Source organism: Moschus berezovskii, chromosome 11 (genome assembly GCF_049115385.1).
Source record: "Moschus berezovskii isolate FMDL1 chromosome 11, NW_MosBer_1.0, whole genome shotgun sequence".
Lineage (NCBI taxonomy): Eukaryota > Metazoa > Chordata > Mammalia > Artiodactyla > Moschidae > Moschus > Moschus berezovskii.
In genome coordinates this window covers 98,939,239-99,227,596 of record NC_142470.1, presented here as the reverse complement: position 1 = coordinate 99,227,596, position 288,358 = coordinate 98,939,239, and the positions used below count along the sequence as shown (strand labels likewise).

Here is a 288,358-nt window from a genome sequence, read left to right as displayed (position 1 = left end):
CCTCAAGAGCAAACTCCTATAGATGACCCACAGTGGAAGTGGGAATAAAACCACAATTGAGCTCTAGGGCTGGAGTGGCTATAGAAGAGAATCAAAAAGCTTTCCACCAGCTGTGCAAGCTAGAGATTAAATCCACATGATCAACTAGGTAGACTCCCTACAAAAAGACAATGACTCTTCTCACAAAAGGAAATGCCCTAGCTCTGGCAGCTGTGGACACTGGTGGCAGGAACATGTGGAGGTCAGGCCAGATTAGAGTTTGAGCTGTCCCCACAGCAGGTCCAAGGACCAGTCCCCCCAGTATTGGAGGGCCTCCTAGCGAGGTGGAGGTGGGTTATGAATCACCACGGGGGAAAGATGCTGACATCTGAGACGTGAGAAGAATGTTCTTCTTACATTTTGATTTGGTCTGTCGTTTATTCTGGACTTCCCTGCTCTTTCTTTCCCTCTGTTGCTGTGGTTGTTGTTTTTATTATTATATCTATTTAAGCTTTTCAGATTTTTTTCTTATTAATTACATTTTTTATTTCCTTTATGTGCTTCTACCTCTGCACTGAGTTTTTGTGATTCTGTGGGGTTTTGGTGTTTTGTTGTTTTCACTTGTTTTGTTTTCTTATGTTCATTGCTGGTGTCGCTATTTTTTTAATACATAAAAATACTTTTTATATATCTCTATTTAAATTTGCTTTTCTATTCTTTTCACCATGTTTGTTTTGTTTTCTTGCTTTGTTTCTCATTTGGCTTGCTGCTTTGGTCTTGTTTTCTGTTTCAGTCAGCTTTATTTTCAGTTGGTTGATATCATTTTTGCTTTCTTTTGCTTGCTGAATCACTCTCCTGTACCTTGTTTTCTTTTGACTGTTTTGATTTTTTTTTTGTGTGTATGTGTTTGAGTGTATGTATGCCTCTATTTTTATATTTGTCTGATTTTGAATTAACCATTTGTCTAGGGTACATTTTTTTCTAGCTTTTTTTACTGGTGTGTCTCTGTGTGTTCACTTTAATCCCCTTTATTGCCGTTACATCACCAGATGGTCAATACTGAAATCAGATTGATTATATTCTTTGCAGTTGAAGATGGAGAAGCTCTATACAGTCAGCAAAAACAAGACCAGGAGATGACTGTGGCTCAGATCATGAGATCCTTAATGCAAAATTCAGATTTTAATTGAAGAAAGTAGGGAAAAACCACTAGACCATCCAGGTATGACCTAAATCAAATCCCTTACAATTATACAGTGGAAGTGAGAAATAGGTTCAAAGGATTAGATCTGATATATAGAGTGCCTGAAGAACTATGGACAGATATTCATAACATTGTACAGGAGGTGGTGATCAAAACCATCCCCAAGAATAAATGCAAAATGGTTATCTGAGGAAGCCTTACAAATAGCTGAGAAAAGAAGAGAAGTGAAAGACAAAAAAGAAAAGGAAAGATATACCCATGTGAATGCAGAGTTGCAAAGAATAGCAAGGAGAGATAAGAAAGCCTTCCTAAGTGAACAATGCAAAGAAGTAGAGGAAAACAATAGAATGGGAAAGACTAGAGAACTCCTCAAGAAAATTAGAGATACTAAGGGAAAATTTCATGCAAAGATAGGCACAGTAAAGAACAGAAAAGGTATAGACCTAACAGAAGCAAAAGATATTAAGAATAGGTGGCAAGAATACACAGAAGAACTATAGAAAAAAGACCTTAATGACCCAGATAATCATGATGGTGTGATCACTCACCTAGAGTCAGACATTCTGGAGTGTGAAGTCAAGTGGGCCTTAGAAAGTATCCCTAGGAACAAAGCTAGTAAAGGTGATGGAATTCCAGCTGAGCTATTTCAAATCCTAAAGAAGAAGTGAAGTCTCTCAGTAATGTCCAACTCCTCGTGACCCCATGGACTGTAGCCTATCAGGCTTCTCCATCCATGGGATTTTCCAGGCAAGAGTACTGGAGTGGGTTGCCATTTCCTTCTCCAGGGATCTTCCCGACCCAGGGATCAAACCCGGGTCTCCTGCATTGTAGGCAGACACTTTTACCATCTGAGCCACCAGGGAAGACCTCAGATCCTAAAAGATGATGCTACACTCAAAATGCCAACAAATTTGAAAAACACGGTAGTGGCCACAGGTCTGGAAAAGGTCAGTTTTCATTCTAATCCCAAAGAAGGTCAATGCCAAAGAACGTTCAAACTAACACACAATTGCACTTATTTCACATGGCAGCAAGGTCATGCTCAAAATGCTTCAAGCTAGGCTTCAACAGTACATGAACCAAAAAATTCCAGATACACAAGTCAGATTTAGAAAAAGCAGAGGAACCAGAGATCAAATTGCCAACATCCATTGGATCACAGAAAAAACAAGAGAATTCCAGAAAAACATCTATTTATGCTTCATTGAATACACTAAAGCCTTTGACTGTGTGGATTACAACAAACTGGAAAATTCTTAAAGACATGAGAATATCAGACTACCTTACCTGCCTCCTGCAAAACTTGTATGCAGGTCAAAAGAACTGGACATAAACAATGGACTGGTTCCAAGTTGGGAAAGGAGTACCTCAAGGCTATATATTGTCACCCTGTTTATTTAAATTATATGCATAGTACATCAGGCAGAAAGCCTGGCTGAATAAAGCACAGTTGGAATCAAGATTGCCGGGAGAAATATCAATAACCTCAGATATGCAGATGACACCACCTTATGGCAGAAAGTGAAGAGGAACTAAGAACCTCTTGATGAAGGTGAGAGAGGAGAGTGAAGAAGCTGTCTTAAAACTCAACATTCAGAAAGCTAAGGTCATGGCATGTGATCTCATCTTCTCAAGTGCACATGGAACATTCTCCAGGACAGACCACATCTTGGCTCAAAAATGAAGCTTTGATAAATTTAAGAAAACTGAATTGTATCAAGCGTCTCTTTCTGACCACAACACTATGAGACTAAATATCAATTACAGAAAAAAGGCTGTAAAAAACACAAACATCTGGAGATTAAAAAATACACTTCTAAATAGCCAACAGGTTACTGAAAAAATTAGAGAAGAAATTAAAAAAAAAAAAACCTAGAAACAAATGACAACAAAAACATGATGACTCAAAACCTATTGGATGTGGCAAAACATTTCTAAGAAGGAAGTTTATAGCAATCCAAGCCCACGTCAAGAAATAAGGATAACATTGCATAGACAGCATAACCTTACACCTAAAGCAACTGAAAAAAGAATAAAAAAAAACCCCAAAGTTAGCAGAAGGAAAGAAATCAAAGATGAGAGTAGAAACGAAAAAGAAATAAAGGAGACTATAGCAAAGTTCAGTAAAACTAAAAGCTAGTTCTATGAGAAGATAAACAAAATCAACAAATCATTAGCCAGACTCATCAATGATAAAAGGGAGAAGCCTCAAACCAACAAAATTAGAAAGAAAAAGGAGAGATTACAACAGACATCTCAGAAATATGAAGGATCATGAAACTATTATGAGCAACTATATGTCAATAAAATGGACAACCTGGAGGAAAAGGACAGATTCTTAGAAAAATTCAACCTCCCAAGACTAAAACAGAGAGGAATAGAAATTATGAACAAGCCAATCACAGCACTGAAATTTAAACTGTGGTCGAAAATCTCTCAAAAACCAAAAATTCAGCGCAGATGGCTTCACAGGTGAATTCTATCAAGTGCATCAGTTCAGTTCAGTTCAGTTGCTCAGTCATGTCCGACTCTCCGCAACCCCATGAATCACAGCACGTCAGGCCTCCCTGTCCATCACCAACTCCCGAAGTTCACCCAAACTCATGTCCACAGAGTCGGTGATGCCATCCAGCCATCTCATTCTCTGTCGTCCCCTTCTCCTCCCGCCCCCAACCTTTCCTAGCATCAGAGTCTTTTCCAGTGAGTCAACTCGTCGCATGAGGTGGCCAAAGTATTGCAGTTTCAGCTTCAGCATCAGTCCTTCCAATGAACAGCCAGGATTGATCTCCTTTAGAATGGACTGGTTGGATCTCCTTTCAGTCCAAGGGACTCTCAAGAGCCTTCTCCAGCACCACAGTTCAAAAGCATCAATTCTTCGGTGCTCAGCTTTCTTTATAGTCCAACTCTCACATCCATACATGACCACGGGAAAAACCATAGCCTTGACTAGATGGACCTTTGTTGGCAAAATAATGTCTCTGCTTTTTAATATGCTGTCTAGGTTGGTCATAACTTTCCTTCCAAGGAGTAAGCGTCTTTTAATTTCATGGCTGCAATCACCATCTACAGTGATTTTGAAGCCCCCCAAAGTAAAGTCTGCCACTTTTTCCCCATCTATTTCCCATGAAGTGATGGGATCAGATGCCATGATCTTTGTTTTCTGAATGTTGAGCTTCAAGCCAACCTTTTCACTCTCCTCTTTCACTTTCATCAAGAGGCTTTTTGGTTCCTCTTCACTTTCTGTCATAAGGGTGGTGTCATCTGCATATCTGAGGTGATTGGTATTTCTTCTGGCAATCTTGATTCCAGTTTGTGCTTCTTCCAGCCCAGCATTCCTCATGATGTACTCTGCATGTAAGTTAAATAAGCAGGGTGACAATATACAACCTTGACGTACTCCTTTTCCTATTTGGAACCAGTCTGTTGTTCCATGTCCAGTTCTAACTGTTGCTTCCTGACCTGCATACAAGTTTCTCAAGAGGCAGGTCAGGTGGTCTGGCATTCCCATCTCTTTCAGAATTTTCCACAGTTTATTGTGATCCACACAGTCAAAGGCTTTGGCATAGTCAATAAAGCAGAAATAGATGTTTTTCTGGAACTTTCTTGCTTTCTCCATGATCCAGCAGATGTTGGCAATTTGATCTCTGGTTCCTCTGCCTTTTCTAAAACCAGCTTGAACTGTTAGTATGGTCCTTTTTCGCTGCCCACTCCCACTTTGGAGTTCTGACTACCAGGACCAGGTATGACCAGGGCTTGGCCTTTCCAGGCAAGAATTCCAAGCAATCTGGCCTCTAAAGAAATTCTTCTATGCTCTACTCTTAAGAGATACTGGCTTGGAGAAAACCTTAGAGTGTCTGATCTAGCCAGAGGAAACTCCTGGGGCTATCCCCAAGTTGGCCCCACATTGGGCACCAATTTGAAGCCAAATCCAGCCTCTGTACTCTAACACTGAATTAAATCTTAGGGACAGAGTTTTTGCTGAAGTAGGGAAAAATAGCTTTATTTCTTTGCCAGGCAAAGAGGGCCACAGCAGGCTAATGCCCTCAAAAATCTGTATTCCAACTTGGAGAGTGTAGTGAGAAGTTTTATAGTAATGGCTCAAAGAGGGCATTCTTCTGATAGGTTGGTGGTGAGGAAAGTAGAAGTCAGCATCATCAACATTCAGCATCTACCTGGTGTGGGGTCTGAATGCTTATGGACAGCATAGCACCATCAATCATTAGCTTCTCACACATGGAGGAGGTTTCTGTATCTGCAAACAACTCTAAGATATTGTTGTGTGTGTCCATTGATGGGGAACCAGGACCTTACCCCAAGACTGCATTATTGTTTCTCTTGACTGTTTCTCTCTTGTCTGCATTGCTTCCCTTCCCTAATTAACAACTGCTTGAATCTGCCCTTTGGAACTCAGTGAAGGTCAAGCAGGCTAAATGAAAGCTATGGCTTATAATCAAGAAATGGGTGACACAGGAAGGCTCTGTGCACAGGAACCCCACAGGACCTTGCTCATTATCAACATCTGTGATTTAACACACTCTGCAAGGAGATCAAACCAGTTAATCCTAAAAGAAATTGGCCCTGAATATTCATTGGAAGGACTGTTGCCAAAGCTCCAATGCTTTAGCCACCTGATGTGAAGAGATGACTTATTGGCAAAGACCCTGATACTGGGAGAGATTGAAGGCGAAAGGAGAAGGGGGCAGCAGAGGTTGAGATGGTTAGATAGTCATTGAGATAGTTAAACAGAATCACTGACTCAATCGACATGAATTTGAGCAAACTCTGGGAGACAGTGGAGGACAGAGCAGCTGGTGTGCTACAGTCCGTGGGGTCACAGAGTCAGATACAACTTAGAGATAAACAACAACAAGGAACCAATAAGCCCCTGCCTGGTACCTGTGAGTCAACTGTCTAATCCAGGGGCTGACAGAGAGAAAACAACAGCCATCACAGAAATCAGATGCAGCTGTGGAAAACCAGGGAGAAATCAGGATTTGGATTCAGGCTTACTTTACTCACAAGCCATTTCTACCACACACTCTCAAAACAACACAATCCCACTTAACTGTCTTCTGGTTAAATTGATCTCCTAGGCAGAATTACAGTTCTTAGTTTCTTCCCTTAATGGCTCCCTTTTGGAATTCTCGTGGGTCAGTTTGCTATGCCTGTTTGAGCCTATACTCTGAAAGTCAGGAAAAAGGAAAAATCCTTGGCACACATTCACTAATTAGGGCCAGTCACAATTGGCTGGTGATTGTCAGACAATTAGTAACCAATTATCATCAACCTAATAGCAATTGGCAACCCACTCCAGTGTTCTTGCCTGGAGAATCCCAGGGACGGGGGACCCTGGTGGGCTTCTGTCTATGGGGTCACACAGAGTCGGACACGACTGAAGTGACACAGCAGCAGCAGCAATAGCAATTCACCAGATGAAGACTATTAAGGTAATATCAAGGGGAGAAAAATGTGCCCTTGCTTTCCAGTCTCTATCACAGAAGAAACTTCAAGGAAATTTCTTTTGTGATTTTGACAAGTCACCTCAAAAGATATGATTTCAAATGATTTTCTAAGAAAATTAAATCCACTTTCAAAGGGCAAAACATTGGCATAACTCAGATAGTCAAAGGAATGCAATGCAGATTCTGAAAGTAATTTAAAGTTAGCTTAAAAATAAACTCTAAGCAATGATGGCATGGTTGGAATAAATACAAAGTCTTTCAAAGTAGCCATGTTAAAATGCAGCGTTCTTTGGAATACAAATTTTCTGGCATGTTGTTAAAAATGTCCTTATTTTCTTATTCTTTCAGCTCTTAAAAACTATCCTTCAGTTCAGTTCAGTTCAGTTCAGTCGCTCAGTCGTGTCCGACTCTCCGCGACCCCATGAATCACAGCACGCCAGGCCTCCCTGTCTATCACCAACTCCCGGAGTTCACTCAAACTCATGTCCACAGAGTCGGTGATGCCATCCAGCCATCTCATTCTCTGTCATCCCCTTCTCCTCCCGCCCCCAACATTTCCCAGCATCAGAGTCTTTTCCAGTGAGTCAACTCGTCGCATGAGGTGGCCAAAGTATTGCAGTTTCAGTTTTAGCATCAGTCTTTCCAATGAGCACCCAGGATTGATCTCCTTTAGAATGGACTGGTATGTTACTTAAAATTAAAAACATTAATTGATACACAATTTTGAAACTGAAGAATTCAAGTGACAGACCTTAAAATACTCAAAGCATGCAGTGTGATCCATTCATTATATTGTCTCAGATTCATTTAATGCACTACAGAAAGAAAATGGTTAAACTCTAATGTTTACTGGAATTCAATGGTATTTTTGTGATTCAGATCATATACCTCACATAGAGCTTCAGGGGACTTGGCAGAAAATGTTGCATTATGGGAGGGATTTGGGGCAGGAGGAGAAGGGGACAACAGAGAATGAGATGGCTGGATGGCATCACCGACTTGATGGACATGAGTTTGAGTGAACTCTGGGAGTTGGTGATGAAAAGCGAGGCCTGGCATGCTGTGATTCATGGGGTCGCAAAGAGTCGGACACAGCTGAGCAACTGAACTGAACTGAACTAAGGGATATTGGCTACTTCTTGTGACTTCCAGAAAGTGTGCTATTCACAATTGGGTTAACAACAGGTATATCCCTGGGCTCATCAATCAGAATGGATGCTGGGTGTGGAGCTGAGTCCCTGCAGAGCCACACATCAGCCTTTAGCCACTGATCATGAAGTCCTGTAAGAGTTCCTGGGGAGGGGCCATGGAAGGGTGGAGGGTACTAAAGGTACTAGAAAGAGGATTAAAGCTATAATTCTTACAATGCTTTTTGGTAAACTAAATGAATTTCACATCTGGTCTCCAAGAAGATCCTGCAAGAAAAAAATTTTGTCCAAGTTGACATATTTCATAGGAATAGAAAGAAATTAGAATGCAACTGAACTTTCTCTATGACCAGTAATCCAGGACCTCTGAAGATGAGTGTTAAACTGACAAAGAAAATCCAGCTTAGGCAAAAAGCCTATGATACTCAATTCCTAAAACATTTCCCAGGCTCCAAAATCATCAGGGAGGTGGTTGTTGAAGAAGTTCCCTGAAGAGAAATCTTTCCTCCACGTTTTTCAGTCACAGTCCTAAAAGTCAAACATACATGGGAAACTTCACCAGGATAAGAATCAGGGACCAGGTACAGGAAGAGGGGATATATTATGAGTCAATATGGCACAGATCATGCATTTTCAGGTTCCCCCTGCATAGATAGGGGCTCTTGGTGGGGTTATCCTGCTTTTCCTCCACTGTTGGTTATTGAAGTTCAGTTCAGTTCAGTTGCTCAGTCGTGTCCGACTCTTTGCGACTCCATGAATCACAGCATGCCAGGCCTCCCTGTCCATCACCAACTCCCGGAGTTCACTCAAACTCATGTCCATCGAGTTGGTGATGCCATCCAGCCATCTTATTCTCTGTCGTCCCCTTCTCCTCCTGCCCCCAAACCCTCCCAGCATCAGTGTCTTTTCCAGTGAGTCAACTCTTTGCATGAGGTAGCCAAAGTATTGGAGTTTCAGCTTTAGCATCAGTCCTTCCAATGAACACCCAGGATTGATCTCCTTTAGAATGGACTGGTTGGATCTTCTTGCAGTACAAGGGACTCTCAAGAGTCTTCTCCAACACCACAGTTCAAAAGCATCAATTCTTCGGCCATCAGCTTTCTTCACAGTCCAACTCTCACATCCATACATGACCACTGGAAAAACCATAGCCTTGACTAGATGGACTTTTGTTGGCAAAGTAATATCTCTGCTTTTTAATATGCTGTCTAGGTTGGTCATAACTTTCCTTCCAAGGAGTAAGCGTCTTTTAATTTCATGGCTGCAATCAGCATCCGCAGTGACTTTGGAGCCCCAAAAAATGAAGTCTGACACTGTTTCCACTGTTTCCCCATCTATTTGCCATGAAGTGATGGGACCAGATGCCATGATCTTAGCTTTCTGAATGTTGAGCTTCAAGCCAACTTTTTCACTCCCTTCTTTCATTTTCATCAAGAGGCTTTTGAGTTCCTCTTCACTTTCTGCCATAAGAGTGTGTCATCTTCATGGGCAATCTTGATTCCAGCTTGTGCTTCTTCCAGACCAGCGTTTCCCATGATGTACTCTGCATATAAGTTAAATAAGCAGGGTGACAATATACAGCCTTGATGTATTCCTTTGCCTATTTGAGGTGATTAAATTTATCAGTTAGCCATAAAGTGGCAGACAGAAGCCAAAACCAGGCTATACCTATCACCTAGAGGTCTTGGTTTTAGAGGAGGAGGAGGATCTGTATGTGATTTGGGGTGATGTCCCTTTCAGAGGATAGTGGTGAATGTGTACGTGATTTCACATGAGACAGTTGTTACACTGGGAATTCTGTATTGTGAGTGTGGGAATAAAGTCCTGGGCAGCCATGAGGTGGAATGTAACAGCCTACAGTAGCTGCCTTTATCTGACTAACAAACCTTTTCTTCTGTTAAGAGCTTCTGCTTCCATGGTCACCAAAGCGTCCAGTGAGACAATGCCTGCCTAACCAAAGTCCTCAAGGTCCCTTCTGGTGAGGTCACTTGATCCAAGTAGACATGGGGAGAAATTGGAAATAAAACCAACAAAAAACAAATGGGACCTAATTAAACTTACAAGTTTTTGCACAAAGAAGGAAACTATAAACAAGTTGAAAAGACAGCCCTCAGAATGGGAGAAAATAATAGCAAGTGAAAGAACTGACAAAGAATTAATCTCCAAAATATACAAACGGCTCATGCAGCTCAATATCAGAAAAACGAACAACCCAAAATGTGGGCAAAAGACCTAAACAAACGTTTCTCCAAGGAAGACATCCAGAAGGCTAATAAACACGTGAAAAGATGCTCAACGTCAGTCATTATTAGAGAATACAAATCAAAACCACGCTGAGGCAGAATGGCCATCAACAAAATGTCTACAAACAATAAATGCTGGGGAGGGTATGGAGAAAAAGGAACACTCTTACACTGTTGGTGAGAATGCAAACTAGTACAGCCACTATGGGGAACAGTGTGGAGATTTCGTAAACAAACTACTGTTCAACCAGCAATCCCACTGCTGGGCGTACATCCCGAGGAAACAGAACTGAAAGAGACGCATGCACCGCAATGTTCATTGCAGCGCTGCCTCCAACAGTAGAACATGGAAGCAACCTAGATGCCCACTGGCAGATGAATGGATAAGGAAGTTGTGGTACATATACACAGTGGAATACTACTCAGCTACAACAAGGAATGCATTTGAGTCATTCCATGAGGTAGATAAACCTAAAGCCTATTATACAAGTGAAGCAAGTCAGAAAGTGAAAGACAAATACTGTCTATTAACCCATATATACAGAATCTAGAAGATGGTGCCAATGATCCTATGTACAGGGCAGAAAGGAGACACAGACACAAAGAACAGACTTTTGGGCCCAGTGGGACAAGGAGAGGGAGAATGGTTTGACAGAATAGTATTGAAACATGTACATTACCAAATGTAAAACAGACAACCAGTGGGGGGTTGATGACCAGATGATAATCTAGAGGGATGGGGTGGGGAGGGAGGTGTGAGGGGGATTCAGGATGGAGGGGACTCATGTATACCTGTGGCCGATTCATATTGGTGCGTGGCAAAAACCACTACAATATTGTAAGGTAATTATCCTCCAATTAAAATGATAAATTTAAAAAGTAAAATAAAGCCTATTAGAACAGAATTAATATACAATGTGTCTTGCCTTGTTGGTCTTCTGATTAATGCTCTTTTGCCCTCAGAGCTGGGCACTCATCTCCAGTAAATATCCATTTGGTCCAACTTGGTGTGTGTAATCTTCTGAATCAGGACATTGTCTTCAAGGATATCTGTTGTCTTGAAATTCACTTGCTGTAAACTTGGAGGCAAGTTACTTCCGCTAAACAGCAGCAAGAAAACACTTTGATTTTACTGAAAGTTAATTCTCTATGATTTCTTATTTTCTCTTAGCTTCTCATATTGGTTTCTCTGACACTGCTTAACCTGAATGTTTGTGTGTGAAGTGGACCCCACTAGACAGCGTATAAGTTCTGAGAACCAGTGGGGAGAATGTGCCCACTGATGGATGCAAATTCTGACCTGGTTGCCTCTGCTCGTCCCCTCTTCTGGCTTTATAAAAGTGTCCTCTCCCTGAGGGGAGATGAGAATTGACAACTAAAAATTGGCCTTTGCCATTTGCCTCTACAAGGATTAGGTCACTAGTCACAAGACGACTTGATTTGCTGATTTTCAGCATACCCTGAAAGTTTAAGATGGAGAACAGGAATGAGGCACTCTGTGCTCTGGGAAAAAACTGGCAGAACGGACCTTCAGACAGTTACATATTTTCAGGAGAATATTTTATAAACCCAAATTCTTGCATCTTCTCATGTATAGAAAAGTACTAAAATCATTAAGGGTGACTTCTGCTCCTCAAGACTAGCAGTAACTTTCATGAGAGGGCAGAGACTCTCTGTGAAACTCTGTGCTTGATTGCATGTATCACCCTTCACTAAAATCATATATCGGGTTGGCCAAAAAGTTCCTTTGGTCTGTTAAGTAAAAATAAAATACGCATTTTTCATCAAGAACTTCATAGGACAGTGTATTCATTGCTTGGGCTTCCCTGGTAGCTCAGCAGTAAAGAATTCGCCTGCAATGCAGGAGCTACAGGAGACACAAGTTTGATCCCTGGGTCAGGAAGATCCCCTGAAGGAGGGGATGGCAACCCACTCCAGTATTCTTGCCTGGAGAATTCCATTCATAGAGGAGACTCGTGGGCTACAGTCCATGGGGTCTCAAAGAGTCGGACACGACTGAAGCAACTTAGCACACATGTAGGCATTCATAGTTTTGTTCCACTACCTTCTGCCATTTTTCAGGCAATTAAAAAATTCCATCTTCCCAAAACTTCTAATATTTTCGGACAAAGAACTGTTTCAGGTACCTTTTACAGTCTTCCAAGGAACTGAAATTTCTTCCATTAAGAGAATTTTGTAAAGACCAAAATAAGTGGATATTTGAAGGTGATTTCAGTGAGTTAATCAGAACTTCCCACCCAGGCTGTAACAGCTTTTGCCTGGTCATCAAAGAAGTATGCAATCTTGCATTGTCCTAATAGGAGATTATACATTTTCTGTTGACTAATTCCAGATGCTTTTCATGGAGTGCTGCCTTCAGTTGGTCAAACCAGTACATGTTTGAATTAATTGTTTGGTTTTGCAGAAGGAGTTATTCATAATAGAGGATTTCCGTCTAATCCCACCATATACACAACAACACCTTCTTTGGCTAAAGACCTGACTTTGCTGTGATTGGTAGCAGTATTATCTTGCTTGCCCAATGCTCTCTTCCATTCTACATTATTGTACAATACCCCGGCAAATATGATTCCAGCTTGTGCTTCATCCAGCCCATCATTCCTCATGATGTACTCTGCATATAAGTTAAATAAGCAGGGTGACAACATACAGCCTTGATGTACTCCTTTCCTATCTGGAACCAGTCTGTTGTTCCATATTCAGTTCTAACTGTTGTTTCCTGACCTGCATACAGATTTCTCAAGAGGCAGGTCAAGTGGTCTGGTATTCCCATCTCTTTAAGAATTTTCCAGAGTTTGTTGTGGTCCATACAGTCAAAGGCTTTGGCATCGTCAGTAAAACAGAAGAAGATGTTTTTCTGGAACTCTCTTGCTTTTTTGATGATCCAGCAGATGTTGGCAATTTGATCTCTGGTTCCTCTGCCTTTTCTAAATCCAGCTTGAACATCTGGAAGTTCATAGTTCATGTGCTGTTGAAGCCTGGTGTGGAGAATTTTGAGCATTACTTTACTAGCATGTGAGATGAGTGCAATTGTACAGTAGTCTGAGCATTCTCTGGCATTGCCTTTCTTTGGGATTGGAGTGAAAACTGACCTTTTCCAGTCCTGTGGCCACTGCTGAGTTTTCCAAATTTGCTGGCATATTGAGTGTAGTACTTTCACAGCATCGTCTTTCAGGATGTGAAATAGCTCAACTGGAATTCCATCACCTCCACTAGCTTTGTTCATCGTGATGCTTCTTAAGGCTCACTTGACTTCACATTCCAGGATATCTGGCTCTAGGTGAGCAATCACACTATCGTGATTATCTGGGTTATGAAGATCTTTTTTGTACAATTCTTCTGTGTATTCTTGCCACCTCTCCTTAATATCTTCTGCTTCTGTTAGGTCCATACCATTTCTGGGCTGGATGAAGCACAAGCTGGAGTCAAGATTGCCAGGAGAGTTATCAATAACCTCAGATATTCAGATGACACCAACCTTATGGCAGAAAGTGAAGAAGAACTAAAGAGCCTCTTGATGAAAGTGAGAGTGAAAAAGTTGGCTTAAAACTCAACATTCAGAAAACTAAGATCATGGCATCTGGTTCCATCACTACTTGGCAAATAGATGGGGAAACAGTGGAAAAATGACAGACTTTATTTTGGGGGGCTCCAAAATCACTGCAGATGGTAATTGCAGTCAAGAAATTAAAATATTCTTGCTCCTTGGAGGAAAATTTATGAGCAACCTAGATAGCATATTAAAAAGCAGAGACATTACTTTGCCAACAAAGGTCCATCTAGTCAAAACTACGATTTTTCCAGTAGTCATGTATGGATGTGAGAGTTGGACTATAAAGAAAGCTGAGTGCCAAAGAATTGATGCTTTTGAGCTGTGGTGTTGGAGAAGACTCTTGAGAGTCCCTTGGACTGCAAGGAGATCCAACCAGTCCATCTTAAAAGAAATCAGTCCTGAATATTCATTGGAAGGACTGATGTTGAAGCTGAAACTCCAATACTTCGGCCACCTGCTGTGAAGAACTGACTCATTGAAAAAGACCCTGATGCTGGGAAAGATTGAAGGCAGGAGGAGAAGGGGCAACAGAGGATGAGATAGTTAGATGGCATCACCAACTTGATGGACATGAGTTTGCGTGAACTACAGGAGTTGGTGATGGACAGGGAGGCCTGGCATGCTGCAGTCTATGGGGTCGCAAAGAGCAGGACACAACTGAGTGACTGAACTGAACTGAACTGAACCATACAGTATCCACTTTTCATTGCCCATCACAATTTGTTTTAAAACAGGATGTCTTTGTAACTCAGGATGTTTTTGCTGCATTTAAGTAGAGAATTGCAAGCAAAAATACACTCAAAGTTTTTTTTTTTTTTTGCTTATGTGGAACCCAAACATCAAAGTGATTAAGGAAATCAAGCTGGTATAAGTAATTTTCAACCTTTGATTTGAATATTTTGAGTATGTAGGCTATCTCCCTCATTGTATAACATTGATTGTTCTCGGTTAATGTCTTGACTTGATCACTATCAACTTCAACTGTTCTACCTACCCATGGAGCATCATCCAGTGAGAAATCCCCAGCACAAAACTTTACAAACCACTTTTGACACGTTCAGTCAGTCACAGCACCATCTCCATGCACTGACAAATCTTTTTTTCTTGTTGGTTTCAATTGTGATTTAAACTTTTTGGAAATAATAAAGCATAATATGCCTAAAATTTTACTTTTTTCTTCCAATTTCAATATTAAAATGGCTACAAAAATTCATCAATTTTGATAAGTTTTTTATTGCATGTTGATAAGGCAGCTGTCACAATACAATCTAACAAAATTAATTCAAATGAAACTAAAGACAAATAAGTGCTTGTTCAGTCATTCAGTCTTGTCTGACTCTTTGGGACCCCAGGGACTGCAGCATGCAAAGCTTCCCTGTCTTTCACAGTCTCCCAGAGTTTGCTCAAACTTATGTGCATTGAGTTGGTGATACCATCCAACCATCTTGTCCTCTGTTGATCCCTTCTCCTCCTGCCTTCAATCTTTCCCAGCCTTAGGGTCTTTTCCAATGAGTTGGCTCTTCGCAGCAGGTGGCCAAAATACTGGAGCTTCATCTTCAGCATCTATCCCTTCAATGAATATTCAGGATTGATTTCCTTTAGGATTGACTGGTTTGATTTTCTTGCAGTCCAAGGGACTCTCAAGAGCTTTTCCAAAACCACAGTTCAAAAGCATCAGTTCTTTGGTGCTCAGCCTTCTTTATGGTTCAACACTCACATCCATATATGACTACTAGAAAAAAATCATAGCTTTGACTATACACAAGGTAATGTCTTTGCTTTTTAATACACTATCTAGGTTTGTTATTCTTCCAAGGAACAAGTGTCTTTAATTTCATGGCTGCAATCAATATCTACAGTGATTCTGGAGCCCAAGAAAATAAAATCTGCAACTGTTTCCATTGAAATGAAGTGAAACTCAGTCATGTCCAACTCTTTATGACCCCATGGACTGTAGCCTTCCAGGCTCCTCTGTCCATGGAATTCTCTAGGCAATAATACTCGAGTGGGTTGTCATTCCCTTCTCCAACTGTTTCCATTGTTTCCCCCCTATTTTCTATGAAGTTGGATGGTTGTATGGGACTGGATGCCATGATCTTAGTTTTCTGAATGTTGAGTTTTAAGTCAGTTTTTTCACTCTCCTCTTTCACTTTCATCAAGATGTTCTTTAGTTCCTCTTTGCTTTCTGCCATAAGGTTGGTGTCACTTGCATATCTGAGGTTATTGATATTTTTCCCAGCAGTTGTGATTCCAGCTAGTGTTTCATCCAGACTGGCATTTTGCATGATACACTCTGTATATAAGTTAAATAAGCAGGGTGAAAATATACAGCCTTGACATACTACTTTCCCAATTTTGAACCAGTTGGCTGTTTCACGTCTGGTTCTAACTGTTGCTTCTTGTACTGCATACAGGTTTCTAAGGAGGCAGGTAAGGCGGTCTGATATTCACATCTCTTAAAGAATTTTCCACAGCTTGTTGTGATCTACGTAGTCAAAGGCTTTAACATAGTCAATGAAGCAGAAGTAGATTTTTTCTGGAATTCTCTTGCTTTTTCTATGATCCAATGGATGGTGGCAATTTGTTTCTCTGCCTTTTCTAAATTCAGCTTGTACATCTAGAAGTTCTCAGTTCACATACTGTTGAGGCCTAGCTTGAAGGATTTTGAGCATGACTTGGCTAGCATGTGAAATGAGTGCAACTGTACGGTAGTTTGAACATTCTTTGCAATTGCCCCTCTCTGGGATTGGAATGAAAGCTGACTTTTTCCAGATCTGTGATCACAGCTGTGTTTTCCAAAATTGCTGGCATACTGAGTGCAGCACTTTAACAACATTATCTTTTAGATTTTGAAATAACTCAGCTGGAATTCCATCACCTCCACTAACTTTGTAGTGATGCCTCCTAAGGCCCACTTGACTTCACACTCCAAGATGTCTGGCACTAGATGACTGATCACACCATTTTGATTATCCAGATCATTAAGGTCTTTTTTATCCATAGGAATGGGTGAATTTGATTCAGATGACAATTATATCTATTACTGTGGGCAAGAATCCCTGAGAAGAAATGGAGTAGCCCTTATAGTCAAATGCAATACTTGGGTGCAATCTCAAAAATGACAGAATGATCTTGGTCATTTTCAAGGCAAACCATTCCATATCAAAGTAATCCAATTTTATGCCCCAATCACTAATACCGAAGAAGCAAAAGTTGAATGGTTCTGTGAAGACCTACAAGACCTTCTAGAACTAATACCAAAAAAAGATGTCCTTTTCCTCATAGGGGACTAGAATGCAAAAGTCAGAAATCAAGAGATACCTGGAATAACAGGCAAGTTTGGCTTTGGAGTACAAAATGAAGCAGGGAAAAGCTAACTGTGTTTTGCCAAGAGAATGCACTGGTCATAGCAAACATCTCCTTCCAACAACACAAGAGACAACTCTACACATGGACTTCACCAGATGGTTAACACTGAAATCAGATTGGTTATATTCTTTGTCGCTGAAGTTGGAGAAGCTCTATACAGTCAGCAAAAACAAGACCAGGATCTGACTGTGACTCACATTATGAACTCCTCATTGCAAAATTCAGCCTTTAGTTGAAGAAAGTAGAGGAAACCACTAGGCCATTCAGGTATGACTTAAATCAAATCCCTTATAATTATTCATTGGATGTGACATATAGATTCAAGGGGTTAGATCTGATAGAGTGCCTGAGGGACTATGAATGGAGGTTTATAACAGTGTACAGGATTTTAAGGGTTGCTCAGGATTAAAAAACGAATTTGAAGTTATCATTAACTCTTTCTCCCACGCATATATCCAAGCTATTGGTAAATTCAGTTGGTGCTTTATTCAAAATATATCCAGAATAAGACCATTTCTCCTTACCCCTACGTGGTGGTTCAAGCCACTGTCATTTGTTAGATTATGCAGTAATCTCTTGACTGGTCTCCTTGCTTTCACCCTTGCCTTCGTCTCAGCTTTTCACAGAACTTCTTGAGGAATTAATCTAAAAACAAAGTCTAAACTGCTCCTCTGCTCCAAACCTTCCAGTGTCTTCTCATTTCACAGAGTAAAATCCAAGGTCCTTGCCAGGCCCCCAAAGACCGGCTTCTGGTCATGTCTACAAGTCCATTTCCATTCTTTCCCACCCTCACTAGTTTCCTTCCCATTCCTCAGACAGTGGGCCAGGCTCTTATCTTAGGCTTTGCACTTGCTTTTCTACCTGTTTCGGAAGTTCTCCCAGCAGGTCTCAAATGGCTGACTTTTTCATTGCTTTATATAACGACGATTTTCATCTTCTCAGAAAGAACTTTCCTGACTCCCCCGTGTGAAATAACATCCTCTCCCTATCATCTTACTGTCTCTTTCATCTCTGCCTTATTTTTCTGCATTGCATGTTTCACTGCCTAAACTGTGAGGTTTTTGTTTACTTGGTTATTGTCTCTCTTTCCTATGCTGGAGTGAAAGCTTCATTAGAGCAGAAACTTGGCTGTGTCACTGCTGTATTTTCAGCCCCTGGCTCATAGGAGGCTCCCGGCAAATGTTTCCTGAATGAGTGAGTAACCCTGCAATAAAGAGGACAGGTTCCTGGCCTACTGAAATGCCTGGCACAGCTCTTGGTGATATCTCACTGCAAGGGACAATAGCATGCAATCTTTATCCCTGTATCCTGCCTTGATGGTTGTGAAATGAAGCCAAAGTATTTGCAGAGTCTAGAATTGATGCTTTTGAACTGTGGTGCTGGAGAAGACTCTTGAGAGTCCCTTGGACTGCAAGGAGATCCAACCATCCATTCTAAAGGAGATCAATCCTGGGTGTTCATTGGAAGGACTGATGCTAAAGCTGAAATTCCAATACTTTGGCCACCTCATGCGAACAGTTGACTCACTGGAAAAGACTCTGATGCTGGGAGGGATTGGGGGCGGGAGGAGAAGGGGACAACAGAGAATGAGATGGCTGGGTGGCATCACTGACTCGATGGACATGAGTTTGAGTGAACTCCGGGAGTTGGTGATGGACAGGGAGGCCTGGCGTGCTGTGATTCATGGGGTCACAAAGAGTCGGACACGACTGAGCGACTGAACTGAATGGAACTGAACTGAACAAATTATTCAAGTCATTGAGTCCAGAATTCAAATGCATATTTTGTTTTCCTATAACTGAACTTAATTTAGCTGTTAAGACTGCATTTCCACTAATGGTTGAAAACTTAATCTTATCAATTCAAGGTAGCTCAGATAGTCTGATTTTATGGCAATTCAAGATTTTATACCTCCTTTCATTTTTGTCCTTCTCTTTAGGACAAGATGGGGGTTGGGAAGACAAGATGGGGGTTGGGGAGGATGAGCTATCTTCCTGTCTTTAAGGAGGGAACTTCTGCTCTGTGAGCCAGCCTCTCTCCTTGTGGGCCCCAGTAAGCTTCTCTTGTCAGATCCATACTCCTGTCTTGACCTCGGGCCAAAAACACCACATATGTTTCTCCTTCCTTATCCCAAGCACAGACCTCTTTGGGACACTGCCTCTCAGAACTTCTTGCAATACCTTTGCATGGCTCAGGAAGTCTAGGCTGAAAGTTATGGATGTACTCTGGTCTTATGTAGCCTATACTTTACAGAATTAGGGGATGGGGGCTTTTTAAAGAAAAAAAAAAACATACAAAATTAGGAACAAATGTGAATTTTTACTTAGAATGAGAAAAGAAATCACAACAACTTTCAAATTTGGAAAAGCTACGATACCACAAACATTGCAAAATCTAGAAAAATACTCTTACTTAATTTACTGTCTTTAGCTTAGTAGTACTTTTGTCCCATTTTTTTTGCATGTTCTTCCATTACCTAAGTGAAAACAATTTTAGATTACTTTTTAATAAGTAGAATAAAAAGATAATTCAGTGTTTCCTTTAAAGTGGTTAATAAAACATGTGGCTTCACATGCAAACATATGTTCTCTTGAAAGCATAATACAAGCTGTGCCTTATTAAGAAATTCTGGTAAATTCTATTTTGTGTCATTCTCACTTTAAAAAAGAAAGCTGAGTATGTTTCCAAGAGGAGGGTATGTCTGTGTTAATAAGATGGCAGTGAGAATCAAACTTTTGGTTTACAGTTTTACACATTGCTGTTTAGAAGAATTTCCCACAGATTAGCTTCTGGTGCCATACATTTCAGATATGGTTTCTTCTCCACTACTCACATTTTCCAGTAGTTCTGGGCACTCTAAGAGATATTCATATTATAAAATGTTCTTTGATCCCGTATCTTCCCTTCATGATGGCAGAGTGGGTGGCAGAGTTTAAGGTAATGAGTCTTCCTGGAAGCTATTTATATACTGGGATGACTATACCCAAACCCTTCCCTGGACACTGCCACTCCACTATTCAAGAGCAAGGCAGGATGAGGCTTGAGTCTCCCAGGCTATGCTCTGACGAACAAATCCCAAGGATATATCCTCTGCTCTCATATTGGCCCTAAAATATATCTTAAGTTCCCATCACAAATACAGCACCTGAAATTTGAGGTGAAGGCCTGAGTCTATTCTTGGATATCCCAGCAGCATCAAAATTCTCATTAACTTGCCTCTAATTTTCCCTTATTGCTGACTGGAACTCTTACCTTACTCAACGAAGAAAAAAACATGACAATACACCTTTTCTTTTTCTGACTCTTATGCTGTATAAATGCCGCATCTTTTCCAAGCTCAGTTCTTATTCCTTCTATACTAGACCACTTTTTTAAGCATTCAAAATAAAACTTATTCTCTTTTATAAACCTAGTTCTTATAACCAATAGTAGTTTGACTTTCAAGACTATTCTCTTAACCAAATATTTGAAAGTCTGTTTGAGAACCCAAAAGTTAAGAAAATGACTTTTCATTGTCTATGTGTTTGCTTCCTCAGAATGCTCTTCAGAAAAAGAAAGAAAGAAAGAAAACAGAAAAAAGCTACTTCTGAAGCCTAAAGTTATGGGACAGGGAAAAGCAATCTATCAACATATGTTTCTGTTCTAGAAAGTACTGATTTAGAATTCTAGGTACCAGAAAGACTAACTAGAATAATTGTGATAAATTACTATCAACGGGGGAGCTATCAGTGAGTAAACTATCAGATATCATCAGTAAGGATCCCGTTAGACCCAAATAGAAAGGGATTTAAGTGCATGCATGTGTTTGCAATGGTTTAAAGGAGCAGGTTCTAGGATAGGTCTATAGCAATGACTTTTGGAACAAGACTGACTAAAAGATCTATACTTGTGCCATAATTAGAAATTTGATAAGTCAGGAAGCCAGTGTATCCTTTGCTGGCTCCAGAACCACACACCATTCCATCTCTAACTGAGGATCAAACAACTTCCACCAGAGAAATTGGTTCCTGGGCACTTAACATGCCAATTAGGCAACATTAGTAATATGGATGTCTCACATGCTGCTGTTCTGTTTTTCTCTTAGAACTCAATTCTAAATTCAGGTCTCACATGAATGTATCGTATCATGTTAGTGCAGAGAAGTCTGGAACATGTGATTATCAGCTTCTCAGTTTCTGTAGCAGAAAAGAGGAAAGCACGTTAGGAGGAGGCTGGAAGAGATGTTAGTATCCCAACCGGTCATCTATCTGTCAGAACTGTGTATATTATCCTACCTATGGGAGATACATCTCTGCCTCATCCCTTCCATTTGGCATATAACCCTTTCCACCTTGGCCCTTCAGTCAGGTAAGCCTATGTCTTCTTTCAACTGATGGAATTTCTATAGTTAGCCCTATGATTGTTCATCCTCATGAGATAGACTTGAATGTAGATGTGTTCTTCCACTTCCAGCCAATTTGTCTTAGTTTTGGGGGTGTAACTTATTTGCAATCACATTTTGATGCTGGAAATAATCCAGCTTTGCTTTCCAAATAACAAGCTTTTAAAAAACCTCATTTTGCTACAAAAAATGCTGTCACAAAAGGGTCCTAACATCCATGATTGAAATTCTGATTTCTTGAGGACAAAAATAGGAGAGGTTCATCCTATTGGTTTTTTACACTGTGAAAATCTTTCCCCAATAAACATGAGTCTTGGCCATAAAATATTGTGTGGGGTCATGATCCTATTAAATTCTGTAAATTAAATTTCAAATGTTTATTGTAATAAATGATGTCAGATCAAGATTAAATGAGTTTATAGAAACAATCATCATTCAATCATAGAGGAACTGAAAGCATTTTATTTGTGACTGAGCATAAATAACATGTCTAGATTTCATTACTTAATAAAAATTAGTATAAATTAGCTTTTCTCCTAATTTAGTCTCATTCAGGCATACTATTTAACTCCTCTTCATTCGTCCCTAGAGTCAGTACAGAAAAGTAAGAAATATGTTAATCTTAATCTCATAATAATTTTAGCAGAAGTCCCTATTTGTGTCTGGGTCGTATTTTACTTCCTTTCACTACGACATTAAACTCAGTATGTTGGTAGGATATGTGGTAGGAGAAATGGACACAGGTTACAACAATGCATGTGATTACCTGGGATCTCCCAACAATGTCATTAGGTATCCTGTGGGCCATGGCCGTGTTTCCATCACCCTCCACCACCTGGCACTCAATAAGAGGGCCATACTCACGTGAAGGAATCTCACGTCCTCCTCCTGACTACAACACACAGGGAGCCTTCATGACTGTGCCTGGAAGCGGCACACTGCTGCCTCCTGCACTTCGCTATTGTCCAGATCAATCTACCGTTCTGCCCTGGGACTTCTGATTCTTGAGAATGTATTTGGGTGCTGTGCTCCTCAAGAACTATGTGAGTGTCCCTTGGAAGGACGGAATCCCGCCTCTGTGAGGATCAGGACTCTTGCCCACTTTTTTTCCCTTCTGGCTGGAGCATGGCCGCTGCTGTATTTCCTACAGTGTTTCTCTCCCTTGTCTGTGAACAAGGACATGGAGCCAAGGTGTTATTGGGTAAGGAAAGGCTGAAAGGATTTGTCTCTGTACCAGTGAGGTCGAAAATAGACTCTAGGTTGGACATTTACAATCAGTCAGTCTCCACTTTGCATTTCCTGAGGTAAGGCATGGATGGGCTCCAGTTGAGGAATTTACAACCAGTCTCCTGTTTGCTCTCAGAAATGGAAGTGACAACAGAAGCAGGATGAGTAGCCACTTTGTCTCTTGTAAACACGTCAAGGGTATAATCATGGCAAGGACACAGAGAGGCAAAAGCCCCGTCTGAGTAAAGGACAAGGGAGGCTCGACACATGCGCAGAGAGGCTCCTCGGAGTCGAAAGTCAAGGGTAACTCCAGGCCATGTGGAGTCTTGCTCCTCTCAGAAGCCTTTACTTCAAGATCCATCTTGGCTGAGGGATGCATGCCCACCCCAGGCAAGAGTCCCAGGGTGGGTCAGGAGTGGAAAAAGAAACCAGATAACTGGCCTGAAGGAAGACAAACATCTGGAAGAACTGACCTACGTAAATGACTTACCAGCCTTGTTTCTGTGCTCCTCCTCACTAGAGGGGGTGCCCACACACTTTCTCTCTGGGTATGCATCTCTGCCTTGCTGCTATCTCAACTAAACAAGCTGTCTCTCTACGTGTTTTCCATTTGTTGCTGTGCTGTGTCTCTAATAATAAACTCAGTACCTGCATTTACAGTTTCTGCCCCTGTGATAAATGCATTTTTCACTGGGGACAAAGGTCCAGGGAAAAACAGCTTCGAGCCTCTAGCCCTTGCTGTTCTGGTGGCTAGGATTCTTGGTTTTCATCCAGGCTACTCAGGTTCAATTCCTGGGCAGGGAATTAAAATCTTGCTTTGTGCCACCACTCCCTGCTGCCTCGCCAAGGTCAGAGCCAGGCTATATACAAATTTGCAGCAAGGGGCAGGTAATCTGAATATTAAAAGATTACTGTTAGTTAGGGAAACATTGGAGAAGGCAATGGCAAGCTACTCCAGTACTCTTGCCTAGAAAATCCCATGGATGGAGGAGCCTGGTAGGCTGCAGTCCGTGGGGTCGCTAAGGGTCGGACACGACTGAGCGACTTCACTTTCACTTTTCACTTTCACACATTGGAGAAGGAAATGGCAACCCACTCCTGTGTTCTTGCCTGGAGAATCCCAGGGAGGAGGGAGCCTGGTGGGCTTCTGTCTATGGGGTCACACAGAGTCGGACACGACTGAAGTGACGCAGCAGCAGCAACAGCAGGGAAACATCTCATCCTCTGTTATACCCTTTTCCTCTCGCCCTCAATCTTTCCCAGCATCAAGATCTTTTCCAACGAGTTATCTCTTTCAAAGCATTGAAGCTTCAGCTTCAGCATCAGTTCTTCCAAAGAATATTCAGGGTTGATTTCCTTGAGGATTGCTCTGCTCATAGACCCAGGGATGCTCAAGAATCTTCTCTAACACCACAACTGGATTTCTTGCATTAAGAGATTTAGCGTTCTTCTATGTACGGGAAGATGCAAATGTCTGGGCTTACTGAAATCATTTCTTTCATAGGCATCTTGGCTATCTGAAGCCAAATCCTGCTTTTTGATTCTTCACATCCTAATTCCTCTTTCACTGTAAGGGGTGTCAGGTGTGGCAGATGACTTCCTCTTGTGCGTCTCACATCTCCCCAGCTCCTCAGTGCTTACCACGGAGGAAGTGGTTGCTGGCTGCCGAATAGCTGGTGTTTTTTTTTTTTTACCTGGGCTCAGAAATTTACATTTGAAAGGCTAGAATCCCAGATGGCAGTGACATGGCTTGTTTACTGGGATAGCAGAAAATATTTCATTTCTCAGAAATATTTAATTTCACACCACCTACTCCTGAATGCACACATGCACACACACTCACACAGCTCCATAAGCTATGAGAGTAGATAATTTTGAAATCTCATATACCAGAACAGAGTTACTGGGTGACAGTGGGAGCTGTTACCTCTGCACAGATAAACCTGCTATACTTTTTTTTATTGAGGTATAATTGATGTAGAATATTATATAAGTTACAAGTATATGATATAGTGATTCACAATTTTTAAAGGGTATACTCCATTTATAGTTACTATAAGATATTGGCTATATTTCCTGTGTTATAAAGATATGTTTATTCCGACAGCTTGTTCCATATGTAATAATGTGTACCTGATAATCTCCTACTGCTGCATTGCCCCTCCTCCTGCGCCTCTCCCTGTGGTAACACAGCTGCTTCCTCTCCATATCTGTATGACTGTGCTTTTCTTTTTTTTTAATTTTTAGTTTGTTGAATATTTTCGATTCCACACATGAGTGGTATCACATAGTACTTGAAACATGTTATTTTTCAAAAGTCCATTTGCTGCTTTCAGTCAACACATGCTAATATTTGCTCATGACCTCACTGTTAACTCTCTTACTAACTTACTTTGGCTTGGCTTTAATTTAAAGCACTGTTTTCATTTTACATGGAAAAAAAAAAAAACGCAAAAAAGAAATGTCTCTAAATTCTTTTACATCTATCTCTTGAGTCCAAGATGTCACAGTTCTTTCACAGATTATTGCTTTAGCCTAGAAGAGTACTTTGCTGTTCACTCTCTAAGGCTTGTCCAGCTCTTTGAGACCCCATGGGCTGCAGCATTTCAGGCTTCCCTGTCCTTCACGATCTTCTGGAGTTTGCTTAAACTCATGTCTATTGAGTCAGTGATGCCATCTAATCATCTCATCCTCTGTTATACCCTTCTCCTCTTGCCTTCAATCTTTCCCAGCATCAGGGTCTTTTCCAGTGAGTCACCTCTTTGCATCAGGTGGCCAAAGGATTGAAGCTTCAGCTTCAGCATCAGTTCTTCCAAAGAATATTCAGAGTTGACTTCTGTGAGGACTGACTGGTTTGATCTGCTCAGGCCAAGGTTCTCTCAAGAGTCTTCTCCAGCACCACAATTTGAAAGCATCAGTTTTTCAACACTCAGCCTTCTTTATGGTTCAATTCTCACATCTATACATGACTAATGAAAAAACCATAGATTTGACAATCCAGACCTTTGTCAGCAAAGTGATGCCTCTGCTTTTTAATATGCTGTCTAGGTTTGTCATAGCTTTCCTTTCAAGGAGAAAGTGCCTTTTAATTTTGTGGCTGCAGTCACAAACCACAGTGATTCTGGAGTGAAGAAAGTAAAATCTGCCACTGGTTCCACAGCTTCCTCATCTATTTGCTATGAAGTGATGGAGCCAGATGCCACAATGTTCATTTTTGAAAGTTGAGCTTTAAGCCAACTTTTTCACTCTCCTCTTTCACCTTCATAAAGAGGCTCTTTAATTCCTCTTCACTTTCTGCTATTAGAGTGGTATCATCTGTATATAGGAGATTATTGATATTTCTCCCAGAAATCTTGATTCCAGGTTGTGATTCATCCAGCCTGGCATTTCACATGTTGTACTCTGCATATATATTAAATAAACATGGTGACAATATACAGCCTCAATGTACTCCTTTCCCACTTTGGAACCAGTCCATTGTTCCATGTTTAGTTCTAACTGTTGCTCCTTAACATGCATATAGGTTTCTCAGGAGGCAGGTAGGGTAGTCTGGTACTCTCATTTCTCTAAGAATTTGCCACAGTTTGTTGTGATCCACAGAGTCAAAGGCTTTAACCTAGTCAATGAAATAAAAATAGATGTTTTTCTGGAATTCTCTTGCTTTTTTCTGTGATTCAATGGATGCTGGCAATTTGATTTCTGGTTCCTCTGCCTTTTATAAGTCCAGCTTGTACATCTAGAAGTTCTTGGTTCACATACTGCTGAAGCCCAGCTTGAAGGATTTTGAACATTACCTTCCTGGCATGTGAAATGAGTGCAACTGTGAGGTAGTTTGAACATTCTTTGGAATTGCCTTTCTTTGCTTTGGAATGAAAACTGAACTTTTTGAGTCCTGTGGCTATTGTTGAGTTTTCCAAATTTGCTGGCATATTGAGTGCAGTACTTTACCAGCATCATCTTTTAGGATTTGAAATACCTCAGCTAGAATTCCATCACCCCCACTAACTTTGTAGTAATGCTTCCTAAGGCCCACTTGACTTAACAATCCACAACGTGTAGCTGTAGGTGAATGATCACACCATTGTGGTTATCCAGGTCATTAGTACTTTTTTGTATAGTTCTTCTGTATATTCTTGCCACCACTTCTTAATCTCTTCTGCTTCTGTTAGGTCCTTGCTGTTTCTGTCCTTTATTGAGCCCATCTTTGCATGAAGTGTTCCCTTGGTATCTCCAATTTTCTTGAAGAGATCTCTAGTCTTTCCCATTCACTTATTTTCCTCTATTTCTTCACATTGTTCATTGAAAAAGGCCTTCTTAACTCTCCTTTTTATTCTCTGGAACTCTGCATTCAGATGGGTATATCTTTCTTTTTCTCCTTTGCCTTTCATTTATTTTCTCAGCTATTTGTAAGTCCTCTTCAGACAACCACTTTGCCTTCTTGCATTTCTTTTTCTTTGGGGTGGTTTTGGTCACTGCCTCCTGTACAAGGTTATGAACCTCTGTCCCTAGTTCTTCAGGCACTCTGTCTACCAGATTAATGCCTGGAATCTGTTTGTTACCTCCACTGTGTAATCATAAGGGATTTTATTTAGGTCATACCTGAACGGTCTAGTGGTTTTCCCTACTTTCTTCAATATAAGCCTCAATTTTGCAATAAACAGCTGATGATCTGAGTCACAATCAGCTTCAGGTTTTGTTTTTGCTGACTGTATAGAGCTTCTCCATCTTTGACTGCAAAGAATGCAATAATCTGAAATCAGTGTTGACCATCTGGTGATGTCCATGTGTAGAGATGTCGCTTGTGCTGTTGGAAAAGGGTGCTTGCTATGACCAGTGTGTTCTCTAGGAAAAACTCTGTTAGCCTTTGCCCTGCTTCATATTACTCCAAGCCTAAACTTGCCTGTTATTCCAGGTATCCCTTGACTTCCTACTTTTGCATCCCAATCCCCTATGATGAAAAGGGCATCTTTTGTTTGTGTTAGTTCTTGAAGGTCTTGCAAGTCTTCATAGAATTGTTCAACTTAAGCTTCTTTGGAATTATTGGTTGGATTATAGACTTGGATTACTGTGAAGCTCAATGGTTCCCTTAGAAACGAACTGAGATTATTCTGTCGTTTTTGAGATTGTACCCAAGTACAGCATTTTGGACTCTTTTGTTGACTATGAGGGCTACTCCATTTCTTCTAAGGGATTCTTGCCCGTACTGGTAGATAAAATGGTCATCTGTATTAAATTCTCCCATTGCCATCCATTTTAATTCACTGATACCTGAAAGAATGTAGAGGCTGGGCGAAAGCAGAAATAATGCTCATTGTGGATGCATCTGTTGGAGAAAGTAAAGTCAGATAAGCAGAGTAATAGGTCTTTTCAAAAATTATGAAATATTCCAGTGTGAAATGAAACAGTTCTTACCATATTGGTAAATAAGGACATTATAGTCAACAGAGATTCTAGCCTTTCAAGTGTAAGTTACTGAGGCCAGGAAGTGATACCAGCTCTCAGACAGCCATCACCTGCCTTCCCAGTAAGCACGAAGAGCTGGGGCTGGGGCTAGGGCTGCAGGAAAGCACAGGAGGCGGCCATCTGCCACAACTGCCCCTGCTTCTGGAGAACGAGGAATCAGGATATGAACAATCAAAAAGCAGGAGTTGGCCCCAAATAGATGAGATGCTTATGAAGGAAATGATTCCAGTAAGCCCAAACACTTGTATCCTCCCATATATAGAAGTGTGTTAAATCACATAAGGCAAGATATCTAGTTTTCCTTAATTAATAATAATCTTTTAATACCTTCCCCTTACTGCAAAAGTTCTATATAGCTTGATTCCTCCCCCGGCCATTTTGGAAATAGTTCCTCTCAAGGCCCTCTGGGATGCTGTTTCCCAGGCTTGAAGTCCTCATGATTTCTGCTGAATAAGTCTAACCCTCAATTTTTAGGCTGTATGTATTTTTTTTCAGTCAACCTGACACACAGAGAGGTATAACAAATGGCCAAGTACCTAACCTTGTTATCCTTGTTAACCTAAGTATCTGCCTTAAGATGTAAGATATTATCGACACATCTGAAGACTCCTGTACACTTCCTGATGAAATTTTCCTCTCCCCCCCAGCTATTCTGATTTTAGTGACACATATTTCTTAACTTTTCTTATGCATTTTGGTCTATTTATTTCTAATAATTCAGTTAAACTGAATATTCCTTGACGCTCCTTTGCTCCAGTATCTGGTTTCAGCATGGACCTGCATAACATCAGGAAATACGGGGAAGTATGGTCTTGATTTACAACTGAAAACCTGATGTCTATGGTATCTCACCAGATCCTCACACCTGTTCACTTTCTAACAGGAGAACACTGAGATACCTATAAATCCAACCAAACCCTTGACAGTTTTCACTGTGCCCTCTGCTGGCCATTAACTTCTCCAGGACTCAGGGCTCCCTTTCAAACCTCTCTGAAAACAAAAATCTCTTTTGAGGATGCTCCAGATGCTCTGGGAGGCATCCTCTCTGATTCAACTAAAGTTTCACAAACTGTGCTTTGCATTTCCATCTGAAGAACATTGGCTTTGATTTAAAAAAATATGCCAAAGAAACTGAGCTATTTAACTTCCATTCTCACATATGCATACACCCCTGTATGTATAGATTAGTCAATAGTATAAATTCCTAGATATAAAATATCAGGATTAAAGAAGATACAAATTTCAAAAAATTTTGTACATATTACCAAATTACCCTCTGTAAAAATTGTGCCTCTGCACACATCAATGTTTAAGGGCATCCATGGATTGATTATTTAGTTTAGGTTATGACCTTTGCTACATATCAATTATGGAATCAAGATTGCCAGGAGAAATATCAATAACCTCAGATATGCAGATGACACCACTCTTACGGCAGAAAGTGAAGAAGAACTAAAGAGCTCTTGATGAAAGTGAAAGAGGAGAGTAAAAAATTTGGCTTAAAGCTCAACATTCAGAAAACTAAGATCATGGCATCCGGTCCCATCACTTCATGGCAAATAGATGGGGAAATAATGGAAACAATGAGAGATTTTATTTTTTGGGGCTCCAAAATCACTGTGGATGCTGATTGCAGCCATGAAATTAAAAGACGCTTACTCCTTGGAAGAAAAGCTATGACCAACCTAGACAGCTTATTAAAAAGCAGAGACATTACTTTGCTAACAAAAGTCCATCTAGTAAAAGCTATGGGTTTTCCCAGCAGTCATGTATGGATGTGAGAGTTGGACTATAAAGAAACCTGAGTGCCAAAGAACTGATGCTTTTGAACTGTGGTGTTGGAGAAGACTCTTGAGAGTCCCTTGGACCACAAAGAGATCCAACCAGTCAATCCTAAAGAAAATCAGTCCTGAATGTTTATTGGAAGGACTGATGCTGAAGCTGGAACTCCAATACTTTGGTCACCTGATATGAAGAACTGACTCATTTGAAAAGACCCTGATGCTGTGAAAGATTGAAGGTGGGAGGAGAAGGGGACGACAGAGGATGAGATGGTTGGATGGCATCACCAACTCAATGGACATGAATTTGAGCAAGCTCCGGGAGTTGATGATGGACAGGAAAGCCTGGCGTGCTGCAGTCCATGGGGTTGCAAACAGTTGGACACAACTGAGTGACTGAACTGAACTGAACGTACATCTCAGTTAAATTTATCTGTTGCATTATTAAAGTTCTTGAGAGTCCCTTATACTGCAAGGAGATCCAACCAGTCCATTCTAGAGGAGATCAATCCTGGATGTTCATTGGAGGGACTGATGCTAAAGCTGAAGCTGCAATACTTTGGCCACCTCATGCGACGAGTTGACTCACTGGAAAAGACACTGATGCTGGGAAAGGTTGGGGGCGGGAGGAGAAGGGGACGACGGAGAATGAGATGGCTGGATGGCATCACCGACTCTGTGGACATGAGTTTGAGTGTACTCCGGGAGTTGGTGATGGACAGGGAGGCCTGGCGTGCTGTGATTCATGGGGTCGCGGAGAGTCGGACATGACTGAGCAACTGAACTGAACTGAACATTGGTTTACCAGAATGCTTGGTGGCATATCAAACTATCTGGCTATTTTCTTTCATTTTATGTTTATCTTACTAACAATGTACACTATTTGCACAGAATGGTTTTTATAACTTCATGTGACCTATTGTTGTTGCTTAGTCACTGAATTGTGTCTGAACTTTTGCGACCCCATAGACTGCAGCATTCCAGGCCTCTTTGTCCCTCGCCATCACCTGGAGTTTGCCCAAGTTCATGTCCATTGTTTCAGTGATGCCATCCAGTCATCTCATCCTCTGACACCCTCTTCTCCTTCTGCCCTCAATCTTTCCCAGCATCAGGGACTTTTTGAATGAGCTGTTTGCATCAGATGACCAAAATGTTGGAGTTTCAGCTTCAGCATCAGTCCTTCCAACAAGTATTCAGTGTTGATTTCCCTTAAGATTGACTGGCTTGATCTTACTGTCCAAGGGACTTTCAAGAGTCTTCTCCAGCACCACCATTTGAAGGCATCAGTTATTCAGTGCTCCGCCTTCTTTACAGTCCAGCTCTCCCAACCGTACATGACCACTGGGAAGACTATAGCCTTGACTATACAGACCTTTGTCAGCAGAGTAATGTCTCTGCTTTCCAACAGACTGTCTAGGCTTGTCACAGCTTTCCTGCCAAGAAGCAAACATCTTCTGATTTCATGGCTTCAGTGACCATCCATAGTGATTTTAGAGCCCAAGAAGAGGAAATCTGTCACTAATTCCACCTATTTCCTTTCTACTTGCCATGAAGTAACAAGGTGTCATGATCTTAGTTTTTGTTTTTAATATTCAGTTTTAAGCTGGCTCTTTCACTGTCCTCCTTCACCCTCATCAAGAGGCTCTTTAGTTCCTCTTTACTTTCTGCCCAGCAGTATCATCTGCGTATCTGAGGTTTTGATATTTCTCCCACCTATCTTGAGTCCAGCTTGTAACTCATCCAGCCTGGCATTCCTCATGATGTGCTCGGCATGTAGGTTAAGCAAACAGGGTGATAGCAGACAGCCCTGTCATACTCTTTTCTCAATCTTGAACAAATCGATTGTTCCATACAGGGTTCTAACTGTTGCTTCTTGATCGGCATACAGGTTTTTCAGGAGACAGGTAAGATAGCCTAATATTCCCATCTCTTTAAGAGCTTTCCACAGTTTATAATGATCCACACAGTCAAAGGTTTTGGTGTAGTCAATGAAATAGAAGTAGATATTTTTCTGCAATTCCCTTGCTTTCTCTGTGATCCAACAAATGTTGGCAATTTGACCTCTGGTTCCTCTCACTTTTTCTAAACCCAGCTTGGACATCTGGAAGTTCTTGGTTTGCATATTGCTGAAAACTAACATGCAAGATTTTAAGCATGACCTTACTAGCATGAGAGGTGAGTGCAATTGTCTGATGGCTAGCACATGCTTTAGTACTACCCGTCTTGCAAATTGGATGAGGATTGTCTTTACCAGTCCTGTGGCCACCGCTGGGTCTTCCAGATTTGCTGACATATTGAATGCAGCACCTTGATGCCCTATACATGTCATCAATTATTAAATGGTCTTATGTATTCCATTTCATGTGTCTGAGCTTGAATTTCTGTGTGTGTGTGTGTATTGTAAATGTTGTTGAAGGAATGAATGACAGTGCCTAGCCAAGTTCTGAGTGTGAGGCACATTAGAAACAAGCCCTGCCTATAGACTTTCCAGGTGGCTCAGTGATAAAGAATCCACTAGTCAATGAAGAAGATTTGATTCCTGAAGCAGGTTTGATCCCTGAGTCAGGAAGATCCCTGGAGAAGGAAATGGCAGCCCACTCATATTCTTGTCTGAGAAATCCCAGGGACAGAAGGAGCTTGGTGGGCTACACAAAGAGCCTAGTGGACTACTACAAAATCACAAAGAGTCAGACATGACTTAATGACTAAACAAAAACATTTCAAGAGTGCTTTCCATTATGAGAGTGGGCTGTCTCCCTTCATAATAGACTCTTTGAAAAGCTCCCTCATTTTGAATGTGATTTCCTAATCTTCATATTTTGGAGCCCTATACCAAGGTCCTTGGTTGACAAAGTAATGTCTCTGCTTTTTAATATACTATCAAGGTTGGTCATAACTTTCCTTCCAAGGAGCAAGCGTCTTTTAATTTCATGGCTGCAATCAGCATCTGCAGTGATTTTGGAGCCCAAAAAAACAAAGTCTGACACTGTTTCCACTGTTTTTCCATCTATTTCCCATGAAGTGATGGGACCAGATGCCATGATCTTTGTTTTCTGAATGTTGAGCTTCAAGCCAACCTTTTCACTCTCCTCTTTCACTTTCATCAAGAGGCTTTTGAGTTCCTCTTCACTTTCTGCCATAAGGGTAGTGTCATATGCATATCTGAGGTGATTGATATATCTCCTGGCAATCTTGATTCCAGCTTGTGCTTCTTCCAGCCCAGCGTTCCTCCTGATGTATTCTGCATATAAGTTAAATAAGCAAGGTGACAATACACAACCTTGACGTACACCTTTTCCTATTTGGAACCAGTCTGTTGTTCCATGTCCAGTTCTAACTGTTGCTTCCTGCCAACCAAGGTCCGTCTAGTCAAGGCAATGGTTTTTCCCGTGGTCATGTATGGATGTGAGAGTTGGACTGTGAAGACAGCTGATCGCCGAAGAATCGATGCTTTTGAACTGTGGTGTTGGAGAAGACTCTTGAGAGTCCCTTATACTGCAAGGAGATCCAATCAGTCCATTCTAGAGGAGATCAATCCTGGATGTTCATTGGAGGGACTAATGCTAAAGCTGAAGCTGCAATACTTTGGCCACCTCATGCGACGAGTTGACTCACTGGAAAAGACTCTGATGCTGGGAAATGTTGGGGGCGGGAGGAGAAGGGGACGACGGAGAATGAGATGGCTGGATGGCATCACCGACTCTGTGGACATGAGTTTGAGTGAACTCCAGGAGTTGGTGATGGACAGGGAGGCCTGGCGTGCTGTGATTCATGGGGTCGCGGAGAGTCGGACACGACTGAGCGACTGAACTGAACTGAACTGATACCAAGGTCACAGGTGTGATACCTTGTACCGAGGTCACAGGTGTGGAATCTTCTACTGAGGTCACAGGTGTGGAATCCTATACCATGTCACAGGACAAAAATCTCTGGAACTGACTGAGCCCCATAGCAACTGTTGACATGAGCCTCCAGATTTAAACTGGCCAATTATTTCCCTAGCCCCACTTTAGGTAAAATACCCACCCTCTAGCATTCTAATCAGTCACCTAATGCCACCCTCCAGTAGGAATTTTCTCTCTTGAGCTAATAAAAATTGTCTCAGTTCAGTTCAGTTCAGTTCAGTCGCTCAGTTGTGTCCGACTCTCCGCGACACCATGGATCACAGCACGCCAGGCCTCCCTGTCCATCACCAACTCCCGGAGTTCACTCAAACTCATGTCCACAGAGTCAGTGATGCCATCCAGCCATCTTATTCTCTGTCGTCCCCTCTCCTCCCGCCCCCAAACTTTCCCAGCATCAGAGTCTTTTCCAGTGAGTCAACTTGTCGCAGGAGGTGGCCAAAGTATTGCAGTTTCAGCTTTAGCATCAGTCCTTCCAATGAACACCCAGGATTGATCTCCTTTAGAATGGACTGGTTGGATCTCCTTGCAATACAAGGGACTGTCAAGAGTCTTCTCCAACACCACAGTTCAAAAGCATCAATTCTTCGGTGATCAGCTTTCTTCACAGTCCAACTCTCACATCCATACATGAACACGGGAAAAACCATAGCCTTGACTAGATGGACCTTTGTTGGCAAAGTAATGTCTCTGCTTTTTAATATACTATCTAGGTTGGTCATAACTTTCCTTCCAAAGAGTAAGCATCTTTTAATTTCATGGCTGCAATCAGCACCCACAGTGATTTTGGAGCCCCAAAAAATAAAGTCTGGCACTGTTTCCACTGTTTTTCCATCTATTTCCCATGAAGTGATGGGACCAGATGCCATGATCTTTGTTTTCTGAATGTTGAGCTTCCAGCCAACCTTTTCACTCTCCTCTTTCACTTTCATCAAGAGGCTTTTGAGTTCCGCTTCACTTTCTGCCATAAGGGTAGTGTCATCTGCATATCTGAGGTTATTGATATTTCTCCTGGCAATCTTGATTCCAGCTTGTGCTTCTTCCAGCCCAGCATTCCTCATGATGTACTCTGCATATAAGTTAAATAAGCAAGGTGACAATATACAGCCTTGACGTACTCCTTTTCCTATTTGGAACCAGTCTGTTGTTCCATGTACAGTTCTGACTGTTGCTTCCTGACCTGCATACAGGTTTCTCAAGGGGCAGGTCAGGTGGTCTGGTATTCCCATCTCTTTCAGAATTTTCCACAGTTATTGTGATCCACACAGTCAAAGGCTTTGGCATAGTCAATGAAGCAGAAATAGATGTTTTTCTGGAACTCTCTTGCTTTCTCCATGATCCAGCAGATGTTGGCGATTTGATCTCTGGTTCCTCTGCCTTTTCTAAAACCTGCTTGAACATCTGGAAGTTCACGATTCACATATTGCTGAAGTCTGGCTTGGAGAATTTTGAGCATGACTTTACTAGCGTGGGAGATGAGTGCAATTGTGCGGTAGTTTGAGCATTCTTTGGCATTGCCTTTCTTTGGGATTGGAATGAAGACTGACTTTTTCCAGTCCTGTGGCCACTGCTGAGTTTTCCAAATTTGATGGCATATTGAGTGCAGCACTTTCACAGCATCATCTTTCAAGATTTAAAATAGCTCCACTGGAATTCCATCACCTCCACTAGCTTTGTTCCTAGTGATGCTTTCTAAGGCCCACTTAACTTCACATTCCAAGATGTCTGGCTCTAGGTCAGTGATCACGTTATCGTGACTATCTTGGTCGTGAAGATCTTTTTTGTACAGTTCTTCTGTGTATTCTTGCCACCTCTTCTTAATATCTTCTGCTTCTGTTAGGTCCATACCATTTCTGTCCTTTATCGAGCCCATCTTTGCATGAAATGTTCCCTTGGCATCTCTAATTTTCTTGAAGAGATCTCTTGTTTTTCCTATTCTGTTGTTTTCCTCTATTTCTTTACATTGATCACTGAGGAAGGCTTTCTTATCTCTCCTTGCTATTCTTTGGAACTCTGCATTCAGATGCTTATATCTTTCCTTTTCTCCTTTGCCTTTCGCTTCTCTTCTTTTCACAGCTATTTGTAAGGCCTCCTCAGACAGCCATTTTGCTTTTTTGCATTTCTTTTCCATGGGGATGGTCTTGGTCCCTGTCTCCTGTACAATGTCACAAACCTCTGTCCATAGTTCATCAGGTACTCTATCAGATCTAGTCCCTTAAATCTATTTCTTACTTCCACTGTATAATCATAAGGGATTTGATTTAGGTCATATCTGAATGGTCTAGTGGTTTTCCCTACTTTCTTCAATTTAAGTCTGAATTTGTCAATAAGGAGTTCATGATCTGAGCCACAGTCAGCTCCTGGTGTTGTTTTTGCTAACTGTATCCAGCTTCTCCATCTTTGGCTGCAAAGAATATAATCAATCTGATTTCGGTGTTGACCATCTGGTGATGTCCATGTGTAGAGTCTTCTCTTGTGTTGTTGGAAGAGGGTGTTTGCTATGACCAGTGCGTTCTCCTGACAAAACTCTATTAGCCTTAGCCCTGCTTCATTCCGTGCTCCAAGGCCAAATTTGCCTGTTACTCTAGGTGTTTCTTGACTTCCTACTTTTGCATACTAACCCAGAAATCCTGTATGTAGGTAAAGAAGTAACAGTTAGAAAAGGACATGGAGTAACAAGTTGGTTCCAGTTCGGAAAGGAATATATCAAGGCAAGGCTATATATTGTCACCCTGCTATTTTGACTTAGTACATCATGCATAGTACATCATGAGAAATGCCGGGCTGGATGAAGCACGATCTGAAATCAAGATTGCCCGGAGAAATATCCATAACCTCAGATATGCAGATGACACCACCCTTATGGCAGAAAGTGAAGAAGAACTAAAGAGCCTCTTGATTTAAGTGAAAGAGGAGAGTGAAAAAGCTGACTTAAAACAACATTCAAAAAAAGAAGATCACGAAGGTCATGGCATCTGGTCTCATCACTTCATGGCAAATAGATGGGGAAACAGTGACAGACTTTATTTTCTTGGGCTCCAGAATCACTGTAGATAGTGCTACAGTCATGAAATTAAAAGACACTTGCTCCTTGGAAGAAAAGCTATGACAAACCTAGATAGCATATTAAAAGGTACAGACATTACTTTGCCAACAAATTTCCATCTAGTCAAAGCTACGGTATGTACGGATGTGAGAGTTGGACTACAAAGAAAGCTGAGTGCTGAAGAATTGATGCTTTTGAACTGTGGTGTTGGAGAAGACTCTTGAGAGTCCTTGGACTGCAAGGAGACCAAACCAGTCAATCCCACAGGAAATCAATGCTGAATATTCATTGGAAGGACTGTTGCTGAAGCTGAAGCTCCAGTACTTTGGTCATCTGAGGTAAATAGCTGACTCATTAGAAAAGACCCTGATGCTGGGAAAGATTGAAGGGAGGAGAAGAAGATGACAGAGGATGAGATGGTTGGATGGCATCACCGACTCAATGGACATGAATTTGAACAAACTCCAGGAGATGCTGAATGACAGGGAGGCCTGGCATGCCATAGTCCATGGGGTCACAAAGAGTCAGACATGATTGAGTGAATGAGCAATAACAGCAGCTCACAAAAGATGTCAGCTCTCCCTTGAGTCAGCCCGCTGTTCTAACAGCATCTCCCAGTCTAATAAGCTTTATTCTCCTCTCATTCTGCCTCATGTCTGGAAATTGTTTTCCAACCCATGTACAGAACATGACATATATGAGTGGTTCCTCCTCCCTTGTATTCTTCTTTCATATTCTTTAGGCTCTTTTATCTAATCAAAAGGTGAGATAAGGCTAATCACCTTCCCACTTTGCCAGCCTGAAATTTGAGACTTTGGTGGCTGCTTAGAAAGCAGGAATGAAGACCCTGTGGGCATGGGTGTTATAACTTACCGTGTAAGGATCACCCAGAAAGCTTGTTAAAGTTCAGACCTGTGGGCCTCCCCACTATAGAAGCTAATTTTTTATGTTGAGAGTTGGATCCTGAAATCTGTATTTTAGAACACAGCCAGGTGTTTTTGATATAAGTGGTCTTCAGATGACACTCCGAGCAGCACTCTCCATAGGACCCAGTTTCTCCCACTGTTTGGGGATTTCAGGAGTGCCAAAACTTGTTAGTTCAGTGTCGGTTGACTTTTTCCCTTCACTAGTATCTCAGATGACTTACATTTGTTAATTTACAAGGGTAATCTTAATCTACAAAAGAAAATTAATCTCTGAAAGCTAATTAAGGGTGTTATAATCCTACCTTCAGACACCAACAGCTGTAGGGATCTGTTCTGTCTGTTCTGTTCTGTCCCGTCGCTCAGTTGTGTCCGACTCTTTGTGACCCCGTGGACTGTAGCCTACCAGGCTTCTCCGTCCATGGGATTCTCCAGGCAAGAATACTGGAGTGGGTTACCGTTTCCTTCTCCAGGGGATCTTCCCGATTCCCAACCCAGGGATCGAACCCGGGTCTCCCGCATTGGAGGCAGACGCTTTAACCTCTGAGCCACCAGGGAAGCCCTGTAGGGATCTACTCTTCTAATTAGTGAACTCAGGCCAGATTGCCTTTCCAGAGTGTCTGCATGGGTATTGGTTTTAAAAGCCAAAGAGAAACCTAGGGAATTTGACATTGCAGCAGAAATTTCTAAAATACAAGATACTGATAACTAAGTCATAAGTTTGGGCTTTAATAATTGCTGTAAAGCCATGTGCCGCCTTACAGAAGAATGACCATTTCAACATTCAAAGCTTGTTGGGAGAATGTGGAGATAACAGAGGGCAAAGAAACAAATCAGGGAGTGCTGCTCCAGTACCTGTGTCTGGCATCTGGGTGGAGGATGGGGTCACCTGTGAATCTGAAGAAAGAAAAAGGGGGAGCAATCCAGAACTACAAAGCCGTTGAGGCCAAATGGTGAATCCTATAAAAGCTCTCTGATTCCTCCCAGACATATTTTGTACCACATGGTGAATGCTTGATTAGAGTCACAAAGACAAGTGTTCTTACTTTTGCGGAGAACATGTGTCATACACAGACATGAGTTTTGAAAGACAACAGTGTTTCCATGTTTCTGGAGTTAACTGATCACACTGAAACACTGTGATTTCACATAAGCATCTGGGTTTCTGGTTTTCCCTGGAAAATGGGAATATATGACCACATTGAAACTTAACCCTGTCTGGTAACCACAGTTAGAGCTAAGGAACCAGCTCTCTGTGACAGAAGCTTCTCAATTTGCCACATCTACATTCCTCAGGTACTGCTTTACCTACCAGTCCCTTTGTGCTTTTGGATTTACACATAATATTTAAAAGCTGCCTTTCACATACGCTGACCTCTTCACAACTCATCCGAGGGGATATGATCTCACAGTCTTACAGTGAAGTTCCTGTCTTTTAGTCACTATCTCTGTGGAAAAGGCCAAGGGGACCAAAGGTGTTCCCAAGTCAGCCCTTGCCTGCCTAGCAGAGATGCCTATCAATCCCCTTCTCTTCTGCTCTAATAATGACCTCTAGCAAGCGTGACTTCCAGCAAGAGTGACCAACATATCCTGTTTTTTTGGAGCCATTCCTCGTCTGAGCAATGAAAATCCCACTTTGTGGAAAATTCCTCAGTCCCAGCAATCTGGCACAGTTGCTCAACCTATATCTAGCAGGCCCAAAGGGGTTTTGGAATTTGGAGTTGTGGGCATCAGGCTCTGAAGCACATTCTTGAGCTTTACCTGCCCTAGCTTTGAAAAGCTCAAAGAGTTGTGGAGAGAAGTTCTAAGCAGCTTATCCTAAGAATCCTTGTATGCTGGCAGGGGAGAAGCAATTTAGGACATGCTCTGTCTTTCTGTAGGAAGAGGAACATTAGATTTCTTTCTATCCCTTGCTTTTATCTTTCATATAACTAAACAAGGAATTAATGGTTGAAGATGGCCAACCATCTTACCTGGCCTGGGATTGTCTGCATCTGCCTCTTGCACAGCTAGACACTCAATGTGTATCTGGTCTCCTGGACCAAAGGGAGAGGGCTTTTCCTATAAATTATAAGGATGGTAAATAGAGATTGTGAAAAAGACTGCCTTCATGACACTCACATCCAACTTTTGACTCTTATACATTTGCCTTTCAATTGTTTTTAGGGCTAATGTATATCAGGAGGTTAGCCTGAACCAGTTTATAAGATCCAGATATATAGTAGGGTATAATATAAACCCATGACTGTATCCATCTATGAGTTTTATTTTGTTCACATTCTTATATATTTTTTTATGGTCATAAAATTAGCGTGTGCTTTTTATGGAAATATCAAAAAAGTTCAGATGAACTGTAAAAAGAAAAAATAATCCATTATTTCCCACATAAACTCAACTTTCAGTTCAGTTGCTCAGTCGTGTCCGACTCTTTGAGACCCCATGAATCACAGCACGCCAGGCCTCCCTGTCCATCACCAACTCCCGGAGTTCACTCAAACTCATGTCCATCGAGTCGGTTATGCCATCCAGCCATCTCATTCTCTGTCGTCCCCTTCTCTTCCTGCCCCCAATCCTTCCCAGCATGAGTCTTTTCCAGTAAGTCAACTCTTCGCATGAGGTGGCCAAAGTATTGGAGTTTCAGCTTCAGCATCATCCTTCCAATGAACACCCAGGATTGATCTCCTTTAGAATGGACTGGTTGGATCTCCTTGCAGTCCAAGGGACTCTCGAGTCTTCTCCAACACCACAGTTCAAAAGCATCAATTCTTCGGCGATCAGCTTTCTTCACAGTCTAACTCTCACATCCATACATGACCACGGGAAAAACCATAGCCTTGACTAGACGGACCTTGGTTGGCAAAGTAATGTCTCTGCTTTTTAATATACTATCTAGGTTGGTCATAACTTTCCTTCCAAGGAGCAAGCGTCTTTTAATTTCCCGGCTGCAATCAGCATCCGCAGTGATTTTGGAGCCCCCCAAAATAAAGTCTGACACTGTTTCCACTGTTTCCCCATCTATTTCCCATGAAGTGATGAGACCAGATGCCATGATCTTTGTTTTCTGAATGTTGAGCTTCAAACCAACCTTTTCACTCTCTTCTTCCACTTTCATCGAGAGGCTTTTTAGTTCCTCTTCACTTTCTGCCATAAGGGTGGTATCATCTGCATATCTGAGGTTATTGATATTTCTCCTGGCAATCTTGATTCCAGCTTGTGCTTCTTCCAGCCCAGCATTCCTCATGATGTACTCTGCATATAAGTTAAATAAGCAGGGTGACAATATACAACCTTGACGTACTCCTTTTCCTATTTGGAACCAGTCTGTTGTTCCATGTACAGTTCTGACTGTTGCTTCCTGACCTGCATACAGGTTTCTCAAGAGGCAGGTCAGGTGGTCTGGTATTCCCATCTCTTTCAGAATTTTCCACAGTTATTGTGATCCACACAGTCAAAGGCTTTGGCATAGTCAATGAAGCAGAAATAGATGTTTTTCTGGAACTCTCTTGCTTTCTCCATGATCCAGTGGATATTCTTTGCAGCCAAAGATGGAGAAGCTCTATACAGTTAGCAAAAACAAGACCAGGAGCTGACTGTGACTCAGATCATGAACTCCTTATTGACAAATTCAGACTTAAATTGAAGAAAGTAGAGAAAACCACTAGACCATTCAGATATGACCTAAATCAAATCCCTTATGATTATACAGTGGAAGTGAGAAATAGATTTAAGGGACTAGATCTGATAGATAGAGTGCCTAATGAACTCTGGACGGAGGTTCGTGACATTGTACAGGAGACAGGGACCAAGACCATCCCCATGGAAAAGAAATGCAAAAAAGCAAAATGGTTGTCTCAGGAGGCCTTACAAATAGCTGTGAAAAGAAGAGAAGCGAAAAGCAAAGGAAAAAAGGAAAGATATAAGCATCTGAATGCAGAGTTCCAAAGAACAGCAAGGAGAGATAAGAAAGCCTTCCTCAGCAATCAATGCAAAGAAATAGAGGAAAACAACAGAATAGGAAAAACAAGAGATCTCTTCAAGAAAATTAGAGATTCCAAGGGAACATTTCATGCAAAGATGGGCTCGATAAAGGACAGAAATGGTATGGACCTAATAGAAGCAGAAGATATTAAGAAGAGGTGGCAAGAATACACAGAAGAACTGTACAAAAAAGATCTTTACAACCAAGATAATCACGATGGTGTGATCACTCAGCTAGAGCCAGACATCTTGGAATGTGAAGTCAAGTGGGCCTTATAAAGCATCACTATGAACAAAGCTAGTGGAGGTTATGGAATTCCAGTTGAGCTATTTCAAATCCTGAAAGATGATGCTGTGAAAGTGCTGCACTCAATATGCCAGCAAATTTGGAAAACTCAGCAGTGGCCACAGGACTGGAAAAAGTCAGTCTTCATTCCAATCCCAAAGAAAGGCAATGCCAGAGAAGGCTCAAACTACCACACAATTGCCCTCATCTCACACGCGAGTAAAGTCATGCTCAAAATTCTCCAAGCCAGGCTTCAGCAATATGTGAACCGTGAACTCCCAGATGTTCAAGCAGGTTTTAGAAAAGGCAGAGGCACCAGAGATCAAACTCAACTTTATCAACTTTATAATTTTATTTAAATTTTTATTGCAGTTCAGTTCAGTTCAGTTCAGTCGCTCAGTCATGTCCGACTCTCCGTGACCCCATGAATCACAGCACGCCAGGCCTCCCTGTCCATCACCAACTCCCGGAGTTCACTCAAACTCATGTCCACAGAGTCGGTGATGCCATCCAGCCATCTCATTCTCCGTCGTCCCCTTCTCCTCCCGCCCCCAACCTTTCCCAGCATCAGAGTCTTTTCCAGTGAGTCAACTCGTTGCATGTGGTGGCCAAAGTATTGCAGCTTCAGCTTTAGCATCAGTCCCTCCAATGAACACCCAGGATTGATCTCCTTTAGAATGGACTGGTTGGATCTCCTTGCAGTATAAGGGACTCTCAAGAGTCTTCTCCAACACCGTATTGTTGCTTTATGATGTTGTGTTAGTTTCTGGTGTACAGTGAAATGATTCAGTTACACACATATTTTTTTTCTTTTACACATTCTTTTCCACAGATTTCACATTCTTTTTCCATTTTTTCCATATACATTATTATAAGATTTTGACTATAGTTCCCTATACTATACAATAATGCCTTACTGCTTATCTATTTTATATATAGTAGTATTTGTTAATACAATTCCTAATTTATCCTTCTCCTTTTCCTTTTCCCCTTTGGTAATCATAAGTTTGTTTTCTATGTCTGGAAATTGGCTGTGATCTGGTCCAGGGTGGTCTTGGTACAACTATATATCTCCTGTATATGGCCTTTTATCTACCAACTGGCTAGTGTGGGCTCATTTCAATGTGGTTAGCAGAGTGTGTGTGCATGCATATGTGTGTGTGAGAGAGAGAAAAGGAGTTCTTAATGCCTCATGAGGTTTAAGCTCAGAACTGTGTCTGCCTCCCTCTAAGAAACAAAGGCTTTGCAGACCACAGAGTCTGTTCCTGCTATGGCTGAGCAGACCACATTGCCCACTCCCATTGCCTTCAGTTCAATTCAGAGGCATCTCATAACTAAGAATACCATGAGGATCAAGGGTCTGTGTGGAAAATAGTTGCACTGAGAAAAATGTTTCTCATGCCTGGAGAAGTAGGAGAGGAATAACATCCACAAACAGCTATAATCATAGTACTAGCATTGTTATGTTAGAAGCACTGACACAAGGTCAAATAAAGTGACTATATGTGCAGCACATAGGACGTTGCCTGGAGTATATAATTACTGGTTAAATGTCAGGGAGCCTCCTCTTCTTCTCCCTGCCTCCTGTTATTATTATTGTTTATTGTTATTTTGTGGTGAGAAGATTTATAGTTTAATGATTTCTGATCTGTTGTTGCCTCCATGCATTTCTAAATTCAACCATTTTTGTGTAATTCAATCCAATTAAATATATATATATATAAAGTGAAGGACAGGGAAGCCTGGCATGCTTCAGTCCATGGGGTCACAAAGAGTTGGGCTTGACTTAGTGACTGAACAACAGCAATAGATTATCCACTGTGGGCAGAACACTGTATGGAAGGGAGTACTAACAAATACATAGTTAAATAATATTTTTCCTGCCTTCCAAGAGCTAACAATCTAATTTGAAAGAAGTATAATGCACACCAGTTTGTCTTGTGAAAGGATGGCCGAAGAAGGGAGCCAATGACTAACCGTAACTAATCAACACTTGAAGCAGGGGAGAGGGAGCTTCCATCCTAGTGGTTTCAGGGGATCAGTGTTTATGGGGGCCTGAAAGCAACTGCCCTCTCTTTCTCAGCCAATTCCAGTGTCCCCTCTCATTATCTAAGTGACTTCAGGCCTTAGGGGAAGCTGTTGTTGTTCAGTCACTCAGTCATGTCTGACTCTTTGCAACCCCATGGACTGCAGCACGCCAGGCTTCCCTGTCTTTCACCATCTCCCGGAGCTTCCTCAAACTCATGTCCATTGAGTCAGTGATGCCATCCAACCATCTCATTCTCTGTCATCCCCTTCTCCTCCTGCCTTAAATTTTTTACAGCATCAGGGTCTTTTCTAATGAGTTGGCTCTTCACATCAGGTGGCCAAAGTATTGAAGCATCAATTTCAGCATCAGTCCTTCCAATGAATATTCAGGGTTGATTTCCCTTAGAATTGACTGGTTGGGTCTCCTTGCAGTCCAAGGGACTCTAAAGAGTCTTCTCCAACATCACAGCTCAAAAGCATCAACTCTTCAGCGCTCAGCCTTCCTCATGGTCCAAATCTCACATCCATACATGACTGCTGGAAAAACCATAGCTTTGACTAGACAGACTTTTGTTGGCAAAGTAATGTCTCTGCTTTTTAATATGCTGTCTAGGTAGGTCATAGCTTTTCTTCCAAGGAGCAATGGTCTTTTAATTTCATGGTTGCAGTTACCATCTGCAGTGATTTTGGAGCCCCCCCAAAAAAGTAAATCACTGCTTCCATTTTTTTCCCCATCCATTTGCCATGAAGTGATAAGACCAGATGCCATGATCTCAGTTTTTTGAATGTTGAATTTTAAGCCACCTTTTTCATGTTCCTCTTTCACCTTCATCAAGAGGCTCTTTAGTTCCTCTTCACTTTCTGCCATAAAGGTGGTGTCATCTGCATATCTGAGCTTATTGATATTTCTCCATGAAATCTTGATTCCATCTTGTGCTTCATCCAGTTCAGCATTTTGCATGATGTACTCTGCATATGAGTTAAATAATCTAGGTGACAGTATTCAGCCTTGACGTACTCCTTTCCCAATTTGGAACCAGTCCATTGTTCAATGTCCAGTTCTAACTGTTGCCTCTTGACCTGCATACAGGTTTCACAGGAGGCAGGTAAGGTGGTCTGGCATTCCCATCTCTTTAAGAATATTCCACAGTTTCTTGTGATCCACACAGTTTAAGGCTTTAGTGTAGTCAATGAAGCAGAAGTAGATGGTTTTCTGGAATTCTTTTGCTTTTTCGATGATCCAGTGGATGTTGGCAATTTGATCTTTGGCTCCTCTGCCTTTTCTAAATCCAGCCTGAACATCTGGTAGTTCTCAGTTCATGTACTGTTGAAGCCTAGCTTGGAGAATTTTTGAGCATTATTTTGCTAGCTTCTGAGATGAGTGCAATTGTACAGTAGTTTGAGCATTTTTTGGCATCACCTTTCTTTGGGATTGGAATGAAACTGACCTTTTCTAGTCCTGTGGCCACTGCTAAGTTTTCCAAATTTGCTGGCATATTGAGTGCACCACTTTCACAGCATCAACTTTCAGGATTTGAAATAGCTCAGCTGGAATTCCATCACCTCCACCAGCTTTGTTCATCATGATGCTTCCTAAGACCCATTTGACTTCTCACTCCAAGATGTTTGTCTCTAGGTGAGTGATCACACCGTTGTGGTTATCTGGGTCATTATGATCTTTTTTATATAGTTCTGTGTATTCTTGCCACCTCTTTTTAACCTCTTCTGCTTCTGTTAGGTCCTTATTGTTTCTGTCCTTTATTGTGCCCATCTTTGCATGAAATATTCCCTTGGTAACTCTAATTTTCTTGTGAAGATCTCTAGTCTTTCCCATTCTATTGTTTTCCTCCACTTATTTGCATTGTTCACTCAGGAAGGCTTTCTAATCTCTCCTTGCTATTCTTTGGAATAAAGTAAATCCTGGGGCTCTGTTGGGGGTTGAACTAAGATAACAATAGAACTGGGCAGAGCTTCCTCTAACAGACTAGACTTTGTTGGGAGATCAACATGAAAACTTGCAGGAGAACTGAAACAGGAATCTGAGTACTCAGATCTGAAAATAGGGGCAATATCTGCCCTAGGTTGGTGTACCAGGGAGTCTCCCTGATGCTCAAATGGCCCAGAGGAAATAGAAAGGATAAGGTAGGTCTCCCTGCCCCTGAGGCAGGAAATGGAAGCCATGGGCTGGGAGAATGGAAGACAGGGAGGCTCCCTGGTGGTATCACAGCAGAACTTTGACAGCCCAGTTGTGAGGGGAGGGAGTGGCTAACCCTAACCATAATTCCACAGCTTCTTTGATGACCTGGGTACCCAGTAAATGTCCACTGTTCAAATGCTTCAACCTGAGCCCTGGTAACACAGGAAACAAAACAGCAATCTATGCAAGGGAATCTAGCAGCCAAAAAAAGTCAAAGCTAGACAATTAGAAAACAAACTCAGGTAAGACAGTTGCTGAAGGAGTTACATAAACACTTGAATAAAACACTATAATAACAGTAAGTATCCATAAGGAGATTCACGAAACTAAGCAAAAACATTTTGGCTAAGATATTCTGCATCTGTATTAAAAGACACAAGGGAAAGAATATCAACAAGAAATACATCTAAACACAAAGCAGAAAAATAAAAAAGATGGAAACCATGAGAAAATTTTAAAGAAACTTTCAGAATTCCTTTTAAAATAAAAAAAATAAAAATAAAACAAAACCAAAACTGCATTCCACACAGGACTGTAATGGAAATAAAAATTCACAAAACAATATGTACCCTTCCTTATCCTATGTTATGCATTCTGACATTTTCTATTTTGTTATTTCATTTTTAAAATACTAGTTACCACCAAGAGGTGAGGCATTTTTCAAAACATTTGTGGAATGAATACAGGAGACGTAGCACCCCAAAAATGAGTCCCAAAGGAGGAAAAAAAGGATTAATGAGGAAGAAGTAATAGTCTCCAAAAACATTAGAAGAAAACTTTCTTACTATGAAGAAAGGACTCATCTAGTTTCATACTGGATTTTAAATAACAGACTCATTTAGTTCCAAAACTTGCTTAAATAGAAGATTGACCCAAAATACTTGATAAAAATACAGATCACTGAGCCCAAACCCAGACCTACCAATCAGACTTTTCAGGGGAAAATCATGATATGTTCATTAACAAGCAATTCAAGATATTCTATCATCTGAGAAATTTGGATAACACTTAGGCCTATTTTAAGTTCTCCAAACTCTAATGTGCATATGAATCAACTACAGTCTTATTAAAATGTCTGCCTAGATTTTTAGTTCTGTATTGGTCCAAGAAGTTACATTTTCAGGCAGCTTCTGGGTGATGTCAGTGCTTCTGTTTCAGGTATGATGACTACTATTTCTGGCCGCAGTTAAAGATAAGCTGCTTCATGTTTCATTTTTTGATGTATAACACTGATACCAAAACTGATATCATGATTAAAAAAAAAAGGAAAAGAGGGGGAAAAGCTATACATCTCACTTTGCAAATAGATGCAAAATGTTAAATAAAACACCAGCAAGTTGATTCCAGCAGTATATCTAAGGACCGATATTGTCTTGGCCAAGCGGAAAATGGCCCTGGCGGTAACTCACTCCAGTATTCTTGCCTGGAGAATCCCATGGACGGAGAAGCCTGGTAGGCTACAGTCCACGGGGTCGCAAAGAGTCGGACATGACTGAGCGACAGAACGGAACGGAAGCAGAATTTCCAAGCTCAGTTTAGAAAACTCAGCAGTGGCCACAGGACTGGAAAAGTTCAGTTTTCATTCCAATCCCAAAGAAGGGCAATGCCAAAAAATGTTCAAACTACTGCACAATTGCACTCATCTCACACGCTAGCAAAGTAATGCTCAAAATTCTCCAAGCCAGGCTTCAACAGTAGGTGAACCATGAACTTCCAGATGTTCAAGCTGGATTTAGAAAAGGCAGAGGAGTCAGAGATCAAATTGTCAATATCCATTGAATCATAGAAAAAACAAAAGAATTCCAGAAAAACATCTAATTCTGCTTTATTGACTACACCAAAGCCTTTGACTGTGTGATACCAGACCACCTTACCAGCCTCCTGAGAAATCTGTATGCAAGTCAAGAAGCAACATTTAGAATTGGACATGGAACAACAGACAAATTCCAAATAGGAAAAGGAGTACATCAAGGCTGTATACTGCCACCCTGCTTATTTAACTTATATGCAGGGTACATTATGTGAAATGATGGGTTGGATGAAGCACATGCTGAAATCAAGATTGCTGGGAGAAATACCAATAGGCTCAGATATGCAGATGACACCACCCTTATGGCAGAAAGTGAAGAGGAACCAAAGAACCTCTTGATGAAGGTGAACGAGGAGCATGAAAAAGCTGGCTTAAAATTCAGCATTCAAAACTAAGATCATGGCATCTGGTCCCATCACTCCATGGCAAATATATGGGGAAACAGTGGAAACAGTGAGATACTTTATTTTGGGGGCTCCAAAATCACTGCAGATGGTGATTGCAGCCATGAAATTAAAAGACGTTTGCTCCTTGGAAGAAAATACCTACACAACATATTAAAAAGGAGAGACATTACTTTGATGACAAGAGTCTGTCTAGTCAAAGCTGTGGTTTTTCTGGTAGTCATGTATGGATGAGAGCTGGACTATAAAGAAAGCTGAGCACTGAAGAATTGACGCTTTTGAACTGTAGTGTTGGAGAAGACTCTTGAGAGTCACTTGGACTGCAAGGAGATCCAACCAGTCCATCCTTAAGGAAATCAACCCTGAATATTCATTGGAAAGACTAATGCTGAAGCTGAAACTCCAATACTTTGGCCACCTGATGCGAAGAAATAATTCATTGGAAAAGACCCTGACGCTGGGAAAGATTGAAGGCAGGAGGAGAAGAGGATGACAGAGGATGAGGTGGTTGGATGGCACTGCCAAGTCAAAGGACATGAGTTTGAGCAAGCTCTGGGAGTTGGTGATGGACAGGGAAGCCTGGTGTGCTGCAGTCCATGGGGTCGCAAAGAATCAGACACAACTGAGGGACTGATCTGCACTGAACTGAAGCAGAATTCATGTCAGAAAGGTTAGGGTAGGTCAGTATTTGGGTCTGTGTTGGGAAATCTATCCAGTTAATCCATTGCACCAAGTTAGTGAAAAAAAAAGAAAAATGACACATTCGTTTCAACAAATCCTGAAAAAAGCATTTTAAAAAAGAAATTACTAGACATTCCAATGCAAATTTCAAGGCAAAGTAAAGTAGAAGGAAGCTGCTGCTGCTGCTGCTAAGTCGCTTCAGTCGTGTCCGACTCTGCGCGACCCCATAGACAGCAGCCCACCAGGCTCCCCCGTCCCTGGGATTCTCCAGGCAAGAACACTGGAGTGGGTTGCCGTTTCCGAAGCTATTTAAACATAAAAGACTATTTAGCCAATTTAACAGCAAATACCTTGAATGTTAAAAAAAATCAAAGACATCCTAATTATCTTCAGAAACTGTATGAAAATACCTGTTATCACTGTTTTGAATTCACCTTTGTCTTGGAAGCAAAAGGAAATTCAATAAGACAAGAAAAAGAACTATGTGATTGAAAACTAAAGAAATTCAAGTGAAAAACACTAGAATGAATGAGAAATTTAGAAAGATGCCTAGGACATACATACAGACACATACAAGCAAGTACATATATGCAGAAGTCAATAGCTTTTCTTTAATCTAGGGTAAAAAAGGAAAATACTTCATTTACATGGGAAAAAAAAGCATGGAAATATACTTAATCAAAAGACTGGATCTATTTTAACCAAAATTATAAAACCTTTTTGAAAGGAATAAAATAAGACTAGAAGAAATGGAAAGGTATCTCATGTTCTTCAAAGAAAAAATTTAGAAAAAAAAAATGTCAATTTTGTCAAAATTAAATAAATTCAAGGCAGTTCCAGTTAGAATATCAATGTAGTTTATTTTGTTTGGAATCTTTTAAATTGGATTAAAAATACTAAAATTTAAATATGATGCCCCCAAATAGATAAGAAAAGCATGAAGTAAGCACTTATGTGAACTTGCCTTATTTTATTTCTGTATTAGTCAGGTTAAGCTGCTCTATCAGGATGAGTAACATATTAATCCCAAACTCTGGTGGGGTTTACTAGTAACTATTTTTTTATTGGAGTATAATTGTTTTACAATGTTGTGTTAGTTGTGTTGGGACATATATACAGTGGAGTATTAGCCATAAAAGGGAACAAAATTGGGCCATTTGTAGTGATATGGATGAACCTAGAGTCTGTCATACATAATGAAGTAAGTCAGAAAGAAAAAAACAGATTTTGTATATTAACACACATATATATGGAATCCAGAAAAATGGTTACTGATGAACCTAGTTTCAGGACAATAATAGAGACACAGATGTAGAGAATGGACTTGCAAACCCTGATGGATTCTCAGGTGGCACAGAGTTAAAGAATCCACCTGCCAATGCAGGAGACGTGGGCTCGATCCTTGGGTCAGGAAAATCCCCTGGAGAAGGAAATGGTTACCAGCTCCAGTATTCCTGCCTAGAGAATCCCACGGACAGAGGAGCCTGGTGGGCTATAGTCAATGGGGTTCCATAGAGTCGGAGGCAACTGAGCACACATACATGATGTATTAACACAACAAGAATTCACTTCTTGTTTATGCTATATGTCCAAAATGATTTGGCAGGGGCCTGTGTTACACAGTAGCCCAGGAACTCCAGGTGATCAGGACTTGCGCTCGTGTAGCTGCATCATTTGGGACTTAGCAGGTGACACCATATGGAGAAGTCTCTCCCTCATACTCTCTTTTTCTTTTATTGTCCCTTAGCCCTCACACATTTCTATGTTTCAGCTTGAAAGTGACACATATCATTTCCACTAACAATCTATTGGCTGAATTAGTCATAAAGTGATAAAGTGAAAGTTGCTCAGTCATGTCCAACTCTTTGTGACCCCATGGACCATACAGTCCACGGAATTCTGCAGGCCAGAATACTGGAGTGGGTTGCCATTTGCTTCTCCAGGGGATCTTCCCAACCCAGGGATCAAACCCAGGTCTCACATTCAGGTGAATTCCTTACCAGCTGAGCCACCAGGGAAGCCTGAAATAGTCATAAGGCTTTGCCTAATTGCAAGGGGGCTAGGAAAAGTAAATTATATGTAAATGAATTATATGTATGATGTTGCTCTGCTGCTGCTGCTGCTAAGTCACTTCAGTCGTGTCCGACTCTGTGTGACCCCTTAGACGGAAGCCCACCAGGCTCCCCTGTCCCTGGGATTCTCCAGGCAAGAACACTGGAGTGGATTGCCATTTCCTTCTCCAATGTGTGAAAGTGAAAAGTGAAAGTGAAGTCGCTCAGTCGTGTCCGACCCTTCAGTTCAGTACAGTTCAGTTCAGTTGCTCAGTCATGTCCGACTCTCCGCGACCCCATGAATCACAGCACGCCAGGCCTCCCTGTCCATCACCAACTCCCGGAGTTCACTCAAATTCATGTCCATCGAGTCGGTGATGCCGTCCAGCCATCTCATTCTCTGTCGTCCCCGTCTCCTCCCGCCCCCAACCTTTCCCAGCATAAGAGTCTTTTCCAGTGAGTCAACTTGTCGCATGAGGTGGCCAAAGTATTGCAGTTTCAGCTTTAGCATCAGTCCTTCCAATGAACACCAAGGATTGATCTCCTTTAGAATGGACTGGTTGGATCTCCTTGCAGTCCAAGGGACTCTGAAGAGTCTTCTCCAACACCACAGTTCAAAAGATATATAAATAGATCAGTGGGAAAGACTGGAGAATATAAATATTAAATCACATGTATTCAAAAATGTGTTCAGTGACAAGGATAATTATTTAATTCACTAGGAAAATGGAGCTGTGGAAATGAGCATGCAATATGAAAAAAGTATTTTACATAATATAAAATAAGAAACTCCAGGTGAATTAAAGACCTAAATGTCACCAGAAAAAATATTTGAAAATTCATGACACAAAAAGTATTCATACATATAACATACAAAGAACACTGAGGAAAAAAAATGACTAGAAAACAATCCAACACAGAAGGGAAAAAAGGAATACGAATAGATAATCTAGAGAAGGGAAAATCCACCCAGCTAAAAAATATTAAAGAAGTCCAAATTCTCTAGTAGTCTGAAAAATAAACACCACGTATTAACAAAGTTATCATACTTTGCATATTTTAGACTGACAAAACTCTTAATACATATCACTGTAGGTGATGTGGGAAAACAGTGATTTAGTCATTAGTGATATTAATAGTATTATACCCTTTTAGAATGCAATCTGGCAACATAAAATAGAAACACACAACACATATGCATATGTGCGTATAAATATAAATACAATCCATTACCTAACAATTCTACTTGGAGTTTATCCCATTGAAATAAAGTATTGAACTGAAAAGACATAAAAATATTTATTGTATCATTGTCTTTAGTAGCAGTAACTGGAAGCAAAGTAAATTTTCATATATATAACTCTGAAGCATCCAAACAGTTTTGAGTGAGAAAAATAAGATTCAGACAATAGTGAAAATCCTATATTTGTATATTATGGATATTGTGGTTTGCAGGTCTGTCTATATAGTATTAAAGGGCCTGGACTAATAAGAAAGAATTTATACTAGGTTGTAAACAGAATTTTATTTGAGCCTGATGGGTCTCTATTGTATGTCAAAGAGGAAGTTGAGTAGAAAAGAAAGAAATATCAACTCTTGGAGAATAAAAACATACATAGGATCTAGGATTTTATTGATACATTTTTGCAAAGTTACTCCCTGAATAATGGTAAACACTGAAATGCGAGAATTCAACAAAATCTGAGTTAATAAGCAGATTCCCCGAAATCATCTGATTTTAGCCCAGTATAAATCCATATAATACATTTCTGAACATTAAAGCCCTTCCTGGAAATAGTTTGCTTGCTGGAAGGAGAGATATATCTGAAAGGAAATATCTGAAAAAGGAATTTTTCAGGAATTCTAAAAGAATTTGCAAACGAATCTGAAAGGAAATATCTGAAAAAAAAAATCAGATATATCTGAAAGGAAAGATATACCCTTGCAGAGTTCCTCCAAAGAATATCAAAGAGAGATAAGAAAGCCTTCCTCAGTTATCAATGCAAAGAAATGGAGAAAAACAACAGAATGGGAAAGACTAGAGATCTCCTCAAGAAAATTAGAGATACCAAAGGAATATTTCATGCAAAGAAGGGCACAATAAAAAGACAGAAATGGTATGGACCTAACTGAAGCAGAAGATATTAAGAAGAGGTGGCAAGAATACACAGAAGAACTATACAAAAAAGATCTTCACTATCCAGATAACCATGATGGTGTGATCACTTACCTAGAGCGAGACATCCTGGAATGTGAAGTCAAGCGAGCCTTAGGAAGCATCACGATGAACAAAGCTGGTGGAGGTGATGGAATTCCAGTTGAGCTATTTCAAATCCTAAAAGATGATGCTTGAAAGTGCTGCACTCATTATGCCAGCAAATTTGGAAAACTCATCAGTGGCCGCAGGACTGGAAAAGGTCAGTTTTCATTTCAACCCCAAAAAAGGGCATTGCCAAAGAATGCTCAAAGTATAACACAATTGCACTCATCTCACACGCTAGCAAAGTAATGCTCAAAATTCTCCAAGCTAGGTTTCAGCAGTAGGTAAACCGTGAACTCCCAGGTGTTCAGACTGGATTTAGAAAAGGCAGAGGAACCAGAGATCAAATTGCCAACATCCTCTGGATCATAGAAAAAGAAAGAAAGTTCCAGAACAACTTCTACTTTATCGACTATGCCAAAGCCTTCGACTGTGTGGATCACAATAAACTGTGGAAAATTCTTAAAGAGATGGGAATACCAGACCACCTTACCTGCCTCCTGCAAAACCTGTGTGCAGGTCAAGAAGCCACAGTTAGAACCAGACATGAAAAAACAGACTGGTTCCAAGTCAGGAAAGGAGTACATCAAGGCTGTATATTGTCACCCTGCTTATTCAACTTAAATGCAGAGTACATTATATGAAACGCTGGGCTGGATGAAGCACAAGATGGAGTCAAGATTGTTGGGAGAAATATCAATAACCTCAGATATGCAGATGACACCACCGTTATGGCAGGAAGCGAAGAGGAACTAAAGAGACTCTTGATGAAAGTGAAAGAAGAGAGTGAGAAAGTTGGCTTAAAACTCAACATTCAGAAAATTAAGATCATGGCATCCAGTCTCATCACTTCGTGGCAGATAGTTGGGGAAACAATGGGAGCAATGAGAGACTTTATTTTGGGGGGCTCCAAAGTCACTGCAGATGATGACTACAGCCATGAAATTAAAAGATTCTTGCTCCTTGGAGGAAAATTTATGACCAACCTAGACAGCATATTAAAAAGCAAAGGCATTATTTTGCCAACAAAGGTCCATCTAGTCAAAGCTATGGTTTTTCCAATAGTCATGTATGGATGTAAGAGTTGGACTATAAATAAAGCTGAGTGGCGAAGAATTGATGCTTTTGAACTGTGGTGTAGGAGAAGACTCTTGAGAGTCTCTTGGACTGCAAGGAGATCAAACCAGTCCATCCTAAAGGTAAGCAACCCTGAATATTCATTGGAAGGACTGATGCTGAAGCTGGAACTCCAATTCTTTGGCCTCCTGATGAAAACAACTGACTCATTTGAAAAGACCCTGATCCTGGGAAAGATTGAAGGCAGGAGAAGAAGGGGACGACAGGAGATGAGATGGTTGGATTGCATCGCCGACTCAATGGACATGAGTTCTAGCAAATCGAGGGAGATAGTGAAGGACAGGGAAGCCTGACCATGGGGCGCAAAGAGTAGGACACTACTGAATGACTGAACTGAACTGGAAGGAGAGACGCAACCAGGCAGGACTGCACAAAGGCTGGTCCCAGGAGAGTGCTGCCTTACTCACAGCTGAACTTCCGCACCCATCCCAGCCCACATCCTGCAGTTCTGAGTCCTTGCAGTGAAAGGTGAGAGATCGGGCAGAGAGGTAGATGGACCCTAGAAAGGCTTGCAAGATTCCAGTGCCTGCGGAATCTCACCTCCCAAGTAGTCTGACTGAAACACTCTCGGAACTTCAGTCCATTTCGGTTTCTGCGAAATGAGTGGCACCTACTGGGGAGCCTTTTCATACCTTTTTTTGCCTTTTCATAATCAACTCCCCAGGTCGGTAAGTGCCCACTATGCTATTGGAGATCAGTGGAGAAATAACTCCAGAAAGAATGAAGGGATGGAGCCAAAGCAAAAACAACACCCAGTTGTGGATGTGACTGGTGATAGAAGCAAGGTCCAGTTCTGTAAAGAGCAATATTGCATAGGAACCTGGAATGTTAGGTCCATGAATCAAGGCAAATAGGAAGTGGTCAAACAGCGGATGGCAAGAGTGAACGTCGACATTCTAGGTATCAGAAAACTAAGATGGACTGGAATAGGTGAATTTAACTCAGATGACCCTTATATCTACTACTGTAGGCAGGAATCCCTTAGAAGAAATGGAGTAGCCATCATGATCAACAAAAGAATCCAAAATGAAGTACTTGGATGCAATCTCATAAACAACAGAATAATCTCTGTTCATTTCCAAGCAAACCATTCAATATCATGGTAATCCAAGTCTATGCCCCAACCAGTAATGCTGAAGAAGGTGAAGTTGAACGGTTCTATGAAGACCTATAAGACCTTTTAGAACTAACACCCAAAAAAGATGTCCTTTTCATTATAGGGGACTGGAATGCAAAAGTGGGAAGTCAAGAAATACCTGGAGTAACAGGCAAATTTGGCCTTGGAGTACAGAATGAAGCAGGGCAAAGGCTAATTGAGTTTTGCCAAGAGAAGGCACTGGTCATAGCAAACACCCTCTTCCAACAACACAAGAGAAGACTACACATGGACATCACCAGATGGTCAACATCGAAATCAGAATGATTATATTCTTTGCAGCCAAAGATGGAGAAGCTCTATATAGTCAGCAAAAGCAAGACTGGGAGCTGACTGTGGCTCAGATCATGAACTCCTTTTTGCCAAATTCAGACTTAAATTGAAGAAAGTGGGAAAAAACACTAGACCATTCAGATATGACCTAAATCAAATCCCTTATGACTATACAGTGGAAATGAGAAATAGATTGAAGGGACTAGATCTGATAGACAGAGTGCCTGACGAACTATGGATGGAGGTTGGTGACACTGTACAGCAGACAGGGATCAAGATCATCCCCAAGAAAAAGAAATGCAAAAAAGCAAAATGGCTGTCTGAGGAGGCCTTACAAATAGCTGTGAAAAGAAGAGAAGTGAAAGGCATGGGAGAAAAGGAAAGATATACCCATTTGAATGCAGAGTTCCAAAGAATAGCAAGGAGAGATAAGAAAGCCTTCCTCAGTGATCAATGCAAAGAAATAGAGGAAAACAATAGAATAGGAAAGATTAGAGATCTCTTCAAGAAAATTAGAGATACCAAGGGAACATTTCATGCAAAGAAGGGCACAATAAAGGACAGAAATGGTAGGGACCTAACAGAAGCAGAAGATATTAAGAAGAGGTGGCAAGAATACACAGAATAACTATACATTAAAGATCTTCACGATGCAGATAATCACGAAGGTGTGATCACCTAGAGCCAGACATCCTGGAATGTGAAGTCAAGCGGGCCTTAGGAAGTATCACTACAAACAAGGCTAGTGGAGGTGATGGAGAGCTATTTCAAATCCTGAAAGATGATGCTGTGAAAGTGCTGCACCCAATATGCGAGCAAATTTGGAAAACTCAGCAGTGGCCACAGGACTGGAAAAGGTCAGTTTTCATTCCAAATCTAAAGAAAGGCAATGCCAAAGAATTCTCAAACTACCGCACAATTGCACTCATCTCACACGCTAGTAAAGTCATGCTCAAAATTCTTCAAGTCAGGCTTCAGCAATACGTAAACCGTGAACTTCCAGATGTTCAAGCTGGTCTTAGAAAAGGCAGAAGAACAAGAGATCAAATTGCCAACATTTGCTGGATCATGGAAAAAGCAAGAGAGTTCCAGAAAAACATCTATTTCTGCTTTATTGAGTATGCCAAAGTCTTTGGCTATGTGGATCACAGTAAACTGGAAAATTCTGAAAGAGATGGGAATACCAGACCACCTGACCTGCCTCTTGAGAAACCTGTATGCAGGTCCGGAAGCAACAGTTAGAACTAGACATGGAACAACAGACTGGTTCCAAATAGGAAAAGGAGTAAGTCAAGGCTGTATATTGTCAAGAGCTGACTCATTTGAAAAGACCCTGATGTTGGAAAAGATTGAAGGTGGGAGGAGAAGGGGGCAACAGAGGATGAGATGGCTGGATGGCATCACCGCCTCAACGGACATGAGTTTGGATAAACTCTGGGAGTTGGTGATGGACAGGGAGGCCTTGGGTGCTGCGGTTCATGGGGTTGCAAAGAGTCGGACACGACTGAGCGACTGAACAGAACTGAACTCCTGGGGAGCCCTTCCTACCGCCTCTCTGGACCCTGTTCCAGCTTGGTCATTTGAAATGGCCTTGGAGTAGGAGACAAGGTCTTAAAACCCGCCAGGGCTGGGTATGGAGTGGAGAGCGAAGACTGGCAGACCTCTCCTCCAGTGCTTGTGCAAACTCTGCAGGAGTTGGGGAGAGGAAGACGAATCCCCGACGCTACCGGGGGATGGGCTCTGGCCCACAGTCCAGGGAGGCTCAGATGCAGAGGCTGCAGGTTTCTGGACCGCGAACGCGAGACAGGGGTTGCTGGCAAGGAGCCCAGAGCTGCGCGTCTGGGAAGCACACTGGTTAGCAGAGAGCTCAGCCCAGTCCCCTCTGCTTGCGCAGGGGCCTCATCTGGAGGGCTTAGCTGGGGCTTTTCCCGGAGCAAGGGGCCAAGCTCCCAGAGGAGCTGAGGAACATGTTCTCCAAAGCTTACAACCTATCACTGCCTCCAAGGGATTTGGTCTACTAGTGAAAGGAACTAAGTATTTGGGGAGTGTCTCGGGCTGGAGCGAGCTGGGGAGCGCGGCGTCGGCACGTTACCCCCACACATCACCAACTCCAACCGCCAGAGGCAGGAGCCTCTGCAGAGTCACGGCAGCATTCCCGCCCTCTTTGGATGTTGGGTGTCCATCCCTGAAGCTCCTTCCCAAATTCTTCTTTTCCCCTTTGGTTCATCTGTGCTTCCAGCTGCGGACCCCATCTGGCGCAGTTACTCCAAGGCGACCTAGCTAGCGCCCCCTCCAGGACTGTGCTGGGAGCACGCACGGTTTGCAGACTCCCGAAGCAGGTAGCCGCAAAAGGCTTGGTGGCTGCGATGGTGCAGTGAGCCGGCTGTCAACATAGTGCAGCTGCGGCCCTGTCAAAGAGGGCTGGCGAGTACGCAGCCCAGGTACTGCCCCTTCTCGGTGACGTCACTACAGCCTGTTATAAAGACCTCGGGCGCAGCCTGCCAAGGTTCTGCTAACTCGCAAGCTGAGCAGGACTTGAGCCAAGAGGCGCCTGCAAAGCTGCAGGCGGCGGCGGCGGCAGCGGCGGCGGCGGTAATGAAAGCAGAGGAAAAAAATCTCCAGCTGGACCCAGGGCCCCAGAATCCCGGCCATAGACTCTGACTTTTACAGGTCGTGCTGTGACTAATACCTCCCAGCCTTATCTTCGCCCCCCAAGTCCTCACGCAGCATAGGGCTTTGCCTTTCTCGCTGCAGGCAGGAAGAACAGCACTTGCAAGCAGCAGCAGGTGCAGTAAGGTGGGAGGGGGTGTCTCCTGCTTCCTGGAACCGTGACCCGTGGAATTTCTTTCTCTGTTCCAGCTCAATGCAGGAGAGACGCTGTTTGCAGATTACAGAACTCAAGTGCTTCCTGAAGCTTAAAAGTGGAGGAATTAAAAGCCAAGGATATACAGCACGTCTAGAAGATTTTATTTGAGCGTCAAGTCTTCTGCTTGTAAGGAAAGGGTTCTGTCCAGAAAGAGCCCTCCCGTCTATGTTAAACAGGACTTTTCGGGCTCAGGCGCTGGCTCAGGACCCTGCTGCAAAAGAGTCTCTGTGTGTATAGAGAGAAGGGCTTAATCGCTTAGCAGAGGAATGGATAACGTCCTCCCAGTGGACTCAGACCTCTTCCCAAACATCTCCACCAACATCTCGGAGCCTAACCAGTTTGTGCAGCCGGCCTGGCAAATTGTCCTTTGGGCAGCTGCCTACACAGTCATCGTGGTGACCTCCGTGGTGGGCAATGTGGTGGTTATGTGGATCATCTTGGCCCACAAGAGAATGAGGACAGTTACCAACTACTTCCTGGTGAACCTGGCCTTCGCAGAGGCCTCCATGGCTGCATTCAATACAGTGGTGAACTTCACCTACGCAGTCCACAACGAGTGGTACTATGGCCTGTTCTACTGCAAATTCCACAATTTCTTCCCCATTGCTGCTGTCTTTGCCAGTATTTACTCCATGACGGCTGTGGCCTTCGATAGGTGAGCTTGACCTTTGTGGAAAAAGGGGAAAAGTATCTTTAAAGGAAGATAGCATTGCTATGGAGCTTCAGGGTTGAATAGTGCATGGTTCAAGGTGGAGACTGACCACTTGTACCCCTGGATTTGTACTGACAGCTAGCCGAGTCAGTTGTTGATTGGGGATTTTAATCTTATCTGATGCTTTTCTTTTCTATCTCTCTTTCCTTTTCTACTCCTTTTCACTGGTCACCTGTCTCCTTTCCATTACATGTACATATGTGTGTACAATCACTCAGTCGTGTCCGACTCTGCAACCCCGTGGATTGTAGCCCGCCAGGCCCCTCTGTCCATGGGATTTTCCAGGCAAGAGTACTGAAGTGGGTTGCCATTCTTTTCTCCAGTGCATCTTTCCCACATAGGGATTGAACTTGCATCTCCTGCATTGGCAGGTGGATTCTTTACCACTGAACCTCCTAGAAACATCCCTCCCCCCTTTTTTCTCCATTTAACTCTTTTTTTCCCCTTTTCCACTCATCTCTCTGACATTTTTCCTTTCAACTCCTGCTTTGCTTCTTTCCTTATATTCCTTCTCTCTTCTGCCTTTACAGCCTAAAGGGGATACCCAGGGTATCCTGTAGCCAAGGGTCTGGCCCCTGACTGAGGTACTGTGAATCCTTGCAGGTCTGCTCTTCTGCTATGCAACCTTTTGATGCTTTCCAATTTTGAGTACATGTAGGCAAAATTCCTCATTTTCACCTTTTCCTGAAGATTCAGAGGCTTTCTGCTCCCATCACACCCCTCTAATATTATTTGGATGTTAAGAGCATTCCATTAGAATCATAAAATGCAGAATTCTAATTCAGCTCTGTCTATGCTGCTGGGAGTTCTCATTCAGGAATGAGAGGCAGCTATGTTGTTCTTAAGGAACTCCACATATAGGGATCCAGGAGTTTTTAAAAATTTCTTTTGCCATGTAAGGTCAATGTTTTTAGACTGTCTGTATCCATAGAGAAACATGCTTGGAAAAGGCAAGCAAAGGCAATTGAGAGCTCTTTTCTGCATCCAACAGGCTAGGGTTCCAGAAGCTGATTAATAGTGAAAATGTTGGCATTTTCAAGTGGTTCCTAAGGTGGCATGATGGAAAACTAATTATTAGAGCATAGCTCTATTTGTATTGACTTTTTGTGAGTGTCCTAGGTCTCTAATGTGTATATCTATGGGTTCACAAGTGTTAAATGTTTACCTAGGATGTGGAGGTATGTTTAAAACACCTGCCACTGTGATTTTGAAATGCGTCCTTCTGATGGCCTTGCTGAGATAAATAAATATGAGAAACCCAAAGAAGAAGCTAAGAGAAAAGCTTCAAAATTTTTTTCCCAAAATTACTGAACTCTTTTGCATAAAATTTGTAATTGATTTGAGTGGGTCCTATAGCCAAATCTCTTTTTAAATCAGAGAAAACTACGTTTCTTGTGCAGTGATATCCAAATGCTGATTTTTAAGTTCCCTTCATGCATCTCTTATGTGCTTAACATGCAATGTGTAAAATAAATTGTGGTGAGTCAATTTATATTTTAAATGTAGAAGAGAAACCAATCACTCAAAGTGATACTGAAATGAATTTTTTTTGAGAATTTCTGTCTTGTGCTAGTCTGATTTTTGGATATTTGTGTTGCTGGATGTCAGGTACACCTGTAAGTCTTTCTGCAGTGACTTGCTGCTTTAACTTCTCAGCCCCCTTAAACTTAGAAAACTCACAGCATGATGTATAACTGATTTTATGTGCAGTGAAACCTGATGCCATTTCAGCTTTACACATGCTATCTTGATTATCCCTAACTTAGAGGGAAAGTTGATATTTTTACTTCATTGGATACTTGTGAGCTCAAGGGAGACCTGACAGTCAGTGTGAATACTTAGTCAGGCACTAAGTAGCTGATGGAGCCCCAACAGACAGCTCTCCTGCTTTGGCTTATACAGAAATGACATGTTCCACAGTACTTGTCTTTCTCTTGGCGCTTAGAAGATGAGGGGTATGAATCAGGGTCAAAGTCTTCCCCAGATTTTGGCTGCCTTGACTCTGCCATCTTGGGCTCCACTGTTCATCTCTAGGCAAACCACACGCAGGACCCTGAGCCCCTGTGACACCCTCAGGAAGATCAGAAGATCTCTGGTGTCAGAGCTGAGGGAATGACAACAAGAAATGCCACTTGTGTCTGGTGTGCTGGTTATCAGGCAAGCTCAGGGTTACGTAGAGGCTACCTCAAGGCTGTGTCTCTAGGTTCTCCAGGGCTCCTTGTGATTTTCCTTGCTCAGCCTTGTGAGCAGAGTGAATTAATCCCCTTAGGCCCTCCAATGAATCCAGCTCCCCTACAGGCATGGTCATCCATTCTTTGCCTAGAATGTTTTAGAAAGGAAGAGACCTCCAGCTCTCTCCGTATGAATGATCTCTTCTTTACTCCGCCATGGCAATGCAGACTTGGAGGAAATGTTAAATTACCTTTTGTATGCTCCTTGAATTTTTAACAGATAATCTTTGAATTATCTTAAAAAATAAAAGCAACGTGGTTTTCCTGATTGTAAAATTAAACCTCATTCATGAAGAACATAGACACAAAAATACAAATCACCCACTACTCTACCATGCAAAAGTAACACCTGTTAACATTTGAATTTCTCTTTTTGTGACTATTTCACTACATTATTGAAGTAAGATTCTAGGTAATTTGGTAGGTTATTTTTTTCCATTGATATTAATGGAAAACATTAATAATATTTTCTCATGTTATTAAAAGTCTTCAGTAACATAATGGTAGTGGCTTCCTATTAATATTATTCCATTGTATGAATATGTTATTATTACTTTAACCATCTCCCTACTGTTGAGAATCTGCTAATTCTGTATGATAATTTTATTTTGTTTTCTTGATTGTTTCCTTAGGGTAGATTCCCAGAAATAAAGTTACTGGGCCAAATGAAATGAAATTTTAAAGAATGCTTTTTCCTAATTTTAAAGGATTCTAAATCCTGGGCAGAGCAAGGAACGTGTCTTTTCTGTTTTGTTTACTTTATCTCCTCAGAATGAAGAAGAGTGCTTGGTACTTAACAGTCACTATATGCTTATTGATTAAATGAATGAACAAATAAAATAATACAGGCTCCTTTAAAAACATTTGGAAGAACATTATCAATGGCATACTCAGGGTTTATAACTATGTTCAAGGTAGAGTAGGAATAAGGCCTCAAGGCTGTATTTCCAAGACCTCCATTTTTAAAAATGTAAAAAATCTACCATTCAACTACAGAAAACTAGATAAAAGTCTGAAATGCTAGCTTATACTTACTTTTTCTGTGTTACTTATGCCACATAGAGTCACTCATATTTAATATACATTTTGGATCATAATAAAAAGTTTAAACGGTTGTTTTTTTGTGTGTTTTGTTTTGTTTCATTTTCCAAATCATGAAATAGTTTTCAAAATAAGATTTTTAAAAGATGCATTTTATTGCAAGGCTATAATCATTTAATCATTCCTCTATTTTTAGATGTATATTGTTTCCATTTTTAATGATTACAAGTAACTGTGAAATTAATATCCTTGACAGAAGTCTGAGAGTATCCCTTGTTCTTTTCATAGCATAAACTCCTTAAAATTGAATAGCTGGGTCAAACTGTCTTGGTAAACTTTGCCAAATTTCCTTCTAGAAACAAAGTGTAGGCAGAGAAAAAGACTTCAGCTGCAGATTGTAGAACTAATTTGAACCTTTCCTGTAAACTTTCCATAGAGTGAAGGGAGAGAGACAGAGATAATGAGACCCCCTTCAGAAGGAATACCCATTTACTGAAGGCAATGGCTACCTAGAATTTTTTAAGGTTGCAGAGACGAATATACTAAATAATATTAGGTTTACTAATTAAACTCCAACAAGTACCAAGGATTTTTCTTTTTAAAACTCTGTAATTTCTCCCACTCAAAACAAAATTTTAAAATTCCTTTGTATTTTAAAAACTAAAAGGTATGTGTGTGATGTTTCATGAAATTAGAAGTTGGAAGACACGGAGAGGGGACACCTTCATTTTTCAGGAGCCAGTAATGATGACTGGTTCCAGTTCTGTGGAGCAGCATCCAAGGAGATGGGCAATAGAAGCAAATGGGAACCTGACTTGGAACCTAGCTCGCAGCAGCCAGAGGCTCAGAAAAGTGCTGGTGTGATAACACTGTTTCTTTACCTGGCAGGGGCTGTTATAATTTCAGCCAACGAAAGGTAAATGTTGCTTACTTCTCAGACTGGGTCTAAATAGATATATTGTATTTGAGTGAAAGAAAACATCCAAATGATGATGGTCTCTGGACAATATGAAATTTGTTCAGGACCAAAAAATAGTTCCTTATATAGGGGTAATGGTTGACGGTAATAGAGGGAATGAACTCTCTGGGAGATTAAAAGAGGAACCAAGACATGCATAAACAACAAAACTCTGCTTACAGACTCCCTTGTCTCCATCCCACTCTGTCCCAGTCATACGCAGCTACAAGTCTAAATAGCCTGCTTCCCTAGACCTGCAGTCTGTCCTTGAAACTCACCTTGTTGACAGATTTGGATCCTATTGTATATCTCAGGGCAGTCCTCCATCACACCCACAGGCCAGTCTTAGATCCCAAGATCCTTTCCACTAATTTAGATAGATCTTACAGTCCATGACTAAGCACCCAGGTGTTGCTGAGAATGTTCGTTCACTAGAAGCTCATCCATGGTGACTGGCCCTGTCTTTTCAAATCATGAATCTTGAATATAAGGGTTGATACAGACCTTCTTAAGTTTTTTACATCTTGGATGAATCATTTTGGCTGCAGGACCTTTCCTGGAGAGGTCTGCTGCCCACCTACTCTGGAGTTGCCCCACTGCCCTTGCCACAGCCTCTCCCAACTCATAGGAGCCCCCAGGGTCCTGAATGGTCAAAGCCCTTGTTTTCGTGGGGGTGGGGGGATGACTGTCAGAAACATATATGTGTTCAACTGGGGGGAAATAAAGAGTAATTTTCAATGTAAAAGCACGTCATACGACCACAAGACTTGATTACTGTTACTGCTGTTCAATTAGAAAATGGTAGAATAAAGATTGTGAGGGAGAAACACTCACTGTTAAACTGGACAAAAATCTCCAGTCCCTCAAGGGATGGTGCCACCAGGTACGTGGTTCCTGAATCAGGGCCTCATGCTTTCAATCAAAGGGCTTATGATACATAATGATTTAAAGGTCACTATAACATAAGAAGGAGAAGGAAATGGCAACCCACTCCAGTGTTCTTGCCTGGAGAATCCCAGGGACGGGGGAGCCTGGTGGGCTTCCGTCTGTGGGGTCACACAGAGTCGGACACGACTGAAGTGACTCAGCAGCATAACATAAGATGTTATAAGTTTCATAAGTATTGTACAAATTCTATAGGAGTGAAGAGACAGGAGGTAATCTATTAGTGATGATCAAAGAAGGCTTCAAAAGGTAGTAACTGATTTGGGCCTTGAAGATTGGATAAGATTTTTAAAGAAGATGATAAAGAAAGGTGATATTCTAGGTAAAACAAACTACACAACAGCAATATGGAAATAAAAAGTTGCTGAGTATTTGAGGAGAATGACAGGATGACTCAGTTTGAGTGAATTCACAAGTGAATCAAGGAGTTGGTCAGAAGAAAATGAGTATAGTTTTTGTTGGATTTTATGTGAAAATATAATGATTAGTTTGAAATGCCCAACAAGCAATTTGAGAGGTGGGGCTAGAGAATAAGAACCTAGGGAAACAAAATCTATATTTAGGAATTTTCTAAACAAGAGAATAAGAACCTAGGGAAACAAAATCTATATTTAGGAATTTTCTAAACAAATGGCTTATTGGAAACTTGAAAGTAGAGAATATCTCTTTTACCTGTATATATGTTTCCAGAAAAGAAGCCAAAGATTCATGGAAATGTTCTACCAGGGTATTAGAAGGGAAAAAATAAGGAACAGAGAGTTAGTGGAATAATCAGGATATGTAGAGTGAAAAAAATTAAGAGAGATGAATTATGATGAATATTATTTATAGCATAATTAGAATCCAAGGAGGATGACATTCAGTTCAGTCCAGTTCAGTCGCTCAGTCGTGTCCGACTCTTTGCAACCCCATGAATCACAGCACGCCAGGCCTCCCTGTCCATCACCAACTCCCAGAGCTCGCTCAAACTCATGTCCATCGAGTCAGTGATGCCATACAGCCATCTCATTCTCTGTTGTCCCCTTCTCCTCCCAGCATCAGAGTCTTTTCCAGGGAGTCGTCGCATGAGGTGGTCAAAGTATTGGAGTTTCAGCTTTAGCATCAGTCCTTCCAATGAACACCCAGGATTGATCTCCTCTAGAATGGACTGGTTGGATCTCCTTGCAGTCCAAGGGACTCTCAAGAGCCTTCTCCAGCACCACAGTTCAAAAGCATCAATTCTTTGGCGATCAGCTTTCTTCACAGTCCAACTCTCACATCCATACATGACCACGGGAAAAACCATAGCCTTGACTAGACGGACCTTTGTTGGCACAGTAATGTCTCTGCTTTTTAATATGCTGTCTAGGTTGGTCATAACTTTCCTTCCAAGGAGTAAGCGTCTTTTAATTTCATGGCTGCAATCAGCATCCACAGTGACTTTGGAGCCCCCCAAAATAAAGTGTGACACTGTTTCCACTGTTTCCCCATCTATTTCCCATGAAGTGATGGGACCAGATGCCATGATCTTAGTTTTCTGAATGTTGAGCTTCAAGCCAACCTTTTCACTCTCCTCTTTCACTTTCATCAAGAGGCTTTTGAGTTCCTCTTCACTTTCTGCCATAAGGGTACACCACCCTTATGGGTCATCTACATATCTGAGGTTATTGATATTTCTCCCGGCAATCTTGATTCCAGCTTGTGTTTCTTCCAGCCCAGCATTCCTCATGATGTACTCTGCATATAAGTTAAATAAGCAAGGTGACAAGATACAACCTTGACGTACACCTTTTCCTATTTGGAACCTGTCTGTTGTTCCATGTCCAGTTCTAACTGTTGCTTCCTGACCTGCATACAGGTTTCTCAAGAGGCAGGTCAGGTGGGCTGGTACTCCCATCTCTTTCAGAATTTTCCACAGTTTATTGTGATCCACACAGTCAAAGGCTTTGGCATAGTTAATGAAGCAGAAATAGATGTTTTTCTGGAACTCTCTTGCTTTCTCCATGATCCAGCAGATGTTGGCAATTTGATCTCTGGTGCCTCTACCTTTTCTAAGACCAGCTTGAACATCTGGAATTTCACGGTTCATGTATTGCTAAAGCCTGGCTTAGAGAATTTTGAGCATGACTTTACTGCAACTAGCGTGTGAGATGAAATTGTGCAGTGGTTTGAGCCTTCTTTGGCATTGCCTTTCTTTGGGATTGGAATGAAGACTGACCTTTTCCAGTCCTGTGGCCACTGCTGAGTTTTCCAAATTTGCTGGCATATTGAGTGCAGCACTTTCACAGCATCATCTTTCAGTATTTGAAATAGCTCAACTGGAATTCCATCACCTCCACTAGCTTTGTTCGTAGTGATGCTTTCTAAGGCCCACTTGACTTCACATTCCAAGATGTCTGGCTCTAGGTCAGTGATCACGCCATCATGATTATCTGGGTCATGAAGATCTTTTTTGTACAGTTCTTCTGTGTATTCTTGCCACCTCTTCTTAATATCTTCTGCTTCTGTTAAGTCCATACCATTTCTGTCCTTGATCGAGCCCATTTTTGCATGAAATGTTCCCGTGGTATCTCTAATTTTCTTGAAGAGATCTCTAGTCTTTTCTATTCTGTTGTTTTCCTCTATTTCTTTGCATTGATTGCTGAGGAAGGCTTTCTTATCTCTCCTTGCTATTCTTTGGAACTCTGCATTCAGATGCTTATATCTTTCCTTTTCTCCTTTGATTTTTGCTTCTCTTCTTTTCACAGCTATTTGTAAGGCCTCCTCAGATGGCCATTTTGCTTTTTTGCATTTCTTTTCCATGGGGATGGTCTTCGTCCCTGTCTCCTGTACAATGTCACAAACATCCATCCATAGTTCATCAGGCACTCTATGATAAAATTAGTTTTGGCAATTAGAGAACATTGGTGAGCTGTTAGAGACAATGTCAGCACAGTATGAAGGGGGGTGGTGTGGTGTGGATAAAATTAGATGTAATGAGGGAAACGGCCGCTTCTTCATCCATTTGTCCATTCAGCAAAGCTTTATTGAGCACTTACTGTGTTCAGTTCAGTTCAGTTCAGTCGCTCAGTCGTGTCCAACTCTTTGCGACCCCATGAATCACAGCACGCCAGGCCTCCCTGTCCATCACCAACTCCCGGAGTTCACTCAGACTCATGTCCACAGAGTCGGTGATGCCATCCAGCCATCTCATTCTCTGTCGTCCCCATCTCCTCCCGCCCCCAACCTTTCCCAGCATCAGAGACTTTTCCAGTGAGTCAACTCGTCTCATGAAGTGGCCAAAGTATTGCAGTTTCAGCTTTAGCATCAGTCCTTCCAATGAACACCCAGGATTGATCTCTTTTAGAATGGACTGGTTGGATCTCCTTGCAGTCCAAGGGACTCTCAAGAGTCTTCTCCAACACCACAGTTCAAAAGCATCAATTCTTCGGCGATCAGCTTTCTTCACAGTCCAACTCTCACATCCATACATGACCACTGGAGGAACCATAGCCTTAACTAGACGGACCTTTGTTGGCAAAGTAATGTCTCTGCTTTTTAATATGCTATCAAGGTTGGTCATAACTTTCCTTCCAAGGAGTAAGTGTCTTTTAATTTCATGGCTGCAATCAGCATCTGCAGTGATTTTGGAGCCCAAAAAAATAAAGTCTGACACTGTTTCCACTGTTTTTCCATTTCCCATGAAGTGATGGGACCAGATGCCATGATCTTTGTTTTCTGAATGTTGAGCTTCAAACCAACCTTTTCACTCTCCTCTTTCACTTTCATCAAGAGGCTTTTGAGTTCCTCTTCACTTTCTGCCATAAGGGTAGTGTCATCTGCATATCTGAGGTTATTGATATTTCTCCCAGCAATCTTGATTCCAGCTTGTGCTTCTTCCAACCCAGTGTACCAGATGCTAATGCAGTAAAATGTTGCCTTTGACCGTGTGCTCTCAGTCTTCAACTGTCAACAAAGTTACGAACACCATTATAACCCAGTGCAATTAGTACCATGCAGAGGGAGTTTGGAGACAAAGGAATGGTCTACCCTTGGGAATGTGTGAAAGACTTAGAGTAAAATAAAGAAAAGGAAGAGGAGGGGAAGAGGAAATAAACAGCAAAGTACAGAGAAAGCAATGTGAAGTTTGGGTTTTTTAAAATAAACTTCAAGAGCATTGGATTGGGGATTATCATAATGATTTATTCATGTGTGTCACCTAAAATCTAGAAAGAGGATTTTATATTAATACAATTTATAATGATACCTTATGGTGCATGTTCTCCAATACACAGTCTCATCTAAGCCTCGATACCAATGGGGATTTTGTTTCCACTTTGGATAGACTATTAGAAACAATTTCTTTTAGCATCATCCTCATACTTGCCACTCCCTAGTAACTTGAAGACCCACGCAATTTATATTCATCTGCCTTAGACATCTGCCTGTACACTCTTGCTCAAGGTGGCTTTTGAATTCTGTATAGTCTAAAGAAAGTGATATAAAGGTCCTACTGTTTCAAAGAGGATGTTAGAGCCCTTTTGACAAATTTTCACTCAAATAATAAGTCAACCCCACAACCTTCTAGACAGCATCATTGTAAGAAGATCAAAGTCTGCTTAAATATTTTATTCAAGTTGTCTCATGTGTTAAATTCATTCCATCTTGAAGCATTATAAAACCATTCCTTTTGTTGAAGGAATAATGACCCTGATTTGGGGCTGCCCTTACTAATATAATGCCTCTTCCCTGTGGCCATCTCTCTGATAGATCCATCATGAAGCTTCTCTATTTTGGTTAACTGTCCCTAGTTCCTTCATCTTTCCATCCTCGTTAGTCTCTACTTGCTATTCCCATTTGCTCAAGTCAAAGTCGCTCAGTCATGTCCAACTCTTTGTGACCGCATGGACTATACAGTCCATGGAATTCTCCAGGCCAGAATACTGGAGTGGGTAGCCTTTCCCTTCTCCAGGGGATCTTCCCAACCCAGGGACCGAACCTAGGTCTCCCACATTGCAGGCAGGTTCTTTGCTGGTTGAGCCACCAGGGAAGCCCAGTGGCCCTTTTAACAGGGTTTAAATTGTGCCCAGAACTGAGCATGCCCTATTACCATCACCTTGTCCAGACCCACCTGCTGTAGGGCTGGGGCACTACCTCCTGACTCTGTCTTCTTAGACTTAGTTCAGGCGCTACCCCCACTAGGAAGCTGACCTTATTCTGCAGGTAGTGAGGTGTCCTTCCTGTGTACTCCTCTCATTCATGCAGGGTATTCGTTTATCGGTTATGCAACTCTCTGTAACTGGGTGATCTTTCCCACACCCTCCCACCCACTAAATTGCAAGCACTGTGAAAACAAGAATGCTTTATCTGGTTTCCTGTTACCTGGTACAGAATAGGAACTTATTAAACTGTGCATATAGTGTTGATATGACTGTACTTCTCTTCTGCACACACCAACCAAAATCTGAAAACCAGATATCAGACAGGCTTCAAAGCACACCTATGATCCTCTGCCTTGAAGCAAAAGAAAACTCAGACCAAATTTCTGTCTACCATAATGTTTTGCTACAAAATAGAAAACTTTTGGTTTCAAACCCCTGTTCAAGAATATGTTCTAATTCACCTGTCTCTTCCAGACTTCACTTGACTGGTCCCCACTGGATTCTGACACCCTGTCCCCAAGAGGTAATATGCCCCAGAAGAAGACCTTTGGTTGAGAGAGGTGTTTATCCTTTCCACTTTGGTGTATTCTTTCTCCTTTAGCTCCAGTCTATCAAGGCATACTGAAAACTCTGAGGTATTTCATGGACCCTTTTGTGGTCCAAATATTGCCATCCCACTGGCTTTTTCTTCAACACCCTTGCTAGCAAGAGGGTGTTTTACTTGTCTCTGCTTTACTTGTCTTTCCTGAGGCAGGACCAGCAAAATCTGTCCTCCGTCCAGCCCTCCAAGGCCTATATCTACAGTATTTGTTGAACACCTACACTATTCCATATTAAAATACCATCACAGACACAGGAAAATTTCAGCAGAGTGGCTTGAGAAAGTCATAGACTTTGAGGACACACTGGGAAGCTGACTTACTTTAGAAACTGATTTGCCACCTTTACAAGCTGTGTTTCCGGCTTTCAGAAGGAGAACTATGAGGCTCTATGGATAAGAAAACCCAGGTATGAAAAGATGATTTAATGACAGCCATGTGACATAAACCTCAGTGTGAGTGTTAATGTGTGAACTGCCCGTTTAATATTTGGGACTCTCCATGGAGTGCGTTTCATGTCTTTCACATATGAATGTCTTTCAAAAACCTTACATCTGACTTTTGATAATGGAGTTCAGTGTAGGAAAAGTTCCAACAGTGGTTCTACACTTACTAGCTATGTGAATATGGGCGAGATACTTAACCTCTCTGGGCCTCAATTTTTCCACCTGATAAAACGATATTAATGAAAGTTACCCTGTGGAGTACTGTTGCAAGGAGATAGGGGAAAGGAAAAGAATGGAGCTGCATGAAAAGTTCCTAATCTACAATCTCTAATAACCAACGACACACCGTTATTCTGTCACAGCATCCTCTTGGGTGCTTTCTGCATCAAGTGTAACAACAGCAAGGTGAAACATTTATATCCTTCCCCTCTCCCCCCATAAATATAAACTATAAAATACTTCCAATTGAGTCAGCAAACCTGCTTCCAAATGCCATCCAGCATCCTTCCCATCTGTGGAGATGCACATACTTTTTACCAGAAGCCAAGTATTTGGATATTATATACAGCTGACTCTTGAATGACAGGAGTTTGAATTGCATGAGTCCATTTATACCCCAATTTTTTCAATAGCAAATAATATAGTTCTGCACCATCAGCAATTGTTTGAATCCACAAATATGGAGGAATAGAGGGCAGGTTATAAATAATACTGTGGATTTTCAAGGGTTGGTGCCCCTAATCCCTGCGTTGTTCAAGAGTCAACTGTGTTACAGCCCAGAGAAACCAAATCATTTTCTTTTATACCATCTCCAAAATTACATGTTACGTCCCACATCCTACATGTCGCAAAGACACCACCCTCACATGAAACTTCATTTGTGTGTTATATGTTTGAGGGAGAGCTTGGTCATAGCAAAAATGTTAACTTGCTGCTTGTGTTTTCACTGATATTCAATTTGTTAAAGTTGTATTTCTTTTGCCTTTGAACACTTCTCAGTCTTGGAAGTTTTCTTATAAATCTAGTTTGCATGTGTTAAAATATCAACTTTCTCTTGTCCTGTGACCAATGCTCCATTTGGCGTTGTTTTTCTGTTGCTAAGTCATGCTTGACTCTCTGCGACCGTATGAACTGCAGCAAGTCAGGCTTCCCAGTCTTTCTCCTGGAGTTTGCTCAAACTCATGTCCATTGAATCAGTGATACCATCCAATCATCTCATTCTCTGTCATCCCTTCTCCTTTCGTCCCCAATCTCTCCCAGCATCAGGGTCTTTTCCAATGAGTCGGTTCTTCACATCAGGTGGCCAAAGTATTGGAGCTTAAGCTCCAATGAATATTCTTCCAATGAATATTCAGGGCTAATTTCCTTTAGGATAGACTGTTTTAATCTCCTTGCTGTACAAGGGATTCTCAAGAGTCTTCTCTAGTATCACAGTTGGAAAGCATCAATTCTTCAGCGCTCAGCCTTCCTTCTGGTCCTCCTTTCGTATCTGTACATAACAACTGGTAAAACCATAGCTTTGACTATATGGAACGTTTTTTGACAAAGTAATATCTCCGCTTTTTAATATGCTGTCTAGGTTTGTCATAGTTTTTCTTCCAAGGAGCCAGCTTCTTTTAACTTTGTGGCTGCAGTCACCATCCACATTGATTTTGGAGGCCAAGAATGTGAAATCTGACACCGTTTCTACTTTTTCCCTTTCTATTTGCAATGAAGTGGTAGGACCGGATGCCATGGTCTTCATTTTTAGCTGTTAAGTTTTAAGCCAGCTTTTCACTCTCCTCTTTCACCTTCATCAAGAGGCTCCTTAGTTCCTCTTCACTTTCTACCATTAAAGTGGTAGCATCTGCATATATGAGGTTGTTGATATTTCTCCCGGCAACCTTGATTCCAGCTGGTGAGTCCCCCAACCCGGCATTTCTGCATATAAGTTAAACAAGCAAGGTGACAATATACAGCCTTGATGTACTCCTTTCCCAATCTGGAACCAGTCTGTTGTTCCACATCCTGTTCTAACTGTTGCTTCTTGTCCTACATACAGGTTCCTTAGGAGGTAGGTAACATGGTCTGCCTCCACATTATGAATATTCCTGCCTCCTCCTTTATGAATATTCCATAGTTTGTTGTGATTCACACAGTCAAAGACTCTAGCATAGTCAATGAAGCAGAAGTAGATGTTTTGGGAATTCCCTTGCTTTTTCTATGATCCAGCAGATGTTGGCAATTTGATTTCTTCTGCCTTTTCTAACTCTAGTTTCTACATCTGGAAGTTCTCAGTTCACATACTGCTGAAACTTAGCTTGAAGGATTTTGAGCATAATCTTGCTAGTATGTGAAATGAGTGCAATTTTATGGTAATTTGAACATCCCCTGGCATTGCCCTTCTTTGGGATTGGAATGAAAACTGACCTTCCCCAGTCCTGTGGCCATTGCTGAGTTTTCCACATTTGCTGGCATATTGAGTGCAGCACTTTAACAGCATCATCTTTTAGGATTGAAATAGTTCAGCTGGAATTCCATCACTTTCACTAACTTACTCGTAGTAGTGCTTCTTAAAGCCTACTTGACTTCACACTCCAGGATGTCTGGCTCTAAGTGAGTGACCACACCATCATGGTTATCTGGGCCATTAAGAGCTTTTTTGTTTCGAGATGTTCTGTGTATTCTTGCCATCTCTTCTTAATCTCTTCTGCTTTTACTAGGTCCTTGCCATTTTTGTCCTTTTTTGTGTGTATATGAAATGCTTCCTTGGTGTCTCCAGTTTTCTTAAAGAGATCTCTTGTCTTTCCCATTCTACTGTTTTCCTCTATTTCCCTGCATTATTCACTTAAGGCTTTCCTATCTCTCCTTGCTATTCTCTGGAATTCTGCTTCAATTGGGCATATCACTAAGCAGAACTTATTATATGTCTAATGTACACAGACCTATAAACAGAAAAACTAGATATCTTATGGTTTCATGTTAAAAAATTAAAATGTGATGAATCAGGTATTATAAAATAAACGTGCAAGTTTATAAACAATAGCTGCAATAGTTAATTCACTTGCTCAGATAATTAAGGCTTTACTATTTGTGGTAAGACTTTTAAGATTTATATTTGTCCTTGATAGATCCTAAGGAAGCTGAGAATTAGATTTTGGGTGATGGAACCTTTCCAGTAGTTTGAGTTTTAAGAGCCTTTCTCCTCCTTTTATTCCCTTCAGTTTCAGGTTTTACCTGATTGAGCTAGTTTGGCTCAGTCTCAGGTTATTGTGTGCTGTGTTTGCATTTCTGATTTACAGAGATTTGCAAGACAAAGACGAAGACAGTTGTTTTATTTCCCCCTAAGAACTGGTCTGCCACCTAAATGATGTTAAAAGAATGATTTGCCCAACAATGTATATATATGTTTTATATCAGTGAGAAAATTTTCAACTAAACTGCAAATCAAGGGTTCTATTTGCTACAAAGTTAGGGTTCAATTTATCATGCCTTCAAAAGTTAGCACAAGACATTCAACAAAGACCCTCTTAAGCCCAGAGCTAAAATCACTAATATTATCTTTATTAGCCCATGAATATGAGCTTTCAATTTTAATTTCATATTATGAGGGTTCAGGTAACACTGTTGGTTTCTTTTGGTATGCTTAATTAATGTTGTTAAGGGGCAGATTTATATGCCCTGTCTTATAATATCAGGCAGGGGAAGCATTCCCCAATGAGATTCATAATATTTATCCTACATTATAATTAGGCACAAGAGATGTAACCATCTTATATAAATCCATTTAAATATACCAATTTATATAAATTTTCATTTTATTTGTGTCAATTATTATACCTTCAACTTTTATTTCCATTAGAATCCCATCAGCAAGTTTTTTTCCAGTCTTAAAAGATGTATGTGTATATATATATACATGTGTATGGGACATATTTTGTTGTTTACTTGCTAAGTCAAGTCTGACTCTTTTGCCATCCCATGGCCTGTAGCCTGCCATGTTCCTCTGTTCATGGAATTCTTGAGGCAAGAATTCTGAAGTGAGCAGCCATTCCCTTCTCCAGGGGATCGTCTCTACCCAGGGATTGAACCTGCATCTCCTGCATTGGCAGGCAGATTCTGTGCCACTGAGCCACCAGGGAAGCCCATGGAACATACGTATCTACCTACATATATGGAATGTGTTGACTGGTGCCCTTTAATGTTGGGGACTAATGGGAGGTTTCCTTTTGGTTTATCCAACCATAGTGTTGTTGCCACCAAAACCTTGGCTTTCTCTGCCACTAAAGTTGAATAAAAAAATACAGAGACAAAATTTGGAAGAAACAGAAAGATGACTTAGATCTTCAACCAGTAGGGGAGAGAACACTGTAAGCTAGTGCCTCAGGAACTGTGCCCCGCCTCCTCTGGGAACTGAGAGACTTTATATAGCCTGGGTCTCATGGTCTTAGAGTAAATGATAGGCTCAAAGTAATGAAAGTCTTGCATTCTTCTTGTTTTGTTTCAAAAGTCATAGCTGGCATCAGGTAACCCAGTAATTGGGTTTGTTTTCCTCTGGTGTATTGTACTATGGCTTTCTTTCTGAAATGAAAAGAGAAAGAAAAGGTAAAGCTGTGGTAAAGGTAAGCATCAGGTACAGGATGTAATGAGCATAGAGTCAAAGGGTAATTGGTGCAGGATATAACTCATGCAGAGTTAGGGAGGTGATAGGTGCTGGAAGTAGTTTATATAGTAGCAGGTTGGTTTTGAGAAAAGCAGACTTAGTTACAGACTACAGATTTGGAATAGTTAAGGTAAAAACAAGAAGTGATCAAGCCTGCTCACTGTTCTCTTTATCTTCTTTGTTCTCAGGAAAGGGAAAGAAGCAAAAGAAAAACTCATTCCCTTTTTTTCTATTTCACTGCAATAAATTCCCTCTGTCAGTTCATTCCATCCATATCAGTGCAGGAGGGGAAATAGGTATCATTCTTGCTTGGTTGAGGACAGCCTTAGTTTTGCTCGATTTGATGATCACCAGCTCTTTGGCCCAGGGGCTCATCTATCTCCTACTTAAAATTTCCCTGTAAAGACATGAATCCCAAGAAATCTTTATTGGGAGGATGAGGGATAATAGTCTATCTTCTGTAGCTTCTTCAGGCTGGCACATGATTCATAGACCCTATCTAGGTGGAGTCATGGACTTCTTGCCCTGTTCATTAAGGGGCTGCAGGGTGGGTTTTGTAGTTATTCCTGCAGGATCTGTTCTGAGGAGTGGCTGTAAAGTCTGCATCATTGTTATCTTGAATTGAATCTGTCGTAGTCTGGAGGAGACAAAACTTAACAAGTGGTTTAAAAAATGAGGCCAATGATCAGTAAAAGAATTATTGCAACTAGTTAGGGGTTGGAGAAGGAGTAATAACCAAATTACATTTGATAACAATTTTGATTATTGTCACAAGAGAGTCAGTGCTGGGGTTATCCTGTACAAACAAGTGGAGACATTTGGAGTCAGTAGTTGGAGGAGTGACAACCAGATATTAGTAGACAAAATAGACCTTATTTCCTTTTAGGAAAATAGGCCTGATTCCTAATCTAGACTTAACACTTTGAGGAGATGTAGCCAGTTGTCTAGGTTTATCCAAATAGGTTTTAAACTTTAATGTGGCTATTGGTCACTACATATGTGTTTTTTCTTTTCGCTAACATAGGATCTAAAGCAACTTCATCATCTAAACAGATAAGATTTATATGGGGAGACCTTTCGAAGGTAAAATTGTAGTCACCAGCTGCTAGCAGACATTGCTTTGAAAATGCCTGATGACATTCCAAGTCTGACACAGTTCGGAACACTCAGGTTCTTAACATTACAAGGGCTTGTCTGAAATCACACAATAGTGTCACCTATTTATTTCCTTAGATGTCTGAACAACACTCTATTTTGATTTTTAATAGTAATTTTCCCCTTAATAGCCAAAGCAGCCATCACTGTCGTTGATGTTAGTATTTCTCTTGGTATGAGAAGATGTAAGAACCAGAGCCCATAAAATCTTCTCTTAAAAGTATCCTTCTGAAGGCCTGTTCCACCAGTTTTCCCAGAGCACAGAGGGCCTCATTCCTTATCTCCACCCGGAAATCCTTTCAGGGGCACTCATGGTCGGTAGCTGTAGTGACCATGATTTAATCTTTGTAGAGGTAGATGGTGAATGCCAATTTCCAGTTGGAAGAGCCTCTTCTGGGTCATAAATTTGACCATAGTTTGGGGAGCATTTCATGACAATTTTGTCCCAGGGTGCTAGGAATCCTCATTCCCAAATCTGGTGATTTCATTGACAGGGCACTCAATGCTCTGTTACTGGTTTAGTCCATAAAACAGAATTCAAAATTCTCTGGGCTACCTGTCCTTATTAGTCCCTTGTGGTCCAGGAAAATATTCGTTTTTGTTGCTTCTTCCTGTATCTAGAGTTACACTGTGACAATCATTGATCTCATATAGAACTACATATCTAATCAACTGCTTCAAGTCACCTCGTTATCATTATTATCCTGCTTGCACACTGGGTACTGAAGAGACAATAATTTTATAAAATAGGCAGGATATAAGTAATGTAGCTGGTAACATTGGCAAAGTCATAGTGTAGCAGGGAGACAAAAGCATAAGCAATTTGAAAAACAAAGAATAAGTTGAACCAATCTCTAGAATGACTAACTATAATCCAGTTGCAGTAAACCATCGAGTCCACAGGAGAGCCAGTTGGAGAAGCCAAATTCTGGTAGGATCAGGTAGAAAGAAAAAGATAAATTTTTCATCTTTGTTTACAAAGGCATACTTTATCAATTTGTTGCAAGCCATAGCATAAGAGAAAAGGTTTTTCTGAAAAACAATGATTCAAGCTAGTATATTTTCCAAAATCATAAAGTTATAAATCATATTCATCAGTTCATTCAGTCACATGTTGATCCTATTGATCTAGATGAAGTAATCAAGTTTTCTATCAGAATTTTGTCATTTGTTACTCAGTTCAGTGGTATTTTCTAGAGACTATCAGAAACTTATGTTTGTTTAGAAAGTTCTTTTATGAGTCTTCTTAAAAATCTTCATTTTTGTAAAAGCATCAGTATAAAATAATTATCTATAAAGGACAAAACTTAAAATAGCATGGTTAGAGATTTGATGAGCAAGAAATTTGGATATTTCTGTAACATATACCAAAGAGTGAAAAAGCTGGCTTAAAACTCAACATTAATAAAACTAAGATCATGGCATCCAGTCCCATCACTTCATGGCAAATAGAAAGCAATAAAGGTGGAAATAGCAACAGATTTATTTTCTCAGGTTCCAAAATCACGGCAGATGGTGACTGCAGCCATGAAATAAAAAGATGTTTGCTGCTTGGGAAGAAAGCTGTGACAAACCTAGACAGTGAATTAAAAAGCAAAGACTTCACTTTGCTGACAAATGTCTGTATAGTCAAGGCTCTGGTTTTTCCAGTAGTCATGTATGGATGTGAGAGTTGGACCATAAAGAAGTCTGAGCACTGAGGAATTGGTGCTTTCAAATTGTGGTGCTGGAGAAAACTCCTGGGAGTCCCTTAAACCAGAGATCAAACCAGTCACTGCTTAAGGAAATCAACCCTGAATATTCACTGGAAGCACTGATGTTGAAGCTAAAGCTCTAATATTTTGGCCACCTGATAGGAAGAGCCAACTCACTGGAAAAGATCCTGATGTTGGGAAAGACTGAAGGCAAAAGGAGAAGGGAGTGGCAGAGGATGAGCTGAATAAATAATGTCACTGATGCAATGGACATGAATTCGAGCAAACTCTGGGAGATAGTGGAGGACAAAGGAGTCCAGTGTGCTTCAGTTCAGAGGGTGGCAAAGAGTTGAACATGACTTAGCAACTGAATAACAGCAACAAATAACATTTTAGATTAACAACTAGAATTAGGACTGATAACATATATCAAATGTTCAGGATTTTATATAAATTCTGAAATATCTATATTAACACATTTATCCTTACACTATAGCCTAAAGTTCACCTCCAATCATTTGGCAATTCTGAGATATCTCAGATATGTTTCTTCGAAGCATCCCAGAGTCAGCTGGAGGTTAAAACAGCTTTAGTTAGATTTTGATACTTGGGAAGTTTGTTAGGAATATAAAAAATGTTTTAAAACAAAACAGGGTCATAGGTCACTGAAACAATACTTTTTTTAACCAAAGCCACAAAATGTTTAAAAGAAAATGAATGCAAATCATTCAAGGGCACAGAAATTCACACAATATCTTATCAAAGAGGAGCACTTCTAACAGAGAAATCAAATTCTAGTCTTGCATTACCTTACTTAACAAAATCCATTAACTTACTTAACTTCAATCTAAATTTAGTTAATCCTGACCATGTATGAAACTTTTTCCTCCTCATCACTTTCTGTATCCCGCCTGTCTCTCATTTTCCATCCAAATAAAATCAACCAGATCATTCTTTTTTCTCGCTAAAATATCCTTTCATTCCTCATACCTTCTTTACTGAAAATACACACTTTCAGTAAACATACACTTTCAGCCTCTTACTGTACACTGAAATGTCTGTTATTCCACTAGCTTTAATTATATGTTTAAATTAGAATCTTCAACTCTCAAGACCCTAATTTTTAATGAAAGCTAAGAAGTAAGCAATTATGAACTCTCTTTTATATTTGCATTCTACAGATTGGTAAGCACAAATATCAGTAACAATTTCTTAAAACACTTGCTTTCTTATAGAGAAGAACATCTCAGGCTAACACCAAATATTTTCATTTATATTCCTAAATACATTAATATCTCTGTTTAACTGTTGATGTTTCCTCTAGCTCTTTAATAAATTTCCATCACTTAAATTAACATAACTCTAGAACTTAAGGTTACAAAGTACCTGGAAAGATCATCTTAAGCAGACATTTCTAAAAGACAATTATTTACTGGTTTACCCCAAACCTCTTATCTCATTTACATTTTAAGTTTTATCAAAGCAAGTTATTTTTCTTGCAACAGATATATTAAGGTCTTATTTATTAAATTTAGGTAGAGTAAAGTAGTATACCTAATTGTGATGACTTTAAAGATGACTACATCAATTGGATCCAGAAACTTAAACATTAATACCAGGTATTGAGTTAATTTCGAGTATTTCTGAGTTCACGTGAACCTGAAATTCATTTAGGCAGGTTTCTTTGTATTTACTTTTTAATTGAATTCAGTTCAGTTCAGTTCAGTCACTCAGTCATGTCCAACTCTTTGCAACCCCATGAACCACAACACGCCAGTCTTCCCTGTCCATCACCAACTCCCGGAGTTCACTCAAGCTTGTATCCATTGAGTCGGTGATGCCATCCAGCCATCTCATTCTCTGTGCTCCCCTTCTCCTCCCACCTTCAATCCTTCCCAGCATCAGGGTCTTTTCAAATGAGTCAGATCTTCACATCAGGTAGCCAAAGTATTGGAGTTTCAGCTTCAGCATCAGTCCCTCCAATGAACACCCAGGACTAATCTCCTTTAGGTTGGACTGGCTGGATCTCCTTGCAGTCCAAGGGACTCTCAAGAGTCTTCTCCAACACCACAGTTCAAAAGCATCAATTCTTCAGCGCTCAGCTTTCTTCACAGTCCAACTCTCACATCCATACATGACTACTTTAAAAACCATAGCCTTGACTAGAGGGACATTTGTTGGCAAAGTAATTTCTCTGTTTTTTAATATTCTGTCTAGGCTGGACATAACTTTCCTTCCAAGGAGTGTCTTTTAATTTCATGGCTGCAATCAGCATCCGCAGCAATATTGGAGCCCCTCAAAATAAAGTCAGCCACTGTTTACTGTTTTCCCATCTATTTGCCATGAAGTGATGGGACCAGATGCCATGATCTGAGTTTTCTGAATGTTGAACTTTAAGCCAACTTTTTCACTCTCCTCTTTCACTTTCATCTAGAGGCTTTTTAGTTCTTCTTCACTTTCTGCCATAAGGGTGGTATCATCTGCATATCTGAGGTTATGGATATTTCTCCCGGCAATCTTGATTCCAGCTTGTGCTTCCTCCATCCCAGCATTTCTCATGATGTACTCTGCATTAAGTTAAATAAGCAGGGTGACAATATGCAGCCTTGTCATACTCCTTTTCCTATTTGGAACCAGTCTGTTGTTCCATGTCCAGTTCTAAGTGTTGATTCCTGACTTGCATGTAGGTTTCTCAAGAGGCAGGTCAGGTGGTCTGGTATTCTCATCTCTTTCAGAATTTTTCACAATTTATTGTGATCCACACAGTCAAAGGCTTTGGCAAACTCAATAATTTAATTGAATAGAGCCGTTTATAAATTCAGTTTTGATAATACTTTTCAAAGGTAAAGTTATCACATATATATAATGTGTACACAAACATAAACAGGCAAAACTAAAGATCTCATGACTTCACTTAAAAAAAAAGAGTTATGAATTAGGTATTATAAACTTGAAGAGATTTCTAGTCTTCCCCATTCTATTGTTTTCCTCTATTTCTTTGCATTGTTTGCTTAGGAAGTCTTTCTTATCTCTCCTTGCTGGTCTTTGAAACTCTGCATTCAGATGGGTATATCTTTCCCTTTCTGTTCAGCTTTTTGCTTCTCTTCTTTTCTTAGCTCAGTTGGTAAAGAATCCGCCTGCAATTCAGAAGACCCCGGTTCGATTTCTGGGTCAGGAAGATCCCTTGGAGAAGGGATAGGCTACCCACTCCAATATTCTTGGGTTTCCCTTGTGGCTCACCTGGTAAAGAATCCACCTACAACATGGGAGTCCTGGGTTCTATCCCTGGGTTGGGAAGATCCCCGGGAGAAGGGAAAGGCTCTACCCACTCTAGTATTCTGGCCTGGAGAATTCCATGGACTGTATAGTCCACGGGGTCATGAAGAGTCAGACACGACTGAGCGACTTTCACTTTTTCTTTTCTCTTCTTTTCTCAGCTATTTGTAAGATCTCCTCAGACAATTTTGCCTTTTAGCATTTCTTTTTCTTGGGGATGGTTTTAATCACCACCTCCTGTACAATATTACGAACATCTGTCCATAGTTCTTCAGGCACTCTATCAGATCTAATCCCTTGAATCTGTCACATCTACTGTATAATTGTAAAATCCCTTACAATTCTACTGTTTACAATTATACAGTAGAAGTTTACAAACAGTTGGAGTACATTAAAATTGCTCACTCAGATTACTAAGGCTTATCATCTGTATGGATTGGCTGAGGGAGCATCCCAGAAGTTTGAATTTTAAGCTGCTGCTTTCTTTCTTTGCTTTTAGGTTTTATCTGTTTGAACTAATTAGGCTTAATCTCAGGTCCTTGTGGCCTGTTATCACTCTGGTTTGTAGAGATTTGCAAGAGAAAGTCAGTTGCATTTAGTTCCCCCAAAGAACAGCTCTGTCACCCAAAAGATAGTAAAAGATTTTATCAGTGACAAGATTTCTAATTAAATTGAAATTAATTTTATAATTTCTATGTTCTACAACTTTAGAGTTTAATTTGTCATTCCTTCAAAGGTTTGTATAAGGCGTTCAGCAAAGACCTTCTTTGTTTACAATTAAGCCTAAAGTACAATCACTATTTTATTTTTATTAGTCCTTGCACGTTCAGTTCAGTCACTCAGTCGTGTCCAACTCTTTGTGACCCCATGAATCGCAGCACGTCAGGCCTCCCTGTCCATCACCAACTTACCCATACTCATGTCCATCGAGTTGGTGATGCCATCCAGCCATCTCATCTCTGTCGTCCCCTTCTCCTCCTGCCTTCAGTCTTTCCCAACATCAGGGTCTTTTCCAATGACTCAGCTCTTCGCATCAGGTGGCCAAAGTATTGGAGTTTCAGCTTTAGCATCAGTCCTTCCAATGAACACCCAGGACTGATCTCCTTTAGGATGTACTGGTTGGATCTCCTTGCAGTCCAAGGGACTCTCAAGAGTCTTCTCCAACACCACAGTTCAAAAGTATCAATTCTTCGCCACTCAGCTTTCTCCACAGTCCAACTCTCACATCCATCCATGACCACTGGAAAAACCATAGCCTTGACTAGATGGACCTTTGTTGGCAAAGTAATGTCTCTGCTATCTAGGTTGGTCATAACTTTCCTTACAAGGAGTAAGCGTCTTTTAATTTCATGGCTGCAATCAGCATCTGCAATGATTTGGGAGCTCCCCAAAATAAAGTCTGACACTGTTTCCACTGTTTCTCCATCTATTTCCCATGACGTGATGGGACCAGATGCCATGATCTTAGTTTTCTGAATGTTGAGCTTTAAGCCAACTCTTTCACTCTCCTCTTTCACTTTCATCTAGAGGCTTTTTAGTTCTTCTTCACTTTCTGCCATAAGGGTGGTGTCATCTGCATATCTGAGGTTGTTGATATTTCTCCCGGCAATCTTGATTCCAGCTTGTGCTTCCTCCAGCCCAGCGTTTCTCATGATGTACTCTGCGTAGAAGTTAAATAAGCAGGGTGACAATATACAGCCTTGTTATTTCCTAGTTTTTACTTATTTTGTACAGTTCAGGTAACTATTGATTTCCTTTAACGTGTTTGGTTAATATTTTCTGAGACACAGATTTATATGCCTTGTTTTATTCATATAATACTGTTGCAGGAAGGGGGACCCTTTCCAGGGCCCAAATGAGGCTCTTGTCTAACACTCAGAAATGAATTGTCTGAGGAGACACACATGCAGACACGGCAAGACACTTTGTTAGGAAGGGGCACCCAGGCAGAGAGCAGTAGGGTAAGGGAACCCAGGAGAAATGCTCTGCCACATGGCTCACAGTCCTGAGCTTTATGGTGATGGGATTAGTTTCCAGGGTGTTTTCAGCCAATCATTCTGACACAAGAGTCCTTCCAGGTGGTGCACACATTGCTCAGCCAAGCTGGATGCCCCTGAGGATTCTGGGAGGTGGTCGAACATGTGGTGTCTCCTTTTGACTTTTCCCGAACTCTTCTGGTTGGTGGTGGCTCATTAATTCCATGTTTGTTACTAGGACCTATGCAAATGTTTACCACGGTGGCTGGCCAGGGTGGGCAGTTTCAGTCAGTGTGCTTCCCCTAACAACTCCTCCCTAGAGACTTCATACTCAAGATACTTCTTGGGAATTGGGGCAGAGGTCTCTTTCTTCTGTAACTTCTTCCTGCTGTGCATGGGCGTAGTCCCACCTAGCAGAGTAGAAGTCTCTCTTTATTTGATCTAAGTTGAGGTATTCTGTATCTGAAACCAGCTTCCACCCTTGTAGTAACAGCAATTTAGCCTGAAACTGTTGGACCCTAACAGGGGCCAAACAGGAGACCTAACAGGGTGGTCATCACTAGTCCCCAGAAAAGGAAGGCAAAATTTGGTGTGAAGGCTGCAAAGTGTGTGAGTTTCTTGTGATTGGTTGGTGGTGAGGCAACAGGGTGGTGCTCCAGGGATCTTGCGCTTGGCCTGAAGTTACCATCCTCCACCTGGGTGGGGGTCCTAGTCCTACAGAAGAACTCAAAGATTTTGTTATGTGTATTTCTTGAGAAGAAACCAAGACCCTGCCCCAAGGCTGTACCATCACTTAACTCTTCCTCTGTATGTTTCTGTATTCCTTTCCTTTCCTGATTAGCAACTGTTTGAATTTTCCCTTTGGAACTCCGGGAATGTCAAGGAGGCTGAATAATGAAGCTTATATCCTACAGACAAGAAACAGAAAGGATCAAAGCCTCAGAGGGTCCTGCTCAGTTTTAATTCAGGGAACTAAGTAACTATGGGCTTCCCTGGTGGCTCAGAGGTTAAAGCGTCTGCCTCCAATGCGGGAGACCCGGGTTCGATCCCTGGGTCGGGAAGATCCCCTGGAGAAGGAAACGGTAACCCACTCCAGTATTCTTGCCTGGAGAATCCCATGGACGGAGAAGCCTGGTAGGCTACAGTCCACGGGGTCGCAAAGAGTCGGACACGACTGAGCGACGAAACAGAAACAGAAGCAACTATGGCTCCAGTAACTTCCTTTCAAAATGGGACATAGTGCTGCCTTAATTTGGAGAACAGACACTGAATCGAAAGTATTTTTGAGTTCCAAGTCCTAGATCTGAATCTTGTATGATCAAAATCTGAGTCTCTTGGTCTGCCAATCTTTTTGGTGTTAAGAGACCCAGTGAGAAGTAGATAGAGGATAAACAACTGGAATTTTAATAGACAAAATATATATAATTTCTTTTCAGAAAAATAAGCCTGAAATCCAAACTGGACCTGGCACTTCAGGTCCAGGCAGTTGGTAGCCGGGTAACCAGTTGCCTAGTTTTATATAAAGTAAGGTTACTAGCTGTAGTTACTAGCTGCCAGCACAGATAATTGTTTTGAGAATGCCTGGTAGCATCCAAGTTGATATAACTCAAAAGCTATAAGAACTAGTCTGAAATTGCATCTATAGTGTCACCTACTTATTTTCTTGGATGTCTGAATAATAACTACTCTATTTTGACTTTTAATTGTAATATTCTTCTTAATAGCCAAAGCAGATGTCACAGTTAACAATGTTAGTGTTTTTCTAGGTATGAAAAGATGCAAGAATTGGGACTTCTAAATTTTTTTTCCTCAAAATACCTGTCTGAAGGCCTGTTCTGCCAGCTTTTCCCAGAGCAGAGTGCCTCATTCCTGATTTCTGTCCTGAACTCCTTTCAGGTGTGCTGAAGGTCAGCAGCTGCAGTGGCCATGAATTTATCTTTGTAGAGGTCAGTGACAAGTGCCAATTTCAAGTCAGCAGAGCCCCTTCTTGGTCATAAACTTAACCATGAGTTTTTTGAGGGCGAGGAAGGGTGGCATTTCATGACTATTTCATCCCACGGAGCTGAGAATGCTCATTCTCAGGTCTGGCAAAGATTTTGCTGATAGACCACTCAATGTGCTGTTACCAGCCTAAGCAATAAAACAGTATCCAAAGTTTTTTGGACCACCTGTCTTACTAGCCTCTTAGTCCAGGAAAGCATTTCCTCTTCTTCCCATATCTAGAGTTACACTGTTACCATCATCGAACTCACATGGAGCTATGTATTACTTGGCAGTGTAAGAAACAGCAATCTATAAAACAGATGAACTACAAATAACATAGGCTAGCAGTATCAGTAAAGTCTTAAGTAAAAATTAAGCCAAAAATTTCCATTAGGTGCAGTCCAGTAATATCCCAAGCCATCTGAATTAGTCTATTTGTACCAATCCTTATCCTCCAGGGAAATTATATATTGGCACTGTCTATAAGGCAAGGAGATCCAACCAATCCACTCTAAAGGAGATCAATCCTGAGTGTTCATTGGAAGGACTGATGCTAAAGCTGAAACTCCAATACTTTGGCCACCTCATGCGACGAACTGACTCACTGGAAAAGACTCTGATGCTGGGAGGGATTGGGGGCGGGAGGAGAAGGGTACAACAGAGAATGAGACGGCTGGATGGCATCATCGACTCGATGGACATGAGTTTGAGTGAACTCCGGGATTTGGTGATGGACAGGGAGGCCTGGCGTGCTGTGATTCATGGGGTTGCAAAGAGTCGGACAGGACTGAGCGACTGAACTGAACTGGACTGAACTGATAAGGCACATAGCCCAGTTTCCTAGTGTTGTTAGACTGATTATCCTTGCAGCTGCTTCTGCTAAGTTGCTTCAGTCGTGTCCGACTCTGTGTGACCCCATAGACGGCAGCCAACAGGCTCCACCGTCCCTGGGATTCTCCAGGCAAGAACACTGGAGTGGGTTGACATTTTGATTTAATTGTTCCCAACACAGAGGAGCCTTTAAACTTAAATTACGGTAGCTTGGTGTTATCTACATAAATCCATCCCATAGTTGTGGCAGTTTTCCTTTTAATAGATGAGAGGTTACAGTTTTTTTGATTGAGACTTAGCTTGTCACTGAGTTTAAATGACCCTAAGAGAAAAATAAATCTATGGCCAGGGTCAGAGCAGGTATTATGAATTTGCCAGGTGAGAGGAATATCAATAGTGACCTGAACATGACTATAATTTTCATTTTAAAGTTAATTTCCTTCAGTTCAGTTCAGTCACTCAGTCGTGTCCGACTCTTTGCGACCCCATGAATGACACAGCACACCAGGCCTCCCAGGCCAATCAATTAGAGCCTTTGAGTAGAGAAATTCACCAAGATAACACAGAAGTAGACACAGGTAATTGGCCACAAACCCAACAATTGGTTTGATTTCTAAAACTAGCATAGGAACGTGCCTATGATAGAAAAACATTTTATTCATGTGCAATGGTCCAAGAAGTCAAGAAAACATAAATGATCATACGAGTTATGTCAATAATCTTGGGCAAGCTATCTACTTCTGACATCTTCTTGTCCTAGTATACTGCAGTTTCCTCTATTTGAGCATTGTTTTAAGGTGAATTCAGGTCAGCAGTCCTCTCTATAGATTAGTCCAGTATAGGGGCTGTTCAGTTCAGTTCAGTCGGTCAGTCGAATCTGACTCTATGCGACCCCATGAACTGCAGCATGCCAGGCCTCCCTGTCCATCACCAACTCATGGAGTTTACTCAAACTCATGTCCATTGAGTCGCTGATGCCATCCAACCATCTCATCCTCTGTCCTCCCCTTCTCCTCCTGCCTTCAATCTTTCCCAGAATCAGGGTCTTTCTAATGAGTCAGTTTTTCACATCAGGTGGCCAAAGTATTGGCATTTCAGCTTCAGCATCAGTCATTCCAATGAACACTCAGGACTGATCTTCTTTAAGAAGGACTGGTTGGATCTCCTTGCAGTCCAAGGGACTCTCAAGAGTCTTTTCCAACACCACAGTTCAAAAGCATCAATTCTTCAGCACTCAGCTTTCTTTATAGCCCAACTCTCACATCCATACATGACCACTGGAAAAAGCATAGCTTTGACTAGATGGACCTTTGTTGGAAAAGTAATGTCTCTGCTTTTTAATATGCTCTCTAGGTTGGTCATAACTTTTCTTCCAAGGAGCAAGCATCTTTTAATTTCATGGCTGCAGGAAGTGGGAATTAATCTAAGAGTCAATTTCCCTTCAATTTCACACTGCGTGAGCTAGTTAAGAATACCTGATAAAAAGTTCTGTCTATCCAGGTTGCAGATAGGCCCTTAAATTATGTCTTTTCCCAGTCCTCGTTGCATGTTGTGAGGCATCTGATCTTCATTCAAAGACAGAGTACTGAGATAAGCTTCAGAAGCAAACTGAGGGTATTCTTTAAGAATCCAATTAAATTTTACATTAATATCGCATAATAGCAAAGAACTACCCAGAACATGAGTCTTAGTAGATACAGACCTCCAACAACAAACTGGAATTTAACATTCATTGAAACATCTTTTTCTCCCTAAAATCACCCTCATTTTTAACTAAATATAACCAAATTCAGTTCAGTTCAGTCGCTCAGTCATGTCCGACTCTCCGTGACCCCATGAATCACAGCACGCCAGGCCTCCCTGTCCATCACCAACTCCCGGAGTTCACTCGAATTCATGTCCACAGAGTCGGTGATGCCATCCAGCCATCTCATTCTCTGTCATCCCCTTCTCCTCCTGCCCCCAACCTTTCCTAGCATCAGAGTCTTTTCCAGTGAGTCAACTCGTCGCATGAGGTGGCCAAAGTATTGAAGTTTCAGCTTTAGCATCAGTCCTTCCAATGAACACCCAGGACTGATCTCCTTTAGAATGGACTGGTTGGATCTCCTTGCAGTACAAGACTAGTTTATTTGCAAAATAGGTCTGGTCTCAGTAAATTTGGCTTGATAATTTATATAACCATAACTGATCAAACTTTTTTGCTTTGCTGAAACTTTTAAAAAGTCTCAGATTGAACTTTTAAAATAAAACCTTTCAGGGATAGGAAAGTCACACCAAAGGCTTATCACAGATTTCATCTAACAGATCTATGAATTCCTCCCTTCCTAAGTTCTAAAAATTTCATTGAGATTTCTGTACCTGTTAATGAGATAACCTTCCTAACTTATCTGATAAAGTTACTAAGAGCTTGGAAGCCTAAGAGCTTCCAATCTCTGGAGAGTCCAGGTAGAGAGGAAAGATAAATGTTTCAATTTGCTTATAAAGTATAATTTTACCAAATTACCGTCATAATTAGTTTGAGGGGAAAGTTTCCTTTACTCATGGGAAACACAGATTCTAACCAATAATTTTTCAGATAGAAACCATAAAAGTTATATTTGCCAGTTCATTCAGCCCTTTTACTAACCTTTGTGAAATCATCAGGTTTCCCATTAGAATACCAGGACATATCAGAATTTTAGGAACTCCATATAATTTCTAGGATATCTACACAAGTAATATTTACTATACAATATAACCTGAGAGGATTATTCATTTGATAATATTCCCTTGCAATTTAACCAACCAAATAAACTCAGTCAGTTTAATATCTGTCTTTGGGATGTTTCAGGGGCCCTTTGAAGCATCCCAAAGGTAGCTAGAGGTCAAAAGAACTTCAGTAGAATTTGATTTAGGAAGTTTTGTCAAAAAATCTAAGTGTTTAGAACACTCTGTCAGATTTAGCCTGTGCTGGTTAGTGTATCACTTAATTTGCTGATATGCCACAATGGGCATATATACTGAGGCTCAAGGTCTAATGTAAGTTGACTCCACCATCTTAGACCTAATTGGCTCGAACCAGTTTTCCTATGGACTTCCCTGGTGGCTCAGAGGTTAAAGCGTCTGCCTCCAATGTGGGAGACCTGGGTTCAATCCCTGGGTTGGGAAGATCCCTGGAGAAGGAAATGGCAACCCACTCCAGTACTCTTGTCTGGAGAATCTCATGTAGCTGTGTCATTCCTAACAAAATCCATTTACCCAACTAATTGTAATCCAATTTTAGAAAATACTAATCATGCATAACTCATTCATTTTAGTACTTTTTCATTTCTCACATCTTTATTTCCTGAAAACACTTCCCTTAAGTTTTTTTTTTTTTTCCACAGTGAGTTTCTTTTCTTGTTGACAAATTTGTAACAGAATACAGACTTATTTGAACTCTTGTAAACCTAGGTACAACAGAAGTATTATACTTTCTGATGATTTTAAAGACACGTGTATAATATTTCCTAGTTCACATGAACCTAAAATTCATTTGGCTTAATTTGGAATTGTTTGAGTTGTAAGCACTTATTTTTCTCTAGGTCAGTTAAACAGAGTTCATTTACAAATTAATCTCAACAATATTATCTAAAGACACATAGTGAGACACACACATATCCATACAACCACAAGAGATTTAGTTTTGTTTTCTTAACTTAGTTGTGAATCAGATATTACAATATAAAATTTACTATTTTATAACAATTGGAATAAATAAATTTTTTAAAGGTTTCTACTGAAACTGCAATACTTTGGCCACCTCATGCGACGAGTTGACTCACTGGAAAAGACTCTGATGCTGGGAAAGGTTGGGGGCAGGAGGAGAAGGGGACGACGGAGAATGAGATGGCTGGATGGCATCACCGACTCTGTGGACATGAGTTTGAGTGAACTCCGGGAGTTGGTGATGGACAGGGAGGCCTGGCGTGCTGTGATTCATGGGGTCGTGGAGAGTCGGACACGACTGAGCGACTGAACTGACTGACTGACTGACTGACTGACCATTTTTCTGTAGACTCAGTGTCAGGAGTTACAGATGGTCTAGGTAAGTGTTCCTGAGAGCCCTGGTCTCAAGGCAAGGGGAAAGAAAATTAAGTTCTACTTGGTTTTCTGACCTCAGGGTCAGAATTCTAAAAAGTTGTGTGATCAAGCTTGTTTTTACTAATTACATATGCAGAAAAAAACTGTTTTGAAACCAATTTTGAAGACTTGATTAAACTTACTTTTTCTGAGGTATAAACAAATGGTGGCAGGTCTAAACAAAATGGAAGCCACATAAAGCAAAGTGGCTGTCACAAATCATAGCACAGAACACAGAGTATAAAACACACACATAGACCCAGCAGTCCTAATCAAGCACTCCCTTAAATACAAGATTATGGCCTCTCAGTAACCCTCCTGTAGAGACACAGAACTTCAGATCCAAGCACTAACAGAGTAAATGAAAATATCTCAGGTCTTCAAAGATTTCAAAGGGAGAAAAGGAAGCCAGGTTGAAAGAAGAGAGGGAAGGAGGCGAGAGAGTGGGGCAAAGGGGGCGGCCTTACAGAAGTCTCTTGCTAGCTACAGATACCCAGGCATTGCAGGACTTTACCCCAGGCCTCCATGGAACAGAAGACTGGAACTCAGCCCCACCAGAAAACAGACCAGAACAGAATCAGAATTCAAACCAAAAACCAGACCAGAACAGAGCTAGAATCCAAGATCTGCAAAGCAGAAATGATCAGCCTCCTATCCTCAACTCAGCCTGAGGCCCTTCAACCAGATTCTTGCATCCAGGACTTGGGGAAGTGGGGGAGCTAGAAAAATGGTTAAGTTAGGAAGGAGTAAGAGCAAAGAGAGATGGATGGGGAGAGAGTTCAATAAAGTGTTTTGTTTCTTTAGCCGGTCGGGGCACTCTGGTCTGTCGTCCACAATGGAAGGATTCCAAGGAAAAAAGGGGCCCTGTTGCACCTATTGGGTCTGGTCCATCAGCAGGTTAGCTGGCCCCTGAGTACCCGGAGTGGTCAGGATGTCAATTGCAGTGAAGAGTCCCCACCAGAGTTGCCATTTGTTGCAGGAAGGGGAATCCCTTCCAGGGCCTGAGAGCGGGCTCTTGTCTAGCACTCGGAAATGAATTGTCCAAGGAGACATGAGCTGACAAGGCAAGAGATTTTATTGGAAAGGGCGCACAGGCAGAGAACAGTAGGGTAAGGGAACCCAGGAGAAATGCTCTGCCACGTGGCTCACAGTCTAGGGTTTTACGGTGATGGGATTAGTTTCTAGGTTGTCTTTGGCCTATCACCCTTACTGAGAGTCATTCCTGGTGGCACACACATTGCTCAGCCAAAGTGGATGCCAGCAAGGATTCTGGGAGGTGGTCAGACACGTAGTGTCTCCTTTTGACATTTCCTGAGCTCTTCTGGTTGGTAGTGGCTTATTAGTTCCGAGTTCTTTACCAGGACCTCCTGTCATAAAGTAACTCATGCAAATGGTTATTATGGTGCTTGGACAGGGTGGGCAGTTTCAGTCAGTGTGTTTCCCTTAATAATACCAAGCAAGGGAAGAATACCCCTGTGAAACATGTTTATCCCACAATATAGTTAAACAAAAGAGATGTAACTATCTTTTAGTTCAGTTCACTAAAATTCAGTCTCTCAGTCGTGTCCGACTCTTTGCGACCCCATGGACTGCAGCACACCAGGCCTCCCTGTCCATTATCAACTCTCAGAGTTTACCCAAACTTATGTCCATTGAGTCGGTGATGCCATACAACCATCTCATCCTCTGTCCTCCCCTTCTCCTCCCGCCTTCAATCTTTCCCAGTACCAGGGTCTTTTCAAATGAGTCAATTCTTCGAATCAGGTGGCCAAAGTATTGGAGTTTCAGCTTCAACATCAGTCCTTCCAATGAATACTCAGGAGGACTAATCTCCTTTAGGATGGACTGGTTGGATCTCCTTGCAGTCCAAGGGACTCTCGAAAGTCTTCTCCAGCACCACGGTTCAAAAGCATCAATTCTTCAGTGCTCAGCTTTCTTTATAGAACTATCTTTTACAGCCCACTTGAATATACCAATTTTATGTACTTCCGTCTCAAATCTTTCAACTTTTTATCTTCAACATTAGTTTTCATTAGGATTTAATCAACAAGCTTTGGTCTTACAGGAAGAGTTTTACAAGCTTTTTATTTTATTTTATTTTTTGTTCCCTGTCCATATTATCTATTTGTATATAGAAGGCTCTGGGATTGAGAGTGGGTTTGCACTGAGGAAATCAGGCCCTTTGGCCTAACTGTTGCCCCAAATAATTGCTAATCAAATACTTCAGTGTAAATTTTTTTAGCTCCTCAAATATAAATTTAAAACTGGGGTAAATAGAACAGACTTATTTGGCTTTTAATGCTGGGGAACAGTAGGGGGTTCCTTTCTTCCCATTTAAACTTAGGTTGTATTGTTGTTCAGTTGCTCAGTTGTGTCCAACTCTTCGAGACCCTATGGATTGCAGTGTGCCAGGCTTCCCTGTCCTTCACCATCTCCCAGAGTTTGCTCAAACTGAAGTCCATTGAGTGAATGATGTCATCCAACCATCTCATCCTCCTTCATCCCCTTCTCCTCCTGACCTCAATCTTTCCCAACATCATGGTCTTTTCCAATGATTCAGCTCTTCACATCAGGTGACCAAAGGTTTGGAACTTTAACTTCAGCATCAGTCCTTCCAATGAATATTCAGGCTTGATTTCCTTTAGGGTTGACTGATTTGGTCTCCTTGCAGTCCAAGGGACTCTTAAGAGTCTTCTCCAACACCACAGTTTGAAAGCATCAATCAATTCTTTGGTGCTCACTCTTATTTATGGTCCAACTCTCACATTCATACGTGACTACTGGAAAAACCATAGCTCTGACTATATGGACCTTTGGCAGCAGAGTGATGTCTTTGTTTTTTAATATACTATCTAGGTTTGTCATAGCATTCCTTCCAAGGAGCAAGCGTCTTTTAATTTCATGGCTGCAGTCACCGTCTGCCATGATTTTGGAGCCCAAGAAAATAAAGTCTGTCACTGTTTCCACTGTTTCCCCATCTATTTGCCATGAAGTGATGGGAACAGATGCCATGATCTTCATTTTTTGAATGTTGAGTTTTAAGCCAGCTTTTTCTCTCTCCCCTTTCACCTTCATCAAGAGGCTGTTTAGTTCCTCTTCACTTTCTGTCATTAGTGTGGTGTCATTTGCATATCCAAGGTTATTGATATTTCTCCTGGCAATCTTGATTCCAGCATGTGATTCAACCAGTCCAGTGTTTCACATGATGTACTCTGCATATAAATTAAATAAGCAGGGTGACAATATACAGCCTTGATGTACACCTTTCCCAGTTTTGAACCAGTTAATTGGTCATGTTTGTGTGTGTGCTTAGTTGCTCAGTTGTGTCTAACTGGTTGTGAGCCCATGGACAGTGGCCTGCCAGGCTCCTCTGTCCATGGGATTTCCCAGGTAAAAATATTGGAGTGGGCAGCCAAGTCCTTCTCCAGGGACTCTTCCCAATCCAGGGATTGAACCTGGGTCTCTTGCATTGCAGATGGATTCTTTGCTGTCTGAGCCACCAGGGGAGCCCTCGTTGGTAGTGTGTGTGTGTTAGTCACTCAGTTGTGTCTGACTCTTTGTGATCCCATAGACTGTAGCCTGCAAGCCTCCTCTGTCCATGGAATTCTCCAGGCAAGAATACTGGAGTGGGTTGGGTTGCCATTTCCTTCTCCAGGGGATTTTCCCATTCCAGGGATCGAACCCCGGTCTCCTGCATTGGAGGCAGATTCTTTACCATCTGAGCTGCCAGGAAAGCCCTGGTAGCTCAGACAGTAGTATAGTGTACTACATGCTGGTAGTGTTGTAATATCAAATCTTATTTTAATCACATAAATGTCCATTTTATTCATCTCATTCTAAATAATTATATATCTAAAGATTTCTTTATCCATTTGAAATAATTCCTTTATCAGCTGAGCCACAAGGGAAGCCCAAGAATATTGGAGTGGGTAGCTTATCCCTTCTCCAGCGGATCTTCCCAACCCAGAAACTGAACCAGGGTCTCCTGCATTGCAGGTAGATTCTTTACCAACTGAGCTATCAGGGAAGCACTCAAAGATTACTTTATCCAGTTGAAATAATTTAAATTTTTTACCTTGCTGGAAATAGTAGCTAAACTTTCCAAGTTTTTTAAAAAGTTAACATTAATTATTCTAATGCTCTTTTTAGCATCTGTAAAACTCTGTGAGGGGAAGAAAGACCACAAATGAAGCTTCCCAAAGTAGTATTCTTGCTTGTTTTAAACAACAGACTTTCTTGGGCTAATGATTAGATTTTTTTCTCACCTTTAATTTAATTTTTTTTGTTACAGGTGCCAATAAAACAGTTGTTTATGATGAATTCTCTAGATTCACTAAATTGTTAGTTTCTCAAATTTTAAAAGTATTCATCATTTTGAAATCAATTATATGTATATGAATACCTATACTTATATGTATATACATATATATACACACATACATATATATGTACACACACACACACACATATATATTATATAGATAGATAGATAGATAGATCCGTGGAGAAGGCATGAAAACCCACTCCAGTATTCTTGCCTGGAGAATCTGATGGACAGAGGAGCCTGGTGGATTACAGTCCATTGGGTCGCAAAGAGTCTGACAGGACTGAAGTGACTTAGCATGTAGATAGATAGATAGAGATTCATGACCTCAGGAAAATCAACCTGTTAATCAACCTAATTAACATTAATCAACCTAAGTTATACCAGAACATACAAGATTTATTGAGGTGAAGTAAAGACCAAAAATAAGGCTTCTCAAATAATATTTTGTTTTAAGCTAAGAGTTTTTAGGTTAGTTGTTATATATGTATATATGTGTGAATTTGTATATATATATTGCATGTATATTTATGCACCTTCTCGGGCTTCCCTGGTGGCTCACTGGTAAAGAATCTGCCTGCCAATGCATGAGACACAGGAGATGTAGGTTTGACTCCTGGGTCAGGAATATCCCCTGGAGAAGGAAATGGAAACCCACTCCAATATTCTTGCCTGGGAAACCGCATGGACAGAGGAGCCTGATGGGCTGCAGTCCATGATGTCATAAAGAGTTGGACACCACTTAGCAACTAAACAACAACAATCCACCTTCTAGTTTTTTTCATAGGTTCTAATAAAAGTTGTTTATAATGAAAACTGTCTAAAAATTTACCAACTTACCATATATCCAATTTAAAAGATTCGTCCTTCAGCATTCATCCTTCAGTTAAGATGAGATATAGCTTAACAATGATTTAAACCAGTAAGACTCAAAGAGAGTTGACAGAATGCAAAAGATAGAACCTTAACAATATTTAGAAAGTTTATTCCTAAAAACAGTCTAAGAAGGTGAAAGGCCTTCATTGCACAGGTGGACACAATGAAGGTTAAGATGACAAAGGCTCCCAAGAGTTGGCTCGACCAGACCAAAAGGTTGTTGGAAATTCCACTCTATTTGATTGGCTGCCAAATGTACACCATTTATGTACCTTCTGGATGGCAGAAACTGGGCTCTGAAAACAAAGGGGGGAAAGCCTATGAAGTTCAAGTAGAACATTTACACCTCAAAGACAGGGGGAGAAAACACAAGTTCCCCCTAGAAGGGCTTCTTTTCCTTTAAGGTCAGAAAAGTCACTTTAATCTTGTCCAACTGTTTTTGACCCTATGGACTGTAGACCACCAGGCTTCTCTGTCCATGGAATTCTCTAGGCCAGGATACTGGAGTGGGTAGACTTTCCCTTCTCCAGGGGATCTTCCCAACCCAGGGATCGAACCCAGGTCTCCTTCATTGCAGGCAGATTCTTTACCATCTGAGCCACAAGGGAAGTCCAAGAACACTGGAGTGGGTACCCTATCCCTTCTCCAGGGGATCTTCCCCACCCAGGAATTGAACTGGGGTCTCCTGCATTGTAGGTGGATTCTTTACCAACTGAGCTATAAGGGAAGTCACAGACCTCAATATGTCACTAAATAAACCATAATTCTCAACTTTTAGGTTGTAAATATTTTTCAGTCAACAGTTTTGGAATCAATGGCGGAAACCATAGCGGACTTCTCTCCTTCACCTGAACTCTATGAGGAACCAGGCCCTTGGTACTAGTACATGCCTCTTGTGTCTGTCTGCTTACTTGGAGAGTCTAGATGAATTTGTGTAAGTCTTTCCTGGGTCTTGGATCTTCTCCTGTTGTCAGATGATTCTAAGTTTGATTCAATGGTGTTTAGCGCCTCTCTCTGAAGGAGTAAATTTTCCTTTGAGCAGTTTCAAGAAGAGGTATTGGGGTTATTCTCATTGGAAAGACATTGAGAAATTTTATTATGTATATACAGAATTTACATTTGAAAATACTTGCTTTAATCAGGAATTAAAGGAAATCTTGTTCTAAAAATAGCCAAATTGGGTTTCTCTTGACGTATCGAAATTATTTTTTTTTTTTTGCTTGAACAGCTAAAAAACAAAAGGGCTTCCCAGGTGGCACTAGTGGTAAAAAAAAAAACAACAACCAAAAAAGGCAGGTGATGCCTGAGACAGGGGTTTGATTCCTGGGTCAGGATGATCCCCTGGAGGAGGGCATGTCAACCCACTCTAGTGTGTTTATATGGTCCATGGGGTCGACTGAGTGACTTTCACTTTCACTTTCATTGAGGTCTGTAGTCCAGTATACAGCCTCTCAGATAACTCTGTGGAACTGTTCCAAAGAGAAAAGGGAGGAGTTGGGATATACAGGAGTTTATACTTAAAAAGAAACACACATAGCTGAATATCAAAAGATTAATGATGATCATAAAAAGTAGACATCTCAAGTAAATTATTTTAGCGCTTTTCTCTATATGGAAAGATGCAAAAGTCTGGGTGCAATGAAATTATTTCTTTGATATACATCTTAACTATCTAGGGCCAGTTTCTTGTTTTTCTCTATTCTGAATTTCCCACAAAATGCAACATTGGGAGTGGTTACAGGGGTTGATGCCTTGATGGTGGGGCAACATTTATTGTTTACTGAAATGACAGAAAACATTGTTTTTATCCATACTACTGTTGACTTTAAAAATAGTCACAATCTAGAAGTTAAGATTTATGTTTTATTTGGTGGGAATTTTTAGAACTTCAAGCCCAGGAAACAAAATTTCAAGTGACCCTGAAAGAACTGTTCTGAGGAGGCAAGGGAAGGAGTCAGGTTATATAGAGGCTTGCAACAAGGTGCAGTTAGTCTGAACATCAAAATATTATCAAGAATTAAGGAAAACCAGATACCTCAAGTTAAGGAATTTAGTGCTTTTTTATGTATGGGAAGATATAAGAGTCTAGGCTTAAGGAAACAATTTTTTTTTTTCGTGTGCATCTCAGCTCTCTGGGGGCAGCATCCTGCAATTTGATTTTTCATGTGCTTAGTTCCTTGCCCACCACAGAGAGTGGCAGTTGGGAGAAGACTGGGGCAGCAGCTCGGTGGCTGAAAGACAGCAGGCATTGTTCTTCCTGGGCTCAGAAATTCACATTTGGAGGGCCAGAATCCCTGATGACTGTGACATCTTTGTTTATTGTTATGGCAGTAAATGCTCCATTTCACAATCCCTCTCCATGGTAAGAAATTCAAACAGTATTTTGGAGACATTTCAAGACCTTTTTTTTTTTTTGTCCTTTGGGAGTCTCATCCCAGATCAGGCAAAGTTTTTTGTTGATATGTCACTCCAGGTGTTAATTTCTGGATTAGGCCCATTGATAGATAATAAAAGATTCCCTGGATCCTCTATCTTCTAACCTATTATGATCCAGGAGGTATTTCCTTTGTTGCTTCTTCTCATACCTAGAATCACACTATTGGAATTATTAGTTGCATACAGAACTATATATCTGATCAATTTCTTTAAGTTGCCTAGTCACTATTACATTTATTGGAGGCCTGGTTACACATTGTTTAAGAGCTAACAAACTTATAAAATAGATGTAAGTAATGGAGTTAGTAACATTACATGACAAATTTATACTGTAGCAGAGAGACAAAGGTATAAACAACTTGGAAGCAAAGAACAAATTAAAACAACTATTATTATAGCTAGTTGTAATCCAGTTGTAGTAAACCATCAAGTCCATAGAAGAGCCAGCTGAAGAAGCCAAATTTTGGCAGGATCAGGTAGAGAGAAAAGACAAATGTTTCATCTTTGTTTACAAAGGCATACTTTATCAACTTGTTGGAGGTCAGAAAAAAAAATTGTTAACTAGGAAACAGTTTCAAGTTTCTGGTATGCTTTCTAAAGTCAAAATTATAAATCATATTTATCAGTTCATTCAGTCTCATATAGTCAATTCCTGTTGATCCACATGAAGTAATCAGGTTTTTCATTACAGCTTGTCATTTGTTGCCCAGGTCAGTGGCCTCTGGTCTTCCCCTGTGGCTCAGTTGGTAAAGAATCCGCCTGCAATGTTGGAGACCTGGGTTCTGTCTCTGGGTTGGGAAGATCCCCTGGAGAAGGGAAAGTCTACCCACTCCAGTATTCTGGCCTGGAGAATTCCATGGACTGTATAGTCCGTAGAGTTGCAGAGACTCAGACACAACTGAGAGACTTTCACTTTCACTCACTCAATGGCCTTTACCAAAAGGCTATCAGAAACTTATATCTATTTAAAAGTACTTTTTATGAGTCTTCTTGTAAACTTTCATTTTTTAAAGGCAATGTAAAATTATGATAATCTACAGAGGACAAAATTTAAAATAACATGGTTAAAGATTTGAGTACAATGCAATTAGAAAACTTGGATATTTCCACAACATGTAACATTTTAGTATAATCACTAGAATTATGACTGATAACACTATAAAGGAAATGGCAACCCACTCCAGTGTTCTTGCCTGGAGAATCCCAGGGATGGCGGAGCCTGGTCGGCTGCCATCTATGGGGTCGCACAGAGTCGGACATGACTGAAGTGACTTAGCAGCAGCAGCAACAGCAACACTATAAAATTAAATCAAGACAGATGTTAGGGATTCCATATGAAATTTGGAGATATCAGTATTAATGACATCAATCTATACATCACAACCTAAAGACTACCTCTAATCATTTTCCAAAGTTTCTGAATTAAAAATATCAACAAAACTTAGTTTAACATTCCTCTCTGAGATGTCTAAGGGCTGTTTTTTCTTAGCATCTGTCCCAGAGTCAGCTGGAGGCTAAAAAAGCTTAGATTTTGATATTTAAAAGGTTTGTTAGAAATATCAAAAAAAGTTTGAAAACACAACAGAATCATAGGTCACTGAAACAATACTTGTTCAACCAAAGTCACAAAACAATGAAAAGAAAACAAATAAAGATCACTTAAGGCCACAGAAACACACAATTTGTTATCAAAAAGTTTTGTTATCAAAAACTTCTAACAGAAAGAGAAATTAAATTTCAGTCTTGCACTAGCTTATTTAATACAATCCATTTAATTAACTTCAATCTAAATTTAATTCATCCTGACTATGCATGAAATTTCTCACTCTTCAGGTTTCCTTTTCTACAATCTCTCATTACTTTCCATATCCAGCCTATCTCTCATTTTCCATCCAAATAAGATTAACCAGTTCATTCTTTCTTTTTCCTCAGTAAAATGTAATTCCGTTTATCATACCTTCTTCTGGTCAAGATGACTTTCAGGTTTATGTGAACTGGAAAAATATTCAATATTAAGTTGATACCTGACATTAATTTTTGTTTGTTGATCTAATGTGTTAGGTCCATGAATCAAGATAAATTGGATGTGGTCAAACAGGAGATAGCAAGAGTGAACATTGACATTTTAGGAATCAGTGAACTAAAATGGATGGGAATGGAGGAATTTAATTCAGATGATCATTATATATTATATCTACTACTCTGGGAAAAAATTCATTAGAAAAAATGAAGTAACCCTCATAGTTTTGCATTTCACAAAAGAGTCAGAAATGCAATACTTGGGTGCAATATCAAAAACAACAGAATGATCTCAGTTTGTTTCCAAGGCAAACCATTCAATATCACAGTAATCCAAGTATATGCCCAATCACTAATTCTGAGATGAAGTTAAGTGGTTCTATGAAGACCTACAAGACCTTCTAGAACTAACACCAAAAAAGATGTCCTTTTCATCACAGGGCACTGGAACACAAAAGTAGGAAGTCAAGAGATACCTGGAGTAACAGGCAAGCTTGGCTTTGGAGTACAAAATGAAGCAGGGCAAAGGCTAACAGAATTTTGCCAAGAGAACACGTTGGTCATAGCAAACACCCTCTTCCAATAGCACAAGAGACTACTCTATACTTGGACATCCTCAGATGGTCAATATTGAAATCAGATTAATTACATTCTTTGCAGACAAAGATGGAGAAGCTCTCATTTCAGTTCAGTTCAGTCACTCAGTCGTGTCCGACTCTTTGCAACCCCATGAATCACAGCACGCCAGGCCTCTCTGTCCATCACCAACTCCTGGAGTTCACTCAAACCCATGTCCATTGAGTCGATGATGCCATCGAGCCATCTCATCCTCTGTCATTCCCTTCTCCTCCTGCCCCCAATCCCTCCCAGCATCAGAGTCTTTTCCAGTGAGTCAACTCTTCGCATGAGGTGGCCAAAGTATTGCAGTTTCAGCTTTAGCATCAGTCCTTCCAATGAACACCCAGGACTGATCTCCTTTAGAATGGACTGGTTGGATCTCCTTGCAGTCCAAGGGACTCTCAAGAGTCTTCTCTAGCACCACAGTTCAAAAGCATCAATTCTTTGGCGATCAACTTTCTTCAAGGTCCAACTCTCACATCCATACGTGACCACTGGAAAAGCCATAGCGTTGACTAGACGGACCTTGGTTGGCAAAGTAATGTCTCTGCTTTTTAACATGCTCTCTAGGTTGGTCATAACTTTCCTTCCAAGGAGTAAGCGTCTTTTAATTTCCTGGCTGCAATCAGCATCCGCAGTGATTTTGGAGCCCAAAAAATAAAGTCTGCCACTGTTTCCACTGTTTCCCCATCTGTCTCCCATGGAGAAGCTCTACACAGTCAGCAAAAACAAGACCTGGAACTGACTGTGGGTCAAGTAATGAGCCCCTTATTGTTAGGTCATATGGTAGTTTTAGCTCTAGTCTTTTAAGGAACGTCTGTACTGTTCTCCATAGTGGTATTTCAACTGGGTCATGAAAACATGACTGGGGGATGACTCTGATCTTTATAAATCTGATTTTGTAAACTTTTAATTTCATGGCTATATTCCAAATCTGTAGGTGTGACAAATGTCCTAACACCATTTTCCTTTCTCAGGCCTGTAAGTTTTCTCAGAACTTTGTTTAATAGAAATTCTTTGTTTCCTGGCATATACTCAAGGAATATTAATAGTTTCCAGCTTTAATAAAACTAGTTTCTTGGAGTTGAAGTTGGAGGAGAAAAAACCCCATAATTTATTAGATTTAAAAGATAACACAAAAATTATTAATATTTAGATTTAACTGATTTCTATATTTACTTCTATACTTTCATAACACAACTTCCCCATTTGAATTCTTTACTTTGATTTGTGTCTTAGCTGGTCCAAGTACTTAATACTTTCAATGATGTAACTTAGGAAGGCATATTGTTGGGATCTGCTTTCTGAAACCTTACAGGTCTAGAATTAGTTAATAGCCAAACTGGACTAGAAATCATGTCTCCTATTCCTTGGCCTTTCCTACAAAATTAGCTGCTTTACTTATCCCTCAGGAAAAAGAAAAGTACCAATAAAAAGTCTTTTTATCAGCTCTTTTAAAACCGATATGAGAAAATATGTCTAAAGCACTTAGTACAACACCCTTAGAGGTGCTATCTCTCTTCTACAAATGCAGTAACAGATGCTCAGAGACTGACAACTTGCTGCAAGCCATAAAGTTGGTCAGAGGCAGAGCCTGGGCTTGGACACGGGACCATCTGAATTCAAGGCAGAGGCTCAAATCTCACTAAATAGCCAGCAAGCATCTCCCAGAGCACTGGTTCCTTTTTTTAGTTCTGCCATCCTCTAGCATGTTAATTTAAGGAATACTCAGCTTTCAGGGCTCAGCTGCCAAATTAGATTATGTTGCAAACAGTCAGCTGTCTCCCTGTGCTACAGCACATACTCAGCAGGCATTTCAACAAAAATTAATTGATGAAAAGATATGACAATCACCCAAAGCTGACAAAAACAACTTTTACCCCTGCTGATAAAAACTAACAGATTCTAAGGTTAGAACTTTATTTGAAGCTTGGGTTAGAGACCCACTCTAAGAACATTTCCATTTATCTATTTAAATATGTATTTTATCTTGGATAATAGCTGTGTTGATGCTGCCCCTTATAGTAATCTCTTTTATTAAGTCAGACCCTAAAAATACACAATATGTCTGTTCTACCCAGGAAAAAGGCAGAGAATAAAGGAAAGTTAAAAAACCTTGGAAATCTTTCCCTGTCCACTATTTCTAATCAAAATTATGCTGATTAGGTAATTAATTGGAATAATGCTGCGGTGACTCTCTGCAAAGACTCTTGAGATTCCCTTGGACTGCAAGGAGATCCAACCGGTCCTTCCTAAAGGAGATCAGTCCTGAGTGTTCTTTGGAAGGACTGATGTCGAAGCTGAAACTCCAATACTTTGGCCACCTGCTGCGAAGAACTGACTCATTGGAAAAGACCCTGATGCTGGAATAATTGTTTCCCCTACAAATGCCGAGGTCTTCACCCACTTGAAGATCTCTAAGACATTAACCTGAAGTGAATTAGATCCCAAAACAGTGAGGAGTATTGAAGGACCAACTTGGGTTATAGAACCTGTTTTTCTCTCTGTCCTCAACTATCTCTGTGATCTTAGATAAATTCGCGTAGCTCGGCCTCCATTTTCTCATACATAAAATAAAGTTTCAGTTCAGTTCAGTTCAGTTCAGTCGCTCAGTCGTGTCCGACTCTCTGCGACCCCATGAATCACAGCACGCCAGGCCTCCCTATCCATCACCAACTCCCAGAGTTCACTCAAACTCATGTCCACAGACCTAACATATGTCTGTGTGTCTGTCCAAGTTCTCTGAGAAACCAGTTTTGAACTAAAGCTTATTTCCATGGGAACTTGGACTCAGAAAGCTCCTATTTCCCTGTCTCCAGGTAGAAACACCATAAATTGCTCCACTGTTGTGAATTCTCTCTCAATAGTAAGACAGTTTTCATTCAGGCTCCTTCTCACATCTTCCTGATAATGGCCAGTAACCAGACTGATAGAACAGAATGAAATATTTAAATTGTTCACTTCTTAAATTACTTCTCTCTTCCTGAATAACACACAGTTATATATTTTTCTGTCTCTCTCTCTCTTTTTTTTTTTTTTTGGAAGGACATTTCCCCTAGGAGTGAAGGCAGTGCATGCCTGTGCCTAGCCTCTGCCTTGGGGTTCCAATTGATGTCATTTGCCATGATCCTGGCACAGGGCTATTTGGAAGCTACCTGGTCTACTTTTCTTCCCTTTCATGGTACATCATACATGAACAAGTGGGGAACCAGGTGAATGTAACCTTCCTTCTCAGCTCTTACCCATACCTTCTCCAAGCTCACTAAGTCAAACACTTGTCTTTGCAGGTCCTTATGCTGTCTGACTCCTCTCTCTTGGGAGTGTAAAGGAGAGAAATGTGGGTATCTAATCAAGTAGCCAGGTGGCATTTACTTCCATAAATGGATGGGGAAACTATAGTGGGCAGGTGGTACAAAGGAAAATGGAAGGAAAGATGATTTGTCCAGACTTGGTGGAGTGGGGATCTAGTTTTCCCTCTGAGTTTCAGCTACCAGTCTTTCCAAGTTCAGTTCAGTTTAGTTTAGTTCAGTCACTCAGTCGTGTCCGACTCTTTGCGACCCCATGAATCACAGCACGCCAGGCCTCCCTGTCTATCACCAACTCCCAGAGTGCACTCAAACTCATGTCCATCGAGTCGGTGATGCCATCCAGCCATCTCATTCTCTGTCGTCCCCTTCTCCTCCTGCCCCTAATCCCTCCCAGCATCAGAGTCTCTTCCAGTGAGTCAACTCTTCGCATGAGGTGGCCAAAGTATTGGAGTTTCAGCTTTAGCATCAGTCCTTCCAATGAACACCCAGGATTGATCTCCTTTAGAATGGACTAGTTGGATCTCCTTGCAGTCCAAGGGACTCTCAAGAGTCTTCACCACAGTTCAAAAGCATCAATTCTTCGGCGATCAGCTTTCTTCACAGTCCAACTCTCACATCCATACATGACCACTAGAAAAGCCATAGCCTTGACTAGACAGACCTTGGTTGGCAAAGTAATGTCTCCGCTTTTTAATATGCTATCTAGGTTGGTCATAACTTTCCTTTCAAGGAGTAAGCATCTCTTAATTTCATGGCTGCAATCAGCATCCACAAGTTAGCATCCTTCTTCATTCATTTTCCTCCTCAATACTTTCCCAAGCCCCATCCTACCACTAGTGCAAAGTTGAATAAAATCTGAGGAGAAAATCCCTTCCAGCTTCTGTTCCAGTCACCACTGATCCAAGGCTATGGCTGATACGCATTGGAGAGATGAGTTCTTTGGAGAGATGGATGGAGCACTCAGTGCCCACTCCCATTCCCACAATAAGGAAAGAAAGGTATCAGCATCACCCTGTGGACATACAAAGGTTTTCTCATTTTCTTAATCAAATTAATAGAAATTCAGTGTGTCCTTGCATTGTGTTATCTCTTTACTCCATTTAGGAGAAAACTAAATTTGAATGAACATAACAAAATACTACATAAAAATACAAATTGAAGCAAGGGTTGGCAATATTTCTGGCAAAGGTCAGTGTATTAGTTTCCTAGATTTTACCACAAGCTAGGTGGCTTAAAACAACAGATACTAGTTTCTCACAGTTTGGGAGAAGCTAAAAAAAGAAGAGAAGTGAAAAGTAAAGGAGAAAAGGAAGATATAGCCATCTGAATGCAGAGTTCCAAAGAATAGCAAGGAGAGATAAGAAAGTCTTTTTAAATGAATAATGCAAAGATATAGAGGAAAACAATAGAATGGGAAAGACTAGAGATCTTTTCAAGAAATTTAGAGATATCAAGAGATTATTTCATGCGAAGATGGGCACAATAAAGGACAGAAATAGTATGGACCTAACAAAAGCAGAAAATATTAAGAAGAGATGGCAAGAATACACAGAAGAACTGTACAAAAAAGATCTTCATGACCCAGATAACCACGATGATGTGATCACTCACCTAGAGCCAGACATCCTGGAGTGTAAAGTCAACTGGGCCTTAGAAAACATCACTGCAAACAAAGCTAGTGGAGGTGATGGAATTCCATTTGAGCTATTTCAAATCCTAAAAGATGATGCTGTGAAAGTGCTGCACTCATTATGCCAGCAAATTTGGAAAACTCAGCAGTGGCCACAGGACTGGAAAAGGTCAGTTTTCATTTCAATCTCAAAGAAAGGCAATGGCAAAGAATGTTCAAACTACTGCACAATTGCAGTCATTTCACAAGCTAGCAAAGTAAAGGTCAAAATCCTTCAAGATAGACTTCAATAGTATGCGAACCAAGAACTTCCAGATGTACAAGCTGGATTTAGAAAAGACAGAGGAACCAGAGATCAAATTGCCAACTTCTGTTGGATCATAGAAAAAGCAAGAGAATTCCAGAAAAACATCTACTTCATTGACTATGTTAAAACATTTGACTGTGTGGATCACAATACACTGTGCAAAATTGGGAATATCAGACCACCTTACCTCCCGTGAAACCTATATACAACTCAATAAACAACAGTTAGAACCAGACATGGAACAAGGGACTGGTTCCAAATTGGGAAAGGAATACATCAAGGCTATATACTGTCACCCTGCTTATTTAACTTATATCCAGAGTACATCATGAGAAATGCTGGGCTGGATAAAGCACAGGCTAAAATCAAGATTTCCAGGAGAAATATCAATAACCTCAGATATGCAGATGACACCACCCTAATGGCAGAAAGTGAAGAGGAACTAAAGAGCCTCTTGATGAAGGTGAAAGGGGAGAGTGAAAAAGTTACCTTAAAACTCAACTTGCAAAAAAATGAAGATCATGGCATCTGGTCCCGTTACCTTATGGCAAAGAGATGGGGAAACAATGGAAACAGTGCCAGACTTTATTTTCCTGGGCTTCAAAATCACTGCAGACTGTGACTACAGCCATGAAATTAAAAAATGCTTCCTCCTTGGAAGAAAAGCTATGGCAAACCTAGATAGTATATTAAAAAGCAGAGCTATTACTTTGTCTACAAATGTCCATCCAGTCAAAGTCTGGCTTTTTCAGTAGTCATGTATGGCTCTGAGAGCTGGACAATAAAAAAGGCTGAATGCTGAAGAATTGATGCCTTCGAACTGTGGTGCTGGAGAAGACTCCTAAGAGTCCCTTGGATAGCAAGGAGATCAAACCAGTCAATCCTAAAAGAAATCAGTCTTGAATATTCATTGGAAGGACTGATGCTGAAGCTGAAGCTCCAATACTTTGGCCACCGATGCAAAGAGCCAACTCATTGGAAAAGACCCTGATGCTGGGAAAGATTGAAGGCAGGAGGAGAAAGGGATGACAGAGGACAAGATGTTTGGATGGCATCACCAACTCGATGCACGTGAGTTTGAGCAAGCTCCGGGAGTCCATGCGGTCACAAAGAGTGGGATGCAACTGTGTGACTGAACAACAGCAATGAAGTCTGGGAATCAGGAGTGTAAAATCAAAGTGTTAGCAGGAGTGCATTCTCCAGGTCTAGGAGAGTAATCCTTGACTGCCTCTTCCAGCTTCTGATGGTTCCAGGAATGTCTTGATTTGTAGATACGTAATTTCAGTTTCAGCCTCCATTGTCATATGGCCTTCTTCTCTCTGCCCATGTGCATCCTCACCCCTATCTCTTATTAGGAAATTTGTCACTGGATTTGAGGCCCACCTGGATAAATCTAGGATGCTCTCATCTTAAGATCCTTAATTCCATCTGCAGACTTTTTATAAATTAGGTAACATTTGCAGTGACTGGATACCAGGGTGTGAATGTGTCTTTTGAGAGCCTACCATTCAAACTGTTACAGACAGATAGGAAGTATGTTAGGCTTTCTGGGACATAAATGTCACAGCTCTTTTATGTCCCAGCTACTTGACCCTGCCATTGCAGCACAAAGGCAGACATAAACAGTCTATAAATAAATGTTTAACTATAGTCCAGAAAAATTTAATTTATGAACACTGAGATTCAAATTTCACAGATTTTCACATTTTATGAAATATTTTTCTTTTTATTTTTTATCAGCCATTAAAAAATATTAATACTATTCTTTGTCCATAGACCATATAAAAACAGGCAGCAGGTCAGATTTGGCCCATAGTTTGTGATTTGTTGATACTGGGTTGGAATTATAGAATATATTTCAAATCACCTTGATTTCTTTTTTGAAGGCTTCCATTAACCGTCAAATGAGACCAACTATCTTTTCTGTATCTTCATTATTCTAAAAGTTTCCATGTCTTTTGACACATTTTGTGGTTGCTCTCCTTTTCAAAACCCTTCCTCTAGTCATGTTGATACGATAAAACATAAAAGTGGCTTCACAAGAAATATGATAATGGAGGGTAACATGGTGACTTTTGAAGGCAGGAAGGTGATGGTCCTGACCTCGTTTATGTGTATCTGAGTTATGTGACCCCTAAGAACAGGATATGATGACTACTATAGGCTATGGTTTTTCCAGTGGTCATATATGGATGTGAGAGTTGGACTGTGAAGAAAGCTGATTGCTGAAGAATTGATGCTTTTGAACTGTGGTGTTGGAGAAGACTCTTGAGAGTCCCTTGGACTGCAAGGAGATCCAACCAGTCCATTTGAAAGGAGATCAATCCTGGGTGTTCATTGGAAGGACTGATGCTAAAGCTGAAACTCCAATACTTTGGCCACCTCATGCGATGAGTTGACTCACTGGAAAAGACTCTGACGCTGGGAGTGATTGGGGGTGGGAAGAGAAAGGGATGACAGAGGATGAGATGGCTGGATGGCATCACCGACTAGATGGACATGAGTTCGAGTGAACTCCGGGAGTTGGTGATGAACAGGGAGGCCTGGCGTGCTGTGATTCATGGGGTCGCAAAGAGTCAGACATGACTGAGCGACTGAACTGAACTGATGGAAGGAATAGAACCTTCCTCAAATGAGTTGGCCAGATGTACCATTGGGGGTAGAAGACGAATGGAGTTAATGACATTAGAGAGAGACAGACAGAGAGAGGAGAAAAAGGGGAAAGAAGGGTATGTAAACAAAGGGAAAGGGAGATGGGAAAAGAAGGGAGAGATAGATAAAATGAGGTCGCTAGAGGCAGAAGAGGAAGCTAAATTCAAATGATGCTAAGGTAGCTTGAAACTTATTGGGCCATCACAGGAGAGAAGGCAATTAGAAACATCTTAGTGCTGAACAGAATTAAGACATTTTAGGAGCTGAAATCTCAAGAATGAATAGAACATCCTTAAAGGCCAAGGGCAGAATGCACAAGAACATTGGTCTGTTCCTGACTATTTGGACATTTGTTTTCATTAGTTTTTAAAGAGCAGACAAGGTATAAAGTACCTTTCCAAAATTAACAAAGTCAATTATATTTAGCAGCCTTTCCCTTGATATGGAGAGGTAGGGTCCAGGAGGATTGTGCTTGGTATGAATTTCTGTGAGCAACAGAATGGGGAGAACATACATTTCTGGGGAAGAGGGGTGCTTCTTTAGGCTACTGTGACTGAAGTGGGAGTGGACTGTACATGGCCTCTGAAGCCCGCAGCGCAAGTGGGCCAGAAGAGGTGGTGGGGTCATAACAGGAGCTGAGCAGTGCTTTGGAGACAGGTTCAAGGCATTCTCTGACAGCAACGGGATGAAGGGTGGACGGACAAGGAGAGACTGATGCAAGAAAACCAGAGCACATAGGACAATTAGGAGTGCTGGGGAGGAAGAAATTTTCTTCAACTCTTCTAGTTTCTCCTGGCTGGTCTAAGAGTTAAATTGATACGAGACAGATTAACAAGAGAAAATCAAAGAAAAGTTTAATAACAGGTATACATGGAAGAGATCCAGGAGAACTGAGTAACTCCCCAAAATGGCCACAACTCTTACCTTAAATACCATCTTCAGCTAAAGACAAAAGAGGATATTGGGGGTAGGGGTTTGGGACTTCAAAGGGGAAGAAGGCCATTCATATGGAGATAGACAATGTTTGATTACAAAAAAATAAAAATGTTTGCTGGGCCAGGCAGAGGTAATGGGACACAAGGAAGAATTTTAACAACTGGACTTTGCTAGGTTCCTCCCTGTCTACACACCTAGTTCATTCTGCTGCTGCTGCCAACTCGCTTCAGTCGTGTCTGACTCTGTGAGACCCCATAGACGGCAGCCCACCAGGCTCCCCAATCCCTGGGATTCTCCAGGCAAGAACACTGGAGTGGGTTGCCATTTCCTTCTCCAATTCATGAAAGTGAAGTCACTCAGTTGTGTCCGACTCTTCGCGACCCCATGGACTGCAGCCTACCAGGCTCCTCCGTCCATAGGATTTTCCAGGTAAGAGTACTGGAGTGGGTTCTCCGAGTTCATTCTTCTAATATAATTATCTATTAGCTTTTTTCCTAGAACAGGTCCTCTGTCTACATTTGTTTAGGCAGTTAGGGGGAAGGTCAAAATTTCTTACTGATTCTTTTGAGATTTGAATGTTTTCAGCTTGAAATAATCTGCATGTCAGAGATATTTGGGGTGGCAAGTTTTGCTTCCCTATAGTTCAGGCAGGAAACCTGAAGGGCCTGACTCACAGGTGATGAAAGGGAGAAGATGGGAAACCCTTTTCAAAGAGGGAGCATGGCTGGGTGGCTAGCAGGCTGGCATTTTCACTCAGCTATTCTGGCTTTGGTCCTGAATCCCCAGTGGTTTTTGCTCAACTGATAATCTCCATGGGGCCAAACTTCCAATTAGAAATCTCCCAGAGCAGCTGGCTTCAGCAATGCAGCTCCTCCCTCATGACATGCTCAGTCTGGAGGGTCTAACTACTCCCTAGTGGGCTCCTCAGAAGTGGTGTTGTTTGGGGGTTTTCAGGAAAAATACATTCATAGCTCAGCAGCGATAGTGTGATCATGACTGTTGGCATCCTAAGGAAAGCCAGGAGCTTGGGATGAAGGCAGTATCAGGCTCAGCATTCCTATGGGTCAAGCACTGTTTTGGGCATTACGAGGGGCACCCAAGAGAAATAGCATTCTGCACAGTCAGCTCCCAACCCCCACACTTCAATTACCCGCCATCCTTCAGTTAACCAGCAAGCTTAGCCTTTATTGAAATTGTCCAGCCAGGCTAGCCCTTTACCAAGGCTCATGATATCCTTATATAGCAAAGACCACCCTAGCTGTTTTCTCTGCCCAACACCCTGAATAAAGCTGAATAGTACTGTACACAGTCAGAAGCTTCAGTAGAAAGTTTAATGAGCCTGGATAGAGTATTTACATGATACTGATGATCTGTAATCAGGATAAAGAATGTGCAAGGAGTCATATTCTTACATATAGGAGATGAAACTGTCTCTCTTTTGCTCCCTGAGTTTTCCTGCCTGGACCTTCTGCCCTCGTAAGTTAGAAGGATTAGCAGCCACGTGAAAGGAAATGAAAGATGCATTCAGTTCAGTTCAGTCACTCAGTCGTGTCCGACTCTTTGCAACCCCATGAATCACAGCATGCCAGGCCTCCCTGTCCATCACCAACTCCCGGAATTCACTCAAACTCATGTCCATCAAGTCAGTGATGCCATCCAGCCATCTCATTCTCTGTCCTCCCCATCTCCTCCCGCCCCCAATCCTTCCCAGCATCAGTCTTTTCCAGTGAGTCAACTCTTTGCATGAGGTGGCCAAAGTATTGGAGTTTCAGCTTTAGCATCAGTCCCTCCAATGAACACCCAGGATTGATCTCCTTTCAAATGGACTAGTTGGATCTCCTTGCAGTCCCAGGGACTCTCAAGAGTCTTCTCCAACATCACAGTTCAAAAGCATCAATTCTTTGGCGATCAGCCTTCTTCACAGTCCGACTCTCACATCCATACATGACCACTGGAAAAACTATAGCCTTGACTAGACGGACCTTTGTTGGCAAAGTAATGTCTCGAATTTTAAGAATCTTGCTCCTGCTTCTTCCCCAGTTGTATACACTTACTCTAAAAATTAAAAGATTTGTTGTAATAGTCTTTGTTCTGACTCTAAAATAAATCCTAGTTTCATAGATCTAGAAGAGATCTCAGAGCGCATCCAGCCAACATTCATATTTGATAAATAGGGTCAGTGATTCTCAGGAGGGAGTAACGTATCCTGGGAGAGTAACCTCATTTCAATGTCGGGACTGTCTTCCTTTTGGGCAGTCTTTCATAATATCCCACTGAGGTATAGGTGATGTCGGAAGATTCCTGCCAAATTCTGCTTTCATGTTGTATGACGATATCTCCTTAGATTCAGTCAAAGTGACTGTGACATTTGCTTCATTCCCAGTCTGCAATCCTACTGAACTTCTGCTTAAAACAACTCTTTCCAGAGGTTTTGGCCTCCTCTCTCTTTTTGAGGATGGCAGACTGTGTGTTATGTAGTCTGCTCTCCTAGGGAGGATGTCACTATCCTCTTAGAAATGGATTATACCAATGGGAAAGAGTTCAGTGATGAGGAGAGCTGCCATCTAAAGTCATGTTTAGTAGTGTTTATCAATTATACTCTATTTTCAGAATCAGAAGGAGTCAGACTTCTGACACTTCAACTCTTGGACTTTTGACTGAACTGAGAGTCTGGATGGCCATTTCCAGTGTTCCCATAGCCCTCTGGGGATATCAAGGGAAGATTTTATGCAAGGATGGGCATGATAAAGGACAGAAATGGTAAGGACCTAACAGAAGCAGAAGAGATTAAGAAGAGATGGCAAGAATACACAGAACTATACAAAAAAAGTCTTAATGACACAGATAACCATAATGGTATGGTCACTCACCTAGAGTCAGACATCCTGGAGCATGAAGTCAAGTGGGCCTTAGGAAGCATTACTACAAACAAAGCTAGTGGAAGTGACAGAATTCCAGCTGAACTATTTAAAATCCATACAGTACCATTAAAGTGTTGCACTTAATATGTCAGCAAATTTGGAAAATTCAGCAGTAGGTTAGTTTTCATTCCAATCTCAAAGAAGGGCAATGCCAAAGAATATTCAAACTACTGTACAATTTTGCTCATTTACATACTAGCAAGATTATGCTCAAAATCCTTCAAGCTAGGCTTTAGCAGAATGTGAACTGAGAACCTCCAGATGTACAAGCTGGGTTTATAAAAGGCAGAGGAACCAGAGATCAAATTGCCAACATTTGTTGGATCATGGAGAAAGCAAGAGAATTTCAGAAAAACATCTACTTCAGCTTCATTGACTGTACTAAAGCCTTTGACTGTGTGATCATAACAAACTGTGGAAGATTCTTCAAGAGGTGGGGATACCAGACCACCTTACCTCTCTCCTGAGAAACCTGTATGCAGGTCAAGAAGCAATCAGACATGGAACAACTGACTGGTTCTAAATTGGGAAAGGAGTAAAGACTAGGATGTATATTGTCACCCTGCTTATTTAACTTATATGCACAGTACCTCATGCAAAACGCTGAGCTGGATGAATCACAAGCTGAAATCAAGATTGCTGGGAGAGAGATCAACAACTTCAGACATGCAGATAATACCACCCTAATGGCAGAAAACGAAGAGGAACTAAAGAGCCTTTTGGTGCAGGTGAAAGATGATACTGTAAAGGTTGGCCTGAGACACAGCATTCAAAAAACCAAGATTATGGCATGTGGTCCCATCACTCCACCCATGGGAAGGGGGAATAGAAGGGGGAAAGAAGCAGAAGCGATTAAGAGATGGCAAGTATACACAGAAGAACTATACAGAAAAGTTCTTAATGACACAGCCATAACCATGACGGTTCAGTTCCGTTCAGTAGCTCAGTCTTGTCCGACTCTTTGCAACCCTATGGACTGCAGCACACCAGGCTTCCCTGTCCATCACCAACTCCCAGAGCTTACTCAATCTCATATCCATTGAGTTGGTGATGCCATCCAACAATCTCATCCTTTGTCATCCCCTTCTCCTCCTGCCTTCAATCTTTCCTAGCATCAGGGTCTTTTCCAATGAGTCAGTTCTTTGCATCAGGTGGCTAAAGTATTGGAATTTCAGCTCCAGTGTCAGTCCTTCCAATGAATATCCAGGACCGATTTCCTTTAGGATTGTCTGGTTTGATCTCCTTGCAGTCCAAGGGACTCTCAAGAATCACTCAAATAAAGGGGGAAAAGTGGAAACTACAGGTTTTATTTTTTTAGGTTCCAAAGTCACTGTGGATGGTGACTGTAGCCATGAAATGAAAAGACTCTTGCTCCTTGGAAGGAAAGCTATGACAAACCTAGACAGTGTATTACAAAGCAGACACATTTTGCTGGCAAGAGTCTGTATAGTCAAAGCTATAGTTTTTCCAGTAGTCATGTATAGATGTGAGAGTTGTACCATAAAGAAGGCTGAGCACTGAAGAATTAATGCTTTTGAATTGTGATGTTGGAAAAGACTCTTGAGAGTCCCTTGGACAGCAAGGAGATCCAACCAGTCCATCCTAAGGGAAATCAGTCCTGAATATTCATCGGAAGGACTGATGTTGAAGCTGAAACTCCAATACCTTGGCCACCTGATGCTGGGAACTGACTCATTTGAAAAGACCCTGATACTGGGAAAGATTGAAGGTGGGAGGAGAAGGGGATGGCAAAGGATGAGATGGTTGGATGGCATCACGGACTGGCTCAATGGACATGAGTTTGAGTAAGCTCCGGGAGTTGGTGATGGACAGGGAAGCCTGGCATGCTGCAGTCCATGAGGTCACAAAGAGCAGACACGCCTGAGTGATTGAACTGAACTGAACTGAACGGGGAGATAGTGCAGGACAGAGGATCCTGACATGCTGCAGTCCATGGGACTGCAGAATTGGACAGGACTTAGCAACTGAACAAAAACCACAACAACAAATAGTCAGCATACATTTATTGAATTTCTTATCCCACTGTATTGTAATTCAGTGCTACCATGTTTCTTTTTTTTTTCCCTGACTAGACTTCAAGCTCTTCAAGAGCAACTCAGTTGTCATTCATCTCTGTGAACCTTATCCCTACAAAGTGCTTGGTATTTAATAGATGATTATTGAATACATCTTGTACGAATGGATGAAAGAATGATGGCTGTAGGACTAAGCCCATTATGTTATTACTACTTGACACTTGTCATTAAAATTAAGGGTTTGGAGAAATGTCAGTGTTATGAATATTTGAAATCACAATAGAGGGGAAGGACAATTGAAATGTCATCTGGTTTGGGCCATGTGCCGAACATCCTCGGAGGTGTTCGGTGGGGATGCTTTCCAGCTAAGTTCTGGGAAGGAACACAGTATTTATACAAGTGCAGGCATCTGTTTACACAAAAAGAAAGTGCTCCAGCACTTCACTTCACTTGACTGGAACTGGAATTCTGGTCTCCATTTGATGACTGAAACAATGCAGGGCATTGTAAAACATTTCAGATCAGTTGGTTTCCCTGGCAGCTTAGTTTGCGTCAGTGCAGAAGCACAGAGCAGATCATGTGTCTGTGTTAACAAGCCTGCAGAACCTGCCTTGGATGGAAAAACTGTAACTACAGAGCAAGTGATGGGAAAATTTTTTCAGAGCCATCAGGTAACACATTTCACGTTAAAACATTGCCTGGAAGTTGGCCAGAACTAAAAATAACATCATCTGTTGTATAATGGTTTATAGTTTAAAAAAATATTTCACAATCATTATCACACTTCTTTTTTTTTTTTTCTGGTAACTGCAACTCCACTTTATAGAAGAGGAAATTTAGACTCATTAGGATTTGTTGTGGAGAAGGAAATGGCAACTCACTTCAATATTCTTGCCTAGAGAATCCTGTGGACAGAGGAGCCTGGTGGGCTGTTGTCCATAGGGTCGCACAGAGTCAGACACGACTGAAGCGACTTAACATGCATGCATGCATTGGAGAAGGAAATGGCAACCCACTCCAGTATTCTTGCCTGGAGAATCTCAGGGATGGAGGAGCCTGGTGGGCTGCCGTCTATGGGGTCGCACAGAGTCAGACATGACTGAAGTGACTTAACAGCAGCAGGATTTGTTGACTTCACACAATAACTGGTAGGTTCCATGTATTCTAGGGACTTCCCTGTAGCTCAAATGGTAAAGAATCTGCCTGCAATGCAGGAGACCCGGGCTTGATCCCTGGGTTGGGAAGACTCCCTGGAGGTGGACATAGAAACCCACTCCAGTATGCTTGCCTGGAGAAACCCATGGACCGAAAAGTCTGGTGGGCTACAGTTCGTGGGGTCACAAAGAGTCAGACACAGCTGAGCGACTAACACTTTGCTTCACTTCCATATGTACTGTCATCTCCGTGGTTGTTAGCATCACAAAAAATTCAAGTATCTTTATTTCAACTTTTGTTGTTGTTTAGTTAGTCTCCAAGTTGTGCCTGACTGTTTTGCAACCCTATGAACTCTAACCTGCCAGGCTCCACTGTCCATGTGATTTCCCAGGCAAGAATACTGGAGTGGCTTGCCATTTTTTTCTCCAGGGGATCTTCCTGACTTAGGGAGTGAACCCACATCTCCCGCTTGACAGGAGGATTCTTTGCCACTGAGCCACCAGGGAAGTCTTTATCTCAAATTTGTTGTTCTTTTCTATGATTTGGTCTTTGGCCGTTTTCTCTTTGCACCCCACACTTTCCTAGATGATCTCATTTGTGTTCATGGTTATAACCGTTAACTTCACAGTGGTAACTCCCAAATTTCTGTTGCCAGATCTCTTAATTCAAGTTATATAACCAATGTGATTTCTGCATCTCCCCACCTAGATGTACAGATTCTGCACACTAGGTTGTTCTAACATAACAGTATTTAATATGACCGCTGAGCAGGCTATAATGTTTCTTCACTTATTCAACTTTTTATTATTTCTTTCAATAAAGGAATATTAAGCAGTTTTCTTCATACAGATTTTATATAACTCAGTTATCTTCAAAATATTATATACTTTCATGATCATTGTGATATGATCTTGTCTATAGACAAATCATTTGGCATCACATTAAAGATTTTGCTTGCAATGCAGGAGACCAAGATTCAATCCCTGAGTCAGGAAGATCCCCTGGAAAAGGAAATGGCAACCCACTCCACTATTCTTGCCTGGAGAATTCCATGGACAGGGGATCCTGACAGGCTACAGTTCATGGGATCTCAAAGAGTCAGACACAAATGAATAAAGGAATATTAAGTAGTTTTCTTCATATAGATTTTACATAACTCAATTTGCTTCTAAGTAGTATATACTTTCATGACCATTGTGATATGACTTCATTTCCATATGTTTATAAATGGCTATGCTAAAATGTAAGTGTGTAATTTTTACACATTTGTTTTGAAATCATCTTCTGAAATGTCAAATTAGTTTTATCTGTTTTTCAGTTGATTCTTTTTGGTTTTGTAGATACACTATTATCTGAAAATAATGATGATTTTCTCTTACTTTACACTACTTAAGCCTCTTATTCCTTTTCTCATCTTAATTTCATTGGCTAGCTTAGAACAATGTTACCACCAGCAATAGTCATTATTAGGTGACTTCAGCTTCTCATCAGAAAACTTAATAGCTTTTTACCACTAAATAAAATCTATGTAGATATTTTATTGAAGGAATATCAATCTGTTTCCAATTTACATTAGTAAATAATGTTAATTTTTCTTATGTGCCTTTTAATTCTCCAAATAAAAAATATTTTTATCCTTTGATCTAGTCATATGATGGATGATATTAATAGAATTTCTGATATTGAATTTTCTTTTTTTTTTCCAATTTTATTTATTTATTTTTTTCAAGTTGAACAGACTAAATTTCTTTAAACAAACTTACTTATACTCCAGAGTCCTTTAAAAACTTAATAGCATTTATACATTGAAGGTATTTGATTTTCTTGTAACTAGCACTTCAAATGCAACAAGCATTTGACCCAACAAGTAAAACTTTCTACAGTTCATAACTTTTATAAATAAAATAAATGTACAGTGAATAAGTTCTCTGAAATATTTCAATATTTCTGCAGGTTTAGTAACATCGTAAAATACATTTCAACTAAAATTCACAAATCTAAAAACCTGTTAGGCATTTTTAGGCGTTTTAAGATGGAAATGAAGACCAATGTTACATCGTAATATGCCAATTACAAATAGTACTTCAAATAGCAAATACTACAGTTTGTCCCAAACTTTAAAAACTATTCATGAACTCAACACTGAACTATTGATGGCTATGAGAATTGTTTCCTAGCCTTTTTGAAAATTTCAACCCATTTATGTTTAAGGTAATTATTGATAAGTACGATCCCATAGCCATTTTCTTTATTGCTTTGGGTTCAAGTTTATACACTCTTTCTGTGTATCCTGTCTATAGAAGATCCTTTAGCATTTGTTGGAGAGCTGGTTTGGTGATGCTGAATTCCCTCGGCTTTTGCTTGTCTGTAAAGCTTTTGATTTCTCCTTCATATTTGAATGAGATCCTTGCTGGGTATAGTAATCTGGGCTGTACGGTATTTTCTTTCATCACTTTAAGTATGTCTTGCCACTCCCTTCTGGCCTGAAGAGTTTCTGTTGAAAGATCAGCTGTTATCCTTATGGGAATCCCCTTATGCGTTATTTGCTGCTTTTCCCTTGCTGCTTTTAATATTTGTGTTTGATCTTTGTTAATTTGATTAATATGTGTCTTGGAGTATTTCGCCTTGGGTTTATCCTGTTGGGGACTCTCTGGGTTTCTTGGACTTGGGTGATTATTTCTTTCCCCATTTTAGGGAAGTTTTCAACTATTATCTCCTCAAGTATTCTCTCATGGTCTTTCTTTTTGTCTTCTTCTTCTGGGACTCCTATGATTCGAATGTTGGAGCATTTAACATTGTCCCAGAGGACTCTAATATTGTCCTCATTTCTTTTAATTCGTTTTTCTTTTTTCCTCTCTGTTTCATTTATTTCTACAATTCTATCTTCTAGTTCTCTTATCCTGTCTTCTGCCTCTGTTATTCTACTGTTTGTTCCCTCCAGAGTGTTTCTGATGTCATCTATTGCATTATTCATTGTATATTGACTCTTTTTTATTTCTTCTAAGTCCTTATTAAATCTTTCTTCCATCTTCTCAATTCTTTTCTCCAGGTTATTTATCTGTAACTCCATTTTGCTTTCAAGATTTTGAATCATTTTCACCATCAAACTTTGAAATTCTTTATCAGGTAAATTCCCTATATCTTCTTCTTTTGTTTGTGTTGGTGGGCAATTATCTTGTTCCTTTACTTGCTGGGTATTTCTCTGCCTCTTCATCTTGCTTATATTGCTTTGCTTGGGGTGTCCTTTCCTTCTTCTTGCAGTTTGTGGAGTTCTCTTTATTACATAGTTTCTTCGCTGTGTGTGGGGTTGGACGGGTGACTTGTCCGTGTTCCCTGGTTAGGGAGGCATGTGTCGGTGTTCTGGTGGGTGGAGCTGGATTTCTTCTCTCTCCTTTAGAAGACAATGGGCTGCTTTTCTGGGAGCCTGATGTCCTCTGCCAGTATTCAGAAGTTGTTTTGTGGACTTTACTCCGCATTCAAATGTTCTTTTGATGAATTTGTGGGGGAGAAAGTGGTCTTGCCATCTTATCCCTCCGCCATCTTGTTCCTTCCTCCCCAGAACACTGGATTCTTATATTCCACTTGGTCGTGGAGTATCTCTTCCCAGCTGCTCCAGCAAGGCGCAGCCGCTGCACCTTACCTTGGACGAGGGGTATCTCCTCAAGGCCGCGCCTCCTGCTTTGAATGTAGATCAGCTCCTCTCGGCCCTCCGGTGCCCAAGCAGCTACCGCCTCCTGAACATGGTACAGCTCCTCTCGGCCACCGCCCTAACCCTGGGCGCGGGGTAGCTCATCTCAGCCACGATTCTGCACGTGGTCGGTTGCACCGGAGCTGGGCGTCTCCCGCGTCTGCGCCTGCGCCGCCAGAGCCAGGCGTCTCCTGAATTTTCTTTTTAGTAATTTTTTTTTATAAAAGTCCCCATTTAATTTAAAGCCAAATTTTATTTAGTTCAGGGACTACATTCTACATTTATTAATTATTGCTTCCACTTCTAGAATTCCTATTATACTAACTAACCTTGTAGAATCCCTGTTGTACTATATTTTATTTCCTAAACCCACTTCTCATATCTCTTACATTTTTATGTATTATATTTGTTTTATTTTTACTTCTGGGTTTTGGGAAAATTTCTCAAGCTGAACTTTTGAATCACTGAAGTGATTTTCTATAATGTCTAATCTGTTACTCACTACTATCACTGGCAAATAAAATTTGAAATTTAAAACTTGAATTCAGAAACATAAATGTACATTAAAAATTAAATTAGTTTAAAGTGTTAAATGTTTAAAAACAATATTTCCTGACCTCTGATCACTGCTTTTAGATGGAGTGGGTGCTTAAATCCAAGTTTATTGAGAATATGAATCAATTTTGTTTTGTTTCTTATCATAACTTATTTTTTGGAGTAAACTTCCTTCAGAGAACATTTCTGATTGTTCAGATGTATTTTCTTCATTCAGACTTTTGAGTCATTTCATATATCTGGTTTTTCTGTGTTTGCCCAGCTTTCCTGAGGAAGTCCTTTCATATTTGTGAGTTACAATAGTTTCTGTCAGAAATCATGGGGATACTTATTCCAATCTTAAGTTTAGAAAAAGAGAAAAGGAGACATCTACAGCTTTAGTTTTGTAGGACTACAGTTGACTGTGAAGATTGGGAAAAGATTACACCTAGAAACATCTGCACAAAAGAGAACCTCTTGTTGTGATAAATAATTTCTTCCAGGCCATAGCGAAGTCCATGGTTATCTCAGAGCCCCACAGACTATGCCCATACTTTTAATTATCATACCTCTCAAGGCTGGAAGGATTCTATCTATCAGCTCCCACTGTAGTTCCTGAACACTTATGAAAACCATGCCTTTTGTCCCAGCGATGGCCCCATAGAGTCCTGGGCCTGCTACTCAAATTTAGGAACATTTGTGCCAAGTCAGAATTCCCCTAAACTGTTGAAACTAAGAAAGTAATTATAAACAAAGGCAGTTTCATGGCAGGGAGCTTCACTGATAAGCAGATGCCTGAAACTAAAAAAGATCTAAGACCTACAAAAGTCAAAAATATTTACTGTTTAGCCTTTAAAGAAAAAGTTTGCCCACATCTGGGTTAGCAGAAGGAGACTGAGTTTAGAGAAACAGATTCCAGTTTTCACTCCAGTATTAAGTGTGAGGTATTGGGGCTTACCAAGTGGTGCTAGTGGTAAAGAACCTGCCTGCCTATGCCAAGAGACATAGGAGACTCAGGTTCCATCCCTGGGTTGGGAAGATCACCTGGAGGAGGACATAGCAACCCACTCCAGTATTCTTGCCTGGAGAATCCCATGGACAGAGGCGCCTGAGGGGCTACATTACATAGGGTCACCAAGAGTCAGACACAACTAAAGTGACTTAGCACGCATGCATGCATACTGAAGGGGCAGAAATCTTACTGAGCCAAAGTTTTCTTATCTGTTAAATGATAATAATACTACCAGCCTCAAAGGGCTGAGTTGGCATTAAGCAATATAAAATGTATAAGGTCTCTCAGCATTTTGAAAAAACTCTGGTTCTTCTTATACTTCTTTTAATGGATAAATGTAAAGAAAGATAAAAATCATAATTCTGAATCAAGATCTTAGAAGTAATCTGCTTCATTCTTGAAAATCTTCAAAAGTATTAATTTCTGAAACTCTTCCCAGAAATTCTGATTATGGTAGGTCTGAGTAGACAGGATGGTGTTTATCTTTTGTTTACAGTTCCTTGGATCATTGTTGACCAGGTTGGGAAGCCAGTCAGCAAATACAAAGCTATTGCAGTCTCCAAGGAACTGAGTCCCTGGGTCAGAGGTGGTCAGAGGTGTGGAGAATGCAGATATCCCTTCTGTTTGTCCCTCCCATTACAGTGAAAAGACATGGTGGATGGACTTTTTAATGCCTGCAGAGGCTTCATTCAGACCCTTAGGATCTGTAACTTCTGTAGTTCTTAAAGCCCTAAACTTCAGAACCCTGAATCCATAGGATTTGGGACTGCAGTTTTATAACAGAGCATAATTCTTACCTCATGTGTACATGTCCAGGAGGGCATGTAGACTAGAGGCAGAGGGTCTAAGATGAACTCAAAGTTGTCCTTCACCAAGCAGAGTTCAGTGAGCCAGAATAGACTGTTCAGTGTACAAACCTGGCCACCTCACCCCTTGACTAAAGAAAGTACCATGATTTCCCATTCCCACTGGATAGATACCCCCCCCCATTCCTGCTCACTACTCTGGAGTTAGGCTATCTGAAGATTCAAATGTATGACTTTGGGTACATTACTTAATCTTTCTGAGACTGTTCTCTCATATGTGAAATGTAGGTCATAATAGCATTTATCCCTTTGGGTCTTTACAAAGATTAAGTGAGTTCGTATATATAAAACCTTTAGAAAAACACCTGGTATGTGGGAGACCTGGGTTTGATCCCTGGGTTGGAAAGATCCCCTGGAGAAGTGAAAGGGTACCCACTCCAGTATTCTGGCCTGGAGAATTCCACTGATTTTAGTCCATGGGGTTGTAAAGAGTCAGACAGGACTGAGCGACTTTCTCTTTCTTAGAGTAAGAACCCGATGGTGTGAGCTGTAATCGTTATCCTGCAGCATTCTCCCTCTTACTCCCTATGTTCCCGTTTGTCCTCTACCACAGGGGCTTTGAACATACAATTCCCTCTTCCTCTCTGGGATGACTCCACCTGTGTGTCGTTCCTCCCCTACCAGATCCAACTCATCTTAAATATTTCAGCTCAAATGCCACTTCCTCAGAGACTCTTTTTCTGACCTCCCTGGCTGTCCAGGCCCCTTGTTACATGAACTTCTGACTTTTATTCTTCATAGAATTTAACACAGTTCCAACTGGACGTTCATTTGTAGGTTTAGTTGATTATCATCGATCTCTTTCATACAACTAGAGCTCCCTGAGATCAGGGGTGATAGTAATGATCTCTGCCTTTACATCCCTAGCCCCTTCCATAGTACCTCTCTCTAATAAGCATTCAGTAATTATCTGAATAAAAGCATCCAGGCTGCCAACCAGTGATGGGTAAGGACCTCAAAAGTAGCCAACAGGGAGAGGCAGATATCATACCCTTTGACATTACTACAATCCTGCATAAGTTTGTTTGCCGTAGTGTGTAGTCATGTAGCGAAGGCCAAGGCTACATGGGATGTCTTCAATGGATGTCTTCAAATACCCACTGCCCCCCCTCAATTTTGGGTCAGTGAAATGGATCAACTCTTCCTAATAAGAGATCATTCCAGCCCTGTAATCTATTCCTACTTGAGTAACAATCACCTTCCTTGGGGAGAAAGCAAAAGTTCAAGGTAGGTAGCTTCAGCTGTGGGTGAAAAGCAAAGTTTGCAGCAAACTTGTTCATTTACTGCTCTACCCAAAGTAGATCTCTCTCAGGGCACACACAGTACCTGACAGGTAGCTCAAATAAATAACTGCCAGTGCTAAAATCTGGGACTGTGTCATTCCCAGTCCTGTTTATTTTTATGGGATCTTTGAACTGGGGAGGACTCTGCATTTCTCTTACAAAGCTTGGGTTTTGAAATGTGACAGAACTAATGGGCAGGGGCCCTATCTTTACTATTTAACTTCTGTGTATCTGTGAACTCCAGTTTTCTCACAAACTGTCAAAGGATAATGTAATCGTGAGTACATCCATCTCTCCCAGTACTGGTGTTTGGAGCCATTTTATTCAAAGCTATTAAGTTGTCTTAGATGTGTAAATGTCCTGGAGCACTAGTGAAGCCCAGCACTGTATATTTAATACTCTACAATATTTAATGTCAAAGAGCCCATTATGAACAGACACATTAAAGATCTAGTGGTGTGGAGCAAATGGATATATACAGGAAAGAAAAAGACACCCTAACATATCAATCTTTGGAAGACATTTTGAGCCAAAGTTCTCCATAAGCAACTGAATCTCTAAGGAATATTTTCCTTTTAAACCTAGAGGAGAAAGGGAGTTAGAGGTAGCAACATGTTTGGCCACTCTACCTGCATAGCTAAGATTTGGTTTATTTTTGTTTATAGAAACTATTTTGTAAATACTAATTTTAAATAATGTGTAGAGATGGACTAAAATAAGCAGTTCTTCCTACTGGAAAATTTGGCCTTGCTTTTAAGCTCTGTAAAGCCCTGGGGTGAGCTGTTTGACATCCTAACGATGTCAGAGGTGAAAATTCTAGGGACACCTATTGTCTCCTCAAAACACCAAGCTGGTCCGTGGGAACTGGTATCTAGGTTAAGACTTGGGCTTGCCACGTGAGTATGGCAGGACAACAACCGTACCACTTTCCAAGGATGCAGTTGTACACCCAACCACTTGTGATTACTTCACTTAAGTCCAAGAACAGTTGATGAATTTCAGCCCAGCAGTGTTTCAAATTACAGACCTCTCATAGCAAAGCTAAGTTCCATCTTAGTTCTGCGTGTAGCTTCTCTGGCTCTTGCCTGAGTTCATCGCTCTCATAGAACTTTACAAAAACAGCAAGACCCATAGATGCCTAACACCTCAGGTTGTAGAAATGTGCCATGTAGTGACCAAATATGTTTCGGCTGCATAATGAGAATCACCAAGTTTTCAACCTGCAGTGACTGAGTCCTTAATATCTGCTTTCCTTTTTTCTAACATCAGATGTCTTATTTTAGGTTCTATTATTTACAATATCCACGGGCTTTCTGGGCTGCTCAGTGGTAAAGAATCTTCCTGCAAATGCAGGAGCTGCAAGAGATGCAGATTCAGTTCTTGGATCAGGAAGATCCCCTAAAGGAGGCAATGGCAACCCACTCCAGTATAATTGCCAGGAAAATCCGATGGAGAGAGGAAACTGAGAAGCTACAGTCCATGGGGTCACAAAGATTCAGACATTACTGAGCGACTGACCACATGTATGCACACATGTATGTACAGTAGCCATTCATAAGTGCTAAAGTTTGTTGTCAGAATTCAAATCAGATAAGAGTAACTGAGACCTGACTGCTGTGTCTCAAACACAAAAAGGTTTAAAACAACCTCAGTAGGAGGCATGTCAACATTCTAAGGATGCTAGAGACTTTCAAGTGCTAGATTTACCTAAAGCCATGGCCAGAGTAGGACAGGTATAGTGGTTTGTTGAAATCATCTGGGCTCCTTCTATCTTTTTGCTCCCTCACACGTGTCTTCCATTCTCAAGTCATCTTTTGGTCGAAAGTGAATGCTGAGATTTCAGACACTGCATCCACATTCTAAGCAGCAAAAAGGATGAAGGAAGAAGGGAGAAAGGTGCCTCCTCATGGAATTCTTATAGAAACTTTCACTTATGTCTCTTTAAAAGATGATTCTGTTAAAGTGATACAGTCAATATGCCAGCAAATTTGGAAAACTCAGCAATGGCCACAGGACTGGAAAAGTTCAGTTTTCATTGTAGTCCCAAAGAAGGGCAATGCCAAAGAATGTTCAAACTACTGTACAATTGCACTCATTTCACACACTAGCAAGGTAATGCTCAATATTCTTCAAGCTAGGCTTCAACAGTATGCAAACCGAGAACTTTCAAATGTACAAGTTGGATTTAGAAAAGGCAAACGAACCAGAGATCAAATTGCCAACATCCAGTGGACCACAGGAAAAGCAAGAGAATTCCAGAAAAAAAAAATCTACTTCTGCTTCATTAGCTATGCTAAAGCCTTTGACTGTGTAGATAACAACTGTGGGAAATTCTGAAAGAGATGGGAATACCAGACCACCTTACCTGCCTCTTGAGAAGCCTGAAAGCAGATCAAGGAGCAACAGTTAGAACCAGACATGGAACAACAGACTGGTTCCAAATTGGGAAAGGTGTGCATCAAGGCTGTGTATCGTCACCCTGCTTATTTAACATATGCAGTGTGCTGCCGCCAGCGCAGCAGGTAAGGATCGGAAAGTGGTCAACGCGCAGTTTGGGAAAAAGAAACTAGAGACAGAATTAAAGTTTTAAAGATGAGACCAGGGGACTCAAGACCTCTTGGATCAAGAGCCCTGTTCCTCGGAGTCACATCACTTTTATTTAGTGTCTTGGCAAGCAGGAAGTATCTGTTGTGCTATGATAAAGTCAGCCTCCTGTGTCCCCAGTCACATCTCCCATTTTACTGATTACTTTAAACTATCTGTGTTATTTTCTTATATAAGTGCTATCACCTGGCTGGAGGTCACAGACCCACATATGCCTTGGGAAAACATCTTAGTGTGTGTGCACAAGCAGTGTTCTGAACTTGCACTGACCCGGCATTCCAAGGTCCACACTCTGTTTTTCCTTAGCTTAGCAGGGTATACTAACCCCAACGAGTCAACCCGGTGTACTTTTATTTGGGTTATGCTGTATTGCTATATTTTGCTTTTATTCTTTTCCCATGGTGGTTTTCTCATGGCTTAGACAGAGCAACAGGTGGCTGAGTATTAACCCCTGCAGCAGAGTGCATCATGAGAAATGCTGGGCTGGATGAATCATAAGCTGGAATCAAGATTGCCAGGAGAAACATCAATAACCCCAGATATGCAGATGACACCACCCTAATGGCAGAAAGCAAAGAGGAACTAAAGAGCCTCTTGATGAATGTGAAAGAGGAGAGTGAAAAAGTTGGCTTAAAACTCAACATTCCAAAAACTAAGATCATGGCATCCAATCCCATCACTCCATGGCAAATAGATGGGGAAACAGTGAGAGACTTTATTTTCTTGGGCTCCAAAATCACTGCAAACAGTGACTGCAGTCATGAAATTAAAAGACGCTTACCTTTGGAAGGAAAGCTATGTCAAACCTATACAGTGTATTAAAAAGCAGAGACATCACTTGCCAACAAAGATCCATATAGTCAAAGCTTTGGTTTTTCCAGTAATCATGTATGGATTTAATAGTTGGACCATAAAGAAGACTGAGCACCAATGAATTGATGCTTTTGAACTGTGGTGTTGGAGAAGACTCTTAAGAGTCCCTTGGACAGCAAGGAGATCAAACCAGTCAATCCTAAAGGAAATCAGTCCTGAATAGTCACTGGAAGGACTGATGCTGAATCTGAAACTTCAATATTTTGGCCACTTGATGCGACGAGCTGACTCATTGGAAAAGACCCTGATGCTGGGAAAAATTGAAAGCAGTAGGAGAAGGGAATGACAGAGGATGAGATGTTTGAATGGCATCACCAACTCAATGAACTTGAGTTTGAGCAAACTCCAGGAGACAGTGAAGGACAGGGAAGCCTGGTGTACTGAGTCCATGGGGTCACAAAGAGTCAGGTACAAGTGAGCAACTGAACAGCAACACAAAAGTCAGAACTTGCCTACTCAAATTAGAGTTTTGTAACTGAAGAAGAAAGGGAGAATAGAGATATGAGTGAGTCATCAGCTGGCTGTACTCCAGACAGTGATTAGCTATTAATTATATCCCAGAGGATGGTGAATTAGATATCTGATATAAAAGGCACCATTCTCAGAGAATCTGAGCAAAGCACTCTTTCCCAGAGGAGAGGTGGGTGGTGGACTATCCATTAGATATCCAGGAGTAAACAATTATAAATGGATAAAACCTGACAGCAAATACATGTTAATATGACTTGAAATCAAGCCATTGTTTATCCAGGTGTTTTAATAAGCTTCTTTATCCCCTTCCTGGACCCTATCCCATCTATCCTCCCCACATCATCACCAAACCTCCCTTAAAGATAAAGCCTGAGAGATGTAGGGGTAATGGAGGGGGACTTGCTTGGATATGAAGAAGTAATTTCCTGCACACTACTTGATATTAGAAAATCATTTCTACATGGTGACCCCACCATGTTAAAGAAGTCATATAAATCTGTTGAATCAAACTGTCCTGCTTCATTTAAGTGAGGTACAAGCTCAATAACAGGGCTTCAGTGAGATTTCAGGAGCCACTTGTACTGTAAGCCATCCAGTTCCATTTAAGACGTCAGATATGCAGATATGCAATATCCTCAGATATGCAGATGACACCACCCTTCTGGCAGAAAGTGAAGAGAAACTAAAGAGCCTCTTGATGAAAGTGAGACTGAAAAAGCTGGCTTAAAACTCAACATTCACGAAACGAAGATCAAGGCCTCTGGTCTCATCACTTCATGGCAAATAGATGGGGAAACAATGGAAAGAATCACAGACTATTTTCTTGGGCTCCAAAATCACTGCAGATGGTGACGGCAGCCATGAAATTAAAAGATGCTTGCTCCTTGGAAGAAAAGCAATGATAAACCTAGAAAGCATATTAAAAAGCAGAGACATTACTTTGCCGACAAAGGTCCTTCTAGTCAAAGCTATGGTTTTTCCAGGAGTCGTGTATGGATGTGAGAGTTGGACCCTAAAGAAAACTGAGCGCCAAAAAATTGATGCCTTTGAACTGTGGTATTGGAAAAGACCCTTGAGAGTCCCTTGGACTGCAAAGAGATCCAATCAGTCAATCCTAAAGGAAATCAACCCTGAATATTCACTGGAAGGACTGATGCTGAAGCTGAAACTCCAATATTTTGGCCACCTGATGCATCAGAAAAGACCCTGATGCTGGGAAAGACTGAAGGCAGGAGGAGAGGGGGATGACAGAGGATGAGATGGTTGGATGGCATCACTGACTCGATGGATGTGAGTTTGAGCAAGCTCCGGGAGTTGGTGATGGACAGGGAAGCCTGGCGTGCTGCAGTCCATGGGGTTGCAAAGAGTCAGACATGAATGAGCAAGTGAACTAAACTTGTTTTTGTCAGTTGGCCAGTCACCCAGGAGACTTGCAATCAGGCAGAATAAATAGTCAAAAAAAGAAAAGAAAGAGAAAGTTAGGAGGCAAAGTCTCAAATTTGGCTGAGTAGCCATGAAACAAAATAAACCATTGAGAATGTTCAAACAAATGTCTTTAATTTGTTCATGACATCTGCCTTAGGAATAGAAAAGGCCTGAAAGGTCAAGAAAGAATGGGAGCAAGAATCCTTCCACCATTTCTCTCCACAAAGGCATTGTAAATCTGGGCATAAATCATTATATTTTTTGTTTATAATTATTACTATCAGTAAAATCCCATTTTAATGCCTTCTTTCAGCCTTCCAAATTTTTGGTCATAGAGGTTGGCACTAATGAGTCTATTGCTAGAAATCACTTCCCCAGTCTCCTATATCTGGGCATGAGATGTAGATACCTGCATGTCTCTGTAGTGAACATCTATTGCCAAGGCTGGAACCAACTCTGCTCCTCACCACTGCTTCCCTGAACCCTGGGCAGGACATGTCCTGACCTGACTCATCCAGAGGGTGGGCTCATTGCTGTGTGGATCTGCCTTCTTCTCCCTTCATCTAAAAATGTTTGTATGGCCACATGCAGTGGAGAAGAGCATGAGAAAAGAGTTCTTGGGCATTAAGCTGTGTTGGTACCAAAGACTGGCTTTAGTTCTCTCCCATCTTCATGAGTTCTTCCCTTGTATTTTTATGATAAACTTTGACATTTTTTCAATTATATGTAAAGTCTTACAGAAAAGCAGCTTCAAGACAGCCTTCTCCCATTCCCTAAGCCTGATTTTGTCCTCTAGCCCTTCCAATACAAAAATTCTGGAGCCATCACTGGCTTTAAGCACAACTTGACCTCAAATTGGACTTTGATTATTTTTGCTACCTCTCTGGGCCCCAGTGTCCTCATATGCCTAGTGAAGGGACTGGACTACACAACCTGTAACCCTACTTCTCATCCTAACAGCCTGCCTAGTCACTGTGGTCCTGTGTGGCATCAAAATGCAGGGAACACAGATCCACTCAACCTGATTCCTGGGTCAAGCTGCTTCTCAGTTCAGTTCAGTCATTCCTTTCAGTTGCTCAGTTCAGTCATGTCCAACTGTTTGTAACCCCATGGACTGCAGCACTCCAGGCTTCCCTGTCCATCACCAACTCCCGGAGCTTGCTCAAACTCACATCTATCGAGTCGGTGATGCCATCCAACCATCTCATCCTCTGTTGTCCCCTTCTTCTCCTGCCTTCAGTCTTTTCCAGCACCAGGGTCTTTTCTAATGAGTAATTTTTCACAACAGGTGGTCAAAGTATTGGAGCTTCAGCTTTAGCATCAGTCCTTCCAATGAACATTCAGGGCTAATTTCCTTTATGGTTGATTGGCTTGTTCTCTTTGCTGTCCAAGGGACTCTCAAGAGTTTTCTCCAACACCACAGTTCAAAAGCATCAATTCTTTAGCACTTAACCTTCGTTATGGTCTAACTCTCACATCCATACATGACTATTGGAAAAACCATAGCTTTGACTAGATCAGTCTTTGTCGGTAAGGTCCGTCTGCTTCAAGTATAGTGAAATACCATTGACCTAACAATTTCTCCTTGAAGTCCAGGCTAAGAGGTCTTTATAAATTAATGGTTAAGACATCCTTATCTGTTGAGATCTGCTCTGCTGTCATCCACCCCAGATAACTGTGATCTTTCTAAAGCTCTGGATGTGACATAGCTCACCTTGATGAACTTCTTCCTGTCTTTCCTGGGCCTGAATATCTGTTTGGTAATTATTCCCTAACAATGCTTAAATTACAATCAAAAATCCTAAATTTTTGTCTTATTTGGTCTTCACAATATTTACATGAAATGGAAGAGTTAAACTGCTAGTTAGGAATTTGGCCATTTCTGATTGGAGTAAGGAAATTTTGAGAGACAGTGACTAAGAGGCCCCATAAAATATGACAAAGATGAGGGAAGGAACAAACCTCACAGCAGCTAAGAGAAGCAACCAAGATCCACCTCCAGGGCCAAGACTCACAGCTAAACTAGTACTTGGACTTTACAGAACATCTACAAAAATTGTTCACCAATAAGGAAACCAAGACTCAAGAAGAGTTTCCAGAAGCTCTCACTAGTCAGTGGCAGAAAAAGAAAAGACTATAATTCAGTCCTTTCTGACTTGTTTCAGAGGAGTAGTGCAACATTGATACACTACAGTGGTAAGTGCAAAGTCCACATTTCTTCTGCTGTGGGTTGTTGAATGAAGAAGTGAGTGCCAAGTCTTTTGGAGCTTGGATCTGTCTGTCAAAGGAGGAACCACTGCCCTTTCTGCCCAGGGCAGAGGGAATGGCCAGAGAGATAGCTGTACAGAGGACTGCAAAAGCACGAGGAGGCTGAGCCGTGCCCTGTCAGATGACATGCCTGGGCCCCTCTCCCAACCCCTGCCCTCTGTGTGCACTTTCTTCTTCCCTGTGGATGTGCTTTTCTTCCCTTGGGCAGTCCCGCCCATGCACAGTCCTCTGACAGTGCCCCCATTTGTTCCTGGTGTCACAACAGCTCTCTCGTGAGCCTCCAACAAAGAAATGAGATCTACAAAAAGGCAGTGAGGCAGGATGCTGAGTAAAGGAGGAGCACTGGCTATGCGGGGAAGGAGGGAGAAGGTGAATCAGGTTCCTTCTTCATAGGGGAACCTGATCTTGGTGTCCCCCTGAGAGGGGTGCAGTTTATTCCAGCAAACGCTATAGGAGGTCTGATGTGTAGTTGTCTACATTTTAGTGCCCTTTTACTAGTCTGTGACAGCATGTTTCAGCAACTGTCATGCTTGACTGTCTCAGTGGCATACACATGTGGAGACTGGGGGATGAATAATACTACTCCAATTTTTTTTTAACTATGAAATATGATTTAAGTTGTAAATTGAGTACTTCCAAACTTGACAGCAGCTATTAAACTGATGCCACTGCTTCATTGTCCTTTTGCTATTTGAGCATCCTTTGGGTGCCTGGTCGAGGATTCAGCCAGTCACATACAATCTACGTAGTTTAAGTGTCTCGTGCTGTAGGTACCCAGGGTTAAGCTAGATACTGAGCCTCTGAGAAGATATCATGCTGCCTCTGGTCATGAGCCTTACAAAGATGCTAGAGAAGAAATGAACCTGCATCATGTGCTTACTGCGCACCAGGCTCTGTCCTTCTTTATCACGTTATCTCAGTCAACCATCATTACCCAGTAAATAGTACGTGGCATGAGAAACCACTTCAAGTGAGATTAGGTAGCAGAAGAAACGAAAAGTGAGAGAGGGGGAGAGGGAAAGAGGTATGTTCTGTGCTGTGAGCCCCATGGTAGGAGGAGACCACAAGGGCTCCAGTGCCCAGGAATGCAGACAGAGGAAGCCCTAGATCACCATCAGAACGGCCAGCCACAGAATGACCTATAAACACCAGCCTGGGTAGAGTTTACTTTCTGGAAAGCATGTTTTCCTCTCCTGAGCTCTTACTCCGTGTTTGACAGGCCTGGTCCCAGCATCCGTCATAGGTTTCCTTAGAGGGTAACATTCTCCCTGGGCACTTTCACCAGCAGAGATTGAAAGACCATGTCCTTCTTCATCCAACTTTCTATCCTTGTTTTCCCATCAACATCTGGGAGAGGCCAACATCTGCATGTTTAATAGATGGAGTCGTTAAACTAATTAGATGGTAGTGACAATGGCCATGTTTGTCTGGCCAGGAGTCAGGGGAACACAAAAGAAACAGTACTTGTTTATTCCTGAAATGCATTTAATAGCATGTTAGAAATTATTATAAACAAGCCATTACTTTTCAGGTCCCTAGAGCTTTGTATACTCTGAGGCTTCCTCCTAGAAAGCATAGAGTTCTCCAGAGATGTACATAACAACTCTTCCTTCAAGGTCAAATTCAAATACCAGCTCCATTAAGATGTGATTTTCATGCCCATACTGAAATGGCCTTCTGTCTGTTCTGTGCTACCTATATGTTGTAACTCTGCTGCAGCACACAGCACCATTGTATCTTCATTATCACGTCAGCGTGTGCCTCTCCCACAACACTCCTTCAAAAATGAATGTACTGAGCTCTGATCTGACACATAGAAGAGGTAAAATAATGCTTATTGAATAAATAAGTAAAAAATAAATTAAGAAATGTATGTGTATATAGGTCTGAATGTGCAAAGAAAGAAGATTTCGCTCATTGTTGACAGTGAATGTGAGAGTCCTGGATAGTGCTATGATTAAAAGCAAAGCAGAAACGGTGAAGAGAAGGAAGACAAAGGTTCTGAAGCCACACTGCCAAGTTCAAACCCAGCCCCATCACTTGGTGGATGAGTCATTTAAATTCTCCGAGCCTTGATTTCTTCATATGAAAAAAAGGAGTCATAACAGTAGACTGTCAAAGAGATAGTGAAAGATAAAATGAGTTAATAAACAGAAAACACATACAATAAATCATGTCAGTTCCCAAGCATGTTAGTGTGTTAGCTAGATATTTGTGTTAGGAAATGGAAGTAAGAAAGAGACTTTTATGTTTTCCTATATTGTTTGAATTTTCACTTCAAATATTTAGACAAGAAAAAGAAAACTAAGATAGCAGAACTCCTGTTTCCAGCAAAATAGCAGACTAGATATTCTGATTTATGTTCTTGCAATTAACCAAAAAATTCTGTAGGAGATACCACCATCATTAAAAAACCCTCTCCTTTTTTAAAGTTAATTTTTATTAGAGTACAGAGGAGCCTGGCAGGCTAAAGTCCATGGGGTTGCAAAGATTCAGACACAATGTAGTGCCTAAACAACTACATGGTTGTTTTACAATACTACGTTAACTTCTGGGTTGTTTTCTTTTTTAAAAAATTAAAAAGAAACCTTCTTATATGCAATAATTATCTGCTAAGAAAGTGAGGACTACTCAGGTCAAATTTAAATGAAGACAAGATTTCTTAGTATTGCATAGAGCAGCAAAGCTACCTTTGGTCTCCAGGGCATTTGACCTTGTTTGGCTTACAGGGTGTGGGGACAAGACAGGAAGCTTTGGACTTGCCCAAGGTGGATTGTCTAATAGGATACCTTATCTTAAAGTTGGGAAGCAAAGGGAAACACTCTCAAGTGTTTAAAAGAGCTAGAAATGTCTACCCTTTCAGGGACTTCAAGGAAATTTGCTCATGCCAACCTTAGTGCTCAGTCAATAGTCCTTTATTGTGCCCATCCTTTTATGAAATGCTTGCTTGGTATCTCCACTTTTCTTGAAGAGATCTCTAGTCTTTCCCATTCTATTGTCTTCCTCTGTTTCTTTGCATTCATTTAAGAAGGCCTTCTTACCTCTCCTTGCTGTTCTCTGGAGCTCTGCATTCAGCTGGACATGTCTTCCCTTTCTCCTTTGCTTTCCACTTCTCTTCTTTCCTCAGCTACTAGTAAAGCCTACTCAGACAACCACTTTGCATTCTTGCATTTTTTTTTATCTGATTAATTGATCATATAATTGTGAAATCCATTAGGGCTCTCTATTCTGGTCTATCGATTAATGTTTACTTTCACGCCAGTGCCATACAGTTTTGTTTACTGTATCTTTCTAGTATAGATTGAAGTCAGAGAGCATTGTACCTTCAACTTTGTTCTTCTTTCTCAAGATTATTTGGGTTACTTGGGATCTGTTGTGTTTCCACAGAAATTTCAAAATTACTTGCTCTAGTTCTATGAAAAATGCCATTTGTGTTTTGAAAGAAACTGCATTGAATCTGTAGATTTCCTTGGATAATATGATCATTTTAACAATTTTATCTTTTAGGATTTGTGAACATGGTATATTTTTCCATCTGTGTCACCTTCAATTTACTCCATCAGAGTTTTGTAGCTTTTGGAGCAGAAACCTTCCTTGGTTAGGTTTACTCTTAGCTATTTTATTCTTTTTGATGTTATTTTAAGTGAGATTGTTTTCTTAATTTCTCTTTCTGATAGTTCATTGTTATAATATGGAAACACAGCAGATACCTGTATTAATTTTGGGCTTTCTCCTCTACTGAATTTATTTAATAACTTGTATATTTATTGGTGGTGTCTTTAGGATTTTCTATATAGTATCATGCCATCAGTGACAACTTCATTTGTTCCTTTCCAATTTTTATTTTTTTGATTTGTTTTTCTTGTTTGATTGCTGTGTCTGGGACTTACAATGCTACTCTGAATATAAAGGGCAAAGGTGGACATCCTTGCCTTCTTCCTGATCTCAGAGGAAGTGCTTCCAGCATTTTACCATGAAGTATGATGCTAGTGGTGGGCTTGTCATATATGGCCTTTGATATACTGAGGTATGGGAATACCAGACCACCTGACCTGCCTCTTGAGAAACCTGTATGCAGGTCAGGAAGCAACCGTCAGAACTGTACATGGAACAACAGACTGGTTCCAAATAGGAAAAGGCGTGCGTCAAGGCTGTATATTGTCACCTTGCTTATTTAACTTATATGCAGAGTACATCATGAGGAACGCTGGGCTGGAAGAAGCACAGGATGGAATCAAGATTGCCGGGAGAAATATCAATAATCTCAGATATGCAGATAACACTACCCTTATGGCAGAAAGTGAAGAGGAACTCAAAAGCCTCTTGATGAAAGTAAAAGAGGAGAGTGAAAATGTTGGCTTGAAGCTCAACATTCAGAAAACAAAGATCATGGCATCTGGTCCCATCACTTCATGGGAAATAGATGGAAAAACAGTGGAAACAGTGTCAGACTTTGTTTTTTTGGGCTCCAAAATCACTGCAGATGCTGATTGCAGCCATGAAATTAAAAGACGCTTACTCCTTGGAAGGAAAGTTATGATCAACCTTGATAATATATTAAAAAGCAGAGACATTACTTTGCCAACAAAGGTCTGTCTAGTCAAGGCTATGGTTTTTCCCGTGGTCATGTATGGATGTGAGTGTTGGTCTGTGAAGAAAGCTGATCACTGAAGAATTGATGCTTTTGAACTGTGGTGCTGGAGAAGACTCTTGAGAGTCCCTTGGACTGCAAGGAGATCCAACCAGTCCATTCTAAGGGAGATTGATCCTGGGTGTTCATTGGAAGCACTGATGCTAAAGCTGAAACTGCAATACTTTGGCCACCTCATGCGACGAGTTGACTCACTGGAAAAGACTCTGATGCTGGGAAGGGTTGGGGGCGGAAGGAGAAGGGGACGACCGAGAATGAGATGGCTGGATGGCATCACCGACTCTGTAGACATGAGTTTGAGTGAACTCCGGGAGTTGGTGATGGACAGGGAGGCCTGGCGTGCTGTGATTCATGGGGTCGCGGAGAGTCGGACACGACTGAGTGACTGAACTGAACTGAACTGAACTGATGCCCTCTATATACAGTTGTTGGAGTTTTTTCTAATCGTAAATGGATGTTAACTTTCGCAAAAGATCTTTCTGCATATATGGAAATGATCTGATAGTTTTTATTCTTCTTTTGTTAATACAGGTGTCACATTGACTGATTTGTTGATATGGAATCATTTTGCACCCCTGTGATAAATTCCACTAGATCATAGTGAATGATTCTAGTAATGTATTGTCCTATTAGGCTTGCTAATTTTTTGTTGGGGATTTTGTATCTATGTTCATCAGTGATATTGACCCTAAATATAATTTCCTGTGGTATTTTTGGTGTCACAACGATGTTAACCTCATATATGAATTTTGAATTCTTTCTTCTTCTTCAGTATTTTGGAATAATTTGAAAAGGATAAGTATTAACTCTTCTTTAACGGTTTTGTAAAGTTCATATGTGAAGCCACCTTGATATGCACTTTGGTTAGTTGGGAGTTTTAAATTTTTCACAGAACCAGATCTTAGTTTCATTGATCTTTTCTATTGTTTTTCAATCTCTATTTCATTTATTTCTGCTTTAACATTTTTTTATTTCTTCTCTCTTACCAATTTGGCTTTTATTTTCTTTTTCTAGTTCTTTTAAGTGTAAATTTTATTTTTTCTTCTTTCCTGATTTACCCTTCTATATACTTCCCTCTTATAAATGATTTTGCTGTATCTCATGGATTTTGGATCACCATATTTCCATTTTAATTTTCTCTCCAGATATTTTTTATTTCTTCTTGGATTTCTTCAGGGCCCCATTGGTTATTTTCTAGCATATTGTTTAGCCTTCATGTGTTTGTGTTTTTACAGTATTGTTTACTTGTAATTGATTTCTACTCTCATACCACTGTGGTCAAAAGAGATGCATGATATGATTTCAATCTTTTTAAATTTATTGAGACTTGATTTGTGGCTCAGTATGTGATTGATTTTTAAAGAATGTTCCATGCGTACTTGAAAAGAATTTGTATTCTGCTTTTAGATGGAATGTTATATATATATTTATTAGAGTTATCTGATCTAGTGTATTGTTTCTCTATTGTGTTGTTGTCAGTGTTTTCTTGTTGATTTCTGTCTCAAAGATCTGTCCATTAATATAAGTGGGTTTTTTTAATTCCCTGATATTATTGTATTAGTATCAAAAATTTGAACCATATATTCAGTGCTTTGATGTTCTCCACTACACCTATTTCTTTTTCTGGAGTTTTAACTTGTTCTATCATTTGGAACATATTTCTTTGTTGTCTTCCTTTGCCTAAGACTCTATGTTTATTTGTATATATTTGTAAGGTTAGTTACTTTTCCCAACCCTAGAGAAATGAACTTATAGCAGATTCCAGAGTGTCCCAGCAACATACTCCCATCTGGGTGCCAGAACTATAATATCTTGGTGTGTCCTCTATGGAGTTGAATGGGCCTATCTGTTGTGGTGGGACCAACCATTATGAATGTGCTGGTTGGCAGGGCTGTTTTCCAACCAATCCTGTCTCATGTGTAGGCTACCAGTCACTGTTGAGTGACTCCTGGTCTCAGGATGGCTGACTACCTGTGCTAGACTGTGCCAGTCCTGATGCTGGCCCACTACTGAATAGGACTAGGGCCTTGGCTGTCCTGGGGCTTGTGCAGGCCTGCTGGGTAGTTCTGAATCCCTGAATGGCTGTGTGTCTCAGGAGGTCATAGGGCTGTTTCTAGTACACAGATGGGTGGTATAGGGCCTAGGACTGGCTGGTTATGTGGCCCAAGGTGTCCCTGGGCTGATCCCATCTTACTGGTGGGTACTATTGGATCCTGGTATAGTTGACTGCATAGGTCTCGGGGCTGATCTTGGGATATTGATGCATGGGGCCTTTCCCAGGGTTAACAGGCTAGAAGGAAGATGCCAAATCATGGTGGACAGCACCAGTGTTCTTGTGATAGAGTGAGCTCTCAATATAGCTGCTTTGGAGATGGAAGGTGGATTAGAGGGATGTCAGCTCACCCCTTCTTACAAAAACACCAAAATCACAAATACTGCTAAATAGCCATCATCAACAAAAAGAATGCTGGAACCTACCAAAAAGATATCTTATATCCAAAGACAAAGAAGAAGTCACAATAAGATGGCAAGAGGGATACAACTGTGATAAAAGCAAATCCCATACCTGGCAGGTAGGTGACCTATAAACTGGAAAGTAATTGAGAAGCTATCCCAGAAGAGTGAAAGTCCTGAGCCTCACATTAGGCTTCTCAGCCTAGGGATCTGGCAATGGGAGGAAGAGTTACCAGAGAAGCTGGCCTTTAAGGTCAGTGGGGTTGGAATGCAAGAATTCCACAAGACTGAGAGAAAGGCAAACTCTATTCTTGGAGGGTGCACACAAGGTCTAGTGTACACCAGGACTGGGAGAAAAAGAGTGATCTCATAAGAGACTGGGCCAGACTTACCTGCTAGTACTGGAGGGTCTCCTGCAGAGGCAAGAGGTGGTTATGGCTCACTGCAGGGACAACAATAGTGGCAGCAGCAGCTCTGGTGAGTAATCATTGGCATGAGCCCCCCTAGAGACTTCCGTTTCCCACCAAGACCTACCCCCACCCAATAATCTGTAGGCACCAGAGCTGGGACACCTCAGGCCAAACAACCAACAGGGGGCAGGAACACAGCCCAACCCATCAGGAGACAGGCCACATAAAGTCTTCCCAAGCATGGCTCTGCCACCAGAGGGATAAGATCCAGCTCCACACTCCAGCAAGCGGGAACCTGTGCCTCCAACTAGTAAGCCAGTACAAGGCTCTTTGACAGCTGTATCCACCAGAGGGCAGATGCCAGAAGCAAGAAAAATTACAACTCTGTAGCCTGTGTTAAGGAAATAACAATCAGAAAGATAGACAAGATGAGATGGTAGAGAAATACATCTCAGGTGAACGATGATATAAAACCACAGAACAACAACTAGGTGAAATGGAGATAGGCAATCTACTCAAAAAAGAATTCAGAGTAATGATAGCAAAGGTGATCCAAGATCTCAGGAAAAGATGGAGGCACAGTTGGAGAAGATACAAGAAATGTGAATGAAGACCTGGAAGAACTAAAGAACAAACAAGCAGAAGTGAAAAATGCAGTAATCAAAATACACTAGAAGATATCAATGGCAGAGTAACTAAGGAAGAAGAGCAAATTACTGACCTGAAAAATAGAATGGTGGATGTCAATGCCATGGAATAAAATTTGAAAAACAATGAAAGGAAAACAATCTAAGAGACTTATGCTGTGCTGTGCTTAGTTGTTCACTTGTATTTGACTCTTTGTGACCCCATGGACTGCAGCCCACAAGGCTCCTCTGTCCATGGGGATTCTCCAGGCAACAGTTAGAGTGCATTGCCATCCCCTTCTCCAGGGAAGAGACTTACAGGACAACATTAAATGCACCAACATTCACATTATAGAGCTCCCAGAAGGAGAAGAGAGAAAGGACCTGAGAAGACATTTGAAGATAACAGCTGATAGTTTCTCTAACATGGGAAAGGAAACAGTCACCAAAATCCAAGATGCACAGAAAGTCCCAGGCAGAATGCCCAAGGAGGAACACTCTGAGACATGTAGTAATCAAACTGACAAAAATTAAAAACAAAGAAAAAAATTTTAAAGCAACAAGGAAAAAATCAACAAATAAGATACAAGGGAATCCCATAAGGTTATCCCCTGCTTTATCAGGAGAAACGCTGCAGATCAGAAAGGAGGGACATAATATATTTAAACTGGTCAATGGGGTGGGAAGCTACAACAGAATACTCTACCCAGGAAAGCTTTTTTTTTAGATTAGACAGATAATCAAAACATTTACAGACAAACAAAAGCTAAGAGAATTCAGCACCATCAGACAAGATTTGCAACAAATGCTAAAGGAACTTCTCTAAGCAAAATAAAATACCACTACTAAAAACAACAAAAGTATTAATAGAAAACTCACTGGTAAAGGCAAAAAAAGAAAATGTATGAAATCATCTGCACACACATAGGATATCAAAACCAGCAATTGTGACAAGACAAGAGTACAAATGCAGGATATTCAGAATGCATCCAAAAGTAAAAGGCCAACAACTGGAAATGTTCTTGCTTATATATAGACTATTAAGTCAAATCCTCTATGGAACTGCAAACTGAAAATCTACAAGACAGAAAAAAGAAAAATGAGTCAAAACACATCGTTAAAGTTAGTCATCAAATCACAAGAGAAGGAAACAAAAGAGGAAAGGAAGGAGATCTAAAAAAATAAAAAAGAAATAAGAAAATGGCAATAAGAACATTGTTGTTCAGTCAGTAAGTTGTGGCCAGCTCTTTGTGGTCCTGTGACTGCAGCATGCCGGGCTCTTCTGTCCTGCACCATCTCCCAGAATTTGTTCAAATTCATGGATATTGAGTCTGTGGTGCTATCTAACCAGCTCAGCCTCCTCTATCCCCTTCTCCTTTCGACTTCAGTTTTTCCCAGCATTTGGGAAAAATTGTGAATTGCTCTTTGCATCAAGTGGCCAGATTCAGCTTCAGCATCAGTCCTTCCAAATGAACATTCAGAGTTGATTTCCTTTAGGATGGACTGGTTTGATCTCCTTGCAGTCCAAGGAACTCTCAAGAGTCTTCTCCAACATCACAGTTCAAAAGCATCAATTCTTCAGTGCTCAGCTTTGTTTATGGTCCAAGTCTCACATCCATACATGACCACTGGAAACATCATAGCTTTGACTATATAAACATTTGTCAGCAGAGTGATGTCTCTGCTTTTTAACACGCTGCCTAGGTTTGTCATAGCTTTCCTTCCAAGGAGCAAGTGTCTTTATTTTCATAGCTACAGACAATATCCACAGTTATTTTGGAGCCCCAGAAAGTAGAATCTATCACTGCTTCCAGTTTTTCCTTTTCTATTTGACATGAAGTGATGGGACTCGATACCATGATCTTGGTTTTTGTAATGCTGAGTTTACCAAGCTTGCTTTTTCACTCTCCTCTTTCACCCTCATCAAGAGGCTCTTTAGATCCTCTTCTCTCTCTGCCATTAGAGTGATATCATCTGCATATCTGAGGTTGATATTTCTCCTGGCAATCTTGATTCCAGCTTATGATTCATCCAGCCTGGCATTTCACATGATGTACACTGCATATAAGTTAAATAAGCAGGGCAACAATATACAGCCTTGACATACTCCTTTCCCAATTTTGAACCAGTTCATTGTTCCATGTCAGGTTCTAAATGTTCCTTCTTAACCTGCACACAGGTTTCTCAGGAGACAGGTAAAGTGGTCTGGTGCTCCCACTTCTTGAATAATTTTCCAGTTTATTGTGATCCACACAGTCTAAGGCTTTATCAGAGTCAATGAAGCAGTTTTCCTTGAATTCCTTTGCTTTCTCCATAATCCAACGAATGTTGGCAGTTTGATTTCTGATTCCTCTGCCTTTCCTAAACTCAGCTTGTACATCTGGAAGTTCTCAGTTCACGTATCGCTGGAGCCTAACTTGAAGGATTTTGAGTTTGATTTTGCTAGCATGTGAAAAGTGTGCAATTGTATGGTAGTCTGAATATTTTTTGGCAATAAGAGCATTATTTTTCAGTTGCTCAGTCATGTCCAGCTCTTTGCAAGACCACCATGGACTGCAGCATGCCAGGGTTCCCTGTCCTCCACCATTTCCCGAAGCTTGCTCAAACTTATGTCCATTGAGTCAGTGATGACATCCAACCATTTCATCTTCTGTTGTCCCCTTCTCTTCTTGCCTTCAATCTTTCCAAGCACCATGGTCTTTTCCAGTGAATCAGCTCTTTACATCAGGTGGCCAAAGTATTGGAGCTTCAGCTTCAGCATCAGTCCTTCCAATGAATATTCAGGGTTGATTTCCTTTAGGATTAACTGGTTTGATCTCCTTGCAGTCCAAGGGACTCTCAAGAGTCTTCTCCAACACCACAGTTCAAAAGCATCAATTCTTTGGCACTCAGCCTTGTTAATGGCCCAACTCTCACATTTGTACATGACTACTGGAAAAACTATAGCTTTGACTATATGAACTTTTTGGCAAAATCATGTCTCTGCTTTTTAAAATGTTTTATAGATTTGTCATAGCTTTTCTTCCAAGAAGCAAGCATCTTTTAATTTCATGGCTGTAGTCACCATCTGTAGTGATTTTTGGAGCCCAAGAAAATAAAGTCTGTCACTGTATCCATTTTTTTTCCCATCTATTTGCCATGAAGTGATGGGACCAGATGCCATGATCTTTGCTTTTTGAATGCTGAGTTTTAAGCAAGCTTTTGCAAATGTGAAATAAGAGCATGAATATCAATAATTACATTAAATTTAAATGGTTTAAGTGTTCCAACCTAAAGTTTACCTGAATGAATACAAAAACAAGACCCATATATGTGCTGCCTACAAAAGACCCACTTCAGATATATGGACACACACTGACTGAAAATAACAGGATGGAAACAATTAGTCCATACAAATGGAAATCAAAAGAAAGCTGGAGTAGCAATACTCATATCAGACAAAATAGATTTTCAAATAAAGACTGTAACAAGAGACAAAGAAGTATACTACATAATGATCCCATGATCCATCTAAGAAGAAGATATAACAATTGTAAATATTAACATATATGCACCCAACATAGAAGCAATTCAATATATAAAGCAATTACAAACAGCTGTAAATGGAGAGATTGACATTAACACAATAACAGAGGGGGAATTTAACACCCCACTTTCATCAATGGACAAGTCATAAAGACAGAGAATCAATAAGGAAACACAGACTTTAAATGATACATTAGATTAGATAGACTTTCCCAGGTGGCACTAATGGTGAAGAACATGCTTGCCAATGCCTAAGACATAAGAGTTACAGGTTTGATCCCTGGGTTGGGAAGATCCCCTGGAGAAGGGCATGGCAACCCACTCCAATATTCTTGCCTGGAGAATCCCATGGATAGAGGAGTCCAGCAGGCTACATCCAGAGGATCACAAAGAGTTGGATACGATAGAAGCAACTCAGCAAGCACACCGTAATTTTGGAGCCTTTGATCCCAAAGCAGAAGAATAATTCTTCTCAGTGGCACATGAATATTCTTCAGGATTGACCACATGCTGAGCCACAAAATGAGTCTTGGTAAATTTAAGAAGATTGAAATCATATTGATCATCTTTTCCAACAATAACTCTGTGAGATTAGAAATCAACTAAAAGAAAAATGAAAAAAAAAAAAAAAACCAACACAGACACGCGGTGGCCAAACAGTATGCTACTAAACAATGGATCACTAAGGAAGTAAAAAGATATCTAGAGACAAAAGAAGATGAAAGAACAGTAATCCAAAACTTATAGAACATGGCAAAAGCAATTCTAGGAAGGAAGTTTAGAAAACTCACAAATAAACGACCTAACTTTACACATGAAGCAACTAGAGGAAGAACAAACAAAATCCAAAGTTAGTAGGTGGAAAGCAATTATAAAGATAAGAAATAAATAGAAATTAAGAAAACAAAAGAAAAGATCAATTTAAACTTCCAGTCAAAAGATCAAAAGTTGATGTTTTGGAAAAAAAAATAAAACTGACAAATCTTTTTTTAGCTAGACTTATCAAGAAAAATCGATAAAATTAGAAATGAAAAAGGAGTAAGTTACAATGGACACCACAGAAATACATAGGATTGTAAGAGGCTATTAAAAGCAACTCAACGCCAATAAGATGCATGACCTGGAAGAAATGGACAAATTCTTAGAAAGATATAATCTCCCAAGAATGAAACAAGAAGAAATAGAATATATGAACAGGTCAATCACAAGTACTAAAATTGAAACTGTGATGCAAAAACTCCCAAGAAACAAAAGTCCAGAACCAAATGGCCTCATAGGCAAATTCTATCAAGCATTAGAGATGAGTTAACATATATTCTTCTGAAACTGTTCCAAAAAATTGCAAAGGAATAAATATTTGCAAACTCATTCTATGAGGCCACCATTACTATGATACCAAAACCAAAGATAACACATACAAAAAATTATAAGCCAATATCACTGATGAACATAGATGCAGGAAATCCTCAACAAAATACTAGCAATCTATATCCAATAATACATTAAAAGAATCATATGCCATGTCAAGGGAGATTTATCTCAGGGATACAAGGATTTTTCAACATCTGTAAATAAATCTATGTCATATATTACATTAAAAATTGAAGAATTTAAACCATATGATCATCCTATTAGTTGCAAAAATCTTTTAACAAAACTCAATACCCCCTTATGATAAAAAAATCTGTTCAGAAAGAGGTCGCGGGGAAGCATACTTCAGCACTATAAAGGCCATGCATGTCAAACCTACAGTCAACATCATAATGGTGAAAAGGTGAAAGCATTTCCTCTAAGATAAGAAACAAGACAAAGATGTCCACTCTTGATAGTTTTATTCAGCATAATTTTGGAAGTCCTAGCCATGGCAATCAGAGAAGAAAAGGAAATAAAAGGATTGCAAACTGGAAAGGAAGATGTTAAGTGGTCAGTTTGTAGATGCCATGATAATATACATAGAAAATCCTAAAGATGCTACCAGAAAACTAGTAGAGCTCATCAATAATTTTTGTAAAGTTGCAGGATACAAATTTAATATGCAGAAATTGGTTGTATATCTATACATTAACAACAAAAGATCAGAAAGAGAAGTATTCCTATCTAAGAAGACCAAAGACCTGTACTCTGAAAACTATTAGATGCTAATGAAAGAAATCAGAGGTTACACGAACAGATGGAAAGATATATCATGTTCTTTGACTGAAAGAATCAATATTGTCAAAATGATTATACCACCCACAGTCATGTCCCAGCCATAGAGAGTGGGATGAATTGAGAGAGCAGCATTGATATATAAACACTCAGTTCAGTTCAGTTCAGTTGCTCAGTCGTGTCCGACTCTCCACGACCCCATGAATCACAGCACGCCAGGCCTCCCTGTCCATCACCAACTCCCAGAGTTCACTCAAACTCATATCCACAGAGTTGGTGATGCCATCCAGCCATCTCATTCTCAGCCATCCCATTCTCCTCCTGCCCCCAATCCCTCCCAGCATCAGAGTCTTTTCCAGTGAGTCAACTCTTTGCATGAGGTGGCCAAAGTATTGGAGTTTCAGCTTTAGCATCAGTCCTTCCAATGAACACCCAGGAATGATCTCCTTTAGAATGGACTGGTTGGATCTCCTTGCAGTCCAAGGAACTCTCAAGAGTCTTCTCCAGCACCACAGTTCAAAAGCATCAATTCTTCAGCAATCAGCTTTCTTCACAGTCCAACTCTCACATCCATACATGACCATGGGAAAAACCATAGCCTTGACTAGACGGACCTTTGTTGGCAAAGTAATGTCTCTGCTTTTTAATATATTATCAAGGTTGGTCATAACTTTCCTTCCAAGGAGTAAGCGTCTTTTAATTTCATGGCTGCAATCAGCATCTGCAGTGATTTTGGAGCCCCAAAAATAAAGTCTGACACTGTTTCCAATGTTTTTCCATCTATTTCCCATGAAGTGATGGGACCAGATGCCATGATCTTTGTTTTCTGAATGTTGAGCTTCAAGCCAACCTTTTCACTCTCCTCTTTCACTTTCCGTGTGTGAAATAGCTAGTTGGAAGTTGCCGTATAACACAGGGAGCTCAGCCTGGTGCTCAGTAATGACCTAGAGGGGTGGAATAAGAGGCTCAAGAAGGCGGGGATATATGTATATTTATGGCTGATTCATGTTGTTGTACAGCAGAAACCAACACAACATTGTAAAGCAATTATTCTCCAATTAAAAATTTAAAAAAAAATCTGCTGACACCAGATATACTGGCCTCTTTTAAAGTTTTCATTATAGAAATTAGGATTGCTTACAAACAGCTTGGTAGATTAAAATATCAGTGTCCTTACTGACATCAGGTGGTGTGTAGTTTTAACTTGTTTGGTTGCTTTTTATTTGTTTGCTTTTAATATGGAATAAACATCATTGCTCATTTTTCTTTTTAAATGGCTTCCTTGACAGTCTATGTTTCCAATGGGAATCCCAGTTCCCATCTGCCTCTCTGAAAGACTCTCCAAGATCAGAAATTGGATCTGATCGTTTCTTTTCAAATTACTGCTTCTGCACCCTTTAAGGCCAGATAGAGTCTGTTTCCTCAAGCCCTCTCGCTCTCCCATATGCAAACTTGGGTAGCCTTCAAAGCCCAGTGTTTGGAGACTCACCTTCCTGGTAAAGGAGTGCAATCCACATAGGGTTTGGGAGCTCTGTGTGGGGCTTGGACTCCTCACTCTTTGGGAAGAACCTCTACAATTCTGATTATCCTCCTGTTTGTTGGTTACTTCCCCCAGTGTTGTGGGTCTTTACTATATCCTGTCTTGCCCACCTGCCACATGTCTCCTCTTACTTTTTATTTTTAATTAATTAATTTTAATTGGAGGCTAATTACTTTACAATATTGTAGTTGTTTTCCCATGCATTGACGTGAATCAGCCATGGATGAACATGTGTCCCCCATCCTGAACACCACCCACCTCACTCCCCATGCCATCCCTCAGGGTTGTTCTAGGGCAACAGCTTTGAGTGCCCTGTTTCATGCATTGAACTTGGACTGGTGATCTATTTCACATATGGTAATATATGTGTTTCAAGGTTATTCTCTCAAATCATCCCACCCTCGCTATCTCCCACAGAGTCCATAAGTCTGTTCTTTATACCTGTGTCTCTTTTGCTGTCTCACATATAGGGTCATCATTCCCATCTGTCTAAATTTCATATATATGCTTTAATATACTGTATTGGTGTTTTTCTTTCTGACTTACTTCACTCTGTATAATAGGCTCCAGTTTCATCCACTTCATTAGAATTGATTCAAATGTGTTCTTTTTAATAGCTGAGTAATATTCCATTGTGTATATGTACCACAGCTTTCTTATCCATTTGTTTGCTGATGGACATCTAGGTTGCTTCCATGTCCTAGCTATTGTAAACAGTGCTGCAGTGGTACATATGTCTCTTCCAATTCTGGTTTCCTTGGTGTGTATGCCCAGCAGTGGAATTGCTGGGTCGTATGGCAGTTCTATTTCCAGTTTTTTAAGGAATCTCCGCACCATTCTCCATAGTGGTTGCATGAGTTTGCATTCCCACCAATAGTGTAAGAGGGTTCCCTTTTCTCTGCACACTCTCCAGCATTTATTGTTTGTAGACTTTTTGATAGGAGCCATTCTGACTGGTGTGAGATGGTACCTCATTGCGATTTTGATTTGCATTTCTCTGGTGATGGACAGGGAGGCCTGGCGTGCTGTGGTTCATGGGGTCGCAAAGAGTCGGACACGACTGAGCGACTGAACTGAATTGAACTGAATTGATAATGAGTGATGTTGAACATCTTTTCATGTGTTTGTTAACCATCTGTATGTCTTCTTTGGAGAAATGTCTGTTTAGTTCTTTGACCCATTTTTTTCATTGGGTCATTTATTTTTCTGGTATTGAGCTACATGAGCTGCTTATACATTTTTGAGATTCTTTGTCAGTTGCTTCATTTGCTATTATTTCGTCCCATTCTGAAGAATGTCTTTTCACCTTGCTTATAGTTTCCTTTGTTGTGCAAAAGCTTTTAAGTTTAGTTAGGTCCCATTTGTTTATTTTTGCTTTTATTTCCATTACTCTGGGAGGTGGGTCACAGAAGATCCTTCTGTGATTTATGTCAGAGAGTGTTTTTCCTATGTTTTCCTCTAGCAGTTTTATAGTTTCTGGTCTTATGTTTAGATCTTTAATCCATTTTCAGTTTATTTTTGTGTATGGTGTTAGGGAGTGTTCTAGTTTCATTCTTTTACAAGTGGTTGACCCGTTTTCCCAGCACCACTTGTTAAAGAGATTGTCTTTTCTCCATTTTATATTCTTGCCTCCTTTGGCAAAGATAAGGTGTCCATAAGTGTGTGGATTTATCTCTGGGCTTTCTATTTTGTTCCATTGATCTGTATTTCTGTCTTTGTGCCAGTACCATACTGTCTTGATGATTGTAACTTTGTAGTATAGTCTAAAGTCAGGCAGGTTGATTCCTCCAGTTCCATTCTTCTTTCTCAAGATTGCTTTGGCTATTCGAGGTTTTTTGTATTTCCATACAAACTGTGAAATTATTTGTTCTAGTTCTCTGAAAAATAACGTTGATAGCATGATAGGGATTGCATTGAATCTATAGATTGCTTTGGGTAGTATACTCATTTTCACTATATTGATTCTTCCAATCCATGAACATGGTATATTTCTCCATCTATTAGTGTCCTCTTTGATTTCCTTCACCAGTGTTTTATAGTTTTCTACATATAGGTCTTTTGTTTCTTTAGGTAGATATATTCCTAAGTGTTTTATTATTTTCATTGCAATGGTGAATGGAATTTTTTCCTTAATTTCTCTTGCTATTTTCTCATTATTAGTGTACAGAAATGCAAGGGATTTCTGTGTATTAATTTTATATCCTGAAACTTTACTATATTCCTTGATTAGCTCTAGTAATTTTCTGGTGGTGTCTTTAGGGTTTTCTGTGTAGAGGATCATGTCATCTGCAAACAGTGAAAGTTTTACTTCTTCTTTTCCAGTCTGGATTTCTTTTATTTCTTTTTCTTCTCTGATCACTGTGGCTAAAACTTCCAAAACTATGTTGAATAGTAGTGGTGAGAGTGGGCACCCTTGTCTTGTTCCTGACTTTAGGGAAAATGCTTCCAATTTTTCACCATTGAGGATAATGTTTGATGTGGGTTTATCATTTATAGCTTTTATTTTGTTAAGGTATGTTCCTTCTATGCCTACTTTCTGGAGGGTTTTTATTGTAAATGGATGTTGAATTTTGTCAAAGGCTTTCTTTGCATCTATTGAGATAATCATATGGTTTTTATCTTTCAATTTGTTAATGTGGTGTATCACATTGATTGATTTGCAAATATTGAAGAATCCTTGCATCCCTGGGATAAAGCCCACTTGGTCATGATGTATGATCTTTTTAATGTGTTGTTGGATTCTGTTTGCTAGAATTTTGTTGAGGATTTTTGCATCTATGTTCATCAGTGATATTGGCCCATAGTTTTCTTTTTTTGTGGCATCTTTGTCTGGTTTTGGTATTAGGGTGATGGTGGCCTCATAGAATGAGTTTAGCAGTTTACCTTCCTCTGCAATTTTCTGGAATAGTTTGAGTAGGATAGGTGTTAACTCTTCTCTAAATTTTTGGTAGAATTCACCTGTGAAGCCATCTGGTCCTGGGCTTTTGTTTGTTGGAAGATTTTTTATTACAGTTTTGATTTTTGTGCTTGTGATGCATCTTTTAAATTTTCTATTTCTTCCTGATTCAGTTTTGGAAAGTTGTACTTTTCTAAGAATTCGTCCATTTCTTCCAAGTTGTCCATTTTATTGGCATATAGTTGCTGATAGTAGTCTATTATGATCCTTTGTATTTCTGTGTTGTCTGTTGTGATTTCTCCATTTTCATTTCTAATTTTGTTGATTTGATTCTTCTCCCTTTTCTTCTTGATGAGTCTGGCTAATGGTTTGTCTATTTTATTTATCTTCTCAAAAAATCAGCTTTTAGCTTTGTTGATTTTTGCTATGGTTTCCTTTGTTTCTTTTTCATTTATTTCTGCTCTAATTTTTATGATTTCTTTCCTTTTACGAACCCTGGGGTTCTTCATTTCTTCTTTTTATGGTTGCTTTAGGTGTAAAGTTAGGTTATTTATTTCATTTTTCTCTTCCTTCTTGAGGTAAGCTTGTATTGCTATGAACCTTCCCCTTAGCACGGCTTTTACTGAATCCCACAGGTTTTGGGTTGTTGTGTTTTCATTTGTTTCTATGCATATTTTGATTTCTTTTTTTATTTATTCTGTGATTTGTTGGTTATTCAGAAGTATGTTGTTTAGCCTCCATATGTTTGTATTTTTAATAGTTTTTTTTTTCCTGTAGTGGAAATCTAATCTTAACTGCATTGTGATCAGAAAAGATGCTTGAAATGATTTCAATGTTTTTGAATTTACCAGGGATAGATTTATGGCCCAGGATGTGATTTATCTTGAAGAATGTTCTGTGTGCACTTGATAAAAATGTGAAATTCATTGTTTCGGGGTGAAATGTCCTACAGATATCAATTAGGTCTAACTGGTCCATTGTATCATTTAAAGTTTGCCAATTTTCTGTTTGGTTGATCTAGCCATAGGTGTGAGTGGGGTATTAAAGTCTCCCACTATTATTGTGTTACTGTTAATTTCCCCTTTCATATTTGTTAGCATTTGCCTTACATATTGTGGTGCTCCTATATTGGGTGCATATATATTTATAATTGTTATATCTTCTTCTTGGATTGATCCTTTGATCATTATGTAGTGTCCTTTGTCTCTTTTCATGGCCTTTATTTCAAAGTCTATTTTATCTGATATGACTATTGCTACTCCTGCTTTCTTTTGGTCTCCATTTGCGTGAAATATCTTTTTCCAGCCCTTCACTTTCAGTCTGTATGTGTCCCTTGGTTTGAGGTGGGTCTCTTGTAGACAGCATATATAGGGGTCTTGTTTTTTATCCATTCAGCCAGTCTTTGTCTTTTGTTTGGGGCATCCAATCCATTTACATTAAAGGTGATTATTGATAAGTATGATCCCGTTGCCATTTACTTTGTTGTTTTGGGTTCGAGTTTGTAAACCTTTTCTGTGTTTCCTGTCTAGAGAAGATCCTTTAGCATTTGTTGAAGAGCTAGTTTGGTGGTGCTGAATTCTCTCAGTTGTAAAGTTTTTTATTTCTCCTTCCTATATGAATGAGATCCTTGCTGGGTATAGTAATCTGGGTTGTAGGTTTTGCTCTTTCATCACTTTAAGTATGTCCTGCCATTCCCTTCTGGCCTGAAGAGTTTCTATTGATAGATCAGCTGTTATCCTTATGGGGATCCCCTTTTGTGTTACTTGTTGCTTTTCCCTTGCTGCTTTTAATATTTGTTCTTTGTGTTTGATCTTTGTTAATTTGATTAATATGTGTCTTGGGTGTATCATCTTGGGTTTATCCTGTTTGGGACTCTCTGGGTTTCTTGGACTTGGGTGGCTATTTCCTTCCTCATTTTAGAGAAGTTTTCAACTATTATCTCCTCAAATATTTTCTCATGCCCTTTCTTTTTGTCTTCTTCTGGGACTCCTATAATTCAAATGTTGGGGTGTTTAACATTGTCCTAGAGGTCTCTGAGGTTGTCCTCATTTCTTTTTTTTTCTTTTTTCCTCTGTGCTCATTTATTTCCACCATTCTATCTTCTACCTCACTTATCCTATCTTCTGCCTCAATTATTCTATTTTTGGTTCCCTCCAGAGTGCTTTTCATCTCAGTTATTTCATTATTCATTTTTGATTGACTCTTTTTTATTTCTTCTAGGTCCTTGTTAAACATTTTGTTTTTAAGATGTTGGATCAACTTTACTATCATTATTCTGAATTATTTTAAGGTAGACTCCCTATCTCCTCCTCTTTGGTTTAGTTTGGTGGGCATTTATCATGTTCCCTTTCCTGCTGAATATTTCTCTGCCTTTTCATTTTGTTTAGATTGCTGTGTTTGTGGTGGTCTATCTGTAGGTTGGAAGTTCATGTTTCCTCTTTATTGTGAAGCCTGCTCCCTGTGGGTGGGGTTGGACTAGTGGCTTGTCAAGGTTTCCTGGCTATGGGAGCTTGTGTTGGTATTCTGGTGGGTGGAGCTGGATCTCTTCTCTCTGGAGTGCAATGAAGTGTCCAGTAGTGAGTTTTTGGGTGTCTGTGCATTTGCCATGGCTTTGGGCAGCCTGTATTTTAATTCTCAGGGCTTTGTTCTTGTGTTGCTGGAGAATTAGAATGGTATATCTTGCTCTGGAACTTGTTGGCTCTTGGGTGGAACTTGGTTTCAGTGTAAGTATGGAGGCTTTTGGATGAGCTCTTGTCTATTAACATTCTCTGGAATAGAGTTATCTGGTGTTCTCAAGTTTTGGGTTTAAGCCTCCTGCCTCTGGCTTTCAGTCTGTTCTCACATTAGCCTCAAAACTTCTTCATCCATATAGCACAGATGATAAAACATCTACGTTAATGGTGAAAAACTTATCCACAGTGAGGAACACCCAGAGAGGTTCACAGAGTTACACAGAGAAGAGAAGAGGGAGGAGCAAGATAGAAGTGACCAGGAGGAGAAGAGGGTGTCTCCTGCTTCTTTATATATTTAGTTATGGGAAATCATGCCTTTATCACAGACAAATAGTTCTAATATTTGTGTGCCCGTGGGAGGAATTGAGCTCAGGGTCTTCCTACTCTGTCATCTTAGCTGCTCCTCAGAACACTCAGGATATTATATTTGGTTTAGACATTTACTGCATTTTACCCATAGTTCATTTCAGGCCTTAGTCATGTGTTTTTTTATGGTAGCCCTGGTTGAAAACTTTATATCTGAATCATCTTTGAACTACATTGGTTCTTCTTTGATCACACCTGAACAAGAAAGCTTGGACAAGTGTCAGCCACATCCCCTCCTTCAGTTCACTCTAAATTGTCAAAGGCTCTTGACTCCATCTTGTCTTGAAATCTTCCCAGGCTTCCCAGGTAGCTCAGTGGTAAAGAATCCACCTGCCAATGCAAGGAATGCCAGAGACTTGGGTTCGATTCATGAGTTGGGAAGATTCCCTGGAGAAAGAAATGACAACCCACTCCAGAATTCTTGCCTGGAAAATCCCATGGACAGAGGAGCCTGACGGGCTACAGTCCATGGGGTCTCAAGATCTGGACATGATTAAGCATGCACACTGCATGCCTCTTGAAATTTTATGGTCTTGTTCACTGCAATCTTGTCATTTGTTACTTTTTGAAATGAGTTCACTAATAGTATTATAAATCTACTTGGGCTTGGAGGCAAAAAAACTCAGGCTATTTGGAGTTATGCATAGCATAACAGTGAGAATGTGAGGAGCTCTGCCATTACACTGCTTTAGCAGGTGTGCGAACTCTGGTCATCTCTATTGCCTTCTCAAAGACCTTTTCATTTATAGGTTGTGAACTTGGTCTTAGTTAAATAGACAAAGTTTCTGGTCAAGTGATCTGGCTAAATGAGTTCCCTGAATTTTGTAATTAAAGAAATGTCCCGGAAAAAACCCAAACTGACAAAATGTTAGTGGCCTTGGGTAGAAAACTGTGTGTTCCTTATAATGGAATGGAGGGGAGTAGGAGAAAGGATGAAGTGACCTATTGTTCAGAGGAAGAGCCAAATTTTGTAAAGCCAAGAAAGACTGGGTTTTGTAAAGTTTCCAACAAACTGGTCAATGCAAAAGTTATTTGACAAATACTTACTGAGAATTTAAGAATTAAATGTTTAGATCTAGGAGATTCTGAAGACCTGGATCCAGTGAGGTCACTCCTGCAAGGATGATCTCAAATGTCTGTATGACAGAAACACATTATTCTCACATATGTTCATACTGTGAGAAACAAAGGTATTATATGCATGTGCTTTTCCTGCTGCATGTATTATTATTCAACAACCTTTATGGAGTCCCTGCTTTGTGTCAAGAAATTTACACATTCATTTATTCAATTAAGTGTTCATTGAGTGTTTACTATATTCTAGGTACTGAGAAGGACAAAGATATTAACAAGCAACTACCATCCTCAGAAAATCTGTGGTGGATAAAGAGAGAAGAGTTAGCCATGCTCTCAACTGTCACTCCTCCTGGCCATTTGAAGCCAGGAAGATGCAGTCCCTTAAAAAAAAAAAAAAGAAAGAAAACTTGTACCATCACAGGAAGAAGTGAGTGGGAATAAGGAGGGAAGGACCAGAACTGGAGGGGATAGTGTAGAAGAAGGACCTGGTAAGACAGGTCTCCTAGCAAAGGAAAACATTCTCTGCCAAATGACTAAGGGCTAGCATAGGAGAAAGTTATGATGATACTGCAGCTTGTCAGAAGAATCCTTTCTCATAATAAGGTTGTTTCACTCTGTGATTTTTAAGATATGCAGATTTATATTTTGCAAGATTTAAGGGGCTAGACAGAGAGTTCTTTTTATAAGCAAAATCATGCAAAAGGAAGATAGAACCTCAAGTTTTCATCTGAACGGCCACATACAATTCAAATCAGAGCCGATGGCCCTCATGGGACTGAAACAGCCTGAAGTGGAGAACATAACCCCCTCCCACACAGCTTCTGGACAGTCTCTGACAGCCTGATGATTAATGCATAAACTGGAAAGACATTTCATTGACTGCCTTGTAGTCTCATGAGCACAATGCAGTCAATAAATATTTATTGAATGTAATTTCCTGGGGCTTGCAGCACTTACTCTGTGATAACTTACAACTGAATAAGCAAGAATTATTCAGGGTGGTTACAAATAAATATATAAGAATATGTTAATGGAATCCAAACTACAAATGGACTGCTAGAAAGAAAATATGCACCCATCTGCAGACAAGTCATCCAAGTGGTACTAGACTTGAGGTTATTAAGAAAGAAGTGTGTCACATAAGCTCCAGAAGTGAGAACTGAAAAAGAAAGAAGAAAGGAAAAAAGAAAGGAGAGGAGAGAGATTTATAAATAGCTCTATTTCATACAAGTTAAAAAATATGTTTGACTTTAAAAGTTTATCTTTTTTTTCCCTCTGGCTTTCTATGTACAATACTTTCATCTGTCACTGAAATATCTCCTACACTCAAGAAATGGCAGAGTTAACTGAAATGGGCTTCCAAATTGCAGTTTTTGCAGTAAAAATAAAATATGTCTTTCTGCCACCTATTTGGAGCTACAGCACCAATACGCTGATACAATCCCCATTAAGCCCCAGTCACATTACATTCTGAGTGGTATATCACCAGGTTGGGCATGAGGATGAGTGTTAGATTACATTTACTTATGTTTTAACATTTGTTCTGAGTTAAAAGTAAATTAAAACTTTGTATTTGAGATAACATCCAAAAGGGATGGTGTAATTACTGTGTTCTCCCTTATGCAGTCTCCCTAAGCTCCTGTGAAGTCTGAGAATGCACAGCCACAGTGAAAGCAGGAGCCTGGGAGATGTTGAAGCTGAGACAGGCATCTTCATGGCTGCAGGTCCAGCTTTGGAGATGAAAGATCTTTCCTCTGGGAAATGCTTTAGTAAACAATTCTACAACAGTAATGTAAACACTCCAAAAGACACTAGCCATGACTATCCAGGTTCAGCCATTGACCAAATTTGAAAGAAGACAAGAGTAATTGCACAAATCCACCTCTTTTGGCTCTGATTCCAGGGTTGCCACAACCATTCCATGACCTAAGAGGAAACCAAGAGTTTATTGCTGTCAGACAGCGAAAAAGAGGCAGAATCAGGAGAGAATTCAAGACTTCTCAAGATTCTTTTTAGAATACCACCGCAAGTATGGAATGTCATCAGGTCTGCAGTACACTGAACCTCCCTTGGAAGTAGCCAGACAATGTTTGATTCACTGCATGTTGAGAGTTGTTTTTGCCCTTTTGATGCTCTGTAGTTGGCAGCTGAGTGACAGACTTTATAGCCACCAACTCAACCAAGGAAACATCCCCAGAGATTTATAGATTATTACTCACCTCCACCACAATATCTTTTGCAAGTCTCTTTCTGATTCAATCCTCTCTTTACTTCAAGACTACTTCCCCTTAGTGTCTTTTTATTAAGACAATTTTATTTCCCAAATAAGTGATAAAGTTTTCAGGGTCATGCTGACACTGTGTTTGGGAAAGGAGGGGCACAATGACTGTAATATTTAAGCAAGAATAGAGACATGGGTATAAAATATATGGTGCGGGGAGTCAATAATTATGTAATATATTTGTATGTGACACGTTGTAGCTAGATTTCTTAAGGTTATCATTTTAAACTGCACAGAAATATCCAATCACAGTATTGCATAACCAAGAATGAACATAGTGTTGTAGGTCAATTATACTTCAGAAACAAACAGAAGCAAACTCATAGAAAAAAATGATCATATTTGTGGTTATCAGAGGTGGGGATTTGGGGGAAGGAGGAATTGGAGATTCTAGGCAGCCTAGAGATTCTAGATTCCAAACACTGTAAAAGAGAATTATATGGAGCCAGCTGGCAGCTATTCTATTTGTCTGCTCATTTCTGTCTCCATTGACTTTTCAGTCCCGTGGAAGTCAGAAACACCTGCATGTCAGAGAATTAAATGCATGATTCTGAGATTTTCTTGGATATTTAAATCCCAAAGGCAGTATAAGACATAATTCAAAGGGATGGATCCGTGAACTTTGCAAGAAAGGAAATTGTTTTTCAGTGTAGACAGTAGTTATTTGCAGGTATTAAGAGTGCAAAATAGCAACAAGGGATGGGGAAGGATGTGAGGCATGGCTCCTCTTCCCCCTGTGAGGACTCTGTATCTAGACCAGTAAGGTAGGAGCACTTGACAGTGGCCATTTTGAGTCTAGCACCCTCTCAAGAACAAGCTTCCTGACTTCCAGGCAGGAATCCTTACAACATGGGGGAAGGGAGCAGCACCCCAGAAGGGGCATGGACTATGTTCAACCCCAAGCTGCTTGGTTCCTGCTCACCATACACCTCAGTAGCCCAGGGTAGTAGTGTTATGGGACTGGGCTAAACCTATTCTTTAAAAGGTATTTGACTTTTTAAATGCAGTAGGCAGAATTGATATGATTATAACTGATATGAAATGCTGATTGGAATATTTGTTATTTCTAAAATCTCTGCTGAACTTGAAAAGCAACACACAAATCTGGATGTGGGCACTCATTCAGATGACACCATTCAGTGCTCAATCCCAAGCAAGAGATGGAGAAATGGCTCCAGGCCTGAAGTCATCCTTCATTTTCCTTCACTCTTCCTGAAAAAGGTTTCATCCACCCTAGCCTTTAATATGCAAAAGTATGTCTGTCTCAGAAGGTGGAGAGTCTCTTTCTTTTCATGAAGCATACTTTTTTTAAACCACACACTGAACTGGTGAAGTTTTCTCCAAGAACTATTGCTTTTTGTTGGCTTTAGGCCACTGCTTTCTCATTCATACACATTCACTTGCCTTCAAATTGTATAGACCTGTACAGGATTGCTAGCCTTTTAAATTGTCATACCAGGACTTTAAAAACTACTATTTCTATCATGATTATTCCTTAATCTAAAAAAGTTAAAGATAGACTTTATGTTCAATAAATTCACAAATTGTTATTTTTCTGATTTTGCTATAAGCCACCGCCTATACTGGGGCATCATGTGCCTAGCATAAGAGTTACAAGGATGAAAATTTCTCTCCTTGGATATTGCTAGATGTATTATAAAATATTAAAATACCTGGCTGATTTTTCTTACAGATTTTTGCATTCATGTCATAAAAATCACAAAGCTTAAGGTTAGAATAGTCACAAAAATCAACAGGACTCAAAGGATTTCTAAGGAATTTTTCACTGGGCAGGAACAATGCATAATCACTAATGCAGATTTTGGTGACCAAATTGGAATTTTGTCCTTTCTTCTCCATTCAAGGTACATGGCCATCATCCACCCCCTCCAGCCCAGGTTGTCGGCCACAGCCACCAAGGTGGTCATCTGTGTCATCTGGATCCTGGCTCTCCTCCTGGCCTTCCCCCAGGGCTACTATTCAACCACGGAGACCATGCCCAACAGAGTGGTGTGCATGATCGAATGGCCTGAGCATCCCAACAAGATTTATGAGAAAGTGTGAGTAGAGATGACTCCCAGTGCCTTCTTTGCCTTCTCTGCCTTCTCTTGTTCCTTCTTTCTTTCCATGTTCTTTTGCTGATCAGGATTTAATTTGTATCTGTAAGTATTTCTCACAACCACTCTGATTTCAGGTTGGTATGTCCATAGTTATGAGGGAACTATTATGTACCAAATACTATTCTGGACTTTGAATGAAAAGTTTTATAATTTAAGACCTGGGTCATTTGGGTGCACTTCCATATTTCTCCTGCCGATGAACCAAATGAATGCTAAAAAACCAGTTACTTTGCCCTGCCAATGTCTATATTTCTTTTCCTTGAAATATCTTCTTCATCTATAGAATGCTACTTTGCCCTCTTGCACAGCATGCCAGAGAGTGAGGAAATTAACACCAACCCTTATTCCCAGCAGTTCTCAAAAAATGACTGATGGGAATTAGCATATGAACACGCCAGCTCCCTCACCCTTCAGGTGGGATGTCTCTGTGGGGTGTGTGTTTACTGTGTTCAGGGTTTCCTCTTACAGTTAAGCTCCAGTCACCCTGGTGATAGCTGGCTCAGTGACACAGCATTTGATATGCACGCCCTAATGTTGTTTCTCCTTCCAAATAAGTCATTTGAACTTTAATATTTATCTCAAGATCTGTCTCTGGGGAAAACTAAACCAAAACACCTATCTTCCAGGATTTTTCAGCTGGAAAAATACCTGTGCATGTGAAATGCATGGAAGGCAAGGCTAGCACATTGAGACCATAAGAGTTACAGGTCCCCAACAGGAAGACCTACCTCTCTTCCAGGGACTTGCCTAGTCACGTTTAGGGTTTTTTGAAGCTATTTTGGCATATTTTTCCAAGAGTTCTTGTCTTAGAGGCAACATTAAAATGGCCTTTTCTTTGTTTTGTTCCAAGTGAGCAGCAATATGACATTTATATTACACCAGTTTTCTGGACTCAAAGCACATTGATAATGTGATTCCTTTTGAAAGACTTCTATATTCCAATCTTGGGTTTATTAAGGGAATTGAAAAAGACCACTGGTTAGGATCCAGAAAATCTGGGTTTAATTACAAGATTGCCAGTTACTAGGTATGTGACACTAGGCAAGATCAGTCTCCCCTGTTTGTTAAATGGAACATAACAAGGCACTACTTAAAGTAAACAATCGTTTTGAACAGCAAACAAGATAATATATTCTCACTTTGCAAGCTATCCAGTGCCATATGAAAGATATTTTTATTGAAACAAATTCATTAGATAGAGTAATCACTACAGACCTCTGAACTTCTTAAATGGTAAAATGAAGAACTGTACTTGTTGGCCCCCTACACTGAGGGTCCAAAATCCTGCTGCACCTGTCCCATGGAACACTGAAATGTGGCTTATTAGAAAGCAGTATGTAAAGCTCAGACTTTGCCTTCCAGACACAGACAGCGGGATTTAATCAATCAAGCAGTGGGAGGATTAACGCTCGGCCTAGGCAATAGTGAACATTTTTCTTTCAAATGTAACTACAAGCCTGAGCAGAGTCACAGAAAGAGAAAGAGCACAGCTTTACAAGCTGTTCAGGACCCATGAACATGTTCAAGCAGAAGGTTCCCTCAAAGGTGGGGTGGCCCTCTGAAATAAAGCTCTTTATATAAACTGCTTCAGAAATTGCCATTAACTTCATGAACTGGAGCTCAGTTCTTAGCTCTTGTGATCTTTTCAAAGTCTGATTACCTTTATTCAACTTTTTGTTTCAAATAAGCACAGTTCTTCTGTCTTATAACAAATTCAAATTTTAACTTGGAAATAAAGGTTTCTTTTCTCATAGATGTCTATGATCTCATCCAAGAAACTGTAGTGTTTAGTGTTTCACCTTTAAACACTTTGCTGTTTTATGCTTACTAATGATTGCAGCCATGAAATTAAAAGACGCTTACTCCTTGGAAGGAAACTTATGACCAACCTAGACAGCATATTAAAAAGCAGAGACATTACTTTGCCAACCAAGGTCCGTCTAGTCAAAGCTATGGTTTTTCCAGTGGTCATGAATGGATGTGAGAGTTGGATTGTGAAGAGGGATGAGTACCGAAGAATTGATGCTTTTGAACTATGGTGTTGGAGAAGATTCTTGAGAGTCCCTTGGACTGCAAGGAGATCCGAGCAGTCCATTTTGAAGGAGATCGATCCTGGGTGTTCATTGGAAGGACTGATGCTAAAGCTGAAGCTCCAATACTTTGGCCACCTCATGTGAAGAGTTGACTCACTGGAAAAGACTCTGATGCTGGGAGGAATTGGGGGCAGGAGGAGAAGGAGATGACAGAGAATGAGATGGCTGGATGGCATCACTGACTCGATGGAGGTGAGTTTGAGTGAACTCCAGGAGTTGGTGATGGACAGGGAGGCCTGACGTGCTGTGATTCATGGGATTGCAAAGAGTCAGACACGACTGAGAGACTGAACTGAACTGAACGAATAAAAGTCCCTCTGAGACTCAATGTTTTAGACCGCCCTTTCAAGTTCAGTTGAGTTCAGTTGCTCAGTCATGTCCGACTCTCCGTGACCCCATGAATCACAGCACGCCAGGCCTCCCTGTCCATCACCAGCTCCCGGAGTTCACTCAAATTCATGTCCACAGAACCAGTGATGCCATCCAGCCATCTCATTCTCCGTCGTCCCCTTCTCCTCCCGCCCCCAACCTTTCCCAGCATCAGAGTCTTTTCCAGTGAGTCAACTCGTCGCATGAGGTGGCCAAAGTATTGTAGTTTCAGCTTTAGCATCAGTCCTTCCAATGAACACCCAGGATCGATCTCCCTTAGAATGGACTGGTTGGATCTCCTTGCGGTACAAGGGACTCTCAAGAGTCTTCTCCAACACCGCAGTTCAAAAGCGCTCAATTCTTCGGCGCTCAGCTTTCTTCACAGTCCAACTCTCACATCCATACCTGACCACGGGAAAAAACCATAGCCTTGACTAGACGGACCTTGGTTGGCAAAGTAATGTCTCTGCTTTTTAATATATTATCAAGGTTGGTCATAACTTTCCTTCCGAGGAGTAAGTGTCTTTTAATTTCATGGCTGCAATCAGCATCTGCAGTGATTTTGGAGCCCCCAAAAATAAAGTCTGACACTGTTTCCACTGTTTTTCCATCTATTTCCCATGAAGTGATGGGACCAGATGCCATGATCTTTGTTTTCTGAATGTTGAGCTTCAAGCCAACCTTTTCACTCTCCTCTTTCACTTTCATCAAGAGGCTTTTGAGTTCCTCTTCACTTTCTGCCATAAGGGTAGTGTCATCTGCATATCTGAGATTATTGATATTTCTCCCGGCAATCTTGATTCCATCCTGTGCTTCTTCCAGCCCAGCGTTCCTCATGATGTACTCTGCATAGAAGTTAAATAAGCAAGGTGACAATATACAGCCTTGACGCACTCCTTTTCCTATTTGGAACCAGTCTGTTGTTCCATGTACAGTTCTGACTATTGCTTCCTGACCTGCATACAGGTTTCTCAAGAGGCAGGTCAGGTGGTCTGGGATTCCCATCTCTTTCAGAATGTTCCACAGTTTATTGTGATCCACACAGTCAAAGGCTTTGGCATAGTCAATGAAGCAGAAATAGATGCTCTTCTGGAACTCTCTTGCTTTCTCCATGATCCAGCGGATGTTGGCGATTTGATCTCTGGTTCCTCTGCCTTTTCTAAAACCTGCTTGAACATCTGGGAGTTCACGATTCACATATTGCTGAAGTCTGGCTTGGAGAATTTTGAGCATGACTTTACTAGCGTGTGAGATGAGTGCAATTGTGCGGTAGTTTGAGCATTCTTTGGCATTCCCTTTCTTTGGGATTGGAATGAAGACTGACCTTTTCCAGTCCTGTGGCCCCTGCTGAGTTTTCCAGATTTGCTGGCATATTGAGTGCACCACTTTCACAGCATCATCTTTCAAGATTCAAATCTTGAAAGCTCAACTGGAATTCCATCACCACCACTAGCTTTGTTCGTAGTAATGCTTTCTAAGGCCCACTTGGCTTCACATTCCAAGATGTCTGGCTGTAGGTCAGTGATCACGTTATCATGACTATCTTGGTCGTGAAGATCTTTTTTGTACAGTTCTTCTGTGTATTCTTGCCACCTCTTCTTAATATCTTCTGCTTCTGTTAGGTCCATACCATTTCTGTCCTTCAAGTTACCTTTCAAGAATTTAGGGTAACTGCTATTGGACTCATGGTTAGGTTTGCTGCTATTGTTTTTTCTATAATTTTAACCTAAAATATGAGCCTAGATTAAGAGAATCTGATTTTATCTATTCAAGATGTATAAAATGTTTACAGATGCAGTAACAAGTTGAAAGAGTCCATATTTGCCATGCAAATATAGTCTTACAAACAGAAGTGTAAGCTTTATGCCAACCTATTTTGTTTTTGTCAGTATCTGCCATAATGCATTATGATATATTTTTATGCAACTTAAATTCTACCAGTTCTAAACTAAGCACATAGTTACATTATTTTCTCTTTTATTAAAACTAATGATTGCAATTTCCACAATACATGATAATTCCAAATTTGAAACCTTAAGGAAACTTTGCTTTGAGACAAATTAATAATTAGGGTAAGAGCATAGGCTCCAGTTAAATGAGGGATCAACTCCCAGCTACATCATTCTCAAATTGAGTCATAATGGTCAAGTCATTCAAGCTTCTAAGACTAATAGTGCATATAGAGGTGTTGAGAGAAGTAATTAAGATATGTGCTTAGCTAGTGCCACGCACATTGCAAAGAATCTAGTGAATGTTATCTACTGCAGTTAGCATCACTCATTGATCTGAGTACATGTCGTTGGCAGATGGTTGGCAGACCGGCAGCAGACAGTGTGGTGGGCAAATGTTTAGGCCCATCTTGTCTGATGAATAACTTCTGCCAGATAATTATACTAAAAGATTTTGTGAAAATCTTAGTTTGCTACATTTGCCTTCTGGCTGCATGGTTAACCTCTAACCCTGATCATTTATCATTTAGACTCTTATCAATACATGGATTAAATTAAACACTTTTAAAGAAAGATAACCCAGTCAAAGAATGGGCATAAGTGTTGAACATGTGCCTCACAAAAAGAGATATCTAAATGACCAATTTATTTATTAGGAGGCACAAAACTTCAATTGTCACCAGTAAAGTGCAAATTAAATCCATAATGAAAACTTCCTGCCTACTCATTAGACTCACCAATGTTCAGAAGTCTGACTAAGCTAAGCATTTAGAACTTTTGGTGAAGAACCTATTGTAGACTGCTAGAAGCATACGGCAACCCACTCCAGTATTCTTGCCTAGAGAATCCTGTGGACAGAGGAGCCTGGTAGGCTGCTGTCCATAGGGTCGCACAGAATCAGACACAACTGAAGTAATTTAGCATGCAAGCATGCATTAGAGAAAGAAATGGCAACCCACTCCAGTATTCTTGCCTGGAGAATCCCAGGGACAGAGGAGCCTGATGGGCTGCTGGCTATGTGGTCGCACAGAGTCAGACACGACTGAAGTGACTTAGCAGCAGCAGCAGCACAAGCAAACATTGATAAAGCCACACTGGAAAACATTTTGTGGTATTTAGAAAAGAAGAAAGTATTAATTCCATAAATAGGTAGTAATACTACAACTTCAAGCAAAGAAGTAGTCACCGTGAAAGTGAACACTATGATTATCTCTCAAGGGAAAGAAAGGAATATGATCAAGAAGGGACACATGGAAGTACTTCTGAGGAAATGGCATATTTCTTCAGTTCAGTGATAGGTAGTAGCATGAATGTTTGCTTTAAAATTACTCATAAAACCAGGAAGTTTTGTTTATGCACTTTTTCTGGAATGTATGTTTCATTTTTTAAAATATTTATTTGGCAGCATAAATCTTTAGTTGCGGCATGCAAACTCTTAGTTGCAGCATGTGAGATCTAGTTCCCTGACCAGGGATTGAACCTGGGTCCCCTGCATTGGGATCATAGGAGTCTTAGCCACTGGAACACAGAGGAAGTCCTATGGAATGTATGTTTCATTTTTATTTAACTTAAAATCAAATGCTATTCAAAGGTGGTTGCTTTTATAAACTCTCAAGAAACTGCTTCCATGGGGATAACCCCAAAATTTCCTCCATAAGAAATTTCTTCCAAGGTGTGGGGCTTTGCCTGGGAGTGACAATCATAGGTACTCATCTCTGGATAAGTCAAAGTGTCGATGGGCCTACTTCATTCTCACGTTTCCTTGCATTTTGCCTTGCTGACTCCTATTTTGCAGCGATTTGGAATTTTTCCAATTGGTCTAAGGGTTTTAACATAAATTATTGAGCCTGGAGGGATGTGGCAATGTTAATAAGAGAACAAGCCCATAGACTTTCCACAGTACTCATCCCCTGCTGCTATTATTCATAAGTACATACATCTGGATTACTAAATGTTACACATAAACTTGGTTAATCTTCCTTGGAAATCATTTAAAACTTTACGAGTAAATTACAGAGTATGGTGAAAATTCTAACAATTTCTTTAATCACCCATATTTCCAGCATTTATAAAGGCTCAAACATTTTGATGAATTTCCATCCAGGGAATTATCGTTCTTAATTTCTTTTGAAGTGTCTTGTCAACATACAGGTCAACACAAATAAAGATTGTTGCCATTTTTGTAACACAAATTAAGCTTATTATGTATATTGTTCTGTACCCTGTTTTTTATTTAACTTAATACATCTTGGAGATCTTTCCATAAGAGTTCATAAAGAGCTTCTAAATTGCCAATATCCATTGGATCATAGGAAAAGCAAGAGAGTTCCAGAAAAACAACTACTTCTGCTTCATTGACTATGCTAAAGCCTTTGACTGTATGGATCACAACCAACTGTGGAAAATTCTTGCAGAGATGGGAATATCAGACTACCTTACCTGCTTCCTGAGAAACCTATATGCAGGTCAAGAAGCAATAGTTAGAACAGGACAGAAACTGGTTCCAAATTGGAAAAGGGGTATGTCAAAGCTGCCTATTTTCACCCTGCTTATTTACCTTATATACAAAATACATCATGTGAAATACTGGGCTGGATGGAGCACAAGTTGGAATCAAGATTGCTGGGAAAATATCAATAACCTCAGACACGTAGATGACACATCTTTAATGGCAGAAAGAGAAAAGGAACTAAAAATCCTGTTGATGAAGGTAAAAGAGGAGAGTGAAAAAGCTGACTTAAAACTCAACATACACAAAACGAAGATCATGGCATCCAGTCCCATCACTTCCTGGCAAATAGATGGGGAAACAATGGAAACAGTGATACACTTTATTTTCTTGAGCTCCAAAATCACTGCAGGCAGTGCCAACAGCCATGAAATTAAAAGATGCTTGCTTCTTGGAAGAAAAGCTATGGCAAACCTAGACAGTGTATTAAAAACCAAAGACATTTTTTTTGCCAACAAAGGTCCATATGGTTTTTCCAGTAGTCATGTATCAATGTGAGAGTTGGACCATAAAGATGGCTGAGCACCAAAGAATTGATGCTTTTGAACTGTGGTGTTGGAGAAGACTCTTGAGAGCCCCTTGGACAGCAGGAAGACCAAAAAGTCAATCCTAAAGGAAATCAATCCTGAATATTCACTGGAAGGACTGATGCTGAAGCTGAAGCTCCAATACTTTGGCCACCTGATGCGAAGAACTGACTCATTTGAAAAGACCCTGATGCTGGGAAAGATTGAAGGCAGAGGAAAAGGGGATGACAGAGGATGAGATGGTTGGATGGGAATCACTGACTTGATGGACATGAGTTTGAGCAAGCTCCAGGAGATGGTGAAGGACAGGGAGGCCTGGTGTGCTGAAGTCCATGAGGTCGCAAAGAGTTGGACATGACTGAGCGACTGAACTGAACTGAAAGTTAAAAATGCATGTTTCTTATTAGGAGTGGGGTTGAGTTTTTTCATAATTTTAGTCATTTGTATATTTACCTTGTAATCTACTTAATTCATTTACCATATCATAAAAAATGTCTTATTATTTTCATGTGTCATTAAACATGTTTCTACAATTTGATGTGAATATATGTGTGTATGCATATGTAAATAATAGTTTTGTTATCTAAACTGCTATGAAAATTGATTACTCCAATGGCTTCTCATAGCTGACTGGTAAGATAAAATGGCAAACTTCATAAGTAGGCTGCTTCTAACTATATCCTTAGATCCCTGCAGGGACAGATTTATTGTCCTCTGCCATCACTGTTCATGTCTACAATCTGCAACTACAGAATGTTGTCCAAACATTCTAACATTCATGAAAATGAAGACTTGGGCTTATTATTAATGCAATATTGTCATAGTTTACAATCGATTTCTGCCATAATTTTAGCAAGTTGGTAGCTGTGTCCCCTCTAGTGAAACTGTGATACTGCATAGGAACTTCTATAATGATGGAGTGATTGACTGGTGAGGAAGAAAAATTTCATGGGTAACCAAAAGTGATTCTTCTTGGTGGAGAAAAAAAAAACACAGTAAAAAGAAAAGAAAGTATAAAGATGAAATATTTGGCTTTGCAAAATGCAAATTCAGTAATTTTCAAAGTTATTTGGACCCAAGCACACTCTTGAGGATGCTATACAGGCTGTCAAGTTGCCGTGGTCCTATTGGGTTATAGGCAATACCCCTGAGGACGAGGAATATGAAAGAAGACTCTTCAGAGGGTCAGCAATATGGCCAGGAAATAAGGATGAAAAATGAGAAATATACCCCCAAAGAATGAGAGTTGGATAGCCTGGGGAATTTCAGCTTCTCTGAATCATTTATAATATCGGTTATATGTCATTTTCTGTTAATTAAATTTCTTGACACATAACTTTGTGGTAAAGCTTTGGCATGAAGTAAGACGTGGCTATTTTGGATTCCAAATATCATCAATAGTTCTGGAAAGGGAAGCTATGTCAGAAAACAGCACCACTCAATGACTCTAATTGCCTGAAGATTTTTTGGAAATGTATATGAATATATTAATTCTAATATAATTGTCTATTAGAACCAATGATAACAGAAGACTGTCTTTATTTATAGCATTTGGTCTTTTGTATGTCATGACTCATCATCTTACCTGAAATTTTTATTTTTATACGTATTCTTTACTTTCATTAACAGTATTGAAAATTAAAAATCAACTAATTGATAGAGAATAAAAAGGAAAGAAAGGATACTAGAAAAAGTACCTGTGGTGTTACTCCCTGATTTTCCTCATTCTTCATTATTTCTAATGTGAAAAAAAAAAAGTAGCTCTATGCCAAGCTACTCAAGTCCTCGGCCAAAAGGGTGTCAGCATATTTGTGGTTCCAGGATTGTTTATTCTAGCTGCTTTGATTAATCTCCTCCCTGACACCCACTACAATTATATAGCCCAGCATTCCTGGTGTTGTCACCAATGTTGATGGAAAGCAGTTAATTCAATAATGAATAGCGCATTGACATTTTAGGGGGAAAGGGTTGCATGAAAACAAGTCTTTAACTCTGACTCCCAGAAAAAAAGCTACAGAAGGAGGAGAAAGAGAAGCCTACATTAATGTAGAAACTAGAAAGGCCGTCATAAAGCTGCCACAAGCTTCACTACTGGTAGACAGTGCACAGATAGAGACAGAGCGGAGGCAGCAGCCGCCGTGGACAGTCGGGGCAATGCATATGGCAGTCCCCAGCTAGGAGGTGAAAGCGTACCTGAAAAAGAGGACTGCCACATTTGGGATGCTTTTGTGCTGGCATGGTAAGTTCCCAAGGCTGCTGAACTTACTGGGAAAGAGAAGGCAAAACCAGGCCTAAATGCATATTTGAGTGAAAGATAAAATGCACTATTTTCTGCAAACCTGTTAATAATCACACTGATGCAGCTTGAGAGGAGAGCAATGAAAATGCTGCTAAAAAGTTACATTTATAAAAGGCAATGGAATCAAAATCTGTACAGTTTCTCTTAAACACCTCATAAGTTCTTAATGAGTTCAGAACTATATGGACAACTTGCTAATTTCTATGATCTAAATGTAAAATATAAGATCCAAAAATAAACATTCAGCTTAATTTCATTACAAACTATAGATACACGATTCACACCAAAAATTCAAAATTATGTTAAAATAGCAATGTTTTATTTTTTGAGCATGACTTTTCCAACAAATAAGGTTAGTAAGTTATCAGAAAATTGTTATTTTATTTTATCAAATTAATTGGTCAAAGGGAAGTACTATATTTGCCTCAATAAATGACAAAAATAAATGTGTTAAAATGCAATATTTGTTAAAGAAAAATAGCTTATCTCAGCGATAACCTTTGAGAAAATTAAAGTGAATAACACATCTTCTTTACAACAAAAAAAATCCAAAACTCAGAAAATTAAGAAATAGGTATTCTATGAAGAAAATTTTAAAATCATCTGATTTTAGACTTTCATTGTTGTTCAGTCCCTCAGTCATGTCCAAGTCTTTGCGACTCCATGGACTGCAGCACTCCAGGCCTCCCTGTCCATCACTGTCTGCTGGAGTTTGTTCAAACTCGTGTTGATTGAGTCAATGATGCCATCCAACCATCTCATCCTCTGTCACCCCCTTATTCTCCTGCCCTCAGTCTTTCCCAGCATCAGGGTCTTTTCCAGTGAGTCGGCTCTTCACATCAGGTGGCCAAAGTATTGGAGCTTCAGCTTCAGCATCAGTCCTTCCAACGAACATTCAGGACTGATTTCCTTTAGGATGGACTGGTTGGATCTCTTTGCAGTCCAAGGGACTCTCAAGAGTCTTCTCCAACACCAAGTTTCAAAAGCATCAGTTCTTCGGTGCTCAGCCTGCTTTATGGTCCAACTCTCACATCAATACATGACTACTGGAAAAACCATAGCTTTGCCCACCTGGATCTTTATCAGCAAAATAATGTCTCTGCTTTTTAATATGCTGTCTAGGTTTGTCATAGCTTTTCTTCTAAGGAGCAATATATAGCCTTGATGCACTCCTTTCCCAATTTGGAACCAGTCCCTTGTTCCATGGTTCCATGTCTGGTTCTAATTGTTGCTTCTTGACCTGCATACAGGTTTCCAGGAGGCAAGTAAGGTGGTCTGGTTGGTGACATTGGTTACTTCCATATATCCTTACAACAATCTTATGAGGTAAAGGATACTCATTATTTCTGTCTAGAAGTATGAAACAATGAAACACTTCTTCAAACTCACAGGATTAGTGAATAGAAGAGCCAAAATTTAAGGTCTCTAGAGTTAAGTGTTTTCCTTCCTAAACCAAGAGATGACTCTAGACAGCTCATCATCTTCCTGAGCCAGCTAATAATGCTATTGTATGGTGGGTAATTCAATAATTTCTAAAGTTCTGAGTTAGAAATATTATAAAGTGTAGTCGTAACTGGCCCAATGGATGAGTAATTTTGCAAATACTGAAAGTCCAAGCAAACAGCTATTTCTGAGTATATCAATGATGAGTGCTCAGAGGAAAAGATGATGGTGTATGTGTATATTAGTGTGTTTTTATACATGTGCTCTGTGTGCCCTTGGGGAATTTAGCTGTTTTCTCAAGATAGAGTTACTGAGCACTGCATTTTTCTTCCTCATCTCATACAAAAAGACATTCCATGTTTTAGCCATTTGAAATATGCATTATGCTCCTATAAGTATTTATGCTATTAGAAATCTATAATCACAGTTTGATTTCTAAATTCAGTAAGAATTATTTTTGTCTCAATCCTGAAACATGAGTAATAGGTTGAAGAGTAACTGCTTTCTCTAGTGCTGTGATCTGTGGACAGATCAGCTTAACTACTTCAAAACCAACTTCTGCCACAAACAGAAAACAAACTAATGGCTACCAAAGGGGAGAGAGAAGGGGGGAAGGATAAATTAGAAGTATGGGGTTAACAGATACAAATTACTATATGTACAAACTACTATATATATATAATAGATAAGCAACAAGGATCTATTGTATAGTGCAGAGACTATGTTCATTATCTTGTAATAATTTATAATGGAGTATAAAATATTCTAAAGCTATTGAATCATTATGCTTTACCCCTGAAGCTAATATAATATCATAAATCAGCACTTTAATAAGTAGATTGATAAATAAATAAGGACACCAACTTCTAACAACCTGCTCTGTACTTTGTGTTGAAATAAACTGCCTGAGGTGACACAGCTGCTTAGGAAATGTAAAAATTTTCATATTCTTTGGATATATACCCAGAAGTGGATTGCTACTTTTATTTCATTTGAGGAAGCACCATACTGTTTTCCATAGTGGCTGCACCAATACACATTCCCACCAATAGTGCACAAGAGTTTTTCTCCACATCCTCTCCAACACTTGCTATTTCTTGCCTTTTTGATACCAGTTATCTTGCCTTTTTAACACCATTAGGTGTTATCTCACTGTGGTTTTGATTTGCATTTCCCACTGGAAAAGACTCTGATGCTGGGAGGGATTGGGGGCAGGAGGAGAAGGGGACGACAGAGAATGAGATGGCATCACCAACTCGATGGAGGTGGGTTTGAGTGAACTCCGGGAGTTGGTGATGGACAGAGAGGCCTGGCGTGCTGTGATTCATGGGGTCACAAAGAGTCGGACACAACTGAGCGACTGAACTGAACTGAACTGAACTGATGATCATTGATGTTGAGCATCTTTTCATATGCCTGTTGGCTAGCTGTATGTCTTCTTTGAAAAAAATATCTATTTAGGTCCTCTGACAGTTTTTTAATCACATTTTTTACATTGAGTTGTATGTGTTCCTTATATATTTTGGATATTAACCCCTTGATGGGTATATGATTTGCAAATGTTTTGTCTTGTTTGGTAAGACCTCGAGAAAAGACAGGATTTTGATGCTTTAATACATTTGTCAATGAGTTTGTGGGCATATAATTCAATGTTTGTGTTCACTTTAAATGAACATTAGAATTATTTTGCCTTATTTTCCCCATAATAATCCTGAGAATCTTCAGAATTTGTTATTAAATAGATTTAAAATCTGGTAGGTAGTGTAAGAACTCCAAAACAGAAAAAAAGAACTCTCACTAAGAAGGAGACAAGTCATGGTGCTAAACGCTTTGCACACAGTATGAGTATCAGAAAAGGAACAAATGAAGCCAAAGAATATTTATGGTTTGAAAAGCATATAGAGTTACGACTTGCTTTTTTGGTGCTCAAAGAGGACCCTCAGTTCCCCTGAATACATCCCGACTAGGGACCTGGTTGCATCTCAGTGTTGCCTCCATGATTTGGGAAGTGGGATAGACGGTGTAACTGGAACATATTGGAGCAGAACGTGGAAAAGCAAACCAAGATGTCTTTGGACATTTTGCCTAGAGAAAGAGTCTTCATAGAAAGGAAAATAATAAAGTGGAGGCAAAGGGAAACTAAGAGAAATGAAAATCTTATTAGTTTAATGACATTAAGTTTTTGTCAAATTCTTATATGAGCCAGGTACTATGTTAAGCACTTTAAATGAATAATCTCTATTCTTTCCTCCTTGGTGGTGGTCAGAGGCCTTCCTTGGGTGACTCTTCTCACTCCCAGTTGGGAACATTTCCCTGCTCTAATAATAGTAGTCACACCAATAGAGCAGTGGTTCACTTGCTATCAGGAAGCCCAGGATAAAATTCAGACTTTCCAGAAGGGGCAATGCAGTAGATGTGGATGAGCTTCCCAATCTGAGTTCATTGATGTGAGTTTGATTATTGGAGGAAAGAGAGATGAACATAGAGCTGAGACCAAAAAAAATGGACATAATAACGAGAGAGAAAAGAGGATGGACTATTAATGGATTATGTTCCAGGGAGCTTTTCCTGAACTCTCCATATTGTCTCCTGTGTGTGTGCTCAGTGGTTTCAGCTATGTCTGGCTCTTTCCGATCCCTTGTAGCCCACCAGGCTCCTCTGTCCATGGGGATTCTCCAGGCAAGAATTCTGGAGTGGGTTGCCATGCCCTCCTCCAAGGGGTCTTCCCAACCCAGCAATGGAACCTAGGTCTCCCGCGTTGCAGGTGGATTCTTTACCAATTGAACCATCAGGGAAGCCTTGTCTCCTGTATAAGTACACCGTAATTCATTTATCCATTCTCTTAATTGCTATCACTTAGGTGGTTTCCAAAATTTTTTTTTTACTCTGAAATTCTTGTGAATGATTCCTGAGGCCCAAGTATAGAGGAGTTTCTCTAGGGCATCTTAAAGTGAAACTAACTTCAGTTTGCACATGTTCAACTTTATAAGAGAATGTTTATAAGTTAATTATTTTTCAAAGTAGGTGTACCAACCTACGTACACACCAGCAGGAAATTAAATTCCTAGTGTTCCATGTCCTTCTCAACACTTGGTATTGTCAGAATTCTTTATTTTTTGTCTTCTCTATTTTTTACATTAAGTAAAAATAAATTGCTATCTTGTTGTGATCTTAATTTGCATTTCCATTAGGAAGAAGACAATTGTTTCAAGAGGAGGGAGTGATTAGCTGTGTAGAATGCTGCTTCCAGCTTTAGTAGTTTAATGGGTCACCTCTCTCAAAGATGCTTACATTTTAATATGGGACAATGTTTTGACTCAAGGAATGGATTTGAAATCCTGTATAGTTCAGTTCAGTTCAGTCGCTCAGTCGTGACCGACTCTTTGCGACCCATGAATCACAGTACGCCAGGCCTCCCTGTCCATCACCAACTCCTGGAGTTCACTCAAACTCATGTACATCGAGTCGGTGATACCATTCAGCCATCTCATTTTCTGTCATTCCCTTCTCCTCCCACCCCCAATCCTTGCCAGCATCAGAGTCTTTTCCAGTAAGTCAACTTGTCGCATGAGGTGGCCAAAGTATTGCAGTTTCAGCTTTAGCATCAGTCCTTCCAATGAACACCCAGGATCGATCTCCTTCAAAATGGACTGGTTGGATCTCCTTGCAATCCAAGGGACTCTCAAGAGTCTTCTCCAGCACCACAGTTCAAAAGCACCAATTCTTCGGCAATCAGCTTTCTTCACAGTCCAACTCTCATATCCATACCTAACCACAGGAAAAACCATAGCCTCGACTAGATGCACCTTGGTTGGCAAAGTAATGTCTCTGGTTTTTAATATACTATCTAGGTTGGTCATAACTTTCCTTCCAAGGAGTAAGTGTCTTTTAATTTCATGGCTGCAATCAGCATCCTCAGTGACTTTGGAGCCCAAAAAATAAAGTCTGCCACTGTTTCCACTGTTTTTCCATCTATTTCCCATGAAGTGATGGGACCAGATGCCATGATCTTTGTTTTCTGAATGTTGAGCTTCAAGCCAACCTTTTCACTCTCCTCTTTCACTTTCATCAAGAGGCTTTTGAGTTCCTCTTCACTTTCTGCTGTAAGGGTGGTGTCATCTGCATATCTGAGGATATTGATATTTCTCCCAGCAATCTTGATTCCAGCTTGTGCTTCTTCCAGCCCAGCGTTCCTCATGATGTACTCTGCATAGAAGTTAAATAAGCAGGGTGACAATATACAACCTTGACGGACTCCTTTTCCTATTTGGAACCAGTCTGTTGTTCCATGTCCAGTTCTCACTGTTGCTTCCTGACCTGCATACAGGTTCCTCAAGAGGCAGGTGAGGTGGTCTGGGATTCCCATCTCTTTCAGAATGTTCCACAGTTTACTGTGATCCACACAGTCAAAGGCTTTGGCATAGTCAATGAAGCAGAAATAGATGTTTTTCTGGAACTCTCTTGCTTTCTCCATGATCCAGCGGATGTTGGCAATTTGATCTCTGGTGCCTCTGCCTTTTCTAAAACCTGCTTGAACATCTGGCAGTTCACGGTTCACATATTGCTGAAGCCTGGCTTGGAGAATTTTGAGCATGACTTTACTAGCGTGGGAGATGAGTGCAATTGTGCGGTAGTTTGAGCATTCTTTGGCAATCCCTTTCTTTGGGATTGGAATGAAGACTGACCTTTTCCAGTCCTGTGGCCACTGCTGAGTTTTCCAAATTTGCTGGTATATTGAGTGCACCACTTTCACAGCATCATCTTTCAGGATTTGAAATAGCTCAACTGGAATTCCATCACCTCCACTAGCTTTGTTCGTATCGATGATTTTTAAGGCCCACTTGACTTCACATTCCAAGATGTCTGGCTATAGATGAGTGATCATGCCATTGTGATCATCTTGGTCATGAAGCTCTTTTTTGTACAGTTCTTCTGTGTATTCTTGCCACCTCTTCTTAATATCTTCTGCTTCTGTTAGGTCCACACCATTTCTGTCCTTTATTGAGCCCATCTTTGCATGAAATGTTCCCTTGGTATCTCTAATCTTCTTGAAGAGATCTCTTGTTTTTCCCATTCTGTTGTTTTCCTCTATTTCTTTGCACTGATCGCTGAGGAAGGTTTTCTTATCTCTCCTTGCTATTCTTTGGAACTCTGCATTCAGATGCTTATATCTTTCCTTTTCTCCTTTGCTTTTCGCTTCTCTTCTTTTCACAGCTATTTGTAAGTCCTCCTCAGACAACCATTTTGCTTTTTTGCATTTCTTTTCCATGGGGATGGTCTTGGTCCCTGTCTCCTGGACAATGTCACGAACCTCCGTCCAGAGTTCATCAGGCACTTTATCTATCAGATCTAGTCCCTTAAATCGATTTCTCACTTCCACTGTATAATCATAAGGGATTTGATTTAGGTCATATCTGAATGGTCTAGTGGTTTTCCCTACTTTCTTCAATTTAAGTCTGAATTTGGCAATAAGGAGTTCATGATCTGAGCCACAGTCAGCTCCTGGTCTTGTTTTTGCTAACTGTATAGAGCTTGTCCATCTTTGGCTGCAAAGAATATAATCAGTCTGATTTTGGTGTTGACCATCTGGTGATGTCCATGTGTAGAGTCTTCTCTTGTGTTGTTGGAAGAGGGTGTTTGCTATGACAAGTGCATTCTCTTGACAAAACTCTATTAGCCTTTGCCCTGCTTCATTCCGTGTACAGTCAGCCCTATTATAGCCTGTGAAAGGGGACAGCTGGGAAGAGGAGCAGGTTCAGCAACCCTAAATCTAGGGTGAACAACCATACTCATTTGTCGAGAACCTAGGGATTTCCCTGAATGTGGGACTTTTCATTTTAAAATCAGGAAAATTCCAGGCAACCCAAGCCAAGTTGGTCATCTACTTACAGTAAACATATAGATGTTCTCCAGCCTTATTAGTACTAAAGCATTTTATTCCATGCAGAAAGACTAATCTTGCACACACACTCCAAATCAGCCTGGCCTCTCTGTACGGCAGACAGCAGCATAGAGACTATAATTTGAAGCTACCATCTTGCCTGAAAATATTGTTTGTTATTAATGAATAAGGCGAATGAAATAATGTTATTTCTCATTTTAAAAGAAATTTAAAGAGAAATCTGGATCATATTGCATTTATATCAGTGCATTCCTCAATACTATTTTTACAAAAATTCCTATTTCCCCATACTAGGGAAAAACATCTCAAAATGATACAAGTCCCAGGCCAGTCTACCTGGGAAAATCAGCCACATTCTACAAAGTCATGTTACTTTCTATAAAGTTACATTCTATAGAGTTATGTTACATTCCACAGAATCATGAAGATTGAGTTCAGCCTCTCCCACAAGGCAGAGTATTTCTAAGAGCTCCTGATGGACTGTTAACAGGACTTCAGAGTTAAGAGGCATGGAAGGGTGGCTCAGATGGTAAAGCGTTGGCCGGCAATGCGGGAGACCCAGGTTCAATCCCTGGATCAGGAAGATCCCCTGGAGAAGGAAATGTGACCCACTCCAGGACACTTGCCTGGAAAATCCCATGGACAGAAGAGCCTGGTAGGTTACAATCCATGGGGTCTCAAAGAGTCGGACATGACTGAACTACTTCACTTTTACACAGGACTGGGGAAACAGACTCTGGGAGGGCACAAACAGAACATTGTGCACACCAGGACCCAGGAGAAAGGAGCAGTGACTCCCCAAGAACCTCACCCAGCCTTGCCCGGGAGTGTCCAGGCGTCTCTGGTGGAGGCGTGGGTCAGTGGTGGCCTGCTGCAGGGTGGGGGGCGCTGAGTGGAGCAGTGCATCATGGGACCTTCTGAGGGAGGTCACTGTCATCTTCATCACCTCCACCGTAGTCTGGCCTCAGATCAAATAACAAGGAGGAACACAGCCCAGCCCTTCAACAGAAAATTGGATTAAAGATTTACTGAGCAAGGCCCCACCCATGAGAACAAGACCCAGTTTCCCCCTCAGTCAGTCTCTCCCATCAGGAAGCTTCCATAAGTCTCATATCCTTCTCCATCAAAGGGCAGACAGATTGAAAAGTGTAGTCATAGAAAACTAACCAATCTGATCACATGGACCACAGCCTTGTCTAACTCAATGAAACTATGAGCCATTCCATAGGGTCATGTAGGGCCACCCGAGACAGACGGGTCATGGTGGAAAGTTCTGATAAAATGTGGTTCACTGGAGAAGGGAATAGCAAACCACTTCACTATTCTTGCCTTGAGAACCCCATGAACAGTATGAAAAGACAAAAAGATAGGACACTGAAAGATGAACTCCCCAGGTCGGTAGGTGCCCAATATGCTACTGGAGATTAGTGGAGAAATAATTCCAGAAAGAATGAAGAGATGGAGCCAAAGCAAAAACAGCACCCAGTTGTGGATGTGACTGGTGATGCAAGTAAAGTCCAATGCTGTAAAGAGCAATATTGCATAGAAACGTGGAGTATTAGGTCCATGAATCAAGGCAAATTGGAGGTGGTCAAAGAGGAGATGGCAAGATGGCAACATAGACATTTTAGGAATCAGCAAACTAAAATGGACTGCAATGGGTGAATTTAACTCAGATGACCATTATATCTACTACTGTGGGCAAGAATCCCTTAGAAGAAATGGAGTAGCCATCATAGTCAGCAAAAGAGTCTGAAATGCAGTACTTGGATGCAATCTCAAAAATGACAGAATTATCTTTTTTGGTTTCCAAGACAAACCATTCAATATCACAGTAATGCAAGTCTATGCCCCGACCAGTAACGCTGAAGAAGCTGAAGTTGAATGGCTCTATGAAGACTTACAAGACCTTCTAACACCCAAAAGGGATGTGCTTTTCATTATAGGGGACTGGAATGCAAAAGTAGGAAGTCAGAAATACCTGGAGTAAAGGGCAAATTTGGTCTTGGAGTACAGAATGAAGCAGGGCAAAGGCTAACAGAGCTTTGCCAAGAGAATGCACTGGTCATAGCAAACTCCCTCTTCCAACACACAAGAGAAGACTCTACGCATAGAGTAGACCTGTATGCAGGTCAGGAAGCAACAGTTAGAACTGCACATGGGACAACAGACTGGTTCCAAATTGGGAAAGGAGTACATCAAGGCTGTATATTGTCACCCTGATTATTTAACTTATATACAGAGTACATCATGAGAAATGCTGGACTGGATGAGCACAAGCTGGAATTAAGATTGCTGGGAGGAATATTAATAAACTCAGATATGCAGATGACACCACCCTTATGGCAGAAAGTGAAGAAGAACTGAAGAGCCTCTTGATGAAAGTGAAAGAGGAGAGTGAAAAAGTCAGCTTAAAACTCAACATTCAGAAAACTAATATCATGGCATCCGGCCCCATCACTTCATGGCAAATAGATGGGGAAATAGTGGAAACAGTGACAGACTTTATTTTTCTGGGCTCCAAAATCACCGTAGATGGTGACTGCAGCCATGAAATTAAAAGACACTTGCTCTTTGGAAGAAAAGTTATGACCAACCTAGACAGCTTATTAAAAAGCACAGAAGAGTTAAGAGATGTAACAGGGCTCTTGCTAGAGGCTGGAGTTTCAGGGAACAAAAATGACAAAAGAGCCTCATTGTCAGTTTTTCTCCTTAGCAACATCACTTTATGACAGCACCTGGCAACACTTTGTTGGTATTTTCGCATCTTGCAAGTAAGTTGGGTGCTCCTCTTGAGCTGGAATGGCATTCAGCAGAAGCACACAGGCAATAGCCGCATGGATTGTTAAAACATTTTGACACTTTCTTCCATTTAGAAAATAGTATTACACCTGGGCTTCCCAGGTGGCCCTAGTGGTAAAGAATCTTTGTGCTGATGCAGGAGACTCAGGAGATGCAGGTTCCATCCCTGGGTTGGGAAGATCCCCTGGAGGAGGAAATGACAACCCACTCCAGTATTTTTGTCTGGAGAATCCCACGGACAAAGAAGCCTGGTGGGCTTCAGTGCATAGCGTCGCAAATAGTTGGACATTACTGAAGAGACTTAACATGCATGCATGCATAACACAGTAGGTGTTTTTTCTTTTCTTTTCTTTTTTTAAAAAAAGCTACTTAATAATATAAACTCTAAAATGCGTGGTATATCTCAGACACTATACATGCCATATAATTCCAAGAACTGTTTTGGGTTTAGACAGAACACAAAAAAAGTCGAAGTTGTCCTTTATTTCAGGGTGAGTGAAAATGCCTTCAGATTCAAAGCCCTTGAGTAGGAAAGGGCCTCAAAGATGAGCTGAGAAGAGCCTATTCTATAAATGCCTCACCCTGTCGCAGAAACTGTCCTCTTGGTGGGTTTGGGGACTCTTGTTTTATTTGGAAATAGATCTTTTGGAAAGAGGTGGCCATTCACATGTAAGGTTGTAAAAAAATTCTGCTAAAGGAAAATGTCAGAGGATGTGTTTCTCTGTCCCATTTCCTCCGTTGACTGGTCTCCAGATAGGGAAGCCTTGTGTCATCCTGCTCTACTCACAGATTGCTCCTTCCTCCCCGACCAGCCTCAGTGGGTGCTCACCTAACTCCAGGCAGGGAAAGGCCCATAGCGCACTCTCACCTGTGAACAAACACCACGCCCTTATCCTTTATATCCTCTAGTTTCTTCATTTCTTCTGCCTTAGTCACACTTAGTAACTGGACTCAAAACAGTTACTGCCTTACCAGCCAACACCAACATCATGTGTGGCCCCTGGTCACATACCCTTCCACAGAGTAAAGATGCAGATTCCAAGTCCTGGTGATCAGTACCAGCCAGTCATCACCCTTCTCCTCAATTCACCCTTCTTCCTCTTGCAAATAAAGTTACCCTCTGAGACTTCCACTGGAAGCTTCCACAGTAAAGAGTAAAGAGGATGCTGAAGGTGTCTTTACATCAGGAGCTTGTCTGTAAAAGTGACACTACCCAGTGTCACTTAGGGCTTCCCAAGTGTTCAAGTGGTAAAGAATCTGCCTGCCAATGCAGGAGACACCAGTTTGATCCCTAGGTTGGGAAGTTCCCCTGGAGTAAGAAATGGTAACTCACTCCAATATTCTTGCCTGGAAAATTCCATAGACAAAGGAGCCTGGCAGGCTACAGTCCATGCAGTCCAAAGAGTCAGACACAACTAAGCAAATGAGAACACACACAAAACCTTAATCAGGGTGATCACAAAGGTGGGACTGGACTGTGATTGTGAGTAGATGGAAATGAAGTCACTCTGATTGTAGCTTGTCTGGAGTGTGACTGCGGGCGAAGAAAGAGAATGATTGCCCGGATTCCTGGGTGTTTCAAAAAACCAGATCTGTGTACCTGTGGGTAATGAGGTTTATTTTCATATGTTGTCGTTCAGTTGCTAAGTCACATCTGACTCTTTGGGACCGCACAGACTGTACCACACCAGGCTCCTCTGTCCTCCACTATCTCCCAGTTTGCTCAAATTCATGTCCATTGAGTCAGTGATGTTATCCAATCATCTCATCTTCTGCCACTCCCTTCTTTTGTCTTGAATCTCTCCCAGCATCAGGGTCTTTTCCAATGAGTCGGCTCTTTCCATCAGGTGGCCAAAGTATTGGAGCTTCAGCTTCAGCATCAGTCCTTCCAAGGAATATTCAAGGTTGATTTCCTTTAGGGTTGATTAGTTTGATCTCTTTGCAATCCAAGGGACTCTTAAGGGTCTTCTCCAGCACCACAGTTTGAAAGCATTGATTCTTTGTTGCTCAGCCTTCTTTATGATCCAACTCTCATATACATACATGACTACTAGAAAAACACAGCTTTGACTATACGGATCTTTGTCAGCAAAATGATGTCTCTGCTTTTTTAAAAATTTATTTATTTTAATTGGAAGATAATTACTTTACAACATTGTGATGGTTTTTGCCATATATCAACATGAATCAGGCATGTCTCTGCTTTTTAATACTCTGCTGAGGTTTGTCATAATGTTCCTTCCAAGCAGCAAGAGTCTTTTAATTTCATGGCTGCAGTCACAGTCCACAGTGACTTTGCAGCTCAAGAGAATAAAATCTGCCACTGCTTCCACCTTTTCCCCTTCTATTTTCCATGAAGTGATGGGAACAGATGCCATGATCTTAATCGTTTTAATATTGAGCTTCAAGCCAACTTTTCACTCTCCTCTTGCATCTTCATCAAGAGTCTCTTTGGTTCCTCTTCACATTCTGCCCTTAGAATGTGAAGAGGACCTTCACATGCAGATTACAAGCCCTGGTGGAATAAATTCTCTGGCCATCAGCCTTCTTCATGAAGGTTGAGGTTGTTGATATTTCTCCTGCAAATCTTGATTCCAGCTTGTGATTCATCCATCCTGGCATTTCACATGATGTAATCAGCATAAAGGGCTTCCATGGTGGCTCAGTGTTAAAGAATCCCCCTGCCAGTGCAGGTGATGCAGGTTTGATCCCTGGGTCAGAAAAATCCCCGAGAGTAGGAAGTGGCAACCAACTCCTATATTTGAAAGTATTCTAACCAGTAAAATTCCATTGACAGAGGATCCTGGCAGGCTGCAGTCCATGGGGTCACAAAGAGTAGGACATGACTGAGTACACAGACACACACTCTACATATAAGTTAAATAAGGGTGACAATTTACAGCCTTATTGTACTCCTTTCCCAATTTGGAACCAGTCAATTGTTCTATGTATGGTTCTAACTGGTGCTTCTAGATCCACATACAGTTTTCTCAGGAGACAGGTAAGATGGTCTGGTGTTCCCATCTCTTGAAGAATTTTCCACAGTTTGTTGTGATTCACACAAAGGCTTTATCATAGTCAGTGAAGTAGAAGTAGATGTTTTTGGAATTGTCTTGTTTTTTCTATGAGCCAATGGACGTTGGCAATTTGATTTCGGGTTCCTCTGCCTCTTTGAAACCCAGCTTGTACATCTGGACGTTCTCAATTCATGTATTGCTGAAGCCTAGCTTGAAGGATTTTGAACATAACCTTAATAGCATGTGGGACTTCCCGGGTGGCTCAGACAGTAAAGCATCTGCCTACAATGAGGGTTTGAACCCTGGATCAGGAAGATCCCCTGGAGAAGGAAATGGCAACCCACTTCAGTACTTTTGCCTGGAAAATCCCATGGATGGAGGATCCTGGTAGGCTACAGTCTATGGGGTTGCAAAGAGTCAGACACGACTGAGTGACTTCACTTTCACCTTCACTTTAATAGCATGTGAAATGAGCACAATTGTATGGTAGTTTGAACATTCTTTGTCATTGCCCTTCTTTGGAATTAGAATGAAAACTGACCTTTTTCAGTCCTGTGGCCGTTGCTGAGTTTTACAAATTTGCTGACATATTATTGAGTGCAGCGCTTTAACAGAATTATCTTTCAGGACTTCAAATAGCTCAGAAAAATTTCATCACCTCCACAATTTTTGCTAGTAGTAATGCTTCTTAAAGCCCACTAGACTTCACATTCCAGGATGTCCAGCTCTAGGTGAGTGACCAAACCATTGTGGTTATCTGGGTCATTAAGACTATTTTTGTATAGTTTTTTCTGTATATTCTTGCCACCCCTTCTTAATCTCTTCTGCTTCTGTTTAGGTCCGTATTGTTTCTGTCCTTTATCATGCCTGAATTTGTGTGAAATGTTCCCTTGATATCTCCAATTTTCTTGAAGTCATCTTTAGTCTTTCCCATTCTATTGTTTTCCTATATTTCTTTTCATTATTCATTTAAGAAGTCCTTCTTATCTTTCCTTGCTACTCTCTGGAACTTTTCATTTAAAGGTCTGCTTTTTATGCTTAAATTATGCCCACTCTTCTTTTCTATTAGTAAAATATTCTTTGCCAAATGTACCATATATAATAAGCCTACATTCTCAATGGTGAAAAACTGAAAGCATTCCCCCTAAGATCAGGAACAAGACAAGGGTGTCCACTTTCCCTGCTATTATTCAACATAGTTCTGGAAGTCCTAGCTACAGCTATCAGAGAAAAAAAAGAAAAGGAATCCAAATCAGAAAAGAAGTAAAGCTATTACTGTCTGCAGATGACATGACACTGTACAAAGAAAACCCTAAAGATAGTGTCAGAAAATTACTATAGCTAATCAGTGAATTGAGCAAAGTTGCAGAATAAAAAATCAATACACACTGGGAGGGAGCAAGATGGCAGAAGAATAGGACGGGGTGACCACTTTCTCCCCCACAAATTCATCAAAAGAACATTTGAACGCTGAGTAAATTCCGCAAAACAACTTCTGAATGCTGCCAGAGGACATCAGGGACCCAGAAAGGCAGCCCATTGTCTTCAAAAGGAGGTAGGAAAAAACATAAAAGATGAAAAGAGAGACAAAAGAGGTAGGGACGGAGCTCCATCCTGGGAAGGAAGGCTTAAAAAAGAGAGAAGTTTCCAAACACCAGGAAACACTCTCACTAGCGAGTCTGTCAGAGAAGGCAATGGCAAGCCACTCCAGTACTCTTGCTTAGAAAATCCCATGGATGGACGAGCCTGGTGGGCTGCAGTCCATGGGGTCGCTAAGGGTCGGACACGACTGAGCGACTTCACTTTCACTTTTTACTTTCACACATTGGAGAAGGAAATGGCAACCCACTCCAGTGTTCTTGCCTGGAGAATCCCAGGGACGGGGGACCCTGGTGGGCTTCTGTCTATGGGGTCGCACAGAGTCGGACACGACTGAAGTGATGCAGCAGCAGCAGCAGCGAGTCTGTGGCGAGCCTTGGAACCTCAGAGGGCCACATAACCAGGAGGAAAAAGAAAGAAATAATTAAAACCCACAGATTACCCGCCAAATGGTAAATCCCAGCGAGAAGAAGCGCAGACGTCTGCATCAGCCATTAGCAAGTGGGGGCTGGGCAGGGAGCAGCCGGCTGAACTGCTTAGAGAGAGGACTGGGCCTGAATGTTGTGAGAGCAATCTGAGAGAACTAACTGGGGATAGCAAAGCAGACTGTGGGATAGCTACCCCGCGAAAAGGAGAAAAGCCCTAACCTAAGACTCCGCCAAGCCCGCTCACAGGACAAAGGACTGAGCAGAGCTAGCCGGCTGCAGACAGCCCATCCCCCACCAAGACAGGCAGAGGAGGGCAGCCAGAGCCTGAAGGGCCCCAGAGAGGCATCCAATACCAAACTGCAGGCAGGCTTTGTTACTAACCAAGACCTCATGGGTTTCTGACCGGTCAACATCCTCCTGAGAAGATGCGCTGGCTGTACACCCAGAAAACCAAGTGGGAGAGACCAGGGAGGCGATAAGTCACAGCGACTGCGCCCGCCAAACACCTGGTCACCTGAGCTGCTCGGACCAGGGAAGGCACAAAACGCAGGCCCAACCAAGTCTACGCCTTTGTGGAGTACCCGAGTACCTGAACCTGAGCCGTTCAGACCTGGGAAGTGCATACAACACAGTGTCAGCCTCGGACAGTTCCCGGCAGAGCAACCTAGAGCCTGTGCAGTGTAGACTGGGACAGCACATGTGCCGTGAGCGGGGGCAAACCCAGTGTGGACGAGACACTGTGAGCATTCCCCACAGATGCCAGAGATATTTGTCTGCAGTGTTCCTCCCTTCCCAGAACAGGACTGAACAAACTGAGCCTTAAAAAGTGTCCACCACCGCCCCCTAGTGTCCAGGCTGAAATTAGACAATGAAGAGACCAGCAAACAGAAGCTAAAACAAAAGGGAACCACCTTGGAAATGAGAGATAGAGAAGTCTAGATGTTCAAGCAGGTTTTAGAAAAGGCAGAGGCACCAGAGATCAAATTGCCAACATCCGCTGGATCATGGAGAAAGCAAGAGAGTTCCAGAAAACCATCTATTTCTGCTTCATTGACTATGCCAAAGCCTTTGACTGTGTGGATCACAATAAACAGTGGAACATTCTGAAAGAGATGGGAATACCAGACCACCTAACCTGCCTCTTGAGAAATCTGTATACAGGTCAGGAAGCAACAGTTAGAACTGGACATGGAACAATGGACTGGTTCCAAATAGGAAAAGGAGTCTATCAAGGTTGTATATTGTCACCCTGCAGATGACACCACCCTTATGGCAGAAAGTGAAGAGGAACTCAAAAGCCTCTTGATCAAAGTGAAAGATGAGAGTGAAAAGGTTGGCTTGAAGCTCAACATTCAGAAAACAAAGATCATGGCATCTGGTCCCATCACTTCATGGGAAATAGATGGAAAAACAGTGGAAACAGTGTCAGACTTTATTTTTTTGGGCTCCAAAACCACTGAGGATGCTGATTGCAGCCATGAAATTAAAAGACGCTTACTCCTTGGAAGGAAAGATATGACCAACCTAGATAGTATATTAAAAACCAGAGACATTACTTTGCCAACCAAGGTCCGTCTAGTCAAGGCTATAGTTTTCCCCGTGGTCATGTATGGATGTGAGAGTTGGACTGTGAAGAAAGCTGATCGCCGAAGAATTGATGGTTTTGAACTGTGGTGCTGGAGAAGACTCTTGAGAGTCCCTTGGACTGCAAGGAGATCCAACAAGTCCATTTTGAAGGAGATTGATCCTGGGTGTTCATTGGAAGGACTGATGCTAAAGCTGAAACTCCAATACTTTGGCCACCTCATGTGAAGAATTGACTCACTGGAAAAGACTCTGATGCTGGGAAGGATTGGGGGCAGGAGGAGAACGGGACGACAGAGGATGAGATGGCTGGATGGCATCACCAACTCAATGGACATGAGTTTGAGTGAACTCTGGGAGTTGGTGATGGACAGGGAGGCCTGGCATGCTGTGATTCATGGGGTCTCAAAGAGTCGGTCACGACTGAGCAACTGAACTGAACTGAGAGGCTACTACAAGAATAAGACGGAAAATCAGAGGCAAGAGGCTTCAGCCTGAATCCTGAGAACACCAGAAAACTCCTGACTCCAGGGAACATTAATCAATAGGAGCTTATCAAACGCCACCATACCTACACCGAAACCAAGCACCACCCAAGGGTCAACAAGTTCCACAGCAAGACATACCACCAAATTCCCTAGCAACACAGCATAATAGCCCTGAGCTTCAATATACAAGCTGCCAAAAGTCACTCCAAACCCACTGACATCTCATAACTCATTACTGGACACCTCATTGCACTCCAGAGAGAAGAAATCCAGCTCCACCCACCAGAACACCGACACAAGCTTCCCTAACCAGAGAACCTTGACAAGTCACCAATTCAACCCCACACACAGCGAGGAAACTACATAATAAAGAGAACTCCAAAAACTGCCAGAAGAGGGAAAGGCCACCCCAGCACAGCAATATAAGCAAGATGAAGAGGCAGAGAAATACCCAGCAAGTAAAGGAAGAAGATAAATGCCCACCAACACAAACAAAAGAGGAAGATATAGGGAATCTACCTGATAAAGAATTTCGAATTTTAATTGTGAAAATGATTCAAAATCTGGAAAGCAAAATGGAGTTACAGATAAATAACCTGGAGAAAAGGATTGAGAAGATGCAAGAAAGGTTTAATAAGGACTTAGAGGAAATAAAAAAAGAGTCAATATACAATGAATAATGCAATAGATGAGATCAGAAACACTCTGGAGGGAACAAACAGTAGAATAACAGAGGCAGAAGACAGGATAAGTGAGCTAGAAGATAGAATTGTAGAAATAAATGAAACAGAGAGGAAAAAAGAAAAATTAATTAAAAGAAATGAGGACAATATTAGAGACCTCTGGGACAATGTGAAACGCTCCAACATTCGAATCATAGGAGTCCCAGAAGAAGAAGACAAAAAGAAAGACCATGAGAGAATACTTGAGGAGATAATAGTTGAAAACTTCCTTAAAATGGGGAAAGAAATAATCACCCAAGTCCAAGAAACCCAGAGAGTCCCTAACAGGATAAACCCAAGGCGAAATACTCCAAGACACATATTAATCAAATTAACGAAGATCAAACACAAAGAACAAATATTAAAAGCAGCAAGGGAAAAACAACAAATAACACACAAGGGGATTCCCATAAGGATAACAGCTGATCTTTCAACAGAAACTCTTCAGGCCAGGAGGGAATGGCAAGACATACTTAAAGTGATGAAAGAAAGTAACCTACAGCCCAGATTACTGTACCCAGCAAGGATCTCATTCAAATATGAAGGAGAAATCAAAAGCTTTACAGACAAGCAAAAGCTGAGAGAATTCAGCATCACCAAACCAGCTCTCCAACAAATGCTAAAGGATCTTCTCTAGACAGGAAAAACAGAAAGGGTGTATAAACTCGAACCCAAAGCAATAAAGACAATGGCAATGGGATCATACTTATCAATAATTACCTTAAATGTAAATGGGTTGAATGCCCCAACCAAAAGACAAAGGCTGGCTGAATGGATACAAAAACAAGAACCCCATATATGTTGTCTACAAGAGACCCACCTCAAAACAAGGACACATACAGACTGAAAGTGAAGGGCTGGAAAAAGATATCCCATGCAAATACAGACCAAAAGAAAGCAGGAGTAGCAATACTCATATCAGATAAAATAGACTTTAAAACAAAGGCTGTGAAAAGAGACAAAGAAGGAAACTACATAATGATCAAAGGATCAATCCAAGAAGAAGATATAACAATTATAAATATTTATGCACCCAACATAGGAGCACCGAAATATGTAAGACAATTACTAACAAGTATGAAAGGGGAAATTAACAACAATGCAATATTAGTGGGAGACTTTAATACACCACTCACACCTATGGATAGATCAACTAAACAGAAAATTAACAAGGAAACACAAATGTTAAATGATACCATAGACCAGTTAGACCTAATAGATCTCTATAGGACATTTCACCACAAAACAATGAATTTCATGTTTTTATCAAGCACACATGGAACATTTTCCAGGATAGATCACATCCTGGGCAATAATCTAGCCTTGTTAAATTTAAAAAAAATTGAAATCATTCCAAGCATCTTTTCTGACCACAATGAAGTAAGATTAGATCTCAATTACAGGAGAAAAACTATTAAAAATGCCAACATACGGAGGCTGAATAACGAACAAATCATAGAAGAAATCAAAAGAGAAATAAAAATATGCATAGAAATGAATGAAAATGAAAACACCACAACCCAAAACCTCTGGGACACTGTAAAGCAGTGCTAAGGGGAAGGTCCATAGCAATACAGGCATACCTCAAGAAACAAGAAAAAAGTCAACTAAATAACCTAACTCTACACCTAAAGAAACTAGAAAAGGAAGAAGTGAAGAACCCCAGGGTTAGTAGAAGGAAAGAAGTCTTAAAAATTAGGGCAGAAATAAATGCAAAAGAAACAAAAGAGACCATGGTAAAAATCAACAAAGCTAAAAGCTGGTTCTTTGAGAGGGTAAATAAAATTGACAAACCACTAGCCAGACTCATCAAGAAACAAAGGGAGAAGAACCAAATCAATAAAATTAGAAATGAAAAGGGAGAGATCACAACTGACAACACAGAAATACAAAGGATCATTAGAGAATACTATCAGCAATGATACGGCAATAAAATGGACAATTTGGAAGAAATGGACAAATTCTTAGAAAAGTACAACTTGCCAAAACTGAACCAGGAAGAAATAGAAAATCTGAACAGACCCATCACAAGCACGGAACTAGAAGCTGTAATCAGAAATCTTCCAGCAAACAAAAGCCCAGGTCCAGACGGCTTCACAGCTGAATTCTACCAAAAATTTAGAGAAGCGCTAACACCTATTCTACTCAAACTCTTCCAGAAAATTGCTGAGGAAGGTAAAGTTCCAAACTCATTCTATGAGGCCACTATCACCCTAATCCCCAAACCTGGTAAAGATCCCACAAAAAAAGAAAACTACAGGCCAATATCACTGATGAACATAGATGCAAAAATCCTTAACAAAATTCTAGCAATCAGAATCCAACAACACATTAAGAAGATCATACATCATGACCAAGTGGGCTTTATCCCAGGAATGCGAGGATTCTTCAATATCTGCAAATCAATCAATGTAATACACCACATTAACAAACTGAAAAATAAAAATCATATATTATCTCAATAGATGCAGAGAAAGTCTTCAACAAAATTCAACATCCATTTATGATAAAAACCCTCCAGAAGGTGGGAATAGAAGGAACTTACCTCAACATATAAAAGCTATATATGACAAACCCACAGCAAGCATTATCCTCAATGGTGAAAAACTGAAAGCATTTCCCCTAAAGTCAGGAACAAGACAAGGGTGCCCACTCTCACCACTACTATTCAACATAGTTCTAGAAGTTTTGGCCACAGCAATCAGAGCAGAAAAAGACATAAAAGGAATCCATATTGGAAAAGAAGAAGTAAAACTTTCACTGTTCACTGATGACACGATCCTCTACACAGAAAACCCTAAAGACTCTACCAGAAAACTACTAGAGCTAATCAATGAATACAGTAAAGTTGCAGGATATAAAATCAACACACAGAAATCCCTAGCATTCCGATACACTAATAATAAGAAAATAGAAAGGGAAATTAAGGAAACTATTCCATTAACTGTTGCAACGAAAAAAATAAAATACTTAGGAATATATCTACCTAAGGAAACAAAAGACCTGTACATCAGTTCAGTTCAGTTCAGTTGCTCAGTCGTGTCCGACTCTCCACGACCACATGAATCACAGCACGCCAGGCCTCCCTGTCCATCACCAATTCCCGGAGTTCACCCAAACTCATGTCCACAGAGTCGGTGATGCCATCCAGCCATCTCATTCTCTGTCATCCCCTTCTCCTCCCGCCCCCAACCTTTCCCAGCATCAGAGTCTTTTCCAGTGAGTCAACTTGTCGCATGAGGTGGCCAAAGTATTGCAGTTTCAGCTTTAGCATCAGTCCCTCCAATGAACACCCAGGATTGATCTCCTTTAGAATGGACTGGTTGGATCTCCTTGCAGTATAAAACACTGGTGAAAGTAATCAAAGAGGACACTTATAGATGGAGAAATATACCGTGTTCATGGATTGGAAGAATAAATATTTTGAAAATGATTATACTACCCAAAGTAATTTATACATTCAATGCAATCCCTATCAAGCTACCAACGATATTTTTCACAGAGCTAGAACAAATAATTTCACAATTTGTATGGAAATAGAAAAAACCTCGAATAGCCAAAGCAATCTTGAGGAAGAAGAATGGAACTGGGGGAATCAACCTGCCGGACTTCAGGTTCTACTACAAAGCCACAGTCATCAAGACAGTATGGTCCTGGTATAAAGACAGAAATATAGATCAATGGAACAAAATAGAAAACCCAGAGATAAATCCATGCACTTATGGACACCTTATCTTTGACAAAGGAGGCAAGAATATAAAATGGAGAAAAGACAGTATCTTTAACAAGTGGTGCTGGGAAAACTGGTCAGCCACCTGTAAAAGAATGAAACTAGAACACTTCCTAACACCATACACAAAAATAAACTCAAAATGGATTAAAGATCTAAATGTAAGAACAGAAACTATAAAACTCCTAGAGGAGAACATAGACAAAACACTCTCCGACATAAATCACAGCAGGATCCTCCATGACCCACCTCCCAGAATATTGGAAATACAAGCAAAGATAAACAAATGGGACCTAATTAAAATTAAAAGCTTCTGCACAACATAGGAAACTATAAGCAAGGTGAAAAGACAGCCTTCAGAATGGTAGAAAATAATAGCAAATGAAACAACTGACAAAGAATTAATCTCAAAAATATACAAGCAGCTCCCTCAGCTCAACTCCAGAAAAATAAATGACCCAATCAAAAAATGGGCCAAAGAACTAAACAGACATTTCTCCAAAGAAGACATACTGATGGCTAACAAACACATGAAAAAATGCTCAACATCCCTCATCAGAGAAATGCAAATCAAAACCACAATGAGATACCATTTCACACCAGTCAGAATGGCTGCTATCCAAAAGTCTGCATGCAATAAATGTTGGAGAGGGTGTGGAGAGAAGGGAACCCTCTTACACTGTTGGTGGGAATGCAAACTAGTACAGCCACTATAGAGAACAGTGTGGAGATTCCTCAAAAAACTGGAAATAGAATGGCCATATGATCCAGCAATCGCACTCCTGGGCATACACACCAAGGAAACCAGAATTGAAAGAGACACATGTACTCCAATGTTCATTGCAGCACTGTTTATAATAGCGAGGACATGGAAGCAACCTAGATATCCATCTGCAGACGAATGGATAAGAAAGCTTTGGTACATATACAGAATGGAGTATTACTCAGCCATTAAAAAGAATGCATTTGAATCAGTTCTTATGAGGTGGATGAAACTGGAGCTTATTATACAGAGTGAAGTAAGCCAGAAAGAAAAAGACCAATATAGTATACTAACGCATATATATGGAATTTAGAAAGATGGAAATGATTATCCTGTATATGAGACAGCAAAAGAGACACAGGTGTATAGAATAGTCTTTGGGACTCTGTGGGAGAGGGCGAGGGTGGGATGATTTGGGAGTATGGCATTGAAACATGTATATTATCATATGTGAAATGAATCACCAGTCCAGGTTTGGGTTTGACGCATGGTACAGGATGCTCAGGGCTGGTGCATGGGGATGATCCAGAGGGAGGATAAGGTGAGGAGGGAGGTGGGAGTGGGGTTCAGGAAGGGGAACTCATGTACACCTGGGTAGGATTCATGTCAATGTATGGCAAAACCAACCAATATAATATTGTAAAATAATTAGCCCCCAATTAAAAAAAAATCAATACACAGAAATCACTAGTATTTCTATATACTAACAATGAAAAATCAGAAAGACAAATTAAGGAATCAATCCCATTTACCACTGCAACAAAAAGAATTAAATATATAGAAATAAACTTACCAAAGGAGGCAAAAGAACTGTACACAGAAAATTATAAGACACTAATGAAAGAAATCAAAGATGACATAAACAGATGGAGAGATATTCCATGTTCATGGGTAGGAAGAATCAATTCTGTGAAAATGACTATAATACCAAATGCAATCTACAGATTCAATGTGATCCCTATTAAATTACCAGTGACATTTTTCGCAGAACTAGAACAAAAAATTTCACAGTTCACATGGAAACACAAAAGACCCCAAATAGTAAAATCTGTCTTGAGAAAGAAGAATGGAGCTGGAGGAATCAACCTTCCTGACTTCAGATTATCCTACAAAGCTACAGCCATCAAGACAGTATGGTACTGGAACAAAAATGGAAATATAGACCAATGGAACAAGACAGAAAGCCCAGAAATAAACCCATGCACCTATGGGTACCTTATTTTTGACAAAGGAGGCAAGAATATACAATGGGGCAAAAACAGATTTTTCAGTAAATGGTGCTGGGAAAACTGGACAACTACATGTAAAAGAATTAAATTAGAACACTTCCTAACACCATACACAAAGATAAACTCAAATTAGATTAAAGCTATAAATATAAGACCAGAAACTATAAAATAGGAAAACTAAATAGGAAAACTAAAATAGGCAGAACACTTGATGACATAAAGCAAAGCAAAATCTTCTATGACTCACCTCCTGGAGTAATGGAAATAAAAGCAAAAGTAAATAAGTGGGACCTGATTAAACTTAAAAGCTTTTGCACAGCAAAGGAAACTATAAGCAAGGTGAAAAGACAATCCTCAGAATGGGAGAAAATAATAAGAAATGAAACAAGTGACAAAGGATTAATTTCCAAAATATACAAGCAACTCATACAAGTCAACAACAAAAAAACAAACAACCCAATCAAAAAGTGGGGAAAAGACCTAAACAGACATTTCTCCAAAGAAGACATACAGATGGCTAACAAACACATGAAAAGATGCTCAACATCACTCATTATTAGAGAAATGCAAATCAAAACCACAATGAGATATCACCTCACACAAGTCAGAATGGCCATCATCAAAATGTCTACAAACAATAAATGCTGGAGAGGGTGTGGAGAAAAGGGAACACTCTGTACTGTTGGTGGGAATGTAAAGCGATACAGCCACTATGGAAGACAGTATGGAGATTCCTTAAAAAACTAGGAATAAAGCCACCATATGACCCAGCAATCCCAATCCTAGGCATATACCCTGAGGAAACCAAAACTGAAAAAGACACATGTATCCCATTGTTCATTGCAGCACTATTTACAATAGCTGGAACACAGAAGCAACCTAGATGTCCATCAACAGATGAATGGATAAAGAAGTTGTGGTACATATACACAACGGAATATTACTCAACCATAAAAAGGAATGCATTTGAGTCAGTTCTAATGAGGTGGATGAACCTAGAACCTATTATACAGAGTGAAGTAAGTCATAAAGGAAAGATAAATATGATATTCTAATGCATATATATGGAATCTAGAAAAATGGTACTGAAGAATTTGCTTACAGGACAGCAGTAGAGAAACACACATAAAGAACAGACTTGTTGACATGGGGAAAGGGGAGGAGAGGGTGAGATGTATGGAGAGAGTAACATGGAAACTTACATTACCACATGTAAAATAGATAGCCAGTGGGAATTTGTTATATGGCTAAGGAAACTCAAACAGGGGCTCTGTATAAACCCAGAAGGGTGGGAAGGGGAGGGAGATGGGAGGGAAGTTCAAAAGGGAGAGGATATATGTATACCTATGGCTGATTCATATTGAAGTTTTACAGAAAACAACAAAATTCTGTAAAGCAATTATCCTTCAATAAAAATAAATTAATTTAAAAATAATATACACATATTCTTTGCCAAATGTAGTGACAATGACAATCAGCAGTAGCTTAGTTTAGTTTAGTTTAGTTTAGCTTAGGTTAATTTTTAACATCCTTACTTGACACAGTAAGACACTGAAAAAAAAAAACTTGTATCAGTTCTCAAATTTTATTTAAAATTTTTCCATGAAATATGGAAGTCTTATAGATCTTGAGATTTTAGGCAAAGGAATCCTAAAGTTGGCCTCACAGTGCTAAGCCACCTTTAGGACACTAATTGTGTGCTACACACTAGTCAAGGGCAGGTATCCCCTCAGGGACAGGTGTGTCCATCCCCCTGACAAATAGATCCTACTGTGGAAGGGGGTGCACCTGCCTTTTAAGCTCTAAGAGTTTAATGTCTGGGAGGCCCTAGATTGAGCCAGCCAGTCCTCCTGGTGCTGAATCTGTTTAATGATCTATAGCCTTTTGATTCTCTCTTGCTTGGAAAATCCCATGGACAGAGGAGCCTGGTAGGCTGCAGCCCATGGGGTCGCAAAGAGTCGGACACGACTGAGCAGCTTCACTTTCACTTTTCACTTTCATGCACCAGAGAAGGAAATGGCAACCCACTCCAGTGTTCTTGCCTGGAGAATCCCAGGGACAGCACAGCCTGGTGGCTTGCAATCTATGGGGTCGCACAGAGTCGGACACAACTGAAGTGACGGCAGCAGCAGCAGCAGCCTTTTGATTAGACCAGCCCCAATACCCAGTTTATTTAGTGGTCATATTTCCCCTGAAAATGGTTTATGAATCAGATTCCTGAGAGGGTGGTTAGTATGTGCATACCTGTGAAGCTATGCGTGCTGACAAAAGGAGGGTTCTGGGGCTCGGAGACTGAGGCCAGCCCCTACTCTGGCCTTTTCCAAACTTACTAAGGAAAATGCCCTTGGGAGTCTCTTCGTGCCTGGCCAGTCAGCCATCCCGAGACACATTTGTGTACCACAGACACACACTTTCTTCCAAAACGCAGCAAAGTGCACTAGTGAGTCTGTCTCTAAGGAGGCATTTGGGTAACTGCCCTAAACTAGATGCCAGTGAGGATTTAAACTGTTTAAAACTGGTGAATTTGGGTTCTCTCTCAGAGTACTGTCTTTTCACATATAGGAGTCACCTGCCTCAGAATCACTGAGGGACTTACTACAATTCATGTTCTCAGGCTTTCCCTCGGAATTTCTAGGGTAGGGCAAAGAAATCCGCTGACTCACTGTGATATTTTGTTTTTTTTACATATTCTGAGACTATCTGCCATGAAGATGGAAGAAACGGGGTTAAATATGATGGAAATATCTCTTGTCTTTCTGCTTCTAACCTAGGAAATCGCCTCCCTATCTTTACAAACATTTTTGTTGCTATTGTCAGGGTGGCACCAAAACAATTTTTCAGCAACCAAAACAGGTTTTCACCAGAGAACTGTACTCAGAGAGAGTCTGAAATAAACAGGGTTACCTTAATTTGGACTGCTGTAACAAATTACCATAGGCTAGGTGGCTTAAAAAACACTTATTTCTCACATTTTTGAAGGCTGGTTAAGTCCAAGATCAAGGTGCCAGCCCATTCTGTTCCTGTGAGAACTTTCCTCCTGGTTTGTGGAGGGACACCTTCTTGCTGTATCCTCCACGGCAGAGAGAGATCATTTCTGTCTTGTTTTAAGAGCACTACTCTCATCATGAGGGCTCCACCCTCATGACCCAGTTACCTCCCAAAGACTCCTGTCTTCTAATACCAGTCCACTGAGGGTTAGACTTTCAACAGTCCTTTGGGGGAACACAAACATTCAGTTCTTAACAGAGGTCTTTCTTGGGAATCACAGTGAAGAGCAAAGGGGTCTCAAGGTTGAACCCTTGCTCGTCCCCTTCCTACCTCTGATTTTCTTGTCCTAGGAAGAAGGGAAAACAAGGAGTAACCTGCGCTACCCATGGTTTCCCCAGGTGGACACTGGTACCCTCAGGGTTTCACTTTTCAGACAAATTCAGCGCAAAACAAGCTCAACTCATGTGACTGAGTGGACCAGGAGGGGTTAGATAAACAGTGTCACAATGAGGAAGGATATGTGATTTGACAGAAATGAGGGTGCTAAAGAATCTTAACCTTTTAAGGTTTCACTTATCCCTCCAATCTGTGCTACCCTGGAGCTTCTTGGCACACTATTTCTATAGTACAAAAGTACAATGATAGAGTGGAAAAATAAATAAACATCTGAATTAAAACCCTAGCTCAAACCACATTAGTCAAGGAACATATGTGAACCTCAAATTAAATTGCAAAATTGGGGTGATAAAACCCAATCTTAACAGAATTGTTTAAACAGAGTAACACATGGTAATTTTTTGGACTGCAGTTGGTGCTAAATCAAGGTAGCTCAATCCAATGTATTCGCCCTGGCCTTGTTCCCAAGGTTTCCCATGGTTTCCACGGTCATCCCCAACCTTAACTCTCCCACCTTATATCTTCTCCTGATATTTTCTCTCCTCTCAAGCCCAGCTCTTCAAGGAATTCTAGGAAACCGGCTAATTGTCGTCATATGAATTTATGCTGTTTGTTTTAACACTTCTCTTACTGATGTCATCAACTGCTTTCCTGTGGCCAATCTTCTTAGATCTCGAATTCTGCCCCACCTCCATCCTTGACTCAGTAGATGGTGCTTTCCTGTGGCCAATCTTCTTAGATCTCGAATTCTGCCCCACCTCCATCCTTGACTCAGTAGATGGTGCGTGTCAACCACACTGAGAAAACAGAAACTGAACCTTCCTTCTCTTCTCTCTCCCCCTCTGAAATTGAGTCCTTTTTCTGCTCCTTCTGAACTCTTCCTAGCTAACCTCATCATCATATTGTCATTGACTCCAGTCATTCACCCATGGGTGCATGCAGTGCTCACCCCAAACTAAAACTTGGCGTTCAGGCTGCCTCCCCACCTTCTCCTTCTCATCACAAACATCTCTACTATGCTTGTTACAGTTATGTTTTTCATTGACATATTTCTTTGTTCTTGCTTTCTGGCTTTGTCTCCAACATGATACTGAAGTTGCTCATTACTGACCTCATCGTTGTCAAATCCAGAACTCTTCCAATGTTGTAAGAGCATAACAGAAAGTAGAGTAAGGGAAGACAGAAAATATCATTTCCTGAGCAGCCACTATTTTCTAAGCACAAATCTGGGGACTAGTTAGTTGGTAAGATTGGGGTTTTAAAGTTTTAAATGTTGTGTTAAGAAGTCCATGCTTAATCTGGTTGGCAATTGGAAGCCTAAACAGGGAGGTCATTTGTGTCAGAGATCACAGCTAAGTAGCAGAAAACTTAACCCATGGTTGATAATATAGGGAGAAGAAAGATATCCATGGTCCCTGCTTTCATGGAGCTTACAGATAACTTGGAAGACAAAGCTAAAGTGCCTGAAATGAAGAACTGTACAAGGCATCAAGTAATCAAAAACTAAGAAGAAAAAAAAAAACTAACTAATGGTTATTTAAAAGTACCATTCAATCACAAAGGAAATCAGTCTGGAACATTCATTGAAAGGACTGATGCTGAAGCTGAAGCTCCAATACTTGGGCCACCTGAGGCAAAGAGCTAAATCATTTGAAAAGACCCTGATGCTGGGAAAGATTGAAGGCAGGAGGAGAAGGGGACGACAGAGGATGAGATGTCTGGATGGCATCACTGACTCGATGGACATGAGTTTGAGAAAGCTTGGGGAGATGGTGATGAACAGGGAAGTCTGGGGTGCTGAAGCCCATGGGGTGGCAAAGAGTTGGACATGACTGAATGACTGAACTAAACTAAGTAGATCTTAAGTGGTATAGGAGATTAAAGAGACAGGAGGGATTATGAGGACTAGACTGGTCTAGAGAAGCTCCTAGTATCAGGAGATGGACTTTGAAGAAGGGTAGGTGTTGGATTGGTGCCAGAAGAAGGGAGAGACTCACAATAGCATTAATAATACAAGTGAAGGCACAGTATTAATCTTACTTCTGTAATCATAGCTCAGCCTCTTCTCTATGCAGTACAGTGAAGCAGAGTAGGCAAAGTTTAAGAGGCCAGGTAATAAATATTTTAGCCTTTGTAGTCCCTATGGTCTCTTTTCAACTATTCCCCTCAGCAGAAGAGGGAAAGTGAAGTCGCTCAGTCATGTCTGACTCTCTGCGACCCCATGGACTGTAGCATACCAGGCTTCTCAATCCATGGGATTTTCCAGGCAAGAGTACTGGAGTGGGCTGCCACTTGAAGAGGGAAGCAACTACTAACTAGATTCTCTTTGGCCAACTTAAGGAGGTATGATAATCTTCAACACTCCCTCATTAAAAATGTCTGTCCTCTCACATATGACTCACAACAGGCTTTAAACTGAGTAATGTAGTCTCCTTGATAATTTCTTGTGAACACACAAATTGCATGTGTGGGTCATGTCATAATGGTCTATTCTCTATGCTGAGAAATTTTGGTTGAGGTACAAAATGTAAAGCATTAGTCTTTCCTATATATTTCAGCCAACTGAGAATCTTTGGGTTCAGGGTTCAAGATAGGAAAAAGCTGTGGAAATACAAAAATGAATCCAGATGTAAGCTGGAAAACAAGGTTTGACCACATTCCAAGTCACCAATGTAGATACAATTAAATTCTGTGTCTGATGTTTTAAGCTATGCTACTTTCCAGTGAATTACCTGTATTATTAAATGCTGTGAAAATTTTTGTACTTAACATATGAGCTTACTCTTGAAAACTGTGTTTTCCCTGTTGTAAGAGAAAAGTATCCATTTTTATTCATAGCTCATTTAAACAGAAATAATAGAAATGTAAAGGGCTGAAATAAGAACAGATCTGTTTTCCAATCCCATTTCAACCCTGAGTGACTTGAACGAAGCAATTACCTTCCCTGTACTTTAATTTTTCAATTTAAAATGGGGCTATCAATATCTGTCCCTTACCTCAAGTCCCCTAGAAGTAATGAGATGAGTCAAATCCACTTTTCAGAAACAGCTTTACAATGAAACTACTGCACATAGAAAATGTGAAGTTTCTACACCTTCTGCAAGCCAATGACTGTTTATGTTGTTCCACACTTGATAAACTAAATTTCATTACACTTTATCACAAGGAAAGAAAAATGGCCACCACCTGGCCATTTGTTAGTGGTTACTATGCCAAGATTTTCTTTGTAGAGAGAAAATACTATCAGGGAATAGTAAGGGAAGTGGGCACTCAGCATGAGGGCCATGAGTCTGGTCACTTCATCCAAACTTGAGGACATGTATGGTTATTAGTCACAGAATATTGTGACTAGGATTATTTTGGTTATTTTAAGTGATTTTCAGGTGCCAGAGACTAGAGTACAAAAACATCCACATTTATAAGCAACTTACTTTATAAAGAAATGTTTACTAATACTGGTAAGCATCAATCAAAGTAATTTTAAACAGTGCCCCACCAAAAATAGCAGTATTTTAAACGCTCAACAGAATGGTGAAGTACAAGCTTCATTTATGCTGCATATATAGTCCTCCTTGACTCTGTGTACATCACAAGCTCCAGCAGCCATGGCAGAAGCTCATCCCAGATCTGTCCCTGATTGTTTATTCAGCAAGTAATATTCCACTGCAGTGAGAGTCAGTTAAGCTAACCTCAAGGTGACCAAAACATGCAGAATTAAGAACTATCTAGAGAGGTTGAAGGTGGGTAAGTTATGTAAACAAAGCATTTATCAATGTCCCCTGATACTCAGAAAAAGCAAATCATAGGTGAAATGCAATCTTGTTCTTGATGGGATTATAATTATCCGAGGAAGTTTGCAAAGCCCATGCCGTGGTGGTAAAGACTGGACCAAGATCAGTCAGTCAGTTCAGTTGCTCAGTCGTGTCCGACTCTCCAAGGTAAACACCAAAAAATGACATCATGACATGGTAAGGAACTGTGAGGTGGGGTGTGCAATGTACAGTTAATTCAAACACATAAAAATGCATGCTGTTTTATTAAAGAATTATTGAAATACCAGTTGCCTAAATGACATACTGAATGCTCCAGATCCCAGCTGCAGTTTGGGGCCACCTGGTGGCAATATCTATTCAGACGTCAATTATCTGTGCCTTGTGGGTGAGGCCTTAAAAATAGCTGAGAAAAGAAGAGAGGCCAAAGGCAAAAGAGAAAAAGAAAGACATACCCATTGAATACAAAGTTCCACAGAATAGCAAGGAGAGATAACAAAGCCTTCCTCAGCAATCAATTCAAAGAAATAGAGGAAAACAATAGAATAGGAAGGACTAGAGATCTCCTTAAGAAAATTAGAGATACCAAGGGAATATTTCATGCAAAAATGGGCACAATAAAGGACAGAAATGGTATGGACCTAACAGAAGCAGAAGATATTAAGAAGAGGTGGCAAGAATACACAGAAGAACTGTACAAAAAAGATCTTCATGACCCAGATAACCATGATGGCATGATGACTCACCTAGAGCCAGACATCCTGGAATGCGAAATCAAGTGGGCCTTAGGAAGCCTTAGGAAACATCACTGTAAACAAAGCTAGTGGAGGTGATGGAATTCCAGTTGAGCTATTTCAAATCCTAAAAGATGATGCTATGAAAATGGTGCACCCAATATGCCAGCAAATTTGGAAAACTCAGCAGTGGCCACAAGACTGGAAAATGTCGGTTTTCATTCCAATCCCAAAGAAAGGCAATGCCAAAGAATGCTCAGCCTACCACACAACTGCACTCATCTCACACACTAGCAAAGTAATGCTCAAAATTCTCCAAGCCAGACTTCAACAGTATGTGAACCATGAACTTCCAGATGTTCAAGTTAGATTTAGAAAAGGCAGAGGAACCAGAGATCAAATTGCCACCATCTGTCGGATCACTGAAAAAGCAAGAGTTCCAGAAAAACATCTATTTCTGCTTTATTGACTATGCCAAAGCCTTTTACCATGTGGATCACAACAAACTGTGAAAAATTCTTCAAGAGATGGGGATACCAGACCACCTGACCCACCTCCTGAGAAATCTGTATTCAAGTCAAGAAGCAACAGTTAGAACTGGACATGGAACAACAGACTGGTTCCAAATCGGGAAAGGAGTACCTCAATGCTGTATATTGTCACCCTGCTTATTTAACTTTTATGCAGAGTACATCATGCAAAATGCCATATTGGATGAAGCAGAAGCTGGCATTAAGATTGCTGGGAGAAATATCAATAACCTCAGATAAGCAGATGACACCACCCTTATGGCAGAAAGTGAAGAGGAACTAAAGAGCCTCTTGATGAAAGTGAAAGAGGAGAGTGAAAAAGTTGGCTTAAAGCTCAACATTCAGAAAACTAAGATCATACCATCTGGTCCCATCATTTCGTGGCAAATAGTTTTGGAAACAATGGAAACAGTGACAAACTTTATTTTCTGGGGCTCCAAAATCACTGCAGATGGTGACGGCAGCCATGAAATTAAAAGACACTTGCTCCTTGGAAGAAAAGTTATGACCAACCTGAGATAGCATATTAAAAAGCAGAGACATTACTTTTCCAACAAAGATCCGTCTAGTCAAAGCTATGGTTTTTCTAGTAGTCATGTATGGATGTGAAAATTGGACTATAAAGAAAGCTGAGCAGCAAAGAATTGATGCTTTTGAACTGTGGTGGTGGAGAATACCTTTAAGAGTCCCTTGGACTGCAAGAAGATCCAACCAGTCAATCCTAAAGGAAATCAGTTCTGAGTATTCATTGGAAGGACTGATGCTGAAGCTGAAACTCCAGTACTTTGGCCGCCTGATGGGAAGAACTGACTCATTAGAAAAGATCCTGGTGCTGTGAAAGATTGAAGGCGGGAGGAGAAATGGATGACAAAGGATGAGATGGTTGGATGACGTCACTGACTTGGTGGACATGAGTTAGAGTAAGCTCCGGGAGTTGGTAATGGATAGGGAAGCCTGGTGTGCTGCAGTCCATGGGGTCGCAAAGAGTCGGACACAACTGAGCAACTGAACTGAACTGTGGCTGAATGGGGTTTCCAGAACTACCATAGAAATTCAAGGAATATCTATCTATGTGATCTGATGTTGTTACTGAGTTAGAGTTCACTCTACTCGCCACATGACAGGCCAGTAATCTGAGAGATGAGGTGTTGAGGCAAGGAATATGATTAATTTGGAAACCTAGCAGATTGAGAAGATGGCAGACTAATATCTCAAAATAACCGTCTCATTGGGATCTGAATGCCAGATTCTTTTATACAACAGAGGCATAGGAGGTGAGGAGAGAAGTCTTGCAAATATCTCCTGGAATGTCCAGCCTCAGGGAAGGAATGTGTTAATTTCTTCTTTCCTACAGCCATTCATGGGTGGACAGGGTCCTGAACTTTGGTTTAACAATCAGGTAGAGAGGCAGGGTTCCCAGAGACAGACCATTATGTATGATTTTAATAACAAAAGCAATGAAAAGCAAAGGTTAAACTCAATGAAATGGATCCAATATGGAGTCAAAATTGACTCTTCTCTGTAACAATGTCATCTGCCAGACTGGTAAGTTTGACCAGGGAACACAGTACAGATTCGGGAAACCTGTCTCCGTCTCCCTGCTTCCTGAGGCGGAGACTTCATCTCCACCACATCTTCTACCCCAAATAAGGTAGTGGGAACTTTGTGGCCAACACCATCTCTGGCCAGCCCTCTTGGCTTCACTCTGGAAACCAGTTATCTTTATTTGTTTCCTCAAAGTCCCACAGACATGGAGTTGTTGGGTGAGCCATACTTTACTGAAGATTTTGGGAGTGGTTCGAGAAATCAGAGATTTACAGCATAGGACAGGATTGTATTTACTCCCAGATACCAGTGTTCCTACAATATATAGAGCAATCCTTGCCAAAGGAAAGTTCTTGCTATCTGTGTCCTTTTGCAAGTCCCTGCTGCCAACCAAGGGGTCTCAATCTCTCTCTCTCTTTCATTTCCCTCTCCTTGTTACCTGTATTCTTGACATTCTTCCACCACACAGACACCAATTTGCATTTTTCATCCCATCTCAACTTGGCCTATCTTTTCTTATCACAAAACATGTTGATATCCCCAGCCAAACCAGCCACCATCTAATCTGTTCTCCTCTCTTGGATATATGAAGCATATAGAAGATTTGTAACTTATGGTTTCTTTTTATTTAACATTTCCACTAAATAAAGGGCTTCTCTGGTGTCTCTCAGAGAAGGCAATGGCAAGCCACTCCAGTACTCTTGCCTAGAAAATTCCATGGATGGAGGAGCCTGGTAGGCTGCAGTCCGTGGGTTGCTAAGGATCGGACACGACTGAGCGACTTCACTTTCACTTTTCACTTTCACACATTGGAGAAGGAAATGGCAAGCCACTCCAGTGTTCTTGCCTGGAGAATCCCAGGGACGGGGGAGCCTGGTGGGCTGCCGTCTATGGGGTCACACAGAGTCGGACACGACTGAAGTGACTTAGCAGCTTAGCAGCTGGTGTCTCTAGTCAAGGCTATGGTTTTTCCCGTGGTCATGTATGGATGTGAGAGTTGGACTGTGAAGAAAGCTGATCGCCGAAGAATTGATGCTTTTGAACTGTGGTGCTGGAGAAGACTCTTGAGAGTCCCTTGGACTACAAGGAGATCCAACCAGTCCATTCTAAAGGAGATCAATCCTGGGTGTTCATTGGAAGGACTGATGCTAAAGCTGAAACTGCAATACTTTGGCCACCTCATGCGACAAGTTGACTTACTGGAAAAGACTCTGATGCTGGGAAAGGTTGGGGGTGGGAGGAGAAGGGGACGACAGAGAATGAGATGGCTGGATGGCATCACCAACTCTGTGGACATGAGTTTGAGTGAACTCCGGGAGTTGGTGATGGACAGGGAGGCCTGGCGTGCTGTGATTCATGGGGTCGCAGAGAGTCGGACATGACTGAGAGACTGAACTGAACTGAACTGGTGTCTCACACAGTCAAGAATCTGCCTGCCATGCAGGAGGCCTGGGTACAATCTCTGGGTCAGGAAGACCCCCTGGAGAAGGGGATGGCACCCCACCCCAGTATTCTTGCCTGGAGAATTTCAAGGACAGAGAAGCCTTGCAGGCTTCAGTCCATGGAACTGCACAGTCAGACACAGCTGAGCAACTAATACACACACACACACACACACACACACAATAAAATTTTCAGGTGGAATTATTAGCCACCTGCCTCCACCCAAATCCCTACCCTGACCCTAAGAAGACTGGAAAGAGGAGGGGTGGAGTAAGTGAGTTTCTTTCTGCTGGAGTCTAGTGCTTAAGTATTTCTTATTAGAGCATTTCCAAACTCTGGAGCCATTCCTGGCAGCACATCTCTTCTCTTTGCCTGAAAGAGCTGACCAAAAAAGAATCTGAAATAAGGACATAAGGGACTAAGCAGATCAATAGCATCTGCTAAACTTTATCATGAGAATCAATGTTGAGATGGGCCAGGGAACTCAATCATCTGATATCTTCTGGGAAACTGCAGGCCTGGCTACAAATAACTGAAACCATCCCTTGATGCTCTTTTAAGAAATGTGTGTTATAAAAGACATCCTTTATTTTTTGGAACTAAGTAAAATAATAAGAGATTTGCACTTCCATGACATTAAACAAATAATACATACTACAAAACCACAAAAGTTGAGATTGTGTAGAGCTGATACCATAAAGGAGGGATAGATCCAGGAAACAGAGCAAAAGCCCAGAAATAGAGCTATATGAGTGTATAGACATATGCGTAATTTTAAAGCATCAGGGAAAGGATGGAATATCTAATAGTGGTGCTTGGGAAACTATAAACAATTGTTGGAGAAAGAAATTTGGAGCCTTTTCTCATAATATCAAAACATATCCTTGATAGCCTGATCAGTTAAATGCAAATAAATAAATAAACCATGAGAAAGCATAAGTGAGTGTTTTCATGATTTTCATATGGAAGAGATATTTTGAGCATAATTTGATAGAAGCCATAGAGAATTCTTAGAAAATAGTAAAGATAATATGAACACCTCAATGTAAAATTGAGTAAATTAAACAGGTGGTCAGTTCACAAAAGAAATGACAATGACTAAATAGAAAAATTATAATATTTCAATTTACAATGAATCAAGAATACTAAATGTAAAGTAAGGAATCATGTATAAACTATTATGTTGTCAAAGTCAAAAAGACTTACTAATACCCAGTACAGACATGAAGAAGAAAAAGAAATCTCATAAATTGTTGCTGGTTGTATAAATTGGCATATATTTTCTGAAGAGTATAAATATACACCAAATCCTTAAAAACACTGTAACTTAATCCTGACTAATTCTTGGGAAATAAGAAATAGAGCAAAGACATTTATCTGAAGGTGTTAATTATAGTATCAGGTATATATCAAGATATTAAAAATGACTCAAATGTTCAAATTAGAATACTGGTTAAATGACCATGTACTTTCATGAAAATCGCCTCATGAATCATAGCTTTGTCATGGCAAAGGGGCTTGTGTAACTCAATGAAGCTATGAGCCATGGCATGCAGGGCAACCCAAGATGGACAGGTTATAGTGGAGAGATCTGACAAAATGTGGTCTACTAGAGCAGAGAATGGCAAATCCCTCCAGTGTACTTGCCTTGAGAACCTCATGAACAGTATGAAAAGAAGATATGACACCAGTAGATAAGCCCCTTGGGTCAGAGGTTGTCCAATATGCTACTAGGAAAGAGTGGAGAAATAGCTTTGGCTGGATCAAAGTAGAAACGATGTACAGTTGCTGACTTGTCTGGTGGTGAAAGTAAAGTTCAGTGCTGTAAAGAACAATATTGGAATTAGAATATTAGGTTCATGAATCAAGGTAAATTGGATGTGGTCAAGCAGGAGATGGAATGAGAAGACATCAACAATTTGAAATCAGTGAACTAAAATGGATAGGAATGGGTGTATCTACTACTGAGGGCAAGGATCCCTTAGAAGAAATGGGGTAGCCTTCATAGTCAACAAAAGAGTCTGAAATGCAGTACTTGGGTGCAATCACAAAAACAACAGAATGATCTTGGTTCATTTCCAAGGCAAACCATTCAATATCATACTAATCCAAGTCTATGCCCCAGGCACTAATGCTGAAGAAGCTAAAGTTGACCAGTCCCATGAAGACCAACGAGACCTTTGAGAACTAAAGCCAAAAAAACAAAAAAAGTCATTTTCATCATAGGGGATTGGAATGCAAACATAGGAAGTCAAGAGATCAAGAGATACATGGAATAACAAGCAAGTTTGGCCTTGGGAGTACAAAATGAAGCAATCAAAGGCTAACAAAGTTTTGCAAAGAGAACACCCTGGTCATAGCAAACACCCTCTACCAGTAACACAAGAGATGACTCTACTATATGGATATCACCAGATGGTCAATGCTGAAATCAGATTAATTATACCCTTTACAGCTGCATATGGAGAAGCTCTTATTGCAAAACTCAGGCTTAAATTGAAGAAAGTCAGGAAAACCACTAGGCCATTCAGGTATAACCTAAATCAAATCCTTTATGATTATACAGCAGAAGCGATGAATAGATTCAAGGGATTAGATCTAAGAGATAAAGTGCCTGAAAAACTATGGACACAAGTTTGTAACCTTGTACAGGAGGCAGTGACCAAAACCAACCCAAAGAAAAAGAAACAAAAGAAGGTAAAGTGGTTGTCTCAGGAGAATTTACAAATAGCTAAGAAAAGAAGAGAAGCAAAAAGCAAGGGAGAAAGGGAAAGATACACCCAACCGAATGCAGAGTTCCAAAGAATAGCAAGAAGAGATAGAAACCCTTCTTAAGTGAACAATGCAAAGGAATGGAGGAAAACAATAGAATGGAAAAGACTAGAGATCTCTTCAAATTGGAGGAATCAAGAGAACATTTCATGCAAGGATGGGCACACTAAGGGACAGAACTGGTAAGGACCTAATAGAAGCAGAAAAGATTGAGAATAGGTGGCAAGAATACACGAAATATATAAAAATATACCAAAAACATTTTAATGACCCAGGAAACCAAAATGCTATGGTCACTCACCTAGAGCCAGACATCCTGAAGTGTGAAGTAAAGTGGGCCTTAAGAAGCATTACTATGAACAAAGTTAGTGGAGGTAATGGAATTCCTACTGAGCTATTTCAAATCATAAAAGATGATGCTGTTAAATTGCTGCACTAAATATGTCAGCAAATTTGGAAAACTCATCAGTGGCCACAGGACTGGAAAAGGTCAGTTTTCACTCAATCCCAAAGAAAGGCAATGACAAAGAATGATCAAACTACTGCACACTTTTGCTTATTTCACATGCTTGTAAAGTTGTGTTCAAAATCCTTCAAACTGGGTTTCAGTTTTATGTGAACCTAGAACTTTCAGATGTACAAGCTGGGTTTAGAAAAGGCAGAGGAACCAGAGATCAAATTGCCAACATCTGTTAGATCACAGACAAAGCAAGGGAATACCAGGAAAACATCTATTTCTGCTTCATTGACTGCACTAAAGATTTTGACTCTGGACTACAACAAACTCAACATTCAAAAAACTAAGATCATGGCATCCAGTCCCATCACTTCATGGCAAATAGATGGGGAAACAATGGAAACAGTGACAGACTTTATTTTCTTGGGCCCCAAAATCATTGTAGATGATGACTACAGCCATGAAATTAAAAGACGCTTGCTCCTTTGAAGGAAAATTATGACCAACCAGGACAGTGTATTAGAAAGCAGAGATATCACTTTGCTGGCAAAAGTCTGTCGAGTCAAAGCTATGGTTTTTCCAGTAGTCATGTATGGATATGAGACTTGGACAATAAAGAAGGCTGAACCCAATGAGTTGCTGCTTTGAATTGTGCTGGAGAAGACTCTTGAGAGTTCCTTGGACTTGAGGAAATCAAGCCAGTCAATTCAAAGGAAAATCAACCCTGAACATTCCTTGGAAGGACTGATGCTGAAGCTAAAGCTCCAATACTTTGGCCATCCATAGGAAGAGTTGACTCATTGGAAAAGACCTTGATGCTGGGAAAGATTGAGGGCAGGAGGAGAAGGGGGAGACAGAGGATAAGATGATTGGATGGCATCACTAACTCAATGGACATGAGTTTGAAAAAACTCTGAGAGATAGTGAAAGACAAGGGAGCCTATCTGGCTGCAATCAATGGAGTCACAAAAAGTCAGATATTACTTAGCAAATGAACAACAACTCGGCTCTGCCTCTAAGAACCATGTCATGTAATAAAGCAGATGGGGAGGGAGATCAAGATTGCACAGCAGAGTGACACAGAGCTTACTTCCCCCAACAAACGGATCAAAAATAACATCTTCATATGGAGCAATCCTCACTTAAAACTAACTGGAAAGTGGCAGAAGAAGTTATGTGTAACCAAAGCTATGAGGAAGATCGACAAAAAATTGAGTAGGAAGGGAAGAAAATCAAACAGGTCAGTCCTCCTGGGAGGAGAATCAGAGAAAGATAGCAATTACACAGAGATCACTTCCTGGGAAGTGAGCAGTTTGAGTCACATACTAGCCATCCCAACCCTGGGTTCCAATGCCAGGAAGATGAGCCCCCTTGGCTGGTTGGAGGGCTGGTGGGCAGCGCCAGAAGGGCAAAAGAAAGCCAGGACTCTGCTCATGAGGCATGCATAATGATTTGCTTGCCCCTGAAGTAGGGTAGAGGGGACAAATGGAAACTGCACCCATGACTGACTGGTTTCCTGCAACTTCCCTGGCTTGCCACCCAGCCTGAACTGAGTGAATGTTCCAACACCACTTGCCTGGCATCACAGCTCCACACTGGAGCAAGGACTGGTACAACCAGCCTAAAAGCTGGACTGTGAGATCTGAAGTAGCTCAAACCCCAAGTGGTTTCTGAGCAGGGAAAGGGCAGCCATTATTTGCAATTGTATAGGTGACACACCAGAGGCAGTCTGGATCTCTGACAGTAGCCAGACGGCCACACCTCAACCCCAAACCTTGCTGACTACCCACAACAGCCCTTCTTGCTCCAGCACAGCTGGGTGCAGGAGCTGGGAAGGAGAAGAACACACCCTTAAAGGAAACAGCCAGTTCAGACCGAAAGTTCAGGACTTCTGCTCCAGTGACTTGAGGTCTGGCCCAGCACTGAGGGGCATCAACATCCATTCAGCATAGGGGAAGCCCAGCCTCACACTTGCCTCTGGCCCTAGTCTCCCCAGCTCCAGCTCAACTTCCTTTTAAGGTGATAGCTGCCCGCATACCCTGAGGAAGATGTGACTTGCATTCACATCAAAGTCAGCTCTCTGACCAAAGTCACAGATGCTCCTTACCTTGGACCAGTGGTTCTTAAACTTAAACCAGCCTACAGAGTCGGACATGACTGAAGTGACTTAGCAGCAGCAGCAACAGCAGAATCATATAGAGGGCTTATGCAAATATGGAGGGCTGGGCCCCACCCAGTTTCCAACTTAGTGAGACTGAGAATCTGCATTTATAACAAGTTCCAAGATGATAACTGCTATTGGTTCTGTTTCAAACTTTGAAAAACACTGTCTTAGATAAGTCTTTCTCAAGCTCAGAATCACATGAGAATAATTGGGGAAGATTTTAAAACAATCAGTGTGCAGAGATACTCATGTAATTGGTTGTGAGTGTGGAAGCACAGTTCTGGAATATGGCTAGCACTGAGAACTGCCTTTTCAGATCCAAGGCCTGCAAGCCTGTTGTAACTCCATTATTGTTTGTAATAGTTTTGTTTATTTGCTTTTGGCTATGCTGGGTCTGTCTGTTGCTATGCAGGCTTTTCTCTAGTTGTGGTGAGTGGGGACTACTCCCTAGTTGCAGTGCTGAGGCTTCTCATGTGCTGGCTTCTCTTGTTGGGAATCACAGGCTCTAGGGCATGCAGGCTTTGATAGTCGTGGCACATGAGCTTAGTGCTCATGGCTCCTGGGCTCTAGAGCACAGGTTCAATAGTTGTGGCACATATGCTTCGTTGTTCTGCAGCACGTGGGATCTTTCTCGATTGGTGATCAAACCCCTGTCTCCTGCATTGGCAGGCAGATTCTTCACCACTGAGCCACCAGTGTAGTCCCTGGAACTACATTGTTGTTTGAGGTTTAATGACATCACTAAAGTGTGTATTAACCATATTTTCTAGTTTCTGTATCTGATGCTTTGTATCTTGGGTCTTGTTGATGATCTAAGAAGGACTGCCTATCCAGGGCTAGATAACTCCTAGGGATAACTCCAGCTAGTGTGTCTTCATATGCAAACTAAACAACCCAAAGCCCCTACCCATCATCTATCTGCTTTTTCAGGGCTCTTATACTACAAGATACTATCCTCTGCCCTAATCACTCCAGGGCCACGTCACATCTATGGGCAGTCCCTACACTGGGGCCCACTGAAACGATTCACACGAGACCATCCTAGGCCTGACTTTCCCACATTTTCTCCATGCTCTCTGCCTATGACCGCCTGTGAGACAGTATGCCCCTTTCTCTTGGGAAGTATGACTAATAAACTGTCTTTTCAATGGAAACCTTGTCTTGATCTGTTAGTGACAGTGTTTCTAGACAGGTGGATAAGAAGTCCATGAACCCAGTCATGTAGTCATCCGTGTCCTGGAATTTATGGCCATTCACCCACATCAGAAATGGGAGCTAGGGAGCTGGTTAATTGATAACATCGGGGCCATAGAAACAGGCTCCTTGGCGTTGTCAGGAGACCGACCTTTGTTACAAGATCTAAGGGAAACAAACTGACCTAATCCTAAGCCAAAACTATTTTTAGTAACAGGTCAAAAGGTATATACAATAAAATATCTTAAAAGCTGTATGTGGATCTCTTCCTGACCCTCTGGTGTCTGTGCCAGAAGCTGTCCCTATTACTATTAATAAAGTTGTTACACTGCTGCAAAGACATGAGCAACTGTGTTCCTTTGGTCCTGGAGTGAATTCTTTCCTTTGAAGACTATGAGCTCATAGCTGACACTGAATGTCATAGAACATAGACCTCACTACACCCGAATTAAAAAAAGTAAAATACATATTTTATTTATGTATTTATTTTTTCTCACTTATGTATAAATTCTATTTTTTAAATTTATTTATTTTAATTGGAGGCTAATTACTTTACATTATTGTATTGGTTTTGCCATACATTGACATGAATCTGCCCCGGGTGTACATATGTTCCCCATCTTGAACCCCCCCTCCCACCTCCCTCCCTATCCCATCCCTCTGGTTCATCCAAATACACCAGCCCCGAGCATCCTGTATCATGCATCGAACTTGGACTGGCAATTCGTTTCACATATGATAATATACACGTTTCAATGCCATTCTCCCAAATCATCCCACCCTCACCCTCTCCCATAGAGTCCCAAAGACTGTTCTATACACCTGTGTCTCTTTTGCATACAAGGTTATCATTATCATCTTTCTAAATTCCATATATATGGGTTAGTATACGGTATTGGTGTTTTTCTTTCTGGCTTACTTCACTCTATATAATAGGCTCCAGTTACATCCACCTCATTAGAACTGATTCAAATGCATTCTTTTTAATGGTTGAGTAATATTCCATTGTGTAAATGTACCAAAGCTTTCATATCCATTCGTCTGCAGATGGACATCTAGGTTGCTTCCATGTCCTGGCTATTATAAACAGTGCTGTGATGAACATTGGGGTACATGTGTCTCTTTCAATTCTGGTTTCCTTGGTGTGTATACCCAGGAGTGCAATTGCTGGGTCATATGGCAGTTCCATTTCCAGTATTTTAAGGAATCTCCATACTGTTCTCCATAGTGGTTGTACTAGTTTGCATTCCCACCAACAGTGTAAGAGGGTCCCTTTTCTCCACATCCTCTCTAGCAATTATTGCTTTTAGACGTTTGGATAGCAGCCATTCTAACTGGCGTGAAATGGTACTTCATTGTGGTTTTGATTTACATTTCTCTGATTATGAGTGATGTTGAGCATCTTTTCATGTGTTTGTTAGCCATCTGTATGTCTTCTTTGGAGAAACGTCTGTTTAGTTCTTTGGTCCATTTTTTGATTATTTTTATTTTTCTGGTCATTTATTTTTCTGGAGTTGAGCTGAGGGAGCTGCTTGTATATTTTTTAGATTAATTCTTTGTCAGTTGTTTCATTTGCTATTATTTTCTACCATTCTGAAGGCTGTCTTTTCACCTTGCTTATAGTTTCCTTTGCTGTTCAGAAGCTTTTAATTTTAATTAGGTCCCATTTGTTTATTTTTGCTTGTATTTCCAATATTCTGGGAGGTGGGTCATGGAGGATCCTGCTGTGATTTATGTTGGAGAAGGTTTTGCCTATGTTCTTCTCTAGGAGTTTTATAGTTTCTGTTCTTACATTTAGATCTTTAATCCACTTTGAGTTTATTTTTGTGTATGGTGTTAGGAAGTGTTCTAGTTTCATTCTTTTACAGGTGGCTGACAGTTTTCCCAGCACCACTTGTTAAAGAGACTGTCTTTTCTCTATTGAATATTCTTGCAGCCCTTGTCAAAGATAAGGTGTCCATAGGTGCATGGATTTATCTCTGGGCTTTCTATTTTGTTCCATTGATCTATATTTCTGTCATTATGCCAGTACCATACTGTCCTGATGACTGTGGCTTTGTAGTAGAGCCTGAAACCCGGCAGGTTGATTCCCCCAGTTCCATTCTTCTTTCTCAAGATGGCTTTGGCTATTCGAGGTTTTTTGTATTTCCATACAAATTGTGAAATTATTTGTTCTAGCTCTGTGAAAAACACCGTTGGTAGCTTGATAGGGATTGCATTGAACTTATAAATTATTTTGGGTAATATATTCATTTTCACAATATTTATTCTTCCAATCCATGAACATGGTATATTTCTCCATCTATTAGTGTCCTCTCTGATTTCTTTCACCAGTGTTTTATAGTTTTCTATATATAGGTCTTTTGTTTCTTTAGGTAGATATAGTCCTAAGTATTTTATTCTTTTCATTGCAACAGTGAATGGAATTGTTTCCTTAATTTCTCTTTCTATTTTCTCATTATTAGTGTATAGGAATGCAAGGGATTTCTGTGTGCTGATTTTATATCCTGAAACTTTACTATATTCATTGATTAGCTCTCGTAATTTTCCGGTAGAGTCTTTAGGGTTTTCTGTGTAGAGGATCATGTCATCTGCAAACAGTGAGAGTTTTACTTCTTATTTTCCAATTTATATTCCTTTTATGTCTTTTTCTGCTCTGATTGCTGTGGCCAAAACTTCCAGAACTATGTTGAATAGTAGTGGTGAGAGTGGGCACCCTTGTCTTGTTCCTGACTTTAGGGGAAATGCTTTCAGTTTTTCACCGTTGAGGATAATGTTTGCTGTGGGTTTTTCATATATACCTTTTATTATGTTGAGGAATGTTCCTTCTATTCCCGCCTTCTGGAGGGTTTTTATCATAAATGGATGTTGAATTTTGTCAAAGGCTTTCTCTGCATCTATTGAGATAATCATATGGTTTTTATTTTTCATTTTGTTAATGTGGTGTATTACATTGATTGATTTGCGGATATTGAAGAATCCTTGCATTCCTGGGATAAAGCCCACTTGGTCATGATGTATGATCTTTTTAATGTGTTGTTGGATTCTGATTGCTAGAATTTGGTTAAGGATTTTTGCATCTATGTTTATCAGTGATATTGGCCTGTAGTTCTCTTTTTTTGTGGCATCTTTTTCAGGTTTTGGTATTAGGGTGATGGTGGCCTCATAGAATGAGTTTGGAAGTTTACCTTCCTCTGCAATTTTCTGGAAGAGTTTGAGTAGGATAAGTGTTAGCTCTTCTCTAAACTTTTGGTAGAATTCAGCTGTGAAGCCATCTGGACCTGGGCTTTTGTTTGCTGGAAGATTTCTGATTACAGTTTCAATTTCCATGCTTGTGATGGGTCTGTTAAGATTTTCTATATCTTCCTGGTTCAGTTTTGGAAAGTTATACTTTACTAAGAATTTGTCCATTTCTTGCAAGTTGTCCATTTTATTGGCATATAATTGCTGATAGTAGTCTCTTATGATCCTTTGTATTTCTGTGTTGTCTGTTGTGATCTCTCCCTTTTCATTTCTAATTTTATTGATTTGGTTTCTCTTGCTTTGTTTCTTGGTGAGTCTGGCTAGTGGTTTGTCAATTTTATTTACCCTCTCAAAGAACCAGCTTTTGGCTTTGTTGATTTTTGCTATGGTCTCTTGTTTCTTTTTCATTTATTTCTGTCCTAATGTTTAAGATTTCTTTCCTTCTACTAACCCTGGGGTTCTTCATTTCTTCCTTTTCTAGTTGCTTTAAGTGTAGAGTTAGGTTATTTAGTTGTTTTTTTTTTCTTGTTTCTTGAGGTATGCCTGTATTGCTATGAACCTTCCCGTTAGTACTGCTTTTACAGTGTCCCACAGGTTTTGGGTTGTTTTGTTTTCATTTTCATTCATTTCTATGCATATTTTGATTTCTTTTTTGATTTCTTCTATGATTTGTTGATTATTCAGTAAGATGTTGTTCAGCCTCCATATGTTGGAATTTTTAATAGTTTTTCTCCTGTAATTGAGATCTAGTCTTACTGCATTGTGGTCAGAAAAGATGCTTGGAATTATTAAAAAATTTTTGAATTTACCAAGGCTAGATTTATGGCCCAGGATGTGATCTATCCTGGAGAAGGTTCCGTGTGCGCTTGAGAAGAAGGTGAAATTCATTGTTTTGGGGTGAAATGTCCTATAGATATCTATTAGTTCTAACTGGTCTATGATATCATTTAATGTTTGTGTTTCCTTGTTAATTTTCTGTTTAGTTGATCTATCCATAGGTAAAATCTATATTTTAAAACAACGTGCTCTTTGGAAAATCACAGATCAGACCATTAGGAAAAAGCTAAGCTGAATCAGTCAACCTACTTTATCAGTCTCTTTTTTAAAAAGAAAAAGTTATTTTGTTATTCATTTGTGAGCAATAAAAAGTATAGATTTAATTTCAACAAAAAAGAATTACAGACAGATTCATATTCTAACATGGATAATTAATAACTTAATTATTATTAAATTATTAATAATAAGACCCAGCAATTTCTTTTCTAGATATATACTCAGAATTGAATGCAGGGCTTCAAACAAATATTGTGCACCAAAGAGTACAAAGTTCATAGAAACATTTTTATTCACAATAGCCAAAAGGCGGAAACAACTCAGATGCCCCTCATTAGATGAATGGACATTCAAAATGTTATAAATATATATGTGGAATATTACTTAGCCTTAAAAAAGAATGAAGTTCTGATACATGCTATAACATGGATGAAACTTGCAAACATAATGCTAAGTGAATAAGCCAGACACAAAAGGACAAATATTGTATGATTCCAATCTAAAATACTTAGAATAGACAAATTCAAAGAGACAGAAAATCTAGCTCAGACAAACCCCTTTCACATAGAAACTGCAAATGCTCTATCCAATATCCAAGTTTAAATGAATGTTGGTCAAATGATTGAAATTTAATCATTAGAAAATATGAAAATAAATATTTTTTCCATCTTGACATCTTCTTGGAGAAGTTTTACCATATTCCTGCAGTTCACTGGAGGTAAACTTACATTTTAATATTTTGCCAAAATCACTATTTAAGAGAATTGATCAATAGAACCTAGCATAAACTTACTTTTGTACAGCTTCATGGGGGATTTTTTGGCTCTCAAATCTGATAGTCAGCTCTCAGAATTAATATTGGCCTTGGAAGAAGAGCTCAGAGATCAGGGATCAGGGATGCCCCAAAGTGAGCCAGAGAAAAAATCGAGAGTGACTACAGTAGTCTGTGACAGAAGGGACAGCTTGGTTCCCACATAATGAGAGAGATGAGATTTATGCATTGAATTTTTGTGGTTTTTATTTGGTCTTTTTAAAGATTGTAGCACAGTTGATTAATAATATTATATATTTTAGTGCAACATAGTGATTCACAATTTTAGAAGTTATACTCCATTTATAGTTATTATATAATATTAGCTATATCCCCTATACTTTGCAATATATTCTTGTAGCTTATTTATTTTATATATAGTAATTTGTACCTCTTAATCCTATACTTCTATCTTGCCCCTCCACCCTTGCCTCTCACCACTGGTAAGCACTGCTGCTGCTGCTTCTAAGTCACTTTAGTCGTGTCTGACTCTGTGTGACCCCATAGACGGAAGCCCACCAGGCTCCCCCGTCCCTGGGATTCTCCAGGCAAGAACACTGGAGTGGGTTGCCATTTCCTTCTCCAATGTGTGAAAGTGAAGTCACTCAGTTGTGTCCAACCCTTAGCGACCCCATGGACTGCAGCCCACCAGGCTCCTCCATCCATGGGATTTTCTAGGCTGGTAAGCACTAGGTTGTTACTATACCTATGAGTGTTTTCTTTATTGTTACATTCATTAATCAGTTTTATTTTTTAGATTCCACATATAAAGGATAACATACAGTATTTTTCTGTCTGACTTATTTCACTAAGTACCCTCCAAGTTCATCCGTGTTGTTGCAAGTGGCAAAATTTAATTATTTTTATGGCTGAGTAGTATTTCATATTTATATACCACATCTTCTTCAGTCATTCATCTGTTGATGAATACTTAGGTTGTTTCCATAGCTTGGCTATGGTCAATAATGCTGCCATGAACATTGGGATGCATGTATTCTTCTGAATTAGTTTTTTTTTTTTTGGATATACATTCAGGAGTAAAATTACTAGGTCATATATTAGTTCTACTTTTAGTTTTTTGAGGAACCTCCTTTCTGTTTTCCATACTGGCTTCACTGAGTTACATTCCTACCAACAGTGTACGAGCATTCCCTTTTCTCCACATCCTCACCAACATTTGTGATCTGTAGATTTTTTGATGATTTTTGTTTAGTTACTCAGTCGTGTTCGACTCTTTGTGACCCCATGGACTGCAGCACTCCAGGCTTCCCTGTCCTTCGCCCTCTCCTGGTATTTGCTCAAACTCATGTCCATTGAGTCAGTGATACCATCCAACCATCTCATCCTCTGTCATCCCCTTCTCCTCCTGCCTTCAGTCTTTTCCAGCATCAGGGTCTCTTCCAATGAGTCAGCTCTTCACATCATATGGCCAAAGTATTGGAGCTTCAGCAACAGTCCCACCATTGAATATTCAGGACTGATTTCTATTAGGATTGACTGGTTTGATCTCCTAGAAGTCCAAGGGACTCTCAAGAGTCTTCTCCAACACCACAGTTCAAAAAGCATCAATTCTTTGGCACTCAGCCTTCTTTATGGTCCAATTATCACATCCATACATGACTGCTGCAAAAACCATAGCTTTGACTAGATGGACCTTTTTGGCAAAGTAATGTCTCTGCTTTTTAATACACTGTATAGGTTTTTCATAGCTTTTCTTCTAAGGAGTAAGCGTCTTTTAATTTCATGGCTGTAGTCACCATCTGCAGTGATTTTGGAACCCAAGAAAATAAAGTCTGTCACTGTTTCCATTGTTTCCCCATCTATTTGCCATGAAGTGATGAGACTGGATGCCATGATCTTAGTTTCTTAAACATTGAGTTTTAAGCCACCGTTTTCACTCTCCTCTTTCACCTTTATCAAAATGCTCTTTAGTTCCTCTTTGATGATAGCCATTCTGATAGTGGTGAAGTGATATCTCACTATGATTTTGACGTGTTTTTCTGATGATTAGTGATGTTAAGCATGTTTTCAAGTGCCTGTTAGCTATCTGTGTATTGCTTGAAATATGTCTGTTCAGGTCTTCTTCTATTTTTTAATTGGATTATTTCTTGATATTGAGTTGTATGAACTGTTTATATATTTTTAATATTGAACCATTATCAGTAATATCATTTACAAATATTTTCCCCCATTCAGTAGTTTGTATTTTCTTTTTGTCCATGGTTCTGTCAGGGGAGTATGTCATTTCCTCGGTTCTGTCCCATCACAACAAAAATTTGAAGTGACGGACGTTAAAGCCCTCAGCGTGTCATAGCTCTTGGACAGACTGTGTCACAGCTCTTGGACAGATCAGTGTTACGGCTCTCAGACAGATCTTTACAGAGTGTTACAGCTCACTGTTACAGCCCAGTTTTATTTAGAAAATAAAGGAAAATACATCCTTGAGGCATGAGGGCATGCCAACCCAAAAGACACGAAGAGGGGAGAGAGAGAGCACATGAGAGAGACCCCCAGCCTTTTGGCTCCTCTTTTTATATGTTTTTTCCTCCCCCTGGGCCTGCCCTGTGTAAACTGGGCTAGCCGGAGTACTGATTGTTCTACCTGAGGTCCTCACTCCGGTCCTCAGACCTTCCCTTGTTCTATTTTTGTGGGCTTTTCCAACTTCCTTGTCTTTTAGCCACCACCATTCTGGACTCCTTTTTCCTAGTCTATGTAACAGTTCCCTTTGCAATACAAAAACTTTTAAGTTTAATTAGATCCTGTTTATTTATTTATTTGTTTTTCTTCTTTTTTTTCATTTGTTTATTTTTGTTTTAATTTCTTTTGTCTTGTTTCCCCATAAATATGCCATGAAGTGATGGGACCAGATGCCATGATCCTAGTTTTTTGAATGTTGAGTTTTAAGCCAGCTTTTTCACTCTCCTCTTTCACCTTCATCAAGAGGCTCTTTAGTTCCTCTTTTACTTTCTGCCATTAGTGTGCTGTCATCTGCATATCTGAGCTTGTTGATATTTCTCCCAGCAATCTTGATTCTACCTTGTGATTCATCCAGCCTCTTTAATATATTTTGTAAAACCTGAGGTAAATAGGATAGACTCATTTGGCTTTTAATGTTAGAGACCAGTAGGTTATCCCTTTTGGCCCATTTAGCTTTAGGTAGTGTAGTAGTATAAAATCTTGTTTTAATCACATTTTATTGGTCCCATTTTAAGTAATCATCCAAATAATTCTTTATTCATTTGAGATAACACCTTAAAGAAATTCTAACTTGTTGGGAATTATAGTCAGACTTTCCTTACAGGTATTTCATGCTTATATTATAATTATTTTAATACTCCTTTTAGACACTGTAAAACCCATTGAGAAGAAGCACAGACCACAAATGAAGCTTCTCAAGCTAGTTTTTTAAACTTGTTTTAAATAAACTATGGAAGTTCTTAGTTTAATTATTAGATACATAATTTCACCTTTAGTTTGATTTTTGTTTATAGATACTAGCAAGACCGCTGGCTATGATGAGTATACTTTAGATTTACCAGTTAGTTTTTCCAATTTTAAATGATCCATCAATTGGCCACCAATAAAATATATCTCAATAGAAATTCAAACCATTAGATGCAAAAGACTTCCCCATAAGAGAATGGGAGAGGATGTAACCTAAACCCAGAGAGTTTTACTCTCAAGACTAAGTTTTCAAAAGCAGGAACAAACAAAACAAACAAGCACAGAACAACCTGGGAAGATCCGAAAGAACACTTACATCTCAAAGACACAAAGAAATGCAAGTTTCCCTCTAGAAAGTCTTTGTTTAAAGTCTGAAAATATATTTTTACTAAGCCAGTTTTCACCTTAATGAAACTTAATTGCATAGGCAATGGAAGAGTCCCCTCAATTTCCATGGTGAGATTTCCTCCAATTTCCGATCAAGTAAACACCTGTAGGTTTTGCATGGGTATTGGCGATTTCTCATTCCTTTTTATTTTGAAACCTTTATTTCCCATTTTGAAGTCAGTTTGTTGAGATAAAATTGCATGTGATGGGCCAGTGTGTGCTTTTTGGGAGCTTAAGTTCTCTGGTTTTGTCCCAGAGTTGCTTAAGCCCCATCTTATGTGTCTCGGGTTTCCCAGTGGAGTTATAAGACTTCCATGCGTGCTCAGATTGTGTGATAGCCAATTCTTATGTGTGTCCCCTGTTGAGCAGTTTGTTAATTACACAAATGGGTTTTCCTGTAGGAACAAGCTGCGTGGCATGAGGTCTTGCTTCCACCACTCCTGCAAATTTCTCATTCATCTGAGAAAGCCGTTGCCAGCCAGGAAAAGAGAGTCCCTTTTTGGAGCTCAGAAGCTCTCAGAAGGTTTCCGTTTTATTTTGACAGACTCTATTAAGGTAGCCAAGTCAAGGAAAAACAACAAGCCAGTCTCCCCCCTAATACCTCAGTCCCACCTTACTCAGTGTTTGAGCAGTCTCTAAACTGAGGCTAACCACTCAGTATCCAAAATGAGTCTTTCCAGGGCTTTACCACTGAGGATCCCCTGCTTGAACAAAATCTTCCCAGTGCCTGAACACTGAGGATATCCTACTCAGCATCTAAATTGAGAAAAATCTTCCCAGTACTTTAAGGATGTCCCACCCAGTGTCTAAACTAAGAAACCCAGGTACCTCTTCTTGAAACCAAGTTTCAAAGATAACATTTTCCCCCAAATAAAACTCAAGGTCATCAGCCAATACAGGAGATCTGAGCCCCAGGAAGATTCACTCAAATCTGTTTGGATTTCAAGGAGGCAGATGGACACAAGAAGCCTCTGCTGGTACCAAGGCTCCAGATCCTCGTAGAGTTCAGGTCAAGGATAAGAATCCATTCTGGATCCCTTTGTTGGTTGCCAAAACTGTCCATTTAAAAAATAATCACAACCTAGAAGTTGCATGTTTTATTTGATGGGAATTTTTAGGACTTCAAGTCCAGGAGACAGCATCTCAAGTAACCCTGAGAGAACTGCTCTCAGGAGGCAGGAGGAGGAGTCAAATTATATAGAAGTTTGCAACAAGGGGCAAGTAGTCCAAACATCAAAAGATTACTGTTATTTAAAGAAGACCAGATATCTCAAGTAATTTAGTGCTTTTTTTTATATACAAGCAGATACAAGAGCCTGGGATTACTAAGGTCATTTCTTTCATATGTATCTCAGCTATCTGGGGCCAGTTTCTAATGATTTTCACACACACACAACCCCCAACTCTTCAGTGCTCACCATGGGGAGTGGCTGAGGCTGCTGGATAGTAGGTATTGTTCTTTCTGGGTGCCCTCCAGGCTCAGAAATTCACATTTGGAGGGATGGAACTGTTGATGACTGCGACATACTTGTTTGTTGATATGGCAGGAAATATTCCATTTCTCACTACCCTTGTCTTGAGGGTTAAAGAAAATATTGCCAGTAAAGTTGTTGGCACTGTGTTCTTCACTAAATAAAACCTAACTTCCAGTTCTGCTATTAACACTCTCATTAATATAATTATTAACACAGTGACCTAGAGTAAACCTCCCAAAATATTAGCTGTTCTCATGTTATTACTATTAGAAATTCTGAGCTTTTGCATTACACACACATCAGAAGGAAAGCCCTATAACTAGCTACACCTTCCAAGGACCCTCTGAGAAAAAATATTCTTCCTCAAAATTCAAATAACTTATTTAAATGTCCAAATTACAATGACCCTCCCCTTAAACAGAATAGAACAACTAGTGCCATTGTAGGGAACCTCAGAATCTGTGGGCTAACACTGCAAAGGTTTGTTTCTGTTCATGTTCCAGTCAGGCTCAAATCCTTTGGTAACTGTCTTTCAAGCAGTAACTCAGACCCAGACAGCTTCCATCGAGAGATATATATTTAAGAATTATGCTTGCTGCTGCTACTGCCAAGTTGCTTCAGTCGTGTCCGACTCTGCACGGGATTCTCAAGGCAAGAACACTGCTTAGAAGTAGCTTAAACTTTGTATCTCTCACCTACTGATCCTAATTCTGGGATAAGTTTTGTCTCTCTCCAAGATGATTGTACTTATATTCGTGAATCCATTTGTCATTTAGAATAGCTTGGCTCAGTGGTAAAGAATTCACTTGCTGATGCACGACACACGAGTTTGATCTTTGGGACAGGAAGATCCAGTTGGAGAAGGTAATGGCAACCTACTCCAGTATTCTTGCCTGGGAAATCCCATGGACAGAGGAGCCTGGCTGGCTACAGTCCATGGAATTGCAAAAGATTAAGACACAAGTTAGCAACTAAACAGGTCTTATTAACCATCACAATTGTTCTCATCTGAATGTACTAGTTGTTCTATTGATCTGTGTCCCTGCATCAAAATTAAGCCCAAGTTTCAATCTGACAAGTACTATTGAGTGGTACAATCACCTTCTTTATTCTAGAAAATATACTGCTATTAATTCAGCCTAAGTTTGCATTTTTCTTTGGAGAGAGCAGTAAGCAATACTGAACTTAACATCAACTAAAATTGCCATAAATGTTCAACAAATTCAGTTCCCTTTCATTAATGTTTACTCTTTTCATTCTGAACAGGAATCTCCATTATGGAAAAGTCCACAAGAAAAACATGTCCAAAAGATTTGCTTTCTCTACTTTATCCACTAACAGATCACCTACTTATTCATGCAAAGCTAGTCTGAGACAGGTAACTGTCAAGGCTTGACTAGCCCTGTTATTTCTTGAACTGACTACTCCCATTCACCTTGTTGCAGGTACCACATCTGCGTGACTGTGCTGATCTACTTCCTCCCCCTGCTGGTGATAGGTTATGCTTACACTGTAGTGGGCATCACACTGTGGGCCAGCGAGATCCCTGGGGACTCCTCTGACCGCTACCAGGAACAAGTCTCTGCCAAGCGCAAGGTGAGCAGAGGGCTAGCAGCACTTAACCCACCCTGGCACAGGTGACAGACTGGAAAGCATGTGAGCCCCAGAGCCTCAGGAGTCCCGGAGGCAGTCCCTGGGTCCCAAGAACTGTAGAAAGGCAGGGAGGAAAGGGGAGAGAAGGAAGAAATCTTCCTTCAATGTGATATAAACTAGGCCTGCCTGTACAGGCATAAGCCCCCTCATTCTCACCTTAAAACTAACAGAAAACGGTCAACTCATTAAAACACAAGCACACATATTTAACTACAGAAGCATGAAGAGTTATTCAGTTCTCTTTAGCTATTACAATTTGACAAAATAATACATTCATTTCATTCAAACATCAAAAAGTACTAAAAGAAACAAAACTATGGTGATGGAGAACAAACTGGGAATTGCCAGGATTAGTACTGGGGGAAGAATCTGCCTATAAAGGGATTGCATGAGTGAATTTCCTTGCAATGATGGAGCAGTTCTGTATCCTGATTACTGTGGAATTTTTACTTATCTCTGCATATGATAAAATTTCATAGAACTATACACCAAAAAAGTGCATGTGAAAGCTGGCAAATTCCAAATACAGCCTGTAGTTTAGTTAATAGTACTGTACTATCATCTGTTTCTTGATTTTGATCGTGTGGCATAGCTGTGTAAGATGGTATCACTGGGAGAAGCTTTGTGATGGGTACCTGAGAATTCTCCGTCCTATCTTTGCAACTTCTTGGGAGTCTTAAATTGTTTGAAAATTAAAAATCAAAAATATATTGAGTCTTACCATGAAAAGGCTCACTCCTTTCTAGGTCCTCTGTCTATCGAGTTCCCAAATGTTTATGCATGTACGCACACACACACACGCACGCACATCATGGAAGTTATAATAACCACCATTATTTGTTATTAATCCTTTCAGATATTGTAATGTATTTATAAGCCAAACAAACATACAGTCTTTTCTTTTTTACATAAATAGTAAATATGCATTTTTCTTCCCCTCACTCTTAAATTTAATAGTATCCACAAAATCTTCAAAACTCAATATAGAAACAGCTTTCTCACTCTTTTTTCCCCTCTTTTAGTATTTCTTTGCATAGTATTTCATTGTGCAGATGCTAGATAGCTTTTCTTTTCTATTGAAATATAGTCGACTTACAATAGTATTTAGTTTCAGGTGTATTGCATAATGATTGGCCATTTGCATCCATTATCACCACAATAATTCCAGTAACCATCTGTCCCTACACAAAGCTATTAAAATACTATGGACCGTATTCCTTATGCAGCTTATTATATCCCCTTGACTTACTTGAGTTCTGTACCCCTTACTCCCTTCACCCATTTCATCCACCTGTCCATCCCCCTTCTTTCTGGCAACCACTCTTATTCACTACATCTATGAATCTGCTTTCGTTTTGTTTGTTTGCTTTGCTTTTAGAGTCCACATATAAGTGAAGTCATAAGGTATTTGATTTACTCTTGGAATAATACCCTTTGGATATATCCATGTTGTCCCAAATGACAAGTTTTTCTTTTTAATGATTGGGTAATATTCTATTGTATGTATACGCATTTTTATACCCATTCCTCTATCAGGGGACACAGGTTGCTTTCATATCTTCGCCATTGTAGATAATGTTGCTCTAAACATCAGGGTGCATGAATCTTTCCAAAGTGTCTTTGTTTCCTTTGGATGAATACCCAGGAGTGGAGATGCTGGATCCTATGGTGTTCTATTTTCAATTTGTTAAGGAATCTTCATACTGTTTTCCAGAGTGGCTGCACTAGCTTCTATTTCCACTAACGGTTTCTCCTCGCCAGCACTTAGCTGTTGTCTTTGTGATACAGCTTTACGATACATGTGAGTGATATCTCACTGTGGTTTGGTTTGAGGCTCCCTATTGGTTAGTGATGTTGGGAGTCTTTACATGTGCCATTTGGCCACCTGTATATCTTCTTGAAAAAAAAAATCTATACAAGTCCCTGCTTATTTTTTAATGCAGTTGTATGGTTTTCTTGATGTTGAGTTACATGAATTCTTTGTATATTTTGGATATTAATCTCCTAATAGATATATTGTTTGCAAATATCTTCTTCAATTCAGTAGGCTGCCTTTTTGCTTTGTTTGTGGTTTCCCTCACTGTGCAGAAGCTTTTCACTTTGATGTAGTCCCACTTGCTTATTTTTGCTTTTGTTTCCCTTGCCTGAGGAGACAAATAAAAAACCAACTAAGACCAGTGTCAAAAAGGGTGGTGCTTATGTTTTCTTCTAGAAGTTTTATGGTTTTGGGTCTTTCGTTTAAGTTTTTCATCCACTTTGATTTTATGTCCAATCATTATGTGACAATGTGATCCAGTTTGATTATTTTGTATGCAGCCCTCAACTCTCCCAACATATTTCATTGAAGAGGCTTTCTTTTCCCCCTTGTAGATTCTTGCCTCTGTTGTCATAGATTAATTGACCACACGAGTGTGGGTTTATTTCTGGGATCTCTATTCCATTCTATTGAGCTCTGTGCCTGCTTTGTGCCAGTACCATACTGTTTTTATTACTATAGATTTTAGCATAGTTTTTTGAAATTAGGAGCATAATACCCTTAGCTTTGTTCTTCTTTATCAAGATTGTTATGTCTATTTGGAGTCTTTTGTGTGGCCATATAAATTTTAGAATTATTAGCTCTAGTTCTGTGAGATTCTCTTTGATATTTTGATAAATTACATTGAGTCTGTATGTTGTCTTGAGTAGTGTGGTCATTTTAACAATATTAATTATTCCAATCTGTAAGCATGCTATATATTGGTCTATATTGATTTTTGTTTGTGTCTTCTTCAATTTATTTTATCAGTGTTTTATAGTTTTCCATGTACAATTCTTCTAGATCCTTGGTTCAGTTTATCCTTAAATATTTAAGTCTTTTTGATGCAATCGTAATGGGATTCTTTTCTTAATTTCTCCTCTGATAGTTCATTAGTAGTATATAGAAATGCAACAAAGCTGTGTGTATTCTTTATCTACCTCTATTTAACTTTACAATTCTATTCTTTTGTTCTTTTCTTTCTTTTTCTCACCATATGGTTGGTTTGTTCTGTTTTCACTGTTTTTTTTTTCCCAATTGGCACCTTGTTTTAGTTTTGTTTTCCAGTTTGTGCTTTAGTTAGCTTTGCTCTTAACTGGTGGATATCATTTTTGGTTTCCTTTGTTCAACAGGTCTATACTTTTTTTTGTTTTGTTTTGGATTTGTTTATGGGTGTATATGTATGTGTGCATATTCTATTATTTTAGTTATTATTTGCCTGATTTTTTAATTGCTATTGGTCTGGGGTGCATCTTTTGTTTCTCATTTTTGTATATTCATTTTAATTCCATTTAATGCCATACAAAATCACCTCTGGAATCTCTGTTCCCTGGAGAATCTCCACACTCTGAGCCTTTGGAGTGGGAGCACTGACTCCAAGACACTAGACTACCAGAGAACTCCTAACCCTAGGGAGTATCAAATAGTGAGAACTCCCACAAAAGCAACCACTTGTATACAAGACCCAGCATTGCCCAACTGCCAGTAGCACCCTACGCAAGATGCCTCATCCAAACAACAAACAAAACAAGAATACAAACCCAGTCATCAGCAGACAGAATTACCACCTCACTCAGCCCTGCCCATCAGAAGGATAAAAAACTCACCCCCTTCCAAAAGAATGCAAGCACAAGTCACACATGAAGCTTACACAAACCCCTGGACCAACTTTACAAGGGCAGAAACCAAAGGAAGAATGAATTCAACCTCAAAGCCTGGGAAAAGGAGACCTCAAACACAATAAGTTTAAAAAAAAAAAAAAGAAAAGGCAGAGAAATACTGCATAAATGAAGGAACAACCTAGAAACACACAAGTCCAAATAAATGAAGAGGAAATAGGCAAACTACCAGAAAAGAATATAGAATAATGATAGAAAAGATGATCCAAAACCTCAAAAATAGAATGTAGAGGATGCAAGAATCAATTAACAAAGATATAGAAGAAATAAAGAATAAACATATGGAGACAAACAACACAATTACTGGAATTAAAAATACTCTAGAAGGAATCAATAGCAGAATATCTGAGGCAGAAGAATGGATAAGTGAGCTGGAAGATAGAATGGTGTAAAAATAACCACTGAAGAGCAGAATAAAGGAAAAAGAATGAAAAGAACTAAGGATAGTCTCAGAGACCTCTGGGACAATATTAAATGCACCAACATTGGAATAAAAAGAAGAGAAAAGAAAGAGTATGAGAAAATTTTTGAAGAGATTAGAGTTGAAAATTTCCCCAGCATGGGAAAGGAAATAGTCAATCAAGTCCAAGAAGCACAGAGTCCCATACAGGATAAACCCAAAGAGAAACATGCCAAGACATATACTAATCAATCTAACAAAGATTAAAGACAAAGAAAGAATATTAAAAGCAGCAAGGGAAAAGCAACAAGAAACATACAAAGGAAACTCCATACATTTAACAGTTAATCTTTCAGAAGAAACTCTGCAGGCCAGAAGGGAATAACAGGATATATTTAAAATACTGAAAGTGAAAAATCTGCAACCAAAATTACTCTAAGCAAGGATCTCATTCAAAGTTGATGGAGAAATCAAAAGCTTTACAGACAAGCAAAAGTTAACAGAACTTACTACCACCAAATCAGCTTTACAACAAATGTTAAAGGGACGTACATAGTCAGGAAATACAAGAGAAGAAGAAGACCTACAAAAAGAAACCCCAAGCAATTAAGAAAAATGGCAATTTGTTGTTCAGTTGCTCAGCCATGTCCAACTCTGTAATCCCATGGATTGCAGCACACCAGGTTTCCCTGTCCTTCACCATTTCCCAGAGCTTGCAGAAAGTTGTGTCCATTGAGTCAGTGATGCCATCCAACCATCTCACTCTCTGTAAGAAGCAACCTAGATGTCCATCAACAGATGAATGGATAAAGAAGTTGTTGTACAACTTCTTTATATAGATATACACTGGAATATTACTCAGCCATAAAAAAGAATAAATTTAAGTCAGTTCTAATAGGTAGATGAAACTAGATCCTATTATACATAGGGAAGTAAGTCAGAAAGAGAAAGATAAGTATTGTACACTAACACATACTAAAGTCATGCTCAAAATTCTCCAAGCTAGGCTTCTGCAATACGTGAACCGTGAACTTACAGATATTCAAGCTGGTTTTAGAAAAGGCAGAGGCACCAGAGATCAAATTGCCAACATCCACTGGATCATGGAAAAAGCAAGAGAGTTCCAGAAAAAACATCTATTTCTGCTTCTTTGACTATGCCAAAGTCTTTGACTATGTGGATCACAATAAACTGGAAAATTCTGAAAGAGATGGGAATACCAGACCACCTGACCTGCCTCTTGAGAAACCTGTATGCAGATCAGGAAGCAGCAGTTAGAACTGGACATGGAACAACGGACTGGTTCCAAATAGGAAAAGGAGTCCGTCAAGGTTGTATATTGTCACCCTGCTTATTTAACTTATATGCAGAGTACATCATGAGGAATGCTGGGCTGGAAGAAGCACAAGCTGGAATCAGGATTGCCGGGAGAAATATCAATAACCTCAGATATGCAGACGGAGAAGGCAATGGCAAGCCACTCCAGTACTATTGCCTAGAAAATCCCATGGATGGAGGAGCCTGATAGGCTGTAGTCCATGGGGTCGCTAAGGGTCGGACACGACTGAGTGACTTCACTTTCACTTTTTACTTTCACACATTGGAGAAGGAAATGGCAACCCACTCCAGGGTTTTTGCCTGGAGAATCCCAGGGACGGGGGAGCCTGGTGGGCTTACGTCTATGGGGTCACACAGAGTCGGACACGACTGAAGTGACTTAGCAGCAGGAGCAGCAGCAGATATGCAGATGACACCACCCTTATGGCAGAAAGTGAAGAGGAACTCAAAAGCCTCTTGATGAAAGTGAAAGAGGAGAGTGAAAAAGTTGGCTTGAAGTTCAACATTCAGAAAACTAATATCATGGCGTCTGGTCCCATCACTTCATGGGAAATAGATGGGGAAACAGTGGAAACAGTGTCAGACTTTATTTTTTTGGGCTCCAAAATCACTGCAGATGGTGATTGCAGCCATGAAATTAAAAGACACTTACTCCTTGGAAGGAAAGTTATGACCAACCTAGACAGCATATTAAAAAGCAGAGACATTACTTTGCCAACAAAGGTCCATCTAATCAAGGCTATGGTTTTTCCCGTGGTCATGTATGGATGTGAGAGATGGACTGTGAGGAAAGCTGATCACCGAAGAATTGATGCTTTTGAACTGTGGTGTTGGAGAAGACTCTTGAGAGTCCCTTGGACTGCAAGGAGATCCAACCAGTCCATTCTAAAGGAGATCAATCCTGGGTGTTCACTGGAAGGACTGATCTAAAGCTGAAACTCCAATACTTTGGCCACCTCATGCGAAGAATTGACTCACTGGAAAAGACTCTGATGCTGGGAGGAATTGGGGGCAGGAGGAGAAGGGGACGACAGAGAGTGAGATGGCTGGATGGCATCACCGACTCGATGGACATGAGTTTGAGTGAACTCCAGGAGTTGGTGATGGACAGGGAGGCCTGGCGTGCTGTTTTTCATGGGGTCGCGGAGAGTCAGACACAACTGAACTGAACACATATATATGGAATCTAAAAAGATGGTATTGATGAGTTTTATGCAGGGCAGCAGTGGAGAGACAGACATGGAGAACAGACTTATGGACATAGTGGAGGGGGAGCGTGCAAGGAGAGAGTGAGATGCATGGAAAGAGTATCATGGAAATACATACGCTAACACATGCGAAATAGATAGCCAAAGGGAATTTGCTGAATGACTCAGGGAACTCAAACAGGGGCTGTGTAACAACCTAGAGGGGTGGGATGGGAGAGAGAGGGGAGGGAGGTTCGAGAGAGAGGGGACACATGGATAACTATGGCTGATTCATGTTGATATTTGGCAGAAAGCAACAATTTTGTAAAGGAATCATCCTTCAATTAAAAAATAAATTTAAAAAATATCACACACACACACACACACACAAAAGACCTAAATGTTAGACTGGGCACTATAAAACTTCTAGAGGAAACCATAGGCAGAACCCTCTCTGATATAAATCACAGCAATATCTTTTTCAATCCATCTCCCAAAATAATGGAAATAAAAACAAAAATAAACAAATAGGACCAACTTAAGTTCAAAAGTTTTTGCACAGCAAAGGAAACAATAAGCAAAACAAAAAGACAAACCACAGATTAGGAGAAAATATTTGCCAGTGACATGACCAACAAGGGATTACAAACAACTCATAATGCTTAACAGCATCAAAACAAGCAACCCAATCAAAAAATGGGCAGAAGACCTGAATAGACATTTCTCCAAACAAGACACATAGATGGACAAGAGTCATGTGAAAAGATGTTCAACATTGCTAATTATTAGAGAAATGTAAATCAAAACTACAATGAGATATCACTTTACACCAGCTAAAATTGTTATCATCCAAAAAATCCACAAACAATAAAATCTGGAGAGAGTGTGGAGAGACAGGAACCCTCCTACACTGTTGCTTTGAATGTAAATTGGTACAGCCACTATGGAGAATGGTATGGAATTCCTTCAGTTCAGTTCATTTCAGTTTAGTCACTCAGTCATGTCCAACTCTTTGCGACCCCATGGACTGCAGCATGCCAGGCTTCCGTGTCCATCACCAACTCCCGGAGTTTACCCAAACTCATGTCCATTGAGTCAGTGATGCCATCCAACCATATCACTCTCTGTTGTCCCCTTCTCCCAGCTTCAATCTTTCCCAGCATCAGGGTCTTTTCACATGAGTCAACTCTTCGCATGAGGTGGCCAAAGTCTTGGAGTTTCAGTTTTAGCATCAGTCCTTCCAATGAACACTCAGGATTGATTTCCTTTAGATTGGACTGGTTGAATCTCCTTGCAGTCCAAGGGACTCTCAAGAGTCTTTGCCAACACCATGGTTCAAAAGCATCAATTCTTCAGCGATCAGCTTTCCTCACAGTCCAACTCTCACATCCATACATGACCACTGGAAAAACCATAGCCTTGACTAGATGGACCTTGGTTGGCAAAGTAATGTCTCTGCTTCTTAATATGCTGTCTAGGTTGGTCATAACTTTCCTGCCAAGGAGTAAGGTCTTTTAATTTCATGGCTGCAGTCACCTTCTGCAGTGATTTTGGAGCCCCCAAAAAATAAAATCTGCCACTGTTTCCACTGTTTCCCCATCTCTTTGCCATGAAGTGATGGGACGAGATGCCATGATCTTCGTTTTTTGAATGTTGAGTTTTAAGCCAGCTTAAATTGTATGTATTTATTTCTCTGTGCTTATTTCTATGTATCAGGTTCAGTTCAGTTCAGTTCAGTTCAGTTCAGTCACTCAGTCGTGTTCCACTCTTTGCGACGCCATGGACTGCAGCACGCCAGGCCTCCGTGTCCATCACCAACTCCCGGAGTTTACCCAAACTCATGTCCATTGAGTCGGTGATGCCATCCAACCATATCACTCTCTGTTGTCCCCTTCTCCCGGCTTCAATCTTTCCCAGCATCAGGGTCTTTTCACATGAGTCAGCTCTTCGCATCAGGTGGCCAAAGTCTTGGAGTTTCAGTTTTAGCATCAGTCCTTCCAATGAACACTCAGGATTGATTTCCTTTAGGATGGACTGGTTGAATCAGGTAAGTTGATTACAAGTTCTGAGCTTGGAGAAGTGGCTTTATGCTGGAGCTGTCCGGTGGGACCTAGCAGCACACGCCTGTCTGGTCAGCAGAGCTATATGCTCTAAGGGCGCCCCCTATGTGTGCTGTGTGCGCCCTTCTGTTGTGGTGGATCTGACTACTGTGGGCATGCTTGTAGGTGAGGCTGCCAGACCAGTTCACTGCCAGACCCTGCCTTGTGTGGTGACTGTTGGCCACCAGTGCACAGGGATAGGTTCTAAGGCAAGTGGCTGTGGGTCACTGAGGGCTCTGGGCTAATATCAGCCCACTGGTGTGTGGGTAAGCTCCCAGATCTAATAGGCTAAAAGGAGAACTCAAAAATGACATTTGCAAAAACCAATGTCCTCAAGGTAGAATGAACTCCCTAAAATGGCTTCCACCAGTATTTTCGTCCCAGGAGGTGGTCCCAATTGCCTCCTGCCTCTCCAGGAGACTCTTCAAGGTCAGCGGGTAGGTCTGACTCAGGCTCACTTAGGAACAGAATCTCTGTCTCTTACAATCTTCTCACACTCCTGTGTATAAGCCCTGATGGCTTTCAAAGTCAGAGTCTTGGGTGTTGTCTTCCCAGTTCAGGACCCACTGGGAACCCAGCGTGGGGCTCAGATCTCTTGTTCCTTGTGGAGGAACTGTGCACTTGTGATTATCCTTCCATTTGTGGTTTATCTTCCCAAGGGTATGGATCTTTACTACATTGCATCTCTATTCCTCCTACCCATCTCATTGTGATTCCTTCTTTATATCTTTAGTTGTAGAAAATCTTTTCTGCTAGTCTTCAGCTTTTCCCATATATAGTTGCTTTGTAACTAGTTATAATTCTGGTGTGCCCATGTGAGGAGATGAACTCACTGCCTTCCTATTCTACTATATTGGCCACACATCTTCTAGGTCATTCTTTCTTTTAAGATTTCTTAGGAATAAAAAGGAATGGGTTATATCACCGTATATTCATAAAGCCATTTTATGAATATTCCCTTTAAACAATCCCTTGCTGCAGCTATCCAAATCCTATCCATTCCCTTCCCCTCCCCCAGAGTCTTCAAATCTAGCAGCCTACTCTGACTCATGGCCCTTTTCCTTCTGCTGCTTTCTCCCCATACCTGGATCTTTTCCTGCTGAACACCTTTTGCTCATAAATCTGGTCTCCCGTGGCTTCTCCAGCCATTGCCCAGAGAAGTATGATATGATATTCTCAAACATGAATGCACATGAGAATAATCAGAAGGGCTTCTCAAACACTGAGTTCTGAGCCCCACATTCAAAGTTTCTGATTCAGTTAGACTGGAATGGGGTCTAAGAATTTGCCTTCCTGACAACTTCTCAAGTGATATTTATGTTCCTGGTCCTGGGGCCACTCTCTGGGAATCACTGATATAACCAAAGTCCTTTGGTACCACACATAAAGGGTCCTTCCGCTATCTTGAAAGGTGTTATTACATCAATAGTTACTTTATATCACCTATCACACTGTGCATAGTAAGTGGGCAGGATAAGAGAGAAAATAGCCATTATAAAGGGAAGAAGGGCTGCTAGTCTTACCTGTCTCGCTCTCTCGCCAGGTGGTTAAGATGATGATCGTTGTTGTGTGCACCTTTGCCATCTGCTGGTTGCCCTTCCACATCTTCTTCCTCCTGCCTTACATCAACCCTGATCTCTACCTGGAGAAGTTTATTCAGCAGGTTTACCTGGCCATCATGTGGCTGGCCATGAGCTCTACCATGTACAACCCCATCATCTACTGCTGTCTCAATGACAGGTAAGACCCTCATCCCCCCATACTGTCTCCAGGACAGGAACCTAATAATCCCTCTGTTGAATCCCTGCTGACTGAACCATGTGATGATTAGTTTTCTGTAGCCTGCACCACTCACTCCTCTCTCACAGCCGGCTCTGCTCAATTAGGTTGGCTGCTTGGGGACTACAAAGACAAATGGTCTTGTCACCATGCAGGAACAGGAGCCATGAGAAGACCTTTTTTCCTTTCCAAGGGGAGCCAGAAACACATACCCTTATTTGAAATCTTCAGACTTTTAAACACTGGTTACTGAGTCAGTATTGGAAGGTCGGGTACGGGGCAGGTAAAAACTCCCTGTGATGAATGCACATAAATCAGGTTGCCAGCTGGATCAGGTTCATGAATTTGTTCAGTCTGCTCTAAGGATCCCATGCACAGAGAGTTGTGCATGCAGAAAGAGACAGAGAATCAGAGAGAGAAGGAGTCAGAGAATGAATGGATCAGAGAGTGGAGCAAGAGAGAGAGATCGGTGCCACTCGAATGTTATCCACCACGTGGCAGTTTTTCCCTTCTCTGGTCTCTCATCTTCCTCTTCCCAACCCATCCGGGCAGGGAATTCCCTGGCAGTCCAGTGGTTAAGACCTCACTTTCCAATGCAGCAGGGATGGGGCGGGTTCAATTCCAGGTCGGGGAGCTAAGATCCTACATGCCTTGCAGTCGGAAAACCAAAACACAGAACAAAATCAATATTGGAACAAATTCAATAGACTTTAAAAATTGTCCACATCAAAAAAAAAAAAATCTTAAAAAAAATTTTAAGGTAGCTTTATCCAGTTTCTTCCAGCACTTCTAGCAGGACAGGGTAAGCAAAAAGAAGCCAGAGCCTCAAAGGCCTGATTCTGCCTTTGTTTGGCCACAGAGGCCAGGAGAGCCTCCCCTGAAGTGGAAGCCAACTTCAGACAAGTGAGAAAAGAAAGAACCCTCAGGAATGGTGATCAGCAACAAGGAATCCACCACAGTGGGCAGAGTCTCCAAAAGGGAGCTGGGAAGCTGTGGTGGCAGTTCAGTCATCTGGAGCACCACCTCAGCCTCTGTGTGAAAAAGGGAGACGGGAGAAGGAGGGGGAGGGATAAAAGATTTGTCATAATTACGGCCAGCAGTTATCAACCTATAAGGAGCCTTCCATGAATGAGACACTCAGGGGCTATGACTTTGAAGACAGGTATTCCCTGGGACTTGTCCAAATGGTCTTTGTCTAACTCACAGATGTATCTTTCTTCTAAGAGCCTCACAACCTGCCTAAACATTTCTAGGTTAAATCTCTCAGCACATATTTTAAGTAAAAGCTGAGTCTCCCTGCTTAAAACACAGGGAAACTGAGGCACATTGAAGGGATACGATTGGTAGAAAGTCAGTGGGCTACTTGAAGGAAAGGACTGGGTCTCGACACTGTATTGTACATGTAATGAACACTTGGTGAATGTTTTTACTGATGCTGAACTGACCCAGAGTCGGTGGAGGCAGCATATTTCAACTGCCACCCTCAGTACAGACTTGCATTTCACATGAACTTGGGTTCTAATCCTGGAGTTGACCTTGATGACTGACCTTTGAATCTTCTGCCCTTAGCATCTCCAGTTATCAATTAACTTAAAAAAATAAGAAGACAGAGTCTCATTTGGGTATACCCTCATCTTAAACAGCTTCTGCAATGGTGGGAACACCTCTGATAACAGGCCATACTCAAGCGTTGCTTGTCCATCCACTCTCTTTCCAGGTTCCGTCTGGGTTTCAAGCATGCCTTTCGGTGCTGCCCTTTCATCAGTACTGGTGACCACGAAGGGTTTGAAATGAAATCCACTAGGTACCTCCAGACCCAAGGCAGCCTTTACAAAGTCAGCCGCCTGGAGACCACTGTCTCCACAGTGGTGGGGGCCCATGAGGAAGACCTGGAGGAAGGCCCCAAGGCCATGCCCTCATCCCTGGACCAGATCTCCAATGACCCCTCTCACAGCGACTCTAAGACCACAACGGAGAGCTTCAGCTTCTACTCCAACATGCTCTCCTAGACCACGGGGCTTTCAGCAGGCACGGCCGCCTCTATCTTTGTCCTGCTTCATTTCATGCATGGATAAATCTTCAGTATAAAATCCATAAGAAACACCCTTGGGGCTTGTGAAAGGCTGAGAATAGTTTGGGGAAAACATTCCATTCTGGAGTCAAAAACCTACAGTCTTCTATATCTTTGTCACACACACGCTGTGTGACCCAAAGAAATCATTTACTTCTCGAGCCTGTACAAGGAGAAGGTTAAACTTGATTTTCTCTACAATCCATTCCAAGATTCTAGAATTAATTTCAATTGCATGTGCTCATTTCAGGGGATTCCTGAAGTGCAGCAACAGATCAAACTGATCTGAAGTAAGACCCTGTCTTTCTTCAATAAAAGTGTTCTCAGTCTTGCTTAGGTTATTTTCCTTTAGCTGGTGGCTCACACTGCATCAGCCTCTGCTTGATAAGGTAAAGGAAAGGAGAAGCCAGCTAAAATCTGAATGAAAGAGTTAACCTTCTCTTCTAAGCACCAATGAAAATAAGGTATACTTCTGCCCCTTTTGGCATCTCAATAAATCAATGTATCACGCGATTGAGAGTTTCAAATTCATCTGTATTATGTCCCCATTGACTATCCTGAGCCACCAGTGCAAACAGAATATGTTCACTGATACTAGTTAATGTCTGTTATGAACCAAGACTCAGGAGAACTGTGCAACACTTAATCTGATCCTCTCCTTATTTGTAAAACTAAGCCTGAATGACATCATCTAGGTGTCCCTTCAAATTTTAACATTCATCGGTTCAATGATTGTGTGCTTTTTGTTTGTGTAACCAAAAATTGAATAATAGGAGCAGTAAGTCTAGTGACTTAATGCCCAGCTCTTAGAGATGTAGCTCCTGCTAAGACCATGTATCAGTATCCACATATGACATTCTCTGATTTGTCCTAGAACTGTGAGTATTTTCCTTCTACTGAAACATTTTTTCCTTTGACAGAGGAGAGGACTTTGTGTCAAAACTTGCATCTCCCTATCAGGCCTTAGCAGGCTAGGTCTCACAGCTAGAGAATGCCACTGGGAAAGACAAACATGTGGGCTCCCTGCTCTAGCCTTTTGGTTATCTTAGGGCAGGGGCACTCATGCAGATTTTTCTTTATACTAGCATTAGGCATCGGAGAAGGCAATGGCAGGCCACTCCAGTACTCTTGCCTAGAAAATCCCATGGATGGAGGAGCCTGGTAGGCTGCAGTCCGTGGGGTCGCTACGAGTCAGACATGACCGAGTGACTTCACTTTCACACATTGGAGAAGGAAATGGCAACCCACTCCAGTGTTCTTGCCTGGAGAATCCCAGGGACGGGGTAGCCTGGTGGGCTTCCGTCTATGGGGTCACACAGAGTCGGACACGACTGAAGTGACTTAGCAGCAGCAGCAGCATTAGGCATGTGCTCAGATCCTCAGTGACTGAGGAGGCTGTGCCCTGCAACCACATTTGGGGAAAGAGGCCACCTTACATCTCTCATTAGACTCCGAATCTCCCCTTCCTGCCACTGGCTTTGCTGGCCTCCCGCCTAAAAGAGGTAGAATGATCAATAAACTCTGAAGAAGAAGAGTCAGTCAACAAAGAGTCATGAACTAAGAGCACTTCATGTCCTAACACAGTTTTGGGGTTATAGCAGGTGCACCTGCAGTTTCTGTCTCCAGATCTGTGCTTTGTCCAGATGTGGCTGAAAGCAGAGACAACATGTAACTATATAAAAGCCTTCCTCACAGTTTGAAGAATGCATGCACAAGTCCTGCACCCATCGTGTTGAAGGAGAACAGTGGTGCACATCAGGTTTACAGCCTTTACAAGCTGTGCTGGCCCTAACCCTGCTAGGGCATCGGCAGGCCAGGAAGAAGCTGTATAGCAGCAATAGAAGCCAGAAGGACCTGACAGCCACATTCGCCAAAGCAGAACGAGAAGAATTAAACTAAGGAAACCAGCTCAGTGTAAACATATGGATAGAATACTTAATTTAGGGGCAACAAAAGTCAGTGCCCAAAACATTTTAGTCATCCTTCTAATAAAGAATCAGGCCATGTATGGACTATTCACTTCAGAGGGATGTAAAGAACTGGCATGATTATGAGAAGTACCCAAGAAGAAAATGCTAATGAGTAGGGGGACTTTCTATGGAAGAGGTTACAGTTGAATTTAACAAGGACTATCGAACACTTGATCTAGACTTGGCCCTGAGCTGGGGACACACAGCTTCTTCCGTTCTTGAGAAAGCCTATCAGACAGGCCATTGCTAACTCACCAGTCTTAGATGGTCTAGGCTGCCCAGCAGGCATGGAGGCAGTTGAGAAGCAGATTCTCCACAGGATTCTAAAGACCCACACTCAACATACATAATGGGGCCAAAGTCAAAGACCTTAAGATAGCCTTTTGCAATGGAAGCTCTTTGAGATCATTCCAAAGAGAGCATCAGCCAATCTAGGGGAACTGAAGGGATGTGGTTGGACAGCATCATCACTGCACATTGTAGGAGTGAGCAGTGTCAAATACGCCAGAATGTTTCCTCTGAGAGAGAGAGCCCATCAAGCCTTCTACTGACCCACTCTCCAACACCCATTTAACTGATAAAAGTGCTGTCTTCTCCAATATGTGAGAAACACCATGATTTGTACTGTGCATGGGTCTCACTCTTATAGAAATGTGTCACCCTGTGTTTATCTCCTAAGTGTTTTTCCTTGATATTCTGTTCAGTAGTGATAAAATAGAAAGCATCATTGGCCATCTTTGTTATGTTACTTCAAAAATATGGGATCCAGTTGCTGTCAGTGAGCTATATATATTGTGCCAATTCCTCCTTGTTCTTTCACAGATAGAAATTTATGTATATCATAGACACACAGTAGGACCATAGCAACTGAGGGATGGGGAGGAAGACTAAATGGTAAAAACTAAAGGACAAGAGTTCTTATCTTCCTCAGCTCCCACTAAAGTGCTAAGACATAGTGGAATTTCCTTTTTCTTGGAAAGACTAGGTGGAACCCTGGGAAAAGGGGACTTGGGAGCTAAACTTATTGACCTGGCTTTCAGGAAGAATCATGTAAGCAAAGACAGGTAGTTCTTAAAGTTTCTATACTTTCCAGTCTGGAATCCTGGAAAAATCTCCATATATAAATAAAGTATGTTTTTGACTACTTCTTGCCTCGTCTCATCTCTAGGAAAAGTAAGCACCCTATAAGATACTGAATGGGGTGGTACTAGGAACTCTAACAAATTGCATAGACGAAAGAATGGGACCCAACACCCAGCAAACTCCTACCTTTGTGACAAAATGGGTTGGCAAGGTGTGAGAATGATTTCTGGGTGGGGATCTGGGAACATAGTATGGGATTGTGTGAAGTGACCAACAGAGTCACCTATGAGTAGAATTGTATCAGTTCAGGTCCTCCCAGAAGCAGACACCAGGACAGAGTTAGAAGTGCAAGAGACTCGTTGAGAGAACACTTGGGAAAGATAAGGGGGTGAGGAAGGCAGGTTGGGGAGGCCTTGAGTCTCTGTGGAAATATCCGATGCCTGTGAAAAAGGTGGGGGGAGATTGAGCAGGAGGAGCTTCCATATGAGGTACAGCCCTGGGAAAGTCTCAGCTGGCCCACCAGCTTGCATGCAAAGGGTGCCCCACACTAGCAGAAATGGCCAGGCCTCGTACCCCGAACAGGCTCTCACTGACTGGGAGCTATCTGGGGAGAGAGTAGTGTGGGCTTGAACACTATAGTGGGTCATGAGGTACTGCAGCTAGAGGCAGGCCGCTGACTACACTCCCTCGGCCAGCTCTCTCCTAAAGAGAGATCTGTGCTGCCACTTCCACAGCCACCACCAGAGCTTTGGTCCAGCCCTCTGTGTTTGAAAACATGTCAGGAAGCCCTTGGCAGTATTAGAAAAGTCAGTGGTTAATCTCTGTGAGCCCTGGCAACCTGGAAGAGAGACCAGGAAGCAGGGGCCACCCTGTACTACCTCATCCCTCAGGCATGCCCCCTCAAAACAGTGATGAGCAGTTGGTGGAAGACTTGCAATGACAGAGACTGTAAGGCTTTAAGAGAGTGAATTTTGAGGAGAATCTAGATAGCTCTGCAACATGGTGAGTATCAGAAACAACTAAAGATGTTTATGTTAAAACTAAGGTGACTTAAATTGAGGTGCCTGGATAAGCTTCAAGGAATCCACAAATTCCCCTCAAGTTCCCCACAAATCATATGTAAAACATTGTGTGTGTGTGTGTGTGTGTGTGTGTAATAAAGGTGCATAACCGGAATCGTTTCAGAAGAAATCATTCTCCCTCTTCTCTGCAGATAAAGAGAGAAAATAAACTGTTTACAAGAGAGGGGACAGGAGCCCCGAGGCCTTCAGAGCACAGTGAGAGGTAGGTGAGCCCTGGGAGAGCCAGAATGGCTGCCAGGAAACTTGAGACAACTTTGGAACAAAACCATAATTCAGGCGCCCAGATGAGTTAAAGTTGTAGAACATCTTTAAAGATGTTTCTGACAGTAAAAGCACCCAATTCAGGATTAAGTGCTGGGCTTACTCTTCATTGGAGAGATTAATATTTGTTAGCTGACGAAAATACGAACCTTAGTTATAGGTCAAGAAATAATATCAGCTGTGGAGTATGGACACTCTTGAGGAAATTCAGTCATTTTCATTTAGTCCTGTGTAGGCACGTGGCCTCATGTACCATGAAGGTGCCTTAAGAGCCATTCTGGCTTTGGTAGTTCTCCCTGCATAGCTGCATCAGATCCTTTTCATGAGTAAATGGATCTTCCCAGCTCTGAAACCCAAGACGGGGTTTCAGTCAAGTCCTCAAACAGAGGCAGGCAAGGTGGAGACACATCAAGAATGTTCTTCTCCATCTTCAGAGGTGAAGGAAAGGGGCTTCCCTGGTGGCTCCACAGAAAAGAATCCACCTGCCAATTCAAGAGACACAGGTTTGATCCCTGGTCTGGGAAGATTCCACATGCTGCAACTACTGAAGCCTGCACCGAGAGAAGGACCACAATGAGAAGCCTGCACACCTCAGCTGGAGAGTAGGCCAAGGAGCAGCAAAGACCCTGCACGGACAAAAACAAATACAAAAGTGAAGGGGAATCTGACTGCAGAAACTGCGTTCCTGAATCCCATAGGCAATGCTCTGAACGCCCTTGTTTATCTGTATCTAGTTAGGAAAATAGGGAGGAAGAGGAATCAGACCGTGTACATGCATGCTAAGTTGCTTCAGTCATGTCCGACTCTTTGAGAGTCTATGGGCTGTAGCCCGCCAGGCTCTTCTGTCCATGGGATTCTTCAAGCAAGAATACTGGAGTGTGTTGCCTTGTCCTCCTCCAGGAGATCTTCCCAACCCAGGGACCTAACCTATGTCTCTTATGTCTCCTGCACTGGCAGACGGATTCTTTACCACTAGCACCACCTGGGATTCAACATAAAGTGATGGTGATATTTGGTTCTTTCTCAAGCAGTGCAGTAAGGGAAAAAGGCTGCTAATTAGAAATGTGGCAAACTGTATCAGCAATAGCAATGACATGAGCCCCACTGTGGTTGCTGCCCTGACCCTGCCACTCTCTGCTGGCATGTTAGCAGCATCTATTCCACTAGCTTCAGAGATTTTCACAACGACAGATTCTACCCCAAGTCCTCTGCAATCTGTGTGTGTGTCCTTTGTCTCTTTCCTCTTCTTTTTATGTCCAGTTTCCTTTTGTTCTCCACTCTTTATTCCAACATTACTTTTATCCCTAGAAACTCTCTCCTCCTAACACACACCCTGCTGAAATCCTAAGCTTTAACCCCACTACTCTGGATGCCTTCTTAGTACACACTTTAATAAAGAGAGTGTGGCATAACAGTGAGGCCCCACCATCCCTAATAAATTTCCTTTCCCATCTCAAGTTCCCTCTTGCTCCCTCATGTACTTGCTCCCCCACTCTTCTTTAATCCCCTTCCCAACCTCACTGCCCACTCACCTATTTTCTGAAACTAAGAGGACTTTCAGGGCAGGGCGCCTGAGTTAGTGCTAAAACTCAAAAGAAACAGCTGAAGCAAGAAATCCAGACACTAGATTGGGCTGAGAGAATCGCAGGCTCCAGAGGGATGCCAGGATCCAGTACTGTCATCTCCTAACCACGCTAATATATGCATTTAAAGAACAGCGTTAGCACATGAAGAGGCCATGGGAAGAGTAGGGGCAGTAAGGTAAGGCAGTGCGTGCTCGCTGCTCAAAAAGCTCTTTCTGGGTTTGGTCATGCTCCTCTGCCCCTTTTCTCGTTGAAAAGGGACTCATTGACCCATGCCCATTGCCCTCTTGTTCTACCACCTGGGGAAGTACCCGCTTTGGCAGAAGTGTCCTGTGGGACAGTAACTATTTCTCAAAGATGGCAGCCACCTGGGCTGGTCCAGACAGTCAAAAAAAGATTCTCTTATGGATGATTATGAACATGATTCTGTGTTGACCTCAAGAATTTGGGGACAAGCCAAACACTATCTCACAAAGAGAGGCAGAACTTTTCTGCTAATTTTATCCCTATAAGAATTTGACAGCTGATGGAGGAAGGATGAGAGAAAGGAATAGTCAGGAGTCTGGGATGGACATGTACACACTGTTATATTTAAAATGAATAGCCAATAAGGCTACTGTTTACAACATGAAATTTTGGTCAATGTTGTGTGGCAACCTGGATGGGAGAGCCATTTAGGGGAGATGGATACACGTGTATGGATGGCTGAGTCCCTTCGCTGTTCACCTGAAACTATCACAACGTTGTTAGTCAACTATACCACTATACAAAATTAAAAGTTTTAAAAAAAGCATTTGATAGCTGATGATTCAACTTCATGCATTGGAGATTTGTCATGATATAGCAGGCACTCTGTGGGGGAGAGGAGGGTTGGAAATATAATTTTCAATAGCACACGGTGTCCGCCCTCAATAAATTCACAGTCGAGAGAGGTAGACGGATGTTCATCATAGTCCAGGGGGAAGAATGTAAAAACAGAGATGCTAGAAAGAATTCTTGATGTCTCACCACATCAAGAATTATCTTTTGACTCCGTAAAAAGATAACAAAATCTTAAGTCCAATGTTTTCCTCAATGGCAATGCACATACAGTCACTCACAAAAATGTTTTCCCATCTCATTGATTTCCACAAACTTCTAAGTTTTCTCATATCAGATGTACACACTTGCTTTAACCATCTTTCAATTGTTGATTTTTCAATTAGGTTTATTGTTGACTTTAAATCCTCCCAAATCAAAAGACAGTCCCAGTAGAATCTGACCACCACTACCTGTACTCTCACCCCTCTCCAGGTTCCACCTTTGGGCCACAGGTCTGGTCTTGGGTGCCCTCTGAAGGACTCTATTAAAACATACAGGTTATGGATTCAAACGAAAGAAGTATCCAACACTAAAGCCAAATGCCCTCTGCCAGCGAGTGGGGATGTCACTTTAAAGTATCCCAGGAGCTAGTGCCGAGAACATAACTTTCCTATGCCTAGGTGTTGCTTGGGTTATAGATTTGAAGAAAAAAGACACACATTAGAAGATGCCAGTCCGGAAATGGGGAGTTCTCATACAACTGGACTCATCATACATACAAGCACTTCTGCTTCTGTTCCCACCAGGAGAACTCCCGATCTGATTATGGGAGGTAATCATGAGGCTCCCCCATTGACTCCTCACATCATTATCTTTCTGTCCTCTCTGATTTGAAGATCCCACACCACTAACCATGGCAGGCATTCTGCCAACTCCTGAATATCTCTGCATTGATCCTAAGGTTCCACTAGGAGTTCTCATAATGGGAGTAGAGAGATATGCCCACTACCAGAGACAAGCAGAGTGGGGGACATGGACAGTAAGCCACCATTTCACTCACACCTGACCTTGATGGCACAGGTTCCTGTTGCTTGCTGGAGTCAATTCTATCCACTCTCTTGAAAAAATGATCCAGTGATGTCTAGGTAGTAGCTCCTTTTTCCTCATCACAAATGACACAGCAGCACTGGATTACATTCTGAACAGCTGCTGCAACTGTCATGCACCATTCTACATCTGGATCCTGTGCCTCACAAACTAACAGTGCCTCCTCAAATAAAGAAATCTCCTTGCCATTTCCTGCATCATGATTCTCTTCAGCGCTTCAGTTATTTCTTTCTCTGTCTTCATCCTTTCTTGGTACTTGGCATCTCTGAGCAGTACCAGCTACATCACCTCTCTTTTTTATACTTGCTTTTGGACATCCTGGGCCTGAAATAAAGATACTGTACTACTGTACTCTACATAGTATTGTACAGTAGTATGCAAAAGCCTAACCACTTGTAGAGGATGTGTGCATATGACAATGTACACCAGACATGCTAACTAACTTATATGATTGGACAAGCAAGTTGTGCATTTGCATCTCTGAAAGTTTGCAACTTGAAGGTTCTTATGTGGGGGACTTACTGTACCTTTTTCCATCCCCTCACTTTCAGTTTGGATGTGTCCCTAGGACTGAAGTGGGTCTCTTGTAGACACAATATATACAGGACTTGTTTTCTATCCAGTCAGCCAGGCTTTGTCTTTTGGTTGGAGCATTTAATCCATTTCTTAATACATTTAAGGTAACTATTATGTTCTTACTGCCATTTTCTTAACTGTTTTGGGTTTGTTTTCATAGGTTTTTTTTCTCTCTTTCCTCTCTTGCTCTCTCCACTTGAGGTGAGATGACCGTCTTTAGTGCTGTGTTTGGGCTGCTTTTGTGTGTATGTGTGTTGTAGATTTGCTATTTTCATAAGGTTTTGCTATAGCAGTCTATATATGTACAAGATTATTTTAAGTTGCTGGTCTCTTTCCCCTCTAGAGAAGTTCATTTAGCATTTGTTGCAAAGTGGCCTATTGGTGCTGAATTCTCTCAGATATTGTGTGTCTGTAAACCTTTTGATTTCTCTGTTAAATCTGAATGAGAGCCTTGGTGGGTAGAGTAATCTCGGTTTTAGGTTCTTCCATCATTTTGAATATATCATGCCACTCCCAGCTGGCCTGCAGAGTCTGAGCTGAGAAATCAGTTGATAATTTTATGGGAGTTCCCTCATAATGGTCACTTTCTCCTGGTTACTTTTAATATTTTATCTTGGTCTTTAATTTTTGTCAGTTTGATTACTATGTGTCTCAGCATGTTCCTTCTTGGGTTTATCCTTTCTGGTACTCTCTGTGCTTCCTGGACTTTGATGAATGTTTCTTTTCCAATATTAGGGAAGTCTTCAGCAATTATCTCTTCAAATATTTTCTCAGATCCTATTTCTCTTCTCCTTATGGGAACCCTATTTTGTGAATATTGGTGCGTTTAATGTTGTCTAAGAGTTCTCTGAAGGTTTCTTCATTTCTTATTTCTGTTTTCCTTATTCTGCTCTGTGGCAGTGATTTCTACTGCTCTGTGTCCCAGGCCACTTGCTCATTTTTCTCCCTCAGTTATTCTGCTAGTGATTCCTTCTAGTGCATTTTTCATTTCACTTACTGTGTTGTTCATCTCTATTTGTTTATTCTTATTTCTCCTAAGTCTCTGTCAAGCATTTTTTGCATTTTCTCAATCTTACCTCCATTTTTTCCCAAGATCTTGGATCACCTTCACTGTAATAATTCTAAATTCTTTTTCCAATAAGTTGCCTAAAATCACTCCATGTGGTTCTTTTTGGGTGTAATCTTGATCCTTCATCTGGGATATATTACTCAGCTGTTTCATTTTGTCTAACTTTCTATGAGTGTGGTTTCCATTCCACAGGATTCAGGAATGTTGTTCTTCTTGCTTCTGTTCAAATCTGTGTTTCTTCCTTTGTAATTCCTTCCATTGTTTTCTACATGGAGATCCCTTACCTGTTCAGGGATTAAATACATATTCATTTGTTTTCGCCAAATTTATGAGAGGATTTATATGCACTTTTAAGTGACATTCTCAGTACTTTTGTTATTGTTCAGTCACCAAGTCATGTTCAACTGTCTACCACCACATGGACTGCAGTACTTTAGGCTCCACTGTCCTCTACTATCTTGCAGAGTTTGCTCAAACTCATGTCCATTGATTTGGTGATGCTATCTAGTCACCTAATCCTCTGCCACCCCCTTCACATTCTGCCTCAATCTTTTCTAGCATCTCGGTCATTTCCAATGAATCAGCTTTTAACATCAGATGACCAAAGTGTTGGAGCTTCAGCTTCAGTATCAGTCCTTCCAATGAATATTCAGGGTTAATTTCCTTTAGGATTGACTAGTTTGGTCTCCTTGCAGTCTAAGGGACTCTCAAGAGTCTTCTCTAGCAATACAATTTGAAAGCATCAATTCTTCGGCACTCAGCCTTCTTTATGGTCCAACTCACACATCAATACATGACTATTGGAAAAGCCATAGCTTTGACTAAACAGATCTTTGTTGGCAAAGGCTTTAGTATAATCAATGAAGCAGAAGTAGATGTTTTTATGGAACTCCCTTGCTTTCTCCATGATCCAATGAATGTTGGCAATTTGATCTCTGGTTCCTCTGCCTCTTTGAAACCCAGCTTGTACATCTGGAAGTTCTAGATTCGTGTACTGCGGAAGTGTAGCTTGAAGGATTTTGAGCATAATCTTGCTAGCATGTAAAAAGAGCACAATTGTTCGGTAGTTTGAACATTGTTTGGTATTGTCCTACTTTGGGATTGGAATGAAAATGTAACTTTTCCAGTCCTGTGACCACTGTTGAGTTTTCCAAATTTGCTAACATACTAACTGCAGCACCGTAACAAAATCATCTTTTAGGATTTGAAATAACTCAGCTGGAATTCCATCACCTCCATAGCTTTGTTCATAGTAATGCTTCCTAAGGCTCACTTGACTATACACACTCCAGGATGTCTGGCTCTAGGTGAGTGACCACACCATCATAGTTATCCAGATCATTAAAACCTTTTTTGTATAGTTCTTCTGTCTATTCTTGTCACCTCTTCTTTATCTCTTCTACTTCTTTTAGGTCCTTACAATTTCTGTCCATTATTGTGCCCATCCTTGCATAGAATGTCCCCTTGATATCTCCAATTTTCTTGAAAAGATCATCAGTCTCTCCCATTCTAGTGTTTTCCTCTATTTCTTTACTTTGTTCATTGAAGAAGGCCTTCTTATCTCTCCTTGCCATTCTCTGGAACTCTGTATTCAGTTGATATATCTTTCCCTTTCTCCCTTGCCTTTTGCTTCTTTTCTTTCCTCATCTATTTGTAAAAGGAGGTTCTAAGTTTATTACTTCTGAAAATAACCAATGTCTCAACATCAGTTATTAAATAATTCTTCTATTTCTTATTGATATTTTGATGCTTCATTTATTATATTTTAATCTATTTTGTGTTCTAGAATATGGATGTCTATATTTTGAATCAGTATCATGAAATTAAATTGTAAACACTTTATAATATTTTTATATATTATTTATACATTTGGTAAGATAAGTCCTTCTCATATAACTTCTTTTCTAAATATTTCTTTTCTCTATTTACTCATTTAATTTTTTCTTAATTTGTCTATTTTATTGAATTAGAGTTGACTTACAATGTTTCAGGTGCATTGCAAGGTGATTCAGGTATACATATATACATATATTATTTTTCAGACTATTTTCCATTATAGGTTATTACAAGGTACAGACTATAGATCACTGTGGTATACAGTAAGCCTTTGTTGCTTGTTGCACATTTTTAACTAGAAATCTAGTCTTCTATTCACATTAAAACAAATAAGTGGAATCAAAATGTCATAAATTTTTCAGTTAGGCAAAAATTCATGTTTTCTAAAATATGTATATTATACATACTATTTATATATGTGTATACAAAAGCCTTTCTATGACACTGGATAAAGATTTGAGAAAGAACATGAAAAATAGAAGAGATGGAGAAACTGGAAAACATAAACTAGATGAAGTGGGAGCACTGAATAAGAAATAGAAAACAGACCCATCACAAACATGGAAATCAAAGCTGTAATCAAAAATCCTCCAACAAATAAAAGCCCAGGACCACAGAGCTTCACAGGTGAATTCTACCAAAAATTTAGAGAAGAGCTAACACCTATCCTACTCAAACTCTTCCAGAAAACTGCAGAGGAAGGAAAACTCCCAAACTCATTCCATGAGGCCATCGTCACCCTGATTCCAAAACCAAGATGCCACAAAAGAAGGAAAACTACAGACCAATGTCACTGATGAACATAGATGCAAAAATCCTCAGCAAAATTCTAGCAAACAGAATCTAACAACATATTAAAAAGATCATACATCATGATCAAGTGGGCTTTATTCCAGGGATGCAAGGATTCTTCAGTATTCACAAATCAGTCAATCTGATACACCATATTAACAAATCAAAAGATAAAAAAGACAATTATTTCAATAGATGCAGAGAAAGCCTTTGCAAAATTCAACACACATTTATGATAAAAACTCTCCATAAAACAGGCATAGAAGGGACATACCTCAACACAATAAAAGCTGTATATGACAAACCTACAGCATACATTTCCTCAATGGTAAAAAATTGAAAGCATTTCCTCTAAAGTCAGGAACAAGACAAAGGTGCCCACTCTCACCACTATTATTCTACATAGTTTTGGAAGTCCTAGTCATGGCAATTAGAGAAGAAAAAGAAATGAAAGGAATCCAGATTGGAAAAGAAGAAGAAAAACTTCACTGTTTACAGATGACATGATACTCTGCATAGAAAATCCTAAAGATGCCACCAGAAAATTACTAGAGCTAATCAATGAAGATAGTAAAACCACAGGATATAAAATTAATACACAGAAATCCTTTGCATTCCTATACACCAACAATGAAAAACCAGAAAGAGAAATTTAAAAACAATCCCATTCACCATTGCAATGAAAATAATAAAATACTTAGAAATAAATTTACCTAAAAAAAGAAAACACCTGTGTACAGAAAACTATAAAACACTGAGGAAAGAAATCAAAGATGACACAAATAGATGAAGAAATAGATCATGTTTGTGGGTTGGAAGAATAAATATAGTGAAAATAACTATACTACCCAAAGCAATCTATATATTCAATGCAATCCCTATGAAACTATCAAAGGTATTTTTTACAGAACTAGAACAAAAAACTAAACAATTTGTATGGAAACACAAAATAACCCCAAATAACCAAAGCAATCTTGAGAAAGAAGAATAGAACTGGAGGAATCAACTTTCCTGATTTCAGACTTTACTACAAAACTATAGTCATCAAGACAGTATGGTATTGACACAAAGAAATATAGGTCAATGGAACAAAATAGAAAACCCAGAAATAAATCCCCACACCTATGGACATCTTATCTTTGACAAAGGAGGCAAAAATACACAATGGAGAAAAGACAGTCTCTTCAACCAGTGGTGCTGGGAAAACTGGTCAACTACATGTAAAAGATTGAAACTAGAACACTTTCTAGTTTATACATACACAAAAATAAACTCAAAATAGATTGAAGATCAAAACATAAGACCAGAAACTATAAAACTTTTAGAGGAAAACATAGGAAGAACACTCTCTGTTATAAATCACAGCAAGATCCTCCATGATCCACCTCCCAGAGTAATGGAAATAAAGACAAAAATAAATAAATGGGACCTAAGTACAAAAATAAACAAATAGGACCTAAGTAAACCTAAAAGCTTTTGTACAACGAAGGAAACTATAAGCAAGGTGAAAAGACAGCTCTCAGAGTGGGACAAAGTAATAGCAAATGAAACAATTGACAAAGAATTAATCTCCAAAATATACAAAGATCCTACACATAGGGTAGCAAAGGAGATGCAGATGTAAAGAATAGACATTTGGACTCTGGGAGAAGGCAAAGGTGGGATGATTTGAGAGAATAGAATTGAAACAGATATATTAACAATTTGTAAAATAGATGACCAGTGCAAGTTCTATGCATGAAGCAGGGCACCCAAAGCTGGTGCTCTGGGGCAACCCAGAGGGATAGGGTGGGGAGGGAGGTGGGTGGGGGGATTCAGGATGGAGGGATACATGTATCAGTTCAGTTCAGTTCAGTCGCTCAGTCGTGTCCGACTCTCCGCGACCCCATGAATCACAGCACGCCAGGCCTCCCTGTCCATCACCAACTCCCGGAGTACACCCAAACTCATGTCCACAGAGTCGGTGATGCCATCCAGCCATCTCATTCTCTGTCATCCCCTTCTCCTCCCGCCCACAACCTTTCCCAGCATCAGAGTTTTTTCCAGTGAGTCAACTCGTCGCATGAGGTGGCCAAAGTATTGCAGTTTCAGCTTTAGCATCAGTCCCTCCAATGAACATCCAGGATTGATCTCCTTTAGAATGGACTGGTTGGATCTCCTTGCAGTATAAGGGACTCTCAAGAGTCTTCTCCAACACCACAGTTCAAAAGCATCGATTCTTCGGCGATCAGCTTTCTTCACAGTCCAACTCTCACATCCATACATGACCACGGGAAAAACCATTGCCTTGACTAGACAGACCTTGGTTGCAAAGTAATGTCTCTGCTTTTTAATATACTATCAAGGTTGGTCATAACTTTCCTTCCAAGGAGCAAGCGTCTTTTAATTTCCTGGCTGCAGTCAGCATCTGCAGTATACATATGGCCAATTCATATTAATGTATGACCTAAACCATCACAATATTGAAAAGTAATTATCTCTCAATCAAAGAAATTGATTTTAAAAAATAAAATATAAATTAAAAAAAATAAAATGATTTCATACAATTTTGAGGGCTCAAGCAGAGTGAAGGGTAAGCAAAATTATGTACATGCACAGGTTTTCATCCACCCAGCTAGTCTATGTCTTTTGGTTGGTGCTTTTAATCTATTTACATTTAAGGTAAATATCGATATGTATGATCCTATTAGTATTTTGTTCATTGTTTTGGGTTTATTTTTTGGGTAGATCTTTTCATTCTCTTGTGCTTCCTGCCTAGAGAAGTTCCTCTAGCATTCATCGTAAAGCTGGTTTGGTAGTGCTGAATTCTCTTAACTTTTGCTTGTCTGAAAAGCTTTTGATTTCTCCAACAAATCTGAATGAGAGCCATGCTGGGTAGAGATTTCTCAGTTGTAGGTTCTTCCCTTTTATCACTTTAAATATATCATGCCTTTCCCTTCTGCCTTGTAGAGTTTATGTTGAGAAATCAGCAGATAGACTGATGAGAGTTCCCTTGTATGTTATTTGTCATTTTATCCTTGTTGCTTTTAATATTTTATCTTTGTCTTTAATTTTTGTCAGTTTGATTACTGTGTGTCTCAGGAAGCTCCCCTTGTGTTTATTCTGCCTGGGACTCTGTGCTTCCTGGACTTGGTTGACTATTTCCTTTCCCACACTAGGGAAAGTGAGAGTGAAATTTGCTCAGTCATGTCCGACTCTTTGCAACCCCATGGACTATACAGTCCATGGTATTCTTCAGGCCAGAATACTGGAGTGGGTAGCCATTCCCTTTTGCAGGGAATCTTCCCAACCCAGGGATCGAACCCAGGTCTATCACATTGCAGGCAGATTTTTTACCAGCTGAGCCACAAGGGAAGATTCCCTAACTTCCATGTTAGGGAAGTTCTCAGCTATTATCTATTCAAATATTTTCTTAGGTCCTTTCTTTTTTCTCCTGCTGGGACCCCTATAATGGGAATGTTGATGTGTTTAATACTGTCCCAGAAATCTCTCAGGCTGTCTTCATTTCTTTTCATTCTCTTTTCTAAATTCTGTTCAGCAGCAGTGATTTCCATCATTCTGTCTTCCAGGTCATTTATCCACTCTTCTGCCTCAGTTTTTCCACTATTGAGAGACGCCGGCTCGGCACAACTGACCACGCACAGACGCGGCCGAGAGGAGCTACCCCACACCCAAGGTAAGGGGCGGCGGCCGAGAGGTGCTGTCCCACGTCCAAGAGGTGGTGGCTGCACGGGCACAGGAGGGCCGAGAGGAGCTACTCCACATTCAAGGTCAGGAGGGGTGGCCTTGAGGAGATACCCCTCATCCAAGGTGAGGTACAGCGGCTGCACTTTGCTGGAGCAGCTGTGAAGAGATACTCCACAACCAAGGTAAGAGAAACCCAAATAAGATGGTAGGTATTGGGAGGGGGCATTAGAGGGCAGACACACTGAAATCATAATCACAGAAAACTAGTTGATCTGATCATATGGACCACAGCCCTGTCTAACTCAATGAAACTAAGCCATGCAGTGTGGGGCCACCCAAGATGGACGGGTCATGGTGGAGAGGTCTGACAGAATGTGGTCCACTGGAGAAGGGAATGGCAAACCACTTCAGTATACTTGCCTTGAGAACCCCATGAACAGTATCAAAAGGCAAAAATGATAGGATACTGAATGAGGAATTTCCTAGGTCGGTAGTTGCCCAGTGTGCTAACGGAGATCAGTGGAGAAATAACTCCAGAAAGAATGAAGGGATGGAGCCAAAGCGAAACAAATACCCAGTTGTGGATGTGACTGATGATAGAAGCAAGGTCCGATGCTGTAAAGAGCAATATTGATAGAAACCTGGAATGTTAGGTCCATGAATCAAGGCAAATTGGAAGTGGTCAAACAGGAGATGGTAAGAGTGAACATCGACATTCTAGGAATCAGTGAACTAAAATGGACTGGAATGGGTGAATTTAACTCAGATTGACCATTATATCTACTACTGTGGGCAGGAATCCCTTAGAAGAAATGGAGTAGCCATTATGGTCAACAAAAAAGTCCGAAATGCAGTACTTGGATGTAATCTTAAAAACGACAGAATGATTTCTGTTCGTTTCCAAGGCAAACCATTCAATATTACAGTAATCCAAGTCTATGCCCCAACCAATAATAATGAAGAAACCGAAGTTGAACAGTTCTATGAAGACCTACAAGACCTATTAGAACTAATACCCAAAAAAGATGTCCTTTTCATTATAGGGGACTGGAATGCAAAAGTAGGAAGTCAAGAAACACCTGGAGTAATAGGCAAATTTGGCCTTGGAGCACGAAATGAAGCAGGGCAAAGGCTAATAGAGTTTTGCCAAGAGAACACACTGGTCATAGCGAACAACCTCTTCCAACAACACAAGAGAAGACTCTACACATGGACATTGCCAGGTGGTCAAAACCAATATCAGATTGATTATATTCTTTGCAGCCAAAGATGGAGAAGCTCTATACAGTTAGCAAAAACAAGACCAGGAGCTGACTGTGGCTCAGATCATGAACTCCTTATTGCCATATTCAGACTTAAATTGAAGGACTGCTGCTGCCAGTGGCCTGTCCCTGTGGTGAGCCCATTCCAACCCATGCCTCCACAGGAGACTCTCCCACACCAGCTGGTAGTTTTGGTTCAGTCTCCTGTGTGGTTTGGTTCAGTCTTCCTCTGGATCTTACTGTGCACAAGGTTTTGTTTGTGCCTTCTAAGACTGGAGTCTCTGTTACCCCTAGTCCTGTGGAAGTCCTGTAATCAAATCTGCTGACCTTCAAGTTCAGATTCCCTGGGGATTCCCAGTCCTTTATAGGATCCCCAGGCTGTGAGGCCTGATGTGGGGCTCAGAACCTTCACAACAGTGGGAGAACTCCTTTGGTATTATTGTTCTCCACTTTGCGGGTCACCCACCCAGCAGATACGGGATTTGATTTGTCATGATTGCGCTCCTCCTCCTGTCTCGCTGCAGCTTCTTCTTTGTCTTTGGATGTGGTCTGTCTTTCTCTGGTGGGTTCCAGCATTCTCCTGTCGATGGTTGTTCAACAGCTAGTTGTGATTTTGGTGCTCTCGCAGGAGGAGGTGCATGCACATCTTTCTACTCTGCCATCTTGAACCAGAAACTACTCATTTAACTTTTATTGCTGTATTTTTTCTCATTGCAATAGTAATACTTAATACCTTTATTTAAAGATGCAGTATGAAAATAAAAAATTATGGAATGTTTATAATTTTGGTTTTAAATTCCTTTTAAATTCCTGTTACTATTCTAATTATGTGTATATTATACCCATAGATTAATTTCAGAAATTAACCTCTTCAGAATCTTAAAAATTCCCCTCATTTGTTCATTAATTTTCTTTTTTTTTTTTTCTTTTTTTTTAGGATTTATTTATTTATTTATTTGCATTACAATAGTTTAATATGAACAATCAGAACTAATTAACAGTATAACAATATTTTACAGCTGAAATAATTAAAATAAACTATAAAATTACTACATAAAACAGGTGTCATCTAGCTTATTTACTTTCTATAATCTCTTCAGTGCTGCAAAACCATTTATTTCTTTTTTTTTTTTCATGTTTTAATAAACACTTCGTCTTTTTGTATTGCTTTCTTTTTCATCACAATAATAGAAATATAACACCATATATCACTGTAAAACACATTTCCACATAAATGCTGATAAGCACAAAATATTTTTCATCATTTACATTTTAACTGTAATAATATATGGCAGGATTAAAGCTGCATCCATCATGTGTCAAACTAACCTTGCTGTAATGAATTTTTAAATGTAATGGTTTCTGTCGCAAAGTAAAATCGTACATAATGTCTAGTGACACAGTACGCTGGTGGATGGGTGGTTTTGGAAAATGGAAATGCAACTTCATTTTTAATTAGATTTATAAACTTCACCACCTCCACCTCCAGCCAGCTTCCCAACCCTCCCTCCCACCACCATTATTTATTTATTTATTTATTTTTTTAAAACGTGGCTTTTAATTAATGTTTGACAGAGCTGATTCAGGTTGAATAGACTAAATTTCTTTAAACAAACTTACTTGTATTCCAGAGTCCTTTAAAAACTTAATAGCATTTATACATTGAAGGTATTTGATTTTCTTGTAACTAGCACTTCAAATGCAACAAGCATTTGAAGCAACAAGCATTTGACCCAACAAGTAATACTTTCTACAGTTCATAACTTTTATAAATAAAATAAATTAAATGTACAGTGAATAAGTTCTCTGAAATATTTCAATATTTCTGCACGTTTAGTAACATCATAAAATACATTTCAACTAAAATTCACAAATCTAAAAACCTGTTAGGCATTTTTAGGCGTTTTAAGTTGGAAATGAAGACCAATGTTACATCATAATATGCCAATTACAAATAGTACTTCAAATAGCAAATACTACAGTTTGTCCCAAACTTTAAAAACTATTCATGAACTCAACACTGAACTATTGATGGCTATGAGAATTGTTTCCTAGCCTTTTTGAAAATTTCAACCCATTTACGTTTAAGGTAATTATTGATAAGTACGATCCCGTAGCCATTTCCTTTATTGCTTTGGGTTCAAGTTTATACACTCTTTCTATGTTTCCTGTCTATAGAAGATCCTTTAGCATTTGTTGGAGAGCTGGTTTGGTGATGCTGAATTCCCTCAGCTTTTGCTTGTCTGTAAAGCTTTTGATTTCTCCTTCATATTTGAATGAGATCCTTGCTGGGTATAGTAATCTGGGCTGTAGGGTATTTTCTTTCATCACTTTAAGTATGTCTTGCCACTCCCTTCTGGCCTGAAGAGTTTCTGTTGAAAGATCAGCTGTTATCCTTATGGGAATCCCCTTATGTGTTATTTGCTGCTTTTTCCTTGCTGCTTTTAATATTTGTTCTTTGTGTTTGATCTTTGTTAATTTGATTAATAAGTGTCTTGGAGTATTTCGCCTTGGGTTTATCCTGTTGGGGACTCTCTGGGTTTCTTGGACTTGGGTCATTATTTCTTTCCCCATTTTAGGGAAGTTTTCAACTATTATCTCCTCAAGTATTGTCCCATGGTCTTTCTTTTTGTCTTCTTCTTCTGGGACTCCTATGATTCGAATGTTGGAGCATTTAACATTGTCCCAGAGGCCTCTAAAATTGTCCTCATTTCTTTTAATTCGTTTTTCTTTTTTCCTCTCTGTTTCATTTATTTCTACAATTCTATCTTCTAGTTCACTAATCCTGTCTTCTGCCTCTGTTATTCTACTGTTTGTTCCCTCCAGAGTGTTTCTGATCTCATCTATTGCATTATTCACTGTATATTGACTCTTTTTTATTTCTTCTAAGTCCTTATTAAATCTTTCTTCCATCTTCTCAATCCTTTTCTCCAGGTTATTTATCTGTAACTCCATTTTGCTTTCAAGATTTTGAATCATTTTTACCATCAAAATTTGAAATTCTTTATCAGGTAAATTCCCTATATCTTCTTCTTTTGTTTGTGTTGGTGGGCAATTATCTTGTTCCTTTACTTGCTGGGTATTTCTCTGCCTCTTCATCTTGCTTCTATTGCTTTGCTTGGGGTGGCCTTTCCCTCTTCTTGCAGTTTGTGGAGTTCTCTTTATTATGTAGTTTCTTCGCTGTGTGTGGGGTTGGACGGGTGACTTGTCCGGGTTCCCTGGTTAGGGAAGCATGTGTCGGTGTTCTGGTGGGTGGAGCTGGATTTCTTCTCTCTCCTTTAGAAGACAATGGGCTGCTTTTCTGGGAGCCTGATGTCCTCTGCCAGTATTCAGAAGTTGTTTTGTGGACTTTACTCCGCATTCAAATGTTCTTTTGATGAATTTGTGGGGGAGAAAGTGGTCTCGCCGTCTTATCCCTCCGCCATCTTGTTCCTTCCTCCCCAGAACACTGGATTCTTATATTCCACTTGGTCGTGGAGTATCTCTTCCCAGCTGCTCCAGCAAGGTGCAGCCGCTGTACCTTACCTTGGACGATGGGTGTCTCCTCAAGGCTGCCCCTCCTGCTTTGAATGTGGATCAGCTCCTCTCGGCCCTCCAGTGCCCAAGCAGCCACCGCCTCCTGGACGTGGAACAGCTCCTCTCGGCCACCGCCCTAACCCTGGGCACGGGGAAGCTCCTCTCAGCCACGATTCTGCACGTGGTCGGTTGCGCTGGAGCCGGGTCTCTCTCGTGTCTGCGCCGCCAGAGCTGGGCGTCTCTCGCCCATTAATTTTCTTCAGGAACACTTTCTGATTGTCTTCATATAGAAGCAGTATATTATTAATTTCATTCTTAGGCATTTTATATTTTATAGTATTTAAATATGATAAAATTTATATTCCATTTTTAACTAGTTTTGCTGATATTTTACAAAGTTATTAACATTGTAGCTGGTCATACAGCTTTTCAACTGGGATTTTCTTCAATTTTCTAGAGAAACAAACTCTCATATCATCTGAAAATAATTATTTTGTAAATAAATGTATAGCTCTACCTTTTGACTTTCCTTTTTAGTTCTTGTTCATTGAATCCCCTACAACAGTGTTGTCCAATCTATGGTCTGCAGAACCCTGTGACCCATGAATTTGGAAAATGCTGGGTACTTTATTTTCCCCTTACAGGTTCACAACTTACCTTTCAGTGTTGAGGGCAGGCCCAGTCTCAAATATCTCCATCCCACAAGCATGTATCCTCCCAACCTTTCCTACCTAGAAATTCTACAGTCATCACTTCTTGTAATACCTGTATTCAAAAAATGAAGTTAGGGTAATTCTAGACAATAATTTCTGAACAACGTAGAAAAAGCATCTTCAAATTATTAAATGTTATATCATAACAGTTAACTCTGCTTGTTTATGCTCTCTTTATTTCTTGAATAGACTTGTCAGAGGTTTATACAACTGATTTTTAAAAAGAGTCTTATGTTTGATTTATCAGTTCTATATCTCTGTGGGTTTTAATTCATCAATTTCAGCTGTTGTCTTTTTCCATGTTTTCCTCTTGCTTTCCTTGAATGACTTTGCCATCATTTTGTTCTAATTCAGGTCCTTAGTTCATTTATTTTCATATTTTCAACTACTTATCAAAATGTATGGATATTAGCCAAATGTTAAATAAAGGGATGGGGAAGGGGAAATAAAGGAGTGGGAGGAGGGGGAGATATACTGGTTAAATTTCATGCTTATTGTTTCTCTCAGAGACTGCAATATACTAATTAAACTTTATATCTGAAAAGCTACTTTAGACAAGAATAAAAACTGATGGCTTCTGGAAACAACTTTGAAATATAGTGAGGTACGAAGAACTCAAACATCCTTTCAGCTATGGGCAGATCAAAGTTATTTGAGAGGTGAAGAAGAACTCAGCTGAAATGAATACACCATTTTCAAGGGCTCTTCTGGAAATAAAAAGTGGCATTATATTCAGCTCAAATTTGTCTTATGATTTTAGAGGCTGTCTTCATTTGGGTTCCTCCAAAAGCCAATTCTGAGGCAAAAATTCTCAATTAAGTGGTTTATTTTGGAAGCAATCCGCAGAAACACCTCTAGTGGAGTGGGGAAGTGAGCCAAGGAAGGAAAGAAGAAAAAAAAGGAAGTGTTGTCATGCAAATTCCTACTATAGGCCACTGGAGCTTGATTCTGCTCCAGAACCCTGGGGGTCAGTGTGCAGCGTGTGTGTCAGAACTGTCACCCCAGAAGTGAGGGAACTGAGGTAGTTATATATACACCAGCTCCCATCAGTTGGCAGAAGGACCACTATTGGCCTGCAGCTTGCACAAGAAAAGCCCACAGAAAAGGATATTTGGATGCTGGCAGTCAGAAAGCAGACCAACAAGCATTACATGAAAAAGGAGAGGGGATACGATGGGGGTAGAAAGTGAGGGCATAAGGACTGTCCCGACAGCTGTCACAGGGGCACTGGATTTCTTTCCATTCAACAAACCATAAATTTCTCACTCAGGCTTGTTAATTGGTGCCTGGAGTTACTTTGGGGCTAATTTGTTTTCTGGGAGACATGGAACTTTAAAAGGGGTTTGTTTATAGTCCAAGTGAGACTATGACCTACAATAGTCTCAGTATCAGAGAAGCATTATCTGGAAATGCAACCATGAAAGTACAAAGGCTGAACCCATGGATGCTGTCCAGAAGTGGAAAAGCTGCATGGGAGCCAGGGTCGCTCTTCAAAGTTAGGACACAAAAAGACCTCACTGAGGTTATTGTTAAAGTGATTCAAACTTCAGGGGACTGAAGTTGTCAAAGAAGTTTAAAAAGCAAAGGACTTAAATTGCACCTTTGTGACAATTTTATTGTCTTAATAATTACTTTACTTTTCTAGGGACTCCCAATATTTAAAGACCCTAAGGAGAGTGGATGTTCATTGGAGGGACTGATGCTAAAGCTGAAACTGCAATACTTTGGCCACCTCATGCGGCGAGTTGACTCACTGGAAAAGACTCTGATGCTGGGAAAGGTTGGGGGCGGGAGGAGAAGGGGACGACGGAGAATGAGATGGCTGGATGGCATCACCGACTCTGTGGACATAAGTTTGAGTGTACTCCGGGAGTTGGTGATGGACAGGGAGGCCTGGCGTGCTGTAGTTCATGGGGTCGCGGAGAGTCAGACACGACTGAGCGACTGAACTGAACTGAACTGAACTGAACTGAAGGAGAGTGAAAAGGTTGGCTTGAAGCTCAACATTCAGAAAACAAAGATCATGGCATCTGGTCCCATCACTTCATGGGAAATAGATGGAAAACAGTGGAAATAGTGTCAGACTTTATTTTTTTGGGCTCCAAAATCACTGCAGATGCTGACTGCAGCCATGAAATTAAAAGACGCTTGCTCCTTGGAAGGAAAGTTATGACCAACATTGATAGTATATTAAAAAGCAGAGACATTACTTTGCCAACCAAGGTCCGTCTAGTCAAGGCAATGGTTTTTCCCGTGGTCATGTATGGATGTGAGAGTTGGACTGTGAAGAAGGCTGATCGCCGAAGAATCGATGCTTTTGAACTGTGGTGTTGGAGAAGACTCTTGAGAGTCCCATATACTGCAAGGAGATCCAACCAGTCCGTTCCAGAGGAGATCAATCCTGGATGTTCATTGGAGGGACTGATGCTAAAGCTGAAGCTGCAATACTTTGGCCACCTCATGCGACGAGTTGACTCACTGGAAAAGACTCTGATGCTGGGAAAGGTTGTGGGCGGGAGGAGAAGGGGACGACAGAGAATGAGATGGCTGGATGGCATCACCGACTCTGTGGACATGAGTTTGAGTGTACTCCGGGAGTTGGTGATGGACAGGGAGGCCTGGCATGCTGTGATTCATGGGGTCGCGGAGAGTCGGACACGACTGAGCAACTGATCTGATCTGATCTGATCTGAAACCATTGTTAAGAAAAAAAAAAAATCACCTCTCCTAGCTCTAGTTCAATCTAGAAGATCTTAAGTCAATTTCACCTCTGAATAGGGAAAGAAACAAAAACTGCTACACCCAGGGAGTAGGAGTAACAACTGATGAAATGTAGGGAAGCCTTTTGATTAGCATTTGCTAATAAAAGCAAGTAGTTCTCATAAGAATTTACTCAGCTTAATTAATGTGGCAATCCATTCTTCAACGCACAATGTAAATGCAGTGTAAATAATAGGGATCTCTCCCTATTTTTCTTGCCAATTTTCCAAGAGTGTAGAATAATAAAATCTAACTTCCAACTAGCTCTTTTACACTAATGAATTTACTCTCCAAAGTGATATTTTGAAAACTAAAATGTGTTCCCATCAATACAACGCCCTTTTAGTAAATATAGCTCTCTGCCATTCGTTAGTTGAATTTTATAAGCTACTTACTACAGTTACAGTAGAATAGTAAACAATAAAACTGGCCTTTATGTTTCAATACTTTGCTTGTGAAAAACTCTGAGTAGGTACTATCAAGATGCTTTTCCTCTGCAGAAAATATTTTACCTAGATCATCATCACCTGTTTGCTTTTTTGATGAGTGGCTTTCTTAACTAAAGAACTTACACACTAATTTGCAGTTCTACCTTTTCCTTGTCATTTTTGATGACAAGTAACTAAGAGATCAATCCTGGGTGTTCATTGGAAGGACTGATGCTAAAGCTGAAACTCCAATACTTTGGCCACCTCATGCGATGAGTTGACTCACTGGAAAAGACTCTTATGCTGGGAAAGGTTGGGGGCGGGAGGAGAAGGGGACAACAGAGAATGAGATGGCTGGATGGCATCACCGACTCTGTGGACATGAGTTTGAATGAACTACGGGAGTTGGTGATAGACAGGGAGGCCTGGCATGCTGTGATTCATGAGGTCGCGGAGAGTCGGACACGACTGAGCAACTGAACTGAACTGAACTGTGTTCCCACATAACTCCTTCCTGATTTCAGCTTGAATCAAGAGAGCACAGGGACATTGTGCAGGCTCAGTTTCTGTGTCACTCCAGTTGCCCATGTGCCTTGCTTCCTGGATCTAGAGACAGCTTGTGAATGTGGAGCCAGTCACTGCTGCTGCTACCACTGGTGCAGATCAAGAAGCCCCCCAACTCAGGGCAGACAAAGAGAGACTGCTGTCCCTGAAAACCAGACAACTACTGGCAGAGGCCAGGTGACAGAAGCTAAAAGTACGGTGGAGTTACACCCTATGGGGTGACTGACCAGTGGAAGACAGAGTGGACCTGGTCAGTCCACTGGACCTGGGAGACAGTTGGACCTGGGAGAGAACTCCTTTCCTCTTTTTCTCACATATGGACTATTTGGAAAACCTGAAGATATCCTATGAAATCAATCAATTAGATGTGCATGTTAGACCCTGAGACTAGCTAAGTAACCATTTTTCTTCTCTTTTTAATATGTGGTATGTGCGTGCTTAGTCGCTCAGTCGTGTCTGACTCTTTGCAACCCAATGGACAGTAGCCCACCAGGCTCCTCTGTCCATGGTGATTCTCCATGCAAGAATACTGGAGTGGGTTGCCATGACCTCCTCCAGGGGATCTTCCTGACCCAGGGATTGAACCTGGGTCTCCTGCATTGCTGGTGGATTCTTTACCATTATATTTATATGTGTGTGTGTGTATAACATAAAATTTACTATGTCCACTATATTTAAGTGTGCAGTACAGTAGTGTTAACTATATACACATTTTTATACAACAGAGCACTAGAATTTTTTCATCTTGCAAACTGACATTCTCTAACCTTTTCCCCATTTCCCTAGCCCTTGCCACCACCATTTCTGTGTGTGCTTGTTAGTCGCTCACTCGTGTGCACCTCTTTACAACCCCATGATTGCCAGGCGCCTCTGCCCAAGGAATTCTCCAGGCAAGAATACTGGAGTGGGTTGCCATTCCCTTCTCCAAGGCATCTTCCTGACCCAGGGCTCAAACCTGGGTCTCCCATGCTGCAGGCAGATTCTTTACCATCTGAACCACTTGGGAAGCCCCCACTGTTTCTAAGAGTGACAATTTTAGCTACCTCATAGAAGTGGAATCGTGCAATGTTGAACAATAATCAGTATTGATGCTGCAAAGAACAAAGAGCTTTATTTGGCATTCCTCAGAATGGCCCACTTCAGTGTTCTTGCCTGGAGAATCCCCACGGACAGAGGGGCCTGGTGGGCTGGAGTCTATGGGGTTGCAAAGAGTCGGACACAACTAAGCAACTAACACACACACACAGAACTACAATAAGGAGATACAGATTCCAGTAAAACCACGTGTTCTGAAGAAGACAAAGAATCAGGGGCTTATAGAGACAAAAGTCAAAAGGTAGTTAATAGTTTTCTAAAGAGAAGTGTGATCGACTCTGAGGCAAGTCAGGAAATATTTGTCCTTAAGGAATCACAATTTATTTTAGGGTAAGGGTCCAACAGGCATCTTGAGTTTCTGGTAGATGTTCTGGATGCCTACATTAACACAATAAGTGGTCATATCTCATCCAAGCAGAGACATGTGTAAGTCATGCTTCCTCAGTGGCCTCTTGGCTCCATTTTAGGGAGCTCTCTTAGCAATACAGAATCCATTTTTATTTTCCTTTCACAGTGGTAGACTTATTTCACTTATTTCACTCCGCATAATGTCCTTACAGTTCATCCACACTACAGCATAGGATAGGATTTCCTCTTTTTAAGGCTGAATAATATCCCATCATATGTATATATCATCATTTCTTTGTCCATCATGTCAGTAGACGTTAGTTACTTCCATCTCTTGGATATTGTGAATGCTGCTGCAGTGAACACAGGTGTGCAAATAGCCAGACTCTGTGTCAGTTATCTGGGGACTATACCTACATGCCGGGGTCCAGCCTCGGCAGAGTCCAGGGATACCCTCAGGATGAGTGGCGTCGGCAAGAAAAGAAAGGGAAAAAAAGGCGAGTCGAGTCTTGGTTGAGTGCGGAATCAAGACTGCTTTATGTTTCTACATCAGTGCTTATATACCCTAAATCCAGCAATACTAAAAAGGGAGGAGGGATTGTCTTGAAAAAATTGTGCCAGGAATGCCGTCATAGACCATCTTTTAGAACAGTCAGTACCTTTACGCATAACTCTTAAATAATGGGCTCTTAAGACATCAAGGCCACAAGGCATGAGAAATGTCTTTATTTATGTATCAGTTAGTTAACTGTAAGAACTATTAGCAAGTCTTATCTTGGGAGCCCAAGTTCTGGGCAGACTTTGTGACTCCCCAGGTAGCATGACATCTGTTTTAGGGCTCTACCCCCATACATCTGCAGAGGCAATTTTCTACACTAATACTATATGCTTATTCATTTTGTTATCAACCTTTATTTCTATGTTTTCTTCTCGTGTACTCCCAGGCACACCATAGACAGGGGGCAGGGAAACATATCAGCAAGCACTGGTATGTGACCTTGAGGGCCAAGAGTCTCATGAGCTCTCTCCAGATCTCACTCTAAGGGGCCCTTCTAAACTAGTGAAAGGCTTTATATCTATTTTGCTTGTGGAGTGTTTAGGTCTATTGTTAGCAGACTTAGTTTTATGCCAGGGGCGCTTTGTGCAGTCCTGAGCATTCCAAATTCTAAATTGACAATTATAACCCCAACAGAGCCAGAAGGGTTAGGATGTTCTGTGTAAAAATATTTTTTTCATTCCTGGCCTGTTTATAGGGCCCACACACCCTCAGGGACTGTATTGCTGCCATGCAAAGTCTTCAAGGGGGATATTTAAGCAGTAGTCAGAATTCTTAGAAAGCACAGAGGACTACCAAGCATCAGAAGAAGAAAAGATGGAGGCCCGGGAGTAGATGATGGGGCGGCCCTGAGAAATCCCCAGAGGTCTGGATAGCCTTGCGTGCCAGCTCCTCAAGCCAAGACCTTGTCATGGGCGGGGTCTCTCATGCCGGCTCCCAACACCTGCATCTCCTTGCATTTGAGTTGCCTCCTTCCCTGCTTCGGAGAAGGCAATGGCAAGCCACTCCAGTACTCTTGCCTAGAAAATCCCATGGAAGGAGCAGCCTGGTAGGCTGCAGTCTGTGGGGTTGCTAGGGGTTGGACCCGACTGAATGACTTCACTTTCACTTTTCACTTTCACATATTGGAGAAGGAAATGGCAATCCACTCCAGTGTTCTTGCCTGGAGAGTCCCAGGGACGGGGGAGCCTGGTGGGCTTTCGTCTATGGGGTCACACAGAGTCGGACATGACTGAAGTGACTTAGCAGCAGCAGCAGCAGTCTTCCCTGCTTCACCCCCTGTTTTCCTCACTCCTGGTTCCCTGGGTTTGCCCAGTGGTGTGCTTTCGAGTGAATGTTTAACAATGGCTCTCCTAGGATAGTCCCAATGTCTGACTGTCTGACATTTTCATTTAGAATGAAAAAGAAGAAAGTGAAACTACAAAGAATAACAAGTCAAGCCCACATTTGTATCATTTACCTATTGCTAGCTCTTCCCAGGTGGCACCAGTGGTAAAGAACCCACCTGTCAATGTAGAAGACATAAGAGATGCAGGCTCCATCCCTGGGTAGGGAAGATCCTCTGGAGAAGGAAATGGCAACCCACCCCAGGACTCTTGCCTGGAGAATCCCATGGACAGAGGAGCCTGGTGGGCTACAGTCCACAGGGTTGCAAAGAGTTGGACGCAACTGAGGCGACTTCGCACACCTATTGTTCAGATGTTCAGTCAACAAGCCTGTGCTGTAAATACTCCCACCCTGGCTGCTTTCAAGCTGCTAACATACTGTTACTGCAAGTGGAGTTGGAAAGAGATGTCTGGGAAGAACTATTATTTGTTATTTCTACCACATTCGAAACACAAATAATCTCAAGACCATAGATGGTAGGAAAATATAATCAAATAATCAAGAAGTAATGTTTGGGTATTTATTATTTTTGTTTTTCATATAATTTCTTTCATTTGTTTAATTTCATTCATTTGTTTAATTTAAGGCAGCATTTTACAAAAGTACCTGAAAATTAAACAAGTAGCTCTTGTGAGACTGAGTCTCCAGTGGTAAAGAATCTGCCTTGCAATGCAGGAGATGTGGCAGGAGCCACAGGTTTGATCCCTGGGTTGGGACGATCCCCTGGAGAAGGATATGGCAACCCACTCCAGTATTCTTTCTTGCCTGGAAAATCCCATGGACGGAGGAACCTGGTGGGCTACAGTCCATGTGGTCGCAAAAGAGTCAAACATGACTAAGCAACTAAAAAACAACAGTTCTTGTGAGACAGTACAAGCCAGCTCCAACATACCACTGGTTTGCACTCTGAAACAAAGTATTAGGCCATAAACTTTACCCTTGAGCTCTGCTTTCTACAAAGAGTAGACTATGAAAGACACCCTCAAAACAACTATGAAATGTTCTACTGTTTCTTATTAGTTTTGCCTCACCCATTTATCTTCCTCATAAAGGGGAAAAAAGAGACAGGATGAAGGAAAGGAGGTAGGAGAGGAGGGAGGGAGGGAGAAGGCAGCACTCAATAGTAGCCAAAGACCTGGAGACCCCCTTAAGTATTTGATTTCTCATAAATGAACCTTTATGTCATTCCATGGCAAAGAAGGCATGAAGAAAAAGCCCTAATGTTGGTGAGGTTCAATTTCCTTCTCATCCTGCAGTCTGGGCACTCAGAGTTATGTTTACTTTTATTTAAATTCACATGGTTGTGCCTTTGTTCAGAGTACAGCCCCCTCCAAGTCTATCCTTTTTCTATCACTTAACTGTGTAATAAACAAGAGGAGCACTGTCAGAAGAGCATAAAGGAAGGATGTAAAAAATAGGATTCCCATGTCCCCTTCCATTTGGAAGTGTTGATCCTTGGAATACCCTCTCATCAACAGATCTTCTCCACTGCAGGTCTCACTGACTCCTTGAAACATGTACCTCATTCATGAACAGTTGAAGATTCTTCACTATCACTTTTTTATCATAAAATATCACAGATAAGGAACAATTTCATAAGTGCAAGGAAGTGAATTTTCCTACCACTATCCTGTGAGGAACTGAGGCCTCTTGCCACAGCCACGTGAGGTCGATCCTCCAGCTCCAGTCAAAACTTCAGATAACTGCAACCCCTGCCAACATCCCAATCACAACTACAGGAAAGATCCTAAGCCAAAATCATCTGGTTCGGCTGCTTCTGAATTTCTGACTAAATTAAATTTGTTGATATTGTAATTAAGAGCTCTGCATCTATATCCACATGGAGCTGCTGCTCCTTCTGCAGATTCCCATGCAGTCCACGTGCTCTGAGAGCTTCCTACCCCTGTCAGTCTCCAGACTCCCACTGCTTACCCGTGCTACCACTTGCTGATTGCCTGCTCCCATACCTGCATTTGAGAGGGTAGCAGCTACAGACCAGCTTCAGACCAGACAAAGCAGCAAACTTTTATACTATCTTTTGGGCTGAATCGCATTCTCTTTAATGAGGTCTGAAGTCCTTCCAAGTTTACCCTTTCTTGTGTACTCCTCCTTAATCTTAAGGTACCCTATAGTTTCCTTATAGTGACTATTATAGCATAATTCTTATATTAAACTTCTATGTAACACACTGTATAATTTACATCACCTGATTTGACCCAGAATGCTACGACCAAAAAGAACTCCGTTAACATCTGTTCCTTGGAGCTCAAGACAGCTAGAGAATCGGGTCACGCCTGAGAGTGAGGTCAGGAAGAAAATCCAGTCTTGCCTGTAGTAGTGGATCCTCAAGCCACCCTTTTCAGACTGTTATACTGTTCTTTTTAAAGATTCACTAAAAATTGATAATAAATGATTGTTTCCATTGAGGCTTTCCCTTTAGTGATGTGTACATACCTTAAAGTAGGTCTGCTATAAAATATACACTAAACTCTTCTTAAAAACATAATCACTGAGTAAAAAAAGACACATGCACCCCAACATTCATAACGGTACTGTTTACAATTGTCAGGATATAGGAGGAAGCCAAGTTGCTTCATTCAACAGGTAAATGGTCAGACTCTGTCTTCTTCACAGATAGAGATGTGCTAATTATCAGTTCATCAAGAAGACACTGTGAGCTGACAGGCACGGCCATCTTTTTAAAAGCATATCTTTCTCTGCTCACTGTTCAGTTCAGTGCAGTTCAGTCGCTCCAATACTTTGGCCACCTCATGCGATAAGCTGACTCACTGGAAAAGAATCTGATGCTGGGAGGGATTGGAGGCAGGAGGCGAAGGGGACGACAGAGAATGAGATGGCTGGATGGCATCACCGACTCTATGGACATGAGTTTGAGTGAACTCCGGGAGTTGGTGATGGACAGGGAGGCCTGGCGTGCTGTGATTCATGGGGTCGCAGAGAGTTGGACACGACTGAGCGCGGAAGGACTGATGCTAAAGCTGTTCACTGTACTAGACTCTATTTGGCAGTAAGGAGTGAAGGAAATATGCTGTTTTTGTTGGGTAAAAGTTCTTGAGCATCCCCAAAGAAGTCCTTCACAGTAACATTAATCATTTCAGTGAGTATGTCTCAGGCTAAGAAACCTGGGACTGCCAGCACATCAGATGAACATTTTTCTCAGAAGCAAACTCTCATTAACTGAGCCAGGTGTCTGATGTGCAGACATGTCTCCATGCATGCTGTTTCCCTTATGTGGTTTGGCAGAGCTCTCACTTCTTATTTAAGTTCAGTTCAGTTCAGTCGCTCAGTCGTGTCCAACTCTTTGCGACCCCATGAATCACAGCACGCCAGGCCTCCCTGTCCATCACCAAATCCCAGAGTTCACTCAAACTCATGTCCATCGAGTCGGTGATGCCATCCAGCCATCTCATTCTCGGTCATCCCCTTCTTCTCCCGCCCCCAACCTTTCCCAGCATCAGAGTCTTTTCCAGGGAGTCAACTTGTCGCATAAGGTGGCCAGAGTATTGGAGTTTCAGCTTTAGCATCAGTCCTTACAATGAACACCCAGGATTGATCTCCTTTAGAATGAACTGGTTGGATCTCCTTGCAGTCCAAGGGACTCTCAAGAGTCTTCTCCAACACCACAGTTTAAAAGCATCAATTCTTCGGCGATCAGCTTTCTTCACAGTCCAACTCTCACATCCATACATGACCACTGGAAAAACCGTAGACTGTGAAGTAAGCTGAGCACCAAAGAATTGATGCTTTTGAACTATGGTGCTGGAGAAGACTCTTGAGAGTCCCTTGGACTGCAAGGAGATCCAACCAGTCCATTCTAAAGGAGATCAATCCTGGGTGTTCATTGGAAGGACTGATGCTAAAGCTGAAACTCCAATACTTTGGCCACCTCATGCGACGAGCTGACTCACTGGAAAAGACTCTGATGCTGGGAGGGACTGGGGGCGGGAGGAGAAGGGGACGACAGAGAATGAGATGGCTGGATGGCATCACCGACTTGATAGACATGAGTTTGAGTGAACTCCGAGATTTGGTGATGGACAGGGAGGCCTGGCGTGCTGTGATTAATGGGGTCGCAAAGAGTTGGACACAACTGAGCGACTGAACTGAACTGAACTGACTAGATGAACCTTGGTTGGCAAAGTAATGTCTCTACTTTTTAATATGCTATCTAGGTTGGTCATAACGTTCCTTCCAAGGAGTAAGCGTCTTTTAATTTCATGGCTGCAATCAGCATCTGCAGTGATTTTGGAGCCCAAAAACATAAAGTCTGACATTGTTTCCACTGTTTTCCCATCTATTTCCCATGAGGTGATGGGACGAGATGCCCTGATCTTAGTTTTCTGAATGCTGAGCTTCAAGCCAACTTTTTCACTCTCCTCTTTTACTTTCATCAAGAGGCTTCTTAGTTCCCCTTCACTTTCTGCCATAAGGGTGGTGTCATCTGCATATCTGAGGTTATTGATATTTCTCCTGGCAATCTTGATTCCAGCTGGTGCTTCTTCCAGCCCAGCACTTCTCATGATGTACACTGCATATAAGTTAAGTAAGCAGGGTGACAATATACAGCCTTGACGTATTCCTTTTCCTATTTGGAACCAGTCCATTGTTCCATGTCCAGTTCTAACTGTTGCTTCCTGACCTGCATACAGGTTTCTCAAGAGGCAGGTCAGGTGGTCTAGTATTCCCATCTCTTTCAGCATTTTCCACAGTTTGTTGTGATCCACACAGTCAAAGGCTTTGGCATAGTCAATGAAGCAGAAATAGATGTTTTTCTGGAACTCTCTTGCTTTTTTGATGATCCAGCAGATGTTGGCAATTTGATCACTGGTGCCTCTGCCTTTTCTAAAACCAGCTTGAACATCTGGAATTTCACGGTTCAGATATTGCTGAAGAGACTGGATATTTGAATTATTTTATATCTGGTTCATGATGCCCCACATCCTTGACCTGTGAAAATCACCTTTTCCTCACTCTATAACATCTCTCTCTCTTCCTCCACCTGTTGGATGTTGTCACCATCTGATACATTGTAATACTGAATATTTATGGAACTCTATAAATACGAGCATAATGCAGCCTGTGAATTATTCCAAATATGACCAAAACACCTCAGTTCTCTCCTGTATAATTTCCTATAGGAAGTTTACTTTTAATGTGTGTGTGTTCTGGTTATATGCAATTTTCAAATACATCAGTAATCTACAATGTGGAATAACTCTTTCAGGGAGTATTGTTGTTGTTCAGTCACTCAGTCATGTCCGACTCTTTGTGACCCCATTGACTGCAGCATGCCAGGCCTCCCTGTCCTTCACCATCTCCCGGAGCTTTCTTAAACTTGTGTCCATCAAGTCAGTGATTCCATCCAAGCATCTCATCCTCTGTCATCCCCTTCTCTTCCTGCCTTCAATCTTTCAGCATCAGGGTCTTTTCCAATGATTACTCTTCACATCAGATGGCCAAAATATTGGAGCTTCAGTTTCAGTCCTTCCAATGAATATTCAGGGTTGATTTCCTTTAGGATTGACTGGTTTGATCTCCTTGCTGTCCAAGGGACTCTCAAGAGTCTTCTCCAGCACCACAGTTCAAAGGCATCAGTTTTTCAGTGCTCAGCCTTTTTTATTGTCCAACTCTCACAGTTTGTTGTGATCTATACAGTCAAAGGCTTTAGCGTAGTCAATGAAGCAGAAGTAGATGTTGTTCTGGAATTCTCTAGTATTTCAAGGAGTGAAATACTCCCTATGCATAAGGCCACCATATCCTCTTGTTTCCCTATAATGATGCAACGGACAGACAACTCATAGCTGGAAATGGCCCTATTCATTCATAAAGAGAAGTCACTGTCAGAGTGAATGAAAATAGACCAAATTCCCATGATTAGCGCCTTTTCTCCCTGGGGCAGAGCTACCTGGGAAGCCAAGTCAGCAAAAAAAAAACAGTGTTTGGGGAATGTGGGCTCAGAACAAATGGAGATCAAAATACAATTCCAGTGGTTGAAGGCACCCGAATAGGACAGGCTATCATGTCTGGTCAATGGGACCACAACACTCAGAGGCACTGGCTCAAGCCACACTAGGTAGTGGAGGATGGGCCCCACCAACATATCTCTGGGACTCCTTCTTCACTTTCATGACTTAATAGTGCTCCCCACCAATTGACACATTCTTCTAGATATATTTGATCAGATCTAGTTGAATCTGGGAGCAACTCAGCCTCTGAACTCAGCTTGACTTTGAGTTTCTGCTTTTCAAAAGCAATATTCCTATCCCATATTTCCAAATTCTTGAGAAAAATACACCATAGCTCATATACTGAAGCATATTATTATAAGCAAAGGGCTTTCTTTGATCACAGGATTCTGATAAGAGCCTCACACTTGTTTCCTCTCAACTGTATGAAATCTTAACAACAGGAACAACACATTTCTGAGGTTCAGATAGCCAGCAGTAAAAGAGAAGTAAGAACTCTGGATAGTGTACTCAATTTATTGCTTGAAAAGAGTTCAGAAGGCTTCTCGGCAAGAATATAGAAAAAGTATGATTGTCATTTCTGAGAAAACTCAAGGGGAATTCCTAAAATTGTCACAGCTTTAAACCTGATTTGGCAGAAGAAAGCATGTCCACCAAGAGATGGCTTAAAGGGGGCTGCCTTCACCAAAGGCTTGGGGAGACAGTCTCTCTCTGCTGGTTAAGGCCCAGGAATGTAGGTGCCTCTAAATTTATAGGCCACCTGCCAGATTTATGCCAGCATTTCAGGACCACTTACCATGACAATGGTTGCTTTATTAATGATGAATCAGTTCAATAGACATGATGATGGACCCATGCCCTGCCCTTAGGATTTATATTTTCCTGTAGACCAGAAGTCTGTGAATCAGTGCCAGGGAAAAAAATTACCTGGGGAATTTGTTTTTCAAAAAGAGAGGTTCTTGGAGCTCCAACATTAAGATTCTGATTCATTAGGTCCAGGGGGTGATATGATCTAAAAACCAATACTTTTAACAAAGGCCACAGATGAATTTGATATACAGTCAGGTTATGGAGCTAACATTCAGATCAGTAATTTCCAAACTGAATTTCCATCAAGAAATACAGAGCAGGGGCTGTTCACTCTTTTTTTTTTTTTTTTGGTAATTAATTTATTTTTTATTGGAGGCAAATTATTTTACAATATTATATTTGTTAAGGATACAGCCTTGGTTATGTTTAAGTCTTTTCACACCAGCACTAACTATTCCCATAAGCTCCAATTGAGAAAATACACTACAGTGTACATGAAAATGGTCTTACCTAGGAAGAACCTTAAATTGACTCTAATAAATTTATTTTAGAGTCAACTGTTATTAGAAACAAGTCATTTGTTAATGGTCTATCTACACATCTATATCATAACTGAGAACAGCTGTTCCACAGTGGGTTTTGAAGACATACTCACCTCCTCTGGAGGCAATGGAAGTCTCCAGGGTAGAAATCCTCAAGGTCTGGGAGATGACTGTCTTTGACTTGAGGTGGGTAGTTTATCTTAATTTCTTCTGGTTGGAATAGAACTCTCCTTTCTCATACTCACAACTTTTGAGTCTCCATGAATGCATTACTAAAATACTCATTTGGATTTGAAAAATGTACTCCCGAGTAGTTCTCCTTCTACGTTCCCACATCCTGCAGGATCAGAGTGGACCTATTCATCTCAGCATCTGCGCTACAAAAGTGTTCCGTGGACTGGACCTTTGGTTCCCTTCTAGCTCTCCTGTTTTCACTCAGCCTTTCATGGGATTGCAATGGTCTTTCTTTTCCCAACATTGTATTTTGAAAATTTTTAAAAAGAAAAGTCAACTCACCACCCAGATTCTATAATTGCTAACATCTGTTTTATCACATATTTCTTCATCTATCAATCCATCTTATCTCTGACACATTTCCAAGTAGATTGTAAATACCATTACGTATTGACTCTAAACACTTCAGTATGCACATCATTAACTAAAATACAAAATTTGCTGATGGGCTTTTTTAAGGTAAAATTTACATACAATGAACTGAAATAATGTTAAGCGTACCATTTACTGAATTTGACAAACACAAACCTCCATATGACCCACACTTCTATGGAGATAAAGAACACAGGGCTACCCTGGTGGCTCAGCTGGTAAAGAATCCGCCTGCAATGTGGGAGACCTGGGTTCGATCCCTGGGTTGGGAAGATACCCTGAAGAAGGGAACGGTTACCTCCTCCAGTATTCTGGTCTAGAGAATTCCAAGGACTGTATAGTCCATGGGGTTGCAAAGAGTCGGACACAATTGAGTGACTTTCACTTCACTTCTTCCCAGGCAATTCCCACCTCCATCCCTAAGAGACAATAATGTTCTAATTTTTTTCTGCCATAGTGAATTTTAGTTGATCTAGAGCTTTATATAAATGGAATTATATAGTATTACTATTTTGTGTAACACAGATAAGACAAAATGTAATCTGGCTTCCAGAAAATTGGGATATTTTATCACTCTTTGGAAATTTTAGGCAACACTGGGACAAGCAATCTCAAGCCCAGATCAGAGATTTTAGTGGTTAGTCCCAACCCAACATCAGAAAAGCTCCTAGTTCTGATCCCTCCTCGCATCATAACTTGCATATCATAATCAGGAACACAGAAAAAAACAGAGATGAAAGCTTTAAAACTTTTTCCACCATCTAGAAATAATCATCATTAATATTAGGTAGAGAATCACACCAGTCATATTTCCATGAGAAAGTAGGCAGGATGAAGGGCACATTCATGATACAAATAAATCCTATACCCCCCAGGTGGGTGACCCACAAACTGGAAAATAATTACATTGCAGTTTCTCCCACAGGACTGAGAGTTTTGAGCCACACATTAGGCTCCCAGTCTGGGATTTGGCATTGGGAAGAGGAGCCCCCAGAGCATTTGGCTTTGAAGATCAGTGGGACTTGATCACAGGAACTCCGCTGGACTGAGGGAAACATAAATGCCACTCTTGGAGGGCACACATAAGGTTTAGTGCCTATTGGGGTCCAGCGGGGGAAAGTTGTGACTCCACAGGAGCCTGGGTCAAACCTAGTTGCTGGTCTTGGAGTGTCACCTGGGAAGCAGGGGCAAGGGGCAGCTATGGCTCACTGTGGAGACAAGGACACTGGTGGCAGGGGTACTGCGGAGTGCTCATTGGCATAAACCATCCTGAAGGCCGCCATTTTGACAAGGTCAAATGCACCAACATTTGCACTATAGGGGTCCAAGAAAGGGAATGAGCAAATATTTGAAAAGATAATAGCTGAAAACGTCCCTAGTTGGGGAGAGAAAATAGTCACTGAAGTTTAGGAAGTGCAGAGCCCCATATAGGATACACCCAAGAAAGAATGCACCAAGACAAATATTAATCAAACTGACAAAAATTAAAGACAAAGAGAAAAATATTAAAAGCAACAAGGGAAATCAATAAATAACATAAAAGGGACTCTCCATAAGGTTATCAGCTAATTTTTCAGCAGAAATTCTACAGACCAGAAAGGAGTGGCAGGTATATTTAAAGTAATGAAAAAGAAAAACCTACAACCAAGAACACTCTACCCAGCATAGCTCTCCTCCAGATTTGATAGAGAAATCAAAAGCTTTACAGACTAGAAAAGCTAAGAGAATTCAGCACTACCAAACCAGCTTTACAGCAAATTCTACAGGAAATTTTCTAGATGGAAAAGAAAAGACCAAAACTAGAAACAGGGAAATTACAAATAGAAAACCTCATCAGTAAAAGCAAACATACAGTAAAGATAGAAAAATCATCTGCACACAAATATTATATCAAAACCAATCATGAGAGTACACATGCAGGGTATTGGAAATATATTGGAAATAAGAGACCAGCAACTTAAAACAGTCTTGTATATATAGAGAGAGACAGCTGTATCAAAACCTCATGGTAACTGCAAATCAAAAATCCACAATAGATATACCCACAAAAAAGAAAAAGGAATCAAAACACAACAGTAAAGATGGTCATCAAACCACAAGAGAAGAGAACAAAAGAGGAAGGGAAGAAAAAAGATCTACAAAAACAAAACAATTAACAAAATGGTAATAAGAACATACATATTGGTAATATATTGCTGCTGCTGCTGCTAAGTCACGTCAGTTGTGTCCGACTCTGCAACCCCATAGACCCCAAAAGACACAAATTGGCTGAATGGATACAAAACCAAGCCCTGAATATATGCTGCCTACAAGAGAGTCACGTCAGATCTAGACTATGATGGAATGGAAAAAGATATTCCATGCAAATGGAAATCAAAAGAAAGCTAGAGTAGCAATATCAGACAAAATAGCATATCATACAAAATAGATTTTAAAACAGTGTTAAAAGAGAGAAAGAAGGACAGGCATAATGATTAAGGGCTCAATCTGTTAGGTAGGTAGAATAGGGAAAAGGAGTCCAAAATGGCGGTGGCCAAAAGACAAGGAAGGGAAAAGCCCGGAAAAATAGAACAAAGGAAGGTCCGAGAACCTGACTGAGGACCTCAGGTAAAACAAACAACACTCCTGGCTGGTCCAATTTACATACGGCAGGCCCAGGGGGAAAAAAGCATATAAAAAGAGGAGCCAAAGCTAGCTCTCTCTCTCTCTCCCATGCGCTGGTTGCTCTTCTCTTCGCATCTTTGGATCGATGTGCCCTCACGTGGATTCTCCTGCTACCTTCTAAATAAAATAGAGCTGTAACACTGATTTGTCTAAGAGCTATAACACGATCTGTCCAAGACCAGAGAGCTGTGACACGCCGAGGAGGCTTTAATGTCCGTCACCCCAAATCTTTGTTGTGACGAGACAAAGAACCGAGGAACATACACTTGCCTGACAAATCCAAGAAGAATATATAACAATTACAAATATATATACACCCAACATAGGAGCACCTCAATATAAAATGTAAATGCTAACAGCCATAAAGGGAGAAATCGACAGTAACACAATAATAATGGGGGACTTTAACAATCTACTTTCTTCAATTAACAGATCACCCAAACAGAAAATTAATAGGGAAACAAAGGCCTTAAATGACACATTAGAATAGATGAAGCTATATTTATAGAGCATTCAATCCAAAAGCAGCAGAATACACTTTCTTCTCAAATGCACATAGAACATTTTCAAGGATAGATTACATCTTGGGTCACAAATCAAGCCTCAGTAAATTTAAGAGGACTGAAATCCTATCAAGCATCTTTTCTGATCACAACACTATCAGATTAGAAATCAACAAGAAAAAAACTGTATACTGTGTGTGCCAGATGTGCGAAGTCGATTCAGTTGCATCTGACTCTTTAAAACCCCATGGACTGTAGCCCACCAGGCTCCTCTGTCCATGGAATTCTCCAGGTAAGAATACTGGAATGGGTTGCCATGCGCTCCTCCAGGGGATCCTCCCAACCAAGGAATCAAAGCTGCATTTCTTATGTCTCCCGAATTGGCTAACAGGTTCTTTACCACTAGCACCACCTGGAAAGACAACAATATGCTACTAAACAACTAGTGGATCACTGAAGAAATCAAAGCGCAAATAAAAAATACTTAGAGAAGAATGGAGAGAAAAATACAGCTATCCAAAACCTATGAGACACAGCAAAAGCAATTCTAACGGGGAAGTTTATAGCAACCCAAGCGCTAACAAGATCGCGTGCATGTAAGTCACTTCAGTCGTGTCCTACTCTGTGCAACCCCATGGACTGTAACCTGGCAGGTTCCTCTGTCCAAATACTGGAGTGGGTTGCCATTTCCTTCTCCTGGGGATCTTCCCAACCTAGGGATCAAACCCTGTCTCTTAGGACTCCTGCATTGGCATGCAGGTTCTTTACCACTAGCACCACCTGGGAAGCCCAGCAAGGATGCAGAACAACTGAAATTCTCAAACACTGCTGGGATAAATGCACAATGGTACTGGAACTGTGGAAAACAGCAGTTTCTTCCCAAGTGGCACTAGTGGTAAAGAATCTGCCTGCCAATGCAATAGACACAGGAAACACCGATTTGATCCCTGCATTGGGAAAATTCCCTGGAGTAGGAAATGGCAACAAGCTCCAGTAGCCTTGCCTGAAAAATTCCATGGACGGTGGAGCCTAGAGGGCTACAAACCATGGAGCCACAAAGAGTCAGACGTGACTAAGTGACTGAGCACACACACACACACACACACACACACACACACACTTTAGGAAATAGTTGAGCAGTTTCTTCAGAAGGTAAACATATGTTTACAGGAGGATCCAGCATTCCCATTCCTATGTATTTACCTGAGAGTCATGAAAAACCTGCATGCAAATATTTACAGCAACCTTTATCAAAAAAGCAAGAGAGTTCCAGAAAAAAATCTATTTCTGCTTTATTGACTATGTCAAAGCCTTTGACTGTATGGATCACAGTAAACTGTGGGAAATTCTTCAAGAGATGGGAATACCAGACCACCTGACCTGCCTCTTGAGAAACCTGTATGCAGGTCAGGAAGCAACAGTTAGAACTGGATGTGGAACAACACACTGGTTCCAAATAGGAAAAGGAGTACGTCAAGGTTGTATATTGTCACCCTGCTTATTTAACTTCTATGCAGAGTACATCATGAGAAGCACTGGGCTGGAAGAAGCAAAAGCTGGAATCACGATTGCTGGGAGAAATATCAATAACCTCAGATATGCAGATGACACCACCCTTATGGCAGAAAGTGAAGAGGAACTAAAAAGCCTCTTGATGAAAGTGAAGGAGGAGAGTGAAAAAGTTGACTTAAAGCTCAACATTCAGAAAACTAAGATCAGGGCATCTGGTCCCATCACTTCATGGGAAATACATGGGAAAACAGTGGAAACAGTGTCAGACTTTATTTTGGGGGGCTCCAAAAATCACTGCAGATGGTGATTGCAGCCATGAAATTAAAAGATGCTTACTCCTTGGAAGGAAAGTTATGACCAACCTAGATAGTATATTAAAAAGCAGAGACGTTACTTTGCCAACAAAAGTCCATCTAGTCAAGGCTATGGTTTTTCCAGTGGTCATATATGGATGTGAGAGTTGGACTGTGAAGAAAGCTGATCGCTGAAGAACTGATGCTTTTGAACTGTGGTGCTGGAGAAGACTCTTGAGAGTCCCTTGGACTGCAAGGAGATTCAACCAGTCCATTCTAAAGGAGATCAATCCTGGGTGTTCATTGGAAGGACTGATGCTAAAGCTGAAACTGCAATACTTTGGCCACCTCATGCGACGAGTTGACTCACTGGAAAAGACTCTGATGCTGGGAGGGATTGGGGGCGGGAGGAGACGGGGACGACGGAGAATGAGATGGCTGGATGGCATTACCGACTCGATGGACATGAGTTTGAGTGAACTCCGGGAGTTGGTGATGGACAGGGAGGCCTGGCGTGCTGTGATTCATGGGGTCGCACAGAGTCGGACACGACTGAGCGACTGAACTGAACTGAACTTATTCATAATTACCAAAAATTGGCAAGTATCCCTCAACAGGGGAATGGTAAACAAAATGTGGTACATACATCCCATACAACGGAATGCTACACAGAAATTTAAAAAATTATAAAAACTATGGATAAATGCAAAATAAACAAATGTCAAGTGCATTATGCTAAATTTATGAAAGTGTCACTCAGTCGTGTCTGACTCTTTGCGACCCCATGGACTATACAGTCCACGGAATTCTCCAGGCCAGAATACCAGAGTGCAGCCTTTCCCTTCTCCAGGGGATCTTCCCAACCCAGGGCTTGAACCCAGGTCTCCCCCATTGCAGGCAGATTCTTTACCAGCTGAGCCACAAGGGAATCCCAAATTAAGGAAGCCAGACTCAAAGTCTACATACTGTATGATTCCACTTATGAAGGCAAACTACAGGGGCAATAAATCGATCAGTGGTTGCCAGCAGCTGGAGCACTGTTTGGGTGTGAGAGGACCTTAAGAGATAGCATGAAGGAGTTTGTGTAGTGATGCAACTTTTCTAATCCTTGAGATGGTAATTACATGCATTTATCAAAACTCATAAAACTATACGCTAAAAGGGGTGAATTTTGCTGAAACAGAAAGGCAGTTCATAAAAGAAAAATATGTCATATGGAAGAAACTTTAGAATAGCCTACTCAACTGATAAGAGGCAAAACTCAGGAAGGGGAAGTGATTAACAGCTTTATCTAAGGTAGTAGGAATAGTGAGGTGAGAACCAAACTCTCCTGACCTGTCTAGGATTCTTTCCACTACAGCAATATTTTCCAATGTTGTTTTACTTTGGTCCGTAGTAAGAAATACATCATTACCACAAATTTGGCAGCTTAAACCTACTTATTTATTATCTCACAGTCCTGCAGTTTAGAAGTCCGGCACACCGTGACCAGATTATCTGTTCAGGGTCTCACCAGGCCAAAGTGAAAGTGTCAGCTGGCCTGGGCTTTATCTGGAGGCTCTAAGGGACTATCCACTTCCAAGACCAGGCAAGTTACTGGCAGAATTCAGTTCACCACAGTTGTGGGACTGAGGTCATGTCCCTGCTGTCAGCCAGAGGTTGTTCTTGGCTTCTGAAGGCTGCCGCATTCCTTGGCTCATGACGCTCTCCACCTTCAAAGCCAGCAGCAACAGACCATGTGCTTTTCATACTTTCACTCTTCCTGACATCCTCTCCTGCCACATCTCTAACTTTTACCAGGACAAAGCTCTGTTTTTAAGTTTGTGATTGCATTTGGCTGGCCAGATAATTCAGGATAATCTGAAGTCTGCTGATTAGTAACCTTAATTACAACTGCGACATCCTTCTTGCCATGTAACACACTCACAAGCATGACACCAGGGGCAAAGGCTACAGGGGCCAAAACTCTGCCCCATATATAGATTGGGCACAATGACCTAGTATACACGCATATAAATGAAACAAAAATACTAACCTTTCATTCAGAACACTCTGGTGCTTTTAATAACAATGGCAACATACTACATTGACGTCATGTCCTATTAATGGGCTGCAACCTCTGTTTATGTTGAAAAAAGGCCCACATTCCCTTTTTCTTTTTCATAATTTGTGAGATGAACGTTAAATAAAATTTTAATTTTTATCACTTGCTTTAATGCATGTTTTCTTGAACAACTCTTCACTTTTCCTTGGAAAATGTTATATGCCACACCTCTGAGGTAATGAAGAGTTTTTAAGCAGTACTGCTAAGGACTTGAACATTCATCGTCAGGTACTTATCTGCTTGTTACATGCTCAGCGATGGTCCTGGTGTTTTCACAGCCATCCTCTATGACAAGTTTTTGGAAAACATTTATCACAATGATTTTCTCTTCAACTCATAGGCTCTGCTGCACAGAATGGGATTGAGAAGGCATGGAGGAGAGCCTGAGGTGGCGTCAACTGGGTTGGGGAGGGGAAGGTGGCCTCCTGGGATGACTTGGAGGCCTAGGCCTCGTTGACTGCTGGGCTGTGCCTGGCATTGGACGAAGGCCATGGAGGTTCTGGGGGCGGGACTCACAGGGTGGAGGGACCCGAAGCCGACCTATAGACTTTGGCACGGAGTCCAGGTCCTGAGAGAAATAAGAAAATGATCTAACTCCACAGGGACTTCCCCCTCAGCTGGGCCCTACATTCCCTTTTAAATTCCTACCTACGGTAATAAAATAGGAGGCTCATCTAAGGGCCTCAGGGGCCCGTGCAACCCCTGAAATTATACGCAAAGCTCTAGAACTAATCATAACAAAAACAGACAAACCCATGATGGGGACAGTCTACAGGATACCTCCCCAGTGCTACTGAAAGCTATCACAGTCATGAAGAGAGAACAGACTGAGAAATTGTCACAGACCAGGAGATTGGGGAGAGAGGACAAGTAAATGAAATGTCTGGATTGGATATTAGAATAGGAAAAGGATATTAATCGGAAACTAAAGAAATCCAAAAAGCCTGGACTTCAGTTAATAGTGGTATGTCAGTTTCTTAGTTTTGACAAATGTACCTGGCAATGTAAGATGTTAGAAATGGGAACTAGCTGAGTATACAAGAGCTGCTACCTGTGCAGCTTTTCTGTAACACTACAGGATTAAGCATCTGTACATTTTCTAGGGAGATTTAGACTTTGTACCTTTCATTCACGATCCAAAAATACTTCAGCTCCACTGTTCAAAGCTTCCTGCTTTAACCGCTACTTTCTAAGCATTCTGCCTCCTTCCTCCTATGACACCCACACCTTCCATCAAAACACAAAATTTAGCCAGGGCCTGGGGAAGGAAAGAATAGGGGATTATTTTTTAATGGGTTCAGTTTCAGTGTGGGTAAGATGAAAAATGCTCTGGAGATGGATAATGGTGATTACAATGGGAATATACTTAATACCACAGAATTATATTCTTAAAAATCACTAAAATGACACATTTCATGTTCTGTATATTTTACCACAATTTTAAAAATAAAGGAATGGGTACTGATAAATGCTATAAAACATTACAAAGATTATCTTAAGTGAAAGGAGCCAGACATAAAATACCACCTATAATTCCCTGAACAATGTTCTAAAATTGACTATAGCAACAGTTGTATCTGTGAATAAACTAAAATCTACTAAAATGTACATTTTAAATGGGTAACTTGTATGGTGGTTGTTTAGTTGCTAAGTCGTGTTCGATTCTTTTGCAACTCCTTGGACTATAGCCTGCATCTGATGGCTCAATGACGGTAAACAATGAACCTGTCAATGCAGAAGGCAAGTTCAATCCCTGGGTCAGGAAGATCCCCTGAAGAAGGAAATAGCAACCCACTCTAATATTCTTGCCTGGGAAGTCCCATGGACAGAGGCGCCTGGTGGGCTAGAGTTGGACATGCCTTAGCAACTAAACGACAACAAAAGTATTAAAATATTTAACTGATTTTATATCTAGGATCACATTTATTTGACCTCTGAAGATCTTAAGTGACATCCCATAAATTCTGGAGTCACATTTTGCTGATGTGCCAAAAATAAATAAATAAATAAATGAAGACTGAGGTTTACAATGGCTATCAGGGAAGATCAGAAAGATCTATGGCTAGGCATGGTGGCTCTCCAGTCATGAGGCAAGAGCACAGACAAGTTTATAAAACACACAAGGCTAAAGTTGATCAGAAACCTTTATTTGGTCCTTATCATTTATTAACCAACCCACACAAACCATTTTCTATATTTCTACCCCAAGCAGCTGCATCCAGGCCAGAAATGGAAGACCCAAGTAGTGGAAGACCTTGCAGATTAAAGCTAACAGGCTTATTCAGGCTTAGGTGAACGCAGAACAGAAAAAACGTGTAAGTTCAACATTTCAAAGACTCTTCTTCAAAGCTGAGGCCTGCAGAGGGTCTAGCTGAAGGATGCAGGTACAGGCTCACAAAACTGCCCAGCTCAGCAATCAATCCAAAGTACCTAAAAACACAAAGAGCAAATGTTTAAAGCAAGGTGCTTCAGGAACTGGGTGAATGTAGCAAAATGGGCCAAGTGAAAGATGTTTTGGTACTAGCATTTCTTAATCTTAAGCAAGATGAAAAGAGAGGAATTTCTTTAAAAATGAAAGAACAAGGAAAAAAACCCTGAAAGAACAACTAATGAAACAAAAATAAATAATTTACCAGATAAAGAGTTCAAAGCATTAGAAATAAGAATGCTAACTGAACTAGGGAACAGAATAGATGAACCGTGAAAATTTTAAAAGGATACATTTCTACTAACAGACAATATTCCAAGACTGAATGAGGAAGAAAAAATAATCTGAATAGCTGGACCACCAGTAGTAAAACTGAACCAGTAATCAAAAAATATGCAGCAAACAAAAGCCCAGGACCAGACAGCTTCAGAAAAATCCTACCAAACATACAAGCAAGAGCTAATACCTATCCTTCTCAAACTATTCCCAAAACCTGGAGAAGGAAACACTCCCGAATTCATTCTACAGTAAGACCACCATTATTACCCTGATACCAAAATGAGACAAACTAAAAAAAAAAAAAAAATTACAGCCCAATACCATTGATGAATATCAACACAAATATTCTCAAAAAATATTAGCACACCAAATCAAACAATATGTTAAAAAGAATCATATGCCATGATCAAGTGGACTTTATTCCAGGGATACAAGGACAGTTCAATATTCACATTAACAAAAGATTAAAAACCACATGATCATTTTAATAGATACAGGAAATGCATTTAACAAAATCCAACACTGTTTCATGATAAAAAGTCCCACCAATATTGTTCCTACCAAACCTGCAAAAATAAAACTCCGATAACACCAAGTACTGGTGAGAATGGGGAGCAACAGGAACTGTCACGCACGCCTGGTAGAAACGTCAATCAGGCACACAGGGTGTTTGACAGAATCCCCAAAGGAAAACGGTTCATGTCCTATGCTATATTCTTTCCTCAGGGGAGGTCCTCAGAAAAGAGTACATACACACACATATAAACATATTTGCACAAAATACCCAGATTACAAAAGAGATGGAAATCAGTTGCCTGAAAGGAGGGGACCTATAAAAGAGATTAAAGGACAGAGAGGTTAGAGGAAGACTGTTCATAATATTATTTTCAACTTCTAAACTCAACCTATTAAGCATGGAAGATTTAATTATGATAAGGAGGTATGTTTTCAGCCTTGACACAAAGTTAGAGCTAGAAGTGAGCCAATAAAGGGAAAGGAAGGAATAAGTGCACTAACAGTCCTACCTTACAAAGTGAGTTGTCAAGAAGAAATACATATTTTAGTATGTTATATAAACTGTAAAGGTAACAGAGGAATTAAAAATAATGATAAAACTACCAAAAACAAAAAAGAGAGAAAGGATTGATGGGGTAATATAGGTTAACCAAAACTTCATTTATCATCCCTGGAAGTCAAAAGACAACATCTAGGGTTGATAAACCAACAACAAAGCATACTATTTAAAAATATAAAAAACCATCTGAAAAGCTAAAAACAGAAATAATGACAAGATGAGTGGCAGCAGCTATATTGCACTGTAAGTCATAAGGTAACTATCTGACTTTTAATCATGGCTATATACTGACTCGATTAAAAAAAAGAATTCCACTTAGAACATACACATCTCAGGACATAAGAGCATTTACTCTACCAAGTACAAAATAACATAATACTGACTAAATCCTAGGGGGCTAAAATGACTAGCCAAAGGGATTCAATTACTGAGATTATTGAATCCAAAGATGAAAATGAACACATCCACCACTTATTAAATGGCCATTTTTAAAAAATCCAAGCCAAGCACTATGCACAGTATAGGCTAAAGTAGAAAACTTTGTAAGTTTTCTACATTCCTATTCCTAGTACCCTCCAATTTATCATCCTGGCACCACAGGTTGGTACTCTTACGTCTTTAAGACAGAAACTTAAATAAATTGCTCAACTCTTTGAAAAGATGGCAATTAAAAATAAATAGAAGTGCTCACTTCAGCAGCATATTTACTAAAATTCAACAATACAGGGAAGATTAGCATGGCCCCTGAGCAAGGACGACGCACAAATTCATGAAGCGTTCCATATTTAAAAATAAAAATAAACAGCTAGTTAGGCTCCAAACATTTTCGACTGAGGAACTGACAGGATGTCACTCACAAGCAGGCGCCCACCTCAGGTAGACAGCCAACAAGTTATTTTTTAGATGCGTATGCAGAAAAGAGGCTTAAAAAAAGACCTACAAATTAAAAGAATACTCAATAATCTAGGCTTAGAGCTAGCCGTAGGAATGTATCTTAAAAAACATTTTAAATAATATATCTATACATTCAAAGCTACAGTTTTTGCAGTAGTTATGTACAGATGAGAGAGCTGGGCTGAGTGCCAATGAATTGATGCCTTCAAATCGTGGTGCTGGAGAAGACTCTTGAGAGTCCCTTGGACAGAAAGGAGATCAAACCAGTCAATCTTACAGAAAATCAACCTTGAATACTCATTGGAAGCACTAATGCTGAAGCTCCAATACTCTGGCCATCTGAAGTGAAGAGCCAACTCACTGGAAAAGATCCTGAGGCTGGAAAGATTGAAGGCAACAGGAGAAGGGGGCAACAGAGGATGAAATGGTTAGATAGCGTCACCAATTCAATGGACATGAATCTGAGCAAACTCCACAAGTGAAGGACAGAGGAGCCGGACATGCTATAGTACGTGGGGTCGCAAAGAGGTAGATATGACTTAGTGACCAAGTAATGACAACAACCAAAAGGGCCAGAGACTAGGCTGATTACAGTTGCAGAACGAAGGAGCGCAAAAAAAAAAAAAAAAGAAATAATTCAAAAAAAGATTTCTGAAAGTGATAAGGCTTTAGGGAGGAAGAGAGAACATCCTGGTATGGTAAAGGTGAGAATGAACTGAAGGTACACAGCTTTCACAAAGCTCTTCAACCAGAATACATGCAGGAAATAGTAAGCTGATCAAATTTAGGAATTAAGTAGGAGTGAGAGTGCTAAGAAAAGTTAGCTAAAATGAGGAATTTCAAATATTTTCTATTTCTATGAGATTTAGTCAGAAAACAGGAGTTAACCTGAAATTCCTGAGGAAAAAATAACACAGGCCAGAACAGCATCTCACACCCAACAAAATAATTACTTTACACAGATGGCTGAAAAAGAAACAAGAAACAACCCGTTAAAATGTTGGCAATCATTTCTGATCTCCAGCATTATGATGAGGGGTAAGATTTATACCTAAGGAGGGCAATCAAAGTAAGAATCAAACTTCCGAATCTACCTTACTCCACTGGGTTCTTCTCAGTCCCTCCCATTTTCTATGGTTAAGCAGTTTTCAGGAGGAAGTTCTAATTATTCAAGGGAATTAGAATTTGTTTTTCCTATATTAAATAGGAAACAGGGAGAAAAATTATTTCTACATGAAGAAAGAAGAACCAGTCCATTCATTTTATAAGGTTTTGAACTCAGATCGTTAGCACAGGAAAGACAGATGGAAATGATTACCTACTGATAGAGAACTCACCTTCCAGAAAAGCAAATTCATCCACAGCTTCTATTGCATTATCTGAAACACAAAGTAAAGGGACATCTGACTAACTTTGGTCACCTAGGCATCAATCTCTTACAAAAGTACAACCCACACAGTGACCAGCATGAGGCTTTATGCAGTGAGGGAATTCATAACATTTGCCCCTTGCTATCTTGAAATCCGAACCTACTCCTCCACCAAATCCTACACATCAGCTCTCTCTCTACAAGAGTTAAGAAAAGGGACTTCCCTGGCCGTCCAGTGGGTAATTAAGACTCTGGGCCGCAATGCAAGGGGCAAGGGTTCCAGCCCCAGTCAGAGAACTAAAATTAAAAAAAAAAAAAAAAGAAAGAAAATAAGAAAAGCCTGGGTAAAAACACTGTTCACGGAGGGAAACATCTTTGCTTTGAAAGTTATCAGAGAAGAGTTTGGCTATATAGCTGGGCAAGTGAGATTATGGTATATGACTTTACACATATTTCTAGTGTTACTAGCTACAAGGCAGAGTAAAAAAATCGAACATCTAAGTGAAAAAAAGTCATGCCTGGTACAACATGGCAGAAGGCATAAAGTGATCCTGTCAGCTTTGGCACTACCTAGACTCCTTTGGTTCTGTCCCAGCACCTCTCCAGCCACAGATTAAAAAAGCATTTCTGGCACTGTGGCAGCCCAACAGAAAACATCATAAGAAGGGACTTGGGGCACCTCTCATCCTATAGGGACGCCATCGCGACTGGCATAAGGGAAAGCGTCGATGGGCCCAGCCCAGCCCTCCCTTGTCTGCCTCCAGATCCATGATACTACAGTGACACTCTACCCAAATCTCTCCTCTGAAGGGTTTTCCTCTTCCCTTGTTGAGCACAACAGTAGGCATCTTTTGCAATGGTTTCCACAAACAGTTCCTGTGAAGAAAATAAGCAGGGAAAAAACTGAAAAAGTTATAATAAACGAAAAATTGAAAACAAAACGAAAAAATAAAGAGAACTGTATCCATGAGTTCCAGTACAATTCTTGTGCGTGCTTCTTTGGTGTGTGGGGCGGGGGGGGGGGGGGGGGGAAGCGAGGTTCTCCTGGACTCCATGATGTTCTACTCCCCTTCCCCTCCCCCAACTGCTCAAGACGCATCCACCCCACTCACTTACTTGAGACTCCTACAAGTTCTGTTAGACTAGAGAGGCAAGTTATAAAGTCGCGTCCAGGCCCTCATGAAGAGGGAGGTGTGTTAGCAAACCAGTACAACTACTGTGTCGCTGTCTTCCCTTCCTATACTCACCACCTCAGAATCCCCGCTAGCACCTTTCTCACCTCCCCGCCCTCAGAACACCACGCCCTACGCTCCCAGTGCTCCCCAAACCAGGACCAAAGGCTCGCTAAGCCCCGCCCCCCGGAAGAGCCCCGAGCCCCGCCCGTCGCCACGCACCGCGCGCCCCCATCCCCGCCCCATTGTGCCCAAGCCGCACCGCGGCGCGCGCCAGAATGAAGATGGCTTCCTGTCCCGCGAGAGTGACGTCGGGGTCCGCCTTCACCAAGGCCTTCACTCGCGCCAGAGGCAGCCTCGAGAGACGAGCCCCGGGCGCACTCGTCGGGGCTGGCGGCTGCGGAGTGGCTGCGTCCCCACCGGTGCCCTCCTCCTCCCGGGAAGCCCCGCTTCCAGGCGCCACAGCCGCCATCCCGGCCCTGAGCGTCCTGCGCGCGGCCGCCAACTGTGTGCGCGCAGGCGGCGCCGGCCCCTTTCCGCGCGCGCTGGAAGCCACGCCCTCTACGGGCGCGTGACTCCGCCCCTTACGCGGCAGGGCACTGCAGCGAATTCTAGGCACCTGTCGAGTCTTACTGCACGACTCATCTTCTGGGGTCTGGGGCTCTGTCTTGCTGTGCCTGATGACTCTCACGCGCCATCTTGCCTCCTCTGAGAAACTTGATTGTAGAAGTAAATACGGCAGTAATAGAAATATATAGGAGAAACTTGCACAAGTTTATATGCTACTAAGTGAAAGTCACTCAATCGTGTCTGACTCTTTGTGACCCCATGGACTGTATAGTACATGAGATTCTCTAGGCCAGGATACTGGAGTGGGTAGCCGTTCCTTCTCTAGGGGATCTTCCCAACCCAGGGATTGAACCTAGGTCTCCCACATTGCAGGCGGATTCTTAACCGTCTGAGCCAACAAGGGAAGCTACTGGAGGAGGCTAAATTAAAAGCATAAAAATGTGGGAGGAAAAAGAAAAGTGATGGACAATATTTTAACAAGTCTTCCTTCTTTCTGTGATAAAATCTCATCTCTATCAGAGTCCAATTAGGAGAAAGAGACCACACAGAATTTGAACAGTAAAGTTTAAAAATTTGTAACTATAGTAGGGGGTTGACTATTAAGGTGCACAGAGAACTGTAAAGAACAGAGGAATTGCATGTATGCTCCCACGCTGAGGTAGAAAACCCAAGGATGAAATAAACACAAGAGAGCACCCCATCCCACCAGAGCTGCGATCAAGGTCTTGTTGCAGAGGGTGCAGCCATGACGCCCTGAGCAAAAAAGTCGCTTAAGTGCCCCGTGACTGGACTCATGGGCAATTCACCTTCTGGGGTGCTTTGGAAACATGCACCGAAGCACAGTGCTGGCCACTGTGCACTACAAAAACCTGTTCTCAAAAAAGCACAAAGAGACCAAGAAATGCCCCCCTTTTGTTCTCCAATGCACGCTACTGATATAGCATAAAATCATAATCATGTGGCTGAAGAGAAACCTCTGACCTCGCCAGCAAGCAATGAAGGTGGATCTGGTACTAAGAAGGAATCAGTTGATAATCTCACACCAGTTCAGTCAGTTCAGTCGCTCAGTCACGTACGACTCTTGGTGACCCCATGTACTGCCTCATGCCAGGCCTTCCTGTCCATCACCAACTCCTGGAGCTTGCTCAAACTCATGTCCATCGAGTCAGTGATGCCATCCAGCCATCTCATCCTCTGCACCACCCCCCTTCTCCTCCTGCCTTCAATCTTTCCCAGCATCAGGGTCTTTACAAATGAGTCACTTCTTTGCATCAGATAGCCAAAGTATTGGAGCTTCATTTTCAGCATCCGTCCCTCCAATGAATATTCAGGACTGATTTCCTTTAGAATTGACTGGTTTGATCTCCTTGGGGTCCAAGGGACTCTTGGAGTCCAAGAGTCTTCTCCAACACCACAGTTCAAAAGCATCAATTCTTGGGGCTCAGTCTTCTTTATGATCCAGTTCTCACATCTGTACATGACATACCAACCCGAGTTAAATCAAATCTTATGTCTATTCTGCACTGACACTGATGCAGCTGTATGCAGATTGAGAGAACAACAAAAACATCAACAACAAAAACAAACTGACTGGTCTTACAAGTATTATGGTCAGTTTCAAGTGGAAATCAGAGCAGCCAGCAATCCCACCATATTCTGTTCACTTGCCTACTCACCAGATGTGTATTTGACACCTTCTCTTTACTCCTCAAATGTATCACCCCTTCTCAATCCCTTGGCTCTCTCTGCTGATGACCTCGGTTGCTATTTCACAGAGAAAATAGAAGCACTGAGATTGGAGCTTCTGACCACTCTCATCACCACACCTACTCACCAAACAGTACCTACAGCCAGGTACTCTGCCTTACCCGCTGCTACTAGACTGAAATGTCAGTGCTTCTCTCCAAGACCATTCCTTTCACCTTTGTCCATTAGATTTCCAACCCTTCTTGCTTTCTCAAGGAAATCACTGTGGAATCTCTTCTCTCTCTTCTCACTCTCTTTCATTCCCTCTCCTACAGCATCTACTTTTCCTCCTTCTGATTGAACCATTCCTGTTAGTAAGTGCGTGCTAAATTGCTTCAGTCATGTTCAACTCTTTGTGACCCTATGGACTGTAGCCCACCAGACTCCTCTGTCCCTGGGATTCTCCAGGCAAGAACACTGGAGAGGGTTGCCATTTCCTTCTCCAAAGCATGAAAATGAAAAGTGAAAGTGAAGTCACTCAGTCGTATCCGACTCTTAGAGACCCCATGGACTACAGCCTACCAGGCTCCTCCATCCACGGGGTTTTCCAGACAAGAGTACTGGAGTGGGTTGCCATTGCCTTCTCCCCTATACAGGCTAGAGATTCCCAAATTTACATTTCCAGCCCCACACTCACCACTGTGTTTCAAGCTTGTGTATCCAGCTATTATTGTTCCTTGCCACTAGTATATCTCTCAAATGTCTCAAATTTGAAATGCTTAAAAACAGACTCTAGATTTTACCTTTCACACATATAAGTGAGTTCTCCCCTCCTAGCATTCCAAGCAAATGGTTCTGCTATCCATACAGATGCCAGAGCCTTAAACCCAAGAATCCTTTTTCTTATCTACTTTCTTTTCCTTCAGCCTCATGTCCACTCTGTTAATAAATTCTTTCTATTTTGCTCACCTTTTTTCAAATACCTCTACTTCTTTTCATCTCCAATGCCAACATTCTTACCAAAGTCATCATCATCTCTCCTCTGGACCATTCCAATAGTATCCTAACTGGTTTTCCCTATTCTAACATCGGTTCAATCTATGCTCTGTTTAGCAACTGGAGGATTATTCCAAGGTGTGAATTTGAATCTTAAATCATTCAATGGCTCCCCTGTACCCAGAATAAATTTCAAGCTCATATAACTGCTTCGTATGGCTTGGTCACCTCTGACCTCCTCTCATATATGCCCTCTTGCTCACCATGCTCCAGCATTGCTGTTCTGTTGTTGCCTTGAACACACCAAGGTTTTCCCACCCTCAGGGGCTTCACATACTAAGCCCTCTTTCAGGAATGCTCTCCTACTGATTTCTTCTTTAGGTGATGGTTTTAAACACATCTACAAATTCTTAGACTTTAATCTCTTAAAAAATGGAATCCCATTTTCCCTCCTCTTGCCTCCAATGAATAAAATGCTGCAAAAGTAACTCTGTATACCCTGCTACAACTAGCTCAAAAAAGCTGATAAAGCTTCCAGTTTCGTTCTCCCTCTTGGGAGGCTTATCCTTGGAATCCAGCCATAATTCAAGCAGCCTCATGGAGAGGCTACAGGAAGGTATTTTTGCTGACTGCCCCAGTTCAGGTCCCTGGCAACAGCCAACATCAATCACTAGACATGTAAATAGGGAAGACTGAAGATAAGTCCA

General features: G+C 40.8%; 2 protein-coding genes and 1 non-coding gene across 3 annotated transcripts; 2 read left to right on the top strand and 1 right to left on the bottom strand.

Annotated features, from left to right (window-relative positions):
* Positions 1–58,498: 58,498 nt before the first annotated feature.
* On the top strand, positions 58,499–236,776 carry TACR1 (tachykinin receptor 1). The gene is made up of 5 exons (XM_055400696.2): positions 58,499–59,484; positions 157,353–157,547; positions 220,912–221,062; positions 231,380–231,576; positions 233,333–236,776. Exons 1-5 carry the CDS (start codon positions 59,096–59,098, stop codon positions 233,622–233,624), a joined length of 1,224 nt encoding a protein of 407 aa, XP_055256671.2. The 5' UTR covers positions 58,499–59,095; the 3' UTR covers positions 233,625–236,776.
* Positions 236,777–279,308: 42,532 nt separating this feature from the next.
* POLE4 (DNA polymerase epsilon 4, accessory subunit) lies at positions 279,309–284,928 on the bottom strand. Its single transcript, XM_055400584.2, has 4 exons — positions 284,662–284,928; positions 284,019–284,103; positions 283,196–283,237; positions 279,309–279,612 (listed from the first exon to the last, which is right to left on the bottom strand). Exons 1-4 carry the CDS (start codon positions 284,869–284,871, stop codon positions 279,599–279,601), a joined length of 351 nt encoding a protein of 116 aa, XP_055256559.1. The 5' UTR covers positions 284,872–284,928; the 3' UTR covers positions 279,309–279,598.
* LOC129540181 (U6 spliceosomal RNA) lies at positions 281,648–281,753 on the top strand. The gene has a single exon (XR_008682631.1). It is a non-coding gene; the product is annotated as a U6 spliceosomal RNA (small nuclear RNA).
* Positions 284,929–288,358: the final 3,430 nt, after the last annotated feature.

What these genes read in the sequence shown, in the direction of transcription:
- TACR1 (XM_055400696.2), top strand. Translation starts at nt 59,096, where the DNA reads ATGGATAACGTCCTCCCAGTGGACTCAGACCTCTTCCCAAACATCTCC. An exon ending in AAGTCTCTGCCAAGCGCAAG is followed by an intron (nt 221,063 to 231,379) that starts GTGAGCAGAGGG and finishes CTCTCTCGCCAG; the next exon opens with GTGGTTAAGATGATGATCGT. An exon ending in TACTGCTGTCTCAATGACAG is followed by an intron (nt 231,577 to 233,332) that starts GTAAGACCCTCA and finishes CTCTCTTTCCAG; the next exon opens with GTTCCGTCTGGGTTTCAAGC.
- POLE4 (XM_055400584.2), bottom strand. Translation starts at nt 284,871, where the DNA reads ATGGCGGCTGTGGCGCCTGGAAGCGGGGCTTCCCGGGAGGAGGAGGGC. An exon ending in TCATTCTGGCGCGCGCCGCG is followed by an intron (nt 284,104 to 284,661) that starts GTGCGGCTTGGG and finishes TTTTCTTCACAG; the next exon opens with GAACTGTTTGTGGAAACCAT. An exon ending in CCTTCAGAGGAGAGATTTGG is followed by an intron (nt 283,238 to 284,018) that starts GTAGAGTGTCAC and finishes TTTGTGTTTCAG; the next exon opens with ATAATGCAATAGAAGCTGTG.